The sequence below is a fragment of the Carassius auratus genome, chromosome 8 (genome assembly GCF_003368295.1).
Source record: "Carassius auratus strain Wakin chromosome 8, ASM336829v1, whole genome shotgun sequence".
Taxonomy (NCBI): Eukaryota; Metazoa; Chordata; class Actinopteri; order Cypriniformes; family Cyprinidae; genus Carassius; species Carassius auratus.
In genome coordinates, this window is record NC_039250.1 from 17,517,604 (window position 1) to 17,793,766 (window position 276,163).

General features: G+C 38.0%; 3 protein-coding genes across 9 annotated transcripts; 2 read left to right on the forward strand and 1 right to left on the reverse strand.

Annotated features, from left to right (window-relative positions):
• The first annotated feature begins 531 nt into the window (after positions 1–531).
• LOC113107452 (E1A-binding protein p400-like) lies at positions 532–34,193 on the forward strand. The gene is given in 54 exon segments (XM_026269966.1): positions 532–665; positions 858–942; positions 1,301–1,420; positions 3,431–3,816; positions 4,726–5,031; positions 5,147–5,332; positions 5,472–5,612; positions 6,133–6,211; positions 6,299–6,357; positions 6,459–6,516; positions 6,595–6,684; positions 8,776–8,889; positions 9,387–9,574; positions 9,685–9,862; positions 9,989–10,125; positions 10,368–10,537; positions 12,087–12,168; positions 12,170–12,262; positions 12,379–12,515; positions 12,612–12,798; positions 12,887–13,056; positions 13,773–13,963; positions 15,979–16,107; positions 16,110–16,178; positions 17,033–17,185; positions 17,327–17,473; positions 19,593–19,678; positions 19,767–20,065; positions 20,151–20,353; positions 21,241–21,410; positions 21,562–21,758; positions 21,843–21,954; positions 22,115–22,408; positions 22,684–22,758; positions 22,852–22,986; positions 23,072–23,116; positions 23,363–23,513; positions 23,614–23,849; positions 23,938–24,111; positions 24,205–24,255; positions 24,341–24,477; positions 24,578–24,634; positions 25,309–25,387; positions 25,488–25,658; positions 26,441–26,486; positions 26,587–26,699; positions 26,896–27,088; positions 27,247–27,392; positions 28,495–28,704; positions 28,788–28,965; positions 29,651–29,784; positions 29,885–30,031; positions 31,750–31,803; positions 32,607–34,193. Coding segments are annotated over 54 exon segments (7,983 nt in total). The 5' UTR covers positions 532–542; the 3' UTR covers positions 32,919–34,193.
• Positions 34,194–61,298: 27,105 nt separating this feature from the next.
• On the forward strand, positions 61,299–184,824 carry LOC113107453 (nuclear receptor corepressor 2-like). Of its 6 annotated transcripts, none has more exons than XM_026269967.1 (46): positions 61,299–61,733; positions 97,652–97,848; positions 99,748–99,878; positions 110,481–110,658; positions 121,991–122,179; positions 123,702–123,815; positions 129,486–129,542; positions 130,410–130,462; positions 132,800–132,866; positions 133,165–133,337; positions 133,427–133,517; positions 134,492–134,670; positions 135,842–135,896; positions 136,031–136,129; positions 137,862–137,989; positions 144,816–144,973; positions 150,000–150,062; positions 155,739–155,881; positions 155,972–156,110; positions 157,764–158,175; positions 158,611–158,716; positions 162,484–162,724; positions 166,582–166,629; positions 166,975–167,136; positions 168,668–168,780; positions 168,906–169,008; positions 169,081–169,179; positions 169,293–169,396; positions 170,574–170,721; positions 170,806–170,928; positions 171,033–171,107; positions 171,211–171,425; positions 171,692–172,052; positions 172,133–172,339; positions 173,015–173,266; positions 173,503–173,598; positions 173,692–173,940; positions 174,482–174,668; positions 174,754–175,283; positions 177,014–177,132; positions 177,331–177,671; positions 179,786–179,922; positions 180,019–180,072; positions 180,212–180,430; positions 180,902–181,063; positions 182,011–184,824. In XM_026269967.1, the coding sequence occupies exons 2-46, from the start codon at positions 97,747–97,749 to the stop codon at positions 182,205–182,207; spliced, it is 7,179 nt and encodes a 2,392-aa protein (XP_026125752.1). In that variant the 5' UTR covers positions 61,299–61,733; positions 97,652–97,746; the 3' UTR covers positions 182,208–184,824. The 6 variants fall into 6 exon arrangements, with proteins under 6 accessions (XP_026125752.1, XP_026125757.1, XP_026125755.1 ...); XM_026269972.1 differs by having other exon boundaries at positions 174,754–175,169; XM_026269970.1 differs by having other exon boundaries at positions 133,430–133,517.
• Positions 184,825–197,723: 12,899 nt separating this feature from the next.
• On the reverse strand, positions 197,724–208,507 carry LOC113107454 (refilin-A-like). Of its 2 annotated transcripts, none has more exons than XM_026269975.1 (4): positions 208,256–208,507; positions 207,028–207,245; positions 201,418–201,527; positions 197,724–199,650 (listed from the first exon to the last, which is right to left on the reverse strand). In XM_026269975.1, the coding sequence occupies exons 2-4, from the start codon at positions 207,241–207,243 to the stop codon at positions 199,308–199,310; spliced, it is 669 nt and encodes a 222-aa protein (XP_026125760.1). In that variant the 5' UTR covers positions 207,244–207,245; positions 208,256–208,507; the 3' UTR covers positions 197,724–199,307. The 2 variants fall into 2 exon arrangements, with proteins under 2 accessions (XP_026125760.1, XP_026125759.1); XM_026269974.1 differs by having other exon boundaries at positions 207,028–207,365.
• Positions 208,508–276,163: the final 67,656 nt, after the last annotated feature.

Consider the following 276,163-nt stretch of genomic DNA (forward strand, 5'->3'; position numbering starts at 1 on the left):
GGAAGTCAGTTATTTAGAATTTTCTCTGCAAAATTTGTGTTGTTTTGGCCATTTTCAGGGGTTGTACTTTAACAAACTCCTCCTAGAGATTTATTCAGATCAACACCCAACTTGGTCAGTGTAATCTAAAGCCTTTTGCGATCTTAAATTGTGAAGATCTTGAGGTTTCGTTAAAGGGCGTGTCCATGGCGGCCTGACAAATTTCGATGTTTCGCCATGAAATAGGATGTTGTTATAACTCAGGCATAAAATGTCCGATCTTGCCCAAACTTCACTTGTGTGATAAGGGTCCTGCCCTGAACACATCTGAAGGCCAATATTCCATTATAATGATAGCGCCACCTGCTGGCAACAGGAAGATTGGCACATATATGGAATAAACATTGATATGTTCTACTTATATTTATGAGTTTAAACGCATATTTCTCACCGTTCACCTATTAACTAAAGCCACTCACTGCCGGTGAGCCCGGGTGCGAGGGCCCGTTCATCGCTGCTTGCAGCTTTAATTTTATCTTGCTTTGTATCTTTCATCTGTTTCTATGACAACCTCTCAGGTGAAAGTAGTGACTGGAAAGGATGGACAGACGGTGACTCCTGTTGCTATAGCTACACAACTCCCACCCAACGTGTCTGCAGCGTTCTCTGTTCCGCAGCAGTTCCAGGTAGAAATGTGAAGAAGGAATCATTCAGAACATTTCCAAAATGTTACCATTCAGTATGATAGTGCTTTCATTTAGTGGTTTGACAGAATTGTGACCTTAGACATAATCAGGCGAGCTTAAGTTAAGGTCACCAGTACTGTTTTTTCTGTGTGTGAATGAGACTCTCTCGTTGGTTTGTTTTCGGTCTCATAGACCCATGCCGGGGTGGCAGGTGGCAGCCTCTCGAACCCTGTGGATATGGAGGCTTTCAAGCGGCAGCAGGCCATGGCTCAAGCAGGTAGGGCGACGTTGACGCAGGGCAAAGGTGGAAGCCTGGTTTGTTTTCTTTTGTTTCTTTATTCCCCCTTTTGTTTTCTGCTTTTCTTTTTGCTGTCCTTCCTTTTAATTTCTCCCCTTCCAATTCGCTTCTGCTTACTCAGTATTCAAGCATCTTTCCCCAGCTCTGTGTTTGAAGCCTGTAATCCAGAAAACGGGGAGCGAGGCTTCCCGACAGCTACCTGTTGGTGTGCAAACATCATTGCCATGTGCCAAGTGTTATTTCTCCTTCTTTTGGTTTTTCCTGTTCTATATCTGATTTCTTGGGAGGGATTTTTTTTTTTTTTCGTTTTGAGGGTATTGTGTGTTTTGCATCCCAGATCAGGCTAAGAGGTCCCGGATGGATGTGGGTCGGCATGGGATGATATTCCAGCACCCCGCTGTAACTCCTTTAGGATCTACCGGCGTTCCCCTCCAGCAGCTCATGCCTACAGCGCAAGGTAGGAGCGCCGCTGCGTCTCGGGACAGATCCGATCTTTTTTTTACCGTTACTCAATGCTGCTGGAGGTCAGGGTTCATTCCAGAGTTCCCAAAGTTGATCCCACCTTTCCTTCCAAGCATCATCTACCAGTTGTGATCCACTTGTTGGGACTCCGTTCAGACTCAGCCCTCATTTAAAATCTTTCTCTAAGCATCAGAGGGACAGCAGGGCAGAAGATACAGCTGAAGATCAATTTGGAAGACATCACATTTTTTCCCATTTATGATTTATTCATTAGTTCCTTGAGCCATTCACCTCATCCATTTACGTTCTTCTTTGCCATATTGGCATCTCTGATTCCATTCAAGGCTCATCAGCTGATGAGCCCCAAACTGGCTACTGGGATGTCCTATTTCACATAGTGTTTGTTTTGCGTTTAGTTCTGCGGTTTTATAGTTGACATCTCCTCTCCTGATCCTACCGAGCTCCTCCTTCACTTCCCTAAATTCACTGCATCGTCAACTTGGAATCTAAATGCATTTTCAGTCTTGGCTCCCTTCATCTAGCCAGTTTTTTTCGTTTCTCCTCGTTTTATGGTCACCATGTTTTCAGTTCCCACCCTCATCTTTGGTTTCCATAACATTGCTTCATGACCTGATGGTGAGGTGCCAAAAGTGGCGCTCAGGAAAGGACCTTATAATCAAGCAGATTAACCTCAGAAAGCTTCGGAGCTGACAAATTGACATAGTTGGTAATTTATCTCATGATGAAATGCTAAAAGAGGGAGATACTTAGTGTTTAAAGCTGGGCTTTACCTTCTTCTGTGCTAAACTTCCCTTGTCATTCCACTGCTATACCCTCTGCTTTGCTGTTGTGTAGCTCGAGTATTAACGCAGATGTTCCGGACATTACCTGCTTCGTGCATGTTCATGTGTCAGTGCTTCAGTCGTGTCCATTACCTTTCTGTGCCTCTTTTTCTTTCAAGATCTTCTCCTGTTTTGTTATAATTTGTTTTCTTCATTTGTTTCTTTGTTATTTCTAGACTTTTCCACTTATGGATATTTCAATGGTAATGCATGATTAATTTTGTTCTTCATAGTAGTATTTTTAAGCATTGAACAAAATATTTTGATTTTCACATTTACGAGTTCTAATTTTCGTTCATTAGAACTTGTATATCTTCTTTGATTTTTGTTATGTAGTCATTGTGACACGAACAGTATTTTTCATTAATGTTCCCTTTTCTCCAGCATTGTGTAGCACATTGCTGGTAATTCATAACATCATATCCATAAAAAACAAAAGAAGTTTAGTTGAAACACAAATGGGTAAAGTCGTGTCTTGAGATCTATTGCACCCCACAATCAAAATAGATTTTTAGATCCGTAAAGAATGCAGCACAGTTTTGGTGACTAATCATGAAACATCTTACTGTATTACAATGATTTTTTTTATATTCTGTAATATTTTATTCCAGTACAAATATTTGACAGTTTTACATTAACAAAATGCTATACAAGATACTGTATAAAGTCTTTTTATAATAATATTTATAAAATCAATATCGTCTAACATCAAAGTAATGAGAATTGGAGAGAAATGTTTTTAATTGTCATACAAATAATGTTTCAGTTAAAATTATATTACATTACTAATCTTTGCATTTTTTTAAACCAAGTATAATTTCTTCTGAATTGCTGGAGACCTATGACTCAGACACATTCTTTTAATTTGATCTTAATACAAGAAAAATTACGTCAGATATCAAGAGTTATATTAAATGTAAAATACAGCATTATATTGGTCTATTAGGGTGCTTGTAAAAATATTTATAACGACAACAAAAAAATGATATAGAATGCAGTCTCGTGGTCTCTGTAGACAGACATGAGCTAAGACAATATATTTTGTTTCCAATTCTTCATTTTCTCCTTCTATGGAACTCTTCTTTGCTCCCCGTTTCCCTCTGTCTTTCTCTCCTCTCTTTCCTCTCTCTGTTCTGTTTCCTTCATCTTGACCCCCATAAAAGGAGGGATGCCACCGACTCCACAAACGGTCCAGATTGGTGGGCAGAAACAGAACCAGCAACAGTACGACCCATCCAAAGGTCCCCCGGTCCAGAATGCTGCCAGCCTCCACACGCCACCCCCACAGCTTCCAGGCCGCCTCCCCCAGGGTGGGCTCCCTATGGCTGGCCTGCCCCTCTCCCTGTCCCAGGGTCAGGCCATGGTGGTGGACCAGCAGGCTCCGGTGGCTGGTGGTCAGCTCCAGGTAAAGGTGCCAGGTGCTGGGGCCGTGCTGGCTCCAGTCAACCAACATGCCCAGCTGCAGGCACAGCTTCAGCAGATGCAGTCAGGACTCCACCTACAGATGCAGCAGCAGATGCAGCAGTCAGTCATGCAGCCTGGACAGGCAGTGAGTATGCTAAAATACATTTAGGACTATGCCACAGAAAACCACATTGACAAGTTTGTCTTCGTTATTTAACAAAAGCTTGTTCTGCTTATGATGATATTAATAAAAGTATGTTAAGATGGGCACATTTCTAACTTTTGGATTCTCTTGCTTTGGAGAATGAAAATGATTTACGTACTGTTGCAGTAAACACACTGGGCAATATAGATAAAATAATATTCCTTGATCTTTACAGAAAAAAAACCCTGTAAAACTATAAACAATCAAAGCATGTTTTCCAAACTTCCAAAAATTGCAGAGCCTTGCAAACGAACAATTGAGTTTTTAAGTCTTTATTGATATTTTCACTTTGTGTTCAGTGTCTTCTCCCACCGAGGGAACATTTATTGTCGTGACCTTATCTTAAAGGCTTTTTATTAAATATATGTAAAAAAATGAGTTTAGTCAAATTATTTAATTAAATACACTAGACCAACAACACACATACCTAAACACTTTTTTTTAATCAAATTTTTACCAGAACACTTGTACATAAATACATGCCACATAGAGACTTCCAAGAATGTTTGAGGGATTATGCAAATGGACAGTTGAATTTTGAACTAACTGGGTGGTTTCCACTAATTTACAAAAAAAAATGAATCAAACTCAAGTCATTTTTGCAGCTGATGTTTTAATCAGAGTCAGAGAAACTATAACAAAATCTGCTGTATAGAAAGAATAAAAAAAAATTCTGATAAAACTCTTTAGGAAACATAATAGGCAATAAAAAAATGCAATAAATTCATTACAATATTCAACTTTATGTCAACAGCAAATCATTCTGACTGTATCATGAATATTCAATATATTGCACAGCCCTACTTGCAACAGTATATTTTGTTACAGTTTATCCTCTCTCTTTTTCAGACTGTGGCACTTGTGCGTCCTGGATCAGATTCTTCCCAGCCTGCCCAGCGTTTGCTGTCCAACTCTCTCTCCAACCCTGCCATGTCTCCTGCTCCTCTAACATCCCCGTCCTCTCTCTCCTCCCCACACCCTTCTGTTCCGGTCCGCACCCCCAGTACTGTCCCCAGCCTCTCTCCTGCTGCCCAGTCCAAACTCACTACCACGAATGGCACCACCGGGCTGAAAATGTCTGGTTTGGGTCAGAGTCCAGTTGGGCAGAACTCACAGGAATGCTCTCAGGACAAGCAAGCAGAACAAGCCAAGCTGGTGAGAACTCTCAGATTTAAAGCAAAAAAGATCTTTTAGTATGCATGAAAGTAGCACATTTTGTAGTATATGGTGCCTATAGTATATCACACAAGAGTGTGACGTGTTATTGTAGGAGAGTCATGTGAACCAGCGCATTGCAGAGCTACGTAAAGAAGGCCAGTGGTCAGCTAGCCGCTTACCCAAGCTGCAGGAGGCCTGCAGGCCCAAATCCCACTGGGACTACCTGCTGGAGGAGATGCAGTGGATGGCGGCTGACTTTGCCCAGGAAAGGCGCTGGAAGATGGCTGCTGCCAAGAAGGTGAGAAGACTCGCACTCAGTCTTTTATATTAGAAACTGATTATATGCACTTGAATGCAAATAAATGATCATATGTACAGCCGATGTAAAGGCTAAAATTCAACTTTGATTTTAAGTTAAACAATGTTTCTCTCTGCAGCTTGTGCGCACATGTGCACGTTACCATGTTGAACAGAAGAAGATGGAGGAACGTGAGAAGAGGGAGGAGGAGATGAGGCTGCGGCACATTGCCAGCACCATCGCCCGCGGGGTTGACTACTTCTGGTCCAATATTGAACAGGTACATTGACATGTCATTTATACCAATATTATTTTAGAATTATATTAGTATTTATCATAATACTATTTATCAATACCCGAGTTGGATTTTATTATAGATTTTATTCTAGTTTTAGTGATTTTAGTACTTCAACTTAGTAATTTTAGTAACTTGCCAAGGCCACATTAATTAAAAAAAAAAAATTTCTCTCTTTTTAACGTCTTATGTTTACATTTTATTTCAATTAATAGGACCTAAATTTAATAGTTTTTAACTTTTAGTTTTAGTTAGCAATAACAACACTGACTTTTACTTAAGTACCGGAACATAAATGAAAAATAAACTTAAAATGTTTTGTATGAGTCAAAAAAAAGCTTAGACCTCATTGACATTTGTTTGGTTTCATTAATGCATCATGTTTATTATAAATTAGTATTCACATTTAGACAAAATCTCACTGTGACAAATGCTATTCCGCTGAATGTGGAGATTTGTCTTAGTTCCTCATAAAGAGTTTTTTTCTCTCTCTGTCTTACCACAGGTTGTAGAAATCAAGCTGCGTTTTGAGATCTATGACAAACGACAAAAAGTTCTTGGCTTGCAGAAGGCTGTGAGTAAAGGTGAGATTAATTAATGTTATCTGGTTTGTCTTAACTGAATGTTCAGACTTGTTTTATTAATTCAGAAGAGACTTTGTATTGCTACAGGCCAGTGTGCTAAAGTGACCCAGTCCACTGGAGAGAAGTCTGATAAAGAGAGTAAAGGGGTAAGATCTTCTCCATGAATTCTCTGAGATCCTTCCTCATTGCTGCTTCACTCATCCTTTGATTGTATTTGACAATTTGTCTTCCCCTTTTTCCCTTTCAGCAAGAGACTGGCATATCCCGCAAGAGAAAGTCAAGCACCTCGCTGTCGGATGTAGAGGGTACATAGTGCATTTATACATAGTTTCCTGACCGTTCTCTGCGTGCATGCTGCTGATTGATCTAATGTTGTTTTGCAGTTGAAGATGAGGAAAGTACAATAGAGGAGCAGGAGGCTGTGGAGGTGGCAGCTGATCAGAAAGCAGAGCTGGCCGAACTAACAAAAGAAGGTAAGTTTTACATCTTAAACTTATGGGCATGTCTTTAAACAGTGATACATTTTTTGTTTTCCTCCTTAATATTTTTTTTATGTATCAGACTTAGTGCTGGGCGGTAAACTGGTTCATACCGAAAACTGGTGTATATTTTCGTTCTGATGTTAATTTTGAATATACCGGCATACTCTGCGTTTGGAAACGAACGCTATGCTCCACCGCGGCCACGCGACACTGTTTCAGACGGACCCTTTACAATGTTGCACTTCTAAGCAGCGACTGCGAGGCGTGCTGAGGGTAAACACGATTGTTAACGTACCGGTTTTTTTTTTTTGTTTTTTTTTTTGCTGTGCTGCAGGCGCTGAATTAAAGTGGAAGTGCATTGTTTGCAGGAAAAATTTATATATAATTTTGAAAAAAAAAACGTGATATAAATTTTTGGTCAAACCGCCCTGCACTAATCAGACTATGTATGAGCGTAGCGTGTTACATGTTTAGACAGACTGAATTATATAATACTGATTTTGGGCATTTCTAAGGTTATTGATCATGCCTTCTCAAAAATATTTGAAACATACAGGTGCATCTCAATAAATTAGAATGTCGTGGAAAAGTTAATTTATTTCAGTAATTCAGTAAAACTCAAATTGTGAAACAAATAGTAAATTGTGAAATAAATTCAGTGTACACAGATTGAAGTAGTTTAAGTCTTTGGCTCTTAATTGTGGTGATTTTGGCTCACATTTAACAAAAACCCACCAATTCACTATTTCAACAAATTAGAATATGGTGACATGCCAATCAGCTAATCAACTCAAAACACCTGCAAAGGTTTCCTGAGCCTTCAAAATGGTCTCTCAATTTGGTTCACTTGGCTTCACAATAATAGGGAAGACTGCTGATCTGACAGTTGTTCAGAAGACAATCATTGACACCCTTCACAAGGAGGGTAAGCCACAAACATTTATTGCCAAAGAAGCTGACTGTTCACAGAGTGCTGTATCCAAGCATGTTAACAGAAAGTTGAGTGGAAGGAAGAAGTGTGGAAGAAAAAGATGCACAACCAACTGAGAGAACCGCAGCTTTATGAGGATTGTCAAGCAAAATCGATTCAAGAATTTGAGTGAACTTCACAAGGAATGGACTGAGGCTGAGGTGAAGGCATATAGACGTGTATTTGGCTACAGTTGTTGTATTCCTCTTGTTAAGCCACTCCTGAACCACAGACAACGTCAGAGACATCTTACCTGGGTTAAGGAGAAGAAGAACTGGACTGACCAGCTTTATGAAGATGCTGATTTCATTTTCCAGCAGGATTTGACACCTGCCCACACTGCCAAAATCACCATAAGTTGGTTAAATGACCATGGTGCTGATGTGCTTGATTTGCCAGCAAACTCACCAGACCTGAACCCCAGAGAGAATCTAGGGGGTAGTGTCAAGATGAAAATGAGAAACAAGAGACCAAAAAATGCAGATGAGCTTAAGGCCACTGTCAAAGAAACCTGGGCTTCTATACCACCTCAGCAGTGCCATAAACTGATCACCTCCATGCCACACTGACATGAGGCAGTAATTAAAGCAAAAGGAGCCCCTACCAAGTATTGAGTACATGTACAGTAAATGAACACTTTACAGAAGGCCATCAATTCACTAAAAAATTTTTTTTTTTTTTGGTCTTATGAAGTATTCGAGTTTTTGTTAAATGTGAGCCAAAATCATCACAATTAAAAGAACCAAAGACTTAAACTACTTCAGTCTGTGTGCACTGAATTTATTTAATATACGAGTTTCACAATTTGAGCTGAATTACTGACATAAATGAACTTTTCTACGACATTCTAATTTATTGAGATGCACCTGTATTGTAACATTATGCAGTTATATAAATCTGTTTATACAATTTAATAATTTCATAATGTTTTCAAATGTTTTTAGTGGATTTAAATGTGCAATTGAATTTTGTGAACACCCTAATAATTAAGTTTATACCATTTTCAGTGTGGTTTCAGTATGCAACATTTTTGGTTATTTATTTTATTTATCAGCCACTGAAAACTCATATAGCAGAGCAACTGTTATAAACTGTGAGTTTGTGTCTTGTAGCTGAAGTGCCATTGGATGATCTGGTGAAGAAATATACTGGTGCTTATGCAGAGGGCTTTGAGTGGCCACAGCCTTCCAGCCAGAGCGAAGATGAAGACCGAGAGGAGGCTGAAGGTTTGTGTTAGGGCTGCACAATTAATCAAATTTCTAATCGCGATTACAATTATGGATGCCACAATTACGTAATGGTTCAAAGCTGCAATCAATCTTTTAAAGTCCATTTATGTTATTGTGTGCTTAAGATGCATTTTTTATACATGCTATCTTAAGAGTTTTTCCCATTTCCCATTATTTTAATTTTAGTTTTAGTATGACATTAAATACCATTAATATTTGTACTTTTTTTTTTTATAATTTAAAGAAGAAACCAATCCGATATATAGTTGACATTTGATGCTTAATAATATATAAAAGCACTAAAAGGTTTTCATTTAGAGTGTTTCAGGCTTGTTTATTTCCATATAAAATTGTGGCATGCAGTTACAATATCAAGGGAATAATAAATATCTTTATAAATAATAAAGAAAGCAATTTGTTCACTAAACCATTGTTTAATAAAAAACAAGGGCAGCCCTATGTTACAGTAACAGTTTATGCTCTTCTCTGTTCAGACATGGGTTCTCTGTTGGTCAGTCCACATGATGCAGTGCTGATAGACTCTTTGCTGAGTATGGATCAGTACCGTGGGGCTGAGCGGAAGGCTTCTGGCCCTGATGGGAAGCCCACCAAGGATATCGCTGAGGTCGCTGCAGCAACAGACTTGATTTTGCCCAAAGGCAGCGCCAGGACCACTCTAACTGTGAGTCATTTACACCCTTACTCACAGGGACTGTTCAAAACATGATGATTAAAGATTTAATTACGCAGTTGTTTAATTCAAGTGGTCTCACATTGTCTGCTTCCTCTCAGAGTGGTTCCCCTCCTCCTGCTCTGCTGCACGGTTCTCTGAGAGAGTACCAGCAGGTCGCGGTGGAGTGGCTGGCAAGCCTCCACCGCAAAAACCTTAACGGCATCCTGGCAGATGAAACTGGCCTTGGCAAAACTGTACAGACTGTGGCTTATTTTGCTCACTTGGCCTGCAACCAGGGTACCACCAGCAACCACATTTAACAAATTTATAGACTATTACATTTGGTTTTCTTCTCAAAGCATTTGTTTATTGTAATTTTAAGAATAAAATGCAACACATTCTGCTGTCATGTGGATGTTGCAGGTATCTGGGGGCCACATTTAGTGGTGGTAAGGACCTGTAAGCTGCTAAACTGGGAGATGGAGTTCAAACGTTGGTGTCCTGGACTGAAGATACTCTTATACCTCGGCAGCAGAAAGCAGCGCAGATACAAGAGATCGGTATGAACCAGAGAAAGCCAGCTAGCCTGATATGTACTCACATACTGCCACCTGTCTATCCATCCCTGATGCTGTGGTCTAGCTGTTTTGCATCAGTTTTGCATTAGATAATTCCTTAAAATAGTTTTCAAATCAGTTTATAGGCCATTGAAATCTTTGATAATTAAGTTGGGTAGCTTTTGTCCAAGTTTGTCCACGTTTTGGTATGTTCTCACTTTCCCACTGTTGTCTTATGTGTGCAGAGGTGGAGTGAGCCCAACAGCTTCCACGTGTGTGTGACTTCATACAAACTTCTGCTGAAAGATCAGTCTCACTTCCTGAGGAGGCGCTGGAGGCACCTGGTGCTAGACGAGGTGCAGCTCATCAAAAACATGACGGAGAAACACTGGGAGACCATCTTCAACATAAAGAGGTTAGGAACAATGCAACTGTTTTCTATACAGTATCGGTTGGTGTCATGTTTTCTAGAGAATATTCACAGTAAATTTATCATTTACAACAAGTGTTTACAAGGAATGCAAAAAAAAATAACACCATTCAATTTAATGAATGATTTATTTATTTTTTTATTACCATATTTTCCGCACTATAAGGTGCACTTAAAAGCCTTTAATTTTCTCAAAAAACGACAGTGTGCCTTATAATCTGTCAAAATGTTGACATTCCCTTTAGCACAGCTCCATCTAGTAGATGCATAACGCTAACCCAGTCAAACATTTGACTGCAGTATCCTCTATTTTGTGCGCCTTATAGTGCGGAAAATACAGTATTTCAGAGGAAAAAAAAGTATAGAAAATTGATATCTGCCATTTATTGGTTGATATGTGCTATGCATCCTTTCTACTCTATCAGAGTTATTTTAGCATTATTTTTTATATTATACTATTTATTAATGTTTTGAATTATATTTTTTTATATTTTTTATATTTTAAGTTTCAATTTATAGTTTCAGTTTATTTAGTTTTAGAATGTGCATTTAGCCTTTTTTATTTCAGTTTTGGTAATTAAGCAATCTTTCAGTCATTGCTTCTGATTTGAAATATTCATCATATATATATATATATATATATATATATATATATATATATATATATATATATATATATATATATATATATATATATATATATATATATATATATATATTAGTTTGTTTAATTTATAATAACACTATACCATTACACAATACTTTGAATGTATTAGGGCTGCCTCCGACTAAAGATTTTTCTGGTGGACTCGTAGTTGTTCATTTAAAGCATTAGTCAACTAATGACATGTTTATTAATAAACGATTTAAATTATAATAATGTGCCTTTAATTGCCTACATAGCCTTTTCACTCAAATGCACGCATAAGCTTGCAACAGCACACTGGCATAAGAATGAATGATTATGAATGAATCAGGAAAAAACAGTAAGGAGGATGCATTCACATTTTAAGCATTTGATAAAGTAGCGATTTCTTTTTTTTTTTTCTTTTTAAGAGATTTAGTCGGCAACATTGACTCAATTTTTTTTGTAGTAGTGGATGCACCTGTATGCATGTTTCATACAGATTACTTAATCTGAGAATATTTGTTTTTCATTTGAATTGGTTTATTTGGAAGTTGACATTTTGCTCTCTATACAAATATACACCGTTTTTTGCTTAATTTCACAGACTGTCTCGCCAGAAAGCGCATCTGTTGCTTACATTATTTTACAAAAGCGCAATGTTTTTTTGTTATTGTGAGTGCACAAAAATTTAATGCACATTAAATTAACTTTATGAACAAAAATGAGTATTTTAAGAGCAAATGAAATGACCAGCCGTTAATGATCTGTGTGACTTCGTCAGTGTGGATTTTTATTTCTTTGTTTATTTTATGGTTAGTCGACTATAAGGGGCAACCCTAGTATGCATTAATATATTGTAATTGATTTTAACTATGCCTGTTATTTTTTTCTCTTTCTTCACAACAGTCAGCAGAGGATTCTCTTGATCAACACACCTCTGCAGAACACTCTGAAAGAGTTATGGACCATGATCCACTTCCTCCTGCCTGGGAATCACTCACCCATACCTCAACTTCCCCATCAAACCCGGCACTGATCAGAACCAGGACTACTGCCACAAACTGGTCATCAGACTGCACAGGGTGAGGATTGCTGGAAGTTGTTATTGCTGACTTTCACCAAAGAATTATATACTTTTGCTTAACTATCTTTTTGGAGCATCACTATCCTGTTTTTGTTTTCTTCCTTTCTGCTGTAGATGATTCAGCCCTTCATCCTGCGCCGTTCCAAGAGAGACGTGGAGAAGCAAATGCCTAAGAAGTATGAGCACATTCTCAAGTGCCGTCTGTCCAAGAGGCAAAAGAGCATGTATGAGGACATCCTCATCCAGCCCAGGTCAGCACAGAACACATTCAGCCAAACACAATCTTAACCAGCTCTTTTCTAGTTCACCTGTTTTGAGTGATACTCTGCCTTTCTACTGCCTTCTAGTGCACAGGAAGCGCTGAAGTCTGGACATTTTGTCAGAGTCCTGGAGGTTCTTATGCAGCTGCAGAAGATCTGCAACCATCCAGACCTGATCCAGCCCAGAGACACATACAACTCTTATATATGTCAACCACTGCAGTACAACACCCCATCATTACTGCTCACAGCCCTGCAGCAGGACCAGTGGAAGGTAAGGAAGAGAAATAAACACTTGGATTGTGGAATGTAGAAGAAAAATGTTTGTTTGACTGATAGGCCATTTTCATTTTCTTTTCCAGACTGTAGATATGTCACTGTTTGACATAATCGGTAATGAGGGCAGATTGACCCGTTATGAGTCAGAGGAGGCTCTGCCTAAACTCAGAATGACCAAACAGTTGATTGAAGAGATCTACAATGCACGCGACCCACCAGCCAGACCCAGACCATGCAAGATCAAACCTATGAGGTGTCCATCCATCCATGCAGACCCATCTGCTCTGAACACATACCTGCCATAATTATATCATATGGATTTCTGTAGTTTTATTAAAATGACATAATATTTTTAAATTAGGCAAACCAATTAATACCACAATATAATAAAATACTCATGTTGATGTTGCTGTTTTTGACACCATAAATTGTCACTTCCTTCAGAATAATGGGGAAGTCGTGGCCTAATGGTTAGAGGGTTGGACTCCCAATCGAAGGGTTGTGAGTTCTAGTCTCAGGCCGGATGGAATTGTGGGTGGGGGTAGTGCATGAACAGCTCTCTCTCCACCTTCAATACCACGACTTAGGTGCCCTTGAGCAAGGCATCGAACCCCCAACTGCTCCCCGGGCGCTGCAGCATAAATGGCTGCCCACTGCTCCGGTTGTGTGCTCACAGTGTGTGTGTGTGTGTGTGTTCACTGCTCTGTGTGTGTGCATTTCGGATGGGTTAAATGCAGAGCACAAATTCTGAGTATGGGTCACCATACATGGCTGAATGTCACTTCACTTTAATGCATGGATTACTTTCTTGCTGAATGAATGAACATGTTTTTTTCTATTAAATACAAATTCAAACATTAAATGTTAAACATTTTTATATCACATAATTTTTTTTATTGTAATGTGGACATGTACAACAGGATTGGTCCATATGAATTGATACTAATTGTTGCATAATTTTAATTTCAGGTTGTTCCTGCCAGTGCAGTATGGAACTAAACCAGAGGGGCGCCTGGTCCCCATGACTAGCAGCACCACTCAGGCCCCTTGTGCCACTACTGTGACTACTGCCCCCACCACCACTACCAACCCTGCTACTGCAGCTCCAAGCACACAGCCCAGAGGCAAATCACCTCTTACCACAACCACTTCTGCACAGGGTAAGACCCCTTCTTGTGTAACATCGAACACAAATGTGTTCCCACACTTACACCCAGAACTGCATAACAATCTGTAAGTTTTGTGAAGTGAAATGATACATGTAGCTGTGCTTCTACCCTAAAAATATGCTCCTGTCAGTTTTTTTGTGTATGTGTGTGGTTTTTTTTGGCCATCTTAATGGTGATATCTGTAAGATTTATTTTACGTCAGAAAACATTATCTTAAGCCAGTTTATTGTACTTTAACTAATATAAGCATGTCATTAATGGGGTTATCTCTCCCAGAGGTGTAAACATTGAGCCTCCCAAACATCATCAAACACATTAAAGAGCAGTTGGTTCAGATCAGGTTTTATTTTTTTACTAAATTTTTATTTATTTTATAACTAAACCTGTAGCCAGAGTTTGGGTCATGGCTAGTGTAACAGGCTGAGCCAGAGTGTGTTAACAATGATTGTGCTTAACAATTGGAAAATAAATGTGGTTACAAAAGTGCATGCCAAAATTTAAAGACTTGCCAAAATATGCAGATACAGTGGGGTTAAACAAGGGTAAATATTGGCTGTGCTTTTGTAAAAAATTTGATTCAATATTTGGGTTTCAGATAGGATACCTTATTGTAAATCTTTCATAAATCTGTTTGCACGCTGCCCTTTAGCAAGTAAAAATTATTGTTTTAGATATTTTTTTTTTATGAGGGTTCAGTGAAATCCCAAAATTTTCATTTTTGGGTGAACTTTTTCTTTAAAATCAACATTAAATGGGAATTGCGATCAAATTGCTGGCTGGGACTTCACATGTCCATTGGGAATTGATGGGATTTTTGTCATTTGTTGACTGCTGTAATAATTGAATTGCTTCATTAAACAACAGTTTTCTATTAAAGTAATAATCAAAATAAATAAAATAATTGTCAGTTTTAATTTCATGGTGACTGCAAGCAATCAAATGGCAATGCCCTGACACTATTAGCTGTGAGTTTTGCATGGGCCAGCATCTCTCACCACCAAACAAAAACTCAACATTTTGTAACAAATTGTAACATTTTATGTCCCAAATAACTTTTTATTTAGAGGATTAAAAAATTAATCCTTCAAGCCCATTACACTCGCTTTGATTGGTCCATTCAGACTAGGGCTGCACAATTAATCGAATGCGATTGTCATGCACATCTTGACAGTAAAGCCGGTTCTGTGATTAGTGGTGAATCTCTATTACCTGCTTTCAGATGAAGCAGCATTTACTACACAGAGCCATAGATCTCTGACAAGCTACACAAAAAAATGCAAATTATATGATCATACAATTCTGAAATCAAGGAAATAGTTTGAGATTAATTACAGCTGTTTGCGTAGCTTGTCAAGTCACCTTTATTTATATAGCACTATCGTGTCAAAGCAACTTTACAATATTAAATAGAAAAATAGTGTGTCACTAATGCAAAATGACAAGAGTAAACACTCAGTTAAAGGCAGTTCGTCATTCAGCTTGTCAGTGAACTACGGCTGTGTGTAGTAGGCCTAAATTCTGCATGTGAAAACACTGCATTCAATAACATGTTTTTACTCCAAACTCAGTTCATAACTTCAGTCGGGTGTTTGAAATAAATCCTTCTGTGAAATGATGTGGTTTCTTACACAAAATAAGGCACGCAACATATTTCTTAGTATTCTAAGCAGTGATAAAGGCAAATAGCATTGCATTATGGATATACTTTATTATAATGAAAATTATATCAGAAAAAAAAAACATATATTTGCCATAGAAGATTTAAATGCTAATAAAGACACAACAGTTTATTTAGCAACCACCAGGTTTCCTCTGCAGGGTGTATTTGGAGTTTCCACGCAAGAGCGCCCCCTGACTTTCGGATGGAGACTTACTACTGATCACAGAGCCGTGCTTCACTGACCAGATACACATGACAATCACAGCTTTAGTCTAATCGCGATTTCGATTCATTTCGATTTGTCGTGCAGCCCTAATTCAGAGTGTTAACTCCTCTTCCTCTTTAGCCTCCACAATCAGCAGCTCATCAGGATCACTCTTAACAAGAGCCACCCCTAACCCCCCTTCTACCCCTCTGGCTCTGGGTGTGACAGGGGTCACCACTATGTCTGCTGTGGCCCCCCATGCCACTGCCGCCCACCCCTCCAACCCAGTTTGGTACCCCAGAGGCTGGTGCTCACCTCCCAGGCCCAGGCACGCTTGCCTAGTAAGTGGCCTCATCGTCACTCACTGCAGATGGGCCTTCTCCTTTGTGCCCTCTGCCTTGTGCACCTGTTTCCTTCTTATCATGCCCCCAAGCACAGCAGTAAACGACCTCCGTGAAGATCAGAGACTACAGTATGGCTCTGCTGAAGTGGGCTAAAATGCATACAGACTTCCACCAAAGAAACTAATGGTGATACTCGGCTCAAATTCAGCCAAATTGACACCATAAACTTGGCATATTTCCAGTCTGATTTGAAGTGCAGAAAATCTTCAGCAGATGACCTATAGTGGTTTCTTTCCTCACCCTTCACAAACTAGCATGAACCCTCCAGAAATTTCTCCGGACTGAACCTGCTGCCTCCAGTTTATTCACGTCGTCTTTTTTTGACATTTTTTCTTTTTCTTTAATTTCTTCCCTTCTGCATTTTGATGACTAATCTGTTTTTTTTTTGTGCAGTACAGTTGAAGGATGACCCAGAAGCTTTCTAATATGGTTTTGCCTCCCTATCTTTTCAGTGCAGCTTTTCTTCAGTTGTCCTTCTGTGGGTGTAAAGAGCGTCAAGCTTGTGGGCGCTGCTCCCCATGTCACATGTAACCATTGTTACATGGAAAACCTTTTATACAAGCAAAGATTTTCTCCCACTTTGTTTTGCTCCGCTTAACGAATCAGTCTGGTTTCAGGTGGTTTGTTTCAGGTTTTTTGTTTGAGGAAAAAGTGTCATTCTTCCTGTTTAACACACCGTGGTTGTGCATGTCCCTTTCCGTTCTCACCCCGAAACTAACTAAAATGTTTTTTCTTTCTCCGAGATAAATGGTCAGCCACTAGCATTTAACATTAGCTGTTTTCTACTGAAGGTGGAGATGTAGTGAAGGTGGTTGGGCAGGGTCGTATCACTCAGCCAGAGACCCCTGTGACCCTGCAGTTCCAGGGCAATAAGTTCACTTTGTCTCCGAGTCAGCTGCGGCAGCTCACCACCGGCCAGCCTCTGCAGCTCCAAGGAACACTCGGTAATGTCCAGCCCATATTCATCCTCTCTCTGTCTCATCTCACTTCCATATTTCACTTGTGTCAGCTGTTTTTATGTGTGTTCAGTAAATCCTCATTATATGGCTTATTGTGATGCTTATACGTTTATGTGTCTGCTTTAGGCAACATCTTGCAGATTGTGTCTGCCCCCGGACAGACTCTTCTCAGGCCACAGGGGCCGCCCATGGTGATGCCTAATGTACCCCAGGCTGTGCCTGTACAGAACTCCTCAGGCGCGCCGCCCAATGCCACCTCAACACCCCAGCAAGGTAAGGCACTGCTCTGTCCTGAAGCTGATTGTTATTTTCATTAGTGATCAATCGTCACCTATTGACCGTCAGGGATAATTCACCTAGAAATTACCATTCTGTCATTAATTACTCACCCTCATGTTGTTCCAAGACCTTTGTTCATCTTCAGAACAAAAATTAAGATATTTTTGATGAAATCTGAAAGCTTCTGACCCTGCATACAACTCAACGCAACTACCATGTTCAAAGTTAGTAAGACATTGTTAAAATAATCCATTTGACATCAGACATTTAACCGTAATGTTTGGAAGCTACGAAAAGGGTTAGTTCTCCCAAAAATGAAAATTAGCCTGTTTTTTACTCGCCCTTAAGCCATCCTAGGTGTATATGGCTTTCTTCTTTCAGACAAATCCAATCTGAGTTATATTAAAAATTGTCCTGGCACTTCTAAGCTCTATCATTGCAGTGGGTGTAAATCACTAGTTTAAATGATTCTGTTCAATCACAATGACTCACTTATTAAAAATGACTTCCTGCCACCTGCTGGCAGTTTTAATTTCACCTTTAAAGTTTATTTTTATTATTTAAATAATTTCAAATAACAGTATACAGTGTTTTATGTTTAATAGATCAAAACATTATTCATGCATTTGTTATTGCAGGTTAAGTGCATTCATGTTCTGCAATAAACAGTAGTGTGTAAATGCATCTAAATGCCACTTCAGATGCAGCATCTGTGTTTCTTCTTGCTTGGTAACAGCCCAAACAATTTGACTTAAAAAATCTGTGCACAATTTTACAAAATGGCTTTATAAAGGTAAAAATGCCCATAATAGGTGAACATTTATTTAAACTTATTGGGAAAGATGAATTAATTAACTATCAGCTATAATTAATTATAATTAACTTTTTTTTTTTTTTATTATTGAACGTAACCGACACTTAGGCTAGGCGGCACTAGGCAGCCATATTGAAATGCGCAAAAAGTTACAAATTTATTGGGACAGGAAGATAAGTCGATCAACATTTTCGGGGTCCAGAGCATTTTCATGTTCGGGGTTTATTCACTATATATCCAGCTGTTGAAAAGACGCGCTCCGACCGCACTGATGTCCAAGGGACACTCAGGTACAGCTGCGCAAGGTGGGGGTATTACTGCCAATTTCCCATCACAAAAGCCTATCGCTGTCAGCTTGCAATGGTCCTTTTCATAACTCAGAATCATCTGTAACTAGATGTGCGAATGAGGTGAATTTGCGTCTACCGCGCCGCGAGACCTCCAGACGTGCGTAAACGCGTCTTTACATTGACTTAACATTGAAATAATTCGCGCCAGGCGCTCTATTCGTGTTTGGTGTGAACACAGCATACGAGGTCGCTTTCGACGTCACTAGGTCTTAAAGGCGCGTAAAATTGCTGGTATTTTCTGTCTAGCTTTCGCATGGCATACTGCACTTTCGGAATTCTTTATTTTCTTTTTCTGCTTGTTTGTAAGTTTTGTTACATCTATTTTTTTATTGTTTAATTATTTTAAAATTAACAGTATACATATTTCATTATACAAAATCGATTCCCTATTTTAATTTTCGAAACTTTTTTTGGTTGGTCCGATCGATTGTGCAATCGATTTTAGAACTAAAAGTGACAGCCCTACTAGGACATTTTTGCTACTTGGTTGTACCTGCTTGTTTTCAGTTTTCACTCATTATAGAAATTATGAGTTGCAATATATTACAATAATTTAACATTAATATTATTTGATTTGATTTCAAAAGATTTAAGGTAAAAGGTATAAGATTTTACATACTTTATTCCTAATAAAAGGAATAATTTTCTCTCTTTCTACCTAATTAAATATTTTAGAGCTTGGCTTAGCTAGCCAAAATTATATATTATAGAAATTATCATAACTTTTAAGATTTTATTTTATAATATTTTTTTTAAATCTAGAAATAACACTTTCACAATTTCAGTCTACTGTCTTCCAAGTCCATGTGTCCCCTTAAGATTCTGCTAAGGCCCCCTAGTGGTTTTCCGCCCTCTGGTTGAGAACTATTATCCTAAGTATGTGATGTTCTAATGCTGTCGTAGTGAACTCAAACTCAAGTTTCTATGTTTCTATCTGTTTCCATTAAAGCAACCACCATGGCAAGCACCACAGTCACTCAAGCTACCACAGACATGGGAGCAAACGCTAAACACTCAACAAACACCACGACACAGGTAGGTGATTTTGAAAGACATGTTGAAGGAATTGATGAAGTCAATCAAATAGTTCTGGAATCTGAGCCTTGTCTTTGTGTCTAATTAGGATTCAAGCGAGGAAAGAAACAGGCAGCTGAAAGAGCGTCTGGCTAGTTTATTTCATGCCAATGAGCGGCGGTCCTCACGCTCTGTGATGTATGGTTCTGACCTGATCAAGACCTGCTCCGTTTATGGGGGACGCCCTCCACCAGCCTTCCCTGCACCCCAGCACTCCCGCTGGTCCTGGGTCGGCAGAGACAGCTGTATTAGGGCTCAGCAGACTTGTGTGTCCACGGTGGCCCCACTCCGCTCAGCGATTCTCTCCAACAGGGAGCAGGAGGCAGCAGCAGGCACCTTGTTGAAGAGGTCTGGATTTGACCATGAACTTCTTGCCATGAAAGCAGTTTTGTGAGATTTTTATGATCTAATGCTTCTTCCTGTTATATTAAAGGTTCTCCTGCATACTTCCCGCTGCGGTGGCCCCTCCCCCTCAGCTGTATGCATCCAATCCTCCACCATCTTACAGCTTAGCACAAAAATCATTCAGGCGACAGCTGCAGGAAGTGTCCGCTCCACACAACGCAGAGATCCATAACTTAGCCTATCCTCCTGTTGTCAGATTCCCTGATGCACACATGTTGGAGATGGATTCAGGTGAGCTCCACAACAGCAACTCAGCTCTGTTACATTCAGATTTAAATTTCACAAATATTACTGATATTCAGTTAAGCACACTATTGTATGTTTCCCAATATGGTATCCTCTATCCATCATAGAGCTACGATTCTGTCTTATACAGAACCATTCAGAAATTTGTGGTTGGTAAGATTTTTTAATATTTTTTATGTAATATTTTATATACTTTGTACTTACATTTTATGTTTTAGATTTTTTTTAAATGCCTCTATTTCGGAATGGACAAATTAAATTGATTAAAATCACACTAAATATCCTTTTATTTTATTTTTTTGAGCTTTGTTCATCAAAAAAATCCAGCCAAAAATGTAATGTCAAAAATTATGGATTTCACAAAAATATGAAGCTGTTTATTGATTATTATTAAGAATGTTTTCCACTTTGATAATAATAATAAAAAAAATTCCAAATCAGCATATTAGATTGATTTCTGAAGTGGCATTGCTTTGTCATCACATAAATTATCCTTTTAAAATATATTAAAATAAAAACAGTTATTTTAAACTGTAATACAATTTCCCAATGTTAAAAAGAATAATAATAATAATAACAATTATTGACCCCAAACTTTTGAATGGAAATGTATGTGTTATAATTGTCGGCTTTATAATTTATAAATATCAATAAAAAGTAGTAAAAGCAGCTTTTAAAACTTGTTCTGGTCAAGAATTGTCCATGTACATTCCCCTTCCACTCTGAGTTGAATAATATCACAACAATGGAATGCCGTTGTAAAAATAATAATAAAAACTATTTAACAAGGCAATCAGAGTTTCCAACCGGCTGTAAAAAAGTACTTAATAAAACTGGTGTTATGGTATACATTTTGATGTTTCTGTTTGCAGGAAAACTGGAGGCGCTGTCTATCCTGCTGCAGAAGCTGAGCGCTGAGAACAGGCGCGTGCTGATCTTCACCCAGATGACCAGCATGCTGGATATACTGGAGGCCTTCTTAGACCATCGTCACCTCACCTATGTACGGCTGGATGAGAGTCTGTCACTAGAGGAGAGACAGGTAAAACACATGGAGTAACATATTCTCTGTTGCCCTGGCCAAGTCCATGTCCCACTGAGGCTGTGATGGTTTCTGGGCTGTAATTAAAGAAAGTAATGCAGAAAACGCAATACTTAACCCATCTTGTTCCTCACATCCCGACCACTCTCAGGAGCAGGTCAAGAGGTTTAACCGCAACAGACAGATCTTCTGCACCATCCTGACCAATCGCTGCTGCTCAGCCATGGGCCACGTGTTTGACGCAGATACCATCGTGTTTTACGACACAGACCTAAATCCCAGCATGGACTTGCGCACACAGGAGTGGTGTGACAAGATCGGCCGCTCCAAAGACATCCACATATACAGGTAAGACTGATGGATTCATGAAATGTTTTCGCTTGTCAGGTTTACATTTGTCAGCTTTTTTTTACTAACGCTGTGCTCTGTCAGGTTGGAGAGCGGGAACTCAATTGAGGAGAAGCTTTTAAAGAATGGCACTAAAGACCTTATACGAGAGGTAGCTGCACAGGGCATGGATTACACTCTAGCCTTTTTAACACAGGTAAGCGCTCATGCACAATCACTGTTACTTTTGACCATGGAGGGCTGTTTCAAAACCTAGCCAGATATGAGCTCGCGTTTCAGTAGAGAGCGAGGCAGCTCTCTAGAATTTGGAACAGGGCCCGATGCTCGCATTACAAATATATGCCGGATCTCCACAGCGCACCATTCAAGATTTGTTTGAGGTGGAGGCTGGCTCTGGAGAAAAGGTGGAGGAGTTTGTGGTTCTCCACCAGGAGCCTTCCCCGTCCGAATCTATCCCCCCTCATGTGGCCAGACCCTACATCCAGGCCCTGAACACCATCCGAAAGGAAACCCAATATGAAGACGGGGTCGAGGAGACCGAGGCAGACATGAAAAGTGAGAAAGTGGGAGGACAAGAAGAGATGGATGTGGAGGAAGGGGTGAGAGAGGAGGCTTCACAGATAGAGGAGTTGGCGGCAGTCATGGAGCAGGTGAGGTTATTGAAATTTATAGAAAATGTTACTTGAAAATGTTTTTGTTCTCGTATGTGTTTTTTATACCATACAGCATTAACTTCAACATGCAAATGCTGTTCATTTAACTTTATACACTACTGTTATTGAAAGAAAACAGTACAGCTTATAAATTATTTCTTACCAATGTTGAAGACATTAGTGCTGGTTAATATGTTTGTGGAAGATATAGTTTGTACCATTATAAATGTCTTTTAGTGTCCCTTTTGAAAAATGTCTCCTTGCTTGTCTAGCTGACTCCTATTGAGAGATACGCACTGCACTATCTGGAGTACCTGCATATCAGTGAAGATGAACAGGTTATAAAGGTATTAAACATTTTTACATATTACAATGCATGTTATGCCTGCCATGTGCAAAATACAGAATGTTTACTTGTCAAATGTTTGTGTGAATTGCAGGAGCGCGTAGAAGCTGCTAAGAAAGGCTGGGAGCAGCAGCAGCAACAGAAACTAAAGGTAGAGAAAACGGAGCAAATGATGCTAGAAGATGAGGAGGATCTGTTCACTTACACCAGAGAGGATGCATACAACATGGTACAAATATATTCTAATGTTCTTTTCAGTAGGAAGTGATGTCATGTTGTGTAGATTTGATACCCTGTTCCCTTCCACTTTACAGGAGTATGTGTTCGAGAATGAGGATGGACAAACAGAAATTATGCCTGTAAGTTTAAGACTTGCACATTCCTGAAGAGAATTGAGGGAAGAATTTTGGGTGAATCTCCCAAAAACATGTCTAAATCACATTTTTATATCACTTTTTTTTTCACAATGAGAAAAATAATTTTTATTTAATGTTTATTTTGAAATTGGCGTAAACCTTGGGACGAGTTCGGTTAGAGTCACCCCTATATTTTAAAAAAATGCATGAAAATTGGTTCATAACTCCTACTACTGCTCTTTTCTGTAGCTGTGGACTCCCCCAACTCCTCCACAGGATGATAATGATATCTACATCGACTCTGTGATCTGCCTCATGTATGACTCTGTGCCTATGCCTGAATCCAAACTGCCCCCAGTCTACGTCCGCAAAGAACGCAAGAGACACATGGACCCGTCAGGTAAGACGCATCGGACTCAAGAAACGCTTTTAGTCTGAACTTACTGTGCTTAAACGTATGCTAAATTCTCTCTTTTTCTCTCTCTGCCCCCTCTTGTCAGCTCTGGGACGTAAGAAAAAGAAGGGTCATGGAGAATCAGTGATTCCTCCACGCTCTCTCTTCGATAAGGCCAGTCTTCTCAAAGTAAGGCGGGAGGGTAAAGACCAGAAGAAGAACTTCTCTCTGAAGCAACAGGCTCCTTTTGCCAAACCGCTGCCCTCTCTGCTCAAACCAGCCATGGAGGCTGGGCAGGACAACCCTGAGTGGCTCATAAGTGAGGACTGGGCCCTGCTACAGGTACTTAGTCCATCACACTATTGCATTATCACTGCCTATGTTTAACAGCACAGTTGTTGTAATTCTGCCTTTTTCTCTGTGTTCACAGGCTGTGAAGCAGTTACTGGAACTTCCTCTGAACCTGACCATCGTGTCTCCAGCACACACTCCTAACTGGGACCTAGTGAGCGACGTGGTCAACTCCTGTAGCAGAGTTTACCGCTCGCCAAAACAATGCCGTAACCGCTATGAGAATGTCATCATTCCCAGAGAGGAGGGCAAAGTGAGTGATTGTACCAGTATCATGTGGTTGTGAATTATTTTATTTATTTTTCAACATTTTCCTTGTGACGTAACTATACAAACTGTCCTGCAGCTAATATATGAAGCTAACCCTAAGAAGAACAAGACCAAGAGCATTTATAAGGTATTTAAAAAAAAGGAATAATAATAATTCATTACATATTATTAGCTGTTTCCTTGGTAACAGTTTTTTTTTTTTTTTTGTGCAGTCCAAGAATAGTCGTCCTCTGCGCACGTGTCAGATCTACACACAGGATGACAACGCCACCCAGATCCAGCTGTACAACAACCGCTTTGAGCTGATGAAAATCATTGCTAGCAAGAGGAGCCCACCAATAAGACCCCTGTATGTGCAGGCAGCGTCCAACACACAAACATTGCATTTATATTCTTCCAGAATGCTTTCATCAAAGCAAAAATATAATTTTTGGTGTTTTTATTTCTAGACTGGGCATGAATCCATTCCAGAAGAATCCTAAGCATGCCTCTGTGCTGGCTGAGAGGTACTGACTCTTGATGTGTTACAAAAAAGCCCTGAAGTGAACGTGTTTGTCGCACCTGCTATGAATAAATGTACCACTGTAGCACATATGCGATACAGTTTTGCATGTTCATAACTCAGCCACTGAAGTGACTTTGTTGTGCTTGTTTGTGTGTGTGTGACACTGATTATACTTGGTAGTTATGGGTGTGCGGTAACATATTTTTGATCGTGGATGATTAAAATGTCTCCATGATCTGCTTTTGAAGAAATATTGTAGTATTGTGTACATGTTAACTCGGCAGTAGAGTTACACTCACAGGACACTGCACTTATGTGCAATCACAAAAGTACATTATTTGCATCTGCTTAAACATTTAATTCACATGCTGTTCTGACATGTGCTTTTTCTGAGTGCATATAGCCTACACACAAATTCCAATACTTGTTTGTTTTCAGATATTTTGTTTTTGGCCAGTGCTGCAAAATGATCAACCTCTGCAGCACTAGTGCTATGTGCCAAAAAGTTAACGTTCAGCCCTGTGATTCCAATATTAGCCAGCTTGGAAATTCATCATAAAAAAACAACTTTTACTGATGCAATCTATCAATATATTGTTGATCTTTAGTCACATTTGATATTAATTTGTGGTTAAACAGCATCTCATTCATTCTTTCTTTCTTTCGTGATTTTAGCGGGATAAGCTACGACAAGCCTCTGCCTCCTATCCAGGTTGCCTCTCAGAGAGCTGAGAGAATCGCTAAAGAGAAGAAGGTAAGATAAATGTTTAATAAATAAAGTTTTTTTTTTTTCATTTTTATTTATTTATTATATTGAACTCTTCTCTGTTTTCCTCAATCCTGTGCTGCCATAGGCACTAGCTGAACAGCAAAAGGCTCAGCAACAACAGCAGCAGACTACAGGAGCCACCCAGCCTCAGGGAGCTGCTGCCCAGCCTCAAGCCCAGCCACAGGCCACTGCAGCGGCTGGAGTGCCCCAGCCCAACCAATCCGGAGCAGCAGCAGTCCCCAACACCGCTGTACTGGTTAGACTCCTTTAGTACTGCATGTTTATTATCACACTGGATTTTACGTCCACCTGTATTTAGCTCTTCATTACCCAAGATGAAAGTCAAACTCATTTCTATATTACACTTTTGTTATTCATGTATACACAACTGTTCCAAAGTTTGGGTTCAGAAAGATTTTTGTAAATGTTGTGACTTTTTGCTTATATCAAAGTGAATTATGATTGACGAATCCGAACGTAGTGTTTACATGAACGGTAAATAAAGTGATCAGGTTGATGTGCGTTTACATGTCACAAGCATCTGATCGGATTTACTTTTGTGCACACTGCATGAATATACAATTTCCCGCTGCTGTTTTAAAAAGCACACGTTATATTTATCTACTTCGGGTCCTTCGCATGCGCAGTAATGTCCAGTTTCGGTTTTCAATCCGATCAAGTGTTTAGCTAGTGTCACATGAAACCAAACTAATAAACTGATTTGGTTCTCAAGAAACATTTCTTATCATTATCATTGTTTATTTGTTTAATGAAAACCTTGAATTTTATTTCAGCATTCTTTTATGAATAGAAAGAGATCAGAATTCTATTTGACATAAAACTTGTAAAATTAGAAATGTCACAATTGTCACTTTTGATCAGTTTATGTGTATCAAACTAGTATTTAATACACATTGAAGTATTCATTTCAGTAGAAAAAAAATCGTCCTGGCCCCAGATTTTAAACAGTGGTGTATTATACAGTAAGGAATAAGGCTATATGATGTTGATCTTATTTGAATTTTGTTGATTTTCAAGACTGGAGCTATCAAGACCGCTGCAGTGGGCACAAGCATCCAGCAAGGTATTATCTCATTACATAACTTTTACCTGTACTTGTTGTTTCAGTTGTGAGTGCTGTTTATGTAAGTGCTGATCTATGTATATTTCTGTTTACACTTCAGCAACAGCTACAGTAAGTGGAAATGTGATTGTAAACACTGTGGCTGGAGTTCCTCCTGGTCAGTTCCAGGCGAACAAACGTCTGGCGTCTCCTGTCATACCTGGAGCCCTGCCTGTGAGTTCTGATCTAGATTTGCAGCCGATTTGATTGGTCACAGCAGTGCCTGCAGTGTGACATGATGTCCACATTGAAAGTGTAGAATACAAAATAGATTCAGTTTGATTTGGTATTTTGTTGTAAAATTGCTTTTCAACTGATTTGTACCTTTCTGTCCTGTTTATGTGTGTTAAATATTTGTTTCCCCAAACAGACGGTAGGAACGGCCACGGCTCAGGTGGTTCACACTCAGCAGAGAGCAGTGCCTGCAACTGCATCCCCAACAGAGGTTGTTGCCATTGCGGCTGGTCAGAGCGTAAGAGCTGTTACCCCAGTGACCGCATCAGCTGTGGTGACCGCTAATCTGACTCCTGGTCAGTCCCAAACACGCACGCTGGTGGCTCCAGGTAGACCAAATGCCATCTTTAGAGAAGCCATGCGTGTTTTGGGTTCTCTGGTGGCAAAATCAATTCAGAGAGTCACACTTACGCATTGTTTTTGTGTAATCATATCTAGCTGGATAATCTACCATCATATTCTTAATCCATTCTTTTTGGTTCTCTAGCTCCCGGTATGCAGTTGACTCAGGGTAAACCACTCACACAAGCTCAATTCCAACAATTACAACTCAGACAACAGTTGCAGCAGCAACAGCAACAACAACCGCAGGCTGCATCTCCACAGATCAAAGCAGTAGGAAAGCCACAGCAGGTACACACACTCTTAGTATGGAGGATGCCATATTTGTTTTGCTTTTGCTTATCTATACTGAGGTATTAATTATGGTGAATGATGTCTAAATGCAGTTTCAGTATTGCTCAACGTGTTACTCAACCCATGCTTCATGTTGTTGTTGTTGTTTTTTTTACATTTCCAGACTTAGCCCTTATGTTTCCAGTTGTAATTAATCATAATTACAGTTAACAGTTGCAGTTGACTGATATGTTGGCCAAAATGTAACATTTTAGCATTACCTGGTCTAGGGGTTGGACCGATAGATGATGCCATCATCCATTGCCAATGGCTGATGTACATCACGATGTTGAGCTGGGAAATAGCAGCCTAATAAAATCACTCACTCCTCTGAACTTCTGTAGCTTTAATAAGAAGACCTTTCTTACTTGAATGTTGCTTTTAAATTCTTTAGCGTAAAGATAAACATGGCAGATTGAGTGCTGCTCACTCAGGATGGGGTCTCTGCTAATATAGCAGTGTCCGTCTACAGTGGTGGGTGGGGCTTGTAAAGTGTGATGTCACATTTCACAGATTTTATGAATGGCTTGTTCTGAGACGCTGCTTATGATTTATGGTGATTTCAAAAAAAGGATTTTTATAATTACAGGGTGGTTGTGTATGCACACTGCCAACATACATTTATTTTCAAATAACATGTTAAAGTGAATTTTGCATAATAGATTCCATTATTTATCAGCAGCTAAAATAACACTTTCATTTTATTTTGAAAAGAGGCCAAAAACAAAGAAAAAGCTTTTTCAACTAAGCCATTAGTCAGTTGTTCTTTAGAGAGATAAACGCTATTTCATGCATGAGGACTTTACATAAATCATTAGACAAGAAAATGAAAGAAACTTTTGTGTCAGGTGGTGTTGTTTTCAGAATAGCTTGATCGTAGGTTTAAATAGCAGGGACCTGCGAGCCAATCACACCTAAAGAAAGCATCCAGTTAAACCACCTGAATATTAATAAACTCCCCACTTCAATGCAGAAAGTCAGTGTAGCTCCCAGGGAGTTTGAAGAATGTAGTGATCAGTAGTCATTTGTAAATATCTGCTTGTCTCTGTGTTCTCTCCAGGAGTTGTTGAAGAAGCAGAAGCTGCAGATGGCCCAGCAGCAGGTTGCGGCGGCGGTAGCTGCAGCTCAAGGTCAGCAGGCTTCATCTACTCAACAACCGCAGCAGGTTCACACCACACCGGCGGCTACGTCCAACCCTCAGATAGCGGCAGTCGCTGCGCCCAGAGCAGGAGCTGTGCTTCCTGTCACCAACTTACAGGTGGCCAGACTGGTAAGCACATACATACACACCCAGACTAACCCTTTCACATACACATGAATGAACATTAATTCTTTACATGTCTTTTCATTCAGACACGTGTCCAAGCTTCAGGACCTATTCAAGGTCAGCAGGCTCCAACCGCTCAGGTGACTCTGACCAAACCACCTCCTGTCGTCTCAGTTCCTGCTGTGGTTTCATCCGCCGGAGTCACTACTCTTCCTGTCACTGTGGCCGGCATTAGCGTCGCCATTGGACAAGCCCAGAAAGCAGGTACATTCTGAAATGAGGAGACTGACAGAAAAAAGGGTTTAAACTGACTAGTCAGTTCAGCTGGACTCTAGCAGTGTCGTTACACATTACACATCTCCTCTGGGATTAAATCTAAATAGAGATTAACAAAGCATAATAAAAGCGTAATGTAAAAGCCACTTCAAAATAGTTATAAATAATATTAAAGTATATTCTGATGAACAAGTCATGGCTTTGAAAGTGCTTATTTTGTACCAATTATTCTGTATATTTGGATTTTGGTGAATGTCCAAGAGTTCACAAGCAGGGCTGCATGATATTTATCAAAATAAAATTAAAGCAATGTGGCTTTCTGTGATCATCAAATTCCACAGGCTGTGTTTTGATTAATATATAAGCGCTAAACTGGTTTTAAACTTGCTATTTATGCATGTTTAATTAGTCAAAAACAGTGGTCATGTGGCCTATGTATCTCTAATGCATTAGACATTTCACTGACTTGTTGTGAAGCACCCTAAACCTAAGCAGTTATCAGACAGAGGCTTACAAAGACTGTAGTGAATGGTGAAAAACTGTTAATAGCAGCATTTCTGACTATAAATCAACAGTGTAGATGCTTGCTTTCTTTACTCACCTACATCATCTCAGTGTCATTAACAAGCTTTCAGGGGCTCTTGTAGACTGAAGTGTGTGTGTTTATGTGCAGGTGGTCAAGTGGTGACCCACCCGTTCCAGGTTCAGCAGCTGTTGAACAGACAAAAGCAGCAGGCAGCTGCACAAGCCGCCGCAGTCCAGAAGGCAGCACAGCCACAGCAAACACAGGCTGCGGTGCAGCAAAAGGTACCAAACAGCCAGTGTGATTTTATTTTTTAATGAAGCATCGTTTGTATAAATGTGTCTACAAGCCCTCTCTTCTTTCTCTCTATATCTCTCTGTTTAGTTGGGCACGCAGCAGGCCACTCATACCACAGCCCAACAGCAGCAGAAAGTATACACCACCACTCCACTTCAGCCCGCCATTAAGACCCAGTTCTTCACCACCTCCATCGGACAGCCACAGAAACCTCCTGCAGCACAGCAGATACAGGTAAGAAGTTAGGCTCTCGCAGCCAGCACATCTCTAGCACACGCTCAAGTGCAAGGCCTGACATGTGCTGTGATCAGAATGCAAGTATTGTGATGGAATATGCCATGTATGTGTGTGAGAGATATATCGTCTGCGATTATTTCGTAATTGATGTTTTAACGATGTGCAATTTGAAATTATGAAGTTTTATTATTTGAGCATTTAAAACACCCCTACAGAGTGCACACATACAAAACGTGAAGTCTAGACTAGGGCTGCACGATATTGGGAAAAAATGAGATTGCGATATTTTATTTTTCTGCGATATATATTGCGATATTTTTTCATACAAAAAAAATTGGGTGAGCACACTTACATTCTCATTTTAAATGATTTAAACATCGACACCATCGTGTCAATTGATTAATATGCACGAGGGAGAGAGAGCAAGACGGCGCTCGTGTTGTTTGGATCGCTCTCTCTCTCTGTCTCTCTCGCGCGCGCTCTCTCTCTCTGCCCTGTTAAACTTGCATGTGTTTTTCAGTCCTGTCAATGATAAACTTTCGCTCTGTGATGGTTAAGCTGTGCAATTAATCCGCTAATCACATTCGTCAAGGGCCGGGGAGCAGCTGGCCCGTACAGTTAATGAATAACAGATCAACTACGACAGCCTACATCGCACATCCTGCGATGTGACTATCGTGGATTCGTACATCGCGATATCGATGCTTAAACGACACATCGTGCAGCCCTAGTCTAGACTAGTGCGTGTGCACATTTATAGTGCGTTTATAGTACATTTAGAATGCTAACAATTCAAGATATGGGGACAGGAAATATTATGATATTTACATGATTTCATTTAGTTAATCAAGATCACTTTTTTTATTTTTATAACAGTTCAATAAACAAGAAGTTTATTAAATGACGTATGTTTTAGACACACTATTGCCTGTTTTTTCGACAACTAAAATAATTCCAAACATAGCCACCACCACAGTGCTGTTTTGCATCTTTGAACAACTTGGACAGCTGTTTGTTCCTGAATGAATCAAGCATTTAAATGATTTGGTTCAATCGCAATTACACACTTATCAACAGTGACTTTCTGCCACCTGCTGGTGGTTTTCATTTCACATTTAAAGTTTATTTTTATTATTCATATAATTTCAAATAACAGTATTCAACTTTTGTATGTTTAATGTATCAAAACATTATTAATGTATTAGTAACCGCGAGTTAAAGCATTCCATGTCCTTTAGAGCTCCATTAAACGGTGTGTGAATGCATGTAAATGCCACTTCAGATGCAGAATCTGTGTTTCCTCTGCATTGCAAAAATTTATTTTATTGATACTGATTTAGTTTTCCTGGTAACAGCACAAATGTCTTATTCTAATTCACCAATTAAATGACTCAAAAGATAATAATTATTTTAGAAAAAAATGTCTTTGTGAAGGTAAAATTGCCCATAAAAGGTCTATTTTTAATTCTATCAGTGTGAATGGAGCACCACACAGAAAAGTCAAAAACTTCAGGAGTCAGCTGTCCACGGCAGTCCTTAGGATGCCAGCACATAACACATGCTAAATATTGTCTAATTATCGTTAGGGATAAAATATCGAGATTATGTTTTTTTTTTTTTTTTTATATCGCACACCCCTGGTGCTATGTAGTGCTTTATGTGTGCAGTATTAGTGCCCAGCTCAGCTTTGTAGTGATTTTCCCTTCTGCTTGTAGGTCACTAAGATTCCTCAAATAGTTCAGCAGCAGATAGTATCCTCACCTCAACAGGTAAGTGTTTTAGTGTTCATTTGGTGCCTTTTTAGTGAACATGAAGTCAGAAATGTTATTATTTCCTTTCTTTGTGTTTGTTTCTGATTTCGTTCCACCTCTGAAATGACTTGCCTTTTTCGCAGATATTTTTTTTTTTTTTTTTAATTATTTTGTGCAAATGATTAACATACACTACAGTTTAAATGTTTGGAGTCAGTAGGATCATTTTACGTTTCCACAAAATGATCAAGCAGCAAAACTGTTTTACTAATAATAATCATAAATCTCACAAATCAGCATATTAGAATGAAGGATCGTGTAAAACTGAAGAATGAAATGATGGCTGCTGAAAATTTAGCTGCACATCACAGCAATAAATTACATTTTAAAATATAGAAAAATAGAAAACTGGGTAACACTTTATTTTAAGGTGTCCTTGTTACATGTTAAATGTACTTAGAATAATAATAACAATAAATTATGCATAATTAAATGCAAGTAACCAGAATCCTTACTCTGACCATATAGTAAGTGCATATAGTTAAATTATATAACTCAGTACTTAAATTCATAATTAAATGGTAACAAGGACACCTTAAATTAAGTTGTAAGTTTTAACCGAAAACAGTTCTTTTACACTGTAATATTTCACAATATTATTATATATCACCAAGACTCGTCTTATATAAAATATTCTTCTAATATTTTTATTAACACATTGTTTTATTAATAATATTATTTACATGCAGTCCTAGATCTTTGATCATTTCGAGATATTGAGGCTCCTGATTCTGACAGCTGAATTGATCTTGTGTGTGTAGATCCAGGCTCAGACAGTGGCCCTGACGCAGGCAGCACCCGCAGCAGGTTCGGCACAGGCGCAGGTCATCCCCACAGGCACCGCACAGGTGGTGCAACAGAAGCTCCTCCAGCAGCAGGTTGTTACGGCAGCAGGAGCCTCCCCTCAAATCCAGACCCCACCGCCTCACAGTCCGGCCCAGCAGCAGAGTGCCTCTGAGTCTCCAGCGCAGCAGGCCACTGCCGCCCCACAGCCCCAGCAGGGCAAAGGAAACACCCGCACTGGGGCCACCATGCGCTCCAAAACCCCTGCCAAACCCAGCGGTGGCAGCTAGAGAGTGATCTGAGGAGAAGGTACTTGGGCACAACCTAGGGCTGTTTTTTTCCCTTCATTTGTTTTGGAAAGACTGACCCTTTGTAATACAGGATCTCACCGTTGACAGTCTGGATTGACCTTTTTACAGTTTGAAGCAACACTCTTTAACCACGTCTCATGTTAATCAAACATCACTGTATGGCAAATCCGTTTCTTTGTTTGTTTATTTTTTACAGTTTATTTACTGAAGCTCCTTCCTCTGGAGTCGAGTCTGACTTTTAAACAATATGACGGCTCGTTTTCATATCGAACTCTTTACTGAGCCACTAAATGCTTGTACTTTTTCTACCATGCCACATGCTATGTTTATAGTGTTTAACGTCATTGCATCTTTATAGTCATGGATCAGGTATGTTTGGATAACACCGGCCATCAGCTTCATCACTTCTTTTGGCGTGCCAGGAACTCTTTTGGCAGGTCATTTCAACATTATTCATAATGTTCAATAAGTCGAATTATATGTGTCCCCCCAATGTTTTTTTTAATAGGTGTGGTGGTGTTGTCCCTTTGCCGTTTGTGTCAGTAAATATCCCTTTATTTAAGCATTTAATGATGATAATCAAGATTAGAAAAACTCTGCGAACCAAACTCAACCTTTTGGGATGTAGAAATGGCAAAGTACCTTTAGTTTGATATATGTGACCCATTCGAAAGTTCCCTCTCTGTAGAAGAATTTAATATATTCGCTTAGATCATGACCCCCCCCAAAAAAAAATTCTTCTCACCACAGACACAAGATCAGCCTCATGGATGGATACCATCTACAAACTGTCAAGTGACGTGTACTTGTGTGTGAAATGTTTGTGTTTAGTGGTACAGCAATTCAGAGTGTGATTTGACAGTAAATTCATAGAAAAGTAGCTGTAGCCAATTCATGGTAGCAGCAGCTGTGCCGAAGCATCGCCCTCCCAACTTTGATTTGGAAGAAATGTCCGAATAGTTCTGAACAATGTCACCATTAGTCAGTTGAGTCCGACCTCAGCTTGGTTGTTAGTGTGTTTACGTTGGCCTGCTATCAGCGACGAACGGACTTAAATCAAGACTTTCCCTCTGTGTATCTAAATCATATAATGTCAGGGCTTTCGGTCATTAATATGTCTTTTTGTATTGATGTTGGGTCAGGAACACATGTAAATAACTCGGGGGAGACAACGGCATTTGTATCTGTAAAGTAGTTGTGTATTCATTGAGTTTTTTTTCAGCCTACTTGTATAAAGTGTTATGTTTTTACACATGTCTGGCTTATGCTGTCTTTATTTGTCCGGGTGCATTATTTGTATTTGATTTTTTAAGCCGTCTTAGACGGGTATCGGATTACATTAAATCAGCGGTTCTGCCTGGAGTCCATAGATCTGCATTTCTGTACGTCTGTGTGGACTTGCTGAGTGCACTATATGTGTCAGCACACCGACCAACAGGGATTTCAGCAAGACAGCGCATTGAATCTCGCCTGCTCAATAAAAAGAAAAAACACTTTTTACTCCAGCAGCAGTGGTTCTCATCTTTAGCAGTATGTTATACAGATTGCAGCCACAATCATGATCATTTTTCCTGTTTAAAAAGCTTACAGAAAGATCTTCTAATAGTGACCTAATGAAGGAATGTTTTTTTTTTACTGCAAGGTAAAGATTGTACAAGCTTTGATTTGATTAGTGTTCATATCTTGGGTTATCCATAGGGGGGCGCTCTTTCATTTTCAGTTTTTATGATCATAGCTGGTCTATTGCAGATTGGAGCGAAGTAGTAGTGTTTGCAAATTAAACGTCACTATTAGTTTTGCTTATGGTCAGGGATTAGGACAAGACCTTCATTTAACTCCTCTCGCTCAGGTTTTTTAGCTATGGACGATGCCTAAAAATCATATTGCTGGCTGAGAAAAAGGGTATGTTATTCCTTTCCTAACTAATAAGACATAAAATGGATGGAGATCTGACTTTTAATAACCAAATAGCAACACATTGGCAACTGCACAGCAATTCCCTTAATTTTTGAAAGCAACTTTTGCAATGCAAAAAAATAAACCTGTATTGATTTACTGTAATTTTACCTGTATATTATTTTAAATCAACAAAAAATAGTAGTATACAGTGTAAATTAATGGTCAATAAAATTGTTTGGTTACCAACATTTTTCAAAATATCTGTGTCTGTATAAAAGGGGTCACGTTAGCGAAAAAAGCTACATTGTCTGCTATCAACAGTGCACAAGGCACCACTCATGTGTCGGTTCTCTCTTGATCTCATGTCGGAGACTGACACGGAACAGAAAAAAATTGTTATATAAAGTCTTTTTTTCTTTTTACACAAAGTATTCTCATAAAATTATGGTTGAACCACTGATGTCACATGGACTATTTTAACAATGTCTACCACCTTTCTGGGCCTTAAACATGTCAGTTGCATTGCTGTTCATGCAGCGTCAGAAAGCTCTTGGATTTCATCAGAAATATTTTCATTTGTTTTCCGAAGTTGAAAAAGGTTTGGAACAACATAAGGGTGAGTAACTTATGACAGAATTTTCATTTTTGGGTGAGCAATGTTTTAAAGTCACTTTAAAACCAATCCGCTTTCTGTTGGTCAATGTTGCAAATTCATGTGAAACTTTGAATCCAATGTTAAATCTGCATGGGAAAATCTTTCACCCTCAAGGTACAGTCACATTTACTGTTGCTCTGTGATTTATTTATTTTTTATTTTATTTATTTTTTCATTCAAAAAAAATTCAAGTAACAAACCTTTTTGAGAGCAAAAGATTTCCCCTGGCAGATATCGCAGTTGTTTCAACTAAAGGCTAGTTAAATTTTCTACGTTGACTGAAAGAAAGCAGCTAGGTTTGAAAATGACTTATTTGTGAGTGTGCTTTATGTCGCTATTGACAATCGACTTGTTTGCGTCAAATTTTCACAGAAATTTCATTAACGTGAACGCTCTTTTTTTCTTTTTCTTTTTTTTTTGTAAAATTCGAGACCACGTAGATTTTTAATTGAACTACAATTAAGGTTGAGCAAATGACAAAAATGGGCGAACTATCCCTTTATCCTCTCGGTAGCTTTGTTCCAGTGTATCCGCGTGCTCTGGATGTGTTTATTGGCGCTGACATATCTTCTCTGGTGCGGGTGGCATGTGGTAACGCAGTGCAAGGCTGTGTTGCAGCTATTTGTCAGGTGCTGTATCTCTCTCCGGTTGACACGAGCTTTGAACAGAGCAGTTCAGACTAGAGAGAGAGCGTGCACACCTACAGAAGTGAGCGCGCTTTCCTGCGCTGTATTTCTATGTAAATGTGAGAAAGCCAGTGCTGTTTATGAGGGGAAAGTTCACAGCCAGCGGTGCTGCTAATGTGTGCAGAGGTTCAGTCTTCCTTTGTGTGTGGGTAGGTTTGCGTTTCCTTGTGTTTTGTAAATTGTCAATGCATTTCCTCCTTGTGTAATTCTAGTTTTGAGCAAACGTGTAATTAACATGTTTTTTGTGCTTAAGTGGTACAAGATAAGGGTAAGAAGGCTTAAAATAAATTACAGTCTTGACCCCAAACATGAATTGTGAAGCTGCTTTGTGTGTGTGTGTGTGTGTGTGTGTGTGGTTGTACAGGTTTGACTATACTTGAAATATTATAGTGAAAGAAATATGCTGCTGCTGCTAACACGTTTTCTTTTCTTGCTTCCAAATTTGTTTCCTGAAGCAATGTGAACTCACATTCTTGTGGTGAGTAATCTTTATATACAATTATTATGTGTTTTTTTTATGACCTCTTATTACTTGCTACAATAGATTTTATTTGTAAAAATACTTGAAAAATAACAGTTAAGACATAAAGAAATCTGTCTACTGTATTTATCTAAGTAAAATTCATATCTAGTCATATTACTAATAAAAAATTAAGTGTTTATTTACGGTAGGAAATTTCTGAAATATCTTTATGAAACATATTTATTTAATACCCTGATGATTTTTTGGCATGATTTTTTAAAATAATTCTTTACAGATCAAATGGCTTTTGCTTCACACACACACGCACATATATATGTGTATGTATTATATATGTATATACGTATGTATATATATACATATGTATGTATGTGTATATATAAAGAGTCTTTAACCAGATGCAGTTGAACAAAAAAGTCTTAATGAAAAAAGCTGCTGAAATTACACTGGTGTATGTACATTTCACAGCTTATTATCCCCACAGGACATGATAGATGCTGTTCATTGAGGACCATTTCAGAGAAAACCTCATTGAGATCAACAGGATCCAAGGCTTCAACAGCTAGTTGTCATGACAACCTCATTCTGGCTATACATTAAGCTGCATGTGTGAGTTGATGTATAGCATTTGTGTGTGTGTGTGTGTGTGTGTGTGATAGGCAACAGTGAATAATGTGGTCCGTTGTGCGCTGAGTGTCATGGAAATGCATTTCAGGCGGCCTTAATGCAATGGGAGGTTTTCAAGCTCAAACGTGAGATGAAAGACTGTGAGATTCACCCAATGGCTTCATACTATTAAGTCATGACACAGCCACAGTGGAAATGTAGTCTAACAGGGATTTAATATATGAAGATATGGGAAGAAAAACAGTTCTCAGAGGAATCCTCCTCCACACAGCTGCTTTGCAGTCTGCAGACTTGCAGAAAAGCGGATGAGACATTCATTAAGAAATATTTATGAAGTAATAGACAACGACAACTTCTTGTTCAAAATAGGGAAAACAGCTTGGCCTTTATATATTTACGTCATTACATTCACATTTGACCTAATCTATTACTTCCAGATTCTGATGAAAGATTTGTAACGGATTAGTCTGTTTTGCAGTTTTTCGATTTTACGTTTACTCAGTCTAACTAGTAGCACATGCAAACATTTACATGACATTTATTCCTTTAGCAGGCACTTTTATCCGTCCATAGCCACATTTAAAACAAGGGCAAACACAAACGCCGCTGGTTTTGCAGCATTTATTAATCTAGGTTAGTGTTAATTTATGCATTTACTATTGTTTAATGGTCATTTATGTACATTGGTAATTAATTTTCATTCATAAATGTTCGTTGTAAATGTAGTCACCCTTGGGCCATCCAAGATGTAGATGAGTTAATTTAGTCTATCTGATAGTTTTGAAGAAATTCAGCATTGCATGGATCCTCTGCAGTGAATGGGTGCCGTCAGAGTGAGAGTCCAAACAGCTGATAAAAACATTACAGTAATTCACATGACTCCAGTTAAACAATTAATATATAGCAAAAAGATGCGTTACAGTTATAAGGAACAAATTCATAATTCATTTTGAGTTAATTTATTATATGGGTCTTCCATCTATAATATTGCTTTCTGCAGTGAAAAAGTCTGTCTGAATCAGGACAGAAATATGCACAGATCAAACACTTTTCAAAACAAGTAATTTCATGTGAGAAGACAACAAGGGATGTATTTAGAATTTTTTCACTGGAGGAACTGTTTTTATGGATTATTTTGGGCAGATAGACAATTTAAAGTTAAAAATCTTTATTGGTTGATTCATTTCTTACCACTTCACATGTCATTAACTGATGGACTAGAGTCATATGGTTTACTTATAGATTATTGCGATGTTGTTTGGACAGTAATAAAAATTGTATAATGCAAGTAAATAGCATAAAAAATATGATGCCAGTTTAATGTTGTACATCTTTATTTTCAGTGTTTCTTTAGCATTTTAACTGAGGCTATAATATAAGTATTGTAATACGTACTAGGGCCCCTCTGGAAGTTTCTGTTTTAAGCAGTTGTAATGTGAAAAGAGCATTGCATTTTAAGAGCAAGTCTTGCGTTCCACAAGACTGTGATTAAATAATATGGAAATAGACGTATTTTATGATATAAGGCCATATTTTGTGTTTAACATTTGAGAGTGCGAGGTATAATGTGAAATCAGCTTTGAATTCAAAGAGCCGGTCTTGCATTCCACAAAACTATGATTGAATAACATGGAATAGATTCAAGTGCATATTTTAGGTATTTTACATTTGATGGCGAGAGACAGACATGTCTTTGAGCGTCGTGAGTTGTGCCGCACAAGTATCTGTCTCATCAGAGCTGCAGTTCTCCCATAATCCCTCAGCTCACATATAAAGCTGTCACTGTGTGCTCGTGTTGGCTAAATCGTAGCGCTTGAGCTCGGGTTATTTTTAGAGTTCTTATTATTTATTTACCCAGGGAACGGCAGAGAGCCAGAGTCACTTGACCCGAATTACTCCATGCAATGGCTTCCTTCCTTAAAACACGTCAAAAGAAGCTGACAGTAGCTGATCATGTTTGTCAGGGGGTTTTCTCAGAAATATCGCCGGGTTTTAAACAGATGTTTAAAAGAGGGAAGAGTGGAGATTGTAGAGTGGTGTTATGGGACACAGAAAGAGAGGAAGAAACCTTTTTCTCCCAGACAGATAAAATGGCTAATGTTTAACAGCAAGATCTGTTGGAGAAACATCCCCACATAACAGTGTGTGTGATGCGGTATCTGGAAGTAGACCTCATTAAGCAGCACCCCCTCTGTCCACAAACCCCTGTGACACACACACATGCACAAACACAGACATTTGCCAAATGGAGGTGAAAGGTTAGGAGGCCCTCTGCGCTCTGTGTGTGTCATAATAGTGGGCTCTTTTCAAGCCGTGTGTGTGTGTGTCACGGTAGGATGTTATTTATTGGCTATGCTTCAAATCTCATGGAGCCTGCTTGCACTCTCAGTTACTCTCATTGATCTTATTTAGTTCCGTAGTGAGCGTGTCTCAGTGTCTGTGCATGTATGTTATGAGTGTGTGTGTGTGTGGTTGAAGAGGCAAGTCCCATTTTGCCAGGCCATTTCACAATTTCATTATCAGAGCGGCCTGGGGCAAGCACACTTATTCAGCATGATTTGACAGACAGTTGTTGGGAAAAAATGTTTTGTCAGAGTTGTTTTTAAAGAGCCAGTGATGTAGAGAGCAATTCCTGGTGGTGCGTTTGATTGGATGCGTGTTAAGCAGTGTTTTTGTGTGTGTGTGTGTGTGTGTGTGTGTGCTGTACTACTACATTAGATATAGTAGGGGAATGTTCTGGGTTCAGTACAAGCTAAGCACGTCTCTGACATGGTGTCAGTTACCACAGAAAATAATTTTAAACTGCCCTAAGGCCAAAATTGAGTTTACACTCAAGCACTGACAATGGAAGTCTATGTTGTAAGGCTTTACACTTGGTTAAACCTATAAAATACACTCTATTCTGAAAGCATAGTGACAATGTTTATAGACTGCAGTTGTCAGTTGTTACAGTGTCAATGTTACAAAAGATTTCTCCTTCAAGTAAATGCTGTTCTATTCACCTATGAATCCTGGAAAACCGCATCATGATTTCCACATAAAATGTGTTTTGTTTTGTTTTTAACACTGATAGAAATGTTTATTGAGCAGCTTTGCTTCACAGGAATAAATTAAAATGTAAAATATATTTAAATAGAATACAGTCGTTTTAAATTGTAATAATATTTCACAATATTACAGATTTTACTGTTTTACAGCTAGTTTGACACTTTTTACAATTTTGTACAGAGTAATTGCTAAACACTTATCCCTTTAAACTTCTCACCAGAAGAGTAACCATTTGATTTTTCTTCATTTTTACATACAGTAGATTCATGTTCAAGGTTCATTCAAAAACAAAACGAGTAACTTTTTTTATTACTAGTCATTTGAATCATTCACTCAACCTATTTATTCAAAAACACTGATTTATTCAGGAACAAAACCTTATTATTGTGCATTATTGTGCTGTTGGTTGAATAATTAATATCTAATAGCTTACACCTAATAACTCAATGAGCAAGCTCAATAACATTCATTTGAGCACAAACAGACACACACAGGTGTAATGTAAAATGTGAAAGTCTAGGTTGTAACTCCTATCACAGTTCTTTTGCAGTAATATTCTTCTACATTCCTCAAAGCTGTGTCTCAACACACTTTGTAATCGGGGGAAAGGTCACATCAGCTTCATATCAGCAATATATGGGAAATGTCATGGGTCTGTCTAGTCCTCCATTAAAAACTTGAGAAATATGGATGTAGCACTCCCTTACTCTCTTCTTTCCTTCTCTGCTCACAGAATTGTTTTTTTTCCAGGTGAACATGTCTACATACATGTGCTTATGTTTGTGGAGAGAGAGAGAATGTTCTGTGCTGTTATCACAAAACACACAGAGCCTTGTCAAATGTTCACATTCATTTGAGAGCAGCCTGGAGCTACATGAGACTCACATGTCTGTCCACAGAGAAACCTTGATTACTGCTCTCTCTATGAGCAGAGGAATTCATTAACAGCACATCCTAATGTTTGTGTGTGCTGAATTCATTTCCACTATGTACTGAAATGAATTTTCTCTCTTTATGGATGTGTACAGTAGAGCAAATTAATTCTGCTGTAGGTCTGAATATGCTTTGCTGTAAAAACTCTAAATGAAATAAAAATGTGCATTATTTAGATTTGAATGCACATTTATTACTGTGCTCTATTCATCATATATTATATATTAATTAACTATGTTTGGCCGTGGGAGATTTAAAATAATAAATAATCAATCACATTTAGCCGAAAGATTCACTAAAAGGAACTAGCTCATAAGAGTTATTTGTTTGGGAATCAGACTGCGTTGATTGTGCTGTATTTATTTGATTCTTTAAAAATAAGTATTTTCTCAGTAAACAAACTGGTAGTACTGTATGTTTTTGAATCACTAAAAAGGACCAACTTATAAGAATAATTGTTCAGGAATCAGACGACACTGGTTGCGTTGTATGCGATTGATTCACTAAAGAACCAACTCATAAGAATCATTTGTCCAGGAATCAAACGACACTGGTTGCGCTGTATGTGATTGATTCACTAGAGAACCAACTGACAAGAGTCATTTATCAATGAATCGGACTATACTGGTTGCACTGTATGTGATTGATTCACTAGAGAACCAACTCATAAAAGTAATTTGTCCAGGAATACGTTTACCTACGTTAATTGTATTGTTCACTGGAAAAAAAGGGTTCAAAACTCATTTAAGAGTTGAACACTGGTTCTTTTCTGTGTTTTGATTCACGAAAAAGAGCCCGCTAATGAATGACCCAATATAACATAGCAAAGTTCATTACTCTTTACTTAGGTTTGAGATATATGAGCACCAGTTTACTGTTAGCAAACATTAAAATGTCACCCATTTTGCGGCTTGTAGATTAATATGTACTGCATGTGCTACACAGTTTCCTCTCAAACTAAATAAACACAACAAAAATGATAGTGGTGAGAAAACGGCAGTTAAGAAAGCATCTGTTCATAGCAATGTGGATATGTTTGCATCAGTTCTGAAATTGAATAGCACTTTAATACAGCTTTACTGTATTGAACATGAAAAACACTGTCAGTGTCTCCTTCAATTACAACTTCAACTTCAGTTTCTACTATAAGCTGTTTTGAACTCCAGAATTATTTTGGCCAGATTTTGTCTGAAATTGTCAGAGCATTTCTTCTTTGTTTACACTTTAAGTATATCAGAGCCTTAACAAACAAGAGAGAATTGTGGCTTTATCTTGTTTTTTATCTCCCTGTGAATTTGTTAGTGTGTGCATGTAAAAAAAGAAACCAGTAATGAATTATCCATGGACCCCCAGTAGAGATATCAGTCCCACACAAACACAAACACTCAATAACAACATTCATACACACTCACAGATATAAAGCCAGTAACCTCACATCTCCCCAGACGGGTCAGTGTTTACTATCTCCGTGCGTAGCTGTTTAAGGGCCAATCCCCTAAACATTCAAGCAGGGCCCCTGGCCTTTACACAGGGTTACGTAAAGAGACAGAGGCCATTGAACCCCAATGAACTTGATCTAATCTTCCATCAGCACAAACATTCTTCAGAAACATGTCACAGTTGTCCGAATGTTCCCTGCTGTTCGATTGTAGGTTACTGAGTTTTTACGGCTGTAATCTGCAACAGGGATTTCTACTGGTTGCGAGACTGACAGGGGTTACTATAGGATAACAGTTGTCAAGGAAACAATGTGTTGCTAAGGACATCAAGGCTTTCCGTTTTAATGGATATGTCCATGTATCTCATTAAGAAATAAAGCATCTACATAGGAAGACGCGTTTGGGGTATTTTGTCATTGAGCAGACATTCATTCTCTTCTGCTGTGAGCCTAAAAGGATCTCTGATCTGAGGTTAGACAAAGCTTTTACCCATTGACTGCTCACAGCAATCACAACAACAGTGCATTTGCTCACAATGCATTCATTTGTTTTGGCCAAAGACCTATGATGACATACAGAGAGCTAAAAATCATTACATATACGGTCAGGATCGCTTAGGAGGCTTTCAAGGTTTGCTGGTTGAAATCTATTCTGTTTGTTACCAGTGTGATGCAGAGCTCTAATGAAATTTGTGCGTTTTCTTTCTTTTGCATGTATACTGCCATTCGTTTTCAGCCATTTAGCAATTACATGAAGCTTCAGAAATCATTCTGTTGTGCTGATTAATATTTTTGTGTAAACTGAAAATATTACTTTTTACTGAAACTGTTTTATCATCCACAGGGCAAAATCACAAGATTGCACAGAAAATGAATATCTCAGTTGTTTGAAATTGTAATTACAGCGATGCTTACTGTAATAAACATGACTAATATAATTAATACACAGACCTAAGGATAATACAGTCCATTGCCCCTAAATGTTGTTTATGGCATCTCACTACTAGTTTTTATTAGACAGTAACCATTTCCTCCTGTCCTTCAGGCTGAATTGTTTCCTTGTGAAAACACAACTGTGTGTCTTTGAATAAGGTGTTTTTGAGGACAGTGCTGATCTGGATGCTTTGATCCCAACTCCTGTCGTCCTCATCGCTGTGCTTTCCTGTCTTGGAAAGCCCATTTTAAAGTGTGTGTGTGTGTGAGTGCTGAACACATAGGGTGGGGGTCATAGGAATCTGTGTGAGGTTTGTAGATGTGTGTGTGAGAGAAAGAGCAAGCGGACACGTGGTGATAAACAGCTTGAGTAATGGCCGCTCCTGACAGCGTCTGATGACTCTTAGTGGGAGAGAGAGAGCAGAGATGGGGGAGGAGAGAGGATGCCGGAGCTCTTCAATCATGATTGTACACATTGATCTTCAACAATCGTCATTTCAACAATAATACAACTGTAAGTTTTATGTGCTAATACGGTGGTTAAATATTAACAAACTATAAGCAAATTTTAATTTAGGTATAGGTATATAATAAAAAATTGTTGTTCCAAATATTATGTTGTTTAGGAATATTAATCTGGAAAAGATTTGCAATATAATGAAATGAAATGTATATTGCAAATATTGTTGGCATTTTGACAAATCGCTTTCGTTTCTCTTTTGTAAGTTACTTTGGATAAGTGTCTGCTAAAGGAAAAAATATAAATGAGGACTAAAAAGGACAGAAAAGCACAATAAATATATTATTAAAGTGGTCCATATAACTTGCTGACTAAGTTTTCTGAAGATATATGATAGTTTCACATGAGAAGCTGTCCAAATTATAGTTTGGTCTAGTTATAAGTCATAAGAGATATAAGAGACATAGTGATGACTGATCTGTTAATAAATCATTCTTTTGAATCAGATCTTTTAATGAATCTGTCTAAAGGTGTTGGCGGTCTCATTAGAATTATGCAGCAAAATTTTGCAAGCCTAAAGAGGTCCATTGTCTCTTCTCAAAAATGTAGAATTGTAAAAAAGCACAACTCAGACAGAAGTCACTTATAAAAGCAAGCATATTTATGTTTCTCAGCCCAGGAAATTAATGTGACAAAGATATCGCCCTCATAAAAAATTCTGTTGGATTACTGTTGGAATGGCTGGATTAACGCTAAATGTGACCTCACCATCAAAGATTTGTTCAAATCAGTTTTAATGATTTGTTCATAAATCGATCTGAAGATTAAATCCGTCTGAATGACTCGCAAATAAGCCTAATCTAGTTTTCACTGACTCAATGATCCAGCTGCAGCTTTTAGAAGTTCACATTTTAATCTATTCCTCTTCACAGTGCTTCCATATGAATTCACAAGACTTGGAATATAGTCCACAATTAATTTGGGCTTTTATGATACTTTAATGGTGTCACCTTGGAGCTAGAGTCCTCAATCTCTTGTATTATACTTATAAGATTATTCTTCAAACATGCACCTTTTCTCTTTTAACTGATGGAAGAAAATCACACAGGAACTCATTTTGGAACAATATGTTAGTATATAAATGACTATCCCTACAACTTGCATAGAGTATGTGCTGCATATGTTTATTCAGCTCTACACAATTTTACAGACTTAAGCAAAAAAACACATGGTCATATGTCAGACGTAAACCCTGTCTCCTCTGATTGTGCGTGTGAGGATGTGTGTGCTGTCTGAGAGACACTCATTAATCTACTCTGCCATTATTAGGGTTGAATAGGGTCTGACTATGATTAATACTGAGAGAGCTTTTTCTAGGGGAAAGGTCCCTTTCACTGTGTTAATCACCGCTGACCTCTACCCCCGTGTGTGTGTGTCGGTGTGTGTCTCTTCTTGTGTGTGTCTGTGTGTTTTGCTGCTGGCCTCTAACCCCTCTGAGGAAACACAGGAGAATAGCCATCTTATGCACACTAGACTGGCCAGCAATCATTAAAGGGAAAGAGATAGAATGAATGAAAGAGAAAAACACAGAGGAGTGTGTGTGTGTGTGTGCATGCAGGAAGAGCAGATGAGGACAGTGATGAGAAGAGTCGCTTCGTATTTCTCTGTCCTTTATTCACACACTGATGTCTCTTGCGGTTGGAAAGCAGAACTTTACAGTCTTATAAACATCTCTCAGAGCTCACGGTGGTTACTCAATGTCAAAATTCAGCTTTGCCATCATGGGAACATTTTACATTTTAAAATATAATGAAATAGAAAACGGTTATTTAAATTGTAGATTTCACAGTATTGCTGTTTTTACTGCATTTCTGAATCAACAAATGCAGTTTTGATGAGCATAAGTGCACATGTTTATGTAGTGATTGTGGAATATAGGCAAAAAGTAAACAGGTGTGGCCTCCATACCGACCGCAATTGCATGAAAATGCCTGCGGCAAAGTATTTTGTTGGGGCGGATGAGGGAATCTGCCAAGATTTGTGGTGGTGAAGTATTCAGAATACATTCATCAAAGACAAACATGTCTTTCTCCATTTCCTTTTCTCTCTTTCTCTCTCTCTCTCTCCCTTGTGAGATCAAGATGACTATGTGAATCTGTAGAGGACAAAAGTGTATTCTATCAGCCTGAGACTGTACAATACTTGGCTCTGCCATGAGCACAGGAATGCCTGCGATCGCATTACAGCCTTCTAACAGTTCAGTTCTTGCTCTTCTGCACTCTCCATTACTAATTTTCTCTCATACAAAAAAAAAAAAAAAAACTCTGTGGAGGCATTGAAAGTTTTCATCATGTGTCAGAGATTACAGCACATGCACTCATTAGGTTTCACACTATGAGAAGTCTCAGCTCTGGATACACACGGCCTCCCCCACACATATGTGCACGCACACTCACGCTCATCCATATTTATGTGTCACTCACACTGTCACACATTATCGCATAAGTCTACAGCTAATTGAGCCTCTCTTGGTCTTGGTTTCTCTCTCCTTCGTCCACTTCTCTGTGTTTGTTTGCACCTGGGGCTCAATGAAGGCAACTTTATTTTGGTATTTCAGCACTTTTCGGAGCAGCTTTGCTTATTCCATCTTTAATGGCAAGCATGTCGAGGGGGAGGGGAAGATTTTTGCTGAGACACACCAGCCGCTCTATCGTATCATCTAACACCACAGATACTAGCGTACAGAGAGCACTGACAGAAAGAAAAATACACAGTTAACAGAAGATAACCTTGAGACTCTGTATCTAGACTAGAGTGCATGCCTTCACACATTCAACGTAAGAAAAAAATGGCTGTTAAATAAGCGCTAATGAAAGACATTTTAGCAAAATTGCTCTGTTCCGAAACCTTGAGCTGCTAGGCAATTGACATGTTCCTGATCTGAAGGCCGACTCAAAAAATTATTTTACTTTCTAAGATACCTCTATTTGGCTATGCAACATAAGCGTGATACTAGGGCAGTGCTCTCAAAATTCACAGTGAAGTCTAAAGAATAGTTTTTTTTTGGGGGGGGGGGGGGGTTACTGATAGGATTTGTTTGGCTGATACCGATTTTAACAAACAACTATTGGCAGATTCTGATACAGAAACAGATATTGGAGTTGCATAAAGCAGGACTTAAAAAAAAAAAAAGATTGGTCGCTCTGAGCAGAATTGGTATATCTGAACGTTTCTGTTTCTGCTTTCCTCTGTGAAACCGATTTGAGTAGAAAACATACCAGTTAATATTTTTTTCCCCTTTGACAATAATAATAATAATATTAATAATAATAATAATAATAATAAAGTACAGCATTTAATTTACTCAAAAAAGAATTAAAAAATCATGAAAAGTCCAAATCTTTTAGTCATAGCCAATACAGCATCATCTTTTCTAGATTTACTAAAGACCAAATGTATTAAACAAAAGGAAAAACTGTCAGCACAATAAAAAATTACAAATGTTCAAGATATCTAAAAATGTTTCAGCATGGATAAAAAAAAATGCTACACCTATAGTTGTTAATTTTGAGAGGAAATAAATGAGTAGGCTGTATGTTTCATTTTATTATTACATTTCAGAAATAATGTAGGCTAAAATAATGGTAAATAAAAGCAAAAAAGCCCCATTGACTTACAATACCCCCTTTCACACTGCCATTCCAGCAAATACATGGGTAAAGTGTTCCGGCAATTGTTCCCGGGTCACTAGATTTGGCACTTTCACACTGCCAGTGATTACCCGGGATATGTGTTCGCTTTCACACACAACCCGTAAAGATTGCGCAACGACACGTGACATCAGGGCGTGACGTGTAATGTACGAGTCGACAATGCTTGGCACGTTATACTTTCACTGAAGCAAGCAAACGATCTCTGCGTCAGCGCGGAAAGTGAGGAACTAACTGATCTCTGCTTCATTACAGTTTCCACATATTTTTTCGTCGCGAACGTTGATCTTCCTTCAAAAACAAAACAGCCGGTAAAAGAGTTGCGCGATAACGCGCGTCATCACTTCGACACGGAATTAGATCTGGCTTTTGTTCACACAGCGCTCGCCCCGGGTCGAACCCCGCAATGTTACTAGGTCCCCGACCCGGGTTCAATTCGGTAATCAATCCCGGGACGTGGTTGCTTTCACACAAAAGGCGACCCGGCAATGTTCCGGCATTATGACGGGTCCGACGTGCAGTCTGAAAGGGCCTAATGGCTCTCTCTCAAAATTACCAACACAATTACACTATTTTAGTTCCCTTCTCTCCACAACAAATCCTCTAAAGTTGTATGTAAGCTAAATGTAAGCGTCAAGCCAAAACAAATTAGTTTAAAAAGGAAACTGAAGCCTACCTCTCTCATTATGCACAAATCCAAATGTTTGTGTCTGGATGCTAACATATCAGCATTGAGGCGCTGGTCACACTGAACGACACAGACTGTACTACTGCAGACTATTTAAATTGAGCAATGTAAAGTTGTATGTTTTTTATTTTTTAACTGTATTTTATTTTGATAATGAACAGGGTGCAATGTCAAATTAGCAAAGATGTGTTGTATTGCTCTTGGGGGGTGTGGAGGGATTAAATGTGACTGGCGCTGTTTTAGAGTTTGTTCGAGGTATATCTGTCTAGCAACAGCAGAGCGTATAAACAGCTTGAGACTGCTCTCCTTTCTCTTCCTGTCCTTTGTCCTGCTCAGGGGTATTGCGTAGGCCCACTGCTCTGACTCATACAACACTCACATTGAGAGAAAAACAGCCCACCCTCAGAGAAAGAAGGATGACGCTCTTTGGAGAAGAAGGAGAAGAACAAAGGCATAAAATGAACAGTAAACCATCCAAAAGATATCTCTTCATTTTTCTGCTCTTTCTCTCTCCGTCCCACTCTTCTCTCCAGACCTCCCACGCATGAGTCCCCACCGTTCGCTTCTTTTACAGATGGAGATCCTTTGAAAGCAGTTCGAGGTGTTCTATTTTTCTCCTCTTCTCACCCTCTACTTCTTTCATCCCTCTGCCAGCTCACAGCTCTTTGTATAACCTGAACGCCACTTCATACACTTCATTCTCTGCTGTATAATTAATTACCCACAGCGTGAGCCAAGTCAAATGGAGCTGGCTTCAACCAACGCTGACCATTACTGGAAATGCTGAAGACTAATTTAGGTAAAGAGGTTGTCAAAAACCTAAGTAAGAGGCCAAGGAAAGCAATTAGCAGAACTTCTCGAAATGTGGTCATCTGTGATAATCACTTTAAAGGTGACTGAAGAAAACATCTCAGAGGGAAGTTAATGTGTGATCTAGTATTCTTTCATGGATCTATCCACTAATGTTTTCTGTGCGGAGGGTCTACACATTTGCTTTCAGAAAAGAGACAGTCACAGCTCTCTGGAAAATATGTTGCTTTCAATTGTGCTGTGAAATATATAGAGAGAAAGAAAGAAATATAAAGAGAGAGTATCTTTTCTGTTTATTAGACAGGGTTGGTACAATTCAGAATATTAGAATTCTGTTTTAATTCATTAACTGTAATTGTCATTTAAAAACAAAGCAATGATCTTGTGGTTATTAGGAATATATTAGTCACAAGCAACACAACACAAATAATGACACCACAAATTATGACAAATTATACATATTTATTCAGTAATATAGTCAAAACAATTATCATTAGAACAATTAACACTGTCAACAAAACCCTTTTTTTCCCACCAAAAAAAATAAATAAAATAAAATAAAAAAAATAGATCTGTTAATTTAACACTGATCTTGTTTAATGAAACTGCAGACTTTTATGAAATACACAGAACTTCAATTCTTTGGTGTCTTGTTGTGAAGGCTGGAAGCAGCATTTTTCACAAACTGCTTTTCTAAAATGGAGCTTTCGTGACGAATGCAGCTGAAAAATGTGTGTCTTCCGGAGGGCGTAGCCTTCAAAATGAGACACAGGTTGAGTCTGAAATTCTCTCTTGAGTAGATGCTTATTTTTAATTAATTTTATAAAATAAGTAATTATTTGGCAGTCACTACACTGTAGTATCATTACTTTGATACTACACACTGAATGTGTGTAGTATCAAAGTAATCTGAACATACTATGTTCGTCATGTTGTCATTAGCCCCTTTCACACATACAGACTTTACTGGTAAATTACCTGTAAATTACTGTTAAGAGATCATGTGTGAACTGGACCTTTTGGTAAACTCCGGCAATTTGTTGTAACATAACCGGTTATTTGCTGGAATGATGCCGTGTGTGAACACAGAATGAAGATTACCAGTATGAGCACTCACAAGTCCAGAACGCGCTGACGTTAGACATCTACTCTGGGCCAATCTAGAGCCGTCGAAATTCAAAATCTTGACACAGATGACGCTTTACTCCACACTGTAGTTTAGTCTGAAGTCGTCTAATTTTATGTCTCTGGGACAAAAGCACTGCATAAATGAGAATGTTTGACACAAAATGAAAACATCAACAAAAACATTGTCCGGCCACTTATACCCGTCCATGTTTACAAACAAAAAACCGGAAGACACAGCCGTTTAGAGGATATTTCTTGTTAATGATGTTTTACAGCAAAATTTCATATCGATGTGTGAATGGTGATTTACCGGTAAAAATACATAAAGTGTTGCAAGTGTGAACAGTGGATTTTTTGAGTTACTGGTAAAGTCATTCCGGTAAATTTACAGCAATTTACTTGTATTACTGTGTGAAAGGGGCTAATGTAATGTTATCTACCAGCATCAGTTGCATCGCTTTTCTGCCATTGACAGATCCTTTCTGTGGACTTAACGGATAGTAAAGGGTCCATTGTATACTGTACATACTTCAGAATCTCACTGGAAGTAATAGGTCAAACAGGTACACTTTTGTTAGTGCATTAGGACATTTTCTTCTTCTTCTTGTCACATACTATTTTTCACTTACAAAGTATGGGATTCTGAATGTTGCCACAGTCATTTATTCTGCTTAATCTCCACCCCTTTCTAACCCTTCACCCTTTTTCTTTTTGGATAATCCACTTTACTCAGATGTACATTCAAATATGGACGGAAACATCTGCTGCTACTTCCATTTCATTGCAACTGTCACATATCACATCATTAGCCTGGTAGCATGTGCTCATGCCTAACTCCATTGGAATCAGTTGTGCGTGTCGAGCCATGGTGCTCATGTGAGTGATGCAGGTTCAAGTCTGCCATTCTGATTCCATTTCCACTTTCTCTACTGTTACTTACCTCTGTCAACAGCATATGCTATTCCAAATCCCCAAATTCTCAACCCACTATTAAGCAGAGAAACTCTGTAATGGTTTAATAAAAGAGTATGGAGAGGAACAACTGGTGGGAACTGATTCTCCTGTTACATCCCTCCATAAGCTTGATTATTATAACTGATGTGAGTCTTTGTCAAGCAGGCCGTGGGCCTGTTATTAATATCTCCTGACAACACAATCATACATACAGTGGAGAGAAGCAGAGCCGATAAAGATGTAACAATTGAAACAGAAGCTCTATATCACAATTTGATGTTAAGACATCCGTCTTTGCTGTGGATATGTGTGTTTATGAGAAAACGAAAGAGAAGCAGAAAGATTCGAACAAATGGATGAAACACAAGCCCACAGGAGTGCTGCTCCGGGCTGTGATGAATAATGTCACTGCTGAGACGTGTAGATTTGGAGCTCTCTCTCTCTCTCTCTCTCTCTCTCTAACACACACACACACACACACACCTACCTACACACATCCATTACAAAAAGCTCCAAATGTGCCAATATTACACCCCAATCCAGTGTGTGCCATAACTTTAGAGAAATCCTCCTGGGTTTCTGCAGTACGACTGAGAATTTAGACTGGTTCGTATTAGACAGAGAAGATGAAAGACCTTGAAATGAACAGGAGACACAGGAAGCAGTTAACCCTCAATGTTCTGGCCTGGGAAAGCTCTTAGCAGGTACTCAGAAATACTATGTAGAGTCAAAGTGTCAAGCCAAAAACTGATGGACTGAAGTAAAGTAAAAACACTTCCACATTTAACTGCACGGCAGATGTTGAAGAGAAACCTGCTAACATTCATCGCAACTGATATTATAATTGTTTGATATTACAGATTATTTAGACATTTTAATAAAAAAGAAGCAATCATTTATTAATTTAAATATTTTTAAGTCATTCTGCCGTATCCTTGGAAGTTTGCTAAGGTCCCCTAGGGACCTCCAAATAGATCCTTTCATGAACTACATTGCCATAGCAAATAACATTTAATTAAATTAACATTTACGATCTTCTCACATAGATGAATATAAAATTCATTTAAATGTTCATAAATGTAAATGTTTACCCTCCCATATCATTTACTTGAATGTTCCAACGCCTAAAATGTGAAAAGGTTGTTTTGAAAGTGGTGAAAAGTACCATTCCTACCTTAGAAAAGTAATTTGAGTTGAAGCGCAAGCATTAAGTTTCAATGGTGCTCAAGTAAAGCACAAATTGCCCAAAATAAAACCTAATTATAGTAATGAAGCACAATTACTGAAGTAATTTACACCTCTGGCTCTTACACCCTCTTCTCATGGTTGTGGGTGCTAGATATCTGCGAGCAACATGATATTAGTATCCTGGAATAGGATGTGTGTGTCCGGGGTGGGGGCGGGTGATAGGAAGAGAGGAGGAAAGAGAGAGAGCTGGATAGATGGGTCTGCTGTGTGCTGGGACACAATCAGAATAAATCAGATTAAAGGCCTGGGCCTCAGCCATCTAAAGCACGGTCATTTCATTAGCCTTATTTATGGCCTTCCAGCCCCCCAGATGACCCTCTCTCTCCTTCCACCCCATCATCCCTCTCTCTCCTGCTCTCTCTTTCATCCTCCCACAGAAAGCAAGCTCTCCTGTCTTTTCTCCTAAATCCTTGAACTTGCATCTTTATTTTTTTTCCCCCATTGTAGATCTCCACCTTATTCATGGCGAGTAAACTGACAGAGCGGTGTAAAAAATTGCCCGGGATGAGTTATTTTATTCAGCTCGGTGGAGGATGCGCAGGTTTTATGTATGAGATCCGTGAATGATGCCCTCTTGTTTTGATGCAGCGAGATAATATGTCTGTAACCACATAAATATTCATGATATGTTCAGTGGATCGTAGCTTGATAATCTCGGAAGATTTACTTCCATGCCTGCTGCATTTTGAAACGCTGCAGATCATCCGTCTCCCAAATGTTAACGCGCCGTCCTTATTTTTCCCTTCTGTACTCGCTGATATCTCCTGATCCCTGCAGAGTTATAGGGTGCAGGAGAGCATTTTAATAGGCTCTCTTTGATGAATATGGGATTTTCCGATCTAAAGGCTGTCTGTCTTCTCTCCTTCGTGGTTTGTGCCAAGTTCCTGCTTGGAAGACAAACTGACTCGAACCTCTTTTCTCCTTGACTGTGAACTCAAAAATAGCCTGTGTACTCTCATGTGGCACAAGGGTGGGAAATTAAAAGAAAAAGTCTATGGTGCTTGATGCTTGGGTGTTACTAGATGGCTGCTGAGTGAAGCTAAATCACTCCCAGGTCTTTGTGAAATTCTGATATTTTCATTTGGCAAATTTGGTTGCTTATAAAAGCATTGTCATTCCATCTCAAAATTGTCAGTTCCGAAACAATCAGATGTTGGAAATGTAAGTTATAGCCACTTTATATAAAGTGCACAGACAGATGATTGCTAGTGATATTAGGTCTTGTTCACTTGTGTGCATTATTTGTATTTTACACACGCAGGAGAACTTGTTAACAAATTATTATATGCACTTTAATTGGTTGTTAACACTTATCAAAAGTTAATACATTTATTGTTTTCGAAATGAGTGGCTGGATGCTGGAGGTTAGTATTTAACATATAAAACACCAAAACCATTACCCTATAAAGGTTTCCGCAGCCTTTTTGATGCTCTCTAAAGACACAGTCTCGCAAGAACGTGCAGTAAGATCCTCAGACAAAGTGTCAGAAGTGTGTCATCCTCAAAGCAAACTCAAAACCATGTGTGGTTTCAGTTGTACCTACATTTTTTCTCTCATAAATGTAGAATTAATATGAGCATGAAACCTATAAATAAATCATGATCTGTTTGTGAAAACACTGATAAGTGAATGAGACCCAATTTCTTGTCTTGACTTCTTCTGTGCATCCCAAAAAATGGAACAATAATGCATATTCTATTCCTTTATTCATAAACGGTTTCCATCATCATTTATGTCTTCTTAGCTAAATTTTTTTTTGTGGTTATTATTGTACATCTAAAGCAAGCATCCATGTTTGTTTTAATTTGCATTTTAGGCATTTTCATTTGCATCTAAGTGTTACTGTCTTGCCTTTTTAATTTAGTGTCCCAAAATGTGCATAAAATAAGTGTTTGGAAGTGTATGGCAGCGGTACTTAGGCTTATAGGTTTGTTCAGATCCCTAGCCCAACACTAATAATCCTTCACTGGTTTTCCTCATCTCTTGATAAATGCTAATAGAATTCAGATTACAGTACTTCAGGACAAAAATAACAACTGCCTTAATGGATGCTTGCCATGATGGGCACCTATGGGGATCCATAGTGCAAACATATATAAACCTGTTTCTACAGTCATACAAACACCCCAGCTGACATATGGTCAGTAATGGAAAGACAGGACCAGAGACTTTGCCAAATTCTGTTATAGTGCTTCAGCTGTATATACACAGGACAGGAAAATGTGAGTGGTTTCTCTTTCTGTTTGTGTGTGTGTAACAGACGGCTGTACAGTGAGTGCTGTGATTGCAGTCTACCAGGCTGTACTTAGTACCAAAAGACTCTTTTCAGAGTACAGAGTATACTGAACATAACAACTTGAGACAGAAAAAAAAGGAATGGGGAAAAGAGTGCTGGCTGCAGGCCTGAGGAAGGCAGACACTGGAATACAGGCTGGAATGTCAAGTATGTGAGCGGTCAATAGGGCCATCTGTGTATGCCTGCTAAAGAACCAAAGAAAAGAGAGAGATTACACAAAAGGCCCTGGACACCAGTGTGTCAATGGGTACATGTATGCATTTCATTCTTTTTTATACTCTGTTGTACATTTTTTTTTATTTGGGATGTCATCCCTAAATGTGAGTTTAATCTGACAAATATATTTTATTGAATAAATAAATAAATAAATAAAGAAGAAGAATTTAAAAACTTTCATTTTAGGCTTTAGGTTAGGGTCAGTCTATAGTTATAATAATTTGCTTTATATAAAAACAGTATATGTATGCTCAATGTGAGTATGTGAGTGAACTGACCAAATGATTCAAACTGAATCACAAATAATTTCAGACCTTATCAGCTCATTTGATTAGATCAATCAGCTTAAGTCTGACGTTACGTGTCTTGTGATTTTCGGCAAATTCTCTATCAGATTGTAAAGCAGGAGACTGTGGTTTACACTGCAAGTTTCTAAAGGCTTAGCATAAATGTGTGATACATTGCTCATAAACATCCATTGAGTATTATCAACCCACATGAGTGTACTATAAAAGGTCCAAAAGAAGGCTGCTTGGTTTGAAAGTGACTTCGCTGTGTTTTTTGGGTCCTTTACTTCTCTGTGTTTGTGCATTCCAAACAGATTTTGACCAAAATGTAAATCCCTCGATATGAACTTGTTTATTGAACCATTGCATGAAAAAAAATTACACAATACAATACATGATACTGCTAAATAACATATTTGTTTCCATCTATTTAACTGGTCAAAATAATTTCTCTAATTTCTTCCTGTTTTGATAAGATTTCAACTTTTTATCAGTAGTTAAATTCAAAGTGCTTATCACTGCAGGTTGTAACTTTAATTTCAATTTAAGGCTGCAGTTGAACTACTATTCAGTTTTAGTGGGTTGACATGTTTAAAGTGTATGTCTAGGAGACATTCTCAGTAATATAGATTCTGAAGTCTGTGTATGTAAACCGTATTGACTCTGTAAACCCTAAAGCCAAGCTCTTCTTCCTCTAAGAAACATTGAAGAGCTGCTGATTTATCTCTACCATTACTCAACAAAGCCTTCAGCCATTCAGCCAGAGATCTTCTGCGTGTGTGCGTGTGTGTGTGTGTGTGTGTGTGTGTGTGTGTGTGTGTGTGGTGTGCTGGAGGATATGAGATTAATTTAAAGGCCACCCTACATCCTCACTTTTACTGATGTTGTATTTCATACAGACATATTTTTGTTCCTTCTCTTGCCTTTTTTTAGAAAATGTCACCTGCTCTTCATATTCTCCATCCTTTTATTCTCCCCCTCTTTCTCTCTCGGCTGGGGAGGGATAATTCTCCGGAATGTTCCCTCTGTTCTCTGGTTGCTGTAATGAATACCAGCTTTGGTACGTTAAATTGTGTCTAGACCTGAAGCGTGTACACCTCTCTCTCTCTGTGTGTCCTTCTTCTGCTGATTGAGAATTTGTGATATAATTATAATGGTGCTATATATAACCCACACTCCGTTCCAAACATGTCTCCTCATTTTTATTATCTGCGCTCAAATCTTTTCCTATTACTATTTCCTTGTAGACTAATTATGTAATGCCTAAAATGGGTTCATTTTTCACCATTTTGAAGGGTGGCTTCATTTCCGCAGATGAGAAGTAACAGAAAGAGTAACGGAGTGTGTGTGTGTGTGTGTGTGTGTGCTTTAAATGATCTGTGTGGTGAGAGTCTGGAATGTAGATGATCTGTCCGAGGAATCCAGCATGTGGAATTGTTATCACAGATGTGCCTGCGTGAAGTAACCATCCGTCTGAGAGTATATAAATAAGAGCAGCGTTTTCTTTTTCTCTTTCTTGTCAGCCAAATTCATTTGTCACTTTTGTGCCACGGTAATGTCTTCAGCTGTATCAACAGGGAGAGCTACTTTGAGCGCCTTCCATCATTCCCAACCCCCTCTCTCTCTGCCGGCTGCCTCTGTTGATGTTGCTCATCATTAATTTGAGCTAGGCTAATGGCTCTCTGCTAGATAACCACCAATTTAGAGGCTTTGAAATCAATAGCTTGTAGCTAAAGCTTTGCTTGCAGAAGAACCAGCAGGGATAAGACTTTGATGCCGGCTTAGATATGAAAGTGTGCGCGCAGCTGAGCAGATTTTTTTTTTCTCCCGAAGCCTGACAGAACAAAAGACCAGAATAGGAAGGCGTTGTGGTGAGAAGGGACTTAAACTGCTTTGTTTCCACTGAATTTTTTAACCAAAATGTAGTTTGTAGTTTAATAAAGTCATTCATAAGTTAATTCTACAAAGAAGTCTTAAAGACAACATGGAATTAAAAAATGGACTGTATTTAATTTCTTAAACAAACAGTTCACCCCAAAAAATGAACATTTGTTACATTTACTCACCCTCGGCCCATCCAAGATCAGTAGGTTCTCATCAAAACAGATTTGGAGAAATATAGCATCTCTTGTTTACCAATGGATCCTCTACAGTGAATGGGTGCCGTCAGAATGAGAGTCCAAACAGCTGATAAAAACACCACAATAATCCACATGACTCCAGTCCATCAAATATTACAAGTCTGTAAAGAACAAATCTATCACTAAGGCATCCACAAGTCTATAGTCAACTTTAAGCTGTCACTTTTGTCAATAGTTTATAACACTAGCTTCCTCCAGTGATAAAGTCCATCCCCTGTTGTTTGCTCACATCAAAATCCACCAACATATTTTGATCCTTTTTGCTTGTAAACCTAACTAGATATGTGCATATTTCTTTCCTGATTCAGACGAGAATACTTTTTTTTTAAATTTAGAGAATGCAATATTATGGATAGAGAACTCATATTTTAGCTAAAAGCAACAGTTTAAACTCAAAACATTTTAATGATTAATAATTAAGATGAAAGATAAGCAAAATTAAAGACCTGTAAATATCCGGTATAAGACTCATGTATCAAATTCTTAAAAATGGAAAATAATCTATTTTCTAAATGCATGTTGAGCGTATGTTAATTTGAGTGTTTCATTCAAGCGTGTTATATTTTGTAAAACAATGTTATGAAATGTTTATATTTAAATCAAATAAAAACTGCCCCCTGATAATCCATTACACTAAGATATATGACACAATACAAGAGAATATATCTATAGCTACTTTGTTAGATTGCAAATTTATGTCTATATTTATATTATTTAACCATAATATAAGTTTTTGAGATTTGCACCATGTTACATTTTACAAGATTAACTAACCTTGTCTTGGCATACCAAGGTGACATAATCTGATGTTTTAAAAGACATATTGACCTAGAGACCCTGCAGGGGTCCTCTCTGTGATTTTTTTTTTTTTGCAAAATTACCTGAAAAAAAAGAGCAGCATATTATTAATCCAAATGCTATCCAATAGCCATATAGCAATTCAGTTTGCCTTCATTCTGTAATGCTCGCCTTTCACCAATCACTTGTTTCCTGCCCTACATTTTTTTTTTTTTAAGCAGAATATCCTGTTTAACTCTTACACAGTTCATCAGTTCTCATCTAAATCTCTGAGCTTGTTTTTCATGGGCAGTTTATTATATGGAAACCACATAGTAATCCATTGCAAAACAATAAAAATAAGCTCAAGTTATAATGGGCGGTAGAATGTGATTGCAAAATTTGATATACCCCACTGGGTTTGCTTGTAGGCACACATAGGCAACTTTAACTGCTTTAACTTTATCGCAGTGCTGAGTAATTGGCCATTGTAGAGATGGAGGATGAGATAACACTGTGACACTTCAGGCTCTGGGGAACTTTGATAAAAAACAACCCTTTTTCCTCTTCAGTGGTGGGTGACCAAGGAGAGAGAGAATGATAGAGGAAGGGAGGGATGGTTGTGTGGTGGTATGGATGGGCGGAAAACTGGATGGGTAAAGAGAATGAAAAGACTGCGGAGCAGAAAGAAAAACAGAGCTACAGAAAAACAAACCCTGACATCATGGAGCAACTTGGAAAATGAATTTAGGTCAAACCAAACCTGGTCTTAATGTTACACATAATACCACATAATGCTTCCAGGCAGATAATCAGATCAGATGGTTAACAGAAATCTGATCAAAACATCAAACAGTGTGCTTTCAACACTATTCCTGTTTTAAAGGGATAGCCCACCCAAAATCTGTCTTATGATGAGCTCAGGTTGTGCCAAACCTGTACTTTCTTTCTTCTCCTGAGCTAAAAAAAAAGATATTTTGAAGAATGTTGGTAACCAAGCGGCTTCTGTTCCCCATTGACTCTCACAGTATATTTTATAAGAAAGAAACGCATACAGGTTTGGAACAATCTGAGGGCAAGTAAATGATTATTTTCATTTTTGACTGAACTATCCCTTTAATTTTTCTAGTTTGGCTTCTCCATCAAGACCAAAGAGCACTGAAGCATCCAGTGTTTGAGGCAATGTGAAAAATATGACTGACTCACGCTTGTGAATGTCAATTCAGGGATTGTTTTTTTTTTCTTTTTTTCGCTGGCTCTCTGAAGGTTACCCTGACACACATCCATTGTAAATGTCAACATGCAAATCCGCAGACTTACACTCGACATTAACACCACGAGGCAACAATATGAGGTGGCTGTGTGTCAGAGATCCGTCCTGTGAGATCACCGCCATATTGTTTTACTTTAGAAAAGCAGGAACACATGTAATGATGCTTACAGTATAAACTGCTGATTACACAAGAGCTTGAAAGGAGCTGCCCACACAAACAATGTGCCCCAAGCGGGTCAACATCATTTACACAGAGATATGGAAATGAAACTCTGTTGACATATAAGACTCCTCGGGAAGATTGTGTGTGAAAGGTTGATTAATTCTGGAGCGTCACGGATGTATGGCTGTGGGTGCCTGATGGCCGTGGGTGGCTGAGCTGCAGAGAAAAGGATTCAGATCATTAGTGAAACCACAGGTCATTTACTGAGCCCACAGTGTGATCTCTATGACACTATTCTTCAATGTTAAAACACTGTATCCACAGCTTGTGTCTCCACGGGCTTCAAATAGCCCAGATGTGCAGGGCCTGGAGAGATGCAGCTCAGGGGGTGTAACACATTCATGTCTCCATGAGCCATTTGCCAAAGAGTGCATGTGTTTTCTGGAAATGTAGTAATATTTCATTTGGATGACAGAACCTTTGATATTTAGTTTGGCCATTTTAAACTATTTTTGATCATTATGTAGACATTATGTCTGTGGTTTAAATAAGTCACAAATACACAGGTCTGGTAATGCCAAAGAGTTTTGGTTCCCAATGACTTCCAGTGTAGTTTTGTTCTTAGAAAAAACAATTAACTTAAGAAAATCAATAGGAACTGAAACTGTTTGGTTACCAACATTGTTCCACAGAAGAAAGGAAGTTATACAGGTTTGTATCGACATAAGTGTGAGTCAGGTCTGTCCTTAGCTGACGCAGGGCCCAGGACTGATTTTTGAGTAAACTAGCCCTGCAAACCCTCTCATATTATTTTGTATTCTTTAGATTTTAGACATTAAATTATTGACATTGTTTCCTAACAAAATGTAAAAATAAATAAATAATAATAAACAAAATCAAATAAATCAAATATATATATATTTTTTTTACAAATTTTTTACAATTAAAATGATGAATCATCCCATATGAATGTTTGAGCAGATTATAGTTTTAATTATGACACGGTCATACAGGATTAATTATGAAAATGAAATGTCAAGCAGAAATTATATTTCATATTTGTTACAGTTTAAGAGTTTGATCTCTCTCTCTCTCTCTCTCTCTCTCTCTCTATATATTGATTATATATATGTTTGTCTGTATGTGTCTGTATGTCTCTCAGATGAGATGATAAAAATGAGCAATGCTTGTTTAAACTCACAATTGATGCTTGCTACTTGTTACCTCCACACATTTTGTTCTTTAAATAACATGTTGAATTGTATTATTATTATTTACTCTGCATGGTTTCCAAATCACTTATTTATTAAATATTTAGTATATTATTTGCATCAGTATATCTTCATATTCTGTTCATATATCTTCTGACAAGTGGTGTGATTTGTACTGATGTACATAGCAGTGGGACCTATTTTCAAAAGGAGCGCACTGGCCCTTTAAGAGCTGAGAAACTGCACTTGACGTCCAGCGGACTCTTGCTTTGCCAGCAGCAGCAGTCAGTCACTCTCTCTCTTTCTCTCTCTAACACACACACAGACTCAAGTCATCTCTGAACCGCAGAGATTCTCCTTCAGTCGTTTCGTGTATTTACAGCCGCCGCTGCGAAAAACCACTAGATAGAATGGGCACGAGCTGCTCTTCTCGAATCACAGCCGTTTGGAGATAAGAGGGCGGAAACGCGAGTAAAACAGACAGAAGAGATAGAAAAACAGAGGAGGAGCGCGAGAAGGCCGAACCCATCGAGGGAGCGCGAGAGCAGCCTAGTTTCTCACGCGACAGGCGCGCGGCGCTCCAGTGGATTTGCGTCTCAACCCAACGAGGACGAAAACACGCCCGTAGCAATCCGTACATGTGGATTATTTGCGGAAATTTATTAATTTCCTCCTCCTCAGAAACTACATAAACGACCGGTAGCGAGAAGACCTTCACCTTCCGAGGAGAGGTAAGTTACTACAAGACGTTTTGACCACGAGTCTGTCAGCCGTTTATCGGTTTTAGGGGAGTCAAGACTTCTCAGAGCCGTTGTTGGAGTCACGGGGTTTGTCTGCGGCTAACGGCCATTATTCCTTCACTGAACCTCTGCTACATTGAATGAGCGTCTCCGATCAAGGCGGAAATAAACATCTCCGTGAAAACTGGCCGGCTAGTTAGCTTAGCTAGCGGTGTTTGTGATTTAATGTAGACGGAATGCCGTTAAATGATGACCGGCACGTTACGTTATGTATTCGGTTAGCTTTTTAGCATTATAAACAATGTTTTGCAAAGCACACTGTCTTCCGTTGAGCAATTTTCGGGGGTCGGCTGTTGAGCTAGCTGAGTTAGCTCGGATTATGTGTTGTTATATTGTATTGAATGCTTGGCTAGTTCTGTAGTAACGCTGCTAGACTCGAGCATAGGATGAGACGTATAGTTTCAGTATGTTTTGGATGTGGTTCTTGGGTGTTAATTAGATCCCTGCTATTTAGAATTTCCAAGTCAACATCTCATTATTAGACTCCAGATGGGGGTATCTTCACTCGTGTTGCAACAAGGTCCTGGTTTAGAAAGAATAGAGCTGCATAATGATGCCACTCGAGGAGCTTTAATAAATAGTTTTGTCAGTTGGCTGTTTTTTTTGTACTAGTAAAGTAAAATAATTGCAGGAAGACTGACACAAAACTTTTAGGAAAGTAAAATAATAATATACTAATAAATAACAATGAATAATAATCATATCTACATTTACACAGACACACACTTATAACGTGTGTGTATATATATATATATATATATATATATATATATAATGTGTATATATAAATGTATATAATGTATATAAGTGTATATGTGTATATATATGTGTGTGTATGTGTATATACATATATATGTGTATATATGTATGTATATGTGTGTGTGTGTATATATATATATATATATATATATATATATATATATATATATATATATATATATATATATATGCAAAAAGACAAAAAAGGGTTTAAACATAAAAACAATAAGTGTTAAACTGCTTTAAACTGTTGTTTTATATTTTAAAGGTTTTCTGTTTAATTTAAATGCATTTAGTTTTTTTATTTTTCTTAGCAAAAAATAAATATCATAAAATTTTCCCTGGTTTAGAGAAGGCACCCACTAAAATATTGTCACAATCTTCTCACATATTTACAACAAAAATCTATTATTATTAAAAGACTAATTACAATAACATTTAATGTGCTCCCTTATTCTTTAATATATAAAAAAAAATATTTACAAGTCAGAAGTAGCATGTTGTTAGAATTTTTACATAAATATTGTTTCAACAAAATTTTGACATTGTATTCTCCAAAAAACTTATTTAAATCCTTAAAAGTAGATATGTTATTTATATTTAATGTGCTATATATGGACATAAAATCACTTTTGTAAATTTCTTGTGATGCGGACATCTTAACGTATTTGAACCATTTATATAATAAATATACACAGTACACACAATATGGAAACAAAAATGAGACCAGGTATCTGATAGTTGTTTTATTTTCTGTCATTAATACAGCGTTGTAAAGTTGTGAAACTGCATATTTCCTCAGAATGACTTGTTCTCTGTATGAAAAATGTTTTGAATAGTTCCTGTGGCTCAAGTGGTAGAGCATTGTGTTAGCAGCGCAAGGTTGTGGGTTCGATTCCCAGGGAACACATGTTAGGTAAAAACTGTTATCCTGATTGCACTGTAAGTCACTTTGGGTAAAAGCGTCTGCTAAATGCATAAGCGCACTGGCCCTTTAAGAGCTGAGAAACTGCACTTGACGTCCAGCGGACTCTTGCTTTGCCAGCAGCAGCAGTCAGTCACTCTCTCTCTTTCTCTCTCTAAATGCATAAATATAAGAATTTGGAAGCTGCACTTTAAAAATATAAGGCAAATACTGTTATATATTTATATATATATATATATATATATATATATATATATATATATATATATATTAGTGCTGTCAATCGATTAAAAAAAATTAACTAATTAATCGCACAATTTTTTAAAATTAATCGCGATTAATCGCAATTAACAGACTGAAACTTTTTGGATATGTAAATGTAAAATGTAAATAATTAATGTAAACTCAAGACAAAGAAACTATTTAAATTCAAAATATGATTGTTTATTGGAATTTTTGTTTAACTTGTAACACAGATTTTCTCATGTACCTACAACATACCTGCAATAAACCATCAATATCCTCCAAATTAACTGTTGGCTTGAAAGCCATATTTATTAAAGAAATAAAAACACAGGCATGTAAGTATCATTTGAATTTCAAAACAATCAATGCCAATAAAAAACAAAAATGATTTCCATGTTGAATTCTAAGTGGACTGCAAAAAAATTCCAAAGTATAGTCATTGCCAGTGCTTTAAGTGGGCCAGTACGCACCAGTACTCAGTACCGCCACTTCCAAATATAGCTCTTGAGCGTACCGCCACCTCTCCGTGCGCCCAGAACGTGCTTGTAGCGTACCGGTACGCTCATTTGGACATCTGTTTTAATAGAGGTTTTAATCTTTTACCTGCACTGCCGATTTTCCAAGCGCCCTTCACAATGCAAGCTTCCTAATTCATCCCACCCAGAGCAGAAACTACATTACCAATTCACCCTTAAGTTATACAAGTGAATAGCGCATGTGTCGCTTTTCCCACTGTTAAGTGTCAACAACTCAACGTGGCCGGAGAAGGTGTGTGAAACTCGTTGTGAGTTATACTAAAGCAAAATCTTTTGTCTGATAAACATTACAAACTGTCTGCGGAGGTTGAGTCGTCCTGCAGCCCCCGCTGGCTGTTCATTGGCTGCAGCATCTTTTTTCTAAGTTCTAAAAAAAATACCGTAGACGGAAAGGCACAAATTTAGATATTCATTTATCTAATTAATCTATAGCCTATGCACAAAGACAATATGATCTTTTTGTCCCCTTTTTGTTTTAAAGCTTGATGGAGAGAGACAGCGCAAGTTGCTGCAGCTGAGGAGGACAGTGATGCACGCGCACAGGAGTGATTGACAGTTCGCGGCAATGTGTACAAAAAATACTCCGCTACACAATTATTTCGTTATTTTCGCTTAAGCTTATTAACGTTAGGGTTACAGAAAGGTCTGATTTACGCACTGTTACAGTCATTGTTTTTTTTTTTTTTTTTTTTTTTTAAACAATGATATTTGAGTTCATAATGTTGCTGTTTCTTGTGGCAGACTAAATGAAGAGTAATGTTTCTTGTGGCAGACTGAAGAGTAATCCGGCAGAGTTTTATACTGAAACTTTCCGTCTAAAAGTCCTTCCTTGGTCTTATCCATATTTCTTTGCACGTTGAACACACATAGGCCACAACTGGAAATAAAAAAAACTGCAACCGCGTTAATTGCGTTATTTTTTTTTAACGCGTTAAATATTTCAAATTAATCGAATGCGTTAACGCGCTAATTTTGACAGCACTAATATATATATATATATATATATATATATATATATATATATATATATATATATATATATGCATGCACACACACATACACCATTTGCCTCTTGGAAAACTGCCAATGTTACTTTTAGATAATCTAAAAGTGGGTGTCAGAGTTTAAATATTTTTCTCAGAAATTGGGACCACTGTCCCTACCCCCAGCCTCTCAAATGAGTATCCCCCTAGTATATAGATAACATTTAATGTTTAAAGACCAATAGTGCATGGGAATAGCTTTCACAGACTTCAACAGTGGTTTGTGAGCCCATATTTAGAGCTAGCGCTCATGCAGTGATGTAATGAAAAGCAGTTGTTCAGAGACTTTGGTTTCCTTCATTGTACTGTAAATATCACTAGGAAAGCATTGAGAAGTCTTGCATAAACACGACGGGTAACATTGTTTGTGGACCTCCTGCCCCCTTCACAAAGCTCTCTAACACCTTCATTGCTTGCTGATGATGAGGCTGGAACTACACTCCATCTCGGATGTTGTTATTAAGGGTCAATAAATCATAGTGGATACCAAATGCTTGTCAACAGCTGTTGATTTGCACATGAAAGGCAGTGGAATGTGAAAAATGGAGGCCACACAGCTAAAGTGTATTAGTGTAATTGGACATGGGCCAGCAGAGGGGCTTTTTTTCTCTTGAGCAGCATTCTTTCCCACTGTACATTAGAAGAGAACAAAGCACAGTGTCATAAGTGGACCAGCGAGATGCCTGAACCCAAAACAGAACTGGCCTCAGACAACCTCTTTGCTCCACAGGGCTGCCAGGACTCATGGCCAGAAAACAACAGATTTGTTTTGGACTCACATCAACTCCAGTTCCACCCCTCTGTGTTGTGTATTGAGTAATGATATTCTTTCTCGCTCTCCTCACTGCTCCATGCAGATTGTTGATAAGCACTGAAAATAAATGAGTTTGCCTTTTAAGCATTGTGTGCTGAAACGTGGAGCTAGTTTACCACTTTATCTCTGTCTGTTTTCAAAATGCTGTGCATAGAGTCTAATGCACAGTACACAGCAGTTTTGCAGCTGCAAGCTATATTACAGCCGGCCTTTTCCTTAATTCATGTCAGATGCTTTGTTTCTGCTAATACGAACCGCAATATACACACTCGAGGACTATTCAGGGACAAGATAAGGAGTTGATAGCTTACAAAGTGTTTGTCCTTGACCGTTCTTAACTTTGATAAATGAGCAGCTAGAGTGGAACAGCGAAGGAAATTAACTGTATGCAAAATGCTTTCTGTGTAAGCAGACTCCTTGGCTTGTCATCATGATGTCAGTCTTTGAATCGACTGTGGTGGACTGCTTTGCTGTGTTGGCTGTATAAGGCTCCAGAAGAACTGCTCCTCCTGCAGTCACTGTGTATTGAAAAATGTTGTTCTTTTTTATAATTGGAAGGGCAATTTGTTTTGTGCTGTTATAGGTGTTAATTATCATCAGTCTTGTTTACATATACAGTATTTATATATTTTTCATGTTTATATGTTAAACCCCATTCAGAAATTTTTCAGAGAGTTTTTTAAGATTTTTGAAAAAAAGTTTCTTATGCTCACCAAGGCTGCATTTATTTGATCAAAACAACTAGTAAACAAGTAATGTTGTTGTTACATTTTTATACAACTCTTGAGTATGGTTTAAAATGTAATTTATGCCTTTGACAGCAAAGCTGAATTTTCAGCAGACGTTACTCCAGTCTTCAGTGTCGCATGATCTTTCAGAAATCATTCTAATATGTTTTGCTGCTCAAGAAACATTTTGTATTGTCAATGTTAAAAACAGTTGTACTGCTTTATAGTTTTGTGGAAACCATGGTACTTTTCCTGGAGTCTTTGAGGAATCAAAATTTCAGAAGAACAGCATTTGTATGAAATCAGAATTGTTTGTTTGTTATAGCATTATAAGTGACTTTATTGTCACTTTTGATCAATTTAATGCATCTTCGCTGTACAAATGTTTTAATTAAAAGAATAATTTATGTATTGATTACATATCTGCTCTTTCTGTTGTTCACCTCCTTTAAATGCAGTATTTTGGGATGGTTTAGACTAACAAATCACACGTTACACATTATAGTTAATTAGCATGAGTTGCAAAGAGCACTTCACTATTACATTTTTTTTAAATTATATATATATATATATATATATATATATATATATATATATATATATATATATATATATATATATTAAAAAAAAACGCTTTCAAAGAGTATTTTTACAGGCCTTTTGGATCAATGAATATTCCTGTTAGAAAGTGGGCTATGAGCTTTCCCCTTTAACCTACTGTTGTGTTCAGTTCTCTTGCTTGCTATCAGCAGCAGTGTCATATCAGACACCGTTAGATTGCTGGAGTTTCCCCAGTGGTGGAGTGATATCAGCATGACGTAACCACTAGAGTTATATGTGTAATGTTTACACTGGTGTGTTTGTTAGCTCAGTGAGGCAATAATACCCCATTTCTGCTCTTGATGGCACTGTACCTGGAGAGAAGTTTATACTGGTCGGTCATATATAGGGCAAAATAGATTTCAATTTAGATTTTTGACAGGTTAAGAGAGATAAATGTGTCATGCTATTTAGATATACAAGTAACAAATCAGCTTATGAATGGTTAATGAAAGTTTAAGTAAATGAGTGTTGGATGCTGAAATGGACAAGCTATGTGACAATACTACACAATTACAATAAACAGAACTGTAAAGTCAGGTTTCTTTTATGCAAAATGTTACTTTAAAAAATCCTGATGTATATGATTTGATTCTATCAGAATTAAGCCTGACCAATCCCATTAGTTAAGGCAGAGTTTTGTACTAACTCCAGTGGCATCTGTCCTGCACTAGTGTTGGTCAGTTTTATGAGTTATGGCTGGGCAATATGGGCGACCGTCATAGTTACAACAACCAATCACATTCGTTTTCTGGTGTTGCATGAACGCGATTGGCTAGCTTCTGCTCTAGGGTATTTGCATAAAGCGATCTGTTTGGAGGACGTCTGCATTGGCGCTTGTAAAGTTGAAAAGTTTAAATTGGTTGCAAATACCATTTAGACTATTAGATTAATGGTCATATGCTGAAGGTAAGGGAGCCTTTGTTTTTACTTCAAGGGAGGTATATGTTAGTGTCCTTGTTAGTGGGTGGTGTTTTGAAACATTTGAATGCATTATTTGAACTTGAAGTGTCTGTTGGACTGTGGAGTGCAGAGCACAGCGCTCTTCTGGGTCCTTTAGAGAAAGGCCTTGATCTGACATCAATTTTGTATATGGTCAGAGTTGAGTAGTGCTGAGTGCCCCATTAACGTTTACTAAATTCACTGTCTGGAGGGTTTGACTGTCAACCCCTCACTGCTGCCCTTTACAGGGATTGGGCAAACAGGCGCTACTCACCTCTCCTCTACTCTCAGACACCTCCCGTTTTATCTTTACAATCAGTTCCTCTTTCTTTGTTACACAATAGTGACTTACACAGAACCACAGCTTAAAATAACATTGACGTACATTAGAATTTTTTTTAGTTTTTGTTTTTTTACTTCTTATGACCAGCATACATCTGCACCAGCAATTGTATGCATGCCAATTCTGTCGATTTGAAAATCTGTTGGCTGACTTACCCTCTTGGATTTGACTATAGAAGGTGGTTATTGCATAAATCCATCATTTTCACATAGCATTTCCTGCTAAGCAAAATAGAACTATTACAACTTCCTTTTTGCTTAATGCTTTATTTGCTTATGATGTAATTATGCATATTTCACACTCTTAGTATACAAATCCTTTCCTTCTTTGGATACATTCTTAATCAGTCAAAATAGATGCCCTACGGAAGTGAGCATGCATAGTGCAGCTGTAATCTAGCGATGCATTTAAACTAACTGCATGAACTCATGTTCGGTATTCTTGCTCTTTGTAAGTGTTCTGTAGTTGTCAGCTGCAGGGGTGGAAGTCGCAGGGTACATCATGATATGATAAGATTCCAATACAATAATATCACGAATACAGCGATTCTGCGATAATCAATATATTGCTAGACAATCCTATAACAATACATCATAATATGTCTAACTATGAAAAAAATGCCTGTGAAAAGGTTAAGTGCAAGTTCTGTCTCTTTATTCAAGTATAAGCTGATAGAAAATGGCACAAATTCAACAAATTTAACATGTTAAGTAAATTAATAATTTTATTCTTGGACATTTTAAAAGCTTACACATTTCTTTGTGTGTAAACAAACACATTTAACTGCTTATCAGCTTATATATTAGGGATGTAACAATTAACTGTGAGCCGGTTGAAAATGTGAATATGTGAATGTGAATTTAAATATGTGACATTCAAATCAGATGAAAGCTAAACAAATTGCAATTCATTTAGGTGTAGGAGTTTATGAATCCATGTCTGAGGGGAACTGTCGTTAGAAAAGTTTAGATGGTATTCTTTCCTTTTCATCTTGCCTCTGTGTAATGCATATTAAATTTCATCATTGCAGTACTGCTTTTAATGCTTTCTGAAGTTTACAAGCAAGGTTTTGTGTTTGATAAAATATACTAGGGGTGCATGATAAATATCGGCCAATAATTAATGTGCATCTCGTCAGTAAAGCCGGTTCTCTAATCAGTTGTAAATTCCATCAGGTGTGTGATTTCACATAGAGCAGCTGTTACTACACAGAGCCGTTGTTAACTGACAAGCTTCGCAAATCCACGCTGATACTGAACATGGATTTGCGAAGCTTGTTATTTAACAACAGCTCTGTGTAGTAACAGCTGCTCTATGTGAAATCACACACCTGATGGAATTTACTCACCTGATGACAAGATGTTTATTAATTAAAGGGCTGTGCAGTTAACCAAAATTGTTGTAAAATCATGATTTGAGCATGTGCGATTTCTGTATCGCTTTATAGCACGATTTTCCGTGGCCCCGACCTCCCACAGTATGCTATTCGACCCTATCACAATACAGCGTGCCTAAATTGTGAGAACAGTGCGAGAACAGAACAGAACAGACTGGGCATATGCATACGTATCTCCAGGTTCACACACTCTGTCTGTGATGCATATTTTTTCAGAGCCCATGTTAATGGATCAGAGCCTTCACACTGCATGTGGTAAAATATGCGAAAGATGAGAACAGAAAATGTTAGAAATAGAAAGGTGCGAAAATAATTAAATTCTAGCACATGAGCATAGAAAGAGTGAAGAGAGTGCAGAGCGTGAGGAGAGACAAGTTTTAAGTTTGCACATTCTCTCCGGGCATGCTTGTCTGGTTTTGTGACGGAGCAAAGGAAATCTGCGTGCGAGCGGAGAGATTTGTACTCATGCATTATATTAATTAATTAATTAATACACACATTAATGTGCTTTCACGTTACAATATGTGCCCTCGCTGCTGCTTCTCTGCACCCCATACACATACTGTATGCGCACTGCAGACAGAGTACGTGTGAAACTGTATAATATATCTATTTCCTAAGGCACCGCTACAATGAGCTCTATGACCACTGCATGACAAAAAGGAAAGAAAAAAAAAATCCCTGGACATCGGATTTATGTTTTTATTTATTTATTTATTTTTTGTCATATGTCTAGACATTTTGTCACACCTTTACTTAGTGATTATTTTGACTTATGTCTAGAGAATTCATAAAAGAAATTGCAATAGGTTTTTTCTGTCCATATCGCACAGCCCTAATTAATTACCGGTAGAGTTGTTCCGATTCCGATACTAGTATCGGAAATATCTCCGATACCACAACAAATTCTGGCATCGGCATCGGCGAGTACATGAACCCATATACCGATCCGATACCATTTTCTTAAAAAAGACCTAGTTATGACCGCAAGCTTTGCCTAACCGCTGCACGGTTCTTCTTCGCTGCTCAAAATGCATTGAAAACACAGGAAGTTGTGCTGTGTTGCCACAAGCAACCCCTGTTTAGAGCAGCGAAGAAGAAATGAAAACGCGTTAGCAGCCCTTATCTATATATGACTGGATCACTCATCACATTCTAAACTGCCAAAAGACAGTGAAACCGCTACTATATTATAGATCAGTGGTTAGCAGTATGTCTCTGTAGTACCGGTAGTTACAGACTCTCGAGTATATTCAGTACCGGCAACTGCGTTCAGTCGCTTCCGTGTAAGTCAAAACGCAGGGCTCCAGACAGTAGCCGAATATATACTAGTGTCTGTGAATATTAAACTGCAAAATACTATTTAAATATTACTCCCGCAAAATCTACATCTCTGTGGGTGACTGGCACAGATGCGCGAGAGCTCGCTGTTTTGTAGTCTCTGCTGTGTGTCATGAGGACACGAACGCATAAACCGTCACTTCATGAGAATTTACCGTTTCATTTGAGAATACTGTCATATCATAAACACAGACACTCAAAGATCTTCATGGCAGCCCATTAAAATAAATGTTTGGTTTACATGAGTAAATTGACAATATATAAAGCTACTGTTGTAGCCTACAGTAATAATAATACATCTCTATAATAATAATAATTATGCCTAGATGGTTGCTTGTTTTTTACTTGTTTTGTTGTAAAGAGATTATCTGATTAATAGATCTTTTTTTATATTCCTAGACTTATTTGTTGCAGTTTTTTTATACAGTTATATTGTAAAACTTAAATACCTTTTTTAGTTTGCGGTGTTAGATTTTTGGCTGCATTTGAAGTTCTTTTTTGCATAAGAAAATAAATAATACTGTCAAATTCATGTTAGATAATAAAAATACTGTAATAAATACAGTAGTTCACCATGTATTTGTTCATGTTTTATTGAGGGATCTGTCTGAAGCACACCATAAAAAAATTCTAGCAATTTACACAGGGCTAGTAGTATATACAGCTGTATATACAGATATACACCCAGGTATCGGATCAGTACTCGGTATCGGCCGATACCCTGAGGCCAGGTATCGGAATCGGTATCGGGAAGAGAAAAAGGGTATCGGAACATCTCTAATTACCGGTCGATATTTATCGTGCACCCCTAAAATATACACCAATTACAAGTAGGCCATCCTTTTGTTTCTAAATGTATTATTTAATTGTTGTACCTCAGGTTTCAAACTATACCTTTTCCAAGTTATATATTTTGAACAACTTGGTTATTTTGTAGCCTGCCCTAGGTTTACTTCTCATTTTATTGACTATTTCAGACAGTGTTTGAATTCTGTTTTATCACCCATTCTGTTTGAGAGGATTTAGCTTTCACTGACAGTCTCTATGGGCCCTATCTTGCACCCAGCGCAATTGACTTTGTACACCGACGCATGTGTCATTCCTATTTTGCACCCGCGCAAAGCGCGCTTTTCCCTCCACAGAAGCACGTCGCTAAACTAGTGAATGAACTTGCGCTCCCTGGGCGGTTCAGCGCAAAAAAGGAGGCGTGTTCCGGCGCAAACAATCCCTGGTGCTATTTTGCTGTTCCATTAAACAATTGCGCCACTGACCAGAAAAAACCTGGTCTAAAGTCAGTGGCGCGTTGCGCGTTGTTCATTATGCTATTTTAAGGGCGCATGCTTGACCATAATGTATAGCGTGCACAACGCGCATACACTTTGCTCATGTAATCTACACAGATGCAACAGTTATTTTTGCAAATCATAAATTGTTACACTAAAAAAATATTAACACATGAGATGACGGAAATCATTGTGGTGTGACACGAAGATGTGAAAAAAATAGGCATAAATCTAGCTTACAAATTATTCAGGCTAATTATTCTCCCATCCCCATACAACACAACTTCTCTGTCTTTCACTGCTCTTACAAAAACATCAGTCTCCTCGGCTGTGAACCGCTCCTGGCGTGCGCCTGGTAAATACGCCATAATAATAGCAATCCATAATGGAACTTGCGCACCTGCTTTTAAAGGGAATGTTGGACGACGCTCTGATTGGTTTATTTCACGTTACGCCCAAACCACACCTATGAATAATGAAGCTACTTCAGACCAACCCATTTTAGATTTGCGCCGGGCGCAAGAGCCATTTATCCCGCCGGGAAAATAGCAACAGCGCCGAGACCCGCCCACAAACTTACTTGCGCTTTGCGCTTTGACACTTGCGTTTCAGATCGTTAAAATAGGGCCCCATCTCTTACATGTGTGTTTTGAGTTTAACTAGGCTGTTCTCTGGTTTCTCAGTGCTCATGGCAGCCCTTTGCACTTGGACCTGAAAATAAGGATAGTTAAAGGGTTACTCCACCCCAAAATGAAAATCATGTCATTAATCACTTACCCCCGTGTTGTTACAAACCCCAAAAAGCTTAGTTTGTCCTCAGAACACAATCTTAAGATATTTTGGATGAAAACCGGGAGGCTTGTGACTATAATGTGTCAGCCACGACAGAAGGATATGTTTTCCAAGTGTATCTCGCTGCATTAAATAGAGATTGAACCATTGATAGCAGATAGACTGTTCTGATAATGTCTTTCATACTTTTCTGGACCTTGACAGTGCAGTTTACTTGGAAGCCAATGGGACAGTCTCTAGCCTCCCGGCTAGAGACTGTCTAGCCAAAATATCTTAGATTGTGTTCCGAAGACAAATTAAGCTTTTACTTAATTTACTTACTTTGATCTACATGGGGGGAAAGTGATTAATGACTAAATGTTTATTTTGGGTGAAATAACTATGTGTGGGCTCACTCATCCATTTGATGTGTTTTCTTCATTGTCCTTCATTGTGTTTTCTCTGCTGCAGCAATTGTGAGGGAGTATTGGTGGTGACTCTCTCTGCCTCAGGGTTTTGTACTCGCTGGCCCATTATGAAACAAGCAACTGCTTATGAAACAGAATGTGAGGGGTGGACAGTTTTGCGTAGCAGAGCCTATAGCAGCTGTGTGTGTAAGAGCTGGTGAAATTGACAGATGTGTGTGAAGATGGAATAGAAACAAGCTTTGCCTTCCTGCTATCAGCCACTTCTTACTGTTGATCTCACTGGATCTTTCTCCACTCAAGTCACTCTGAATGTGAATGCCAGCTTAAGGATTTCTTTGCATGATCTAGGATATATTGTGTGTGTTGAATGAGGCCAGCGATCTTACATCCTATCCAAAAACAAAAAGCTTGTTTTCTTGATGTAAACCAAAACTGCTGTTTCCTTATAAAAACAAAAGTAGCTAATGAAGTTATGATGAAAAAAAAATCAAATGGTCAGTTAAATAATAAAGGAGGCAGGGAAAAGTAACCAATTTGAGATGGAGAACTAATTCAGGCCAGGAAATGACAAGACGGTGGAACTTGCCTGTTGGAAAAATCCCTCTGACACTTCCTATGTCCCATTGTTTTCTTTACAAGTCTGTAGGATTGTTCAGAGTGGCCCATTTAGAGATATAATCTGGCTGCAGCTCAGCATTTGGAATATAAATATGTTTTAGCCATCATCCTTTTAAATCTCCAAGTGCTTGTTCCTAAACTGTAATAAATTCTTCATTCCTCATGTAATTTTGTATGAATACTTCACAGGTTTCTGTTCTATGCTCAATGTTATGTATGAGGTCTGTAGTTTGTGGATTTTATATGGTAGTTGGTCCCAGGATGAGTTTGCTTTGTGTGTGTGTGTGTGTGTGTGTGTGAGTTTCTGGCAGCATAATAAAGTATTGACTCATGTGGAAGAGTGCCCATGACTTTACTGGAAGAGGAGCTGTGCTTTCTATCAGTGTCTGTTGATCTCAAATCAGCAGCAGTCTACAGTAAGCAGAGGCTGACTGTTTAATCTGTGGTAATCAGCACTGACAGCAGTGTTCAGATATCTTCAAATATGAACACTGATAATAGAAATTATTTCCCCGCAATATAACGTTATGTGGTCCAGGGTCACAAATCAGTCATAAGTAGCATGGGTATATTTGTAGCAATAGCCAACATTGCATTGTATAGGTCAAAATGATCCTTTTTTTTATTTTTTATGACAAAAATCATTAGGATATTAGGTAAAGACCTTTTATTTTTTTGCACCCTCAGATTTCAGATTTTCAAATAGTTGTATGTCGGACAAATATTGTCCAATCCTAATAAACCATACATCAATGAAAAGCTTATTTATTTTAAATGATGTATAAATCTCAATTTCAAAAAAATTTACCCGTTTTGTGGTTCAGAATCAAAATGCTTTTGACAATGATCAACACAGAGAATCTAAAGTGTTACTACAATTTGAAATTTTGAAAATGATGTAAATCATTAGCTTCTAAAATGGGACTTCACCTACATTGTTAGACTAAATCTGAATTTTTTCAGATTTACTCTTTGTGGGTATAATTGCATCTAGGGTTGTATTTGGGCTGCACGATTAATTGAATGCATTTGTCATGAGCATCTTGTCATCTTGATAGTTCTTATTCTTTTAATAAGTTTTTTTTTTTAATGATATTAAGATCTTTGATCCCATAGAATTTTCATAGTCCTTGTCACCAATGTCGATATCAAACATATTGTAAGGGAAACAGGTCAATTTAGCTCAAAGGGAATCATTTAAGATTTTAAAGGGAATTGGAACAGAATCACTGTTTCACGGCTGTTCACGGAGACGCCCTGCGATTCAGTGAACTAGCCGTTTAACATCAAATCTGCGCTGGATACTAATATCCAAACTATAGTGAAAACACTATTAATTAGCACAGTAACAAGATCGGCAGTTTAAGACATTAACTTGTAAGCACAAAACACAAGATACTTCTCTTTTCAATATGAATAAGGCTTTATTAGATAAATCTAAGACATATAAACTTATCTAACACATAAACGCACGCACACACACATTCACACAAGTTGCAGGAAGATCGAAAGTTAGGGAAAGATGAGTTTAAGAGAATGGAAATATGGAATCCCAAGTTCACAGCAATACGTTAAATTGCATAAACATGAACAACCATCAATCACGTAATTAGCCCTCGCATTGAGTTCCTCAGTGAGGTTAATATTATATTAGATACACCAGCACAAATGTCAGAGTCTGGAGGTAAAGTTACTTGCGTCTCCTGTGAAAAAAGAAGTCTCGGTGAAAGGGCTATCCCGAGGTCGTTGATTGGCTGGAAGTTCAGTCTCTGAAGTGACGTCTTGGGGAGCCCGTTGTTGTTGGGCATTGGCTGAAAGTGCAGATTCGTGTGCGCTGGTTGAAGTTGAACGGAAGTTACAAAACTTAACTCAGAACACGAAACTCTCAAACGGAAAAGAAAAGAAATAAAGTTTGACGAGACTAGGTTGTGTTCCTTCTCATCGTGGCTAAGTAGCAGCAGGCTGAAGCATGCAGAACCGCGCTCAAAGAACAATGATGACTAACCAGCATGGCTAGAAGCTACAAGCTAGCAGAAGCATAGCTAGAGACTAGAAACAGACATGGCTAATAGCAGCAGCATAGCTAGAGACTAAAAGCAGACTAAAAGCCAGGCATGACTGATAGAACAAGCAATGCTAGAACTAAAAGCTAAAGCTAGGTAGCAAAGCTACAAGCTAAAAGCTAAGAGCAGGCATGACTAATAGCAGAGACTTAAAAGCCGACTAAAAGCAAAATTTCATGGTGTCCAAAGTATTTAAACTTCCCTGTTCGACACAACTCAAATGTTGCCTTGACCAATCAGATATGTTCTTGGCTCGGGGATATCATAAATCATTTGTTTATCTTACCAAGCATGTGGTTCCTGCCTCGCAGGGTCTAATTTTGGACATGATTCCTATAACACGATTATGATATATTTTACAAATAACTGATTGTCAGGACAATATCAAGCAAGAAAATTCGATTATATCAATACTAGACATGACTATGTATCCTATAGTTATCAAAAGACATACACAATAAGTGATTATACATGATAGTCAAATGTGTGGGTTACACGTAAATGAATATGGAGTTAAGCAATGGAATGATTCATTTATAAGTCTTTTTGAGTTCATTCTGGTCCATATATCTGTACGGAAGAAGTTTCTTTGCCATTCTCTGGCAAAGGACTTTTCTGTGAAGACAGAGGTGTAAAGCCCCCCCCATTTCAGTCTGGTTCTGCTGGGGGGGGGGGGGGGGTCAATGGGACTTGTGCAGTACTCTCATGGGTTTTCATGTGATGTCCAGCGTTGCATTTCAATTACAGACAATAAATTTGACAATCTCTTCTTAGAATTAAAGTTGTCAATAATTGTTCTATTGGTGTTAATGTTGAAAGCTGTTGTGTGAACAAGTTGGTTGGTTGGTTATCTTGCTTGGTTCTTGTGGCACTAGAACTGATTTATGACTTCCTGAGGAGTTCGGCTCTCGTGTTTCAATGCATACAGCTTTGATAGACTCTTTAATTTGTCTGGTTCGACTCATTTCTGTTACAATATAAACATAAATAAATAATAATAAAAAACTCAAGCTCACTGGAGATAAATAAATTGTCAGTGATTAAATAAGAACAAAAAAAACTAATTACAAGCAATCATCATTATTTGCATTATCATTACTTATATATTTATTTGCTTCTTATTATGGTTACAAAAGTGATTTAGTCAAGAGCAGTGAGAGATTTTCATGAATGGCAGACAGGACGAATATTGGACAGCTTCCCCTTTAAGACTGAAGTCCAGATCCTATATACTGTTACATATGCACTTTCTCTCGCAACTGTTTACATTCCCTCAGGACCTTAATGAATGTGTTTATGTGAGGATACTTGCATTTGGACACATATAAGTGTTTATGCAATGGTTCAAAGCCAATAATGCGGCAAAAATGCTCACAAGCTCTATTAGCAGCTATTTTACAAATAATAATGCAGCCAGGAGATGGTGTAATTCAATGAGTGGTTTCCACATTTTTTTAAAACTTAAATGCATGAAAATAATATTTTCTATCACTTTGTTTTTCACTCTTGAAATTACCTGCATACTAAATAATCTGTCCCTCCGGTATCGGCTCCGATCCTGGCATTTTCTGCAGATCGGGTATCAGACAGATCCTGTGTATACTATTCTGTGTTATTGTTGAGCCCCATGAAAGGCACAAAAACATTATAAATCACCAAAACGTTTTCAAGAACATATTTGAGGTGTTCTGAAGCTGTTCAATAGTTTAGTGTGAGGTACAGATTAATATTGAAGTCATTAAATTAAGTTCACATAGGCCCCATTTACACTGCATGATTCAAGTGATCCAATTCCGATTTTTTCCTTTCATGTGGTACAGATCGGATATGACCAGTGAACATGTAAGCAGGAAAAAAACGCATGGATTCCGATGTTCTCAGATCGGATTCAGGCCTCATTCATATGTGGTAATAAATCGGAATAGAACAAAATAAAAAAATAAAGACTGCAAGTGACGTCGCTAACGGAAGTGCAAGTGTCTGAGAGTGCAAGTCTGAGAGTGCAAGTGCAAGTCTGCAGCCAGACCCTTCTCAAAACTTCACACAGCTACTGTTCCGCCAACAATCCCGAGCGTCTTTTGTGCTTCACCTTGTGCCTTCGTGCAGGGGCAGTCCTTATATCGAGTCCTGATATGTGAGTTTGAGAGAGAATGCACGAATTGGCGATAATGCATAGACGGGCATTATGTTAAAATTTGGACAGTGCAAAAAAGGTGCTCAAACTTTATATTTATACTACAGATATAAATATTTTACGTGTGGCATCGTTGCATCGTATCTAGGGCTGGGTAAAATAATCGATTTTTCGATTAATCGTTTTTTAAAATGTGGTCGATTCAAAATCGATTCCCAAAGGCCATGAATCGATTTTTTTCCATATTTATTTCCGCAGACATTGAACGTAAGATTAGCATTAATCTAATTACAAATCTTCTCCACTAGATGTCACCCTCTTATGTGCCTTGTGCGATGTTACCAACGAACCTATCATTCATTCATTCAGTTTAAAGCAGTGGTTCCGTCCCGAATTCAAATGCGGCTCACCATATGCTGAACACATTTTCTGCAATGTGCGTCAGGTCATGCTCCCGTTCGCGTCTTACAGACTGCATCTTAAACCCTCCGAGTCCGCTATGGACCGCTATGCAGGCTTGATGTAAACATCGCCATCGGAGAGTGTGTACCGAGTCTGAGCAGACAACCGCGCTGACAGGTGCGCGTGGTCAGTTGTCTTCAAAAGCACAATTGCACATGTTCAGGCAGTGTGAAGAAGCCCATTGGTAATCGAACCAATCGGGCCGGGCTCGGGCTTGTGCCGTAAATGAGCGGTCATGTAATGTGTTTCGATTAGCGCGAGAAAGATGCGAAAATGTATTCTGAGTAGTTGAAATGGAGGCTTGCTTCTAACGATTACGTTTTGGTGGCACCAGCAACAAAAGCAAGGTCTGAGGTTTGGAAAAGTTTTGACCTTGTTTATAATGAGAATAATGAGTGAATAGGTTCTGCTCTGTGTGTGTGCATTTCGGATGGGTTAAATGCAGAGCACAAATTCTGAGTATGGGTCACCATACTTGGCTGAATGTCACTTTCACTTTTCACTTCACTTCACATAATGAAGCACCATCAGTGAGCGCAGGAGCGCGCTGAAGACATCTACAGTGGATTCAATCATTTTCCTCCACAAAAACACTTAGGCCTTACCTAATCTTGGTGAGTAAATGTTTTTCAAATAATAACTAAATATTATTTGAGTCTTAAATGCATAATGTAGACAGAGTAGCTAATGTATTAGCTAATGTTGACATTATTATTTTATTATGGCAGCTGCTATGGCGAAGCAAATCCGGCAGAGCCTTTATCTTAATTCATTTCATTATTGCCAAATACCCATCTTAATTTAGAATTTATCGGAATTCAATTTTTTAAGCAAGACTTGTTTTCATTGGTGCGTTGACCTATTTATATGCTAAATGAGCCTATACCTAGGGCTATTTATAGAGTGCTGAGATGTTACGATGTTACAGAGGACTTATTTTATTTCTTTGTTCAAACTTCCAAGTGGCCTATTACGTTAGTCATGTATAAATTATGTTAAACCATGTATAAATGACTCATTCCTGACAAAAGGCAAAATAGCTGTGTGCTGCATACATTTGAATAATGTCGGGTTGTAAATGGGTTCGGGCTTTTAAAAAGCTGTCAATCAAAATGTACGTGTCGGGCTCGGGACATGTCGGGCTTAACTTTTAAGGCCCGATTACAGCTCTAATAGAAAATCGAATCGAAAATCGAAATCGAATGGAGAATCGAAATCGAATCGATTTGAGAGCTTGTGAATTGAAATCGAATCGATCTGGAACATCTGAATCGATACCCAGCCCTAATCGTATCGTCAGACATCGTATCGACGTATCAGTCCATATTGATGAATCGTTACACCCCTATTTAGCAGACTTACAGTGCATTCATGCTATACAAATGTATGATTTTTTTTTACCAGTATGTGTGTTCCCTGGGAATCGAACCCATTACCTTTTGCACAGCTAATGCAAGGCTCTACCGCTGAACCACAGGAACACTACCATTAATCTTGCAAAATATTGTTACAATATAAAATAATGGTTTCTATTCATTTTTTGTGATGCAAAGCTGAATTTCCATCAACCATTACTCTGGTATAAAGTGTCACATGATCATTAAGAAATCATTCTAATATGCTGATTTTTTTATGTGAATGATCAATATTGGCAACAGTCAGGGGCGATTCTAGGATTTTTTCAACTGGGGGGCACAAGAGGGGCCACGATTAATACAGAGGGGCCAATCTTGTGTTGTTTGAACTGTAGGGCTCTAGCTATCGATTCTTTTTGTAATCGATTAATCTAGCACTTAATCGATCGATTAATCGAGTAATCGGATAAAACAATTTGTGTGTGTTTTTGAACAACCAAAACAAATAATGCATAACAAAAATGATGTGGCTGTAAAATGAACAAGCATTTGGCTTTTATTTCTCAACAGAGTAAAATGTACGTGTGTGTGTGTGTGTGTGCGTGCGTGCGTGCGTGTGTTTGTGTGTGTGTGAAGGGGTTCTTTTTTTAGGCTATACTCTCTTGCAATTGAACGTGATAGTTACGTTTACTACTTTAAAACGTCATCAAAGTTAAACATCATATCTAGTCAAACCGCATCACGACATCGCTACAAATGCAGTATGGGATTAAAATCAGCGAACATCAATAGGCTTAGACTACGTTAACTTACCTTGTTTCAGCGATGCTTGGTGAAACAGCATAGAGTGGATGTCTTCTGTTCAGATGCTGAATCGTGGAAGATGTGCTGTTGTGGTATGCCAGCTCTATTTTGCAGTAGAGACACTGCACCTTGTTCTCTTCTTTATTAAGTGTGTAATGATCCCACACTTTAGACAATTTCTGCCGTTTAATTATAGATCTATTCTCCGCCATCGCGCCAACTAAATTCAAAAGGTCCGTGTGAATAAACGGTCCGTGTGACACAATCAAATCCCTGCGCCGCACGTATAGTGCGCGTTATAGGAATTTAACGAGGCTTCGAGGCAGAGTTTTTGCCTCGAGGAATTTTTGTAATCGAGTAACTCGAGTAACTCGAGGAATCGTTTCAGCCCTATTGAACTGTATATACAAATCATTTCAAGAGTTCAGTAACCTTTAAAATCAGTAATAAACAGTGATACCCTATTATATTTTAATAGCAGTTATTCACTGCTCTTAATAAAAAAAAAAATCAAATACAGTTTGCATTAACTTTTCACTTTACAAAAGTGAAAGAAAAACTGTAATAAATAAAATAATCCAATGTATGAATAGTGTACAACTCACAAATAATAATAATATAATTTATTTATAATAGCCTTATATATATATATATATATATATATATAATAGCCTTATTTATATAAATGCAGAATAACATTAATAATTCATAGAAACAAATACACAATTAATTAATGTAACTAATATAAATTTAATATAATTTCATAATGTTTTTGTTTATTATCCACATCCCATTCAATTTGCATAGCAGCAGTTGCAGTAAATTTGCATTGATGAATAAACAAAATCTACTTATGTCAAGGCTAATTAATCTTGAGCATATTGATTTAAAAATATCAAATATCCATACTTTGTTAGAAAGCTCCTTGTTCAAAAAGGTAGCTTTAGTTTAACATGTAAAATATGTGGATCATATAAAACAGTTTAGAATAGCTTAATTAGTCCAGTATTATTTTAGTATTAGTTATTTATTTTGCTATTTAATCATGCATTAAATAATTATGTATGATTTACATAATTATTTAAAAAGTAAATCATAACGCAGTAAACCCCTTTTACATTCAGCATCAGAGGAGCATAGTAAATATAATGATTAGCATCTTGGTCTGCTCTAGGAGATAACATCGTCATCGAACCTGGTCTGTCTAACACCGAAAAACGTTAACGTTAGTACCAAACACTTCTTGCACTGCAACAACTCGCTTTTTAAAATAGGTGCTTTTTTCGTTGGAAAACAGAAAACAGACCTATTCTTGGTCCTCGTTGAGAAGCATCGCGATGCAGTCATGAGTTGTTTACTAAACTGAAAGATTATAATTTGAATTTGTGAGTGACAGACAAGTAGAAGGGTGGGGGCACACTGGGGGGCCAATCAGTTTTCAGGAGGGGCCAGTGCCCCCGTGGCCCCTCCCCTGGCTACGCCACTGGCAACAGTTGTGCTGCCAAATATTTTTTGTAACGGGTTGCTAAAGAATCATCATCCGATGACCCCTTTAAAAACAGCTACACTTATTCATTGGGATTTAGGAAATATTTCGATGTTTACATTTGGAAGGGCTTTACGGAGTGTGCTAGAATGTAGACGGATGTTACGCTCTTCAGAGCATTATGTTAAGCAATGATGATGTCATGCTAACAGAATGCCAGAGGGTTGTTTGGTATACCTGAAAAAACAGCACAAGAGCAAAAGCAGCTATTACTGATCTTTTCTCACTATGTGAGTTAAGGATCTCCCGCTCTATCTTCATCTCTTACATCTCTTCACCTACTTTACTATTCATTTCTCACTCTCTCACTCTCTGTTATTTATCTTTGATGTAAATGCAGTCTGATGGTTTTAAATTTGACACTGAGGTTACAAACCGACTTTTTCCACTGTACTGTCATCCATCAGCACTATTTGATATCTGAAGGAACGTACTAGGGATACATTGAACTGTAGCCACTAAAACCATGGACAGTATGTGACACAATTGTAATGCTTGCATGATGACCAAATGGTTTCATAGGGATTTTGACTGCTTTTGTGTTTTTTTTTTTGCACATTTGAGATAAGTAACAATGATAGACAAAGAGAAAATGAGAAATTTGGGTCAGTGAGTAAAGATCTCTCTCTCTCTCTCTCTCACACACACACACACACACACACACACATATTCAGCAAGCGTCAAGCAGAGATGGAGTAAGAGATTGAGGGGCAGTGGAGTGGAGATTGTGAGCTGTTGAGAGTAACCCTCCATAACCATGACCCTTGGTTTCATATCTGCACAAAAGGAGACAGCCTTTGAGACAAAAGAAGTTTGAGAATTGGGACTGTCCTAATTCCGAAGGCTTCTCACCAGTCCATCTCTAATATCCATTTATAGCATTACTGTAAAGTTCTCTTCTGTGATATCTCTCTATAGACTGTGGAGGATGTGAGCGCTTGGCTCAGGAGGAAATTCCAGACTGCTAAGAAGAGGCTTGCAGGTTATTGATGGTGGAATCTCATTTTCTGCTCGGCCGCTGCTGAAAAATGGCTGTCTGAAGCAGCTTTGGCAGACAAAAGGTAGCTTTACCGACAGCCAGCAGGAGTGTGTTTGTGGTTTGAAGAGCTAGGAGAAAGACTACTGGTGTTCCCCTACTAACTGTGTGTGTGTGTGTGTGTGTGTGTGTGTGTGTGTGTGTGTGTGTTTTGGTGATAGGAAATGTTTATCAGCTGCACACACACACCTGATGCAACGCTCATTCATTCTGTAGGAGGAATCAAGACTTATACATTAGGGCTGCAACAAACGATTATTTTGATAATTCATCTAACGATTATTAGAATGAGTAATCGACTAATCATCTATTATTTTGCTGATTAATCAGTAGACATTTGATTATTCAGCTTTTGCAATTAGTTAAAATATTGAGTTATACATATTCTAACAAATAAATTAAGGTAATCACTTTCACACAGCGTTTGAAAGTCATATTATGTAATTACAATTATACAATTAATTTATACAAATAAATATATTTGGCACACAAAATTAGATGGCAGAGAAACTCTTTTTCATAATTTAATTAGCTATATGAGAAAGTAGCTAAATGACACATCAATCTGCCTAAAATCTCTTTTCATAAGTCATATGGATAAGAAACAAAATAAAGGTTAAGTGATAAAACGTTTTATTTTTAGATAACTATTTTCACGACATAATCTCTCTTAAAATACCTTATAGGGTTAAGATAATCAAAACAGTCCTGAGCTAGATCAAGCTTTGATCTCTGCAAAGCAAACTAGTGTCACATCACATACACAGAACTGTAAAGATACGTAAACCCGTCAAAATAAAAGTCAGGTTAAAGACTATTGTTCAGCAGAATGTACATAGCCTACTACAAAAAAAAACAAACAAACAAAAAAAAATTTTTTTTTTTTAAGGTTTAATCACACAACATTTCTTCCATGTTTTATTTTTAATAGTAAATCCCCTTTGTTTACCAAAAAGTTAAGTTAATTTTCAATAATTAAAAGATAAATTAAATTAATGTTTTATGTGTTTAATGTTTAATGTGCATCTCAGAAAATGCTTTATTTAAAACCCCAACTGAATGGCACTTAAATGCACTTAATTCATCTGTCAACTTTGTCATTGTTCACAGTACAAGTACAGGACTGAGAAACAATGGGTAATAATTAAATGTTTATTTTTGATGTATGCATTGCATTCCATGCATTTAAATAATAATAATAAAAAAAATCTTAGTTGTTCATTTTAAGAGACCCAGGAGTCTTATTTTCTCTTGCATAATATTGCACTTTTTTAAATAAAAAACATTTTATCCGATTACTCAATTAATCGATGGAATTTTTTGGAAAATATTCGATAGCTACAGCCCTAAGTCTGACTGAACTCAGTCAGTTTTAAAGTTCTTGTAAACATAATATACTTACATAATGGACTTATTTGGCCACTTTTTTTATGTCCTAGTTTAAAGCGATTCCGTTTCATACTAGCATGTCAGATGAGTATGATTATATGTTGTATATTTTTTAAACAATTGTACAAAACCAATTTATTTCCCTTTGATTGGTTTGCTTCTATCAAAGTAAAAATGAAGCATTCCGAGTTACTGGCGTTTGTACCACTGTGTCTGTGTGTGCATACATATACAGGAATCTAGCATCACTCTGTGTACAGGCTGTCTACATCCTGTGTTATCTCTCTAGCTAGTTTTGTGTGCTCTACCCAGCCATCACAGATGTGTGGAAGCACCTTGTGGTTCACTATGTGACCTTGATCAAAACAGTTGTGGTATTGCTCTTTCACACAAAGACTCTGATCGTCAGTGATGTAGGCGGAGAGGATTAGTGTAGATTATCCTGCACATTATTGGTAAGTCATTCACTCTGCTGTTATACAACACAAATGCTTCTCCTCTGTGTGCGCGTGTGCTTGTAAAAGACCAGGCTGTATGCTTGCTTCTGTATGTATTCGGTCTATGAGCGTTTTGTAGGCCTGTTTTAGATTTGCTTGTTTACACCCAGGTTGTGTTCACACGTGCTGTTTGGGGATCTTCTGTGTGGTCATGTTGGTTTTTGTCAAAACATGACTGATGAATACAGTCTAGGAATTGATGTACAAGTGGGTGGGGGTTGGTCTGTGCTCGTGTGTTTTTAGAGATGGGGGATGGGTCAGAGATCTATGTATTTGGAAGCAGAGTGGAAATACTATGTCAGGATGTTGGGTTGTAAGCCAGTGTGCTGTGAATGTGCGGTTAGTGTTACTGGACACTGAAACAGTAGGGAATGAAGGGATTTCCCGTGGTTTGGGATGCAGCTTTAAAATCCAGACTGAACATTAGCTTGTCACAGAGCATTTGTCTTTGATTGATAAATCAATATGGCGTAATAATAATAATTAGAGATGCACTGAAATGAAAACAATTTTTAATAATCCTTTATTAAATTATATAAAAATAAGATTTTTTTAATGAACTAAATTTTAATGATACAGAATTAAAAGAATACAAGATCATAAAATAACCACACTTTTATTGAAAGTAAAACAATAAAATTGGACAGAAAATATATTAATATTAAATATCAATATTTTTATTCAGTTCTATGCAACATAATCAGATTTACCTTTTTTTTTTTTTTTTTTTTTTAACTACTCAAATAATATATAGTCTTAAAAGCTAGTATTGTCAGAGGTTGTGCATGCCATATTTTTGCCATGTTTTGGCCAAATACTGAAAATGGCATTTTTGTCTCATAGTTTTTGGCAGCTGAAATTTCATGCTGTATTCAACCTGTATTTTGCGTACAGTAAACTTTAGTGTGAAGTCGCATGACTTGCCATTACTTTGCTTTTTTTCTAGGGATGTTAACTGGTTAACCGTTAACAGACCTTAAGAAATTTGACCAATTAATACAATCAGTAAAACTGTTTAAAACGTGATTTTTATTCCCAGTAATTTATCAAAATATTCAAAAAAGTTTGCTGCATGGTTAAAATACGCCACACATATTAAAGAAAATGTTTTTTAGAGGGAAAAAAAGTTACATTTGGTTATTTCATTCAGAAATAGGCTTAATGCAGATGTGAAATGTTTACAAACATTATAATAAACACTGTTAACATAGCTAGGCTATTTTAGTTCCCCTCACTCCACATCAAATCCTTTCAATTAACAGAATTAAGAAAAGAACAAATGGTAAATGGTAAAAAAAAATGGTAACGATCGGCCGATCGTGATCAGAGCACCCCTACCATCCAAAGCGCTTTACAAATTGCCTCACATTCACCCATTCACACAACTCATTCATACACCGACGGTGGTGGTGTCAGCAATGCAAGGCGCCATCCAGCTCGTCAGGAGCAGCTGGGGTTAGGTGTCTTGCTCAAGGGGATTGAACTAAGATAAAGACAAGTAAAAAATAAGTCAAGTAAAAGCTATACAATAAGAGCAGAAAAAAAATCTGGAAGATAAAAAATATGAAATACAAAATAAACATGAACATTAACTCTACATTTGTGCAGAATATGTAAAGTAGGGCAGTGCAAATGTTCTCAGTTGAAACTTAAATTGTACATTTCTGAACATTGTGCAAACATTGAGGAGCCAGTGCAAAAGCTTTCAGTCTGGGATGTGTGAATATAGCAGCCTGAGTTGTGTGTTAATGTAACACGTGTGAAACAACACGTGTGTGTATGGTGTTTATTTTTGTATGTCAAGCGTAATGTCCATGGGCGTAGAAGCCCTGATGGGTCATGGGTATCAATGTAAAGAAACTGTATTTGTGGCATGAGGTCCTGGTCCTGATGGACTGCAGTCTTCTGCCAGATGTGAGTGCTTCAAAGAGTTTGTGTCCAGGGTGAGAAGTGTCAGCCACAAACTTAACCGCCCACTTCAGGGTCCTGGAAGTGTACAGGTCCTGAAGAGATGGAAGGTTGCATCCGATTACCTTCTCAGCAGAGCAGATGACATGTTGCAGTCTGCCTTTGTCTTTGATGGAATGATGGAAGTGTAGAAGTGAACAATCATTGTCTTTGGCAGGTTGAATTTCTTCAGCTGCCTCAGGAAGTACATCCTCTGCTGTGCTTTTTTTAAATTAGAAAGCTGATGTTTAACTCCCACTTGAGGTCCTGGGTGATGATGGTGCCCAGGAAGCGGACAGAATCCACAGTTTCTACTGAGGAGTTACACAGGATAATGGGGGCAGGTGGGGCTGGTTCATCTTGAAGTCAATCCCCATCTCCACTGTTTTTACAGCATTGAGCTCCAGGTTGTGCTGATTGCACCATGTCACCAGATGGTCAGTCTCCCACCTATAGGCAGAGTCATCCCCATCAGAGATGAGCCCAATGAGGGTGGTGTTTGACAGACCCGTGACTGGAGCTGCAGCTGTTGGTGTACAGGGAGGAGAGGAGAGGAGGAAGAACACAGCCTTGAGGGGAGCCAGTACTGATGTTTTCACATTCTCACATGCTTTAAGGTGATGCAAATACTTGCAGTGTTGGGCTAGTTACTCAAAGAATGTAATATATTACTCATTACTAGTCATTCCTTTCAAAAGTAATATTTTTACTTATTACTTTCTGGCAACAGTAATTAGTAAAACTACTAGTTAGATTACTTTTTCACACCCCACAGAAGTTGTAACTGTGTATCTTCCACACAAAATTCTTCTGGAATGTTTCTAACAACATATTCTGCCTCATCATTTGACTAAAATCCACATAGGATCGTAGTCAGAAGTTATTACAAACACTCAATAGTGACAGATGGTGACATTCAAGTAGAAGTGTTGTATTAATCTCATTAACTGTCAAGTGTAGCTTGAAGCTAATTGTGATTTCTGTTACCCATATATGATTATATTTCATTATGTATTTTATCAAATAATACAAGTTTGTAAGAAACTGTTTAAAGGGTTAGTTCACTTAAAAATGAAAATGTGATGTTTATCTGCTTACCCAGAGGACATCCAAGATGTAGGAGACTTTGTTTCTTCAGTAGAACACAAACAAAGATTTTTTACTCAAACCGCTGTAGTCTTTCAGTTATAAAATAATGGAAGAGATAAAATGAAACAAACAAAACCAAATTAAACCCTGCAGCTTGTGATGATACATTGATGTGTAAAGACACGAAACGATCAGTCTATGCAAGAAACTTGTTTGTTTTTTTGATTCTCAAAGCCGTGATTCCCATTTTCTTCTATTATATGACTAACAGACTACAACGGTTTGAGTTAAAAATCTTTGTTTTTTCTTTTGTTTCACTGACATCTTGGATACCCTGGGGGTAAGCAGATAAACATCAAATTTTCATTTTTGGTTCAACTATCCCTTGAATTTTTCAAAAAGGTTTTTAATTATAGTAATATAATGTACAGGTAAACAATGAGTCCGCACACCAGAAAATGCTCCTTAGCAATTTTAATGATTGTAACGTTTCGGGTCCAAGCCCTTCATCAGGCATGCATGTCTGATGAAGGGCTTGGACCCGAAACGTTACACGTGGTGAGCAATCATTAAAATTGCTATGGAGCATTTTCTGGTGTGCGGACTCATTGTTTACCTTTGCAACTACTTGTCTGCCCAGCACCCAGTTTTAAGGTTTAGGATGTGCGTGCTGTACCTTTGAATTCTAGTAATATAATGTACCCCATGCTGATCAGAGTAAAGTAAAGCCACAACAGTGTTCAGATCATCTTTTTTTTCAGACAGCAATATTTCTATCTGCTGAATGTAATAATGCTTTTCCATATTCAAGGCTTGTCTGCTGCACTGGGGACATCACAATAAATATAGGGATTGTTGGATTTTAAATAAGTACCATATAAGTCAGCGCTGTTTATATCTCTCAGCAACCTTATCATTGTGTATCAAATTCAGCCGCTTCTCACTGGATCTAGGAGCACTGTTGCCTACTGTTCTGTGCTGATAAACGGTCTGTGTTGCACATTTCAAACGTAGCATGGTTTAGTTTCACTTTCGTTTTGTTTGCTGTTAGATTTTTCTCAAATGCAACATAAATGACCGCGCTTATGAGTTGGACAACACCGTGGTTGCACCAGTGCGACAACTCACAAAAATTAGTCACACCAGCAGAAAAAATTGTCCCAGTCTAGAGCCCTGTAATGAGCTGCTCACATGTAAGAAAACAGTGTCACGCAGCACATATATTTATTTATAAAATCAAATTCCAATTTCATAATTGTATTAAGCCATATTGCAGTTTCAGTTTTATTTTGATTAATCGTGTAGCCCTAATCAGCATACTGTTTATCAGCCTTTTCACATTTGGCATACATTCAGAAAATCCTTAAATATGAATTATGGTGTGGTTTATCAGCAGTGTTGAAAGGCAGATGGCTGATGACCTGATTTGAAGGTGGATATAAGCATATATTGCTCTGAATGTAATTTTGCACAGAGCTGTAGGCATTTGACTCGAGTCCAGGGATTAAAGTGACGCAGGAGTTTAATAGTGTTTTAGGAGGGGGAGGGTGTTTTTATTCACAGCCCGTCACAGAGGTCAGACAGCTGCCCTGCATCATGATCCCAAATAACCTACAGGGGCCACTGGCTGAAAGAACAATGGAAAGGTCAGATGAGAGGGGACAGAGGGAGGAAAGGGTGAGTAGGGGTGTTACTGAGGAGAGAACAGAAAGAGGCACTGAAAAAGGAAAATACAGTCTGTCTTGACACACACACACACACACACACACACACACACACACACACACACAGGGAATGTCTTTAAAATCAGGCCCACTGTAGGCACAGTGGTCATAGTCACGGTGCAAGGGAGCAGCAGTAATATGCAAACTTTGTTTATGAGCATGGATTTAGGTGAAGGTGTATTCCCAAAAAGCTGTCATAAGCTGGGTTTGAAATGAACTTTTTCAGCTAATTTGGCTACTAAATTTTTTAGTTACCGCCCATTCATGACTTCTACTAGCCAAATAATGTAATACATAAATAACCAAAAACAGTATATAGTATTTTTTTCACAACTGGAGTAGACACTGTGTGAGTCTTCAGGCATTTTTTGGACATTGCTTTAATGCAAAGGAAGCGCGCCCTTCACACCGTTATTTGTTGCATAGTGACAGGTACAGGACTGTATTGGGGTTAAAATTCAGCCCTGGCCAAATCCAGCTCAACCGACCCACAAATTCCCCGGGAATGTTTTGCTGAAATATTTAAACTCTGCGTTAGGGCTGGGCGATGTGGAGCCAAAAATATATCTCAATATATTTTGCTATATCTTGATATATGATATATAACTCGATATCTTTACAGGAAAAATAACCCCCCAAAAACTACTGCTAAAACAAATATGCCAAATAATACATGTTTAGGGCCCTATGAAATTTTTAATTTTTTTCTTCACCATATGTTTTATTGTTACCTAATTCTGTGTATTTAAATTTTTCTGGTTATCAAATGAAGGCATAAAACATTCATTTAATTCATCTTTTAATAAATTAAAAGACGCGCTTCTGTGTTTGTAACAAACGTCATTGTCATTAACACAGACACGCAGAACGCAGGATTCATATTTAAATAGACTTTTCCGGCTTAATATTTGCAGATATTAGTCCATATCGTGATTTGATGTGAGTGCAATGACCTACTGTTGATTAATTAATTCAAAATTTGACAAATTCTGTGACATTGTATGTTAAACTGTAAATTCCGTTTTTATGACTGGATTCCGCCATTCCAGCCGCATAGAATAATTTCTGAATTATCATATGACACTAAAGACACCTGCAGAAATTCAGCTTTGACGTCACAGGTAAAAAGTGACATTTTAAAATATATTCAGATAGAAAAACGTTATTTTAAATTGTAAAAATATTCAACATTATAAATGTTTTTACTTTATTTTTGATTAAATAAATGGAGCCTTTGTGAGCAAAAGACTTTCAAAAAAAAAATATTTTCAAAGCCCAGACTTTTGAAATGAATGTTATAGATTTATAAATGTTGTATGTTTGTTCTTTGATAGATAGTACATTAACTGTTGGTAATAAGTTGAACATTATTATACAGTATTATCAATAATTGTAATTATTTTTTTTAGATGGTTGCAAAAATGTGTGTGTTACAGTTTACTGTGTGGTAAACCTGCTTTCATTTGAACAGCTTCATAAATTAAACTATTAGTGATCTAGTTTTAATCTGATTTTTAACAGCCAATTTTTCCATCCTGGAACCGGAAGCTTCATTTGAGAGGGAAGAGCTGCGCATCTCAGTAAATTCATGCCTCAAGACATTGCTTTTCCCCCAGAGGATGATATACAGCCTGTCTTCAGAGGATAGAAATTAGATTGACAACATTTCTACAGTCTAAATGTGTTGTGCTAATTAATACACAACATGTTTTTGAGTGTCATATTCAAACTAACACCCAGACTGAACATTCCAGCTTAAATGCTGAAGGTGGGAAATTAGAGGTGATAATGACGTTGCTGATTGAAGTGGCATTTTGTGCTGTGGGATTATGGGAGATGTTGTGGCGTAGACGTCGGAGATGCAGATGGATGGGGACGCACACCCGGCCGCCCCACCTCATGCTGTCTCTGACATTACTGGGCCAGCAGGAGGGACCTGATCATGGCCCATCAGCTAATGCCTTTCTTCCAGCACTTACCCAAACTGCCAGGCTTCTCATTTATTACATCCATCATGACAGACAGAAGAACTGGGCTCAGCTTTTGTGAGAGTCAATAAAAGATGTCAAAACCTAAAATGTGTGAGAGAGAAATACAGTGTGGTTAATGGTAAGGCAGTTAGCGCTGGTTCTTTCCAGTTCTTTCAAACTACTCATGTGTGTTTATCAGCAGAACGAGAGGCGGAAAAAGGTAGGAAGAGAAATGTAATGCAAGAGCGAGATGGAGGGAAAAAAGGGAGAGAGTAATCATACAAAAGCCAGCCACTCCTAGAAAAGGGAGAAGAAAGAGTTGGGAATGAGTGAGCACTGTGATTGAAAGAGGGAGAATGAGAGAAAAGCAAGAGAGCGAGGGGTAAGTGAGTTCATTCGTGCTGTTGGCAGGCAGCCATGAGCTTGCCTGTGGGTGTCTGTATCCGTGCCAGGGCATGTGTTTCCCCTTCTGTCTGAGGGCTTAGTCTCTCTCTCTCTCTCTCTCTCTCTCTCTCTTTCTCGTAGAGCGATATCTCCTTTTTTCTTTCTCATTCCACTCTCCAAGTCTCTCACTGTTCCTACTTTCCTTTCTCTCTTCCTCTTTTCTTGTAATCTTTCACTTTCTCTCCCAGTCTCTCTTTATGTCTGTCATAGCAGTTGTGGTTTTTTCGATCACAATGCTTGACGATGCCAGAAAACAGTGGTAAGTTTGTTTCCAGATTTCCACAGTTGATACTGTGCCAGTAGATCAGCCAAATTCGGACACATGTACGCTTCACACCCAATGTCTTCCTTTTTAAATAAATCTTCATTCTCTGGGACTCATCTTTGGGAGGTCGGTTTGTGAAGCCTGTCAGTCTCCAGTGATTAAAACCATAATGCCAAGGCTAATTGTAATTGTAATAACCACTTGATTTAATTGAGAGTTACTTCTGATGTATGGGAGTTTGCATTTCATGTAGTGGCCAGTTAAATACTGTAAACCTCTATCCATAGGAATCTGTGGTAGGTACACAGAAGTTCCTTCACCTAGATAAGTCCTAACTGCAAAGGCCAGTTTAGAAGAATTTATACAAGTGTGAAACTATAAGCTTCAAAGTTCTCAAATGACAGTAAATACATTTATAAGTTTACCAAAGATTTCGATTTCAAATAAACACAGTTTTTTTTTAGTTTTCTTTAAAGCAAAAAGAAGGAACACACATCAGTGTATTTCTGTGAGTAATGTGTGATTGATTTGGTATTGCATGTGTGTTCATGTTTATGTGTGAGTCTACAAAGTGCCTTTAGGATGACAAAGAATTTCTGTTCCTCCTCAGAGCTCCAAACATTCCTGGACTATTGAATCTCCTCCCCCAGCACAGTAAAACACTCTGCTCTATCCATGTAAATCATTCAGTGACAGACAGGAAGGAAGGAGGATGGTAGCGTGCCCCTCTTTGTGTTGTAGAAGAGCAACAGAGGACCCGACTCGTTGTTTTAATGTCCAAGTAGTTGACAATACTCTGTGACCTTGTTTTAGATAATGTACACACACAACTGTTCATCTATAGAGACAGACTTCTCTCACATGGTAATTTTTGTGTGTCTGAGGACCCTTGAGATGGCAGTGGTTTGTATGTCAGTACTGAGCAGTAGGGCAATGACACACAGCAGCCACAGAGGGAAAAGCACATTCAGAGAAGCATATCTGTTTGCATTTGTGTTCATTAGTGTGATAGCGCTACTTCCTTTTTTATCTGAAGCCAGATGTAAAGGGCTATTCTTTAACTTTTAACTAGAGCAGCCTGATAGTAAGAAAGAGTTTGTAATGTCATTCCATTGGACGCCCAGTGGTAAAATATAGGGGTGTTTTTGAGCCCGATCACAGAAACCAGTATCTGTCGCTATGATCATGATACTGCTATTTTTAAAGCTTTCTTTTTATCATGTTGAATTATTTTATAGTAAGATTCCAATCAGGAATTTTTGACATTTATTCAGGGCCTGAATTTCATTTTTCAAAATGATGTATATTTGAAAAATATTTATCACCTAAATGTTTGATCATGCACTGCATTTTTGTTTTACAATCGTGCAATTGTTGCACAGTAGATTACACCGCGTAAGCCTGATTTTGTGAGCTGTATGTGAGCGCGGCCTTTTACACCAGGTTCACACATATTCTGTTTGCAGTGCGTTTGCGGCCCATGTGTGGTACTTAAGTGGTGCAGAAGCAGCAGGTGCTCACTGTGCTTTCACACAGCAGTCTGCAACTGATCCGTGGCTGTTTACTACAAACACAACATTTATCCATTTATTTAGATTTCAAATCCAAACATTGTTACTTAAAATGTTTTTTCACCATTGTGATTCTTTTTTTTACACTGTGCAGTAGCTAATACAATCTTTCATAGACATGTTTAAATGTAAGAAACACATTTAGTGCTTTTTACTTTTGCATTTACTTCTAGATTTATATATGAAGTTGCTCAAGCAAGTGACAAAACATTTAAACTACTTTTCTTATATTATCACAAGCATTCTAAGTTAAAACTTACCACTGACAGAAACAGTCAGCTCTACTGTCTTTTCTTTTGAATTTAAAATAGTTATTGCAAACAATCCTGCGGTTCATAAAGAACTTTGTTTCACTACCTCCACCAGTGCTATCTATTATTGCCTCGTTTATCTAAAAGTGCTCTTTTTCTTTAAACCTAGCCAAAAAGCCATATATAGCCTATGTTGAATGTAAAACATGGTAAACTTTCATTATTTGCATTAATGGTGTAATTACTACCTTTTAGTGTCAATCCATTATCATATTTTTTCCACGAACAATGCGCTGCTACTTTAATTCAGCTTGAGATCAGTTTATGAGATTGGCCTTTTTTGACACCGCCGATCAAACATCCCAAAATTGACTTTTGGCTGATAGTGATCGGTAGCCGATCAATCGGAGTACCGCTAGTAAAATATGTTGCAGATACATGTAATCTACTTTTTAGAAACCACTAATTACCACAGATCTGCGGGTCTCATGAAGGTGCCAAGATACTTTGCTTTGAAGAAGCTGTTTCTATTATTTTAACTAAAATGTCTACTAAGTAGTGATGTACCTAAATGATTATTATTATTTTTTTTTACCCAAACACTGAAACCGTAGTTAAAGTTTGGGTAATTACATTTGGGTAATCGAACTCCGTATGCTGTTCAGAGTGTCTGGTTTCCAGGTGATTTTTGGTAGCGAGCCAGCTCATGCTATGCAGCATTTTTGGGAGAATGTCCACACTGTTGACGTGTTTGATTGTTATCAATGTTGTGTGTACCAAATAGACCCTGACATGGGAAAAACACATCATCTGAGAAGCGCTGAAATTTTTCTGGTTGTTTAGATTTTGGTGCATTAATTTAGTAAGAAATACCATTCTGCTGGTATACTTGTACAACCCTTGTTTTTGGGATTTTGTGCTCTTGTGCAGAGGTTGCACCTCAAATTATCATTATCCATTACTTTGTTGGACTGGGTTGTAAAATTTGCATTATGGTTTGTTATTGTTATATAATATTCAAATTGTGTATATCTTTGATATCTTCCTGGTTATTATTATTTTTTAAGATTGTTTAGCTGATAGAGTAACAAGGGAGAACTCGGCTAACATATGTTTTTTTTAATGCAAAAATGGGTCATTTTCCAAGACAGTCTATGATAAGCACTGCAATATTTTCTTCAGCTAAAAATGTGCCAAGAATATTAAAGGGAAATTAGAATGTTGATCAATGCCAATCATTAGTTCGCTGAAAAAGGTTTATTCTTTGATTTCCTTTACGTGTATTGTTTAACTGTATTGTGTATTTAAACCACAGAAGTTAAATCTACAAGGCCCACATCTAAACATAATTCACACTACTTGACTTCATGTTACAGAGTAACCCTGCGTGTAACATCTGCTTGTGATGGTTCTTGTAAAGTCACTTTTAGGTCACTGCTTTAACATTATGCAAATCCTGTAGATCTCACTTGCTTGTGATGTTTTTTGCAAAACTTTGACAAGGTTCTTGCATGTCCAGCTGGTTACCAAGATTTGTGTTAGATTTGGCTGACAGCATCATGTATGATTCTACGTATGCCGTTGTTCTCAAGCATTGCCTGGTGCTCTCAAGACTAGAGATATTCCGATAACCTTTTTCTTTTCCCGATACCGATTCCGATACCTGGAAACCACCTCTGACCGACACTATCAAAAAGTTTACAACTGCAGTGCTTTCTTGGCCCTCTAGTCGCTCTTATCTGACTGTTCAGACAATTAATTGTAATTAGAGCATAATTAAATTAGGTGGATGAAATACATTTTAATTTAAGGTAAATGTGAAGTATGGCAAAGTACTTTTATTCTGCAGTTTCATTCTAGTTCTGCGGATATTTTCTCAGCTGTCTGAAACAAATTCTGTTGTATAACAGCTACTTGTGTGTCTTTTTTATATTTTATAATGCACATGTTTTACAGTAGGTTTTAACCTGCTTTAACAATGAACGTGCATTTTAAATGATCTAGGCATTGTTTAATGTGATTAGTCTGTCCTTGTTTAAGTAGATATAAGTTGTACTTGCATGCTATGATCTACATAGGGATGTTACCATTATAGTTGCTGAGTGAACCGCCTTGCATTAAAGAAATTTTGAACATTAAATTGGTTTAGCCATACTGTGTGTTTTTGCTGTACCTGTGAAAAAGAAAGTATCATAATGCAACAGAGCACACCAGCTGCCCTAATGAGCATAGAAAGAGACAGAGCGAAGAAGAGGAGGATCTAGAGGGAATACAGAGTGATCCATTCATTCACACAGTGTGCCGACATGTATCCGGCCAGCAGCAGGTGGTGGCTAGGACTTCTCTCTCGCTCACTTTCTCTTTCACTTGTCATCAAACTCACAGTTGCTTATCCTGGCTTTCCGAAGTTTGGTGCACCCTCTATGATTTTGTCCACAATTTAGTTTGACTGCACAGATTGATTGTTGTGTCAACAAATATTTATTGTTAACAGTTAATCTACAATGTTTTCTCTCTTGTTTCTTCCAGGTTGGTGACTGCCAAGACTCAATGCCCCATGATGCACAGCGTTTGTGACAAGACCACACCCACTTTCAGTGTGTAGAGGAAGTTGCATCGTCAGCATGTCCTCGCACCCTCAGTCAGTGCCTCAGGGTCGGAGGGCTGTGGATGCTCGTCACCTTCCTAGTCCTGCCACCCTTCCTCTGCAGCTGAGAGCCCATGCGGTACGGTACTGCACTGACTATAAAACAAAATCTTTCCAAAAATACATGTTATTTATCACTAATCTGCAACCTTGGACTTCCTGAACTGTGAGCTAAGAAAATGTTTTATGTTGTAGTAATCTGTATATTCTATTATACACTAGGGATGCAATGATACTCTTTTTTCCAATTTGATACCAGCTCAGTTTATTTTAAATCTGTGCAGAATTTCTGTACTTCTGTGTTTTGACCTAATCGTCACTCTTTATTATCTACTTAATATTGACAACTTAATTTTAGTTAAAAATAACATGAAAAAATATATAATATCACAAAAATACAATTATGAACTGGGTTAGTGGATAATTTAGCAGCAAAAGTTATTCTAGAAGAGTCACATGCGCAATTTTATAAAATCTAAACAATTAGTCAAATAAAATTTAGTGGGGATCAAATAAAAGTAACTAAGTGTATGACTACATCTGATAAAATTATAAATAAGTAAATGTTCTTATTTATAAATATAAGCTATAAAATGAAAAGACATTTCTTTTAAATGGACAGCACAGTAATGAAAACAGCAACTTATGTGAATCTTTACACTAAAATGTTTTAATTCGATGGATGAAACTCTTTTTTTACAGCGGGTGATTTTAAAATCAAGTTCAGTCAATATAATTTTATGGTAAAATAAAAATAACCATCCTATACACAACTGATGTTTACTTCTGGCTTTTCAAACGTGTATGCAAGTTCTACTTTACAAAAAAAAACATTTCAGTTTTGTCACAGTTAAGTCCTGAAGTTGAGCTGAACATCCCTCCACTGTCTCTGCTTGTGCAGGGACAAGTACAGTATGTATGCAACTTCAGTGAGCGGCGCAGGAAAGACTCTTATTTGTGCGTCAGTACAACAACGGCTGCTCGCTTCCTGCTATCTGTGCTTCAGACGTGTAGCGCTGCACTTCCAGTGCTGAACAGCTGCCCGTGTCCTATACACAGATTTCAAAATACTTCCACACAAACGACATAGCGAATGATTACAATGTAGTATGTGCACGCGGGTTTACTTCCAGAAAAGTATTTTAAACAAAAAACATCCGGTTCCGATTTATGGCCGGTCAACCTGTGCATCCCTAGTTTTGACTGTCGTAACCGAATGTTGATGCATCCTTACGAAACATGCACGCACTATTTTTTTGTACGTCTAGATCTGACCATTGACCAGAAAGTAGTAACAAAGGACTGTCTTGTGTTACTTAAGATTATCACATAAAATTTGAGCCTCAGCCATCATCTTCACCCAGCAGAGATTACTGACTGGTTTTATTGACCACACAGAAAATCTAAATCAGTGGCACTCAATCCAAGCCAGCTCAGAAGCCAAGTGGAACAACACTTCATCCTCCAAACTTTTGTTCATGTTGGAATATGTCCTTTTTCTGACACAAAGCAGATGTTCATGTTTTCCTGTACCATTTGATTCCAAAAATGTGGTAATCCTTAATATTGGTGTTAATAGAATATAGGCTAAACTAGCAAAATAACTAGTAACTGTTACACTTAAAGTTTGAGACTCTCAATTGAAGTTCATTTTCGTGGATGGATTACTTTCCAGTGTAGATGCATGACTGATATGACGTCAACAGTTTCGTGCAAAAAGTAAGACTTTAAGCTCCAACTAAAGGTCTGTGTATTATCTGTAATCTTTGGTTTGAGTACCAAAGATTTAGGCTAATTGGTCTCAGCATTTAGGACTGATCTGGGATATTTTTCTGGTTTTCATGTCATTAAAGGCGTGATTTAAATCTGGAAAAATCTGCATTTTATCTGGGATTGTATCATTTGTTATATTTCAGAAGTTGCATTCTTCATACAATGTCATTATTTGAGTTTTTGAAATGTCATGTGTTTATTTCAGGATGTTGGTGGACTGGTGGACTACCATCCTCATGCTCGGGACTATGGTTCCCATTTGTCCCATGGATCCCTGTCCCAGCCTCACCGCCGCAGACCATCCCTTCTCTCTGAATTTCAGCCTGGCAGTGAAAGGTACAAAACATGCACACGAGCAGACAATATATTGTGGCTGCCTTGCACTGAGATCTTGTCTATTTAATCCTGTCCATTTATGTTCTTTAGTCTAGCTGCCCATTTTGCCCTTCAGTCTAGTTGCCCATTTTGCCCACAATCTGTTGTTAAGCCTTTCAAAGTTGTGGCAGAAGGCTGTGACAGCAATGGCAAAACTGAAGGAAACTATCCCTCTCTTTTAAGATGCTGCTTTAGGGAAGCCTTTATTAGGCCTGCATATACAGTGGGTAAAATAAGTTTTGAACACATTACCATTTTTCTCAGTAAATATTTTTCTAAAGGTGCTTTTGACATGAAATTTTCACCAGATGTCGGTAGTGGTGGGCGATATGACAAAAAATCTTACATCAAGATTGATACATTTTAATATCACGATAATGATATATATCTTGATATAGTTATTTTTTCTTTTAATAAGGTTTTTTATGATATTAAGATTTGATACCATAGAATTTTCATAATCCTTGTCACCAATGTCAATATCAAACTAATATAAGAAAATTATAATAATTGAAAAAAAAAAAAAAAAATAAAAAAAAAAAAAAAATATATATATATATATATATATATATATATATATATATATATATATATATATATATATATATATATATATATATATATATATAAGCTCACTCTAGTTACAAAAGTGATGTAGGCAAGAGCAGTGAGAGATTTTCATGAATGGCAGACAGGACGAATATTGGGCAGCTTCCCTTTTAAGACTGAAGTCCAGATCCAATATACTGTTACATATGCACTTTCTCTCGCAACTGTTTACTTCCCCTTAAGAACTAATGCTCACAAGCTCTATTAGCAGCTGATGCGCGGCTTACGCACTCCTCACACAGAAACAGAGACAGCGCGCACATAGAGCTCTATTGTTTATGTTTCAATGGCCTAAAATCAGTTGTTCTAAACTGCAGTGCTTAAAAACTCGTTTTCGTGAACGAGTGCATGCTGTTATTAACGCGTCTTCTGCCTGCATCCCTGTGTAATGCATGTAAGACTGCCGTCATTCAAATAATGTAAACTTATTGCTGTAAACAATGTATTTTGTGGCACCATGAAATAAACGATAGAGCACAATAAGAATCGATAGACTTTTAATTTCATCCATTCGATTTATATCGTAATGAAGCCCAGCCCTAGATGTCGGTAACAACGCAAGCAATCTATACATCAGATAAGTTCAGAAAGTAAGTTCTGTGAAATTGTGGAAATACCAAGGGAAAACTATTGAACACATAAATAAGGGAGGTGCGAAAAAGCATGGAAAGCCAAGACACCAGCAGAAATTTCTCAGTAATTAAAAGCAGTCCTGCCCCTAGTCAGTGGAAGTGAATATTAGTTGATTTTGTCTCAACTGATGGCCTTTAACACTTCGCAGGGCACTTACGGTCAAATAAGACAATGCTTTAATGCTGTTGCCTGAACAAGAGACCTCCTTACTGAAGTGAAAGTGTTGACTGGTGACACTATCTCGCAAACGCACTGGCATATCTCCACCAAATTCGTGGGAACCATTCACCTCGAGGAGCCCTCTCGAATGCCACCCTCCTTGCATTGGTAGCCCCCCAGGATCGCTAGATCGGCCGGTGCCAGACCAAGAATTTAACCACCCTTAACTCCCGAACCTCTAAAAGATATATATGGGTCGGGCTCTAGTTATTATTAATAATGTAACAATGATTTAGAAAAATAAGTATTTAAAATTAATAGCAGCATTTAAATAGCTGTAAAATGCTCTTAAAGCTGTGTGCACTGTAGCTGAGGAGCTGAATGAGTGCCAGTAAAATGAAGCCCTTTTTTAGCATTTTATTTAGGCTATATGACAATCAAATAGTTCTACAACACAATATTAGAACTTATATATGCACAAAAATACATAAACGCACAAGGGAACTTGAACTAATATGTGCTAGTCAGAATGTGAAGCTCTTGTTGTGCATGTATGCGGTGGTTCTTCCCGTAACAGTGCACTAAAACACAAAAATAAACCCAGAAAATTCACAACTTACAACTATATATATATATATATATATATAAATATTAGGGGTGTAACGATACGCGTATTCGTATTGAACCGTTCGGTACGACGCTTTCGGTTCGGTACGCGGTACGCATTATGTATACCGAACGGTTCGTTGGAGTAATTAATTATATTTGAAAAAAAAAAAAAAAGAGAGAGAAAGAAATATAATGATATGCGTTCAACAAGGTAGCCCAATAACCCAAACAACGTAACAGGCAACGCCCCTGACACTCCCGAAGAAGAAAAAAACCATCTTATATGTTTATGTTAGGCTACTCAGCAGGCGCTCGCTCACTCAGTACGCGCTGAAGGCTCGTTGCAAAATAGCCAATGCGTTTAACAGACTAGAAATGAGAAGATCCCCCAATAACCAACAGGTCTGGTGTTTGGGTGCACTTTGGATTCCCTTTAAGCTATAATGGTGATGGCAAGAGAGTGGTGGATAAAAAAACAACGGTATGTCGCATCTGCAACATGACAGGGTACACCAGCGGGATTACAAAAAAAAAAAAAAAAAAAAAAACAGCGGGAATATCTGGGATATATGCGTCAGTACTATCTGGGAAAAGACGAAAAAAAGGAGAAACATGCACGCAGCAAACTATCCCTGCAGCATTTAGACACTATAGCTTACAGGGAATCCAACCCAAACACCAGACCTGTTGGTTATTTTAGGATCTTATATTTCTGGTCTGTTAAATGCATTCGACATTTTGCAACGAGCCTTCAGCGCGTGCTGAGTGAGCGAGCGCCTTAGGGGCCGTTCACATATCGCTCCTAAAAACGCGTGGAAAACGCTAAGCACGTCTTTCTCCTCCTTTCCAAAGCGCTCGGGCAGAAGCGCTCATGAGGCGTCTGTCTTTGCTAAGCAACAATGACGTGCTCTCTCCATGAGACGCGGAAATTTTAGCGAAGGATAAATGGATTTGCAGCTCTAAAAATCGCTTGCAGTAGCTCTGCTACTGAATTTATTTCAAAATTGCAATCCATATACAACTATGATCAGCTGTTCCTTCATCTTGGCTGAGCTCTCAACGTTGTTACGGGAAAGGATGAAGCTGATTGGTTGGTTCTTGTCACATGACCCGCGGTGCGCTTGCGGCATTCTGAAAAGTTGAGATGTTTTTACATTTTGCTGTATCTAAAACGTATCGAACCGAACCGAACCGTGACATCAGTGTATCGCATCGAACCGAACCGTAAATTTTGTGAACCGTTACACCCCTAATAAATATATATAAAAAAAAATTGTATATGACATTTCCAGTTATAGTTAAGAACCTGAACCTGAGGAGCTGAATGAACACCGATAAACTGAAGTGCTTTGCTATCGTATTAAGTCAAGGAAACTCATCCTGTATGAGATTTAATTAGATATTAAACACATAAACTAAACAATGTCTTATTATTATAATAGTGTTTATTTATAATTTATAATTTTATGTAGCCTTGACAGACTTGCCCTTTTCAAATTGATTCCAGTCATATTTTTAAGCAATTAGAAACCATCGCGACGAACAGTGTGCATCTGAAATGTTTTGAATAAAATAATGCATTATGGCCTTTAATTATTGGCCAAATTTTCATATTTGGTTGATAACTATGACAGTGAAGATGACTATTAATTGGCTGATACCGATATGGCGACTGATATATCATACATCCCTCTTTGTACCTATCAGAGAAGGATCCATATCAGCTGTCTGTTTATTTGGCCTATGAGGTCAGCATGAAATTGAAATTCATCTTAACGTTTTTGTATATTATCAACTTAACCATGCATATTTCTTTTTTATCAATGTTGTCATTATCATTTTTAATCAAAATATCTTTACTCAGTCTTCTGATTAAATGATAGACTACTCTCTGGTAACCTCTCTCAGATGTACATCACAATAGGGAAGAAAATATCTGTTGCTACTTCCAGTTCAAATACAATTAAATCCAGGTATACAAATATGTTTGACTGACTATATTATATCATAACTTTTATCTGTTAGCAAGCCTATATTTTGGTCAGGAGATTTCAACAACTTTCTAATCGTTTGCCTTTTTTCCGTAATCCAGTCTGTGATTCTCTCATCCATACCATTGTTCCTTTAATGCAGTGATGCGTGCGTGAGTGTGTGCTAGGTTAAAAATATCATGTTTTCCTTTCCTCCATGCTGTGATTATTTTTGCCATATAAGAAGCACAGTGTTGAATATGTGCGTGGGTGTATTGGGAATAGCTGTGTTTCTCCTCAGTCTGAATGCTGAATGTGGTGTGTGTGTGTGGGGGGATGTGTGTGTGAGCTGAGCAGTATAGTCAGAGCCTGGTACAGTAGAGCTGGCTGTTCTCACAGGAGATGGACCAACACCCCCGAGATACCAAGAGCTGCTGGAAGGATGGGTTAGCTTGAATAATAAAGTGTTGTGTGTTGGTAAGGTGTGTATGTATGCTCTTCCACATCCTTTACTTCGCCACTGCAGAACTGTCATCTTCCTTTTTTTGATGGGCATCTAAGTCAGATGAAAAACCACTAGTGCTATTAGAATTTCCTTACATACATAATCAAATGTTATACAATTGAAAATGCAGCCCTACTTTAAATTGAAACAGTGAACTGCACATGAGCCAGTTGTAGTCTGTAGTTTTTTTGTTTTTGTCTTGTTCTGGCTATGTAAATTAAAGGGGGGGGTGAAATGCTATTTCATGAATACTGAGTTTTTTATACTGTTAAAGAGTTGGATTCCCATGCTAAACATGGACAAAGTTTCACAAATTAAGTTGTACGTTTGAAGGAGTATTTTTGTTCCCAAAATACTCCTTCCGGTTTGTCACAAGTTTCGGAAAGTTTTTTTCGAGTATGGCTCTGTGTGACGTTAGATGGAGCGGAATTTCCTTATATGGGTCTTAAGGGCACTTCTGCCGGAAGAGCGCGCTCCCGTAGAGCAGAGCACTCAGAGCACAACAGGCATTCGCTGATCAGAGCGAGAGCGTCGTAAAAAGTCACAATAGAAGTGTGTTTTTGGTTGCCAGGGCAAGACAACCCTGCACAGATTACCAAAAAAACAGCATTAAGGGACCAGTGGATGGAGTTTATTTTTACAGAGCATCAACGGAGTTGTGCAAGTGTTTTTGTTTGTTCCCTGCATTTCGAAGATGCTTGTTTTACAAACAAGGCCCAGTTTGACGACAGATTTGCGTATCGTTTAGTTCTTAAGGATGATGCAATCCCAACGAAAAAGGGTCACGATCGTGTGTTGGAACCGCATGCGGTGAGTAAAACTGCTTCAAATATCTCTGCCTCCTTGTTAGTGCTTCCGCCTCCCCCAGACCCGGGTTCGAGCCCCGCTCGGAGCAAGTCGTTGCTGCTGCTGCTCTCGTTCAGTTTCAGCTTCGGGATCTGATTCTGGATCATAAATAAACGGCTGAATCTGACTGTTAGCCATGGTTTGTTTTGGATGATGGTTTTTCCCTCACGGTAATGTCACAGCTTCCACATGCTCTCAACGCAAAAGCCTACTGGCGCTCATGATTCTTTAGCTCCGCCCACATGTCACGCCTCCAGCCGGTCGTGTTTTTCCGGGAAAAATCGGTACAGACTATCTTTCTCTTATGAATATAATAAACCTAAAGACTTTTTGGAGTTATGAAGGATGCAGTACTACTCTATAGGTACTCAAGATTAACAGGATATTGAGTGAAAACGAGCATTTCACCCCCCCTTTAAGGTCTGTTTTTGGTCTTTTAAAGACATACGTCTTTGTGTTGTTTTGTGATGACAAGTGATTGGGGTTGAAAATAAGTTTTGTGGTCTTATCACCTTTTATCCTCTAGAAAGAGAGAGATAATAAGGGATTCAGGGAAATTAAAGCAAGATGGATGGAAAGGAAGAGGGTTGGTAATTGTGCGAGTGAAAGACTGACTGTAGCCTCTTTCTCACATAAATTCCAGAAAATACATGGATAATGTGTCCCGGAATCATTTCATTGTGGTTCATTCACACTGCCAGTGATTTTCGGGAATCTGTGTGTGCATTCACACCAAGGCAAGTGACATTACCATGTGACGTGTAATCTGACACGTCCTGTTTTAATTAAGCTGGCGAACGATCACAACTTCAGCGCAGATAGCGAGGAACTTCCTGATCTCTGCTTCATTTCAGTTTGCACACATTTTTTCGTCACGAACGTTGATCTGCCAGTAAAAGAGTCGCACAATAACGTGCGTCATCACTAGGACACACCCTTTACAGCATTCTTTCTGGAGCTCATTCTGGAACTGAACCTGGCAATGTTACTAGGTCCCCAACCCGGGATCGATCCCAGAATCAATCCTGGGACGTGTTTGCATTCACACAGAAGGCACTCCAGTAATTTTTTGGGACCAGCGTGCAGTGTGAAAGGGGCTAGAGCGATGGAATGATGGCGGAAGAGGAGAGATGGAGAACATTACAGACGTACAGGGGCAAAGTTCCTCTACAATAGCTCAGACATTCAGCACGCATGATCTGACCTCAATTCAGAATGAGGTCAGAGGCCAGTTGCTCTCTCTCTCTCTCTCTCTCTCTCTCATTGTGTGTGTGTGTCTCTGTGTATGACAAATCCTGCCTGCAGATAAGATTATCTTGCCCACTCACAGAAAGAGAGCGAGCATGGGTGAAAGCTGTAGTGTGATGTAATTATGTAAGTGCCAAGTGCCTATTGAAATTGGGGGATTTTGGTTAAATTGTGTGTTTTCAAGCATTTCGGTATCTTATCGCACATTGAGTTTTGCTAATGTGCATGTTACCTTCGCTCTGGTTTAGATAAGTTCCACCAGTGAACACATCAGTGCAGAGACACAAATGAATGTGAATAGTCAAGATGCAACACACCAGAGCTTTCCTTTCATTCTGCTGAAATCGAGAAGCTCTGCAAAAAAAAATAAAAAGTTTTTATGATATTTCATATTGTAATCTATTGGATGATTTTGATGTAATCTATTTTAGGATTATTAGCGAAAGGCACTAAATCTTTATTTCTCTTGTGTGCCTGCTTCTGTTATTGTATGTGACATTAAATTATATATGTTCTTTCAATTAATCATATTCTAAAGTTCTATAGTTTGGCAGCTAAAACATAATTCGTCTCCTTAACATTTTGTTTTAGGATTTTGTTCTCAAATAATTTAGTTGCAGTCGCATTAGAGAAGTTTGTGGGGAAAAGGTCCATTGTCACCGCTCAATGAGAAGTCATTTTCAAACCAAGCAGCATTCTCTTGGTAAATGCATTGAATCCATGTGACCCACCCATTTCAGAATCTTTTGAAATTACAGGATTTTGCCTGTGACAATTATCTGAACAATTATGAATGTGACCGCACCTTTGGTCTGATGAATAGGTCTGGCACGATCATTAATGTTACTGATTTGCTTTTAACCACAGAGTCAATAACAGACCCAGCTTGGCCTGTTACATCATATTTGCTGTCATTATTTTGCATTATAAAAGTCTATATGAAACTGTACATTGGCCAAACCAGTACTGACATCATCCATTAACAAAGCCATGTTGATTCAATTTGTAGAGCTATCACTAACAGTTATTTTGGTAATCAAGCAATCAGTCGATTATTCTGCCGATTAATCGAGTAATCGTATACTTGTAATGAATTTTTTTTTGTGGTAATAAAAATTGACCTAAGCTAAGAGCCTTTTAAAATACTTTAAATACATTTTTTGCCCAATTTTTACGACAGAAATGCTACAGCCACTGTAATTTATTGAAAATGTGGACATCAAAAAATGTAAACTCAGAGTGAGGGTTTAAACTTAAATTCTGAAAAGTGCAGTTAGCATAATGAAAAATACAGTAATGTATTCTCTAGGGGGGCTCCGATCAGGATTTTTGAGACCGATCACAGAAAGCAGTGTCTGCCAGTCAGATCACCAATACTGATATTTTTAAAGCCTTCTTTTTATCATGTAGAAATTATTTATAGCATTGATCCAGTCAAGATTTTTGGACATTTATTCAGAGCCTAAATTTCATTTTTGAAAATGAATTCCCCTCTTGTGAGATGGGATTTTTTTATTTAATGGGTTGGAGGGGGGCATTTAGACTTAATAGGTTATTTATTTCATTTTAATCTGGACTACAGCATGCTCTAGATATTGTTTGAAAGTGTTTTGATTATTTATTTTTCATTCACACTTTACATTGGGCTCCATTAGTTAATATTAGTTCATTTATTAGTTAACATAAACTGCCAATGAAAAATTCTTCTAAACATTCATTAATCTTAGGTATTCCAATATTTAATAACATGTTGTTGAAATCCAAAGTTGCAACTGTTATTTAATAAGCTAAAATGAACTAAGATTTAGTATTTAAGTATTTTTTTAAACAAAGATTAATAACTTCTGTTGCAAATGTAACTATATATCTTTCTGTATTGCTTTATTGTATTTAAATGTTCAGTTATTTTTGCTATGAGAAAAAATTATTTAACCTGTATAATGACCACTTTTTTAAAATTAAATTTCAATACTGTTATAATACCGTTTACCGTGATAAAAGAATTAGCAATTAATCGCAACAGGAACATTTTATACTGGCATGTCCCTAGCCATGACTGAGCAATTGTATAATAAGGAACATTGTCTGATGGCTTTTCCTCTCCTTCCATCAAATTCTTTGAAGATGTCTTTTGTCTGTAGCCTTCACATATCACGCTAAATTTCCTGCTCTGTTTCATTGTCTGTGTGGTGTGGAATGGCTCACATGCATTTACGTCAGCATTTGTTTGTATAAATCACAGTCAGTGCTGGAGTCTGTGTGTACTGTTTATTTAGACTGGGTAGACTGTGTAATTAATATGAGGGATACACCCATTTATGTTTTCAACAGTGTACAACCCAAACGTTTAGACACACCCACACTCTTTTATCCCCTCGAGAGCATATACACTCAAGCTCTTTAGGTTTACACCTCGGCAAACATTGTCTGGTGTGTCTTAAGAATCTTTATGACCTGATTTCACCTCTGGTTATGTCTTACCGTGTTTAAATGCAAAATATGTGCAGGGCATTGTGGATGTGTTTTCCATATGTCTAACAGACAAAGTCTGCACTATGCTTGTGATCTGTGGCCAAAATAATGAGGATGTGTAGATGTTTAGGTGTATAGAGTGCATATGTGTGCATTTAGTGTGTTCATGTGTATAATCTCTGGCTTTGTCACAGGAAGGGAAGTCTTTTGAAAACTGGGTGTTAGTGTGCACATGTGGTTTTAGTGTGATGTGTACTGTTGCCGTTCAGGGTTATTGAGTTTATGTGTGTGTGTAAATGTGTTTGCTCTTGATCGGCCTGAGCTACAGGAAGGCCTGTGAACCACCAGATCATACAAAGTACAGCAACTTGCCCTATTTGGGCCTCAATCAAAACATGTACAAGTAGACCGGGATGGTAATGCAAAATAAAACCAATGTTTCGAACACTGATAACATGCATTTGGGAACACAATATGCACCATGAAATATTTTTTCTTACACCCTAAAGATTTATTTTAAAAAATATTAATTATAATAACAACAACATATATTATTATTATTATAGATTCATGTTGTGGTCATGTTTTGGTGTATCAGAGTCACTGATTAGAAAGCAGTGCTTTATCTGCAGCTGTATATGTGTTTGTGTGTGTGTATATAACAGAAAGGTCAGGTGTTTGGTGGCAAGCGAGAACAAGAGTTGATGTGTATGTGTGATTGATGTGGATCGCGTATTCGTGTGAGGGTCAAGCACCTCTCCTTTCCTCTTATATCTCACACTCTGTCCACCAGCATCAAGGTAAGTTTACTCTTCGCACTCTTGTGTGAAAAGGCTCACTCCTGTACCGAGCACAGCATGGCACTATTGCCTGCGCAGCACTCAAACATTGCCATGGTTAAGCTCATCTTTGTTCTCAGTGAGCTGTACTTATCAGATTATTTGTGAAATAATTGCATAGATCCTGACCTATCCTGACTGCTCTTGTAAAACTGGGTGTTTCATTAGACCCATACTTAATGGATGTTTAGCACTGGGGTTATGATGGGATGTCTGTGTGGTTTCTCAGTCATTCAGGTCGTTTTATTGTATCCTGTTGATTTTATTAGACATGTTTATTTTTCTCTCGTTTATTTAAATAAATGCGTCATATGTCAACTCTTTAGGTATGTATAGCATTTCTAAAATCTTGTCAATCGTTAATTGCTATTTGTTGTAACAAATTCAGTTCAGCCCATTCTGGTAATAAGTGTCCTTTTTTAATGATCCTATTAATTCCCAGTGGATAAAATCAAGTCTTGCCCTCGTTATCAATTGAAAGCGTTTTATGTCACTGGAATCTTATTCACCCATCTGTGGTCTGTCGTGGTCTTCTAGTCTAACTTTTGGTAAATGTCAGTGTGTGTGTGTAAAAAGATGAAACTGCTTTAACCGTTTAATCCTGACATTCTTTATGATTAGACTATTGTATGTCCCATAATTCACTTCTCTTCTTGCCCTTTTCTGCCTACAGAGGTCAAGAGCCCCACATCCGATATGAACACATTTACCTACAGGACCCCGGCAGCCAATCAGAAGTGGAATACTCCGAGATGAAGCGTGCTCGCTTGGAAATCGGGACAGAGTCTCTTATTCGTCACTCAGCTCATCGTCAGCCCCTCACCTTGGGTGGAGCTGAGGAAATGGCAAAGGTTTGTTTTTCATCATAGATGTTAAATACCTAGAATACATATTTGTAACTATTGCTAGTCAATGATATGCTAGTGTTCTCATATTGGTGGAAAAAAGATGCAAGTCCGTTGCTAATTACAGTCTGCAACTGGCCTTCACACATTTTTAACCTTTAATCTTAAATGTAAATTACCATTTAGGAGTTGGTGATATATTGATAGACACTATTAACCGATAGAGATTTTGGACTATCGTCTCAATCACAGTGTTGTGCTACATGGTCATGAAAACTCAAAGTTTGCACATGTTTTCTTTGTGGTTTAAAAACAAGTGACTTTAAATGAAATGCATTCAGCAGCAATAGACAACTAATTTTGCTATATGTCAGAGAGGCCCGCAAACGTGTAGACAATCACTTGTATGTTTCAAAATGCCTGTCTTCACAATAATCCCTGTAAACACACTAATTTAGGTGTTAAGTGAAAGCCCTTGACTAATTCACTTTTGTAGCTTTAATAAAAAGGAAATATTTATTTTACACAGTGAAGAATATGCAGTGTTTTTACACATTTAATTACTTTATACAACGTGTAGCATTACTTATTTATTTGTTCTACTCTAGTCTTATTGCTTGTACTTAGTTTTTCTATTCTTATTTAATCACTGTTAAAAAAAAAAAGTTTACTTCAGTGAGCTTGTTTTTTTTTTTTTATATCATTTTTTAATTATTATAATTTTTTTAATCTAGGCTATTCGCTTGTTAAGTCTGAAGTCCAAACGCTCTATCAGTTACCACAAGAAAACAACAAAAGGTGCTAATATAAACTCAAAATGTGATAGAATACTAGCGAAAAAGTTATAATCTTAACTTTTAACTCCAAACCGAAGTCCCAGATAGGCAGACAAAAATATAAAAAAATATATATAAAATTTATTTGTGTTTGGGACGCTGTGAGCATGGAGACTGTAGTGCATACCGTAAGTTTGAAAGCGTTTAGCTGAAATTATTAATATGAATAAACAGTGCTCATAAATGGCTGCTGAGGTCGTATTCTCAAGTGAATTGAGTTGAGGCTTGAACAGCGCTTCTTACGTTATCACTTAACAACTGAATTATTAGTTTTTGGTGATATTGACAATGGTGACAAAAAATAATTTATGAAAAAAGAAATGTGTAATAATTTATGTAATAAAGACTATCACTAAAAATAACTATATTGTGAAATTTTTACAGTGAACTAAAATTTTTATTAATAAAATACATTTAGCATTTCTTATTTGTTTTACTGTAGTTTTTTTATCCTATTGCTTTCAATTAGTAGGTATGTTCGGGACTGCATTTACATTTACATTTATTCATTTAGCTGACACTTTTATCCAAAGCGACTTACAATTGCTTTATATGTCAGAGGTCACACGCCTCTGGAGTAACTAGGGGTTAAGTGTCTTGCTCAGGGACACATTGATTTCTCATAGTGGATTCAAACTCGGGTCTGTTAGCTTGTTGGCTTCTTTTCATTATCTCTGCATGCCTGCGACTTCATTTCCCAAAGAGCATGTTTTTTCAAGTGCAGGAATTTTTAATCGCCTCTTTTTGTTCGTTTTGTTTTTAGATGATATACCCTACATGATGAAGTGTGTTTTTAAAAAGCCATTTTAATGCCATTCCTTGATACAATTTCCAATTTGTTTTGACTTGTGTTTTAATATGTTGGCTCAGATGAAGATGAAAAATTATTTCAGGATATTGATTGATTTTCCATTGTTCTACATTTTTTTTATATATACGGTCGCCTAAAATTAAATGATGATAATGTGAGGCAAGCATAGGCTAAGGCATAATTGTGACCAATTTTTAGTTGAATTCATTGAGGTATTTGACATTGTGATTCATAGAATAAGTATTTCAAATGTAGGCTATTATATACTTTATATTTTATATATATATATATATATATATATATATATATATATATATATATATATATATATATATATATATATATTTTATAACCCTCTTTTTTGAGTTTATTGCTTTTAGACTAGTCGGATACAAAACTTCATTCAAATTAGTCGTTGCGCACATACCTACTTATTAGTTTCTTATTTAATTACGGACTGTTTACTTCTCTTCAGTGATGTTTTTTTTTTTTTTAAACCTAGACTATTTAAATGTGATGTTGACATCGATGACAAAAACATATGAATTTATTTATTAAAAAAACTATTTGGTATCAACATTGTTTCTCATAAAGACCTTATTTAAATCAGGAATAATAACATTGTGACATATCGTTGCAGTGAAATAAAATTACTCATATAGTGATATAAGATTACTACCATTCAAATGTTTTTCACAAAACTATTAAGTCGCCCAACATACAATGTCAAGCAAAGTACATGACTGCCCTTGTATTTTGCTCCACCCATGAAACCTTAAGTTTGTATACCGGTTCAATGGTTTTGTGTGTAATTGGCAGCAGCCTAAAAAGTATCTTTAAATTTAGCATTAGTTGTGACAAACAGAGAGCTTACTCTGAATCCTCAGGCTTGTGCATTGTGATAATTGCAGGATTAGGCTAGAAAGGATGCTGCATGCTGTACCTGGATTAATCTGACTGTGGAGAAGAGCGATAATAAGTCTGTTCAGCAGATTATCACTTAGTCCATATTTATTGGCCTCATAAATCAGCCTGTCTGTTTCCGTTGGCCTGTGTTTTTATCATTCTGGCCAGCACTGCCATTTACCACTACAAAGGCCTGCTGGGAACCGGCATGTGTGTGTAGACACTGTTTGGCTTGTGAGTGTCTAAAAGATTTCATCTTAAAGAGTTATGTCATTAATACCAGAACCTCTGACTTTACAGCTATGGTTTATATTTTAGACTGTAAGGGAATGAATTTGTTTGTGGTGTAACGGTAAACGGCACAGGCAGATGTTTGGACTAACTCTTCAACTTCTTAGGAAATCTGTTCTAGGTCAGCGGCTCTGTGAAACGTGTAGGTGGAATATAGGTAGCCTCTCTATAATAACATACTGCTGCCTCACACCATGTGAGATCCATTTCTGGTGCTTTACAACTGAAGGTGTCACCAGACTGTATCGGGTTTTGCCAAGTGTGCATCACAAAGCCAATAATGTGAGTGTTTATTGACTGCTTGAAAGACTCGCACTATACTCTTCCTCACAGGAACAATGAGAACCAGTAGATGAGTCAAACTGTGCGGGAAGAGTCACAAATGTTGCTGGCAGAATTTTTTATTGCATTGGCTATAGACAAATCCGGCGTAACACGGAAGTAAAGCAGCGCCGCTATTACTGCGTGCCTTTGCTGCTAAGGAAGTAGCAGAAGTAGCGTGTTGGTCCTGTAGGCAGCTGTAGCAGATGTTAGCTCAAGCTGTACGAAAAGTTATTTTTATTAGTACGTATGCTGTCCAGTGATGCCGGGAAGAGCGTGTTGTGTGGTTGGCAGTTTTAACAACACAAAACTACAGGCCTGGAATAAAACCATTTGTGAAATTCACGAGCCTTTGTTGCACATTGACTGCCCATGTTACGGCCATACGGATTACACAGAGTTCCTGGTCGAGCGGAGAAGTATTTATTGTTTGAATATCAAAATAAAATTGACAGAATGTGAGAGCTGAGGTTTTTTTTTTAAGTAAACTGCTCTGTCTGGTCTGTCGGTCTCCGTGTCCTCTTTGCTTCGTGATTTTTCTGTGCGCGAGAAAATGGATGTGTGGTGTGAGAGCATGTGAAAAGCGTTTATTGCATTTGTATTAGTTGTTTGAAGAGTAAAAAAAATCAATGGGTCTCAACCATTGACTGTGTTTGGAACGCAATTACAGGCGGCAAGTCGGTCAGACAAAAAGGGGAAAAAATAATTAATTAAAGCACATTTAGCTGAGGACAGCTTGCTGAGGACAACTTCCTCAATCTCAATCAGTTTAATGCTGGATTTGCACAAAGATTATTCTTGAAAGATGGAGCGGTTCCCTCTTTGTCTGGAGAAGGCGTTGTTTATGGACCACAATGGTAAGTGCATTTTATTATTTAAGTTGGTGCGTTGTTATGGCTGTACAAAAAAATTGAATGCGATTTTCATGCACATCTCGTCAGTAAAAATGCTCCTGTGATTATAAGTACATCTCCAGCACCTGTTCCTGCCCACTAGCTTCTCAAAACTAGCCCAATCGCGTTCTCCAATTGTGTTTCCAAGAGGGCAGCCTGTGCTCAGCTGCTGTCGAATCACAACACTGGAACCGCTGGCCCAATCAGAACTCGTTACTAGGGGTGTAACGATACGCGTATTCGTATTGAACCGTTCGGTACGAGGCTTTCGGTTCGGTACGCGGTACGCATTATGTACCGAACGGTTCGTTGGACTAATTAATTAAATTTGGAAAATAAAAAAGGTGTGTGAAATATAATGTTATGCGTTCAACAAGGTAGCCCAATAACCCAAACGACGTAACAGGCAATGCCCCTGACACCCCCGAAGAAAAAAAAACACCAACTTATATGTTTATGTTAGGCTACTCAGTCAGGCGCTCACTCACTCAGTACGCGCTGAAGGCTCGGTACGGAGCCCCGCACGCTTTCGCAATCCGTTCCCTCGGATTTGAAAACTGACACGCATTTTACACTTAACAGTGAAACATGCATCTAACTCCGGCAGGTGGGGTGAGGTGGGTGGAGCTTAGTATAATAAAATCACAAAAATAAGTCTTCATGTTAAGAAAGAATTGTACACAAGCATTTCCAAAACTGTCCAAAGGTTATTTAAAAATAAAGCAATTCACAAATTATTTTATGACAAATATTTTTACTGTCTTGTACTCATTTATTTAGCCTACAAATTAAAATTATAAAAAATAACTTTATTTTTATTTGTATCATTATTATATATTATTAAACAGGTTATGCATAAGAATCTTTTATCCAAAATAACTTACAAAAGAGGAAAAAATTACTCCAGAGTCAGTCACAATGCCAGGTTTATTGCACAATAATAATCAAGTATTATTATAGATTATCAGCAATTGAACAAGATTTTAATGCGCATCTTTCTTATTAAATCTTTGTATTCCACCTCGTACTACACTTGATAGAGAATCACTTAAGACACTTTGCTGTAAACCTATTCCACATAATAATATTCAATAAAACTGTATGTTAACACGTAGGAGTTTGCTGCATGAATCCGTGAGTACGGTTTACAAATCCGAGGGAACGGATTGCGAAAGCGTGCGCACGGATTATGAATTCGTGGGTACGGATTCAAAAACCGAGGGTACGGTTTACAAAATCTAAGTGCACGGATTGGAAATTCGTGGGCACGATTTGTTAAATCGAGTGAACAGTTTATGAATTCGTGAGTACGGTTTATAAACTGAGGGGACGGATTGCAAAACCGTCGCCACGGATTGCTTTTTTTTCTCCTACAGGTGACGTCCCGGGCTCCGTATACGGACATCACCGCAGCGAATGGTGCATTTACGTTATAGCCGCGGATATGAGACCTTACTCTGTAGTGGAAAACGCAGGTTTTAAGAACATGCTTAATGTAATTGAGCCCCATTACAATATTCCTTCACGAGCCCATTTCAGACAGACCGTAATTCCTGCTTTGTTCCAAAAAACATAAGCCCAAATAGAGAACCAACTGAGTAAAAACACACTAAATATAAAGAGTTATAGAGTTCCATATAAAAAGAGTTACATCTTTGTATTTGTTCATAACCACTACAACAATATTACATTTAATTTTTTAAAAAAAATTTATAAGGAGCTATTTTTGTTTTATACAGTATGCTGCTAAGAAAACACCATAGAAGATGGGTAAAGAATAGCTCCATCATTGTTCAATGTAAAAAAAACACATACTTTGTTAGTTTTAATAAATAAAACATTTTTTTAAAAATCAAGGAAATTTATCTGCCAATTTTTTCTTTTTGCTGTATCTAAAACGTACCGAACCGTACCGAACCGAACCGTGACATCAGTGTATTGAACCGAACCGAACCGTGAATTTTGTGAACCGTTACACCCCTACTCGTTACATATTTCTGAAGGAGGGTCTTTATAGAACATCAGCCCGTTTTTATGACAGTGAAAACAGCGGTATACAGATAGGTGAATTGTGTGAAAAATACTTTTTTTTTTTAAACTCGAAACATGAACACGTTATATTGCACACTGTAAACAGAATCAAAGCTTCAAAAAAGTGCGAAAAATGGGACCTTTAATAAAATACATTATGTAAGCTTCCCTTACTGTCAGATGTTCTCTGAAATTAAAAGAATACTCAACATTGTAATTTCTATTAGTGAAGTCTATTTATTATGAAAGCATCTGTAAATAATACAGTTAAAATGGTGAAAATATGTGAACGATTGCATTGCTAGCTGAAGCTATGCCCCTAAATTGTTCTGCTTGTGCTCCTTTTTTTTAGTCAGTGGCTACAGTTCTCCTTGTAAAAACAGTATGGAGCCATGTAAACCATTTAGAAAAAACATGTTATATGTTGGGTTAGGGTTAGGGTTGACATAACAAATGGGTTCCCTATTTGAGTCATTGTTAATGTAATCAATTGTTACAAATTAATATAGGTTTGGGACATCATGAGTGAGTAATCAGTGAGTATCCAGCTGAAGGTTTGACAGTCTTGTGAGCAAATAATCTGTATGTTTTATGACCTTATTTCAGTGACTTCAAAAAAAATTTTTTTTCTCTAACTACGCATAAAGTTGTTTTCTCAAAAACACAATCATGTACATACATGCTATTTACATATCATTATAGCCCAGACTTTAGCCATGTATATGTTTATAAGCAACCAAAAAAGAACAAAAGTCAGGGCATGTCAAAACTTCTCCAGGCCTCAAAACCCCCTTAGACCTCAGAGCGTTAATGTTCATCTCTGAGTTTGTGTGTGTGTGTGTGTGTGTGTGTGTGTAGCGGGATTAAGGTCACTGTGATCACACCTCCTGCTTGTGGCGTGATGTAAAGGGCAGAATGATTATACCCTCAGAGCAAGACTGTGTGTGTTGTGTGCTAAGGTCTGTGTGATCACACTCCCGATCCAGAGATGTTGTGCTGAGTTATGACTCCCCCCTAAAGCTTTTGTGTGTTTTTATCAGCCATGACAATATGGGGCTTGGAGGCAGAACTGTGTGTGTGTGTAAGTGGAAGCCATTGTGCAACAGTAATTAATTAGTAATGAATCTGACCTAGATGTGATGGTTGAGTGGTTGAGGATATATACATGAGGATATGAGTGCATTTGGGTGAGAGACAGACGGCGAGACATTTGAAAGGACACTCAAGTCAAAGTGGACAGAGGAAATCTCTCATCCTCTTTATATAAGAGCTGTCACACTCGATGACACTCATGAAACTGAGCGAGTGGAACTGAAAGCTCAGGGAGGAGAAGAGTTTCTCACATGCACACTGGTGTGTGTGTGTGTGTGTGTGTGTGTGTGCCGTTTTCAGCATACCTGCAGCACTCTGACAGGTGTGAACCAGCACGTCTGCGTCTAATGGCTTGTTACAGCTCAGGGTGTCAGATGACTTGTGTTACCCTGACATTCTATGATTCATAAACGTTTTATTGAGTCAGAGCTCAGAACTGGATTTTACATGTTCTTCACATACTCTTGGAAGTTCGTCAGAACGTCTATTCTGGGTTGAACAATGGATTCTGGAGAATTATGCATGACATTTGATCCTAGGGTGTTTTGTAGGTTTGTTTTGGAGTTGCTTACTGGGCTAGGAAAATGCTTCTCCTTTAGGTCTTTGAATCCAGTGTAAAATAGTATTTTTCCACCTGGCAAAAGTCAGATTGCTAAAACCCTATTTGCAATCTCAGTGACTTTGTTGTTGAGTATTGGCAGTTGCTTGGTCGCTTGTAGTCATTCCTAGTTCTGGGTGCCCTAGTAATGCTTTTTACTATGATATTTTGAGGGATCATTCCTATCTGCAACAGATATAAAATGTGAATACACTCACATACGTGCTTGTATGTCCACAGTGGAGAGCTGTTTAGCCACAGCTGTTGTCATGGCAGCTGAGAGCTTTCATGTAGAAAGAAGTGGTGGAAATGTCACCAGAATGCATAATCCATAATCACACAGTCAAAATATCATTGCGTTTAAGTAGTTCAGCAGAAATGTCTCGCATCATGTGATCTGTGAATTTTCTTTTTCTTGAAGATTTTGTAATGTCACGAGAATATTTTGTCTTAAATGTTAGTTTAGAAAATGAGTTTGTACTGTCAAGTTTTTTTTTTTTTTTTTTTTTTTTTTTTTTTTATAAAGAAGTCTCTTACGAACACTCTATGAAATCTAGTTCTTTATTTTTTATTTTATTAGTTTCAGAATATTTTCTGAATTCAGTCGTAATGGTTTGTTTAATGGTTTATTTTAATGGTTTATATTAGAGGTCGACCGATAATGGATTTTGCTGATACCAATAGCTAGGATGGACCACACTGGCCGATACAGATTAATTAAAAGATTTTTTTTTTTTAAATGGATACTGAACAAAAACAACATTACTGTTTTTTAAAAAAAAAACGGTACACAATTCTGTTTTAGCATGTCTAATTATTTGAATGCATAAAACAACTTAATTAATTCTTTTTTTTCTTAAAGAAGCCTTATAATGTTCAGAAATTCTGTGTTGTGTATTTAACATTTTCTCTTTATCAAATCACGGCATGAAACATTAATTTCATTGATCTTTTAATTACTGAAAATTAAGCAACCTTTTTTGGCAAACAAAGGGGATTTACTTTTAAAATTAAAATATAGAAGAAATGTTGTGTGATTTATTCCTTAAAAAATAATGTTTGTTTCGTTTAAGTAGTGGTAGTAGGCTAAGTACATTCTACTGAAAAATAGACTTCAAAACAAACCAGACTTATTTTGATGGGTTGCTGTGAATACCTTTACAGTTCTGTATATGTGATGTGGTGATAGTTTTACTCGAATCAAATGGTCATGAAGGCTTTTTCAGAGCTGTTCTGTAGATTTTGTTCATGTGTTTATGTCCTCATTTAGTGTGACGGCAGAGGCTGAAATCACTGCGAGCATCACGCGTGCTTCAGTACATGTGTAAATGAATAAATGAAACCTCACTTCTGCGCCATTTAATAAATGAGTCATGCAGAACATGCAGGATTCATATTTAAATAGACTTCTGTAGCTTAATAGTTACAGATACTAGTCCATATTGTGATTTTATTTCACGATACTTTTGATTAATTCATTCAAAATTTGACAAATTTCATGACATTTTAAACTGTAAATTCCGTTTTTATGACTTTTTTGGATTCAATGAATAGAAAGTTAAAAAGAACAGCATTTGATTGATTTAATGCATCTTCTGAAATGATATATTTTTTAAATCTCACTGATCTTAAACTTTTGAACTGTCATGTACACTTACTGCTGACTCTCTTTCAGCCTGGATGACTTGGTTGATTGATAAATGAATAAGTCTCACAAATGCACTTATGGGTGTTAAATGAACTTGAATGTGTGTATGTTTGAACAGCATTTCATGGAGAAATAAATGGGGATAAGCACTCAACACACCTTTAGTTCACATACACACACCACACCTTTGTCTCTGCCCCACTTTAACCCCGCAAAGGTTTCAGTCAGTCTGTGTGTGTTGGCACTTGTATCTGTTTGTGTGAAGGTTACTGCCGTGCATATCCATGTCTTAGCACTCAGGTTTGTGTTTATGTAAAGCTGCTTGGGGTTTTAATTCTCATACACACATTTTGGTTCTTGGTTGGTTCTTGTTACTGAGACTTGGCAGGATTATAGCGCTTGTCCTTGAATGTAATTGTGTGGGGTTAACAAGGCACTTTTCATTCTACACCGTGTGTGTGAGAGAGAGAAAGAGAGAGAGAGTGATTGTGTAAATACAGATTTGAGTCCTAAAGTGACTCCTCTATCAAATCCTTTTCAAGTGTTAAATCCCGCCTGAAGTTTGGAATGCCTCTAGGACTGTGTTTTGAACATTAGCAGAGCTCTCAGGCCGTCCTTGGACATTTGAGCTTTGTCTCCCTCTTTCCATGGACAATCTGGAATTTGGGCAACACATTTAAATTGTCAGGGGTTTCATAAAGATGAGAATATTTGTTTTAGCCTTTGTTTTGGCCACGGAAGCATGGTAGCGTTCAGAACAAGGCCCGCTACCATGCTTTCGCGGCCAAAACAAAGGCCGAAACATCAAGTCAAAAAATTATGTCCGACCCACTTCCCTTCTTCCGGCGTACTGCCATTCGATTTACCACCCCTGATGACGTTTACAATTTTCTTAATCAGCAAATTGAACTAAACAAACCACAAACCTATAATATTTAAACATAAATAATAAACAAGAAAATACACTTTCTTAAATGGCTTGTTCTTTTTTGTTGTTGTGTGGTTGTGTCCAGTCCATGCGTCTGCCTGAGTTATCTTTAAGGGGCGGTGAGAGAGAGAATAGCAGATACCCTCCCTGAACACTACTCTTATGTAACATTCTTTTTATGTGAGAGAATGAACCCAAAGGCTCCTTACCACACTTTAAACTAGCTGAATATTCAATAGCCTTAACCACTGATCTGCGGTGCGTACGTTCACTAGTTTATTATAAGAGGTGAGGCTTTTACCGCTAAACAGTCTCTAAGCGGCACTGTGTTGTAACCATGTTTTTCATAGTTTTGAACGAGAGAAGAACGGGTGCATTGTATCTATTTCCAGGAACCCAAAATGTCAAAACCTTGAAATGCCGAATAGCATTAATTAGTGGTGCTTGCCAAGGCATGCATCACTGTTGCTATTGCTCATGCTTGAGGTTAGGGGTTTGTTTAAATCCCCAAACCTAAGCATGAAACCTTGAAATGTGTTTATCCTTTGGACTTGGAGTTCTTAAATGATGCGGCTTATTTTAGTGTGACTTATTTTTACCTGGTTGTGATAAAACGAGTAATTTAAGATGATGATGGAAACCTTTCATTTCATTTAATAGTAGATAAACTACCATTTAAAAGTTTATTCAGCAAGGATGTATTAAAGTGATCATTAAATTGATGAAAAGCACTGTTTCCACAAAAAATATGAAGCGGCACAACTGTTTTTAACATTGATAATATTAAGAAACACACTTGCTACTGAACAGCAGACTGCTAGCAACCACAAGTCATCCTATATGGAATTATGATTCTAAGCAGAAGTAAATATTTAATATGGATAATGTTCAGAGGAAAAACCATTTGAAAACCTCAACTTTTACAAACAAATTAAAGCATTTATCGGATCTGAATGAGTACAATGTTGTGTGTGTTTATACAGGAACGCAGCAGCAGCAGTTCCATTGGAAAGATTGAGCCCATCTCTCCCGTGAGCCCAGTGCCCATGGATCCCGACCTGGACCTGGTTCCCTCTCGCCTCTCCAAAGAGGAGCTAATCCAGAACATGGACCGGGTGGATCGGGAGATCACCATGGTGGAGCAGCAGATCTGTAAACTGCGTAAAAAACAGGTAACCTTCCCCCCAGCTATCATAAAGCTGAATGGACTAGGATAAGATCCTAGAATGCATGTTCGTGTTTTTGTTTTTTTCAGAAATAGTTGGCACCAGGACAGTTTGCAAAGCGTTTTATTTAGATGAAGACTAAATTTCTTTCTAAGTACAGCTTTCAGAGCTGCAATAAGTAGATGCTTTTCATCCACAGTGCAGTTAGTGTTATGTAATTTTGGACACTCTAGTGTAGTAGCAATAGTAGATAAGTGTGTGCGGTGTGGAGTTGTGATGATTGTGTGGTTATTGCCTCAGTAGGCCACACGGTTACAAACACACTTCCTCTCTTTCCTCTCGGTCTCCTTCCCTCTCTGTTTCCTCTCCCTCTCTCTTTTTTTCTTGGTGGTGTCATTAGTCAGTGGTCTACTTCAAGCGTTAATGCAGTAGTATCATTTTAGGTCACTTTAGTGGAATAATTGCAAGTATATTCGCCTATTTTATGTCTTTTAATTTGCACAAGAGTAACTGTGTGCATTACAAGATTGCATTAGAATGTATTCTCAGATATTTCTAGTCATGCCTATCGGGGCATTGCGAAAATACATAAGCAGACCGCGTTGTCTTGTAAAACAGACCCCCTCATTCACTTGAGATTTTGGACTGTGTCCAAACCGCTGCTCAATAAATCGAAGCCACCTGCGCTCCATGGGCTAGTCCATTGAGGGGGTGATTGAGGATACGAGAGGGAGTGAAACGACTGAGTCTGAGTGCTTGTATAAGTACAGTCACGCTACCAAGAAAAATGAACCTCTCCTCATCTGCCCCTCAACCCCATACTGTTTTCTTTGAAAGATTTGGCATCTTTTTCAGTGAGGTAACAGACCCCAGCCATCGCTCTCCTCTCCCCTTAGGTTTCCTCCAAGCATTAAAACATCTGGGGTAATTAAATGGTATGGTAAACTTTAACGTAAAGCGAGGGAGTGATGGAGAGAAGAGAGACTATCAGATTACCGTGTGTTTGACTGTCTGCGAGGGCGGCAGGACGGCTCGTTTATTTTCTTTAACTCGGCACACACACAGCGTCTTGATCCTGCATAGAGCTGATCCATATGAGTTTGGATTCATGTTTGCAAGACGGAGGCCCCTTTCAGGATTTCATTGGAGCCAGGGCCTCTGCGTTTCTGTGTGCATCTGTGTATAAGCTGTGAAATTACTGTTGATCATCAATCTTTGACTATTAAGGTGTCTCGCTGGCTCTCTTAGCTAAAGCATTAGCGCTCCTCAGCCAGTCACAGAGCTTGTCTGATATTAGTAGTGCTTCTGATGTGGGGACAGCGTTAATAATAGGCCACGTAATATTGAATTCTTGTTGTGTCTGGCTTTTTACTCTAGCAGGGTTGCATTAATCCTCTTTTATCAGTATAAATAAGTGTTATTTTTTACATTTGTCACTGTTGATTTATAGCAGTCAGGATTGTTAGGAAGATCATACTCAGTTTTAATTTTTTTAGTTATTTTTATTTTTTTATTTTTATATTTTTAGCAACAGCTTGAGGAAGAAGCTGCGAAACCCCAGGAGCCGGAGCGCACCATCTCACCTCCACCCAGTGAAGCCAAACACCGCAGCCTTGTCCAGATCATCTATGATGAAAACAGGGTGAGAACAAAAAACACTGAATCTGATTACATATATGCGCATATATATTGTATTAGACAAGTACACATGAATGTTAAATGAACAGTGGTGTTCAGAGAAGCTCATCTGTAAACAGAAGCAGGTAAGTCGAGCAGCTGTGACAGATCTTAATGAGAGAAACAAGCTTTTAAATGTGTAATGAGGTGCTGCAATCGATTGATAGTGAACTGCCCCCCCACCATATGACTCAAACACACAGTCCATTGTGTTAAATCACACCGTTTGGCGTTTTACCATCAGTGCCCCCTCTGTTGCATAGTGTAAGCAGTAAAATATTTGACATTATGTCTTGTCACTTGTCCAGTACATTATAACTGAAAAAGTCAAAACCGAACTATTACAGAAAATCTAGAAATTTCTATACGAGTAGCATACCATTCAGGCTTCTTTGAAATACTTTAAGGCACTATGATTTGGGGTGCACTAATCTTAAGATTACATAGTATATACTATGGATTGTGTGTAATCTGTGATGCAGCCATGAAGAGTGGCTCAGCATGCTGCATACTGCAGCATTGATGTGTCTGTGGTGCTAGTGGTCCCTCTAGTGGAGAGAGGCTAGAGGATTACAGCAAGGGGTCTTAAACCGGGGCTATTTTAGCCTATATGATTCATAGATATGATGTGAAACATGTATTTGTATATTTTTCTAATGGGAAATTGACTCCAATTGCTTTATATAGCAGATATTTTACGTTTTGGTTGTGATAATCTGCCAACATCTGTATATGAAGGCACACAAAACACAGTGTTTCCCATACATAAACTCTAGGAAGATAATTCCACTTCATGAATTTCCATATTTTCTGAACTCCGTTGGATGCAAATGAGTAAATCTGAAGAATGCGTCGTCAACTTTTTCCAATGCGGCAAACTGGATCAACCACTTTTCCATACATTGATTTATTTGTGGCAGCCCTCCACAATAGTGACAAATATCCACCGCCCCCTGCCATCAGCTCCCATGTCTCACACATATGGCCATGACTTTAGCTCTATATTTAGCAACTTTTTTTTCCAGAGAAGATACATACAGAGAAACCTAGCAATATTTTTGGATAAACTGTAGCAATCGTTCAGTTGGAAGATTTCTTCAGTACTGCCCCGCAAGTGTGAAGTCTGACTGCCCTGGTGCAGTATCGCTTCACTCTGCGTTTATTCTGTGCAGTGTGCCGCAGCAGAGAAGCAGCGCATTTGTCAGTAAATGGGTATAAAGCAGCGCTGCATGAGACAAAAAAGTAATATAGCTAAAACCAACATAAATAGTCCTTATTTAGCGTAGATGTATGTTGATTTAATCAGACCACGTCGTGATTTATAAATCATAATTTAAACAATAAAGTGAGAGCGACTCCTGGTTAACATGTACTATTAATATTAGGTTGTGTTTAGTAACTATTTATACTTGTTTAATGTATGAAATGAAAACAGGATGAAACAGGAAATATGTAAATGGGAACAGCTTTATTGGGCATTCAGTTGTATTACAGTATGTGACAGTTCAGAGAGTAAAACTGATCTGAAGTTCCAAGTTTGTCTGAATGAAAACATGACACAATAATGTCATAAATATTCTAATTAATATGTGACATCACCTGTCTGCCACAAGTCTCAAAAAATCCTGTCGGTAAACAATGAAACATGATGACAGTTGTTGATTTTTAGCACAAAATTTTAACACGCCCTTTGGAAAGCTTCATGTATCTCATGTTTCTGGATTTTACTGTTCTCTGTCTCAAGTGTATCCAGGTCTGTACATTCATTCCCTCCATCAGGTGGTTCTGGCTTCTGTCCTGCTGCGATCTTTTAATCACACCCACCATCTCTTAATCCATTAAGGCCTCTCATGCTGGGATACTGCTAAAGAGCACTCACGCCTTCCTGTTCTCTTCCAAGAAGTGCTCGATGCTCTCTGAAATCAACATTATAGAATACAGAATTTTGTGCTTTGTATCATGCTGATTCATTGTGGTAGAGGAAATTGTCATATTAAATGTGCCATGTTGTTTTCCTTTGAATTTCACTTTATAATGTAAATCAAGATTCCAGCATCAAAGAAGGGTTTTGTATCCTTTCTTACAACATGTGTAAATAGCCTCTGGCTTCGAGCTATTCAATAAAACAGCTGATCAATAAAATTAACGGCAAACTAGTGTGTTTTAAGTGTGTGTACTAAATAGATTAAAATGTTCCTGTAGCTCAGTTGGTAGAGCATTGCGCTATCAAGCGCAAGGTTGGGGGTTCGATTCCCCGGGAACACATGATAGGTATAAATTGATAGCCTGAATGCACTCTAAGTCACTTTTGATAAAAGCGTCTGATAAATGCATAAATTTAAATGTTTAATTTTTAAATTTAAAAAACAGTGTGCATCAGATACAGTTGGCATTTGTATCTAGATGCATCACATGTATTTGCATCAGTAAAAACCTATTAGTTTATTTATAATTATTAGTTGATGCACTAGACTTTATTTGTTTAAAAAGTTACCAAGATTTTATGTTGATTGATTTATCTCTAAACTTTCTCAAGCGTGTTCTGTCATCACTGCTGCTGTGTGAATGACGTATCACAACACCACGGATACCTGAGGAAAAGCAGGGATTAAGTCCTTAATGTCAATCACAGATCAAATTGATTTACCATGGCAAACAGCAAATATATTTGTGGTGTTTAATGCATTTGAGACGTTGTGTTTTTCTCAGTGCATAACTGACATGTCACAAGTATATTTTTCATCTGTAAATGTTAAAGTCATGCAAATATGCACAAAGCAGCACTACGCTCACAAACACTGCTTTATCGAGAAGGGTATAACTGCAGCCTGGAGATCTCCAAATAGGGGAGGGAACTCCAAAAAGGGGTGGAAGCTCCAAACTAGGCTTGAATTCATCCCATGAGGAATTTTCAAACTGCAGGAATCTTTTCAGAACTATTACCAAAGTTCCAGAACTAATTGTAGAACTACCCACTTTTGGGTGTTTTCGCACCGCAGGAATTAGGTGCGATTTTAGATCTCGACTGCCTTTTTACAGAACCAAATTAGCTCCTACTCCAGAGCAGGGTCTAACCATCACTACTGGTACTATCCGTGACATAAGTAGACATTGATTGGCCAGACGTGTTTGAGAATGCCCTCACCCGCCATGATTTAAAACGCTATTTAACATACTGCAAACATTGTGTCAACTTATTTCGCAAGTATGATGAACAACAATAAATACACAGATGCTGAAGTGCAGTTATTGTACCAAATGTAGCACTGCCAGTTGTCATTGGAGATTCTTAATCTTCCTTTCCGTCATCCAATTGCATTACGTATACGTCAACGTTCCCTGTCCATTATTGTGAAACCCGCGAGATACAACAAAAACACAGCTCTGATCACAGTGTCCTCCATCCACCTGTTGTTAACGTTATTCTTCTTTGTTAAAGTTGTTGAACATTGGGCACAAATGACATTGCTGTCGACCGGCTTATGTCACATCCTAGTACACACGGTCGTTGCGAATAAAAAAAAAAACACTTTAAATGGTACTGGGAAATAGTGCAGGCATAGTGCGAAAGGCCCTATTGATAGGCATGCGCAATCTCCACCCCACAGTAGGGTTGTGACGATGAGGAAATTTTCCCACCACTTAATCAAGGTGTGACAATACCAGTAATACCAGTATCACCGCAGGAGGCTGTGATTTTCCTCACTTTCCATCACTTTTAAATTGCTTGTAAAACCGGCGTTCACATTTTGCTTTCACTTATAGATGGCAATCTGGCATAAAGCAATTGTTCGTTCTTAGTTTGTTTGAATTTTCCCTATCTTGCTTTTAAATAGCTTAAAAGCACCATGCGCAGTTTACTTTCACTTTTGAATTAGCACGCGCTTTTGTATTTTGTTTCGAAACTAAATCATCTGCCATCGACTTTTATTTGTCGTCTGTCTCACCTTACTCGTCTGGATGGGGACTCCGAATACCAAAATATGAACCTTTCATTACCCATAATGGGGGCACTTTAATGAGTGTTTCTTATAGCAGTTTAAATGTAGTATTCATTTAATGATTTTAACTTTTAATTTAGTGATTTTTATGCTTTAAAGAGCAATTTTAGATTGTGGTGTTGTAATGTTCTGCTATCTCTTCTGCTAACCATAAATGGTACAGCTGTCATAAAACCAGAGAGAAAGGCTGCATGGCTATTATTGTATGTGTGAGAGTCAGATGGTAATATCATTGCGTTTCTATTGGTCAGCACACTAACAGTTGATGGTTGATGGTTAGGTTGATCTATGCTAAATTTGCTTAATGGAACATCTTTTGACATCGAGTGAGACTAACTGAAATAAGCCTGGCCTATTTGGTAAACGTGTTTTATGAAACAGGCCTCCAGACATTAGATGTCAGATGACAGACACGTAAGTTAATTTATGATTTGCAGTCTGTCTGAACCAAAGAAATAAAACCAATATTTTTTCCATTGAATCGCATTGTTGAATCGAATCAAATCGAAATGGATTCGCATCGCATCGTAATAGGGGTGAATCACATCGCATTGGTAGCTGCTTCATTTGTATCTTCAGTGTATCCCTAGTGTGTACATATGTCAGTCAAATGTAGAAAAACATACATGTAAGGGAGAGCATTAATGTAGAACAGATTTTTTATTTATGCATTTTGACAATATATTTGTTTAACTGATTGATTTAGATTTATACTTTAAAGTAATATTATCAGTTTTAGTATTATTTATTAGTAATTGAAAAATTCCAATTAAATTGCGTAACTTAAATCTGCTATTTAAATCACAACCCTCAAATGTGAAAAATAAATTGACAAAATAATCAGCAGTTAAATCGCTATTTGCAGCCCTACTTATGTGAAATCTACTGATGTAGTTCATATCTCAGGGTGGCTCACGTTGCTGTGTTCTGAATAGATGTTATATAAATGTGGGTGGTCATATTTTGTATTTTAACAGTTACAAATGAGCATTTCATCTGGTGATCAGATCTGCTCACTGAAAAAGATGATTTCAAAGTGTGAGCTGCTTGTAGTTGGGGACATAAAGATATTTCACACACAATGTTTGGATAATTGCGGGAAAACGGCTAGTAGATGAATTACTGGTAGAAAATGCCCTTTTTATGCCATCTCAAAATAATAGAATAAACCCTATCACCACTCTTAAAGCATCAAGTTTTGTTTGCGAGAAAGAAAGGAAATGTAGTTTTAGTTTTTTTTTTTTTTATGTGGAAGAGAAATAGCAAGCCATAAGGTCTCCATTGTTGTTGTTTTTCTTTCTGTTACTTTCTCCCTCTCTCTCTCTCTCGCTCTCTCTCTGAGCAAGACGGCACAGAACATAATAGATTCTTCTTTCTTTATTGCATCTAATTAGATTACCTACCCAGCCTTCTTTCCCTCTCCCTCTCCCCTTCTCTCTCTCTCTCTTCTCTTTTAGAAAGGGAGAGGGGAGAGAGGTAGATAGCAGAGGGCAGCGAGTGTCTTCTGTTTAGAGCTCTATTAATAGTACATCCCTTATACACTGCTTTGTTTCCGTGTGTGCGCTAGAGAGAGTGTAAGGTGTGTTGCTGTGGTGATGTCCCGCTGACACGTGCGCTGTGTGTTTTTTGAACAGAAAAAGGCAGAGGAGGCTCATCGCATCCTGGAGGGACTCGGACCCCGAGTAGAGCTGGTGAGTCCACATTTCTCCTTGTATTATCCTCCTTTCACATATTGCCCCCCCCCTTTTCCATCTTCTCATTTAAAAAGAGCTTATGATGCTAATAGACTCAATATATTTTGTATCAGTTCAGCTCGTGTACTTGCACACTTGCAGTATTGTTTTCAAAAAGTAATGTGGTCAGGTGTCTCATCAGCCGATTGTCAGCGTTGATGGTCTTCAGTTAATGGCATCATATCATGAAACAACATATCTCACAATCATGTTCATAATGTTTTTGTTTTTTTGTAGTGCAGGTTTTTGTGAAATGAATTAACTGATTTCTTAATCTTTTTTTAATATGTATTGTTTTTTTTAAATGTGATTGTATTATTTGAGGTGTATGAAAACCTACGGCTGTAACATGACCTCGATAGTGTGAAATATGAACTCCTTCAGCCTGTGTGTGACTACATGCACTGCTGCCTATTTGTTTACAACATGGCTGTTGACCTCGTGCAGAGACATTTGGCACAACACCACTCAGCATCCATCAGATTAGAAACCTAACTATAAGTGACCACCAATGCCTTGATAATCGAGGTAATAGAACAGCCCTCTCTTATCATACGCTTTGACACCGAAGAGACACACTGCCACATGTCTATTTTCCCCACTGAAAAATCCTTCGCTTGGCAGCTCAAACCAGTGTGTGATGTTGATGATAACAGATGGTTTTAGATGTGGTATTGGAGAGGACACACTCCTCTGTGTTTCTGGGCTTGGCTGAAAAATGGGACGGTAGAAAAAGAGAAGTTCTCCCAGAGCTGGGATGCACTGATGTGACCGCGGTGTGTGTGTGAAACTGAACTCCACTGCTTTCATCTGTCTCCCCTACAGCCTTTGTATAACCAGCCGTCTGATACCAAGCAGTACCATGAGAACATCAAGATGTGAGTACACTTTTCTGTATCTCTCATTGTTTCATTCAGAACCATAAACTACTCCATCCACTGAGAGACTGAGATATGTAGCTCAAACAATTAAAAGCATGCTTATTTGCCACCACCTTTACTGCAGAGTTTACAATGATTATGTGATATTGCTGAATTACGCTTGAAATGCAATCAGCAGTGAAGCGAACTCGTTTCACTATATTCTTTTTCCTCCTTTATATGTGAGCCCTGTCTGAGAGATGGTTTCTGAGTGCTGTCTGAGAGGTGTGCACGCGTGAAGACTGTGCTCATGGAGCACGGGAGCATTGAATGGATTATTTTTCAACTTTATAGGCCTTGAACAGTTAAATACACTTTTGTGTGTCAAAATGTTTGTCTTTGCAAGTATCCTCATAAACGCGTGTAACAGTGTATTGAATCCGGGCAGCTCTTAAAGTGACAGCAGTCTAATGTTCCTGCTGTCTGTCATTCATGTTAATCAAACAACAAAATAGAGAAAATCTCTCAATGCTCTTGACTAAATCACTATTGCAACTTTAATAAACAGAAATGTATATTTAATTTACACAGTGAAGAGTAAGCAGTGTTTTTATACATTTGATTACTTTGTACAATGTGTGTAACATTTCTTATTTATTTGTTCTACTGTAGTTTTTGTCTTGTAATTAGTTTCTTTTCAGTTCACTTGTCTTCAGTGAGCTTGAGTTTTTTGGTGATGCTGACAGAGATGTTAAGAATTGTGAATTTTCTATCGTAACACCAATTGAGATTTTTGAAGACCATATTTAAAGTAAAAATAACTAGGCCTATATTGTGATTATTGTTACTGTCAAATAAAATTACTCATTGTGATAAGCTTTTGGTTATATTGCCTACCCCTATTAGAGCCCAATAAATATTATAATATTACAGTTTCTTAAATGTTTGTTAATTTAGTCCCTCCCTTTTAGAATTTGTTTCATCATCTTTTATGGTAAAATTTGTCAAAAAGACAATGAAAAAAGACCGTATATAAATGCATCATCATTTATTCATAATGTACAAATTATGCCTTTAATGTGATTTAAACTTTAAAAGTACATTCAAATAGAAACGACAGAAAGTTCTTCAACATGGAAAGCAATAGAAATGTAGTAACTCCAGGGACAACAGATGAAAAAATAGCCTTTTGGCTAATTCTTGTGCATTTACTGTAATGTTAATTAATGTACACTGTCCCGGTCAAATAAATAAATAAAGTAAAGAGGCGTGTTCAGTTGGTCATTAAAATGATCTCAAATGTATGGCACGCTCTCTTCATTTTATCAAATGATCATCATCACATCTATTCATTTTATAATCCTGCTACTAGCATTTTATTCAAACTAGAAATGTTGTTGATGTTGTTGTTGTTTTGAGTGGCATTTGCACATCCAATCTTACCAGTGACTGCGCCGCTGCAATAAACACATTTTGCAGCATTAAGGTTAACTATTAATTGATCAAGCAATGTGGAGTTTTGCGTAAGGACGGAAAAGTTTGCAGATTTCACCTGGGTTCAAATTAGTCAGAATTTGCTGTGATGACCACCAGAAAGCTGCTGAGTTTGAAAGCATCTTTGGTGTGAGCTGTACTGTGACAGTGGATCTGCTTTTGCAAGTGTGATTTATACCTTCATTTATTGTGGTTAACAAAACCCTTACTTCCGGTCATTCCGTGGTGTTTTTGGTCATTTGGCCTCACAATTCACAGACATGCAAAAATGTGTTTGAGAAAGATATAATATGTATTTCAGCTGTTCTTTGATCACACACAATTGAGGGTTTTGTTCTCAGGAGTCTTTTATCAACCTGAGCAGCACCAGTGGGAAATATTTGTGTAATAGTTGATGTGTGGGTAGATCATGGGCGTTGGGCTGCATTCTAGGTTCCAGTGCGTCTCGCACAGCAGCTAATCTTGCTGGCCATCTGGTGTGTAATGCAGTGCCACCTCTGCACCTATACACTTAATCTCACAAGTACAAACATAAACCACTGACTCAAAGAGATCCTGCCAAGTGTACCAGTGTCTCATCAAATGCAGATGATGCCAGGCCGATTTTCCCTCGACATGTAGGCATAAATATACAGTTTGTGCAAAGTGCTGGAAGATAAGACCCTTTTGTAGGATTTTTTTGAAGGAGGGAGCCAAGTCATATCTAGGGTCCTAGACCTTTGCAAAATTGGTTTGCCTTTGCTTTCTCTTGCACAAAGCTCACTGATGCATACACTTGGTTTCTCTTGTATATGCAAAGATGCACCACATCTGAAGTTTAGAGGTAGCATTTTGTGCTGATTATGTATTCCTGTTTTACAGAAATCAGGCAATGAGGAAGAAGCTTATTCTGTATTTCAAAAGAAGAAATCATGCTCGCAAACAGTGGGTAAGTGATAGCACTCAAATGGACAGATAAAAACACAGCTTGCAGTGCCTGAATATTGAGCACATTTGTTTATTCAGTACTAGGCCAACTAGGATAGCCTTCCATAGGATCCCGATGAGGATTTTAATGTTAGGAAAGTGTGTAGTTATTGAATAGTGCGGTGGTTAAAAACTAGATCGGAACTGTTAGCTTTTAGTAATTACTTTCATTCTTATGTTTCCTCTCTTGGTGAATTCACTGCAGCACATCATTTTAATACTTTTATATTCACCCTTTATGTTCTGACTTGTGTGCTCAGGAGCAGAAATTCTGCCAGCGCTACGACCAGCTAATGGAGGCCTGGGAGAAGAAAGTTGAGCGCATTGAGAGTAACCCACGACGCAGAGCCAAAGAGAGCAAAGTGCGGGAGTATTACGAAAAACAGTTTCCTGAGATCCGCAAACAGAGGGAGCTGCAGGAGCGCATGCAGAAGTGAGTGGCCCTGAACTTCGGAGACATCTGCATGATCGTGTGGTTTCATAAGTGTATTTATATCTGTATTTATATGTGTTTCTCTACAGTAGAGTGGCTCAGCGAGGTGGGGGTTTGGCCTCAGCAGCCCGCAGCGAACATGAGGTTTCTGAGATCATCGATGGCATCTCGGAGCAAGAGGTAGGGGTGCTGTTGGCATTCATGCATTGTTTCCTGTACTGCTTCTCAGTCCCAAATCTACAGCACCATGGAACAGCACATTTTACCATGTTGTGAGCTTTAAAAATATTGTAGCATGAATTAATGTCAAGAAACATCTCTTCATATTGTGTTTTGCATTCAAAACATTCATTATTGAACGATTAACTCACATACAGTGAACTTTTAATGAATCAGCTCACAAGTTAGCCATCTGAAATAATCTGAATCATTTACTGAATTAACTTTGTGATTATTTGGTGAATGAAGCAAAAACTGTTTTGTGGAATCATTATCACAGACTGTCTGTTTATATGACAACATATAGTTAAAGATATGCATTTGCAGCATTTTTTGGCTAATAAAATATCAGTCAAATCATATATTATACACTACCTTTTATATATTTTGAGTTAGTAAGATCTTTTTTAAGAAATAATTTTATTTAGCATGGATGCATTAAATTAAGTGACAGCAAAAAAATTATTTTACAAAATACTATCAAAATCAAACAAATGAGACTTTGTAAAAACATTGCAAAAGTCTCACCAAACATGGACAGTTGTGTATATGTTACCAAAACTGCAATAACAATTCTGGAGAAAAACGTTGCTAGACTCAAAAGATAAGTCTACTCCTGAATGTAAAAGGATTGTTTATGTGTCTGTCTGGAAAAAGTGCACAAATATCAAAGTGGCTTCACAACTAATGGTCTCTTACACAACAAGTAGGGTTTTGTGGCTGATGCACTTCCTAAACACAGACATAAGATTCAGTGGCCACATATTTACTGACTGTCTCTGCCTTGCTTTTGGCTTTACTGTTTCTCGGTTTCTTGTCGCATATTTATTTTCATTTCATGTTTTGTGACTGCATCTTCCTCTCTCTCTCTCTCTCTCTCTCTCTCTCTCTCTCTCTCTCTCTCTCTCTCTCTCTCTCTTTCTCTCTCACTGCAGAACTCAGAGAAGCAGATGCGTCAGTTAGCTGTGATTCCTCCCATGCTGTTTGATGCCGAGCAGCAGAGGATAAAGTTCATCAACATGAATGGGCTGATGGACGATCCCATGAAGGTCTACAAAGACAGACAGGTCATGAACATGTGGAGTGAACAGGAGAAGGACACTTTCCGTGAGAAGTACGTTCTGTCCTCTTTGCATTGATGTGCATGTTGATTCTGCGTGAAGTAATGAGGAGTTCTGAAATTGGTTCTAAAATGTATCAGCGTGTGGTTTAGAAACGCTCTCCTGGTTTTCGAGAGCTCAGCAGTTTGTGTGCATGTGGTGGTGTCGATAGGTGGCTAGTGGTGCAGCACTAGGTGAAACGTGAACTGCTGAAATCTACATCTCTGTGCTGATGCTGATGTAAGCACGACTGCTCGAATACACATCTCCAGTTCTCTACAGTCAAACTAAAACGATCATGCAACTGAAATAAACATGCAGTTTTAGAATGACCACAGGCTCTTAAGCTTTAAAAGTGCTTTCAGACAGAAGCTTTTAGTCAAACATTTTAGATTCAAGGTCATTATCAATTACCCTGAGTACAACATGTAAGATGAAAAGAACAAAATGTAATGTATTAAGGTTACTTTAGCAATATTTAGCCGGCAAAAAGCTACATTTGTCTGTTGATAGTAGTCAATTTCAAACCAAACGGTCAACATTTTAAATTGTCACATAAAATTCCCAGCTGCATAGATTCCTATTGAAATGACTGGATTTTACCTGCAAATACTTTAGAGGGTTGAAATGATTTATTAGCGCTCCTCTGATGGCAAATTTTGGTTGATTGTGTCAGCATCGATTTTGTACATAATATGAATAGGTCACAACAGGTCAACATGTCAGCTGTGTGAACGCACTTAACTTTAACCAAAAAGGATGCTAGAGAAAATTAGTTTTTTCGAGCAGTGGTGTCTTGTTGCCAAAGAAATTAAGTTGACTGGTTTACCACCTGTAAATACGACCTAATACGATTTTTTACATTTATTTAGTTAAAAGCTTTTTTGGTGTTTTGCTAAATAAGAAATACACTTCAGTGCATCACTACTAAAACTGTGTCATATTGGTTTGAGTGGCAGAGGCTTTGTAAAGTTCTGGACCATGACGCAGAGGTCAGCAGCAATAGGAAGTGAGAGAGAGATGTTGTCTAGTCTAGTTCTTAAGCATGAACCAATGAGGAACTTTACCAGAGAAATCAACACATTCTAAAGAAATCCGCTTCACAGAAGTCACCCAAAGACGATCATACAGCATTTGAACTTTGTGTTTGCTCTGTATAACAGCTCCTCCTCTCCCTCATTGCAGGTTTATCCAGCACCCAAAAAACTTTGCCCTGATAGCCTCCTTTCTGGAGAGAAAGGTATACACCTGCGTCTTTATTAATACCATGCTCTTCATCGCATTGTTTGCACTGCAGGCGGTGTGCATGAAACTGATCAGAGTGTATGAGCAGAACGAGGAAGGTTTGAAGTGTGTGTGTGTGTGTGCTCACAGACAGTGGCTGAGTGTGTCCTGTTCTACTACCTGACTAAGAAGAATGAGAACTACAAGAACATTGTTCGCAGGAGCTACCGTCGCCGAGGCAGGAGCCAGGTGAGCGTGAGACTACATCTCCCAGCATGCCCTTTGACAATTTAATGCTGCGTTTCATTTAAAGTTGAGTGAAAGAGATTCCTACTTGGAAAATGTTGTATAAAGAAACACAAAGCCAGTGCTGTAATTTATTTTGAGGTGAGTGATTATCAACAGAGAAGAAAATGTAAGCTTTTTTTATACATTATCAACAGGCTTATTAAAGTCCAGCCTTTTTGCATGTCATCTCCAACAGCTCTGCAAAATCAGTAGTAAGTTTCTGCAAGCGTTGAAATTGAAAGTCCTCCATCAAGTGGTTTCCTGTTGCTCTTTCCAAGTAGAAAGCTGGAATTCCGACTTTCCGAGTTGAATGGAACGCAGCATAAGATCTGAAAACTTTCAAGGATGTTGACAATGGCATTATGCTACATTAAATTATATTAACATTGTTTATTTGCTTGTGGATCTGTCCCCTCATTTACAGCACATACCTCATGATTATAGTGTTTAAAGCCTGGTGTGATTTTGGCTTTTCTTTTTAATGAGAGTGTGTTATTAAAAATAAATCAGCATAATTCTAATGAGTATCACAGGCGCACTCCTCAAAGTGAGCTCAAACCATATGAAGTAATTATCTAGCTCTGTGCCCTGTTGGAGTCTGCAGTGATTCTTTCCTGATCTTACACACTCATTAATTTCTGTATGTGTGTGTGAGGATGATCACGCACACAGAGAGAGTCACGGAACTGTTGCATCGTGAATGTATGAAATGTCTGTGTTTTGTTTTAAAGCACGAGAGCATGAGGTGAAGTTGTTAGAAAGAGAGCTCCGTGTGTGTGTGTGTGTGTGTGTGTGTGTTTGTGCACTGCCTGCAATAATAGCAGGCTCAATAAAAGCTGATAGAATAATGAGCCCAGAGCCCAAACACATTTGTTTTACTGGTCTTTTGCTGCTGGAGCGGTTCTGCTCAGGTCATTAAATATCGCCTGATCTTAATGGGTTCACATTAAAACGCTCTCAGCCAGTGCCACAAACACAGAAAACGAGGGATAAGAAAGAAAGCATGAACAAAAGGGAGACAGAAAAACAGAAAGCCAGTTATTGTTTGGATGAGTGCATCTGTATATGTGTGTTTAACTGTGCATGAATAACTGAGTGTGTGTGTGTGTGTGTGTGGATGCAGACATGTTTAATTTTACCATTTCAGAGAAGAAAAAACATTTTATTAAAATTATTTTGGAATCAGTTGGTTTGCATGGAAGAAACTTTTTGCTGAAAGTGAATCCTGTATTGTGACTATCCTCGTATGTGTGTGCGTAAGGTTACACGAGGTGCCGTCTGTCAAACTGAAAAGCTCTGAGGCAGAATCGGATCATGGAGATGTTGAGATTCCTGCACTCTTTCACTTCATTGATCTGTCCGTCGTCTGTCCCCTCAGATTATTTCTGTGTCCCCCTCCCCCTTCATCCTTCTGTCATCCATAATTCCCTCGTGTAGTAGTTGTAGTGGAGCATACTCTCTCTTTCCTGACTAAAATAGATGGTTTATGGTGCCTCATAATTCAAAATGGAATTCTTATGTGAAGGAAACCCCAGATACATAGAAGTGAGGCCTGGGTGATATTATTTTAATGATGAACAATGTCCTGGTTCTAGGGAGTCATAGATACATTTTTTTTTTTACAACTTAATCAGGATTGTGGTGTTTTTTTACTGGTTTCAATTTGCTGTCTTTTGATTGGCTGCATTCACAGAATAATCAACAGGCACAGCAACAGGTGAACCGCAACAATCAGGAAGAGAAAGACGAGAAGGAGAAAGAAAAGGAGGGAGACCATGAGGAGGACAAAGCAGAGGGAGATGAGAAAGAGGACGGCATGAAGTGAGTATCTTTCTCTCTTTTCCTTGCATCTTCTCTCATCAAATGCTTTGAACCTGTGGCTTTACAGCTTGTTTTTCTCTGTGATTCAGCTTAAACAGCAAAGGCACAGTTATGTAACTGGCAGGTGGAAAAAGTATTCTGCTGACTTGCCACTCAGTGCTCGTGCTAAAGTCCTCTGATTCAGAGCACTTTTAAGCAGTTTGGATTTTACAGACTTTAGGATAGAACTGTGGTCATGATACCAAAATTGTAGTTGTCAATACCAGATTTTTTTTTTTTTTTATATATACACTTTTAAATTAAATTAATATTAAAATTATGAATAGCAAAAAAGACCGGGTTTCTCTTTTTCTTTTTAGTATGGTTATTTGATTAATATTACCAACATAATAGACTGGTCCATGTGGGAACACAGCATTTAGATTTCACTGAACATAGCTGTGCACAGATTCTGGTTCTTTTTCTAACTTCGCTCGGTGTTTCACTATGGGAATCGCTTTGGGCGTGACCAACTACGGAAGCTCCTATGCCACCACGTCTGTCTTTGACAGACAGGTCGACCTGAGATCAGGCTCCGCCCCCACCTATATTACTCAGGTCGACCCCTACGAAGTCATTCTCGCTTTCTTCCCGTGAGGGACTACAAGCTCTCTCAGCAAGTCCGAACTTTTCGCTGATTTCGCTTAACTGTTCAACTGGCGGGCCGTCATTGGAGTACGCTACCGAACGCGACATCAGTGGATTGGATTGGTACTGTGTTGAGTGTCACACCGAATAGTGTCCGCGTCAAGGCGAGCTATTCTGTTCAGATTTTCGCGTGTTATCACGACGATAGGATTTTCAGTGGTGTCAAGCCACCATAGGCTTTACGCGTCAGGGCGAGCCGCGAAAAGGGCTAACTACCCTGTGAACCAATCGGACTAACGTGTTACGACGAGTCTTCGAATCTCTCTTTCTCTCTCCAGCCGTCATGTCGACAGTCATTACCCCCGCCAAAGGGAATGAGTCGAAGAAGGAACCCGCACCCCGCCCGTGTCCATCATCATGTGGAGCAACCGTCTCGGGCAGGGATCCCCATCCCATGTGCATTGTGTGCATGGGCGCCAAGCACGCTCAAACGTCGCTTGCGGACCCACAAACGTGCGTTCACTGTGCGTCATTGCCGGTTAAAATTTTGGAGAGAAGGCTGAGAGTGGCGGTGGCTAGTCAGCAGGACCCATGTCTGGCTGGAACCATCGCGAAAACTAAGGCTAACGATCATCAGCGAGCTACTACGACGAGCTGGGCTGAGATGATGGAAGCCGAATCCCCGGATATGCCTCCTCTGTTCGATGGCCTTCTCGCACACGAGGATGAGGAGCCGGGAGACGAGGACGCAGAGGGCGATGCTAACTCTGACCTCCTCGACTTGGACATGGACGAAGAGGAGGAGGAAGACAACTCTCTCTTCCCTGTCCAGCAGTCTAGACCTCCTAGCGCGACTGACACTGGCTCGCAGGCAGACAGTAACCTGCACGAGGTATGCAAGCGAGCCGCGGCAAAACTGGGCCTAGCGTGGCCCGCGGCCCAGGATTCAGAGGGAGCAGAGAGGGACCTTTATGACGGGAAAAGGCTACCGCCTGCTCTAACCACAACGAGACAACTCCTACCCGCCGTGCCGGCGTGCATGAAGGAGATGTCCCGCCATTGGGGTAGCCCCTTTAAGAGCAAGCTCCCGACCAAGGGATGCTCTAAACTTGAGATCCAAGGAATGGGAGAGCTGGGGCTGGCCGGACCCCCAGCGATAGAGTCTTCAGTGGCCTATCACCTCCATCCATATCGTCGATCTATTTCTGCCTCTTCCCAAATTTCGCTGCCGAACAAGATGGAGCGCCTGACCGCGTCCATCTATCAGAGGATGTACAAGTATGCGGCGCAGTCAGTGTGCTCGCTGAACGCGGTGACTTTACTGTCAGCGTACCAGGCGGAGATTTTGGAGGAGATGGGGCGACAATTAGATACAGGAGTGCCGAACCCAGCTCTCTGGGACGAGATATGTGTGGTAAACGACCTAATTCTCCGCTCTTCTCGTGGCGCGGTTCAGGGCTGTGGCCGTGTTATGGGCTTGGCCGTTTCAGGTGAGAGAGCGTTATGGCTGAACCTGTCTGGTTTAGGCGACGCTCAAAAAGCTGAGGTGATGGACGCTGCGTTCGACCCAACTAAGGGCCTTTTCGGACCAGCTCTCGAGAAAATGAGAGAAACCAGCACCCTCAGGAAACAGGAGGACGAGGCTTTTAACCTCTGTTTACCGCGCAAGCAAACACCGCGACCACCCTCTCAGCCAGCACGGCAAGGTTTTGCAGCAGCCGCTGCGGCGAGAGGACGCCAGACGGGAGCCAGGAGTGTGAGACCGCCTCCCAGCGGACAGCAAGTGGGCTATCGTCCGAGATCTGATGGCTCCGGACCCGGGGGGAAACATTCATTTGCGGCCGCGGCGGCGAGAAACCGCCCACCCCACCCCGAGGATCGGAAGAAGAAGCGTGCGACCTGACACGCGAATGTTCCCCGTCACTTCTCTCTCCGCCCGCAAAGAGAAAGAGGGGGTCCAGCCCTGTTGTTCTCAGTTCAGTAAGGGCTCCAGCTATAAGCTATCAAGTTCAAAACGTTCTCAAGTGTCACCAAGCACTTACACTGGGTTTTCAAACGCCCATCAGTTCAGGGGAATGTTTAATAAAAAATGCATTATCGCATCCAGGCCACAGGCTGAGGGCGATGTGCTCCCCCAACTCATTAAACACAATAAATGTTTCACTATCGCAGCCAGGCAGTCAGCCGAGGGCGATAGATTGCAAAAAAATCCAAACATTGAGATGTGTATCCCTAGCCTCTCCGCTGGAGGGAGCGCGCGCACCTCCAGAAGGGGTCAGCGCGGAGACGGTAATGACGTCATCAAAACGCGCCGGCGTTGGGGAAGTATACAGGGGACCTCTCTCGGCTCGCATACTCAGTTGGCGCGCATGCGCAGCTCATCCGTGGGTTGTAAACACAATTTCACGGGGATACAGGCTTCAATTTGCCATGAAACCACCCAGATTCAATGGTATAATAGCCTCAGCGGCCGAGGGAGAGTCAGCTCGCGTCCTGACGGCCGAGATAGACTGTCTTTTAGAAAAACGAGCCATCAGAGTAGTGCCAAAGGAAGTGAGCTGTCAGGGCTTTTATTCCCGTTACTTTGTGATCCCAAAGAAGGGGAGCATATCTCTGCGTCCAATTCTAGATCTCCGTGTGTTAAACAAGCACCTACGGAAATATTCATTCAAAATGTTGACACACAAGACACTTTGTCGATCCATCCGCCAGAACGACTGGTTTGTGACGATCGATCTGTCAGACGCGTATTTTCACATAGATATTTACCCGTCTCACAGGAAGTATCTCAGGTTTGCTTTTCGAGGCACTGCTTACGAATTTCAGACAATGCCCTTTGGTCTGTGTCTAGCACCAAGAGTATTCAGCAAATGTGTGGAAGCAGCACTTTTCCCATTGAGAAACAGGGGGATAAGAATACTGTCGTACATAGACGATTATCTGATTTGCGCCTCGTCGAAAGAGCAAGCAATCAAAGACGCAGATATGGTGTTATTGCATCTCAACAGCTTGGGATTCAGAATAAACATGGAAAAGAGCCGCTTAGAGCCAGCTCAGCACGCAGAATATCTGGGGCTCAGTATAAACTCCCTCTCTTATCGAGTCACTCTGACAGAGAGGAGGATCGCGTCATTCACTCAATGTCTCTCCCGTTATCAGACGGGGAAAGTTGTCCCGTTCAGACTGTGCCTGCGAATGCTGGGCTTAATGGCTTCAGTGATATCTGTAGTACGACTGGGACTACTAATAATGAGAGACTTTCAGCGCTGGGTCGCGCATCTGCGTCTGTGTTCTCGGCGTCATCTCAACCGACAGGTGAGAGTGACGTATGCGTGCGTCAGAGCGCTCAGACGTTGGAAAAGCCCCGCGACCCTCAGATCGGGGATTCCCCTGGGGGCAGTGTCGTCGAGAGTCACTATGACGACGGACGCATCATTAAAGGGCTGGGGAGCGACTCTAATGGGCAGAACTGTGAACGGCGTTTGGCCCCCTCAGCTAATTCACAAACACATAAATTACTTGGAATTGTTGGCAGTGTTTCTAGCGCTGAAACATTTTCTGAGCTTCATCAGGGGTCAGCATGTTTTAGTGAAAACAGACAATTCCACAGTGGTTGCTTATATCAACCGACAGGGAGGCACACGCTCTCTTCAGCTGCACCAGCTGGCAAAAGAGCTGATTGTGTGGTGCGACATAAGTCTTTTATCCATCAGGGCAACCCATGTTCCAGGGATATTGAACAGGGGGGCAGACTTGTTGTCCAGAGGAAATCCCCTGTACGGAGAGTGGAAGCTTCATCCCCAGGTGGTGAAGCAGATATGGCAGAGATACGGCCAGGCGGTCGTAGATCTCTTCGCCTCGCAGGAAAACGCCCAATGTCCTCTGTACTTCTCTCTGGCAGACGGAAATGCACCATTGGGTGTGGATGCTTTAGCCCACCAATGGCCAAATGTCCTGCTGTATGCATTTCCCCCTCTGAGCCTGATTTCACCCACTCTAGCCAGGGTGAGGGAAATGGGATTGTCGCTGATACTGATAGCCCCACGTTGGCCTTCCAGACCTTGGGTGGCCGAGATTGTTCAACTACTGTCGGGTCAGCCGTGGCCCCTCCCTCCCTGGAGGGACCTCCTGTCACAAGCGGGGGGGGAAATCTACCATCCTCACCCAGACAGGATAGCTCTCTGGGCCTGGCCCGTGAAAGGTGGAATTTAAGTGCAGCAGGTCTGCCCCCATCGGTCATACACACTATACAGAGTGCAAGAGCCTCTTCCACTCGTTCACTGTATAGTAATAAGTGGCGAGTCTTTGATGAATGGTGTGGACGGATTCATATTGTCCCTTTTCAATGTTCAGTGAAAGACATTTTATGTTTCCTGCAGGATCTGCTAGATAAAGGGAAAGCTTTTTCTACAATAAAGGTATACTTAGCGGCTATATCTGCTTGTCATGTGGGTTTTGGTGACAAGACAGCAGGTCAGCACCCTTTAATAAGTCGATTTATGAAGGGGGCACGACGTAAGAGGCCAGGGGCCAGGCGAATGGTCCCATTGTGGGATTTGTCTACAGTCTTAGAGGCCCTTTCTCAACACCCTTTTGAGCCATTGGAAGCTATAGGGTTAAAGTTTCTCTCGCTCAGGACAGCACTACTGTTAGCGCTGGTGTCAGCTAAGAGGGTGAGTGACTTACAGGCACTGTCGGTCAGCCCATCTTGTCTGCAGTTTTCTGCAGGGTTTACAAGGGTTTCCTTTCGCCCTAACCCGGCTTTCGTACCTAAAGTAGTGGATTCGTCATATAGATGTCAAACTACAGATCTTGCAGCTTTTCACCCTCCTCCGTTCTCTTCTCCAGAGGAGGGGAGGTTGAATGCCTTGTGTCCTGTACGAGCACTTCGTGTGTACGTAGAAAGGACAGCAGGTTTCAGGAAAAATGACCAACTGTTCGTGTCATGGGCTACTCCTCACAAGGGGAAGCCATTGTCACGTCAGCGACTGTCCCACTGGATTGTAGAAGCTATTTCCTTAGCATATGCATGCAGAGGTTCCCAACCTCCCGAGGGCTTAAGGGCCCACTCAACTAGGGGCATGGCGACATCATGGGCCTTACTCAGAGGTGTTTCGGTCCAGGAGATCTGTGCTGCAGCAAGCTGGGCCACACCGCACACTTTTGTGCGATTTTATAGACTGAACGTGTCTGAGCCATCCTTAGCTCATGCAGTGTTAGGAGTCAGCACGTCAAGTCCCATATGATTGGTATAGCGTATGTTGCAATCCGGGAGTGGTCTATATCTCCCATAGTGAAACACCGAGCGAAGTTAGAAAAAGAACGATGGGTTACTTAACGTAATCCCAGGTTCTTTGATAACGGAGTGAGGTGTTTCACCAACACTTCCCTCCTTGCATAGGAACGGGAAGAAATCTCTCTTAATGACTTCGTAGGGGTCGACCTGAGTAATATAGGTGGGGGCGGAGCCTGATCTCAGGTCGACCTGTCTGTCAAAGACAGACGTGGTGGCATAGGAGCTTCCGTAGTTGGTCACGCCCAAAGCGATTCCCATAGTGAAACACCTCACTCTGTTATCAAAGAACCTGGGATTACGTTAAGTAACCCATCGTTCTCTATCATTTCAGCCTAATTTAGTGAGTTGTTAGTTTCTGTCACTCACAGGTGCACACTATATTAAAATACTCTAGGGAAGTACAGGTAACAATGTATTAATCTAAACTAAACCTGTGCAGTCAGCAGTACTGCAGGGTGTGATTAGAGCACATTAGCACTGGCCCGAATACACAGGCCTCAGTATACGCCTCAGCATGGCCAGCTATACATTAAATGAGTGTATTAAGCCAAGTCTGTGCGTTTCTCTGATTTCTCCCCCATGATCCTCACAACCTGCGGGCACAGCTGCTGCTCCTATATTTAGTACTGTATCTGCAAGATGGATAATGTGCAGGTAAGATAAATGAGGGTCTGCTCATGCCACAGCCACTTCCTGACGCTGTGCTGTACAGCTGAAAGGGAATACACTAGCGAGTGAGCCAGCATTTGCACAGTGTTTTCACATTCATATAGGGCTTTTTTAGGTTGTGTGTGTTATCGGTTATCTATCTGTCTGTCTCATAATCAAACATGATGTATGAGTAATTTTGCTGTGATAAGAGCTTGTTTCGACTATGATAATGATATGTTTTTGTTCTTGCAGAGATGACACCTCTGGTGAGGATGGAGAGGAGAAAGAGCCTCCTGTAACCGCTAAAGGCAGGCGGACCGCAAACAGCCGTGGTCACCGGAAAGGACGAGTCACTCGCTCTATGACCAACGAGCAGGAAGAGAACACTTCACCACTAAGCAGTGAGCTGGGTAAGCAAACACTTGCATACCATTTACTTTTTTTGTGGGTCTCTGAGGTCATGTTCAAATGAGTTCTTTGTTTTTTCTCTGCAAATTAACCATGCACAACCTTTTATTGTATAACATTGTCCCACTTATAGTTTTATAACTTTCCTTTTCTGTTTTCCCTAAATCTGAGGACATTTTAACTGCAATATCAACAGAACAAGAATGATCCTAATAATGAAATGCTGTACAAATACTTTGATGGTTGAGTAGAAACCATCTGTCCCCAGTGTCACAGTGTTCCCTGGTTTTACGATGAGAAGGCAATTCATTTTCTGAAATGCACTTTTTCATGATGTTTAGCGCTCATCTAGCTTGGCTAAGAATGTTCTTGAACTTATATTGATTGTGCTTCAGTCAAAAACATCCCCTATACTTCAGCATGAGGGTCAAAACAGTGCCTGTGGCAGCTCTTGAACTTTTACTAATGTCACAAGAGCTTGAGTCATTTTCATAAGTCACTTTACCTTGAGTTTCTGTCTTTGCCTGTTTGTGCTTTTTGTTTGGTTTAGTTTTAAGTAATTTAAAGTATGGATATGAATTTGCAACTAGGGTTGCACCAATATGATTTATTTTTTACCGATACTGATTTTAACAAACAACTATTGGCCAATTTTGATACCGACATTGGTCAGTTGTATAAAGCAGGGCTTAAAACGAGAGAAAAAAAAAAAATTGTTTCACTACCAGCAGAATCAGTATTTGAAAGTTTCTGTTCCTGTGTTCCTATTTGAGTAGAAAACATTCCAGTTAAGAATGTTATTTTTTTACTTTTTCTTTGCCAATAATAAATAATAATAATAATAATAATAATAAAGTACTCAAAGAAAATCATAAAGACGATCTTGAATGATCTCTCTTAGTCATAGCCAATACAGCATCTTCTTTTATAGATTTACAAAAGAAAAAAGTCAACGCAATAAAACCATACAAAAAGTTTCAACATATGTAAATAAAATTTCCGTATGGAAAAAGTGTTAATTTTGAAAGACAAAAACTATTTTTTTTTTTAGTTCAGGAATAATGTAGTATTAATGTAGGCTAAAATAATGGTAAATAAAAGCAAAATAACCAACACAATTAGGCTATTTTAGTTCCCTTGTCTCCACAGCAAGTCTTCTAAAGTTGTATTTAGGCTAAATATAAGCGTCAAGCCAAAACAAATTAATTTAAAAAGGAAACTGAAGCCTACCTCTCTCATTATGCACGAATCCAAATGTTTACATATTTGCGAAGTATCTGGATGCTAACCTATTATTTATTATGTAAACTATAGGCATCATTCTTCATTTGCATTATCGACATAAAACATCATCCTTCACATATGGCCGATATCAGCATTGAGCTGCTGGTCACACTGAACTAGAGCTGTACGATATGGACAAAAAACCCATCAGAATTTTTTGATCAATTTGCGATTTCAATTTAAATCATGATATTGACACACACAGGCATGCTTTACAGTCATAAATGCATTCAGTATACATTTGAAACATATTTCCAAAAGAAAACCAATGAGAGCTTTATCAAAAAGTTGTAACATGTCTCTAGAACAGCCTTAAGTCAAAATAATCACTAAGTAAAGATGTCAAACAAAATCTAGACATATGGCAAAAAATTATAATAAATAAAATAAAACCCGAGCTCAGATACGCGCTGCCTTAAAACGTGTCTCCTCTCGCTCAACCTGTGTCCTGTGCACTCACAACTCTCTTTGTGCTCATGTGCAAGATATTAAATCTTTTTGCACATTTCTATTTATAACCTTTTTGTTCTCATCTTTTTACTACGTGCAATGTGAACGTTCTGTTCCGTTAACATGGGCTCAAAAAAAAGGCTACACATCACAGACAGAGTGTGTGAACCTGGAGTTAGGCATATGCTCAGTCTGCTCTGTTCTTGTGCTCTGCATTAGGTGCGCTGCATCCTGATTGGCTCAGATAACATACTGCAGGAGGTCGGGCTGTGGAAAATCATGCTATAAAGCGATTAAAAAATTGCGCACACTCAAATTGTGATTTTATTTCGATTTCAATTAATCGCACAGCCCTACACTGAACGGCACAGACTGTACTACTACGGACTATTTAAATTGAGCAATGCAACATTTTATGTTTCTTTAACTGTATTTTATTTTGACAAGGAACAGGGTGCAATACCAAATTTGTTGTATGTGCGTGTGAGCCACCGACGTGATCACTGCATTGTTTTCCCAACTGTTACTAACAATTTATGGTCATACCAATGCTGGTTTGTCATAAAGGATAGAAGCAAAACATCATTAAATACTGTAAAGCTTTTGTAAAATAAAGAAAACTGCTTTCTGCCTCTTGTTTTTGTCTGTTAACTTCAGAGTGTGTTATAATTATACAAAACTCAGCATTTTTTTTTTTCTTTTCAAACAAAAAGCGCATTATTACCTGCCAATAATTTTCACTTAAATGTAGGCTTAATTAAATGTAATGCTTGGCGGTTCATGACATGTCCTCAGAAAAATTCTAATGCCAGGGAATTGCCATTGCTCCTTACCTATGATGAATTTACAGCTGAGCGCGGGCATTTCACTCGTTGGTTGTGTCAGTGTCACGTTTGGATTTGGTCGTACTATGCTGTCTGAAAAACTATATTTTGTAAAGATTTTTGTTTTGGCAAGTATTTAATTATTTTGCCCAGAGAAATTATTGGATTATGCAACAAACATGCAACTCGTTGTCGACTACCTCTTGCATTTTTCATTTATTGATTGGTTGATTTTATTCCATAATTTGTTACAAAACATAGTTTTATACCAGTCAGATGTGTCAGATTTAGGCCCAAACCCAATTCTTATTTATACCCCTTCAGGACTTCACCAATTTCTAATTATTGAAGGGGACTAGACCTTTTTTTTTTTTTTTTACTAACAGTTCTTTGAATAACATGGCCGTAAACATGAACACATGATTGAATGTAACATAAAACAAATTATTACTCTTCATTAAAATCTTTATTAATGCCAATAATGCTTACATTTATGGGTTTTATTGTTCACTCGTGCAGCTGTGTTGCCCCTATTTCAGGTTTATGCTGAGATAATTCATACCCCTTCGTTTGTAGCATGGTCCCTGATAATCTTCATTTAAAGGGCTATCTGGCCCTTCCCCTTACCCCTACCACTCCAACCAAAAGAGAATGGAGACACCCCTAACCCTTCACTTGAACACGCAAACAGGGGTAGGGGAATGGGGAAGGGCTAAGGTGTAGAAATGGGATTGGGCGTTAATTGCTTATTTATACAGGTGCAGCTCAATAAATTAGAATGTCGTGGAAAAGTTAATTTATTTCTGTAATTCAACTCAAATTGTGAAACTTGTGTATTCAATTCAGTGTACACAGACTGAAGTAGTTTAAGTCTTTGGTTCTTTTAATTGTGATGATATTGGCTCAAATTTAACAAAAACCCACCAATTCACTATTTCAACAAATTAGGATATGGTGACATGCCAATAAACTAATCAACTCAAAACACCTGCAAAGGTTTCCTGAGCCTCCAAAATGGTCTCTCAATTTGTTTCACTTGGCTACACAATCACTGGGGAAGACTGCTGATCTGACAGTGGTCCAGAAGACAATCATTGACACCCTTCACAAGGAGGGTAAGCCACAAACATTCATTGCCAAATAAGCTGACCGCTCAAAGAGTGCTGTATCCAAGCATGTTAACAGAAAGTTTAGTGGAAGGAAGAAGTGTGGAAGAAAAAGATGCATAACCAACCAAGAAAACACAGCTTTATGAGGATTGTCAAGCAAAATCGATTCAAGAATTTGAGTGAACTTCACAAGGAATGGACTGAGGCTGGGGTCAAGGCATCAAGACCCATCTGGCTCCATTTGTCGTATTCCGCTTGTTAAGCCTCTCCTGAACCACAGACAACGTCAGAGGCATCTTACCTGGGTTAAGGAGAAGAGGAACTGGACTGTTGCCCAGTGGTCCAAAGTCCTCTTTTCAGATGAGAGCAAGTTTTGTATTTAATTTGGAAACCAAGGTCCTAGAGTCTGGAGGAAGGGTGGAGAAGCTCATAGCCCAAGTTGCTTGAAGTGTTAAGTTCAGTAAGTTTCCACAGTCTGTGGTGATTTGGGGTGCAATGTCATCTGCTGGTGTTGGACCATTGTGTTTTTTGAAAACCAAAGTCACTGTACCAGTTTTCCAAAAAAATTTGGAGCACTTCCTTCTGCTGGCCAGCTTTTTGAAGATTCTGATTTCATTTTCCAGCAGGAACACTGCCATAAGCACCAAAGGTGGGTTAAATGACCATGGTGTTGGTGTGCTTGACTGGCCAGCAAACTTAACAGACCTGAACCTCAGAGAGAATCTATGTGGTATTGTCAAGAGGAAAATGAGAAACAAGAGACCAAAAAATGCAGATGAGCAGAAGGCCACTGTCAAAGAAACCTGGGCTTCTATACCACTTCAGCAGTGCCATAAACTGATCACCTCCATGCCACACTGACATGAGGCAGTAATTAAAGCAAAAGGAGCCCCTACCAAGTATTGAGTACATGTACTGTAAGAGAACATATTTTCCAGAAGGCCAACAATTCACTAAAAATGTTTATTTTTGTTCTGTCTTATGAAGTATTCTAATTTGTTGAGATTGAATTGGTGGATTTTTGTTAAATGTGAGCCAAAAAAAAAACAAAGATTTAGACTACTTCAATCTGTGTGCATTGAATTTAATACAAGAGTTTCACAATGTGAGTTGAATTACTGAAACTAATGATCTTTTCCACAACATTCTAATTTATTAAGATGCACCTGTATATGTAACTATTTTATTGAAACAGTTTTGGAGATTTTGATCTCTTCTACCAGTGTAGATAGAAGCTGCACTTACAAACCGAAACCGAAAACTGCAACCTGGGTTGTTACCAAGATGGACGCTGAATTTCATTATAGAGACTTCGTTATTATTTCATGTTATATGACATTCTTCTTCTCTCTACATTTTAGCTAATCTGGAGATGAATGAAAGTTCTCGCTGGACTGAAGAGGAGATGGAGACCGCAAAGAAAGGTCAGAACCCATGTTTGGTATTTTGTCACTACTGCATTTATTGAATAGACAGTATTCTCAGTCAGTGTTGATGTAATGCATTATTAAGTAACGCTTTACTGTAATTAAATTACATATCCACTGAAAAAGTAAGGGATTACTGTAATTTAATTACAGTTACTTATAAAGTACTTGCGTTACATGCAGTAAATAATTTCAACAGTTCTAAAATCAATATTGAATTTGAAATCTAAATTGACCATCTAAAGATAAAATTGAATGCAGCGTCTTTAACCCTCTGCGCGCCAGCGTGTTCACTTTCAATTTTTCCTGATTCACAGAGTAACCTTAAATACTCGGGATACAGATAAGACTAAAATCTATTGATTCTAAAAAGGGCCTACATTTATTTGTGTACACTGACAATAACAACAAAACACTGCTTTTGCAAAATTAACAAAACAAACAGGGTCCACTTTCTGCCGTTTAGGTCTCAGTGAGCAACTTTCTACACGTCACAAACTCAGCGAAATTTGACACAGACATGAGAAATATGTCTATAGAATGCTTGTCTACTTTTAAATGAACAAATAACACAACAAAATATATATCTGATTATGTAATGCATATGAAACTAAAGTGAGGTACAGTCTTTCCCGTATCTGAGTTTGAAGTGTCTTATTTTAAATAAACAAATTCAAATTGAAAGCAAATATAATCTGATTATGCAATCCGAATGAAACTAAAGTGAGGCACAGTCTTTCCTGCATCTGAAAATTTGAAGCGTCTACTTTTAAATTGAACAAATTTAGATCGAAAACACATATTCTCAGATTATGTAATCCGTAGCGAGGTACAGTCTTTCAGGTATCTGAGTTTGAAGTCTTTAACTATTTTTAAGCTTTTTTGTTGTTTTTCAGAGAATTTCTATTTGTTAACCAACATTTTTTTTAATAAAATGTTTAAAGTATTAGCTAAAAGGATAAACTATGCTATGTTTGACTTAAATTGAAAGAATAAAGAGTTGAATTTCTATTAAGTTTTATAGGGATTTTAAGATGTAGCCTGAGCACTGCACCTCACATTTTTATACGCAAAGACGCATTCTGTGTGAATGGCTCCTCAGTGTTCTTTTATTAGGTGGATTGGATCAAAATATAATTTTAAAGTGTTGACAGTTCGTATATCCCTGTTTAGTTAAATAGATGTAACTCGGCCTGATAAGACCTGTAACACTTAGCCTAGCAACTCCACAAACATTTACATGAGCACTAGATCACACACTGTGCCCTTGGCCTCATTTCACATACATGCACTTAGTGATACACATAATAATGTGTCTTTATGTGCGAGGCACATCTTTATATGATAGCTGGATATCCAGACATGTCATTTACTCATAGTTTAAGAATAAGAGCTTCATTAATGGACCTTCAAAACTTCATGGGGTGTTATATGCGTAAACCAGAAAGTTTGAATAAAGAGCAAAGGTCTCATCTTCTTACTTGTATGTGTCAGTGTTGGGTCTGTAATGTAGACTGTTAGTGTGTTAAACGGATGCTCTGTTGACCTAATTTAGATGAGCTACTTCCACGTCGCTCTGTGAACAGCTCTCTGTTTCTCTGGCACATCACATCTGATCATTCAAGCAGCCTGCTCCACACCACTCACAGGATCTCCAACTTAATAACATTTCATTAATGATAAAGTCCCCTGGGCCTAATCAAGTTTGTTGTTTAAAATCACAAGAACTTGTCCTGCGCTCCATGACAACAAGTATCCATTTATATAATGAATAGATTTTATAGATCTTCACATTAATTTAGAAGAACGCTCTTTTAAAATGAGGGTTTGGTGTTAATGCATGATGATTAATTTGCAAAATTAGCTCATTCAGAAGTTGACACAGTATTGCAACACAGTACATCACAACTCTGAGCAAGTAAACACATTATTATTATTTTTTTCTTTTACATTTTATGCCTATTTTCTGTTCAGTAACTTGAAAGCAGTTAGTGAATTTCTCATGCAGTCTTAAAGGTCATCTACTTAGAAAAGGGTCAGAGAAAGATGTAAAAAAAAAAACACTTAAAATATTATTATGCACACACACATACATTTTCATTCATTAATGTATACATTTAAATAAACTGTGACACTAGAATCCTATTTATTTCTATCTTTTCTAATCTATCTATTCATTCATTCAATTCTGCAAGAACCTTATTTATTTATAAACATTTTTCATTTATAGATTTAAATAAATTATTTTAATGCACAAACCACTTTTATTTAACCTAGTAATTTATTAATATTCATTCATTTATTCATTCATATAATTTCCCCAACTTACATTTTTTATTTTATGTGTCTGGTTAACATCAAAACCAAGCCTAGACTGTGATTTGTGCCAACGCTGCTGTTATTACCCTCAGGGTACCAGCTTTGTCTTTGTCTTTTTATTACTCTGTTCCCAAATATACTGCCACCCCTCACCCCATGACCCTCTTAACACCAGCCAGTTACCTTGCCTGTGCTTTTTAAATCCGCTTACAGCTCTCTATGCTAATGTGCAAATCTGTGATCATTATTAAAGCAGGAGAGGGAGACTAGAGTAATATATGTTAATGGCACCTGGCCGTTTCGCTGCATTCCTCCACACAGAGGGAGAGAGAGCAGCTCTGCTCTGTGACTACTGCACGCTGGCACAGCCTTTTAAAGGCAGGGTGGCCTCGCTTGTGTTCACATCTCTGAGTAAATGAGGGGAAGTGAGTGTGTATGTGGCCGTGGGGGCACTTGATGGCAAGGATAAAGACTTGTGTAACATAAAACCTAGAGCTACTGTACACAGCTCTCCTCCCGTGTTCTTTTTAAATCTTGTAAATGCTGATAAATGTGAAATTTTTACTAATTTTTTCATATAATTCTCTCCCCAAGCGCACACTGCCACATACACTGCAGTTTTGAGCTGTATTTAAATAAACACGAGCAAGTCGCTTCAGTTGTCACTCCTATGAATAAGTGAAGTCAATGTGAACAGAACAAGATTCAGCTCTCTGAAGAGGAGTGACAACTGGATTTAGCTGCAGTGTGTAAGCGCCCTTTCCTTTTCCAACTGTCTTTATTTTTGTGGTGGTGTTTTTGTTTTTTCTGTTGTTCTCTTAGTCTTTGTCTCTCACTCTTTTTTCTTTCTGTCTCTCGTGTTGTTTTTCTGTCTGTTTCTGTCTTTATTTCCCTGTGTTATGTTAAGTATGTCTTTTTATCTTTTTCTGTTGTTTGTTCTCTCTAAACTTATCTTTTCTTTCATTCCATCTTTGTCTTCCATTACGTCTATCTCTTTGTTTTTGTCTCTCTTTTTCTTTTATTTCTGTCTGTCTTCTGCTAGATTGTATTTTTTTTATAAAAAAAAATATTTTATATATTTTATAATTTTCTTTTTGTTTTCTTTTTATCTGTCTGTCTTTGAATTTGTCTCTTTCTCTTTTTTTCTTTCTCTCTCCCTGTCTTTTAGTTCATTCTTTCTGAAACGTTGAGTGAGTGGTTAGATTCAGTTGTTGGAGTGCAGAGAGAAAGGAAGTGGCTGAATTGTGGGTTGGCACGAATTAGAGGATTTGGCAAGCCTCCCTGTTTCTCCCTCTCTCACACTGTTGTTAAAGATTGTGTGTAGAGGTCATATTGAAGAAGAAAAGCAGGTCAGTTAGGAATTGCTTTCTCTCTGCTTTCTCATGATATCAACATCAAACCTCTCCAATCGCTTTCTTTTTATTTCTGCCACAATCTCTTGCTCTCATTGTTTGTTTGTTTTTGTGTGTTTGAGCGTAGATGTGTTTTGGCACAGATAATATGCATTAGAGTGCGCAGAAGAGAGAGAATGATAGAAGAGATCAGATGAGGTTGTGAAGGGAGGGAGGGAGGGAGGACGGGCATTAGGGAGGTGGAGTCACTGCATCTCAGCTTCACTTTGCTGTTAAAGTCCAGCCAAGCGGCAGCCAGTGAAGACGAGTGGAAAAAAACTGTGGTCTTGAGACAGAAAGAGAGAGAGGACTGGCGAGAGAAAGCGTGTGAGTTTGATAAATAGAGAGAGAGAGAAGAAAAAGAGAAGGGCTGCTCTGTTTGGAGAGAATCAGAGAAACGACATCGCAACTATCAGAGGAAGAAGGGGAGCTCATTTCCCTCCTAAACGCCACTCCCTTTTTCTCTCTTCTACTTTCTTTTTCTTACTCATGCTGTTCTGGAACTCCGAGAGCCTCTGCTGTGCATTTCCATGGAAAGCATTTGAGCGAAGAAGAAAAGACTGATGGAATAATAGAGAAGAGTGGACCAGAGGGCTGCATATTTGCTTTATGCAACTCCCTGATTGGATGATCCACAGTGGGCCAATGCTGAGGATTTCAATTGGATGTAGCATCGGTACATGCCTTTGAATTACTGAAGCTGATTGGACAGCATTGTCCTACTGGAGTACTCTTAACATTTGGAGGTACTGGACAAAATGTAATGTTTTAAAATTGAAGACGAATGAAACCTGCATTTCAGGAAGTTTAGGACAGTTTTTGACCCTTCACTGGATTTAACCGCTACTTTGTCTTTTGTTGGATTGTGCAAGAATGGAGTTTCCTTGACTTTTGACCTGTTATGCAGAAGTACTTCTGGGTAATTGTGTATGTGCACATTACTAAGCAGGCTATTATTTAATATGCCTTTGCACTGCAGTGTCTGTGTGTGTTTGCCATGTTACATAGATTAGGATGTGCGTGCGTTTCTGACAAACAACTGCAAGTTTGCAGAATAAACAGAGACAGAAACAAGGTTCAGAGATGGTGAGGATAAGCATACAAATCAGACTTCAAATGATTTCTTGCTTTGCTTGTTTGTATGTCACTAAGGGCATTTTTTTGCACTTACACTCTTCATTTTATCTTTCCATCTCATTCTCTCCATCCCTGTGCAATCTACTCTGACTGTCTTGTAGCTTTAATGTGGAGGGCAGGAGTGCTTTATTGTGGTCACTAGCGATATAAATCAAAGCAGCTATTTAGACTGGACAAGATAGGTTCCTAATGTGAAGCTAACCAGCACACAATGACTTGGCTGATGTCTGCTGAGCGCTAACTTGGTGTTAAATGATTGAGAACAGTTCATGTTAGGCTGTTGCCCCACTTTCCTCCTTCAGATTGCAAGCTACAGCACACTTTGACCTTTTATTGAGTTTTTTTCTTAATGACGGCGTGAGGCTGGGCAAATGGGAACGCTCGAGGCTTCTGTTACCCAGCGCACAGGGATTTTGTGTGTTAGGCAGTGTGTAATATAAATCTTATATAAACTGTAACAGCCTTGGTGCTGCCCTATTTTGAGTGCATGTGACTTAGTGGGACAGCAGGTATTAAAAGGGGGAAAAAAGAGACCTGCACATATGCTGCTCTTAAAATGTTTGTGACCAAGGATGCATTGATTTGATTTCAAATACTTGTTGTCTATTTGAAAATGCAGTTGCAATTAATCAGTCTGGCTATAATAGGGGTTTTCTCATCATTTCCCTTTCTCCATATCAATAAAGGGACATTTTAGTTTTGTCATGCAGATGATGACGCTGTCTCTGATGTGTTGAAATAACTATGACGGTAGTTACTCTTTCACTCACAGTTCTGTTCCTGTTTCTACGTTAAAGTGAGAATGTTCCTTCTCTCACTTTCATAGGTCTGCTCCAGTATGGCAGAAATTGGTCTGCTATCGCCAAGATGGTGGGCTCCAAAACAGTCTCCCAGTGCAAGAACTTCTACTTTAACTACAAGAAGAGACAGAAACTGGATGAGATTCTGCAACAGCATAAAATAAAATCGGTCAGTTCTTAGAGAGTGCACATTGAATTATTTATAACTGTCTGTAGTATTGGTTTCATGTTGTTGTTTTTGTGCTTGTGTTCGTTGTAGGAGAAAGAGCGTAAGGCCAGACGTAAAGGTAAAGCTCTTCAGAACGAGGAAGCCAGTGCTCCATCTGCTGCAGAGGAAGAAGAGATGGAGGGATCGGGAGTCAGCGGCAATGAGGAGGAGGCTCAGGAGGACGGAGAGGGTATGGACGCAAACGCTTGATTCTTGCACACTCACAGCGCCACATCATCATGCAGTAATTATTACACAAAGACTAATGTACATTTAAACGCAGTCATTTGTTGCACATTACTCACTGACTTTGTGTAATAGAAGTAATGAAACTCAAAGTTCAGATCTGAAAAAACAAATGAGCAGTTTAGTAATTATGTTATCAGCCGTAGCTATGAAACGGTTCACACTGAAACCAAACACCTCGTGAGGTTTTGTGGTTGCCAGGAAGTCCCACAGCAGCTCGAATCAAATGGCAGAGTGCTTTTCTCAGAATATCATGCACACGAGGCCTAGACTCACCTATGACCTCACCCGTGATACAACCCTGACCTACTTTTTGTCAAGTTCTGAGAAAGAGGCGACGCTGTCTGCACAAGCATGAATTGCTTTTCCAGGAGAGCGGCGGTTTGTGAAGTGGTTGTGTTATAGCAGAGCGATCAAACTGTCTAGGTGTCAAAGTGCGTGTCATGCTGTGGACGTCGTACTTCCACAAGTCTGCCAGGCAGCTATCAAATAAATGCTTTGTGCTGTGTGTTTGGCTATCAGGTGTGGCTTGCTGATAAATAGCTTTCGTAAGCTTTCATAAAGCCACATTTATCAGGTCAAAGCTTGTGAAAGAAAGCCAGCAAGGGAAGTGCTTATTATGTTATGGTTATTGTGTAATTACATCCAGTTGGGAGAGCACACTCAACGGCTGGGGTTTGTTATGCCAGTGGGAAAATGAGGCTTATCATAATCCCCCGCTGTGTATTTACTGGTTACGTTTACTTTTTGATTTGACAAAGGACATGTTAGATTCAGATAAGAGCTTTTTTTTTATGTGCCCCTGGATGATTTTAATATTGAATGTTTTTTAAAGCAATCGTTACATTTTAAAGGACAAGCTATATTAGCCTTTTCTGTTTATGGTATCTGTTTAATGGCTTTTTTCTACTTTCAACAATAAAGAAATGTACATTTGTCAGAATTTCACCATTTTGGAATTTTTACTTCCTCTTCATAATTTATTAAATAAATTAGGTAAATCCTTTGTACTTTACTTGCCTAAAAATATATATTTTTTTAATTAAAGGTGTCTTTGGTTCTTATAAGTGCAATTTGTAGTTTTTCTTAATATATCGAAGAATCACTTTTTTAAATCACTGTCCCAATACTGCTGTCCAATCATTTCAGAGGACAAGCATTTCTGAAAATGTTTGTTTGGTTATGAATGAAGCTGAGAAACTCAACTTCGCCATCACAGAGTTAAATAACATTTTTAAATAGATACAAATCTATAATCTGTATTTATTTATTTTTTCCCCATTTTATTTTTTTCACCCTTGGTGAGCATAAGAGACTTCTTTCAAAAAACATTAAAAGAAGCTTACCACCCCCAAATTTTTGAACAGTATTGTATTTTACCAAAATGTAAGTTATGATGTCCATAATCAGATTTATATTCCAGAACATGAACGAAATGTTTAAACATGGACAAAACAAATAATAGAATTTTCAAGGGCCCCAAATTGAAAAATGAATTGCCCAAAACAAAACACCTTTCCAATCCAATCACACATAACAGATCAGCTGATATTCGTGCCCTGCGCTCTTACGATGTTTACTATGTTCTTTTTTTCAGGTGGAGCCAATAACAGCTCAGACACTGAGAGCCTCCCTTCCCCACGCTCCTCAGATGACAGCAAGGTCAAAGAAGAGGGCTCGGCACGGCCCAAAACTGCACCCACTTCCTCCTTGTCCTCCACGGACAAGGACATGGCAGTTCCGGACAAGGGGCCGGATGAAATGCCAAAAGTGGAGGAAGGAGAGGTGGAACAGGGAGGAGTGAAGCAGGAGGTAAAGACCGAACCGGAGGAGTGTGATAAGGAGGCAGCAGGAGATGATAAGAAGCCTCCTGCCCTGGAGGTGGAGGAGGGCAAGAAAGAGGTAAAAAAGAAAGAGCATGGAGGAAAGAGTGGAGCTCAAGACAGCGACTCCAGCGCCACATGCAGCGCAGATGAGGTGGAGGAGACGGAAAGCTCAGAAAAGAACAGGTGCGAGTGTGTATGAGAGCGAGGGCTGATTGGTTGCTTGGGTGGGGTCTGATGTGTTTTGTGGTTAAGGAGGCAGGGATTGTTGATTTGTCCTGTAGGACTCTATTTTTTCCATGACAGCAAACACTGTATATGTTGGCCGAGTCAGGGGAAACATTAGCCTGTGAGCTCGCCAAACATAACACAGCGAGAAGTGTGTGTGTCTGTCTGGCTGTCTTTTGTGTATTTTGCATTTTACATTTCCATAAGACTGCATGTGGAAAGGCTATATTTGTTTATGTGTGTTGCGATGATGATTAAGTGTTTGTGTTTGTGGTTTTGTGGCATTAATGGGCTGTTTACAAAGACCGTAAATAAGAGAGAATGAGGCTTTGACCATATTAAGCAATAACTCTTCTCTGCTCTTCTCACTCTCAACACAATGACGTCTGCTAGGCCGAGTTTGTTGAATTTCGCCCATGATGGAGTGATCACTTCTCCAGTTCAGAAACCACTGGACCTCAAACAGCTCAAGCAGAGAGCAGCTGCTATACCTCCCATAGTAAGTACTTACCCATACTGGCATTCTTCTTTATTTTCAGCCACTCGTGCTTTGAAATTCATGAGCTTTTCATGTTAACAACAGCCGTATCTGGCCAGATTACTCAGATTAGCATCTTCTATCCATGTTGCCATGGTTACTATTCCCATGAGATGCTAGTTTTCCACCTCTGCTCTTAGCTATTCAGACACTTATGATGAGCTAACAGCCAGACCGTCAGAGCTCTGGCAAGAGGAGAGGTGTGGAAACTGATATGTGCTGTTCTAAGAGGAGCTTACAAGGTGTTAGTCTCAACAAAACAAGCGTAATTGTTTTAAATGACTCAAACTGGTTGTTTTTGGTTCTGTTCATTTAAGACTGCACGTGAATGACCTCTGTTATGATTGATTAACCTTTTGTGAACACCACCCTGTTTAAAAACAATGATGTGGATGAGGGCGGTCATTAGGGGTGTGCAATATTCATTTTCTATGATGACACCATATTTGTTGTTTTAACAATGTGTGAGCTGACATTATCAAGTATGTTACTCACTCAACACATGTCTGGGATGCAGCCTAGTATAATGTACTTAAAATACTCATTTGAGTTTTTGTGGTATTTGTATATAATGTAGTTAAGCAATATCATATCAGACAATGCTGTTTTTCCCCCAAATATCAGCATGGTTTCAAACTTGATATAGATTTTTATACAGTTTACTGATTTAATACCAGCCAATAAACAACAAAGTTAATATTGCGAGTAGGGCTGTGAATCTTTGGCAAGGCAGCGATTCGATTCGATTACGATTCATAGGTTTTCGATTCGATTCAAGAACGATTTTTGCAAATTTAGAACGATTCGATTCACAATTAAATTCGATTCGATTATAACGATTCTGCATTCTTTAAGTGCATTCACGGAATTATTTAAATGCTTCTACTAAATTCTTTAAATGCTTAGTCAGAGGGTAAATTACAGTAGCATTTATGGTTAGATAACCATAGGTTGGAAAAAAAAACAAAAAAAAACTTTTGTCCATTGTAAAATGCTACTTTAATGATGCGACATGGCATACGTAAAATTTATGTAAGCCAAGTTTTTAAAAAAGAGCTTAAAGAGTATTATGTATAAGCTAACATTTTGTCACACCAGGGGCGTAGCCAAAATTTCAGAAGTGACAGAAATCATTTTATGTATGTAGCCTATATAATAATAATAATAATAATTATTATAATTATTATTATAATAATAATTATAATTATTATTATTTATTTTTTTACAAGGAATTATCTTTTTTAATAACTTTTAATTAGCTGTAATAAATCAAATGCACTGCTGGACAATAATCAATCATTTGTAGTCGATATTTTTTTCCTAACGGCAATTTTATTATTGTTTCATATACTAGGCTACATTTAATTAGCAATTATTAAAATTTTCTGCACAGAATAAGGTAGAAAATATACTTTATAGTTTCTGTACTGTAATAAATGTCAATTAGCACTGCATCATTCATAAATTGTTTGTGGGTGTTTTTTTGTTTCATCAGTTCATTCTGCTTTTATTCAGTTTAGCTGCAGATATAGCCTGGCACGTCTATGAGAGCGAGATTGCTTATTTTTCAGTGTGAAAACGTTTTCATCTCTATTTAACTTTTCCTCTCCATCAGCGAATGATTCTGAGAGAAAACGCGCCAGATGTCTGTTTGCTAATGAAACAAACGCTACTTTCATGCATCTGATTATCAGATAAATTTTGCGCTCTTATTTCAAGGTCGTTGTTAATGCTGTGGTTAATTTAAAAAGTTTCCTTCGTATATTTGGTTCATCCGCATTGTTTAAAAACATTTATCATTCAATGGATCTGTGCGTATGATTTAGACACTTAAATTTCTGCTCCGTCCATGCAATAAATACAGCTGTTGGCGGCTCCGGTAACTCCGTCGGTAAGATGCAGAGAGCCATTGACAAACTACAGAAAAGTAAAACTACTTCACATTAGCATTACTAGCCACCAGTCCTATAGATCACACGTCATCTGCGTCAGAGACGGACGGAGTACGAGCGCAATCCTGTGACAGTCACAGGCGGTAAACAGTAGATCGCGTAAAGGAGAGATAAGAGGCATGATTCACGAACACTCTTCAAGGTCTCCATTAATTCGTGCGTGTAGTAATTTAATGTGTATACATTTTTAAAAGCATTGAATCGCTATAGATAGCATTTTTAATCGATTACTGTACAAGATCGGCGATTCACGATTCAAAAATCATGTTTCAAGATCGATTCATATGATTCGGCAGGGTTTGTAATCGATGCATCAAGAAAACAAGTGAATCGTTACACCCCTAATTGCGAGTTATGTTCAGAATATTGTCTGGTTTTTTTTCTGTATTTACACAAAGATAATAGCCATACACAACAATGTTTCTATTCTCAGTGAGTCTGCTTTTTTAAATCGGGTGAGTTAATTATTCAGTGACTCATTCATGACGACAGTCACTTTCTCCATTACTGAATTAATCAGCCATGTCAACAAATCGGTTTAATGAATGAATGAATGAATGACTCATTAAGACAATGACTTGCCGCCACCAGTTGGTGTTTTTAGCTCCATAAATGATGCATACCTCTAATACGGTTTAAAATTATTGCTCTTATAAAGGTAAAAAATAAATCCTGGAAAAAAACTATTGCCTTCTTAAATGTGATTGTTGTCACATCTGTGAACTAACTGCCACAAAGAATGTAGCCTGAAAAAAAATAATGTAAAAATAACTTGTATTCATTACTTGTAAAACTACAAAAGCAGTTCAATGAGAAGCTGCGCAAATCCACGTTCATTTTCAGCGTTTATTTGCGCATCTTCTCAGTTAACAATGGCTCTGTGTAGTAACAGCTGCTCTATGTGAAATCACACACCTGATGGTATTTACCGCTGATTAGAGAACCGGCTTTACTGACGAGATGCACATTAACGATTGGCCGATCGTGATCGGAGCACCCATAATCAATATATTATTTTTTTTTATAACTTCTATGTTACAGAATCAAAAGTTTTATTTTTATTTTTATTTATTTTTATTTTTTATATAAGTTATCCAAATAATGTATAGTCCTACAAAGCTATTATTAATCAGAGCATGTGAGCAGAGCACATCGTTACTGAAGGGAGCATCATTTTACCAGCGTTGCCCATTACAGCTGTACTAGCCTACACCTTGTTACAGTACAGTAGCACTACTGCAAACAAGAACAAGTATACTTGCATAGAAATTTCCTGTCAGCACATTATTTGAGTGGACTTTGCTCTTCTGGTGAGCAAGAGAGATACATGAGCGGAATGCACATTCATAGAGTAGAATATTGAGCGTCAAATGGTGTAGTGAAGAGGAAAATGCAACCTGCACCATAAATACTGCCGAGCGCAGCACGCCATAAATATTATATGTAGCCAATATTTTCGGCTCGTATTTTCGGATGTTTTTCTCTTCCGGCCAAAAACTGAAATTTTTTTAACATTTTCGTCCGATAATTTTCCATTTTACATTACAGTTTTAAATGTTTCCACACTGCTGTCATGTTTGTTGAACTACTTCACGCCTCTATTTGATCGTGTCGCATCATCATTCGCTATAATTTATTTGGTCTTTTTGCTTATTCGGTTTAATTTCAGAAAAAAAATATATATATATTAAAATATATATTGTTTTTCATGATATGGCACTTGTTCATGTAGCATTCACACGCTGTGTAAAGGGCATTTTGTGTCTCTGCTTGTAGATGCCAGAGATGTCGGTAGCAGGACGTGATAACCGGCCCAGGTTGCTGGGGAAGCAGCAAGCTATGCCTCACGCTCTTGCATTGTACCAGCAGCAGATTACCATGGCTCATGAATCTTCCCAGGAGGCCAAACAGCAACAATCACAGCCAACCAAATCTCAGCATAACACAGGAGGTGGAGACTCAAGCAGCCCACGGGTCAGGACTCGTAGCCCTGGTGTCTCTGAGAGAGAGAGAGAAGGTAAGCTGGTCTTTATCCCTCTGGTCTTTATCTTTTCATCTATTATTTCAGTTTGTTTTTCTCTCCAACTTTCTCAACCACCATTGTTTTCCTCGATTGTGCCTACTACACCAATAGAGCAAGTTCTGATGTGTGTGTCTGAACACGTGGAGTGAGCAGTAGTGTTGTTGCCTTTTTGAGTACTGTGAAGAGTGTTGGTTGTAAATATAGTAAAAAAGGGCAGTGTATATTTAGCCAAGACCCGACCACCTAGACACTAGCCTGGACAGCTAGTGAACCAATTTTGTTACTTCATATGTGCAGTTATGAAATTCATCTGCAAAAAAGTGGTGACAGGTTTTATAGGCAAAAAGGGTGCATCACATTCACTGTTGTTTGGTAAATTTAATTTCAAAACAAGGCAAAATAATTTCAAATGATCTTGAAATTCACATTAGGTTGAAAAATTTCCTAATACAGATTTAAGGGTCTCGAGTTGGTCTCACGGGTTCTTCAAGATCACCGACAAAAAGCTGCTTGCTTTGAAAGTGAGCTGTGTTTCTTACATCACTACACTATTGACCATAGATTAGTCTGTTTGTCTGCAAAATGCTGATTTTGTCATGATTCACCTAAACATAGAAAAAGTAAAATCTTGAGATTTTTGAAATATTAAAACCAACTGAAACTATACTGGAATTGAAAAACAAAATACAGCAAAACAAAAAAGTGTGTGTGTGTGTGTGTGTGTGTGTATGTGTATATATATATATATATATATATACAGTATTGTTCAAAATAATAGCAGTACAATGTGACTAACCAGAATAATCAAGGTTTTTCGTATATTTTTTTATTGTTATGTGGCAAACAAGTTACCAGTAGGTTCAGTAGATTCTCAGAAAACAAATGAGACCCAGCATTCATGATATGCACGCTCTTAAGGCTGTGCAATTGGGCAATTAGTTGAATTAGTTGAAAGGGGTGTGTTCAAAAAAATAGCAGTGTGGAATTCAATCACTGAGGTCATCAATTTTGTGAAGAAACAGGTGTGAATCAGGTGGCCCCTATTTAAGGATGAAGCCAACACTTGTTGAACATGCATTTGAAAGCTGAGGAAAATGGGTCGTTCAAGACATTGTTCAGAAGAACAGCGTACTTTGATTAAAAAGTTGATTAGAGAGGGGAAAACCTATAAAGAGGTGCAAAAAATGATAGGCTGTTCAGCTAAAATGATCTCCAATGCCTTAAAATGGAGAGCAAAACCAGAGAGACGTGGAAGAAAACGGAAGACAACCATCAAAATGGATAGAAGAATAAACAGAATGGCAAAGGCTCAGCCAATGATCACCTCCAGGATGATCAAAGACAGTCTGGAGTTACCTGTAAGGACTGTGACAGTTAGAAGACGTCTGTGTGAAGCTAATCTATTTTCAAGAATCCCCCGCAAAGTCCCTCTGTTAAAAAAAAGGCATGTGCAGAAGAGGTTACAATTTGCCAAAGAACATATCAACTGGCCTAAAGAGAAATGGAGGAACATTTTGTGGACTGATGAGAGTAAAATTGTTCTTTTTGGGTCCAAGGGCCACAGGCAGTTTGTGAGACGACCCCCAAACTCTGAATTCAAGCCACAGTACACAGTGAAGACAGTGAAGCATGGAGGTGCAAGCATCATGATATGGGCATGTTTCTCCTACTATGGTGTTGGGCCTATTTATCGCATACCAGGGATCATGGATCAGTTTGCATATGTTAAAATACTTGAAGAGGTCATGTTGCCCTATGCTGAAGAGGACATGCCCTTGAAATGGTTGTTTCAACAAGACAATGACCCAAAACACACTAGTAAACGGGCAAAGTCTTGGTTCCAAACCGACAAAATTAATGTTATGGAGTGGCCAGCCCAATCTCCAGACCTTAATCCAATTGAGAACTTGTGGGGTGATATCAAAAATGCTGTTTCTGAAGCAAAACCAAGAAATGTGAATGAATTGTGGAATGTTGTTAAAGAATCATGGAGTGGAATAACAGCTGAGAGGTGCCACAAGTTGGTTGACTCCATGCCACCCAGATGTCAAGCAGTTTTAAAAAACTGTGGTCATACAACTAAATATTAGTTTAGTGATTCACAGGATTGCTAACTCCCAGAAAAAAAAAATGTTTGTACAAAATAGTTTTGAGTTTGTACAGTCAAAGGTAGACACTGCTATTTTTTTGAACACACCCCTTTCAACTAATTGCCCAATTGCACAGCCTTAAGAGCGTGCATATCATGAATGCTGGGTCTTGTTTGTTTTCTGACAATCTACTGAACCTACTGGTAACTTGTTTGCCACGTAGCAATAAAAAATATACTAAAAACCTTGATTATTCTGGTTAGTCACATTGTACTGCTATTATTTTGAACAATACTGTATATACACACATATACATATATACACACATATACATATATATATATATATATATATACACACATATACATATATATATATATATATATATATATATATATATATATATATATATATATATATATATATATATATATATATATATATATATATAATATTATTATTTATTTTTTTTAAGGTTCACAACTGTAATTATCTTGGCAGTCTTTAATCTCTGAAAACATATTAGGTATCACAATAGATTTGTGACCATATTGGTATGAGCTGAGATAAGAGGTTCTTATTTGTTCTAATTTAATGTCCATCAGACGTGATTTCATATTTATTACACTGCTCTTTGGCAAACTTGATTCTGAAAGGCCAGTTGCAGAATTCTGTCTGCAAATGTGTTTTGTATAATGACCACTAAAGTGTATAATTCACTTGTAGCCCCTGGCAGTTAATTTCCGACATGGCTTTGCTAGTCTGTATATATCTCGCATCACTCCGTGGCCTCTTTCCTCTTTCAAAGTAAAACAATTACAACCCAAATCAAGTAGTTTTTATTTATTTGTTTCTTTATTTTATTATTATCGACCATAACATGATTATCATATAATCTCAGTTTTATTACATGTTATTTATGGGTGGAGTCCTCAACAGGGAAATTTCACTTCATTAAGGGGAGGTTGATTGCGATTTCACTTTTGTAACATTAGTAAGTGTGGAATGTTGCGGTTTGAACATAAACAATATCTGCAATGTTACGAAGCTGAAAGTTCAAATTCAGTTTAAAGTCTTTTAATATTCTGTCAGTTTAATGTCTACAAAAACGGCTGGTAGGCACTACAAGTTACTTCCTGGGTTCGTGACATCACAAACCCAGATAAATCTTGCCTTCGAGAAAAGGCAGCAAAGGGGCGAAGCCATGCTGCGCTGCTTTAGAGAAGAGGAAGAGAAAACTAGAGGTGTACGTAAAAATATATTCATATATGAATCGCGATTCTGTCTTTTAATGATTCTAATGGGCGATATTGATGATGTTGTTGTTTACAATACAACCGGTGCACATGCTGCTGAGGTGAGGAGTGGGACAGTCAGATGCACACTAGAGGCAGTTTAGCCAATCACAACACTCTGGGCTAGCTAACCAATCATAGCCCATCACCTATTTCTGAGGGAGAGGCTTCATAAAAGCAGGAAATGATCAGCGCGTTTCTCAGAGAAAGGACAAAGCGTTGTGGAATAAAGGTTTTTTAAATGAAGCATTAACACATGTTAGACTGCACCCCATAAACACAATCAAGCCTAGAAAAAAAAAAAAAAACAGTGACCCACCTCTTTAAAAAATAGATTGTTATGGTGTTATTTAATTTGGGCACTCAGAACTAAATTGTCACAAAACTGCTCCTTTCGAGTACTTGGAGAGAAAGAGAGTCTTGGGTCATGGGCATGTGATGAGCTGCAGTGTGTCTGTCCCTGCAGAGCTGGAGGGGAACGAGAGATGGCTTCAGGCTCTGCTACATGGATTACGTAGGTTTACACAACACATGTATACTCACTGTTGGAGCAGACTCTAATCAAGCGTGTTGATTTCTGGTAGTGTGAATGATTCGCAGATGTGTTTGCATGCCGCTAAGCACAGATTCCAGCTTATAGTGTGTTGATAAGCCTGATGATCTGGGAATGTGCGTGAGGAAGAGTCTGAATAACTGCTGTCTGTGTGTTTTCACACTGGAGATTGCTGCTTTTGATGCAGGGGTTGTGATGATTTGAGCTTTGACATTTTCACCTTCTGCAAAAAAGACTGTCATAGAATGCTATCCAGTAATTATCTGTTTGACAGTCACCTTTGTATGGTTTTTTCCATGTGTGCAGATAAATCTCGGGCATTTTCTCCTCTTGCGGATGGTAAAAAGATACCCGGGGCGGATGACGTTCGGGCTGTTGGTCTAGGCCGCCCAGTGATGTCACCGTACCAGCTCTCTCCCAGAGACATGGCCAAACTCAGCCATGAACAGCTGCTACACTACAGTCCCTGTAAGACAATGTAGCCCTGTTAATTAGGGCAATTTTTTTTATTTTTTTATTTGTGTGTGTGTGTGTGTATATATAGATATAGATACACACACACAGACACAATGTAATAACCTTTGCTAAACATAAAAAATGTAAGAAAGTTTTAAATATTTAAGATTTTTATTTTATAAAAAATAGTCAAAACCGTAACATTATTGGGAATTATCACTACAGTTTTTAAATATTTATTATTATTATTATTTATATCTAATTATGATCATATCTAATTAATATCAGGGATTATTTGTTCCATCATATTTCTTTTTCAGCATTTCTACAGTGTTGCATATTAAAACCTATCTCACACGATTCCGTTGAGTTTAAGAATGCAGTGGAAAATCAGAGGCGATCGTTGTTCAATCCGCACTCACTGTCTGAATTCTACTCTTTCACAAATTCTCTCATCGTAAACAACAATGTGCAGGTTTACTGAGACAGCAGAAAGAGCATCATTTTTGTTTTCTTTATTTCATAAAAGTGCAACCTTTTGTTGATACTGTGAGTCCACACAGATAAAAAAAAGACCCTTTACAGTTCCAAATGATGTATTACTCTTACCTTTATGTTAAGTTGTCTTAAGTTGTTTTCACTGAAAGAAAATGCAAGTGATCGCGCTGGCGCCTCCATGTCCTGCAAAGCACGCTTTAGCTTCTGCTCTCTTGGATATAGTCCACATTTATCTAGGTTTAGTGTTTAAACCTTTTTATATGCTTGAACTGTTTTAATATATCTATAGATTTATTTTAGGCAAGTCATGATGATTTGAGAAGGCTAAATTGATCGAACATAGGCTATGATCAGCTCACTGTCTGCTGCTAGTCACTTGGTCGTTACTTTAAAAAACAAAAACTTATAGGCCTATTTAATGAACAAAAAATGCTCCAAACATTTTTCTAAATAAACTTAATTAAAAAGCTAAACAAAATATTATCACTTTGCAATTACATACAAAACTTAATTATTTTAATAGCTGAAACAGTAGTATAAGTCATTTTGGGAGAAGGGGGGAAAAAGACGGGCTCTGGCCAGTAATCCTGATAAGCTGTCAGACATGGGCCGGGCTAGGGTCTACATTTGAGGCCTGGCAGGGCTTTATTCTTTTGATCATTTGAACTTTTTCTATCCCTTCAAAAGTTCAGACAAAAATCACAGCTTATGTAAAAATATAAAGCAGCAAAAAATGTTTTCAACATTGACAGTTATTAGAACCATTTTTAATAACTGAGCACCAGTAATTATTGATAATAGATCACCAAATCAGCATATTAGATTGTTAAAATAGAAAACAGTTCATTTAAAACATGATATTTCACACCATTACTGTTTTCACTGTATTTTTGATCAAATAAATTCAGACTTGAGCATAAAATGATTACAAAAAAAACTTAATTATTCCCAAACTTTGTCTAGTAGTGTAAATAATACCATTAATATTTGAAATTTTGTTATTAATATTATTGAGATATGTTTTTTTTTCATTTCCCTCTTTCAGCATTGGCACCCACTCTACAGCCACAGGAGAGAATGGCTGCTGTGCGGCCTCTCCATATCCCAGAACCCCCTCCTCTCATCTCCTCTGCCAAACCTGGTGGTTCCATCACGCAGGTAAAAGCAGCACAAGTCGTATAACTGGGACCTATCATCAGTATATTATGTAAAATACATTCAGAGTGTTTTAATGGCTCGTTAATGTGAACATACATAAATGCATTTGTTGTTCTGTATTGCAGGGTACTCCAGTGCAATTGCACAACCCTTCTCATGGCTCCGACCATGGGAAAATCCCAGCCCCAGGATCCATGGCTCTCTCATGGATGGACCAGAGGAAAATGGGTAAGTTTGAGTCATGAGATCACACATCAACTGTCCATTTTCCACATCCAACATCTCTTTCTGTCTCCTCAGGAGGGTTTCCAGTGGTTAAACAGGAGCAGTTATCTCCACGCGGAGCCGTCTCCTCTCAGACGGAGAATCTCTCCTCACAGGACAGCACTACGTCACGGGGTGAGTTTGGGACAAATCATTATCCCTTATCTCAATTCAGTTTTAAATCAAAGAGATTAAAATGCAGAAATAAGGCTCATAGCATGAAGAGATTAAAAAACTCGCTCTCACAGGCCCCATGCCAGCTGTTCAAGGTGGCAGCATCACGAAGGGCATCCCTGGCACACGTGTGCACCAAGAACCTTCCATATCATATCGAGGAGGTTCAATCACTCAGGTAAGGAGCTTTTTTCTGCACAGCACACATTTATAAATGGAAAATGCACAGAGAACTTGGCTCATAATTGTGGTTACAACTGTGTCAGTGTTTTTCTGTTACGTGATGTTCTCATTCTTGGAATCTTCACATAACAGTGAGCAGTCTGCTCATATAAAAGCCCCTTCAAAAAGCGAATGGAACGGGCAGTTTGTGTCAGAGCCATTATCACGTCATATTATGACATAACTGGTAATCAGTTGCCATAGCAACAGGTACACAGAGTCCAATCCTATTCTCTCCTTTTATTAATGTGTTTATACGCCTACGCAGTCTGATGTTACTGATCACTCAAACACGCACTCAATGTGCCAACTGACCTACTGTGACACATTACACGCTCAAGCAAATCCGAATGGGTAAAGACGAGCGTTTAATCAGACCAGAGATAAGCTCTGTGTTTAACTGTATGACGACATTGGCAGATTTATGGGGAGATAAGGAATCATTGTCAGTAAGAGTTCACCTGAGATACGGGCATATGCAGCTGTACGACATACGGTGTTAAGTAATGCTGAAACATTATCCAGTCCGCCAGTTAAAGATCAAACTTTTACAATTAATTTGTCCTGTTGCGATTTCTTGCAACAGTTTGAATAGTTGTCTGCCTTTTTTGTGGCACAAAATCAACATGATCATATTATTCATTACAGTAACCTTAAAATATAATTCTTATGAAATACCAGTGACACAAAGTGCTCGCTTCCTCTTTTCTCACAACACAAGGGCCAAACCAGGTCAGGCCCCGGGATGTCTTACCAGCGTTGATGTCCATTGTAGTCTTCCTAAAATTACAAAGGTTTTTGTGTGGCATGTTTTTAATTATTTTTAAGTCATTTAGACTGTTTTTATGTAATATTGCCATGTTTATTATGAATGATTTATCCATGCACATCATTATTTTTGAATTCATGTAGTCTTTCATTCTAAGCATTGACATCCCCTCCCCCCTCAAAATGACTTCTCTTCTCTCATGATGCCTATTTGCAGTAATAAGCAAACATAAAAAATCCAGTCAAAATCAAGTTACACCCTACATTTTTTTTCCCCATTAAACAAAGTATCAGTTGGATATGTTTCACAAATGGTAAGAAAAAATTACGATTCTGTTTCAAGCCTTTCCTGTCGTTTCTTTCAGGGCACTCCTGCAGATGTCTTGTATAAGGGCACAATAACCCGTCTGATCACTGAGGACAGCCCCAGCAGAGAGAGAAGCAGAGAAGAGACTCCTTCTAAGGGGACCTTAGTCTACGAGGGCGTCAGTGGACACATCCTCTCCTTTGACCGTAAGTGTACACAAACATGCAAATGCTCAGAACCTTATAAAGGGAGCAGTTGTCTCTGACTATTGTTTGTGTTTTAACACACAGGGGGTCCAAATTCTAAGGAAGAGGGTCGTGGAGACCTGGCTGGGCTGAAGAGGACCTATGACATGATGGAGGTTGGCATTCCTCGTGTGCCACCCATGAGAGACTCAATATCTGCAAATGAAGGTGAGCATAAGACGCCCTTCTTTAACAAGCATGTACAACAGAGTTCCATTGTTTATCCTTTTCCCAGTTAACATTCTTTCACCTGCCGTCTCTCTCTTTTGTAGGTTTGGTCGGTCGAGCAATGCCTCACGAGCGTGATAGTCCTCATCTACACCACATCCGTGGATCCATATCCCAAGGTCAGAATGATCTCAGAAACTCAGCCTCGATTGAACACCTTTAGCTCATACAAGCTCTTGCTCTTATTTCCTGTCTTACATCTCTTTTTTTTTTTTCTCCCAGGAATCCCGCGTGATGACTGTCAGCGCCGGGAGGTTAAACAGATGAAGAGAGAGGGTTCCCCATCACCCCGTGGCCCTGGTCATCCCACTGACATTCTTAAATCACGCCCTCATGACAGTATGGTGACCACCGTCAAAGAGGGTGGACGCTCCATCCACCTGATCCCTCCTGAGGGGGTTGTGATAGGCAAGCCTAAGGAGGGCTCAATCACCCAGGTGACTGGCTTTGATTGGTGTTTTCTTGGTATGGTTGGATATCTGACAAATGACAAATGTTTATTTCATATTTAGAGGTTTTGTCTGAAACTGCTGAAATAGGGCTATAAATACGAAAATTTACACAATTATGAGAAAATATAAAGAAAATCCAAAAGTAACAAGGCTTGATAAGATTCAAATGTTGCCTTTACAGTATACATTAAACAGTACCACTCAACCATCTGTCAAATTAACTGAATATTCACAAAATGTGTGTTCTACAGGGTACCCCTCTGAAACAAGAGCCTGTTGGCTCATCCAAGCGCCATGATGTGCGGTCCATCATCGCCAGCTCTCCTCGGCCTTACTCTGGACTGTCCTCTCATCTGGAGCTCAGGCCTGAGCACAGAGGGTCTGACAGGGCTCGCTATGAGGAGGTTGGGAACAAATCACGACCCAGCGCTGTGGTCAGCACCCCCAGTTCTCTGTCCCGTACATCTCCATTGGCAATTAGTGGAGAGCAGAGCAGCAGACCCCACCACAGTCCAGTGGGCTATGAAGATCACAAACGATCCGGCTACCCTCCGCCCTCACACAGAGCCTCTCCACTGTCTGGCAGAGAAACTTCACAGCGTGCACATGAAGGTATCATGTTCTACCAATCACTGACTTTCAGGAGCTAGTTTGTATGGTGTTTAAATGTTGTTTCACTGTGTGTGACTTAGGCTCAAGTAAGGCCCAGCAGCAGGAGAGAAAAGCCACTCCCACCCCTCGAGAGGTGAGCTCCACTAAGTCTCCACTGGCAGTTAGTGAGCACACTGCGTCTTTGGCCTATGAGAGGATCCTGCAGGGGCTGGGAACGGATATGTACCATGGCCAGATACCTCTAACATTTGACCCCGCAACTCTGCCCAGGGGAATCATCGAGCCAGGTATTTGCAGTTCAGCAGCACAAATATTAGGGTGCAAACGTGCGATTTCCAGACCAGTAAATGTTATAAATTAATGTCATTAAATTAAAATGTATAATGACATCAGGGTATTTCCCATTTAATTTTCCTTCTTATTCTACCTTTCTAAGGTTTGGGATCCGTAAAAAAAAAAGAGTTTTTAATTAGCATGCTTCTTTAGCAGGGGGATGCTTTAAATTGATCAAAAGTGACAGTAAATAAATGTAAAAAAGTGAGAAAAGATTTCAATTTCTTTGTTCTTTTCAACTTCATGTTTAAAGCATCCTGGGAAAAAGTGAGCAGCACATCTGTTTTCAACATTGATTACACTCTTCTTAAGCTCCAAGTTAACATTCTAGAATGATTTCTAAAGTCTCATGTGACACCAAAGACTGGAGTATTAATTGCTGTAAAATAAGCTAAAAAACACAGGAATAAACCACATTTTAAAATATATTCAGATAGAAGAAAAATTATATTATTCCACAGTATAACTTTTTACTCTATTTTTGAACACATAAATGCAGCCTTGGTGAACAAAATAGACTTGAAAAAAAACTGGCCCCAAACTTATATTTGAAAATAGTTATAGCATATCATGCATTATGTAATGTATTTGTCAGTTGGCTTTGACTTTGTTTCTTGTCTCCACTGCAGCGTATTACCTGCCCCGTCACCTGCACCCTAGCCCTGGCTACCCTCACCACTACTCACCCTACCTGATCAGAAGTTTCCCTGAAACAGCAGCCCTGGAGAACAGACAGACACTCTTCAATGACTACATTACTTCCCAGCAGATGCACCAGTGGCCAGCCGCTGCTGCAATGGCTGCCCAGAGACCCGACCTGCTCAGAGGCCTTACACCTCGAGAGCAGTCTCTTAACTTAGCCTACTCACCTACACCCAGAGGTGAGGGCTCCTTAAAGAGGCTTTTGTCTTTCACATCATTTAAATCTTCTAAAGAAATAGAGCACAGTTTAAGTCATTATTCACTGACAATTGCATGAGAGTTCGTAAACGATGGTATATTTCATTTTTTTGGAGAACTATTCCAAATAACTGCTAACTGAATACAAAAATAAAAACCAACATGTTACATACTTGTAATCATCTGATGCATGTGCATTCTTTCCGTCCTTTTGTAGGAACATCTGCCTCTCCCATGGATCGTATGACATACATCCAAGCAACCCCTCAAGGTTTCCCCAGCGGAGCCTACAACACATCTCCCATCTCACCAGGTACAAAGAAACGGACTCACTCAAACAACATGGTGATTTCAAACTAATTTTCTTTATAAGTGTCATTCACTTTATGTTTTTATTTCTTAACAGTGGGAGCCTCTCACATGAGCAAGATCCAAGGTGGTTCAAGTTCCTCAGAGAGAGAAAGGGAGAGGGAGAGAGAGAGAGAAAGGGAGAGAGAAAGGGAGAGAGAGCGGGATCGTGAGAGAGACCGAGAGCGGGATCGAGAGAGGGACAGGGAACGAGACCGAGAGAGAGAGCGTGAGAAAGATCGGGACAGAGAAAGAGACAAGTCTCTCGGTCATGGTAACGTGGAACATGCCCCTATCTGGAGACCAGGTGAGCCCCCTCACTGCCTTTAACTTTGAATGTGTACAGCCACTTTAATGAACGTCTTTATATCATCTTCTTTGGGGGCTCTTTTCAGCAAATATTTATAGGATTCATTGTTATTAATTTAGCGTGTTGACAGATTTTACAGTGAACTTGATAAATCATTAACTGTTTTACAGCTTTTATTTTAGATCCATTTATATAGTATTTATAAATTTTTAATTGACTTGTTTTCATATTTTATTTTTAGTTTGTTTTTGTTTATCTTAATGTACTTGTCATTTTTATTAGTTTGAGGTTTTTAATTTCTGTATAGCTTTTATTTTTATTTCCGTTTTAGAAATGTATTTCAACTGATTTCATCTGATATTATATATTTTTTTCATTTTCATATTTCATTTAAGCTTAGTTTCAGTTTCTTAACATACAGATTTACAGCTGTAATTATGATTGGATTAATATTGAGTTGTTCGATGTTCGTGTACTTTTGCCAATAATCATTATGCAGGTCAGCGTTGCTAAATGTCTGAACATTGTGTCCAAACAGGAGCACCAGAACAGATGGGTGGCGGCAGTAGCAGCAGTTCTCGTCCCCCGTCTCATCCATACAGTCACCAGTCCTCTCCGCTCTCCCCTCGTCCCCAGGAGAGCCTGCAGCAGAGACCTAGCGTTCTGCACAACACCAGCTCAAAGAGCCTGGCCAATTCTGAGCACAACAGTCCCTCTGTGCTGCGGTGAGTCTCCACTGCTCAAACTGCTGTCTGACGGTAAGCCCAGCGAGATAAACAACATCATTTGTTTCCCTTCACCTTTCTTCAGGCCTCCAGGATCTGCTCGCTACCAGGGCTTCAGTGGGCACCTTCGGTCTGGTTTAGCCAATGAGGGTTACACATCTGTTACAGACTCAAATGCTAAAGATTCAAATAGAGATGGGGGCAAAAGCCATGGGCGTGGAGGTCTGCCCAAATATCAGGACCATTCATCCTCTTCCAAGTCTGACCCCAAGCTAGCCAGCCCTGGTGCCGGTGGGTCATACCCCTCTCCATACAGCCAGAACCCTGGTGCCCACCTCGGTCTGCCCACAAGTCGAGGGCACCCCTTGCTGGCTTCCGAAAACAACAGCGGCAGCAGTTCCGTCCCGTCCCGTGGTGGAGATGGCATCAGCAGCGCGTCAAGTAGGGAAAAGACTCAAAACAAAGTGATGTCCATGCAGGAACACGAACTTCGAGCACTCGGTAAGACCACCATGACAGCGGCCAACTTCATAAACGCGATAATCATGCATCAAATTTCTTGTGATGCGGCGATGCCAGAGACTGGTGCGCTCGCGACCAACGGCACCTGTGATGGTAAGACGCTCTGGGACCTTTGGGCTGTTAACGCCACCTTCCCTCCCCACCCCACCCTTCCCTTCCCCTCCCTGTCCTTCCTGTTCTCTACCAATCCACCCAACATCTTTCCATCCCTCCACCCTTCCTCTACCCCTCCTGCGCCCCGATCCATCCCCACCCCCTTACGTCTGTGGCCTAGTGCACGCTTGTGGTGGTTGCCATCGATCAGAATCAACCCGGTTTTCATATTATTTTGGATTATTTATTTATTTTGAATATGCTTCTACCTATTGCTTTTTTTTCTGGCACCTGAAGCATTGCTTAAAGAGCACCGAAGGTTTACCTCCCCTTTTGCATCACCTAAACCTATTTGTCTGTTCGCCAAATCCAAATATTGAGGGGAGATTCTGCATGTTTCAGTCCAAACTTCCACAAATTAATGCAGTGAAGCAGTGAAATCATTAAATGATTTGAGCTTCTGCTCTGTAATGGCCACAGGCGTATATCTCAGTCTACGCCCTAACGGTCCAGAATGATGTGTCTGGAGACCAGCTTTTCTAGACCAGAGAGAGATCCTGAGGTGAACTTTAAGAGCTGTCATTCAGCAGTCATGTGGTTTCTCATCGTTTCATAATGTCTTTACTGGCTTGCCTCTTGTGTTCCCCTTTACATCTTTTTTTGTTTTGTTTTGGGGAACATTCCATAGCTTTACGTTTGCTTCCCGTTTCATTTCCTTTTTTTGGAGGGAGGGCACTCTGGCACTTCGACAGTTTGATAGCTGCATGAAGCTAACTAATTTTACAAGTTAAAGAAAATGAGGGTCTAGACGGATCTGGAGCTGAATGATTTCAAGGTGTTTGGTTTTTAATATCTGGAATCTTCCTCAATCTTATTGAATCTACAGCCAGTTTCAAACACATAAGTCTTGCTTTTAGAACACTACTGTGCAGAATTTAAAGCGAGTGAGATTGACAAGTGAAAAGTATTTTTAAAAATTTTGGGGGGGTGGAGGCTTCTTTAAAAATAACAAAAGTGTCTGAAACCATTATGTGGGATTAGAATCAATAATTCCTCATGATTCACATCACTGCATTTAACCGATGTTGTTCTTGGATGTGCTTGAAGTCTTTTAAGACCTTTCTATTCATTTGAATTGAATCCATGAGTTGTCTATGTATGTATGTGTGTGTGTATGTGTGTGTTTGTGTGTATATACACACACACACACGGGAATAACGAGATGTCTGATCACCCTATATATATATATCATATATATAATTTTCTATCATGTCAATCTATACTTTATTCTGTTGTAAATATAACAATGGCTAGTGTGAAAACAGTGGGGAAAATCCAATTTACAGCTGCAGAAAAAGGAAAATATCCCTGATTCTTAGGCCTGGTATTAAAGCAGATATATCCACCTCTCCTTCCTTCACAGCTCATATTAAACATGCATTTTGCTTCTGTTTTATTGTTGTTTTTGTTTAAAGCATTTTTGCTAATCAGCACAGTGCTTACACTTGACTAAAGTCAGATGCCTCCATAATGTTGGCTTGATCTCTGAACACACGTGTGAGCAAGTCATTGAGTACTGTTATCCCAGAGCCTGTATGTGACCGCACCGCTTACACACCCGTCTCTGCTTTTACCCTCAGAGTAATCTAGAGCCTTCTGCCACACCATACTCAACTGCACTTTCATGTCTTCTCTACCTGTTTATGTGTGCTTCGCTGTCCTCTCTGCAGCTCACCAAAAGGCCCTAGAACAGCTGTACGGGTCTGAGGACAGACTTTCTCCAGGTCAGCAGCCGCCTTCTGCTGTCAAAGGCTCTCAGAGAGTGGTCACCCTCGCCCAGCACATCAGTGTAAGTGCCACAAAAATGGACAAAAATGCCCAGCAAATTCTAGACAATTAAATGAAGGAATCTGTATGGCTGTCGCAATTAAAATCAAGTTTACCTTTTACATAGGTAAAAATATATATATATATATATGTACTAAATATAAATATGTGTACTTGTCTCCTGCTTGCACGTCACCAAATGGATGTTTTCTCTTTACAGGAGGTGATCACGAAAGACTACACACGGCAGTCGCAGCAAGGCCAGATAGGGGGTCAGTCATCCCTACAGCCTGTGTTTGGATATCACAACTCCCCTGTGCTGGATCTCACTCGTCCTCCCAGCGCTCCCCAAGCCCAGACCCCCACTGACCCTAATGCCCGCTACACCCCAGAAGGCACGGCTGCTGAGAGGGAGAGAGGCAGAGACAGGTCTCCTTCTCAGAGTAAGACCTCTCCAGTGAGTCTGGCTGCTGATGGGATTGAACCGGTTTCACCACCAGGGGCCGTTTCAGAGCCAGAGACACCAGGAGCTGCTTACCCTAATGAACAGGCGGAGCAGGGGTATATAACATACAAACAGATGCATTCACGTGATAGTGATGGGAGTGGGTCTTATTAGAGTGAATTGGTTCAAAAAACGATTCAGACTGATTCTTTGCAATGGACACTTTACACATTCCCTTGGTTCTCTGAGGCAGAAGTCGTCATGCTTGATTGAACTTCCATAGTGGTGTACAGAAAACTATAATTATAATTTCAGTTTGATTTTTAATAGCTCTGGAAGCACCTCATCACAGTCTGTGAAAAGAGTCCATTCTTTAACCCTCTGGAGTCGATTAACGCATATATGCGTTATGAGGCATTTTCTCCTGATAACCCTGAAAAGAACTTAAATTACACTTTCAGTTTTGATCATACTGATAAGAGCAATACATCAATCAAATACATCTTTTTTTTTGTATACAGACATAACAACAAAACGTTGTGCATTTCAACGCGTCATTAAAATGAACTGTAACTCAGTGAATACTCAACAAAGAGACGAGAGAGATATCTATAGAAAGCCTGACATGTCTACTTTTAAACTAAACAAATGCTGCCGAAAAAAAATATTCTGTGATAAAGTAATCCATACGAAAATAACGTGATGTCCGTCTTTCACGTCTCCCTTCATTATCTTCTAATGTGACCACGCCCCCGCGCTGAACGCTCTATTCAGATTCTAATGTTTCACTGAAGCGCGTGGCTTGAATACGCCCACACAACAGAGGACAACGAAGCGAGACTGTTCTTCAAGTTCTTTTATTTTACGGTTTGCTTCACGATGAGAGGAATAAGACATTATTCACCCCAAAAAGATGTGATGTGGTTGAGGATTTGGATTTCCTCAGAAAAAAAAAAAGAATGAAGCGCTTTATTCAGCAGAGATCATAAACATGAGGAAGTTTCTTTTTATTTATTTATATACCTGTACTAGTTTTCACTTAAAGTGTAAACATTTTAATAGTTCGACTTTTTCCAAATACTTTTTCCAAACTATAATTCCTGACTAAATGTATAATCAAGTGAAATATTATGAAGTTTCAATAACAATATACAATACTATACCATTCAAAAGCTTGATGTAAATAATATAAATGTAACAAATAAATGTAAATGTAACCAATAAATATAACTGTAACAAATGTAACAAACAATGCTATTCTTTCAATATATCCCCCCTAAAAAACTGAAAAATATTCTCAGCTCTTTTCAACATGAATAATAATAATAATGCGAATAATAACAATAAATGTTTTTTTTTTTTTTTTTTTTTTTTTTGTAGAAAATCAGATTGTTAAAAGGATTTCTGAAGGATTGTGTGACTGGAGTAATGATGCAAAAAAATCAGCTTTGAAAGCCAGCTTTGATTGCCCCTAATAAATTGTTTAACTGCTCCCCCAAGTGGATATTAAATTATGTTGAGGGATAATTAAATATATTCTAAATAAACTACAAACATAAAATTATATATATTTATTTTGTCCTCACATTCTTTCTTGTAACTCCTCACTCACAATGACACAGCTGACTGAAAGGCTCATTATGCGGCTGATTATGCAGGCCTTTGTCTTCTCAGGTGTAATCTCACAATGATATTCATGATAGTTGATGCCTACTCGCATATGACTTTTACCAACAAAAAGTGTCTTCGAAAATTTAAATCAATATATTGTTTTCTGTGAGTGAGTAAACAAGAAGATTTTCGCATAATTTAGAAAGAAACATTCTACGCTACAAGCACCAGTTCTCAAAAGTCCCGGGAACGAATGTTCTATATGTGTTATATGGCCTTATTCAAGTTATTTTAACATTTTGAGTTTTTCACTTACCACACATAACAATTTTTTTTCAAAAACACAATCATGTACATACATGCTGCTCACATATTATTATAGCACAGTATGTGCTGATTACAGTGAGATAAGATTTCAGCCATTTAGATGTTATAAGAAACTGAAAAAAGCACAAATGTCAGGGCATGACAAAACTTCTCCAGGCATCAGAAATACCCTTAGACTCCAGAGGGTTAATGAATCAGTTAAACTATTTGACTCAATAGAAGGATTCCTTCACTAATTGGATCATCTTTCATCATGTATTTTCAGTTCTCATTCTCTGCATTTGTGTCTCAGAATGGGATCTCGTTCACCGGCCAGTAGCTCTCAACATCCAGCCTTCTTCAGTAAACTGACTGAGAGCAACTCCGCTATTGTCAAGAGCAAGAAGGAAATGATTAAGAAGATGGTGGTTGGGACAGAGGCTGAATTCAGTGAGTTAATGGGACTGAATCTGTTGGGTTTTAACTGGCATTAATATGCATGTTATTGTTGCTGACTAAACTTATCTTTTCCTGTCTCTGTTTTAGACCCAGGCCAACCTGGGACAGAAATCTTTAACATGCCCGCCTCTACAAATGCAGGTGAGCAGCTCCTCCAGTTGTGGTCTTCTCCTCAACAGCAGTTAATTTTATACCACTGTCCTTTGTCTTAAGGAAAGCTTGCCAAATAACTTCACACACTCCTGTTTCTTTAACACAACCACTGTAACTTCTGTTTTAGTACCTGTGAGTGTGCGCAGTCACCCGCCACCAGAGGCCAGCGGTAATACTATAGGTCTGGAGGCCATCATCAGGAAGGCTCTCATGGGCAATTATGATGAACAGATGGATGAACGCTCGCCGTCTAACTCTGTCAGCTCGATGAGTGTTGGGGTGCCAGCTGCCATCGGGCCACCAGCTTCAGCGGATGGGCGTTCTGAAGACCCCTACTCCCTGCCAGGTGCACCAAATAAACCCTTGATAATGCAGCTACCTTCATGGCAGCATGTGTCAAGTTTTGGCTCCATTTTTTGGACCAAAGGTGCTCACATGTAAATTAACAGCATGTGATGATAAATTGTTACACGATGATGAGCCTGTATTTAATGCAGTTGTGTTTTCTTATCTTGCATACTTTAATTTTTTGAGGGCTCAACATGTTCATTTTGGCACCACCCCATTTTTTTCTCATTTTTACCAAGTGACTGGTAAATATGCACTGTTTTGTTTCTTTCATGTCTACAACAAAACAACTTTTATGTATTACTTGCATTTGCATACTTTTTTTCACTGGTTATAGAATAGACCTTTGTCCTGTTTTGCATTATGTTCCACCAGCTGAGAATTATTTTGGAAATACATTCAGATATCTTTGTATTTGTTTGTCTGACTATCTCTGACTATCTGATTTGTTTCCTGTGTTTGAATTCAGTTAAATCCAAAGGAGGGCGCTCAAATGGTCGCAAGACTAAGTCTCCTGGTCTGTCTGGAGGAGAGAGACCTTCATCTGTGTCCTCTGTCCACTCTGAGGGAGACTGTAACCGTCACACCCCACTCACCAACAGAGTGTGGGAGGACAGACCCTCATCTACAGGTACACGTGTGGACACACACAATCAAAATATATGTAGGAACATCTGCAAAAAAATATAACTGAATCAATTTCACCTAATATTTCAAATCATTATATTATACATTTGGTTTAATTTGTTAAATTCAAGTTAAGATTTTTTGCTTTTTAGCAAGGGGGAAAATGTATAATTTCTGAAAGGTTGCAATAAATTGGTCAAAGGTGACTACAGTATTATTCGGACTATAAGTCACACCTGAGTATAAGTCGCATCAGTCCAAAAATACATCATGACGAGGAAAAAAACATATATAAGTTGCACTGGACTATAGGTCGAAGAACCAAGAGAAAACATTACAGTCTACAGCCGCGAGAGGGCGCTCTATGCTGCTTAGTGTAGACTACAGGAGCATTGAGCAGCATCTCTGGCAGCATAGAGTGCCCTCTTGTGGCTGTACACGGTAATGTTTTCTCTTGGTTCATTTTTTCTCGGTTCATGTCAAATTAATTTTGATAAATAAGTCGCACCTGACTGTAAGTCACAGGACCAGCCAAACTATGAAAAAAAGTGCGACTTATAGCCCAGAAAATACGGTATTCATCTATTCATCAAAGAACCCTGAAAATAATTTGATCAGGGTTTTCTACAAAAATATTAAGCAGCTCAACAGGTTTCAACTTCGATTAAAATCAGAAATGTTTCTTCAGCATCAAATCAGCATATTACAATGATTTGTGAAGGATCGTGTAAATTCAGGTTTGTCATCAAAGAAATCAATTGTATTTTAAAATGCGTTTAAATAGAAAAGCTTCGAAAAAGGACGTTTTACTGTATTTCTGATTGAATAAATGCAGCCTTGGTGAGCATAAGAGACTTCCTTTAGAAATGTTACAAGTCCTACCGAATGGTACTGCACATTTTATATATTTATACATAATCTCTGACATTTTTTTCTGGTTCCTCCTCTTAGGCCCCACTCCATTCCCCTGTAACCCCCTGACCATGCAGATGCGTCTCCCCAGCGGGATGATGTCGGGACCCTCACCTTCCCCAACGCAGCAGGGCACATCAGCGCCTCCACAGAGCCAGACTCAACCCCGCACCTGGGAGGAAGAACCCAAACCTCTGCTGTGCTCTCAGTACGAGACCCTTTCAGACAGCGAGTGAACACACACCTCACGCTGCGTACACTAGGACTGAACGTTTGCTGCTTGTGAACAGAAACTTGTTACTGTAAACAGGGATGTTCGTAAACGCACGTACTCATGTCCATGCTGACATACGGGAACATACGTCCATCAGCGCTCATGCCCTCTGATACCTCTACACACATAATCATGCATAGAGAAAAACATTACGTGCACACACTCACGCCATCAGTGGAAGTGCATTACATGGCTGCAGACGTGGGTTTATGTATCAGTGTGTTGGCGTGTGCGTCACTCCAGGACTACTTGTAGGATGAATCACTTTTTAGGTTATTTTTTTTTAATAAGAGTTGACTCATGGACTCATCTGTTTTGTTGACGCGTTTTGGAGCATTCCTCATTAGACTGCTCAGGACACACACACTCTTATACTGTAATTCAGCAGCAAATTGTTTATTTTGTGTGTGTGTGTGTGTGGTGTAATGCAAAGGCTGGATGAAACAGAAATAAGCACCACACACACAGGCGTGCACGTATGGCCTCCGAGTTCTCATGTGCATCTGCAGTCCTTCATGATGACTCATGTGTTGTCAAGATGACCCTGTTATTTTTTTTATGGATCTGACACTGTTGGGTCATCTGAGTATTTGTGTGATGAAACATAGACCTTCAGAAAGGCAGGGTAGTCGATCCCTGCACTAAACTCTACTGGTTTTTGAAGCAGAGTTCATGTTATCCTGTAACGTTATGTCCGTTCCGTGCTACTTCTGAGAGTTTATGTGGGCGGCCAAATCATTGGTTTTACAGGGTCCTCATAATGTTCATTTGTTAACATCAAACCTTCATTTTTGGCCTCTAGATGACCAATAATACGTTGTCTCTTCTGTCATCTCTCTTTGATAGTAGATGTCCGAACTTTTTTTATGTACATAAACCTTTGCATGTTTTTTTTGTAATGAGTTAAGCACTTAGTCGGCAAACGGTTCCTGTCAGTGTCCTTCAGCGGATGCCGACCTGAATGCAACTTTTTAAACAGCATTTATTTTAGTTGTTTTTCTTATACAGAGCTTTGTTGATTTGTTTCGTCACCTACCTTGTCAAGTGTTCCACTCTCTTGCGACAATCACTGGCAGAGAGTTGAGCGAGTGGACGCATCTTTAGGGGAAGCTGCTTGATCAGGTCTGAACGTCCCAGCAGACCTGTTGTGTTTCACGTCATCTGTTTGTTGAAGAGTTAAAGCCATGCTGTCTGGCCAGTCCTTTGATATGACACTCACTGAGAGCTGCTTAACTTTTGCTCTTTAATGCTTAAACGAAGGCTTGGGGATGTTTTTTTCTTTCTTTCTGTAGGTTCATTTGAGGAGAGATATCCTGCATATAAAATAAAATTGAGGTGAGCAGACGGCACACCTCATCTAACCTGTAGTCCTTCACTCTGTACAGTTTTAAAGATAATTCTAGTGTTAAGTGCCATGTATTTGACATATACATTTCTGAAGTTAAAACTACCAAGTGACTACGCACAGTTGTTTTTGTTTTTAAATTTGTTTCTTTTCTCCTTGTTATGCCAGGGTTGTACAATTTGTCACGCAGGCACAATTTAAATCCGTGAAGGAGACATTTACCGTGTCAGTCTCCTCTCCAAAACGCCTCAGCGGTGGGATTACTAATTGCTTTGCATGAATATTAGATTTAATGAAATGTTTTAATTCGTATTGTTTGACTTTTATTTGTCACATGGTTTTACTATGAAAGGTCTCTTTAACAGTTCGAACTGCAATGCTCATTGTAATCTCCAGACTTTGTGGATATTTTTAGAAGATAATTAAAAGATGAAACGTGAAGTTCAGCGGTGGGTTTTATCCGGTGGGGGGCTTTTGTTGTTGCTTTGATGGTTGAGGACCGTTGTAGTGCACTACCTAGTGTGGTTTTTTATAATGGGGCTTTATCTTCAGTCACTTCAATCCCAAATACATTCTCATCAAGATCCCTGAATGGGGTGAGCGAACAGTAGCTATACTTTTTTCTTTTTTTTTATTACCATAACATCTGCACAGACATCCCAGAATGCTCTGCTCTGATTTTGAGATACGTTCTCTGACATATCACTCCAGACAGTATTGTATTTTGTGGACAAGTCACTCTAAAGTTCAGTGTTTTCTTGTATAGCGAGCTCTCTTTCCTCTTTATTGACTGTTTGTTTGACCTTTTTACTGAGGACAGTATTGCACTTTCCTTAGATGAGGAGGCGTTCTCATTTGTAACTGATAAACGTAAATGAAGCGGAGAGATTAAAACAAATGAAGAGGAGAGAGATGGGAAAACAGCGGTAATCATCGCCCCTCTTTAGATTGGAAAGGTTAAGTGGGTATTTGGGTGGCATCTGTTTTCGTACAACCATTTTGTGCATATTGCTTTTTCTTTTTTTCTTTTTTTAAGGCCCACTGTATTATAGCGAGGAGTGTAAATAGACCTAAAAGGATGTACATATTTATGTGATTTGCTGCAAGATTGATATTCACACTGTTGTATTTCAACATGGCCACCAGCAAGCTTTGTGGATAGCAGTGTAAAAATTAAACAGAAAAAAAAACAGACACTGCCTTAATGTTTAAATAAAAAGCTTATTGCCATTGATTTGTTTGTTGTCCTTTTTTTATTGCTCTACTGTTGCGGTTGTTCTGTTGTTGGTAGTATTTATTCATTTGTCAGTTTATAATGTTTTTTAAATACTGATCTTTGGAAAGCACTGCACACGAGTGGTGGTTCAACTCATAAGGCCTGTACTAATGAGCAGATAAACCGAATCAGGAGCATGGTGAGAAATTCAGGAGTGAGATTTATGCTGTGTATCCCAAATCGCCTCCAGTGCTAGGGTTGCCTAAATCCAATTGCTGTTTTTCTGGTTGTAAAAGAGCACCAGGTTTGTTGTGCTTGTTTGTAGAGCTGCACAATTTGAACTAGGAGTACTAACAATAATTATTACAAATAGTTATTACTAAAATATTAAACAAGAATTATACTATGGTAACAACATCATGTTATTATAAAATGTTTTTTTAAATAATATTGTAAAACACTTTTATTATAATGTGAATGCATATTCTAGCCTGGCGTCTAGTGAGTGTGCACTGGTTGTATTGTATACTCGTCACAGAGGTGCACTCTGGCACTACTCAGTGTACATTGATTCAGACACCACAGCTAATGGCTTAAATAGTGCACTATAAGGTGAAGATTTTGGACACGGCCTTAAAGCTACAGTATTAACTGAGCAGATGTCGGAAAGCTCTTGGATTTTATCAGAAATATCTTAATTTGTGTTCGGTTTGAAATGACATGAGGCATTACATTAATATTCTGTAATTATATTAATGAAAATTTTCATTTTTGAGTGAACTATCCCTTAAAGTCATGTAAATGATTATGATGGATAAATATTTCAGAATTTCGTTGGCTGGAGCTTGCATTTTGTTCTTTTTGTTTGCTGAATTTTTTTTTTTTACACAGTCCTATCCAGAGGTGGACCGTAACCAAGAACATTTACTTGAGTATTGCACTTGGAAGCACTTTTTGAGAATCCGTACTTCACTTATTTTAGTATTTCATTTTTTGTTCTGTGAACTTGTGACTTTTTTAGTACTTTTGAAAGATTGCAAGTATTACATACAACAATAATAGAAAGTGCACTTTAAAAAAAAAAATGTAGTTTTTGTACTAAAGTTTAGTTTTCTGTACTTTTACTTGAACTTGAGTAAAAATTAGTCTTCACATCTTTCGCTTGTGTACTTCGTAAGCTGTGTAAATTGGGAAGAACCATGTGGATCGGACCAATCAGGCCGAGCACCACACCAGTCTTACAGCCTACACTAGTGATTGGGAGAAGAAAAATGTGACTTGAAAACAAAGATTATCATATTGCAAGCCATTCTAACATTTAATCTATAAACAACACTAGTATCTAATTTAACATTAATAGTACTTTTTTTTTTTTGTAAATACTAGTATCTTTTCCATTATGTACCAGTAATTATTCATTAACTACTAGTACTTATTCTTTAGGTACTAGTGTCTTTAGTAAAGCTACTTGTACTTATTCATCAGATACTAGTGCTTATTTATTAGGTACTAGTATTTATTCATTAGATGCTAGTACATATAAGATACTATTATTTAATCATTAGATAGTAGTACTTATTTATTAGATGCTAGTACTTATTCATTAGATATTGCTACTTAATAATTATATATTAGTACTTATTAGATGCTAGTGCTTATTCGTTAGACACTAGTATTTATACATTAGATGCTAGTAATTATTCATTAGCTACTAGTACACATTTACAAGATACTAGTACGTATTTGAAATGTTGCTAGTATGATTTTTTATTTTACTAGTACATAGTACATTTTTTATTGAACTCTAAGGTGACTAAAAAAGCAGATCTGAATAGTTAGATAATAATAGTTACTAGTAGTAATTACAAAAGACACCAGTGTCTAATAAATAACTACTAGTACCTAATGAATAACTACTAGTAATATTTAAATAGATACTAGTCACTATTTCAATAATTACTAGTCAGGAATTGAAAGATGATATAAAAAAACAGAATAACTATGACTCCCTGTTCATTTGGAGATATCTTCAACCTAATAAAGAACTAGTGAGAATGTATTTGGAGATATCTTCGTTTAAACAGATTATTACATAAACATGAGTACCTCTCCACCATCCAATCAGTGTCCACATAGTAAAACAATAAATGAATATGCTGAATTAATTTGATTGTTAAGTGAGGCTAACTGGCTTTGTAAGTTATCCTATCTTGCTAATTGGTTACCATGAAAACACAAAAACACAAGGGAATATTTTGAACATGTTGTCCAACAAAGGTTTAATTACATGTTTTAGTCCAAATTCACTTTACAACATCAGTGGAGTCATTGAAATAACGTATTATTGTAATCTGACATGGTTTCATTAATCAGAATGAGGCAGAAATCATGCCACTATATATTATTATATTATATTATTATACAGTGATTAAGGCTATATCTATTACCATTGCATTTTAAACTTTATTTTTATAAAAATACCCGAGTTAGATTGAAGCGCACAGATAAAACCATATGTTGTCATAGTCATTATTTATTTTCTTCATGTTTCATCAGTAAAAATCTATAACATTTTATTCCGCTACTAGTCTACATCTGAATTTCCAGGATCATTATCAGTGAGTCTTACTTGTGGAGTTTCTGTGCGAGGGCGCCCTACAGCGATGAGTATGAATGAAAAATAAATTACATTTATTGAGTATATGATTGCTCACAAAACCCTAATTTGGGTAAAAATATCGGTAACACTTTAGTATAGGGTGAAGTTCACACTAATAACTAGTTGCTTATTAGCATGTGTATTATTAACATATTGGCTGTTTATTAGTGCTTATAAAGTACATATAATGCATGACACCAATAATCCTACCCAATACCCTAAACTTAACAACTACCTTATAAACTATTAATAAGCAGCAAATAACGAGTTAATTGAGGCAAAGGTCATAGTTAATGGTTAGTTAATAGTGAGAATTGGACCCTAAAATAAAGTGTGACCAAAATATCAAACATAATTACGAACTTTGATGTAAAAATTTGCAAATCCTTACGTTTTTCTCAAGAAGTGTACATTTAAATTTTTCTTGCAGCTATATTTATTCTTAGATACTCTGTTTTATATATTATAGTGAAATAGTGTTATTACAAAATTTATATTCCTTGTTTTGTTTAATTAATATATATATATATATATATATATATATATATATATATATATATATATATATATATATATATATATATATATATATATATTATTAATAATTGAAGAATCCAAATGAAGAAAATGCTTTGTATGAAAATGTTTGGATTTTGTGTGTCCTGTACAGCATATTAATGTAAAAAACATTCAGTGTCTGTAGCACCAGTGCGCCCTGTACAGAATTTTAATATGAAAACATTCAGTGTCTGTAGCACCAGTGTGCCCTGTACAGAATATTATTATGAAAACATTCAGTGTCTGTAGCACCAGTGTGCCCTGTACAGAATATTAATATGAAAACATTCAGTGTCTGTAGCACCAGTGTGCCCTGTACAGAATATTAATATGAAAACATTCAGTGTCTGTAGCACCAGTGTGCCCTGTACAGGACATTAATGTAAAAAACATTCAGTGTCTGTAGCAGCAGTGTGCCCTGTACAGGATATTAATATGAAAACATTCAGTGTCTGTAGCACCAGTGTGCCCTGTACAGAATTTTAATTTGAAAACATTCAGTGTCTGTAGCACCAGTGTGCCCTGTACAGGACATTAATATGAAAACATTCAGTGTCTGTAGCACCAGTGTGCCCTGTACAGGACATTAATGTAAAAAACATTCAGTGTCTGTAGCACCAGTGTGCCCTGTACAGAATATTAATGTAAAAAACATTCAGTGTATGTAGCAGCAGTGTGCCCTGTACAGGATATTAATATGAAAACATTCAGTGTCTGTAGCACCAGTGTGCCCTGTACAGAATATTAATATGAAAACATTCAGTGTCTGTAGCACCAGTGTGCCCTGTACAGGACATTCATGTAAAAAACATTCAGTGTCTGTAGCACCAGTGTGCCCTGTACAGAATATTAATATGAAAACATTCAGTGTCTGTAGCACCAGTGTGCCCTGTACAGAATATTAATATGATAGCACCAGTGTGCCCTGTACAGAATATTAATATGAAAACATTCAGTGTCTGTAGCACCAGTGTGCCCTGTACAGGACATTAATGTAAAAAACATTCAGTGTCTGTAGCAGCAGTGTGCCCTGTACAGAATATTAATATGAAAACATTCAGTGTCTGTAGCACCAGTGTGCCCTGTACAGGACATTAATGTAAAAAACATTCAGTGTCTGTAGCAGCAGTGTGCCCTGTACAGAATATTAATATGAAAACATTCAGTGTCTGTAGCACCAGTGTGCCCTGTACAGGACATTAATATGAAAACATTCAGTGTCTGTAGCACCAGTGTGCCCTGTACAGGACATTAATGTAAAAAACATTCAGTGTCTGTAGCAGCAGTGTGCCCTGTACAGAATATTAATATGAAAACATTCAGTGTCTGTAGCACCAGTGTGCCCTGTACAGGACATTAATATGAAAACATTCAGTGACTGTAGCACCAGTGTGCCCTGTACAGAATATTAATCTGAAAACATTCAGTGTCTGTAGCACCAGTGTGCCCTGTACAGAATATTATTATGAAAACATTCAGTGTCTGTAGCACCAGTGTGCCCTGTACAGGACATTAATATGAAAACATTCAGTGTCTGTAGCACCAGTGTGCCCTGTACAGGACATTAATATGAAAACATTCAGTGTCTGTAGCACCAGTGTGCCCTGTACAGGACATTAATGTAAAAAACATTCAGTGTCTGTAGCACCAGTGTGCCCTGTACAGAATATTAATATGAAAACATTCAGTGTCTGTAGCACCAGTGTGCCCTGTACAGAATATTAATATGAAAACATTCAGTGTCTGTATCACCAGTGTGCCCTGTACAGGACATTAATGTAAAAAACATTCAGTGTCTGTAGCACCAGTGTGCCCTGTACAGGACATTAATATGAAAACATTCAGTGTCTGTAGCACCAGTGTGCCCTGTACAGGACATTAATATGAAAACATTCAGTGTCTGTAGCACCAGTGTGCCCTGTACAGGACATTAATATGAAAACATTCAGTGTCTGTAGCACCAGTGTGCCCTGTACAGAATATTAATATGAAAACATTCAGTGTCTGTAGCACCAGTGTGCCCTGTACAGGACATTAATGTAAAAAACATTCAGTGTCTGTAGCACCAGTGTGCCCTGTACAGAATATTAATATGAAAACATTCAGTGTCTGTAGCACCAGTGTGCCCTGAACAGGACATTAATATGAAAACATTCAGTGTCTGTAGCACCAGTGTGCCCTGTACAGAATATTAATATGAAAACATTCAGTGTCTGTAGCACCAGTGTGCCCTGTACAGGACAGTAATGTAAAAAACATTCAGTGTCTGTAGCACCAGTGTGCCCTGTACAGAATATTAATATGAAAACATTGAGTGTCTGTAGCACCAGTGTGCCCTGTACAGAATATTAATATGAAAACATTCAGTGTCTGTAGCACCAGTGTGCCCTGTACAGGACATTAATGTAAAAAACATTCAGTGTCTGTTGCACCAGTGTGCCCTGTACAGGACAGTAATGTAAAAAACATTCAGTGTCTGTAGCACCAGTGTGCCCTGTACAGAATATTAATATGAAAACATTGAGTGTCTGTAGCACCAGTGTGCCCTGTACAGAATATTAATATGAAAACATTGAGTGTCTGTAGCACCAGTGTGCCCTGTACAGGACATTAATGTAAAAAACATTCAGTGTCTGTAGCACCAGTGTGCCCTGTACAGGACATTGATGTAAAAGTATTCATCCCTACAATTTTAGAAATGAAAATCAATTAAACTGAAAAATAAAAAAATATTTAATATATAAAAAATAAATAGTAGTGCTGCAAACACACTAGCAACTAGCAACATTTGTGTTTGGTATAAATGACACAGAACATCTAAAGTGCATTCTAATTTCAAACTTACATCGCAGTCTGTTCATTATTATAAATAAAGTACAGTCAACCAAACATATACAAGGTTACACTGGTCAGTTTAAATAGACCGCAGTATACTGGTCCACTCTGCTGTTATTCCAAGGACGTTTTTGTTCATGTGAAGAGGATGATCTTTTCCGTCTAGTTTACATAAAAATATTATAGTTTAACATTCAGATACATTGCGAATATGGAAACATTTGGATATGCACAGAACGAAACGTGAGCAATAAAAAAAAAAAAAGAAAAAAAGACCAAGAAAAAAATATATACATTTTGTCTTTTTTATTAACATTAAATTATTCAATTAAAGTGACCATGGCATAATATCTTCTTTTTAACATAATAGCCGGACTTCTCATCTCCCAGCCTGCTGTGATGTCACATAGCTCTCCGTCCCCCTGGACGTCCACCCTTCTGTCGTGAGCTCAACAGAAGATGCTCGGGATAGTTCATCCACAACTTTTTCTTCTCCTGTTCATAAAGATCTGGCACAATCTTTTCGCTGAAGTGGTGGCCTGACGGGATGTCGTAAGGTGTCTCTACGCACCTTTACGGTTTTACACTCTGACCTCTTTCCTTCATCACTATATCTGACAGGGAAGCCAAAATGCGCCGGCCGTTCCATGCCATGACTACTGAGTGTGTGTAACAGACAAATCTCCATATTCATCGGGAAGAAGGAGGCGGGAACCGGCGCACAATCAAAAAGCATTTTAATAATTCATAAATAAATACAAAACGGCGCACCAGCCCCTCACGGACGACTGGTGCGTACAAATAAAAGCCAAAACATAAAATAATGTCCCAGGCCTGGTCCTCTCTCGTCCTTCACGGTCGTCGCTCCAGTTTTATATCCTTCCATCTCCTACGTGGGACTCGAGCGGTGGGGCTCAGGTGTAGCTCATCTCCAATCACTACACCTGGCCTCACTCCTCGTTCCCACGCCTCTCGGCCCCGCCCCACTCGCCACATACCCCCATCACCCCTCGCAGGCCGGGGGGTACTCCCGAGACTGTGCTCTACTCCCCCCCCCCTTCCCTCCGGGGGAGACCGCTCACGGGGACCTGCGGGAACCTGGGGGTAGGACAGACGAGGCGAGAGAAAAGGAGATGGAAGGAGGAGCGACAGGGACGAGAGAGGGGAGAGAGGAAAAAAAAAAAAAATCCGGTTCCCAGACGCACTGCTGCTCGGCCCTCCACCGGCTGGGTGATCTCCTCCGCGGTGCCCGGCGGTGGCACTGGACGGCCCTCGGCGGACGGCACGACACTCCTCCGCCGCCCGGTGGACGGCGACGGCTCCTCCGATTTTGGGCAGCGGCAGGAGTCCCCCGTTCCCTGCCCCTCCGGATTCCGTCATGGAGGCGGCCGGCTCCGGCCCCCTGGCGAACGGCGCCGACTCCTCCGCTCCCTCACGGACGGCAGCCGCCCCTCCTTGTCGTGGGCGGTCGGCAGCGAGCTCGCCCGTCCCCGGCAACTCGCTCCAGCCCACCGCCTCGAGCGTCCATGGCGGCACACACCTCGCCAGCTCGAGGGCACCGCGGATTCACCACAGCGGCGAGGGATCTTCAGCAGCGCGTCCCTCCTTCTCCCGGGCTTCGGCACCACTGTAACAGACAAATCTCCATATTCATCGGGAAGAAGGAGGCGGGAACCGGCGCACAATCAAAAAGCATTTTAATAATTCATAAATAAATACAAAACGGCGCACCAGCCCCTCACGGACGACTGGTGCGCACAAATAAAAGCCAAAACATAAAATAATGTCCCAGGCCTGGTCCTCTCTCGTCCTTCACGGTCGTCGCTCCAGTTTTATATCCTTCCATCTCCTACGTGGGACTCGAGCGGTGGGGCTCAGGTGTAGCTCATCTCCAATCACTACACATGGCCTCACTCCTCGTTCCCACGCCTCTCGGCCCCGCCCCACTCGCCACAGTGTGGACTGAACATGCGCAACTTTTTTTTTTTTTTTCATAAACCAATCCACGGGTCACGTGTCTGCCAAACCGAAGATCCGAAAGGATCACGGATCAATGATGATCCGTTGCACCAGTACTATAGTGTCATTTGAAAACATTGCAGTTGTGTTTTAAAATACAACAACGATCACCACAAAACCATTTGAAGAGGCGCATTCAGCTGTCTCCTTGACGGGAAACAGTCAACAAAGATAAATGATCTCCAACGTATCGCTCTCTTCATTTTATCAAATGATCATAATCACATCTATTCATTTTACAGTCCTGCTACTAGCATTTTATTCAGACTAAAACCCCTTTAATTTGTGTGGGAAAGATTTTTTTCCAAGTGGCTTTTGCACATAATAATAATAATACCACTGCAGACACATTTTGCAGCATTAAGGTTATTAATTGATGGTTAATTTAAACGACGATCGATCATGGAAATGATCGAATATTGACATCCCTAAATACAAATGAGTGGGATGGAAACCTGTTAATTGTACAGAATATTAATATGAAAACATTCAGTGTCTGTAGCACCAGTGTGCCCTGTACAGAATATTAATATAAAAACATTCAGTGAACATTCAGAAAAAAATTCTAACTGACACTCTGATGTCACATGGACTACTTTGAGGATGTTTTCTTACCTTTCTGGACATGGACAGTATACCGTACACACAGTTTCAATGGAGGGACTGAGAGCTCTCGGACTAAATCTAAAAAAACTGTGTTACAAAGATAAACAGAGGTCTTACGGGTTTGGAACAACATGAGGGTAAGTTATTAATGACATAATTTTAATATTTGGCTGAACTAACCCTTTAATGGAAAAGATACTAGTATCTAAAAAATAATTACTAGTACCATGAAAATAGATACGGTTTATAGATTAAATATGTAAACGGCTTTCCATAGTTATCATCAGGCACGAGCTATAACGGTGTCAATTTCAACGTTCAACATCAGAAGTAACTTACTGCACCTTTAACTTGAATGTGAAGTGTAAGCCGCGTATTTATTTTAGCTGCTTGTTGCAAACTAATATTTATCATATTTGAGCTCAAACAAAATAGTTTGTAATACAATGTGTTTTATCGTTTTGCACTTTATTTACCTAAACTTGCAAATAACAAGTTATGTCTATATCGGTAAATACCAGGTGGATAGATTAAAAACTTGACCACAAATCAATGAATTTCAGTTTGTTCACTGATTGGTACATAACGTTAGTTATCACAATATATGAATACAAAGAATATATGATTGGCATAATTCGAGTCTGATTCAGTAATCTTTATAAAATGATTTGACAGCTAATCCAGTTCTGTATTAAGTGAACGATTATGGAAAATAATTTGTCAAAAGGTGTAATTGTGTCCACGTTTAACCTACAATCGGTGGCTTAATAGCAGCTGCAGCAGCAATACAAATATGTTTGCTGTGCACTGTGTAGCGTCAGCAGTTGAAGCGTCTCATCACTGCAGTTTATTTGTAAGCATCAGGACACGTGTTGAGCACTAGAGGGCGCTCTTGACCTATATGTGCAGTTCTTTGTTGCTGCAAGCTCTTAATTTATCACGAAAGACATTTAACAAAAAACTTGTTTTCATGCTGCTGAAAAAATGAAAAGCAGATGAGGAGGAATTATTTTAAACATCCTTCTGTTTGAGGCAGAAAATCCCCCACTAAACATCACAAAGAGACCACAGGGCACAAAAACATATGAAACATATATATATATATAATGCCAAAAATATATTTGCGAAATATATTTGATTTATTTGTTTAAATATATTTAGTAAAATTGATTTAAAGTTCTTGTTTATATTAATGTGAGTATCTTTTAAATATTAAATATTGATATTTCCAATATATTTTAAATAGATTAAAATCTTTGTATATTTTGCTCTCGATATTTCAATAAAAGAAAATACATTCACGTGTATCACAAAAGTTAAACACCTTTGTATACAACATGTAAATGTAACAGATGCATAAAAAAATCTCATTAGAATATTACAATATTTATAGTTTATATTCAATATTATTTAACATTGTTTATGTACATTTAAAATATTTGAGGAATTAATGTAAATTGGGACACATTTTGCCACTGAGATGACGATATTAGCCTTAGGCCTTTTAAACACATCACATTTTGATTGGCTGACTGTTCTTCTTGGTGTTAAAGGGAAAGAAGAAAACATTCAAAATCGAAACCGAAATTCAGAATCTCTAGCCACATAATCTTCCCATGTCGTTTATTTATTTTTTATTTCTTTATTCTATTAATACTTTCCCCTTAAACACTACAGCGTCGACGCTATACGGATGTGCATGACCGTGTCTCCTGCGCTAGTGGCATGTTAAAAGGTTCATCGAATGCCCATTTTCCACAATTTGATATGATTCTTTAGGGTCTTAATGAGAAGTCTATAACATTCTTTGGTTAAAATTTCTCAGTGGTAGTGTAAAACAACACCCTTTTACCTATGTTCACAAGATCTGTTTTAATGCATGTTCCTTTAAATGCTAATGAGCTCTGCTGACCCCGCCCCTCTCTACTGTAGGGTGACCAGCTGTTTTTATACAGTCTATATGGTGATGAGTCGTTCTCTGAGACTATTTACTTTAACCGTGGAACTTGCTTTATGAATCTTTGCAAATTGCCTTTCCTTATAATGTGTTAGTTAGCAGCTAACCAGCACATTATTAGGAAAGGCAATTTGCTAAGATTCATAAATGAACCTTATATTCACTCCTTCTGTAGGTGAAGCCGGATCACGAATGATTCATGTGAACATTAAAGCATTTAGGCAGTCCTGGTTCCCTTCAAAAACAAAGTTAATCCACTGTGTCTTCAGCAGCTCAGATGTCGGGAGTAAATGATGACTGCTATGTTCCTTATTAGATCCAACAACAAAACACAATCACTTAGGAGTCATTCTTGTCTACATCTGCTCCAGCAGTGAAACAATGGCGGACTGATGAAAGTTCACTTAAAATAATAGCCTATACATTTACAAAAGATACAAGTTATTTTCTACTTTTTGCATAACAATATTTAAAATGTATTTTGTTTACAAGAGATGCTGGTTATTTTCTGCCTTTCAAATGCCAATTTGCATTTATTTTGTTTGCAAAACATAAGTTTTCTTCTTTTTTTCCCCTTGTCATTTCAAGCAAGCTTTGATTTTGAAATGTTCAAATAACCATAAACAGTTATATTATTTTAAAATCACAAAGATAAGAAATGCACTCTATTATTAGAAAACAAATCCCACATTTAACAGTGGAGTATTTTTGCATTACAACCCTTTAATATACTATGAGGGCAAAAAAAATAAAAATAAAATAGTTAATCAAGGTTTTGATTTTAGGTCAAATCGCCTAGCCCTATTTAATGTTTAATAGCAATAAAGTGGGCAAACATTTTAAGTAGAAACACGTAAACACAGTCTCCATCCTGTAAAGCAAATTCAAGGAACTGCAAAGTTTATATGATTCGACATAAGTTTGTAAATCATTAGACTGGAGAAACTGTTTTGAAAGTAAAACTGTCAGGCATTGGGAAAGAGTAGGCAATCTTTCTTTCGTTAAAGCAGTTCATAGCTTTTTTTTTTTTTGAATATGTAAAATAAACATGTTGCATTTACTGTATTAAATTTGTTCAGTGCAATACAGCTGTAACATTCATTTACCTTATGATAATGTATTTAATGACTGCTTTTATGTGATCCTTTACTCCTGTAAATGAGATCTAGCCTAAAGCAAGCTTGAATGCATGGATTAAAATGATATACGCTCCAAAAAGACTCAATGCCTGTCTCACGGCTGGCAGTTTTATAGGAGGATGGTGGAAAGGTTTTTCATCTTAAGCTGGAAAGTATTTGACCTCGCTGGAAAGTGCTGTGTAAGTGATAATGTACATGGAAAACAGACTCATTCTTACCTCACAGATCATTAAACATCCAGAGTTTATCAAAAGAAGGCAAACATACAGCCATTGTAGGGTTTGGGGCTTTTATTTAATCGGTTTGGATATACACATTTTTTTTTCTTAAATAATTTTCTCATCTGTTGTCCAAAAGAAGACCATTAAATTGGGAATTATACAAAAATATAAAGAGAATTATGAGTGCTGTATGCCACATATACAACAGGAAAGTATTTTACAGAAACACAAATCACTGTGTTAGGAAATCAAACAAAATCCATCTGTTAGCGGAAAGTATTTGTACACCAAACAAATGTAATCATCAAATTTAATACATGTGGAAGAAATAAAACACCTCCCCTCGGATCTGCTTTCAACACATTGCTAACATTCCTCTATCAACTTATCAAATGTCCATCTTGAGTGAACAGGAAGTCATTTCTGAGCCATGCCTTCCTGTAATTTAATCTCTTATCTTCCCCCTGGTGATTTTTTTCATCGTGTCATGTAATACACATGCACTAGTTTCCTGTATTACACTAGTTAAACTCTTTTGATTTGTACTGTCAAGCTTTTCCTCTCAAAACTCAAACACATCCTCATACCAGATGGAAACATACTCTGTCATCGTTTTTTCTATTTTCAGTCACCAGAAGATCTCTATTACCATATTTTCCGGACTATAAGTCGCAATTTTTTTCATAGTTTGGATGGTCCTGCGACTTATAGTCAGGTGCGACTTATTTATCCAAATTAATTTGACATGAACCGAGAGAAATGAATCAAGAGAAAACATTACCGTCTACAGCCACGAGAGGGCGCTCTATACTGCTGAGTGCTCCTGTAGTCTACACTGAAGACATAGAGCGCCCTCTCGCGGCTGTATACGGTAATGTTTTCTCTTGGTTCTTGGTTCTAAATGAATGCGACTTATAGTCCAGTGCGACTTACATATGTTTTTTTCCTCATCATGACGTATTTTTGGACTGATGCTACTTATACTCAGGTGCGTCTTATAGTCCGAAAAATACAGTATATAAAATCAGAAATTTAAAAAAAGAAAACGAATGAGGTAAGGGATCCAAATTTACAAAACCCACTTCAGCTTTTACAGAATTGATAGAGTATAGTCCAGACATAAGACAGACATGAAGTACTTACACCTCCATAATGCCAAAATCTCTGCTCCGTTACATCTCATCACATCCCTAAACAACAACAGCTCTGCTCCACAAAAGAGGAAATACACTCGCTGGAGGAGACAGGAGTTTGGTAATCTAGATTTTGGCTGGGACAAACTGGCTCCGAAAAATGTCAGAAATGACTCATTACCTCTGACAACCGTACAGGCTTCAGAAGGTCAAAGAAGCTCGTCTCGGTTCAGAGATTAAACCTGTCTCACAAATCCAGCATCTGAGATCAGAATACGCTGAATTCTCTCTTCTAACACATGCTCAGTCCGGCTATTTCAAATACAACCTTCTGTTTCCTGTCGTTCTGTGAGTGCAGCTCTTATTTTGGCCACTGAATTATTAGCACGCCGGGCGTTTTCTGAAACTCTTATTCCACGTTTTCTGAGGTACAAACAGAAAGGGAGGAAATATTTAAGGTTGTATTTCCCTTTCTCTGAATTTTACAGAATCTTTGGTCCAACCTTTCAAGTGCTCCTACACGTTGATCTGTCCTTAGTCATACCAACACATTTACAGCCAAAACAAAACAACAACTTTACATAAGTGCAATTTAATGCAGTTTATATTTCCTCAGCCAGTTCTGATAGTCTACAGGTTAATGCCAGTAAACCTTAATCATGATTCATTTTTGACATTGTGTTAAATTTCATACAGTATCTAACCTGACTAAAGTCTAATGACTTTGCGCTCTTGTCCACATATAATGTGCTTATGCATTTTGTTTTAATTATTAACTCTTTCCTGTTTGAGAATTTGTAAAAATCAGCAATGCTAAGACAATAAAAGTAGGCCCACATAGAATCTTATCAAATTAGCCAAAGTATTCAAACAAAAAATAAAACCAAGCTAAATTTTAGAACCAGACAGTTAATGACTAATAAAAAGATTTATTAAGATCTATACCCTTGTGGTTTAAATTTTTGGAATTTGGAACTGACATTCTTCTGAGTTCTGTGTAAATCTGCGGAACTTTCAGTGGAATTCTGTGGGCTTAGATTCCTCGCGGGCCTGTGAATCAGCAAACGGCAGAAACTGTTTTGCCCCAAATGCTTTTCCCTCCACCTGACTGGTACGACTGGATATTAAAATTAAAAGAAAAAATCTCCAGATGTACATAAAAACATTACTGACACGTAAAACATATGTAAAGACCACAAACACACACTCAACTCCAGCTCATCTCCAACATCAAGTACCAATGTCACTGGAAGCGAAAGAACAAAATGACCCTCACTGAGCCTCCGTCGTTGGATCGGGGTTTTAGTCCATGTACTCTCACTGTAGCTCTCTAACCAATTTTGGGAAGGATAACACATCTCTCCTATGTGTCTCTCAGAGGTCTTCTGTGTAAATGATGCATGGACTGGCGTCCTCGGTGGACTCCAGCCTGACTGTGGACACAAACCGCCGGCGCCCGGCTGCGTTTCTGTTACCGTTGTAGTTCAGCGTGGTGCGGTATGTATTCCGGGTGTGTTTGGGGAACACGATGGTGGTGCTTTGGAAGTGTAGTGGCCTGTGACGTGGCTCGAAGTGAACCTCTGACTTGTAGCTGCGCCACGTGCAGTTCTGAACGGCCACCACCGTCTCGCTGAAGGATGTGGCGGTCGGGACCTGGGCGCAGAACACCTGGTCACGGAAGTGTCTGTCTGAAGCGTACTTCACCGCAGAGTTGAACCTGACGGCGGTCAGAAGACAAGAATCCGTCAGTTAAACAGGTTCAGGAAAGTATGGGAATGTTCGCTCTGAGACCAACTTGGAAATCAGGTTTTGTAAAAGTTTAAAGAGATGTTATTATGCACAATAATGAACAAATGTTTCTGATTCTGCACTATTTCTAGCTCACAAGTCCAGTAAGTTAATTTGTGCCACTGATCATATATCCCTACAAACGGTCAGATGTTCTTTCATTGGCCTTTCTCAAATCATGATGAAGAACATGATCGTCAGGATTCACACAAACTCGTGGAGTTAAAGTGATAGTTCACTCAAAAACGCACCCGGAAGAGAAGAAATCGTTGAATAAAGTTGTGTTTTGTTTTTCAATGCACACAAAAAAATATTCTCATAGCTTCATAAATCACATTTGAACCACTGTCACATGGACTGTTTTACCGATGTCCTTACTACCTTTCTGTGCCTTGACCATTCTCTTGCCATATATGCAAGAAGTAAAAAAAAACTCTCTGATATTATTAAATATTTCTTAATTTGTGTTCCGAAGATGAATGAAGGACTTACAGGTTTGGAACAACATGAGGGTGAGTAATTAATTACAGATTTTTCATTTTGGGGGCGAACTATCCCTTTAATGCAAAAGAGATCTAAATACAACTTTTTGCAGTCAAAATGTTTAAAGCTGCAGTCCATTGCTTTTTTTTTGTTGTTAAAAATGATCCAAAATCAATATTTGAGCAAGTACATGACCAGCCAGTGTTCAAAACTATTGCCATACTTTAGCCCGATTAACAATGTTTTTTTTTTTTAATGTTTTCTAATTTCATTGGTATGGATAGATTTTTTGCAGGAAATTCGAACATGGCACTGCATAATTATGTCACGTCTGTAAACATAAGTAAATTGCCCCAGCTATTAGGCTATTGCATGTGAGGATCCTGCAGGTGAAGGATCGCTCATAGCCTTTTCTCACAGAAGCAAGAATAATTAAATGAATCATTTTGATGGCAGATTGTATTCCAGAAAGGATTGGGTTTATGAAACACGTGGATTTTTTTCAATTATTTTCCAGTTTTAAATCTGCTTCTGATTGCAAATAGCCTTGGATTACACAAGATTTGTATTTTAAAGACAACCAGTTTGAAGAGAGCATAGTTTGCTTTTTGGGTTAAAAGAGTTTCTTATATGAAATTCAAAGAGTATGACAATTAGATTAGACTGCACAGAAATCTACACACTAATACACTCTATACTCAGTCATGCAATGCTGTTCTTGTTACATGAATCATTTGAGAATAAAGTATAACAATAATAATAATTTGCACGGTTTGATGTGATATGAGCCAATCGGTCGTTATTCTTAATCACCATTGGTAGCACGATTTATTGTAATGCTTTTTTCCTAAGTTGGGCAGACTTGTTACTTGCTTGTTCAGTTGACAATATCCAGTGAAATGTCTTATTTGGGTCATATATTCCAAGATGTAGGCTAGAATCTGTGATTGGGAAGTTAATATAAATATCCACACCGGTGCGGTGACTGACTGCCACACACTTCTCAAAACATCAGATACATCAGCGCTGGAGCCGAGCCGGAGCACAACCCACACAAGGAAGATCATTCCTCGAACAGCTGCAATTGCAGGTTTTCAAACAGAGGTGGTGACAGAGGCAAAACTTACGGGCTGCAGAACTGTTTTGGTCTCAGACATTTGTATCCAGCTTTAATTTGGATGGCCATGAAACCACAAAAATATTTAACACTCACTTGATCTCTTTTTCTGGTTTGGGGTTAACCTCGATGCTCTCTCCATAGACCACAGGGTACATGCGTGACTTTGCATCTGGACCTTGAGAGTTCAGGAGCAAGTATGGCAGCTACACAACAAGACATAAAAAAACAAACAAACAAAAAACAAACAAACAGGAATTAGCAATCAAGCTAGCCATTACAACTCATAATAATTGATGTTCAGTCCTAGCAAATATTCATAAATCTTACATCCAAAATACAGTACTTCTCAATTCATGCATGCATGATGACAGCTACACTGTATAATACAGCTACACTGGCCATAGCAACTGATTACTTGCATGTAAGTGCTAGTTTTGTGTGTCTCATCATTTTATGGTCTCTTCTTCTCACATCATTTAATTTCAAATTTTCATTTGTATGCATTTATTTTTTAAGTAGCTTTCATTATCATAAAATAAACTATTGTAAGGTAAAAGAAAACTGCTCCTCTTCTATCAAATCATTTGTCCTCTGAATCAGAACAGTGTTTAGCATTTAGCAAAGCAACATTTTAGCAATATCAAACATGCAACAATCCCAGAATACTATACCCTTGTTTGAATATGAACACTAATGTACTTTACAGTTTGAGTCTTTTTAGGGAGTGTATTCTTTTTTCAACCATTTCAATTTTATATTGAAGATTAAATAATTTTACAAGCAGGCTTTAATGGGGTCTCATAAAATTTCAAGCAGTGTTATTTTAGTATTATTATTGTTCTATAATATTATTTATTAGTATTTTGAATTAGTTTTTGTTTCTCTATTTTTATTTTAGTTGTGTGGTTTTGTCAAATTAATTTAGCAAATACTTCTACTTAGATTTATAAAAAAATCAGTTTAATAATTGTAATAATTATTTCATTACATTTCCAAGGCAACAATAAATTTATCTATCTATCTATCTATCTATCTATCTATCTATCTATCTATCTATCTATATCTATCTATCTATCTATCTATCTATCTATCTATCTATCTATCTATCTATATATATATATATATATATATATATATATATATTTTTTTTTTTTTTTTTTGACAGTGAAGCAGTGTGTGTGGAGCTGGAGTGTTCAGTGCCTCCACCTGCTCCAGTCATCAAACACACACACACACACATACACACACACACACCACGTGAGCGCTCAGCACGTACACGCTCTGCTTCTCACTTTCTGTCTCTGACACCTCATAAAACCCAATTCCCCCTCAGCGTACCTTCAGCCCAACTGTCATCTGACCTGACACGGGAAATATGGGCTCTTCCTCAGCTCCAGCGGAACATTTTTTAACTTGCACATCCAGTAAATCAAGAAAACGCTAACTTTAAAGGTTTTACATTCTAATTTGCATTTTTTGCTTCAGTTCGTTAGTTAGAAATTTAATTATTTTAGTTTTGAGGAATCAGAAGAATTGTGATGGTGTAAACGAGAAGGTTAAAGATGCATGTATGCAAAACCAACTAGTGCAAATAAAATTATAGCCTATATCATTATATTCTTATTCTTATAATAGTGCATCAGTCATCACTAAGCAAGTTTCATTCAGTTACTATCTATTTATGATATTGTTTTTCAAGTTGACAGAGGGTGCTCTGTTTAAGGCAAGAAAGTGAGTAGCCTACATAAATAGCTCCTGTTAGTAACATATATGCTGTTTATGAGAGGTTTCTGGCATCATGCTGTTGTCTTGTCTCATGGATGCGGGCCAGTGAGAAAGGGATTGTGCCCTTGAGCATGTGCATCTGTGTCCATATGAGTACAAGAGAGAGTGAGTTAAATCCAGGACGGATACTGTGTCCACTGTGCCATTATACAATGTGCAGCAACTCCACACACAAACCTTGTAGTCTACCAGTCACATTAGACACAGATCTCAGCAGGAACAGAGCACTTCAACAGCCTTCAACACTGGCTCAGCCCAACAGTATCCTAATCAAATCTGAACAGAGTTTGATATTACAGTATCATCACTATATTGACTGAGGTTTATTATAGCAAGAGAAAGCCAGGTATTATACTTATACATCATATTAGATATCACTGCGATGTTAAATGGAAAAACCATTTCGATTTGATACTGTAGAGAGCCCTTCAAATATAGATAGACAATGGCAAAATGTCTATAATAATAAAAAATGTGTAGAAACTTGCAAAAGAAAAAAATACAAATACAAATAGTGGTTACAGGCCAGCAATGATGATGCACTTACAATATCTGCCAGCAGGGGAGAATGGGACCATGCTAACTAGTCAAACCTTCACTTGTACAAGTAAATATACATTGTTTTAATGGTATTCCTACTCTTATTGATCCTATACTTTAACAGTATTTTTATCTTTTTTTTGCAGTTTATAAATTTTTTTACAAATTAAGTAGGGGTGCACGATAAATATCGACCAATAATTAATGTGCATCTCGTCAGTAAAGCCAGTTCTCTAATCAGTTGTAAATTCCATCAGGTGTGTGATTTCACATAGAGCAGCTGTTACTACACAGAGCCGTTGTTAACTGACAAGCTTCGCAAATCAGTGCTGCTAATGAACGTGGATTTGCACAGCTTGTCAGTTAACAACAGCTCTGTGTAGTAACGGACGATATTTATCGTGCACCCCTAAAATTAAGAACAGAATTAACATTGCTTTATATTCTGAAATAGAAAAAAAAAAAATTTACACACATTGTTTCCACTGTATAAACTGATAAACTAATGCTAATCGAAGCTATTAAAGTTATCCCCCACCCCCTTCCCACTGTAATGTTTGAGAGGCACAGACACGGCATGAGTGGGATTTCTCTTCTGGAGTATGAATTTTCAGAATTGCATCCTTGATAAATTTCTTGATATTTTTTCATATAGAAATGATTGGCGAGATACAACTTGCAACTTAACATTTATGTAGCTATAACAAATATTGTGTATTTTCTTATTTTCTTCAGTACCTAAAATCGTCCGAGCTTATGGGTACAGTACAGTCTTTAATAATTTAGCCCTGGGGCCCATTTAATAGCAGGTTTTGGTACCTATCCTCATGCAGTTTGAGGGGTGCAGGGGGGGATACAAACACAGGGCTGTACTTCATTGGTTGTACTATACTGACATCTAGTGGCCTGAAATTGCTGACTGAATGTTTTAATTCTGGAGGAGTCTGGTGGATCTTTGCCTTATTTGGTTTCATATATTTTTAGTCTATAGTCCTGCTAACGGTGTTATCAAATTACGGTTTTAGCGTTTTTAAAGAATAACTTTCAAGTGAGCTGTAGATAGACAGGTAATCTAAATGTACAATCAGAAGCTGTTGATAAGTTGCTTATTATCATGCATCCCTAATGAGTTGTCATAAAGCAGCATTACTTTGTTTCAGAGGTGCCACTGCACCCTTCACTTTAATTTCAGCAAACAGAGGTCATCAGTTTCTTATGCAACTGAGTGCAACAGCTCTGCTGTTAGGCCTGCCACACTAAAATAGATTGGAGAGATTTTTTTTTGAACGTTATGCAAACACAACTCTCGAAATAGACCTGCAGCCACAAAATGAGAGGAAAAAGGCAGACATATCCTCTGCAAACATGCATACTGCATATAGTGTACTGTACATACATGCAGGGATGGACAAACCTTTGCAAAGCAAGGTTGCCATGGACGGAAAATACAAAGTCCAGCAAACAAAGATGGCTTTGTATGCCTACGTTTTCTTTTTTACTCTGTGAGAGCATTTGGTCCTCATACAGTATACTGTTGCCTGCAGGCTCCACCACATTTGTATACATTAAAGTAATAGGATTTTGGAAACGGCATATTCTGAAACACTATGACAGAGAGATGTTTTGTTGACGTTGGCATGTGATCTTTCCAAAGTTTTAAAGACATACAGCTTATAACCATGAAAAATTCATGTTGCACAAATAAATTCATGCTGCTCTTTTCTATTTTATCGAGTGAGACACTTTATTGCAGCAGCGTCCCGACAAGTGCACGCATGTTTCTTGAAGAGGAGTGTCTGAGTGATCATTAATACACTCCAAAATGCCTTTAGATACTTGCTCTTAGTGGCGTGCTCGGGCAAAGCATTTATGCTGCACGACAAAGACAAATGCAGCTCAATCACATTAACAGTCGAGCAGCAGAAACCGGAATCTGTTTAATAAAAAGGCTGTTGTTTTGCTAGTGCCGAACAGTGTTTTCTCAGGGAAAACTTTATTTTTTGCTCTACAAGGTGCATCTAGAAGTGTTGGAAAAGGTTTCTTTCTATGCTAATCTAAATCTTCTAGCATTGTGGTTACTCTGAAGTATTGGGACACTGCCAGGATGTCAATACAGATTTGAATGGATGGTCGTGTCAGATGTGGACACTGTTAGTTTAGCGTGCTATGCAACCTTTTAGATGCAGAAATAAGACTCTGGGTTATGCTGAGGCACTTGACTTGAGTGGTGCTATACTGTAACACAAACATGCGCGGTCTAGTAATACTGTACCAGTATGATATATATATATATATATATATATATATATATGTGTGTGTGTGTGTGTGTGTGTGTCTCAGCACTGCTTGTTTGTTTGCACGTGTGTATGTGCTGTAAAAGGGTTGCTATGAGGAAGCTATGAGGCACAGAGGCACAGATCGGTTACAGACACAAGGTCAACTTGTTTACAGAAACTCTCTCTCTCTCTCTGGTCGCTCCTTGTCATCCCTACTTCATTAGAGTGAATCTCCAGAGGCACGAGCACCTGAACCCCTTTCTATTTCAGGATTCTGCCCTATTCCTTCTCATTATTTGTCCCTGGCCTCCACACTGTCAACATTGTCTGTTTGTGTTTATGACAAACTGCATATGTACTTCTATACTAACATCTTGTTTTGAATTGAACTACTTGATTTAATCACCAGTTTCTCACGTGACTTTGCAATTGTCCTGTTTATACGGAAGTAGTTTGCTGCCAGTATGAATGAGTAAATGAAGTCAATCTGTATCCAGGGTGAATATGACTGAAGCAAATTTAAAAAATCCCAACTTCCATTACAACAGACTGTAGTATTACAAGTTATGACGTTATTTAAAATCAGTATGAAATGCCTTTTTTCTTAATGCACAATATTGAACTTCTAATTGTGTTGTAGTCAACTTAAACCCATTGCTTTTTTTGCGAATGAGTGCATTTAAGATGCAAGTTCATTTGTCAAAGGACAAAACTGATGGATGACAACTGGATCGAAAACCTTTGGATGACACATAGCTCATATCTCCTAAACAGTTCAAATGTCACAAGTGTGTGCAAAATAACCATCCTCAAAAATGCAAACATATTGCATTGTGTGTTTATTGATTGCATTGTTTTATCCCCTTTTAAAACTGATAGCACTCATAGTCCTCATGCATGGTTCTAAATACTGCTCATGATTTACCCAAGTAGAGCATGTTCCTGCATTAACATCCTTTTCTTGGACAACAAGCAGTACCCTAAACCTAACCTTAAAATCAGTGCACCGATTGGTTGATATGCCAGCACAGGATGTTCACTGAGGAACATGGCTTTCTTGGGTCTCATTTAAGCTATAAGGCTTCATTAGATGAATACATACCAGTTTGCCTTCCCGGCTCTCCTTTCTGCAGTATCCTTGCAGCTCATTTGGAGCTGAGCAGCTGCTGGAGCGTGACTCGAGGATCCCTGGTGACAGAGAGTAGAAGGGTGGACTGGGGCTTGGCGGGAGTCCTGAATCCGGACTATCAAGCAGTCCCTCCCGGTTCTTTCCTTTCAAACTCTCATCCATAGCTTGCAGATGTAAATGCCCCACCATTTCTGGAAGAGCGTAAATGTTTTAAACCAGCCAAATTCACTCCAGGAAAGACGATATGAGAAGTATAAACTTAAAGTCCCATATCAGAGACGCAAATGGAGTCCTGTTGTCCAAATAGATACCTAAAACGTAAAATTAAAATACATGTTATATGGGAGCATGGGGCTAGTTGTCACTTTTGGCAATTTAAGTTCACTATCAATTCACTCTCAGTTCTGATTCCACTTATATTTCTTATGGTAGGGTTTCTATATAGACAAGTTCTATATAGACACAGACATTTAGGTCTTGTCTACATAATGCAAGGCACACTACACTGTCACACTCTATGGGGTAAGTTGTCACAGCAGATTCTGTGATTAAATAGTGTATTATAGATTTTAAGCTAAATGAAAACAGTTACGAAAAACAAAACAAAACATAAAACATCAAAAATGTAAACGTAAACTGTATTTCAAAAAAAAATTTTTGCCACAAAAATACTATTATAATATAAATAATATTTGTATATACCAATATAACGTGTGACTTCTTGCCCCGAGCTTACATTTATATGAGAAACACATACAGAACCTTATGTTTACTGAGATACAACCCTTGTGACAACTAGCCCCGGTATAACTATTTTACAAAAAAATGCTTTAATTCATTACAAAATAATTACTAAAAATATTAGGAATAAATAATGTCTGTGTTAAAACCTAGTGTGCTAAAACCTAAAACCTGTGTTAAAACCTAGTGTGCAGAAGTTTAGTCATCATAATCACGTTCGAACAGTATATCAACTAGAACATTCGAACGCGCACATGATGCCCAAAATTCCGCGTCAGTAGGCAGTTCATCAGGGATCGAAACACCGCCGAATATGTTCCCAAACGTGCGCGTTAACGGATAATACATACAACAGTTGGACTTATTTAATTAAAAGACACAAAAACCACTCTTAATACACTCTATTATAAATTTAGAAGATATGAAGGCGGAAAATATGCCTTTGAGAGTTTTTTGTTACCTTTAAATTTAGAAATCCCGCCGGTTAAAACTCCGTGAATGAAGATTTCAGCGTATAACACTTAAGTTCATGATCTCAGAAAAAAAGTAAAATCCACAGCACGTGATGACTTCCTCGCAAACAGTTTAAAAGTGCAAGAACGATACCAAAAACCTCTGAAGTCTCAGAATAGTCCCCAGCTCATTAGCGCCGGTGTGTTCTGTGCGTCTCTTGCCCTTCTGGAAGCGCAGAAGTGTCTCTGGCAGCAGCGGCGCGCACACTGACCGCCAGCCTTTATGCGCCTGGAGCCAATCCAGAGCGCTCCCGGCGCCGGCCAGCAGGGGGAGCACTGCATCTGACACTTCTGACCTACATTCGAGCGAAAAGTTTAGCGTTTAGCAAATAAATAAATAAAAAGAGAGCACACCGCGAGTATTTGTGTAAGTCAATTTACACATTTAAACATTTTTATGAAAAAAAAAAATATTTAGTATCGATTTGTTGCTGAAATAAAGAATGGAACATTTGTGGGCTTAATTGGCCTCAGCTCTTGAGAAAGTGTATTGGGTTACTGTGGGATTAGTGTGTCACACTTTTGAAAATTAGGGTGACCAGGTTTTTGGCAGAGACACAGCTTTCATTCTCTGTAATTTAAAGCAATTCTGTTGAACCATGAGATGCTACGAAAGACATCCAGGGCAGTTCATTTTAAGTAACACCTCATGAAACTGGGACTGGGAGTGTCCCGAATAAACCACAACTTCAGCAGAGGACACTTGCCGTTTCTTCGTACCACATATGCCATTTGATCATTAATGATAACTGACCATAACGGAAATAAAAAAAAAAAAATTATTAAATGGACAGGCAGAATAAAACACTAGAGAAATGTGTTCATAAACATTTTAAGATTAAAATATTCAGTTAAACTTTTAAATGTTTTGGGTTTAAGGCATTACATTGGATTTTTAAATATGTTTTATTTTTATAAACTGCAGTAAATCCAGTGAAAAAATGACACGACTGAATATGCATGGATTGTCTTTGTCTGGCTCCAGTTTGCTAATCAAAAACAGTTCATCCAAAAGTCAGCAGATTCAAGTTAGAGGTTTTCCCTTGGTCTTCCTTGATCATTGTGTATAGCATCAATGTAACATAGCAACAGTTAAAGGGGCTGTCACACAGCTAATGTAAAGATTTCTGTGTTTCTGATTCTGTATTTTGGGGGACAGTTGGCAAATCTAATGTCTCATGAAAATATTTACTTTGTCAGAAACAATGCAGAAGCCTGTTCTGAGCCATCTTGTAAGCTGTGAAGGAGCATGTCTCAAAGCTCTGGCTGGTGTGTAGTTGTATTTCAAGCCTGGGTGGAGTAAGGTTGGGCACTTCCACTCTTCAAGGCAACACTACCAAACTTCCAAAAACACTTACACGCATACATACTGTATGTCTGACAGAAAAACAAAGAAAGAAGATAACAGTGCTGGCAGTAAATCCAGATAAATGCAAGGGGAGAATTTGGCAGTCGTTTACAGACACGCTGTTTGTTTGAACCTGAAGAGGAGTTATTCAGTGATTCTGAGGAAAGATAGACGACTGGTTCAAACACAGAAACACGTGCGTACATGCACACAATCATGAAACACGTCCAGAGAACTGATTGAGGCTTTGATGGTTCAGCAGTTTTCTGACTCTACCTCGGCAAATTTCCAGGAATCACAGCAAAGCATTTATAGTTTGAATGGGATTTTGCCAAACAAAGGTGCCTTCATGGCACACAAGTGTTAGAATACACTTCCCAGAAACCCAGATCTCTTTCTGTCATTCTCTCACACACACACCTGCGTGTAGAAATTTACATTTCAAATGTAATTGCAAATTTCGAATATGACACATCAGTATATAAACACTGGTGAATTTAAATCAGTCTAGAGTCTAGATTATACAAACATAATTGTCTAGGTCATAATTGTCCAGACAAATTTAAGGATGAAGAATCACCATCGTAAATAAGAATAAACCTTTCATGCTTGGATCCATAAATATGTTTTTCCTTATATTATTTGATCAAAAAAAGGACATCATAATAAGATATGAATATTATTATAACTATTATGAAAGCCTCAGATGTTGTGGACTGTTATATTGTGTTTGCACAGAGGATCTTCACTCACTCCAGTATACAAAGAGTCCACAGTATGAGAAGGATCTCTCACTCGCTCTCTCACTTCCTTCACACACGCAAACTCATGCATTTGTCATATGTTGCACTGACTCACTGTAGTGATTCATATTCCCTGTCTGAAATGGTGTGTTTGTAAATAGTTGTAAGTGATTACCCTCTCAGACAATGTGTGGTTTTACTCCCTCCCTCCCTTTCCTTTTAAAACCAGACAGACACTCCAAGTGTAGTGTGTGTGTGTGCCGGAAAAGAAAAAAAAAATGTTTACTGTATTAGACATGATTGTGTTGGGAAGTGGAACGGGACTTTTAGAGCACACACACTCACATGCATGTGTTGTACTAAGCAACAACACACATCCTTCTCCAGTCTTCACACCTGTTGTCACTGATAATACTGCAGTGAAACCTGGCAGCCTCATGCGTTCACACACATGCACACTGCCAAACCAGCTGTGAAGAGGACGGTCCAGGTCCAGGTGTGTGCGTGGGTTTAAATGGTTTTGCAGTGAGAGAGTTTGTGCATATATAATGCATCTTTCTAAACTTCATGTTTGGTTTACATTTTCAGAGGGAAAAACACTCACCTGAGCTTCACCTTCAGTCAATCATACGCACAAATAAACCTGAGTTTTCTGGAATAGCTCCCTACATAAACAAGTCTTAATGAGGCCAGGGTTCCTTACTCAAAGAACAAGACTATGTCTAACACACACACACACACACACACACACACACACACTCTGTGGCATTGATACTAACACTGTGAGGCAACAACGCTCCCATTCTATTGCACTGCAACCAAACAGCATCAGTTATAATAGTCATAAATGTTCTTTTAAGTGACTGTTTTTGTCATAAATTATATTTCTGACAGCTTAATTGATCATAATAGTTGATTGTAATTGATTAAGCATAATTAAGATCTCATAATTTTTTTTCTGCTTGCTACACACTGTATATTGTGTTGCTTTGTAAGGAGGGTAAAATGAAAGACCAACCTTGTTTACAGGCAACCATGTACATGTGACTTCAGTTAAACACAGTACTGTATATAAGTAAAATAATATGTTGTTGTTGTTTTTCCCAGTAGCTAAGGGATAATCAGTATAACCTGTATTTTGTTGACCCTTAAAAAAGTAGTCTATGCAACATGCCCCATAAGTGTAGACTGTGCCAAAATACAAAATACTTGTTCCAGACAGCATATCTGTCTTTGCGTATCTATATCCATAGCATATCTTGAAATGAATAATAAATAAATAAATTACATTAATTAATTAATTCAGCAGTTCTGATCAAACTGATCAGTTAAACAGATCAAAAGTGACAGTAAAGACTTTTACAATGTTACCAAAAATTCTGTTTCAAATAAATGCTGTTCTTTTGAACTTTCGATTCATCAAAACAATCATGTATCACAGTTTCCACAAAAATATGAAGCAGCAAAATTAGAAATAGGAAATGTTTCTTGAGCACCAACTCATCATATTAGTTTCAGTATTATGTGTTGCTCATACTGGACATAGCTGATCTTTCAGGTGTTTGCTTTTCTCATAAAGTCTATTTGAAGCAGACAGTGTGCTGACAGTGTGGTGCAGGGCCTGTCCCAGACAGGGGGAGTTTTCTCAGCTCTCTGTGACTGCGTGTGGTACGGAGGACGAAACAGACAGAGACAGACAGGAAGAGAGGAAAGTTGGAGCAGGCCCCAGTGTAAGGTCACATCAAGTGCTTAATCTGAAGCTGTCGTATTGATGGATGGTTTGGAGTTTCTAAATATATCTGGGGCAACCCGTTTGAGTGCTCCCACGTTCAGGCTCATGACTGCACAACTGCATCTGGTTTCAATGTCTGGAGACCCTCTGCTGAGATACGGTTCTCCACCGCTCCTCTCACATCAAAACACTCTCGCTCTTTCTCTCACTTTAACCCATTCCCCATTTTATGATCAGTATTTCTCTTTTGCTCCCATTTTCTCAGTTCACAAAGGAACAACTCTATTGATAATTTCTGCAGGGAAAGCAGAGATATTTTAAGTTTTTTGCTAATTGATATAATATGCTTATATAATATGAGAATATGTAAAACAGGGTTGAATAAAAAGTAAACATTATTATATAATATAAAAAAAATTATGTAAAAATTAGCTAAATGGGTTATTATAAAATTTATAATATAACAAACATCTTAGACATAGAAATCATTAAACATGAATTTACTTTAGCTTACTTAATAAAACATAATATAAAAATATATAAGCAATATAAAATATCAAATTATTAAATATATAATATGAATGTAATGTAAAATATGTAACACTACTTATGAAATATGAAACATAAAACCATGGATAATATATAATATAATACAATAATATAATAATATAAAATATGTAAAACAGTCTTGTATAAAATAAAATATTAATAAATGTAATATAATAATGTAATAAAAACAATGTTAAAAACTTGCAAAATATAATATAATATAGTATAATATAATATAATATAAATATTTATAATGTATTTATTTTAAAAACAGCTGTCAGATTCTGCTGGAAAGATTACTGATTTTAAATGTTTACAATGATTGAATAATTGATTATAAATACAGTTACAACCATAATACTAAAATTATACAAGGAAAACATTTGTAATCAAATAAAAAATAATAATAATTATACATCCACAATAAGTGGACTTTGCATTAGCATACTACTGAGGGTTGCATTTATTTAGCATTGCAAATGATCTCTGTCCTGCCTCAGATTTTAATTTATTATTGAAAATCTCCCACTTTTAAGAACAAACATTTATACTAAAACTGGGATTTTTACTAAAACTGGGATTGATAGTGAGTAAACACATATAGCCTTAGGTGGCACATCTGTGTGTGTGTGTGTGTGTGTGTGTGTGTGTGCAAGAGAGCGAGGATTGCATGCTACCAAGTCATCTACACAGATCTGTAATCAACATGCTCACCTGTTGTCCTCTTCTGCACCAATTACTACTTCCTGTGGCATTCACGCAGCGTGCGAGCGTCCTCTACTTTGTCTGCATGTGTGCGTGTGAAACTGAACATTATTGGAAAATTCATTTGATGATCCCTCCCTCATTGCTCCTGCTCACATCCGCTTGTGATCGATTATGCTTTATTCTATGAGCTGTCATACAAATTTGAGCTGATCATTTGTATAATTAAATTAACTAAATAATAAAAGAGCATATCACACACATAAAACACACACATTTCTGCTTCAGATCAATTGTAGGATTTTTCTAAGTATATTTTTAACAACTTGAAGGGAGAAAGAAAGGAACAGGTTGGTGTTATTGATAAGGTGGGAAGTGCGTCAGTGGCCTGAGTGACGTTTAAACATGGGTGGATGGTGTGGGGAAAGGAACAAATAAACTGAGAGAGAGAGAGAGAGAGAGAAGCCTTTGGTGTTCAGGCCGAGCAAGAGGGAGATAAGAGCAGCCTGGCTTGTTTGACTTTCCCTTTTCTCTCACATCAATACTGGTTCTCCCTCCATCACACACCTGTCATAAAACAATAAGGACAGGGCTGTTGTAAAGGTTGTGTGAGGAGGAGTCTGATCTGTTGTGTTCAAAAGGTGCTGTTGTTCATCATCCAGAAATCTCACACTCAAACACACATTTTTGCATGTCGACAGATGAAATATGGAGGGGTCGTGTCTGTTATGCAATGCATTTTCATGCCTTCATCATAAATATACCCTAGTTAGTATATTGGATAAAATATTAAACATTTTAAATCTTCAATATGATCAGCATAACGTTTTTTTAATTGGTTTGGGTGGATGTTGCCATTTGTGTCATGTACCTGTTGCTCCTACTTTATTAGTGAATTTATTAAAACATATTTTTTTCCTTTCTAACAATTAGATAAAAAAAAAAATAATTTAATTGGTAATTTATTTATAATCTTTCTGCATCCTCAGTATCACTTCCTGACTTAAACTTTTGCTTTAACTTATAATGACACTTCCCGAATAACATTATCCTTTAGGAAGTGATATCATTTTGGCAGGAAAACACCGCCACAAACAACACTAAGTATTAGCATTTTTTATTATTAATTCTTTAAAAATATGTTCTTACACAGCACAACACAATTGAAATGAAGTGCAAAGAAGAAAAAGATACGTTTGGCAGTCAGTTATGGAAGCCTGTTTCTGCCACTGAATAATAATAATAATAATAATAAAATATTTCCGGTTTTTATCTCATACTTCTGACTTTATTTTCTTCTCAGAATTACATGACACAAACTCACCTTTTGTTTTTGATTGTGAATCCAGAATTGCAAGATACAAACTTGCAATTTTTTCTCAGAATTTTGATAACTCACGATTGCGAGAAAAAAATTGTAATTACGACATTTTACTCCGAATTTCTCAGTTTATGTCTCGCAACTCTGACTTTATAAATAACACACAATTGCAAGTAATTTCGTCAGAATTGTGAGATATAAACTCCCAATTTCGAGAAAATTTTGAGAATTTTTTCGCCCTCAGAATTGGATGTTATAACTCACGATTGTGAGTTTATATCTCAAAATTATGCAAAAAATAAATAAAAAAAATAAGTTAGATTTGTGAGATAAAAAGTTGCAATTACCGTTTATTCATTTATTTTTTCAGTGGAAACTGGCTTGCATAATGCATTGACTATTATATAAGCTATCTAGACATTGTTAGTTTGAATCTGGCATTTGACAAGGAACACTTATGTCTTTAAATTAAGTATATGAGTATATTTTATAATGCTGAAAGTTGCGCACAAACATCTTGCATCATCACAAATGTAATGTAATTTAATAATTTATATATTCTTATAAATATTTTTTTTTTTTAATTTGTGATGGTGTGTGGCAGTGTGTGAATATACTTGTGAGTCTGGTTTCAGAGCAGATGGACGTGTTTCTCCTGCATGCAGAGCCTCTTTTCTCTCTAAATTAACATAATGGCCTGAAGGACCAGAGTGACAAGTGCAGGCCACCCATGTTTAGAGTGGACTCTGCTTTACCTCCAACCATGGGAGGAATCCCTCTCTCTCTGTGTGTGTGTGTGTGTGTGTGTGGAGTTGGGGTGAGGTTGAGGTCAGGTGAAGCACATTCCTCTGAGAGAGTGAAGGAGGAAGAAGAAGGGAAGTAAACAGAAGATTTGAGAGGACTGTTTATGTGCAGAGAGAGAAAGCAGAAGCTCGTTCGTTCACTTACATTTCAACCCTTAACCTGCAACGAGGTGATACTGAAATCAGTGCAGTGTGTTAATAACAGGATGCTATTGTGTCATTGTCATCTTGCAGCCTTTAACATGCAACCTCATGTGCTGATCTTCGTTCTTACTTCTCTGTTTTTTTCCTAAAACAATTGATGGGAGAAGCTGTGAAATTTGTAGAATTTGTGGTGTTTAACTTTTTAGTGTGTTTGCTTTTAGATAAGGTGTGTGAACAGTTCATAAATTCCCCTGTCAGTGCATTTTCTTTGACTGTTCTGTAGGTTCATTTTTGGAAAGGTCGTTCCTCTGGTTGAGTTTCTTAGGGTAATTTTGCCATGTTCTAACATGAAGCAAAAGCACATTCCCCACATACTCTCCCATCTGACAGAGGATGACTGTTACACCAGGCTGTTCATATTCACTGAACACTTTCTTTGGGTTCATCTCCACCCCTGCAGACCCCTCATGGCATTTAAAATCAATTATATATGGTTAAAATTGCTAGAGTGGTTACTACACATAGAAGCCAGATCCAAACGGCATACAGTGCATTTACACATGTGTTTAATATGCTGTTGTGGGAAACAAATGTATCACATGCTTAATTAATAATTCTTCAGAACAACCACATTGTTCTGTCCGGTTCAAAAGTTTGAGGTCAGTAAGATGTTTTTCAAAATGTTTTTGTCTCAATTGCTCATGAGAGTGTGTTTCTTTGATAAAAAATACAGTAAAATCAGTAATATTGTAAAGTATTTTTACAATTCAAAATAACCATTTCTATTTGATTGCATTTTAAAATGGAACTTATTCCTGTGATGGCAAAGCTAAATTTTTAGCATCTTTACTCCAGTCTTCAGTGTTCTGATTCAGAAATCATTCTAATATGCTGATTTGATGCTGAAGAAGCATTTATTAACAATGTTCAAAAAGTTGTGCTGCTTAGAATGTTTGCGGAAATTTTTGATCAATACATTTGACAGTATTTATTTGAAATGGAAATATTTTAATCAATTTAAGGCTGTATAATAGTATAGTATAGTAATAGTATAAATAGTAGTATTACTAATTCTTTCTGACCCCAAACTTCTTTAAATATTTTATGGACGTTATGGTAGGCTGGTTAGAGAGTTTGACTCCTAACCCTAGGGTTGTGGGTTCGAGTCTCGGGCTGGCAATACCACGACTTAGGTGCCCTTGAGCAAGGCACTGAACCCCCAACTGCCCCCCGGGTGCCGCAGCATAAATGATGACCACTGCTCCAGGTGTGTGTTCACGGTTTGTGTGTGTTCACTGCTGTGTGTGTGTGCACTTTGGATGGGTTAAATGCAGAGCACGAATTCTGAGTATGGGTCACCATACTTGGCTGTATATCACGTCACTTTTCGCTTTCACTAAATGCTATTTCCAGCCCTTAAATGCATATGAATTTATTATGAACTGGCTTCAAGAAATCCTGCAGACTAGATCATAAAAATATTTTCTTTCAAATCTCAAGTATTACTTATTTGGTATTCACAACTCAATTTGCAGCAGTCTGAAGTGAGAGTTTTGGGTGATGATTAGGCAGATATTTCTTAATAGAGAAAGTTCTTGGGGTTACTAGATGTTATCTGAGAGGTGAGCTGGCTCTCTGTTTGCTGTGGTTGCTGCGCTCTTTTCCCCTCAGGTCTAGTGTTTGGGTGGAGGGTGCGGGAAGTGTTTATGTCAGTCTTCACCTGCAGGCCAAGGAAAAGAACGAGACAGAGAGAAGCTAGAAGAAACAAAAAAAAACAAAAACAAAAAAACAGACCTGTAAATGTGCAGACGTGCTATTGCTCAACACTGCTGGTGCTTCACACTGCAGGCAGATACAGACTTGCACAAACCTGCAATATAAGATCCATTCTATTAACACACACATTTATTCAAGAAGGAAATGAACACTTAAGGACACACACATGCAGACTCCATTTCTCCAAATACATTTTACATCCACACAATCTCCATCTTATCACTTAAAATAGCATGTGTTTCTGATCACAAGTGTGGAGTTGCAGTGTCGGTGAGGCCGTTGTTGTAACTGAATCGGGTGTATGCTGCTCACTCAGGGACAGAATGTAGGGGACTTTCAGACAACTCCATAAACAATGTGTGCTTGCTGAGAGATCTCGCTCCTAATTTTAGCATGGAGTGGTTCGGTGGTGTTTTGTTTGTGTCGGGTGAGTCAGACGAGACTTTAATGCTTCAGTAAGTCAGCACAGTCAGTCCCACGCTGTTCTGTTCTCACTCTCATGTGAAGTTGGTCACTAGATTAGGAGGTGAAAAAAAAAACTAACAAAAGTTGGGCAATCTTGAATGCAATTTACAGAGATCCTATGTTAATGAACATTCAAAAAAGACACACTACTACAAAGAGCGTTTTTCTTTCTTTTTTCTAGTCAATAGACTTAAACTTCCTGAACTTTTAATTACTTTTTAATTTTACATGATATAAGATTTGCTTAATTTGCTTACCACAGTGGCCATTTCTTTTAAAAGAGTAGCTCATCAAAAAATTAACATATGCTGAAAATGTATTCAACCCTTAGGCACTCCAAGATGCAGATGAGTTTTTTTCTTCATTTAATGTATTTGGAGAAATAAAGCATTGCATCACTTGCTCACCAATGATTCCTCTGCAGTGAATGGGTGCCGCCAGAATGAGAGACCAAACAGCTGATAAAAACATCACAATAATCCACATGACTCCAGCCAATCAATTAACGTCTTGTAAAATAAAAATGCTGTGTAGAATCTGTAATAAACAAATCTATTATTAAGATGTTTTTAACTTCAAACTGGTGCTTCCAGCTAAAATATGTGTCATTAATATTGCTTTCTCCAGTGAAAAAGTCATCTTGTCTGAATCAGGAGAGAAATAAGCACAAAACCAGCACTGTTTACAAGTGAAAAGCATCCAAAAACTGTTCTAAACCGTTCTGTTGGTCAATTCTGAAGTGAGAACAACAGTAGATGGACTGCATTTTGACTGCATTATGGATTATGACTTGAACCAATGGTTTAAATGTAAAATACCTTAATGATTGATTTGATTCTTAAAGGGTTAGTTCAGCCAAAAATGAAAATTATATCATTAATGACTCACCCTAATGTCGTTCCAAACCCGTATGACCTACGTTCATCTTCGTTCATCTTATGTGACATCAGAGGGTCAGTTAGAATTTGTTGAAGCATCGAAAATACATTTTGGTCCAAAAATAACAAAAATTATGACTTTATTCAGCATTGTCTTCTCTTCCGGGTCCGTCTGTTATTTTTGGACCAAAATGTATTTTCGATGTTCCAAAAAATTCCAACGGACCCTCTGATGTCACATGGACTACTTTGATGATGTTTTTCTAACCTTTCTTGACATGGACAGTATACCGTACACACAGCTTCAATGGAGGGATTGAGAGCTCTCGGACTAAATCTAAAATATCTTAAACTGTGTTCCGAAGATAAACTGAGGTCTTACGGGTTTGGAACGTCATGAGGGTGAGTTATTAATGAAAAAATGTACATTTTTCGGTGAACTTACCCTTTAAAACAACTGTTTATTGATGTACTGGATTCATGTAGATTACTTATGGATTATTGTGTTAGATGTTTTTGTGTTAGCTGTTCGAACTCTTATTCTGATGGCAATGACAAACTCATCTACTGTATATTTTGGATGGCTTAAGAAAGAGTACATTTTCAGCAAATGTGAATGATTTGGGTGAACTTTTCCTTTACATTTAAATTTTTCAAAAAATATTAATAGGCCTAATTATTATTAATTATTATAATTAATTTCACAAAAAGTACTTGTTTTACTACACAAAAAGCATTTAGTTTTTCTTTTTGTATAAAAAATAATGTTTACAGCAAGGGAAAAACTGATTAATGTTCATTGTAATCCATGTGATACCTTACGGATTCATTCATGGTCAAACACAAGCTAACAGTACAGTAGATATGCTATCCACATTTGGACTATTATTTTCCTAAATTATGGGTTATTATGAAAGAACCACCATAAAATGCACTTAACATGCCCAATTTCCAACACGCACAGTTTGCAATTGGCACTGTCCATTTGGACAATGAGGCGAGATTGTAATGCCCAGGCCTAATTTTTTTTTAACATTTTTTTTGTGAAGGTGATTACAGTTTGTGTTTAAAAAAGCACTTAATGTTCATGTGATTGTTCCATTGCAACTTTGCATGGATAGACTGTGTTCAAACCAGTGAATAACAGACCGCTTTGAGATTTGAGTTTTGAGTTGAGTCTGATTGGAACTGACTGGATTTTGAAAAGGGGTTGTACATTATTTGTTTCGAATAATGAGAACCAATAAATCTAAGCAAAATTACAGACATTTAAAACTCTTGCAAAACTGCAACGACACTGAAACTGATTTCCTAAAAAAAAAAAAAAAAAAAAAAAATATATATATATATATATATATATATATATATATATATATATATATATATATATATATATATATATATATATATATAAATAATAATAATAACATCTACGTATCTGTGAACATTTTGCAAAAATTACAGACATTTAAAACTCTTGCAAAACTGCAACGACACTGAAACTGATTTCCTGAATGTGTTTTCTGAAAGCCAGAATACTTCTCTGCGGATGACTGCAATGTTCATACAGACGAAGAGTCCCTATTTTTGAGGTCTGTTTTTCTGTTTGACCAGTTCAGATCATTCTACACTTCTGTGATAATATTTTTATGCAATTACATATATACAGGCCTCTGGGTAACCGGTTGAGGAAGAGCATAATAGCAGCACGACATGTGCTAGCAATAAAGTTTGCCAGCATATATAGCGTCGCATACGGCCTCTCTGCCTTTGAACTTCTGCCCTGTTTGAGTTGGAGAGTACTTTTTAATTTATTTTCCTATTCTTTTACCCTCCATTCTCTGCCAGTCACTCCATTTTAAAGATTCATTTTCATAGCTATTTATTATCCCTCAAAAAAAAAAGGAAAGTAAGAAAGAAAGAAAGCGAGAGAGGGAGGGTGGAAAGAGAAGAAAAAAGAGTTGAAATGCCATCAGAAAAGGAGGGGAGGAAATTTTGTACCGCTTCTCAAGTTTTATGTTCAGCAGAATTAAAGTTGACTGTTTAAATGCATCTAGCTGCGAGCGTCTCCTCTCTAAGACTTTGTGTTAATGAATTTAGCATGCTAGTTTTGGCAAGGCACCGCAGTATATACTGTATGGTTCTTTTTGGCTGATAAAGGACTGAGACTTCGGTTTTCAATGTCATCTCTCTGTTGCATCTCTCTTTCACTCTCTCACCCAACAAGACTTGTTTTCACTGGAAAAAATAAAAACAGTAAAAAATTGAAGGTGAATGAATTACCAAACAAGATGAATATTCCGCTGAATCATTTTGCATTTTCCTTGAATTGGTCTAATAATTACCCCAGTGCTTTCCATTTCCATTCTATCTTTGAATGTAATCTTGGCCAGAAATGTAATATTTGATACTTCATCTGACAGATGCCTGTGTAAACACTCAGACAGACCAATACGAGTGTGAGAGAGCGAGGTGGTAAAAGAGAAACCAGACTGATGTGGAAGTGTCATGAAACTTATCGACAATATTTATGACGCATCTGTATCTCTCATCCAAAGTCGCTTTCCGCTGTTGTGACATCAGTCGGAACTTACACACACTGTTAGTCACAGCGCCTTGTGTGTGTATTAAGAGAGTTTGGGTGACAGATTTACTCTCTGCAGTGTCAGCAGTCTGTTAACCATTAATTATCAAGAGAACGTTATAATTATCTCTTCCCTGCATATGGAGTTCAGCATCTTCACCGACAGTCTTTCTCAAATACAAAGCCCCCTGGATTGCACCCTGTCTCAAACAATTGCTGAACCACACGCAGATCATTTTCATTATGCAAATCAGAGCTGTATTGTGTTTGATTGAGGTCTGTGTTTTGCCCAAGGAACTTGCATGTGAATTCAAGTCAAGTCAAGTCTGCTTTATTGTCAATTCTTCCACATGTACAGCACATACATTCAGAGAATTGAAATTGTGTTACTCTCAGACCCTTGGTGCATTCAGATAACACTGACAGTAGAGCATAAAAATACAGGTAGATACAGATTAAATATAAAATACAACTATACAATTAAGTATTCATCTGAGGTCGTTAGAGATGCAGCGTCTGGTTATCTTACTGCCTGTCAAACATTATTAAGGATAGTTACACTGCTAATGATCTATTTAGCTGAGACATTAGTTACAAAGACATTGATTTATCCTATCCAACCAGTTTAATGTTTTATTGCTCAAAGATTGCTTTTTCGTAACTCAGGAAACGTAATTGAGCCCTCGGTTATGTTTTAAATGTGTTTCCCCAGATGTTTCTCCTTAAGACAAATACAATTAGACCCAACTTAGATAATTGTTCATGAACAATAGTGCATAGGCCTGTTATATTAATATAGATAGCAAAGCTCAGATCATTTGGTCTTGGCAGAATTTGATGGGAAATGATGAAGCGTATATTGAGATCTGCAATTTGTCCACTTTTTGTATTGTTCAGGTTAGAAATAATACTTCTATTATTATATACATTTGAATATCAGATTTTTGGAAACTTAACTGCATGTTATATTATCATTTAAACACAAATGCATTTTAGTTGATTTTATATTAACCCTTTAAGTTCTAAAGCACTCTACAAGACGACAGTCAGAACAATCAAGTGCACTTCTTCACAATGGATATTGGGGTCTTTTTCCTGCTTTCTTGCTCACCATCTAATCACATTTATGTCTAGTAAGGAATCAAATCTTATTTCCAAAATGAAAGGTTGATTTTGAGCTTCTTCAAACTGGCAATCCTTAAATAATTTGGTTTTACCATGTACATAAAGACAGCAGCGACAACAGTGATTTGCTGGAGATCTCGTGTCTTTACCTTCATTCGCCTCAGTGTGTTGTTTTCACATTCTGATGTGTGATAGCAAGGTTTCATTGCCTAAGACAACACATTTGCACCGGATTTCAGTATTTATGAAAGCCATGCATGCTGGGTGGGTATTTGTGAGGCCCTCCTTAAAGACGGCCTCTGCTGTTCTCTAACTGCAGGATCAACTTTGTCTGCGCTGGAGATGTTTTCTCTTGAAGCCTGAGGTCGTCTGCTTTTCTCCTTTAGGCATGCTCTACTCTGTCATCTGGATCCAGAGCAGGCATTTTTGTGGACGATGGCATGAGATCCGCTGGTTTTATCCAAAGCGCTCCAAACCCCAAGTGGTAGCATTTATCTCCTGAGGTGGTCCGGCTCTGGTGTGCTCCAGAGTTTTGTGGCCTCCTTAACCATGATAGAGGTGTTTTATTGAACCTTTCATGGATGTGCATGAAATCAAAAAGCGGGTCAATAGCTTGTTTCCTTCCTGTGCATGCAATGTTTTAAGCAACCTACATTAATGTGTTTCTCACTCTGTGTATTTCTAGCATGGGTGTGTATGTGTGTGTTGACTGTTGGGTTAATTTCCCGAAGCGGATCAGATATAAATACCACCACACAAGCTCAGACATGGTGAAGCGTGTTGGAGAACGATAACTCCAAAATTGGAAAGAGGCTCAGAAATTACAATAAAAGTGAAATACTTTCCATTCTGGCTGTTTAAAATATGAAATTGTTGGGAAATAGGTCCATGTGTGTTGTTTGCTGATGGATTTATTCAGGAGCTTCCTTGGGTCTTTCTTGGGACTTTCAGTTTCTCTGATTTACACAACACTAAATCACCCCTTGACAACTGATAAATATCACACCAGAATGAGAGACAGACACGCTTTGACTTGGAAAACCAAAGTCCGTGAGTGTGCTTTCTGTTCTTTTTACAGTGAACACCTTTGAGACTGTGTTTATCTGATTGGATTCACCACATCTTCTCAGTAACCTCAGACTGAGGTGTGCATATCTCAAGCTTTATTTATAGGGGAAGCACAAAGTTACAGTTATCTTTGAGAATGTGCATGTCACAACCCTTGTGATTTATTGATTTGACTACTGTAGAATACAAATGCATAATATTACAATACATATCACGGTCCATTGCAAGTATAAGCACTTTTCTTCACGCTCCTAATCAAATACAAAACCTGAATGGTCGGTTTTAATTACCCAGTGGAGATTTAACCCAATATACAATCTCATTCACCATGACCATCCTGTTTTTTTTCAGTGTATTATGTTTTAAACGAATCACATTCTGTCCGTGGCAGATCATAATTCAAACTTTTCCCCTGGCCACCGTCTGTTCAATCTATACGTACAGAAAGAGTTGTGAGTGCTCATAAATCCTCACTCTGCAGTCAATAAGTCAAAGTTCGGAAAAATGGACATTTAGCCGACTAAGTCCAAATAAAGCAATCTGAAATGAAACTAATCTTTTCAATCCCTCAAAGAAAAACAGTGCACGGGCTGTATGTTAGTGTGCACTGTGTGTTCGGTGGATGGGTAGAGACTGGGCCGCTCGCCTAAGAAAATCTCTTGTCAGGGAAGATTGAACTGTGGCTCATGTGTGTGGAGCGGCGGAGCGTTAGTTTAAGGTCGGGGTGTCGACGTGAGGCCAAGTACTACTTGGGGCAGACATTAGACAGAGACATATGTCATACTTCTATATGTACAGGATATCATACCGCAAATCTCTAGATGCCTGGATTACTGTAACTTACGATATAGCAAAAATAGCTCCACTGAAATTGCTACCTGCATTGATCATTTAAATCTCGGACTGGCTGTATTCTTAGGGATTATACTATTCTTTTAGTGTTGACTCTTTGTGGTCAGTATTATGTCATGTCTACAATGAAAGATTCTCAACCTTTTTGACTTTACTGCCCGAGATGATATTCCACAATTTACATCCAAGTTCCTCATATGGCAAAGCCATTTGGATGCTGCATAAGCAAAGCAGCTAAAGCATTTCCAGTCATGTAAGGCAGATTATGAGAAACTGAAAGTCCCAAGAAAGACCCAAGGAAGCTCCTGAATAAATGGTGGTGGATGAGGAGATAACCCCTGACAATGTAAAGCGCTTTGAGTGCCTAGAAAAGCGCTATATAAATGTAATGAATTATTTATTATTATTATTATTACTTGATGAGAATGAAATATAAAAGATTTATGCTCATTATGACAGAAATGCTTTTGATTATTATTAAGGAGCAACATTTGTCCTCTAGATTTGATTTTCAGGGTTATTTTATAATTGCTTAACACATAAAAACATTTTTTTTTTCACTCATTTGCATTAAATACACGAGAAAGTTCAACTTAATTGATTTATTTAAATTAATTATGAAGCTATATAAATATGCCTGTTGCTTATAAAGTCAATTCAAATCAAGTTTATCTAGCAACAATCTGGAAAATGTCAGAGACATGATTCGCAAGAAATAAATATTTGAACAATTCTAAGTGTAAATATCATATAACTGGGCAGCAATTTGACTGTAATGAAAAAGAACCAGTTTTCACTCAGAAATTGCTAGTAAATTTCAACATTAATTACAAAGAATCAACAAGTAACAGTGAATTAAAAATCATAAAACACACTCCAGTAATCTTTGTTTACTGAACATCTATTTTTTTATTTTTTTATACAGCTAAGCCTCATGTGAGTGTCCATCATAAACATACAGTATTTATCAAAAGTATATTCTGCTCTTTTTAGCAGCTGGTTGCATTTGCTGGATTTCTTGCCGGTTTCCTTTGACTTTCATTTCTTTCTTTTTTTTCAGAGGTTATGAGAGAGCATTGTTGTTGACGTTGAAGAATGTGTTTTGGAAAACTGGCTGAAATGATCCTGGCAACTATTGTTGCTTCCACACTTAATCTCTGCCATAATGGACATGTAGGTGTACGACAAGTCAGCACAGGTATGCAGTGTGTGTGTGTTTGTGTATGAGGGTGTGCGCTCACATATTTGGGTGTGAATGTGTGTGTGTTGGCAGTGCAATGTGCGTTAATGGTTTTATAGAGGGAGACATACAATCGTTTGGGTGGGGAAGGTGCCTGTACTGAACAGGTTTATTGATGACTGATGACTTTAATGTGCGTCTTTGCTGTCGCCATACCTTACCCTACCAGACGTTCTTTCTCATATCTGTCATACACTCACAACCTAGATCGATAACTCACTCTGTGACTCATTCAAGATGTCAACAAATTGTTCATTTTATGCGAATATCTCTTTGCTCACAGACATTGGAAAGTCTGTTATTTAGTGTTAAAACATTATATACCTGAAACTTTGAGCATGCTCACACAAGCCTTACTGATTTTGTGCTTTCTAAATCCGGTTGCCAGACTAATCCTATTTTTCAAATGCACAAGAAGACCTTTGTCAATCCAGTTTACTGTTTATCAGGGTCTGTGGACTGATCTCATCAGCTGACGTGTTTCTTAATACAGTCTGTGATATATAATATGAACAAACTACCATCTTATTTCATTACAGAAAAGTTTAGATTTGAATCCATATATACTGAACTTAAAGGTTTCAAGACTGAAAATTCTCTTTAAAATAAGACTGCAGTTATTACAGGGTTTTTCAAACATTCTGATGTGAAGGCCCCCCAAATTTGCTACTCTTTTGCTAAAACATAAATCCAGCTATATATTCCCATTTATGCTGTGTGTGAGTAAAATATAAAGTGTCAAAAAAATATTTCCTGTGGCTCAGTGGTAGAGCATTGTGTTATCAGCTCAAAAGGTTGTGGGTTTTTCCCAAACATGTCCCTAACAAATGTTGATCACACTACAAACAATACATAACTATAATGCTGTAAGAAACAGAACAGATGAATGAATTGTTTACCTGGGTCTTCAGTTCATTAGTTCACCTCACCTCGGGTTTGAGTCGTTCCTTCATCACGTGACAGACCCATACGCTAAAACCAATGCAGTCCGAACCGGAAAGAGAACTGATTAGTTAATCTCATGAGTCTTTGTTTTCGAGTCTTGTCTTTATGGGTTTAAGTGTACTACCTTGATGTTTTAATGTTTGTATTGTTTAATAGAAGGGAAAAAAAAGACTGTATAATAGGCTTTAACCTCTCGTTCGTTCTTTTGTCAGGTGACGTGACAGCATTGGATAGAGAAATTCATTTACAAGCTTCCTTACAAACAGTTGCATAGTCATTATTATTATCATCATCATCATCATTATTATAATTATTATTTACTCTTACAGTTACTTCTGGTCTGAAATTATAGCTTTTTACTTCTTACAGTTTATAAATGTATACATTTCTCTCAAGTGGTTATTTTCCAAACATTGAATGTTGTAACAAAGGTAATAAAGAGTTGGTTATTATTATTATTAAGTCTCTTTCCCGCTCAGACTGCATAGGTTAAAGCTTGTGGGTCTGTCATGTGATGAACGAAGACTCGAAAAACCCAAAGATTCATGAGATGAACTAATCAATTATCTTTCTGTCTTAAACTGCACTGACTGAAACAGGTGAACTAGACTTATTCCAGAACAGAACCTGTAGAATTTTGTGCATACACTACTGAACGTATCACTCCCCGAGACGACTCGTTCTTCCCGAGTCACATTAAAGAATGACCCATCACTAAGGCAGACAAACTAAGAGTGGTTACAATCATCAGGGTTTAAATTGTGCTCAAATTGATTAGATTTTGAGTCAATATTTACACCGAAACTCGCAGCAGGGGGCTATGGTAAGGGGCATGACATTTCCCGACCAGGCGCCGAGTGGAGCCAATCACTACACACACTGGCCCAGCTAACCAATCACAGCACTTTTCGTATTTCAGAAGGCAGAACTTTATTTGATACATAAACTCTTCAAGTCGTTCATGCCAGTCTGGGGAGAGAAGTGTTGTAATAGTGCATAATATGTGAAAAAATGATGTGTTTTTCGAACAATCTAGTATGAGAGCCTGTTCTACACCCCCAAAACAAAATTAAGACTTTCTAAAAGAGGATAATAGGAGCCCTTTAAAATCTATGGCTGTGAATATATTTAAATATTTACAATAATTACAATATATTACAATATGTATACAATATATTATAGAATAATTATTCTTGTCAGTGAGCAATAATATCATTTGGTTTACCCATGAGAAAAAACAAACAGATCACAGTTAACAAAATTATGATTTTTTTGTTTATTTATTTATTTCTAAAATGTTTGTTTATTTATTGTTGGATGTTTATTTATTTATTTGGTCACGTGTTTATTTACTTTTTAGCAGTTATTTGCTTTTTCATTTATTTATTTATTTTCTTATTTATTTTCACTAATTTTTTTTTGTCCGTTTATTTAAATATGTTTGTTTGTTTGTTAATTTAATTTATCTTTTTGGCAGTTGCTTATTTTTTTATTGTCACATATTTATTAATTTATCTTTTTGGCAATTGATTATTTTCTTATTTTTTTGTTGTCACATATTTATTCATTTAACTTTTTGGCAGTTGCTTGCTTATTTATTAATGTAACTTTTACGAAGTTTCATTATTTATTGTTGAATATTTATTTAACTGTTTTTTTTTTCAGTTGTTTATTTACTATCTATCTATCTATCTATCTATCTATCTATCTATCTATCTATCTATCTATCTATCTATCTATCTATCTATCTATCTATCTATCTATCTATCTATCTATCTATCTATCTGTCTATCTATCTGTCTATCTATCTATCTATCTATCTATCTATCTATCTATGTTCCTTCCTTGTAAGTAGAAATTGTTTCTTTGTGAGACTACAACAGTAAACATTAGTATTATTAGTTGCTCTCACACAGACACACACATTCAGGCAGTCATACCTGCTGAGGTCTCAGATTCACAAACACAAATAGCCTTCTATTCATAGAGCTAATAATGTGGCTGCAGACGCCACCATGACCAAAATACATCAGCTTTTCTCATCTCTTCTATCATCAAAACTCTCTAATATCAAACCTGAGATCATGTGATTCAAAATAAATAGCTTGCAGGAACTCAAAACAGGCTTAATTCATCTATCGGTGTTATCTGCGTTTGTGACTTTTTTTCATCGTGGAGTTGGTGAAAAGTTGCACTTTGAAATGTCTTTTCTTTGAAGTGCTGGAGTGGGGAATTAACCTTTGAAACAGCGCTGAAAGCCAGCGAGAGGGTAGTAAAGGTTTTCAGAGAGGTGGATGACAGCGCTTTGATGTGGTGCACTGACGATAGCCTGTTTAATGTGACCTGTCCAAACTTTAGGATGAACTTTTCCTGACATGTCAAAAAAGAGCTGGGGGGCACCTCTGTGAAGATCCCGCAGAGCACCGACACTCAAACCTGCCCCAGCGTGGTCTAGTTTGAGCAGCTCTGACTTTCCATTGAGTATCAAGTGCTGTGTATGTCCATGTCAGACCAAAATATGGACCCTCACCACTTTGCGAGTTTACAAACTGTCAAAATAAACACTTAGGTTTCATCCGGCTGCAGTTGATTTCTTCTGCTCGAGCTACAGGACTGCATTGCCGCTCTCGTGAGGTATTCTCAGGTGCTGGTGTTTAAATCCCAGCTGTGGCTTACATAAGTTGCTCCCGCTGGTTTAGAGAGGCTAAATAAAACCCAGTGCCTCCATCACTACAGGAAACAAATGTGGTGACATTCTTCTACAAGACAGCTGAGGACTGGCTGAAAGATAAAACCAAACACTGAGACGGCACAATAATGAATTCAGGGTCTCGTTAAGGGTCTCAAACTCAGTTTCTCCCGGTCAGCTGAAAGCTGGGGTCTTATCGCTCTGATTACTGCAAACCTGACTGAGAGACGCCTATAATGACTGCCACATTGTTTGGCTGTGCTGACTGAGAGGGATATACAGAGGAAAAGCAGTGAAATCCGAGGGAAACAAACTGGAGCTCATGCAGATCTGGAGATCTTGTCTGTCGCTGTTGCACAAAGCTGTATTGTAAACTGAGCCAGGAACTGTACTGTACAGCACCGACAGACTGAATGCTGGGTGTTAAAGTATAAAAGTCCTTTTTATAGAAAACACGTGATGAATAATAATGCTTTGATGACTAAACCAACATGAATTAGGCCTTGTTTACTCTCTTAACGCACATTCAATGGTCTTATTGGGAATTGTTGCATGTTATTCCAAAGAAAAAGCTGTTTATCTTTGTAATCTTTCAGCATGATGTAAATGAACTGCTCTTCCTCTGAAACAGCTGTATAGGTTATTAGATAATGCTACAGTATAATAGCCAAATAGCTTTCATAGCAAAGAGCTGTTCGCCTCCATTCTGGCATGTAACAGACTTTTTATAATCTAATCAATGGATGAATGTCCTGCCCCATTTCAAACTTTAAAAGTGCCTCAGATTATGCAAGCAGGAAACAGAATAAAGCATGCAAGCAAACTATTTTTCATACATGTAAAACCAGACAACATAAATAATGGTAATATATGAAGTATAGGAGTAAACTAAAATATTAAGCATCACAAATCAAAATGTCTCGTGCAGTTTTAAAGGGCTGTCATTCTTGTTATATTTCTGACCGTTGAACAATATTTGCATTGTAGCGCTTATTCACTTCTCCCTGCCTTCAGGACGTGGCATTTGAGGCTCACTAACAGATTTGTTTGAACGTTTCATTCTTATTTATTTATATCGTCTTTTTATGTGTTTTTCTGCACAGGGTGTTTATTTTGTGGTTGGAAAATCTCATTGTGACCCTGGAAAGCCATAGCTATTGTGATGCTAATTTTTGCCTTAAACCCTGAGGCTTGTCAGAAAGCCATTGCCGTTGTCTCTGCCTTTAACTATGAAGAGAGACAATATGAATTATGTTAACCTATTATCAAACAAAACATGTTAAATGTTGGAACAAGAACTCAGAAATACTGGGAATTCATAAATCAAGCTAGTATTGTTATATGCTTTGAATACTTAGACAGTTAGCCAGTATATTTTGGCTGGCAGGACCAGAAAATGATCCCGTCATGTCTTATCTGTCTGTCTACTAGCTCTTGTTCATTGTAAGGCTTGAAGGATTTGGCACAAGAGACCTTCTCAACACCTTCGCACTCTCTGTCGTGTTCTAGATGCATCTCAGGTTTCATGAGATGCTCTGTAGTGCTCATGTGTTCCTTCAAACGAGGAGAAAAAGGTTTTGATTCTCCTTGATTATCTTGAGCAGGAGTCTTCAACTTCCTCTTTTGTGTTTTTACATTTACATACATTTAGTCATTTAGCAGACACTCTTATCCAAAGCGACTTACAAATGAGGACAGTGGAAGGCAAATAAAAACAACAAAAAGGGCAATGATATATATATATATATATATATATATATATATATATATATATATATATATATATATATATATATATATATATATATATATATATATCATTGCCCTTTTTGTTGTTTTATATATATATGATAAATGAAAAGAAATTAGAATACAAAAAGATTAGAAAGGTAGTTAGATTATTATTATTTTTTTATTTTTCAAGAATAGAATTAGAATAGTGAGTGCTAAAGTTAAATGATCAATAAAGATGGAAGAGATGTGTTTTAAGCTGATTCTTGAAGATGGCTAAGGACTCAGCTGCTCGGATTGAGTTGGGGAGTTCATTCCACCAGGAGGGGACATTTAATTTAAAAGTCCGTAAAAGTGACTTTGTGCTTCTTTGGCACAATCAAGCGACGTTCACTTGCAGAACGCAAGCTTCTAGAGGGCACATAAGTCTGAAGTAACAAATTTAGGTAAAGGTGTGCAGAGCCAGTGGTGGTTTTGTAGGCAAACATCAATGCCTTGAATTTTATGCAAGCAGCTATTGGAAGCCAGTGCAAATTGATAAACATAGGTGTGACGTGTATTCTTTTCGGCTCATTAAAAATTAATCTTGCTGCCATGTTCTGGATTAATTGTAAAGGTTTGATAGAACTGGTTGGAAGTAGTCCATAGTCCAGCCTAGACAAAACAAGAGCTTGAACAAGGAGTTATGAAGCATGTTCTGAAAGAAAGGGCTTGATCTTCTTGATGTTGAATAAAGCAAATCTGCAGGATCGGACAGTTTAGCAATGTGGTCTGAGAAAGTCAGCTGATCATCAATCATAACTCCAAGGCTTCTAACTGTTATATAGGTTTTTTTTTTTAGCTGTCTAAGTTTTGGCTTTGTCTTCCTATTGTTTTCATACTTACTGATGCCTAAAATGTAGTGTGACCAATAGCATGCTGTTATTGTTTGTAACAGCCCAATTGTTGCACGCAAGAAGGTGGGAACTTGATAAAAGTCAAAGCAATGCAAATACATATAGAATGTATGAGGACTGTAGAGAGCATGTCATTGGAAAACAAAGCAAAAACCTGGAAATCTTATGCAATTTAGAAATCCTGGCCGGGACATGTCCAGGTCACCCTATACCAAACTGAAAATAAAAATATATATAAAACAAAAATACAATATATAATGTAAGTTCAACCAAAGGTAAATTTCAAGGAAAATTAAACTGTAACACACACATCAAATTTAGGACTCAGTACATCAATAATGATTATTTAATTGCTTAGAAATGGGAGCAATTCCCATACTTCCCAGTATTGTATTCATGCAACATGTTAAAAACAATATATTGCATGCTCTTCTCCCAGTACGGTGCATTTCATTCTTCTAAAACATGTACCTTTTCATTGGCAGCACATTCAGGAGGTGTTCCTCTTTTTCAAAGCAAGAACTTTAAAGAAAATGAAAGAAAATGAAGTTACAAATGTCATGGCAGGTTAGAGAGTCATAGATTCTGAAAACAAAAATAGGTCCCCACTGAACAGAAAAGCCAAAGGTGGCCAAGAAATGTCATGATCAGTGGAATGTGGGAACCTCTTGCTGGGTTCGTAACTCATTCTGGATTAGCTTTGCATGGTCATGAGTTGTTCTGCTATAATGTGCTACTGGTATGGATGGACAACAGTCCAGACATATGGCATGTTTTAGAGTGGAAAAGAGTTCATTGCCAGCTGGCTGAATCTACTGGATGCTGTGTGTGTGTGTGTGTGTGTGTGTTTTTTCTCAATGTCCAACTGGCATGAGCATCTCTGACTGCTTAGAGTCTGGAACCTCAGCTGTCATTAAAGTCAGCATGAAACGAAACTTGTGATCATCTTTCTTTCCCTCCTGTGACGTATAAAACAGCTTTTTAAAAGAAGTGAAAAAAGCAGTGCTCTTGCATGTCAAAAGAGCTGCTAGAGCTTTTCCCAAAACTAACTAACTGACTTCATGGTTATTTAAGTGGTACACTACAGATCAAATATTTGGGTTCAGTTTTTTTCTTCTTTTAAAGTCATTAATGCTTTATTGGATGTATGAAATTTATCAAAAGTGACAGTAAAGACATTTAAAATGTCACAAATTATTTCTGTTTCAAATAAATTCTGTTCTTTATATTCATCCAAGAATCCTGAATGAAAATGTGTCACAGTTTCCACAAAAATATTAAGCAACACTACCAATTTCAACATCAGTAATAATTATGAATTCTTGAGCACCACATCAGCATATTTGAATGATTTATAAAGGTCATGTGACACTGAGTTCAGCTTTGCCATCACAGGAACAGTTTACATTTTAAAATATATTAAATAATAACTTTAAATTCCTTGCATTTTACAATTTACTGTATTTTCTATCAAATAAATGCAGCCTTGCTGAAAATAAAAGACTTCTTTTAAAGAAGACCAGAGACTGTCAATATATATATATATATATATATATATATATATATATATATATATATACAGTACAAATTAATTTTGAACACTCAATCAGTTCTTCCTTATTTAAAGTTTTGCTTGAAAAGTGTGCTTGATGGGACACTTGGATAGTTTATGCACTGAAATTAATACATTTAAAGCATGGATAAAAAAGTCATAATACTTTTTAGAGCCCCAGTGTTCTGTAAGCAGAGATGGACGGTAGGTGTGGGGTGAGGCTTCATGTGTGGTCTGAGTGTGTACAGGGTGTGTGTGTGTGTGTGTGTCAGATTCACTGCCTCTGTATCCTGCATGGTCAGCAAACCTCATATGAAATGAACACTCGATGACTTGGGAAGAGGAGAATCTCTCTTTTCTTTCTCCTTATTATGCTATTTTACAGAAACCTAATCATGAGATCTTTTACAGTATCCCATGCAATTTTTTTGATTGAGTCAATGCTGTTGTGTCAGGCAGTATTTTCTGATAGCACAAAACTGTGACAGTGTTTAAACTTACTGTATCAAGCTTATAATTGTTTCTGCAGTGCATAGTAAACTGGGATAGAAGAAAACATTTTACAGTACAAAAGAACACAGCTTTAAGGTCTACTCTGATTCCCACAGGTGTAGATTTCACAGCATGTTCACAATTCACCTACACTGAAAGAAAACATTTGCTGTATTAACACTTTTTACTTATAAATTGCTAGTTAATTACAAAGAAACAGCAAGTAACACATTACATTAAACATGAAACTTTTACTGTAAGCAAAAAGAATAAAACAGCATAAAAAAAAAAACATATTCCAAAAGTCTTTGTTTTATTCACAACAGTACTCTTTTTACCTAGACATTTCATACTACTCGCTCGGCATGTCATTGATTTTTACTTCCCTACACAAACTCGTTTCTCCTTTTCTTCTTCTATAACATTTCCTCTCTCTCTCTTTCTTTCTGTCTCCACCTCATGGATCTCCTGGAATGGAAACCTCAGAACTGCTGAGTGCTGACAGGAGCAACCAGGTTTGGACCCTGTGTGTGTGTGTGTTTGTGTGTGTGTGTGTGTGTGTGTGTAATGGTAAAATGCTGAAGGCACACTTGGAATATGCAGCATAGCAAAGCATGGATCACACTCCGCCAATGACCACCCAATACTGCCAGCTTTGACCTGGGGTGGGTTTTTGCAGTTGAAGGGGGGTGTAGGTAATCAACCTGACATATTCAGCAAGTATGCTTAAAAGCACACACAGAAGTGAAGTCTGTCAGTGAGGCCTTGACAGGGACCGACAGGACTGTGATTGTGTGTTGTGTTGAGTTTCAGCTCATGAGATCCACATGCTTGTCCATGTCTTTACTGCCAGCTGCCACCATAACACACATTCCAGCTGCCTGTTCTCAAATACTGAAGCCTGAGGAATGCTAGAGGTGGACACAAGACACTGATAAATGTTTTATTCACGCGTGTTTACCTATTAGCCTTTTTTTTACAGTGTCTTTGTTACATGTAACATGGTGCTGCTTACTATAGTAAAAACAAGAAAATTGTGTAATTACATGAAACTAACCTCAAACCAAACCCTGATCCTAACTGTAACCTTATAGTAAGTACATGTGGTTTGTTAATGCATATACTGTAAATGTACTGTATATAGAGGGAGTTTTTCAAACAATCAGTAATTCAGAAATCATTACTTTGGACTAGAGATTTGAAAGAATGAAGAATGTCAGTGACTTCAATTTTCCAAGCGATACATAGTTCCACACAGCTTTAACAAGTTTTAATTTTGGCCCTTGGTTAACCTCAATCACCCAATCTACCATTATGAGAAAATAGAAGTAAAGCTTTTACAGTACATTATTGCAAATTGTTTGGGTGGAATGTTTGACGGACAATTAGCACCAGACACTTAATTATATAGTGAAGGTTTTTTTTTTTTTTTTTTTAATATTAAAATGCTTTCTCCTATTCCATCTCGGAATGCAGAGTTGCAATTCACAATGAAATTAAAACCTTTTTTACAAATGTTTTTGCAAAAGTTTTTGCAAAAATAATGGTTTGGACTATAATATACATATTGTGTGTGTGTGTGTGTGTGTGTGTGTGTGACAAAAGTCAAAGACAGTCAAAAGACAGAGGGTGAGTGAGAGTGCTAGTGTATGTGAAAGGGTTAAAGGAAAGAGGACATATGGGTGTGTGGAGAAAGTGTGTTTACAAACCCCAGAGCTTATCAGTAGGTCATGGGTGGGGGAAACAGAAACTATATCTCACCTTAACCTTGACTGTTCATGAGAGGGAATACCATACACATACTCTTTATATCACAAATACACTGCTAAAAAGGATTTTGGAGTGAAGTAAATACTACATAAATACACATGTAATTTCTACATTAAATAATTGAGGCAAAAAAAAAAAAAAAGTAAATCCAATGTTAGTTCTCAGTTTAAGCTTGTACAAATTAAAGTTGGAACTTAAAAGTATATTTTACTTGGAACCGTTTGTTATGTTTACAAGGATTCTTTAAGTTCATAAAGTTATGATCCCGTATTTCCCATCATGCACTGGTGCACGAATAATTAAAAATGTTACATTTTTCACTGTTTTCGAGTTGTATTTACACTGTTTTATGGTTGATTTTGTCATAATGTTTATTAACTTACTGTTTTGTGACATCTGGTGATCATTTTCTACTCAAAGTGACCCATTCATATACTCAAACACTATTTACTGATTGTTACCGTCTTTGTTTATGATTTTGTGTATTGAGGTATCTCTGTTCATTTGAGGTAATGATTATTTTGAACGGTCTAAAAAAACGGTCTATTTGCTTACTTACAGATTTTATTTCATTCAACACTTAAGCTTTACTTAAAATATATATGTGCAAACCTGATGATCTTACTTATTGTTTTTTTTTTCAGTGCATTAAATTACTTTTATTAAAGAGCACACTTTTTTACAGTGATAAGCACTATTTAAGTAAAATTTACAAACAAAGAGTCAATCAAATTTACTGGGAATTTCCACATAAACATAACTTAAACATTTCTATTTAAAGCTACTAATAATAATGTGTAGGCTTTTACTTGTCAATTTTTTTTACATTTTGTACATTTACTGAGTGAGAATTGTTTCCAAGCTTTTTTTCAGATAAATCCGAAAAGGTCCCGCTTTTCTCAGAACTAACTTTGAACTAACTGCTGTTATTTTAGTGGATGTCTAAAGTATATGTATTACAGGGTATCAAACTGACCTAAAGTGCAGTGGTGTAGGTTTGATGTTGACATTTTGATATTAATAGAATATACTCTGATTTGTGACTCATAGTTGTGATTATGTAAACCAACAACATTAAACAGTCATTCACTCATAACTCAAAACAGTCTATTTCTATAATTAAATATTCATGTGCAGCTGATTTACAGGCAAATTATTAAGTTTTTATTTCAGTGTCGTTTTTTTATTTTGTGGATATATCAGTATTTCATAGTTTCCACAATAAAATTAAGCAGCACATCTGTTTTCAACATTGATAATAATAAGAAATGTTTATTGAGCAGCAAATCAGCATTATATAATGATTTCTGAAAAGAAATCCTTAAAATTTACATTAAAAATAAAAAACCCAGCTGTCGTTGCTAGAATTTTACCTTTTAAAATACGGTAGCAACGCTTTAGGTTTTTACGGTCTTTAGGTTTTAAACACCATCAGTAACACACATGAAACCATATGATATATAGTATGGGAACTTACCATTAACCATTTAATAAGTTTTTACTGTAGCATTTTTATAATCTTTTACCATTACATTCACAAAAGATTTTACAGTGTGTGACACTGAAAACTAGAGTAACGGCTGCAGAAAATGTAGAAAAACAGAGCCTAGATATTAGCATTTTCATAAATTATTGCATTCACCTTGCGAGATGAGTTTCATGTGATGCTGTCTGATTTTACATCTCGGTGGGTTTTACAGTGTGGCCTTTATCTATGTTGTGATGTCGGCGGCTGCAGTGCTGAACGGTAAGATTGCCGCTGTAGAGAGCAGCTGTCCCGTGAAGAGATGGAGCCAGTGTGGACATGAACAGTCTCTGGGTGTGCACAGGTCTCCTGGGTCAAGAACATTAGCATGTATACACATGGCTTTGGATACCTGACCATATGTGAGAAAGTTCATGTGAGGGCAAGAAGGTATGAATGAGCTCTCAAACTGATTTATGCTTTGCTTAAATGCAGCTGTTTGAAAGATAATCGAGGTTGAGCGAGGAGAAAGGTGCAGGGGATTAGTTAGAGAGCAAGTTTGCATATGCTTTTTTAGCATGGATGTGGAGTAGAATGAGTGTCAGGTTTGTTTTTATGTTAAGTATTAGCTTGTAATGAAGCTTTCTTATTCAAAGTCTCGGCCAAATGAATATTGGTGTTTCTTCTACTATACCCTTGTGAGAAAATTTTGCTTGATTGTACTTATTACATTTCTAAACATGTGTGAGTACTCTTGTAATTAGTGCACTTTGTAATAATGTCAAATAATAATAATAATAAATAGGTTTTAAATTACAGAAAGTAAATTAATATTTTGTTGTGCTTTAAAGAAGTACACTTATCTGTGTTATCAGCTAAGTGTTAACATGCTAAACACAGGTACGGTACTTGATTATAATGTGAACACTGGTGTGTTACTTGATATTGCATTTAAAGTATGTGTAATTGAAAATACATTTGAATACATGACATGCACGTTTCAACAGAAATGACAAAGTATATTTTAGTTTACCATAAATTTTGGTCAATTCTGCACTACACTTACACTAGATGTAATTATGAAATTACATATATGTACTTAACTCCTGGTTCATTGGGACACAAAACACAATTAGTTGAAATTAAAGGTGCTGTAGGGAACTTTTGTAGAAAATATATTTTTTACATATTTGTTAAACCTGTCATTATGTCCTGACAGTAGAATATGAGACAGATAATCTGTGAAAAAATCAAGCTCCTCTGGCTCCTCCCAGTGGTCCTATTGCCATTTGCAGAAACTCCATCGCTCTCGGTAAAAAATAACCAATCAGAGCTGCGGTCCGAAACTTTGTTTGTGTTCAAAATGTAGAAAAATGTATATAATAAGCGAGTACACCATGAATCCATTTTCCAAACTGTGTTTTTAGCTTGTCCTGAATCACTAGGGTGCACCTATAATAAGTGTTTATATTCGGACTATTTTAGATTGATTCGGGGGTACCGCGGCGGAGTAACCCAGTACCTTTGTGATTCTTCATAGACATAAACAGAGAGAAGTAGTTCCGGCTACGATGTTCTTCCGCAAGACGCAAGCAGTTCTGTTTATTAACTGCTAGAGCGTAAAAAGTTCCCTACCGCAGCTTTAATATAAATTTTAACTAATACATTTTCATTCAATTGTAAATAACATGCAATTAAGTTTCTAAAAACTTTACATTCAGTTAACTCTTTAATATTTATATTATTTTAAAGTATGTTATTACTCTTTTTATTATTATTATTTTTTTATTACTCTTAAATTATGCTAAGGGTAGGGTACATTTGACAATGGAGGTAATTCTGTCACTATAGTTTATTAAATGAGTGTACTAACAATGCACAACAGTGAACATATAATAAAGTACATGCATCAAAAATCATACAACGGTTATGCATTATGTGGGAATTTGACCATTTTTGTCTTTTTTTCTTTCTGAACCATAATTTTAATGAAAAACAAAATATTTGTCATTGCCAAATTATTTATTGTTTTTAATAGTATCCTGTGCTTGAAATTATGTTTTAAACATTCTTCAACATTTGGTGACACTTTACAGTTAGGTTTTATTTGTTAATTCACTACCTTAGTTAATCTGAACTTCATCATTTATCATTCTTCGTCATTGCTAATCTTGACATTTACTAATACATTTTAAGACCAAAAATGATTTCTTAATGAATGTACTGTAACCTAACATGATCATGAACATTTTTATCAACTAACATTAACAAAAGTTAATAGATGCTTATTGGCTTATTTTTAGTTTATGTTAGTTAATGCATTATCTATGTTAACAAATGAAACCTTTATGTAAAATGTATTAACTAAAGCTGCTTCTTATCTAGGCAGTTAAATATAAATACCCGAACTTAACAGAATACTCATGAATGAAGATTCTAGTGAAGGAGCAGTCATAAATCAAACTGGAATATCTTGCTCAGGGACCAGTGATGACAGGACAGAACTGTGGCCTCTGGAGCTGCATTGGATTGTACCAACAACATTACTGTGTTTGTACTTGCCTGTTTGGTTGCAAACACTAAAGGGAGTTATTAAAATATAAGTCTGAGTGAAAGACACCATTAAAGAGAGGATTTGACTAAGCAGCTCGATACACCATTCTCTCTGTACCATGTAAACACAGCACTGTTGTAACCAGCCCACATGCTCTTTAACCCAGCACTAAAGCTTCAAACACTGCTCAAACAGCACTGATGTGACAGTTTGTCCATGGCCTGTGGTGGAGGAGCATTTTGAGTCTCTGTAAGGGCCAACGTCTACACACTGTTGCTGTAAGCGCTGTTACATTTAAATACTTAATGTTCATTATCTGCTGAATGAAACATCATTCATCAAGACATGTATGCTTTCATATAAACATACCAGAAGAGTGTTTGTGTCAGGAGCTGAACGCTGAGGCTGCAGACAGAGATGGGATGGAGAAGGCTGGTTGGAGTCTTTCTCTCTAATTAGGCTCATGTGATAAGAAACAGATGTCTATTAATAAATTGATGGTGTGCTTTGTGTTCCCTCAAATGCCTGTGTTCCAGGAGCGGAGCAAGGACATAAAAGCATTCCTGGCAATTCCTCTGTGGGACGCCGAGCTCGGCACACATACTGTATGCATGCACATACTCCACGATCCTGAGTTCAACTAGACCTGTGAACAGCAGTAGCTAGCTTATGGTTCTTACATGTAAACAAGCTCAAACAAACAGCAGGAGCATACTGAATTTCCACTCAGTCTATATGATTCCTATATCATGGATAATAAAATACAGTATGCATAAAGAAAACGGTGGCTACAGCTTTAAAAAAGGATCACTATAAAGCCTGAATAATGTGTTTTCATTGCATTATGGGTATACAAAGTGCTGTGAGTTATTTGAGCTGTTTAAAATCACTGTAACCATTTGCATATTGGTGATCACCATCACATACTATTCTGCATTTATGAGTTCAGGAGGTAACGGCAACATTTGAAGGTTAAAATATTTAGTGAACCAGTGTGGAATGCATCATTCCAGGCCTTGATGCTTCCAGATGTCTCCTGTCTTTTGTTTGGGCTTGTTTACATGTCAAAAGTTTTTCGTTTCTTTCCAATCACTACTAATTAAATTGCACTTCCTGTACCTTCGATCCAGTCAGTTGTGTAGAACAGAACAGCCTCTGCCTGAGGCGCACTGGCTGCTTATTGTTATGGTGCCTTTTCTTTCTTCCCTTGGAGAAAAAGTTCATCGACTCCCTCGACCGGTTTTTATGTTTTCCTCCACATGCCTGGAAAAGTTAAATCCATCTTTTATGCCTGTCTTTCTTTCTTTCTAAATGCCACATACACTTTACATCATTGCAGTGTTCTCCTCAGATGTACCCATCTAAACATACATGGAATAGAAAAATAAAGATAAACCAGTGTATTCCATTCTTAGATTAAAGAGAGAAAGATTAAGCTCCTCGGGCCTTTCTGGGGTTAAAAGGGTATTTGACACCCTGTACACAATGGGAGGAAGTGAAGTTTGTTTTTGCACCTTCTCTCAGGCCAGAATCAAACTACACAAATATACAAGGAACCCAGACCCTCAGAGCTCCCCCTCTCCTTTTCTTTCTGTGTATGTGTGCATTAGCAGCCTCCTGGGCCCCTTGTGGTTTCCCCCCGATGCCCGCTGGCACATTGACAGAGGTCAGAATAATAAACAGCACACTGATGGACCTTGACCTGAGAAAGACCACGCTTCCCCAGAGAGAGCTGAACCCTGGAAAATGTTTGGTCAGGTAACCTAACATGTGCTTGATGTGGTAATAACTGAATTAACTGATTAAAAGCCAAAAATATTATTTAACTTGACTAAGTTGTGCAGTAAAAATATGCTTTTTCCAATATGACTATTTTATCTTAATTTTGAACCTCTGTGTTTGATCCCAAGATCAGTATTTTACTTTATAAGCAATGCAATTTTTTTTAATCTATTTTATGTTTTGGGTAAATTGATGGCTCATATGTTTTCATACAATATGCTCATATCTCAGTGACGTTCATGTTTAATGGCTAACCTTCATACCTTTTTATTTAAAAATCATGTTTGGTTACAACTTGCATTGTAAAGATTCATACAAAACTGCCACCTCATAAATTAGCTACACTTTCACGTGAGACTGGGTTGATACTCCTGTGTTTTTCTCACTGTTTCAACAGGGGTGTGATAAACTATTACATTTTACCCAAGTTTTCAGAGCAAATCATACACACTGAAATAATAAAACACAAGATGTATGCACAGCACTTATTCCAGTTCACATGCAATCAATTATTTTATGTGAATCACAATTGGTGCTCAACTGGTGCATTCCCATTCCTGGCCAAAATAACAGGTCCTTGTAGTGATTCATTCAATCATTTTTAAATTCATATTTTATAATGTAGTGTGTGAGGTTTGTCTTACCTTTGTATTTTACAGCAGCTGTAAGAACATTTATATCTTTCATATGTAAGCAGAAGGAATGAATGTACTGTATGCCCAGTTAATTTAGAAACTGAATCACAAATCGAATCGAATCAACATGCAGTTCTACTTATAGTTTGTTAGGGTATACCAGTGAAAGCAATTTGTAAAGGTTATATCAGCTAGAAAAATACACCATACAAAAAAGAGAAGAGATGGAAAAGTTAGCCTCGTGAGAACAAGATCAAAGAAAAGGTGAAAAATAGAGGTGAAATGTAAGACAGAGGAGGGAAAGGACTGGGGTGGCAAAAATCCATCTAGCATCCCACCAGAAAAGCTTGAAAAATGGAACAAGTGAAAGAAAGAGAATGAAAGGGGGACTCAGTTCCAAGCCCACACATAACTGGCCAGCGGAGAGAGCGGTGGAAATAAAAGAGTGAGTGTGTGAGTGAAGCAGAGAGGCAGGGAATGTCATGCATGAGCTACCTGCCAAGCTTTAGGGGAATGAGCAGTTTAAGTGGCATATGAGTCCAGCCTGACTGACTTATGTATTGTTGTACGCTTTCATTCTCTAGCACTGCAAGAAGGATTTGAGATGGTCTTTTCGACTTTCCACTGGTTACATTTGCAGTAAGACTCTTATCCCTGTAGTTTTTTCCTGTCACCTCAAGTGTTGTGCTGTCTAATAAAGACAAAGCCCCCGTAAAATAAACAATCTTATTGTATATAGTATTAAGATATGAATACAAATGACACAAGCTAATAAATAGGTTCTTAGTTTGTGCTGTCATCATGTCTTGCTGTGCAATATTCATACATCTCTAATCTTCTTTGTTCTGCCACCAAACTCTAATTTTTGGCAAGAAACCTGTGTCCGTTTCATCATTGATGACTGTTTTTGGCAAGGGCCTCATTTAAAGATTTGTGGCATACATTTAGTGTGAAAATAGATTTAGAGAGCCATTCAAAAAACTTCTGATTCATATGGCATGCTGTTATGGTTGACACTTTTGGCTGGAGTGTTTGTGGCTTTATGGGAGTCCCTATTAACGGCCGGCTCAACACCCTTCAATCATGCTCAGCTAAGACCACGGGCCTGAAGAAAACACTGGAGCTGTAGAGAACCGCTGAGAGAGTGCTGATAGCTGAACTGAACAGCGGCTACCAGTCAGTCTAGCAGAGAGAGCGAGGCTTGTGACTCCAGCTGGTGTGTTTTATCCGAGTAATTAGCTGTAATCAGTCCTCTCAGCTCTCTGGGTGTTCCAGAGCCCTGTTTTCACACACTGACACACACACATAAGTACAGTACACAGGCAGCTAGCACTGCTATGACATGCAATAGCTAAATACAAAATTTCTCAAATTTCCACATTGCACAAGACTTAAGATATCACCTCAATATACAAAATTATAAAAAGTTTTTGTAGATTTATTATTAAAATTTATTTTCAGTTTTTTGCAGTGGCTATGTTTGTACTGTATGAGTACAGAGAGAGCTGTGGCCTAATGGTTAGAGAGTTGGATTTGTAACCTGAAGGTCTCAGGTTTGAGTCTCAGTGCTGGCAGGAGCTGTACTGTAGGTGGGGTGAATGGACAGCATTCTCTTCCACCCTCAACACCAATGGCTGGAGTGCCCTTGAGCAAGGCCCTGAACCCCAAATTGCTCCTTGGGCGATGGAAAAAATAGCTGCCCACTGCTCCGGGTGTTCACGGTGTGTGTGTGTGTTCCCTACTCACTGCTGTGTGTGTGCACAAAGAACAAAAAATGATTTGAAAAAAATGATTCCAAGCAACACACAGTAGTTGTGTTTATTTCCTGAATGAATCAGTGTTTCGCAATGAATCGCCTGACTGAGAAACACACAGAAATGGTGTTTAATTCTTGAATAAATCAGTCGACCAAATCATTGAGAGCAACCCTCCTGCTTGTTTGGAGACCTTTAAGGAGCTGCTTGTTTGTATGTTCCAATCTTAATATAAAGTTGGTCCTCTCTCTCTCTCTCTCTCTCTCTCTCTCACTCTCTCATAAAGTGGTTTGAGCATGTTTGTGTGTGTGTGTGAGTCTGTTCCCTCATGTGTTTGGCACATGTTGGCTCAGTGTTCCTTCTGTCTCTCTGTAATGGCTGGTCTCCCTCACAGCAGTTACTGGGCCTCCTCTACTGACCTCCACACATACACACACACACACACACACACACACACACACCCTAAACCTGATTAGAGGGGTTGAACTGCATTAGAGCATAATGAAGCGGTCTAACTACCATATTCTCAACTCTAACAGAAATGAATCACAGACCTCTGCAGGAACATTTACCCAATTCAACAAATTAAACGACTGTGGTATTCAAACTATTTCAAGACTTTAGCAACAGCATATTTAATCTAAACAAACACTCGCTATTAAGTATTTCCCAACAACTGACTCCGCTTTAAATAAACCTATTGTGCTGTTCCTCATTTGAACGTCTGTCTTCTGTTTCTCAGAAGCTTGGGTGAAGTCAGGTAATGTACAGTATGTGTGTATGTCCACCTGCTTTAGTCTAGAGCACATTATAAGCTATAAATCTGATCTGACTTTCCAAAGAGAGCTGTATTTGCCATGTGTTATTGAAGTTATATTTAGGTTACATTTCTAGGAATGTTACATTATATTCTTAACATTTATGCCACTTACAGTACTGTTGCCAGGACAGTTCTATGTAGATTGGGCAAACTAGGTTTTCAGAAAACCAGGATATTTGGTGTATCAACAGTTACACTTTGTTTAATTTGTAATTAACGAACTTTATGTAATGCATTGCACAAATTAATGACTTGTGTGATATCATACATGTTTACAATACATCATACAATTATCAGTAATCATCAGTGAGTGACTGATTGTACATTGTCTTGCTTATTCCAAAAAAAATTTAAAGGTTCAAACTGTAAGTTTGTTTCTGTTTCAAATAAATGCTGTCCTTTTGAACCTTCCATTCATCAAAAGAAAAAATAATGTTCCACAAAAATGTTCATCACATTCATCACATCACATCACAACATTTACAATGTTATTAATAATACATTTTTCTTGAGCAGCAAATCAGCATATTCAATTTCTGAAGGTTCTTGTGACACTGAAGACTAAAGTAATGATGCTGAAATTTCAGCCTTGTTATCACAGAAATAAACAAAAATGTATTTAAAAAATAATAATTTTACATTTTTAAAATATACGTCACAATAGTAAATGTTTTTATTGTTTCAGATAAATGTGAAATGAAATTATTGATCAAATAAATGCAGCCTTGTTGAGCATAGGACAATTGTTTTTTTTCTTATAATATATAATAAATTAATTAAATGAAAATACCAACCCTAAACTTTTGAACAGTTGTGTACATTTAATCTGAAAAAAAACTTTATCTTATCTAACTCACAATAAAGTTAGTTTTACATTTTTGCACAAGCATTTTGATGTAGTAGACTTATTTGCTTTATGAGAGAGTGTTCCTATTGTCTGTATCTTGAGTTTAATGTGAGAATGCATGTGTATTTCTCTCCTGAACCTCTGTACATCTGTGTGAGCATGCGTGTTTGTGAATGGGCCATGACTCACATGTCAGGGGCCCAGTGTCTGTCTGCTGCCAGCTCTGCATATTTTCAGAGTCAAAATGTGAAAATGTCTGAGACTCAGCCCACCCCTGTGCATATATATGTGTGTGAGTGATGGGCCTTGCCCAGTATGGTTTAAATAGACACAGGAGACTAGCCAAAGAAGACAACTGAACAACTGTGAAAAGGCAAGGCCCTGTGGCAAGTGACTGAGAGCACTGTTGCCAACTCTTGTGAGGCGAATAAGCAACTGCAGCTTCAAAAACAAGCCTATTATATGATTATTTATTATCATATATTTTTTTACAGACATATATTTACAGCCTAGTGAAATATATTCAAACCAAATGTATATACTGTTAGTGTTAGTATACAGGTGCATCTCAATAAATTAGAATGTTGTGGAAAAGTTCATTAATTTCAGTAATTCAACTCAAACTGTGAAATTTGTGTATTAAATAAATTCAATTAACACAGACTGAAGTAGTTTAAGTCTTTGGTTCTTTTAATTGTGATGATTTTGTCTCACATTTCACTATCCAACCAATTCACTATCTCAACAAATTAGAATATGATGACATGCCACATCAGCTAATCAACTCAAAACACCTGCAAAGGTTTTCTGAGCCTTCAAAATTTTCTCTCAGTTTGGTTCACTAGTCTACACAATCATGGGGAAGACTGCTGATCTGACAGTTGTTCAGAAGACAATCATTGACACCCTTCACAAGGAGGGTAAGCTACAAACATTCATTGCCAAAGAAGCTGACTGTTCACAGAGTGCTGTATCCAAGCATGTTGGGTGGAAGGAAAAAGTGTGGAAGAAAAATATCCACAACCAACCAAGAAAACGCAGCTTTATGAGGATTGTCAAGCAAAATCGATTCAAGAATTTGAGTGAACTTCACAAGGAATGGACTGAGGCTGGGGTCAAGGCATCAAGACCCATCTGGCTCCAGTTGCCGTATACCTCTTGTTAAGCCTCTCCTGAACCACAGACAATGTCAGAGACATCTTACCTGGTTTAAGGAGAAGAAGAACTGGACTGTTGCCCAGTGGTCCAAAGTCATTTTTTCAGATGAGAGCAAGTTTTGTTTTTCACTTGGAAAGCAAGGTCCTTGTGTCTGGAGGAAGGGCGGAGAAGCTCATAGCCGAAGTTGCTTGAAGTCCAATGTTACTTTCCACAGTCTGTGATGATTTGGGGTGCAATGTCATCTGCTGGTGGCGGTCCATTGTGTTTTTTGAAAACCAAAGTCACTGCAACCATTTACCAATACATTTTGGAGCTTCATGATTTCTTCTGCTGACTTTGAGGATGCTGATTTCATTTTCCAGCAGGATTTGGCACCTGCCCACACTGCCAAAGCGCAAAAAGTTGATTGAATGACCATGGTGATGATGTGCTTGATTTGCCAGCAAACTAACCAGACCTGAACCCCATAGAGAATATGTGGTATTGTCAAGAGGAAAATGAGAAACAAGAGACCAAAAAATACAGATGAGCTGAAGTCCACTGTCAAAGAAACCTGGGCTTCTATACCACCTCAGCAGTGCCACAAACTGACCACCTTCATGCCACACTGACTTGAGGCAGTAATTAAAGCAAAAGGAGCCCCTACCAAGTATTGAGTACATGTACAGGAAATGAACATACTTTCCAGAAGGACAACAATTAACTAAAAGTTTTTTTTTTTTTGGTCAAACTATTCTAATTTGTTGAAATAGTGATTGGTGGGTTTTTGAAATAAATTAACTTTTCCACGACATTGTAATTTATTGAGTGTTTTAATGTGTGTTTTATTATTATTATTATATCCTGTGATAATTCATATATTACAAAAACAATCGTTTGGATTACAGTGTCATGTGCCTTCATGTTAAATGTTTTTTTTTTTTTTACCAGTGAGGAGGACGAGGAGGCAGAATGCTTGACAAATGACCCTAAAGTTTTGCATTGATTGGCTATTAACTGTGAGCTGTCAATCAATGCATTTTAGAATACGGTGAATATAAATGTAAAGAAATAAAGTTTCTTGTTAGATTTTCCAAAAAACAACCACAGTCTTTAAATAAGCCCCAAAAAAGGTAACCTGCAACTGGAATTTCCTTAATGAAAAAAAGAAAAGGAAGAGCCCAAAGTTACTTATTATAGGCAGACTTGGCAAATCTGACTCAAATTATATGGGTCAAGTGTAAATTGTGTTTGTGTGTGTGTGTGTGTGTGTGTATATATATATATATATATATAGGACTAAGGACTTCTTCAGCTTTGGTGGGTAAAGCGTACACGGCAGCAGGTCAGGCTGGCACTTGCCTGCACACCATATTGTTGGGCCGGGCATCTGTGGCTGACCTTGTCCAACATCAAAGAAAAGGACAGGATCTTTCTTATGGACAACTAGCTAGTCTTTTTTGGCAACGTTGTAAATGCAGTCATCAACAGATTTTAGAAAGCCAATAAAACAAGCAGTGACATTCTTGCAATTTCTCCCTGGCTGCTCTTATGGGGTTGGTGGGCGGGACAAGCCCCAGCCGTGTACAAGCTCCTCTCACAGAGAAGTCCAAAAACAGAGCATTGCCATTACTCCCCCACAGAGAGAACAGGAGTCAAGGTGGCACAGTAGGGCAAAGTCTTCCAGAGATGTGACAGATCTGTGGACTGTTATTAACAGATGGCATCCATTTAGCCACTTTAATTACACCAGAGGTCATTCTCGAGAAACTGATTCCCTTAGTAGACTATCTGGCAGCGTGGAAGCTTCTGCAAAATGTGTCACAATGGGTTCTGAGCACTGTGGAAAGAGGTTACAAAATTCAGTTCAGGAATGGTGGGACCCGAGTAGGCTCTGTTAATGGAACGAGAAGTGGACACTCTCTTGAGGAAGGAAGCCATCGAGGTGGTCCCTCCTCGTGACAAAGAGTCCGGGATTAACAGCCGGTATTTCATCGTTCCAAAGAAAGAGGGGGGTTGGGTCCAATTTTAGATAAGTGTCTGTTGAACTGCTCAGTTATGCGGCACAAGTTCAAAATGTTCACACTCAAGCAAGTATTGTCTCTGATCAGGTCCAAAGACTGGCTTGTGATGATAGATATGAAGGATGCATACTTCCACATATCAATCAATCCTCAACACAGGAAGTTCCTGATGTTTGCTTTTGTAGGCAAAGTGTATCAATATCGGGTTCTTCCATTCAGCCTTGCACTCTCACCTCGCATGTTTACCAAGTGTGTGAATGCTGCTCTAGCTCCACTAAGACTCCAGGGCAGCCATATACTCAAATACATTGAAAATTGGTTGATACCAGCTCAATCAGAGCGATATCGAGATGTCGTTCTGACCCACATGAAACGGCTTGGGTTAAGACTAAACGACTAAACTTTCTCCAGTACAGAGGATCCCTTATCTAGGTGTATTGTGGGATTCTACCAAGCATGTTTGTTTCCAGCTCAGATCGAGTCAATTGTCACAGCAGTCAAGAGAGTAATAGAAGGACAGTCACTCACTGTCATACTGTTTCAGAGACTGCTGGGTCTGATGGCAGCTTCATCCAGCCTGATTCCTTTTGGCCTGTTGTACATGAGACCCTTGCAGTGGTTTTTCCCAAGGAGCAACCCATTCCACATTATCAAGTTCAAGCGACTAGGCTAAAGGGCCGTAGACATGTGGAAGAAACCTTGGTTTCCTCTCACAAGGCCCTGTGATGGGGGCTCTGTGTCATTGTGTAATGCTGATGACAGGACACCTCTCTCATGGGCTGGGTAGCGGTCATAAGTAGCCACTCCGCCCAGGGTCTGTGGAAAGGTTCCCATCTCGTGTAGCACATAAATTGCTAGGAAATGCTGGCTGTGTTTCTAGCATTGAAACATTTTCTCCCAGACCTGAGAGGCCATCATGTGCTGGTTCGCACAAACAACCCATCGTTGGTCTCCTAAATAAATAGGGAGGGGAGACTGCGTTCACACCCCCTTTACAGGCTGACATGCCAGATCCTTTTGTGGCCCATATTCCAGTCCAAAGCTCACTCCACAATAAAACCTTATGATGCTAAGTGGCAATTTTTCATTTCATGGTGTGATGAATGTCAGTTAATTGCCCTGTTGGTCCCGTGTTGGAATTTGTACAAGATCATTTTGCCACAGGGTTATCCCCCTCCACTTTGAAAGTTTAAGTGGTTCCTATTGCTGCTTACCAAGCAATCTTTGGAAAGGACCCCACTAGTATCTCATTTCTTTAAGGTTTCACACTATAAGGACTGCATTTCTTCTGGCCATCTCTTCCTTAAAGAGAATCAGTGATCTTCAGGGCCTTTCAGTGGCCCCATCTTGTCTTGACTTTGCTCCTGGCATGGCCAGAGCCTTTCTGTATCCCAGACCGGGGTATGTCCCCAAGATACCCTCTATTGTTCCATGGCCAGTTATTCTTCAGGCATTCTGTCCTCCTCCCTTTCAGGGCTCATTCCACTAGAGGTATGGCAGCTTCCAAGGCTTTCTCATCTGGAGTTTCAATGCACAACATTTGTGGCACTGCGAGAGGGTCAGAGCGTGGTCACACAAAGGCATTCCCAAAGCTTTTCGTGAGGTAGTGTCTTGTGAGCCTTGCTGCATTGTACCTTTTTGAATGAATTGGTTAACTGAATGATTCAGTGACTCAAACTGACACTTTTCCTACTGGAATAATGATATAACTTAAAGATAGAATCACTGAAAAATCCCTATCAACTGACAGACTGACAAAGGTCCTGGGAAATTATTTAAAAGTGAAATTACTTGTCACGGCATCTTAAAAATGTGGAATATATATATATATATATATATATATATATATATGAAATCAGGGCTTCTGTGATGAGTAACAATATTTTAAATTCTTGCAGGTGATACATGGGAAATAATAATTCATAACAAATGTAAATTAAGTGCAGGTGCAGAATTTGCTCCAGAAATGCTTCCTGTAAAGCAGTGGTTCTGTTTTGTCATTCATGAGGTAAATTTTCATTTCAGCTCACATCTCTGGGTGCATATGTGCCATCTGTCTGTTTCCATCGGCAAGTACAATTACCTCTCACATTCTGTTTTGATGGAAAACCGGTGTTCTTTCCTTCTCTTTACCATCAGTTACCACTGATTCAACCTCTTCCTTCTCTTCTTGCCCTCTGCCCCTCCTCCCCACTTCCTCTGGTTTGATGTTAGGCACCCAACATTCCAGCATTCAGACAGGATACCCCACATCCTGAATAAAGAAACAGTACAGCAACTCAGGATCTGCTTCTAGAATGAAGACGCTTGTTTTAGGTTGGAATAGAACATACAGGTTTGTTTTTTTTTGTAGCGGACACACACACACACACACAAAGGTTATTTCCATGGCAAAAATAGACTTCCGTGATAATGAACACAACACATTCATTCATTCATTTATTGTTTGTTTAGAAGAAAACAAACATAACCCCAGGTATTTATTCAATACAGTGGCTAAATTAACGAAAAATAAAGCCTCAACAAGTGTTGACATTTCCCAACACCACAGCAGTAATGACTTTATGAACTACTTTACTTCTAAAATCGATACTATTAGAGATAAAATTGCAACCATTCAGCCGTCAGCTACAGTTTCGCATCAGACAGTGCACTATAGACCCCCTGAGGAACAGTTCCACTCATTCTCTACTATAGGAGAGGAAGAATTGTATAAACTTGTTAAATCATCTAAACTTACAACATGTATGTTAGACCCTATACCATCTAAGCTCTTAAAAGAGGTGCTTCCAGAAGTCATAGGTCCTATTCTGACTATTATTAATTCCTCATTGTTATTAGGACATGTCCCCAAAACCTTCAAACTGGCTGTTATTAAGCCTCTCATAAAAAAGCCACAACTTGACCCCAGAGAACTAGTTAATTATAGACCAATCTCGAATCTCCCTTTTCTGTCCAAGATACTAGAAAAGGTGGTATCCTCACAATTATATTCCTTCTTAGAGAAAAATGGTATATGTGAGGATTTCCAGTCAGGATTTAGACCGTATCATAGTACTGAAACTGCTCTCCTTAGAGTTACAAATGATCTGCTCTTATCATCTGATCGTGGGTGTATCTCTCTATTAGTTTTATTGGATCTTAGTGCTGCGTTTGACACAATTGACCACAACATTCTTTTGCATAGACTTGAACACTTTGTTGGCATCAGTGGAAGTGCATTAGCATGGTTTAAATCGTACTTATATGACCGCCATCAGTTCGTAGCAGTGAATGAAGATGTATCATATCGATCACAAGTGCAGTATGGAGTACCTCAAGGCTCAGTTCTAGGGCCGCTACTCTTCACGCTTTATATGTTACCCTTGGGAGATATCATCAGGAAACATGGTGTTAGCTTTCACTGTTATGCTGATGATACGCAGCTCTATATTTCCTCGCAGCCCGGTGAAACACACCAATTTGAAAAACTAATGGAATGCATAGTCGATATAAAAAATTGGATGACGAGTAATTTCTTACTGCTAAATTCAAAAAAAAACAGAGGTGTTAATCATAGGGCCTAAAAACTCTACTTGTAATAACCTAGAACACTGTCTAAGACTTGATGGTTGCTCTGTCAATTCTTCGTCATCAGTTAGGAACCTAGGTGTGCTACTTGATCGCAATCTTTCCTTAGAAAGCCACGTTTCTAGCATTTGTAAAACTGCATTTTTCCATCTCAAAAATATATCTAAATTACGGCCTATGCTCTCAATGTCAAATGCAGAAATGTTAATCCATGCATTTATGACTTCAAGGTTAGACTACTGTAATGCTTTATTGGGTGGTTGTTCTGCACGCTTGGTAAACAAACTACAGCTAGTCCAAAATGCAGCAGCAAGAGTTCTTACTAGAACCAGGAAGTATGACCATATTAGCCCGGTCCTGTCCACACTGCACTGGCTCCCTATCAAACATCGTATAGATTTTAAAATATTGCTTATTACTTATAAAGCCCTGAATGGTTTAGCACCTCAGTATTTGAATGAGCTCCTTTTACATTATACTCCTCTACGTCCGCTACGTTCTCAAAACTCAGGCAATTTGATAATACCTAGAATATCAAAATCAACTGCAGGCGGCAGATCCTTTTCCTATTTGGCGCCTAAACTCTGGAATAACCTACCTAACATTGTTCGGGAGGCAGACACACTCTTGCAGTTTAAATCTAGATTAAAGACCCATCTCTTTAACCTGGCATACACATAACATACTAATATGCTTTTAATATCCAAATCCGTTAAAGGATTTTTAGGCTGCATTAATTAGGTAAACTGGAACCGGAACACTTCACATAACACCGTACTTTCTACATCATTAGAAGAATGGCATCTACGCTAATATTTGTCTGTTTCTCTCTTGTTCCGAGGTCACCGTGGCCACCAGATCGAGTCTGTGTCCAGATCAGAGGGTCACTGCAGTCACCCGGATCCAGTACGTATCCAGACCAGATGGTGGATCAGCACCTAGAAAGGACCTCTACTGACCTGAAAGACAGCGGAGACCAGGACAACTAGAGCCCCAGATACAGATCCCCTGTAAAGACCTTGTCTCAGAGGACCACCAGGAGAAGACCACAGGAAACAGATGATTCTTCTGCACAATCTGACTTTGCTGCTGTCTGGAATTGAACTACTGGTTTCGTCTGGTCAGAGGAGAACTGGCCCCCCAACTGAGCCTGGTTTCTCCCAAGGTTTTTTTCTCCATTCTGTCACCGATGGAGTTTCGGTTCCTTGCCGCTGTCGCCTCTGGCTTGCTTAGTTGGGGTCACTTCATCTACAGCGATATCGTTGACTTGATTGCAAATTAAAACAGACACTATTTCAACTGAACAGAGATGACATCAATGAATTCAATGATGAACTGCCTTTAACTGTCATTTTGCATTATTGAGACACTGTTATCCAAATGAATGTTGTTCAGTGCTTTGGCGCAATGTATTTTGTTTAAAGCACTATATAAATAAAGGTGATTGATTGATTGATTGTTTGTTTGTTTGTCAGTTAAAACCATCTCTGGTTTCTATTTAAATTTGATACATTTTTTTCTACTTTTAAATGCCTTTAATATATGGATTTTATTGCATTTACCATGTCCAAGAGTTTTAATGTTAAATGATAAAATTCCATCAGAAAAATTTCATTTGTTACATGTTTAAAATTATGATTAAATAAAGAGTGGGATAAACACCCTCTTATCATTTATTGTGGCAATATTTTGTTCGTTTTTGACCCTCTGCTGTGGAATTACTTCCACCACAAGTAACAGTTCGCCCATTAATAAAGTTATTATAAAAATTTAGGTTTACTTTACTTGGTTACCAAGTGAGAACAGTGTAATGGTAAATAATCACTGAATATTTTTTATTTTCAGGCATGTTCAATAAAGCTGTAATTTTGTCAAACATGCAAAAAGTAATATTAATATGATTTAATCAATGTAGGATGCATTTCTATGACTAGCCTTAGTAAACAAAGGAATTGGTCTAAAAATGCTTAAACAGAGTTCGCTATTAAGCAGATCTTACTCCAAGAGTGTGTGAGAGTGTGTTTCAAAGGTGTATTTCCTTTGTAAAGCTTGTGACAGTGAGGTTTTATGTGTGGAGTCCTGCACACACACACAGCTGAATCTAATTCCCTGCTTCCTCTTAAAATGTTGCTGAGCCAAGCCAAGTGTGTGTGTTAGAGAGGTCCAGTCTACAATATCTCTGCACTGATAAACAGATGCACAGCAGGAATTCAGCCTTCTCTCAATTTGTATGTGTCTGTACACTTCAGGCTTTCTCACTTTACACTTTGATCTGCACTTTCTCAGTGTGATGCATGATGAAAATCTGACTCGTTCCTTTCATCTTCGTGCCTTCATCTTTCAATTCCTTGATCTGTGTCAGAGACCGGTTGGGTGGGGCTTCATTTTGTGCATTTGGCAGAAGTGGTTGTTGAAGAAAAGGAAGAGGAAGGGCCACTTTTCTGCTCCTTTATATTGACAGAATTATGCAGAATACTTTTAAAAAGGGTAAATAATTTTTATGGATACTATACCATTGAAAATGAAATCATTTGATTTAGCAAGCCTCAAAAGTGGCAGGAACATTATTATAGCCAAATATTATATATATGTATATATAATATATTATATAACATTATTATAGCCAGTAACATATTATAGAAAAATAGATGTTTTGGCATTGTATTTTAAGCAAACTTTGCAGTTGCTTCAGTGTGAAACACCCTCTTTTAGGTTAAATGCAGTACTTCGATCCCATCCATTCATTATTTGATCATGCTTCAAATGGTAATTATATTTCTGCTAAGGCTGTTCCTTTCTTACATTAAACAGCTGCTTTATGGAGTCTAACCTATTTCGAATGAATGTATGAAAATGCAATTTTTTCTACAGTAGTTCTCCGGGGGTTCATTTTTCTCTTTCTCTCTTTCTCCCCACTCTTTCTGGTCTCCTGACAGCCTCCATCATTCATGTGCCCCGCTCTGAAAGTAATTCTCAGCTATAAAACTCTGTATGATGTGCTGGACTGAAAGCTGCCTCACTGTTCTGCCAACTGTGCCTGAAACCCAGATTAAAATCACTGTTTGACAAATATTTCCATCATAATGTGGCAAAGGAAGCAATAATCTCCTTTCTCTGAAGTCTTGCCATACAAGACTTGGAAAAGGGTTTTTTGGTTGGGTACAGAACTGGCTGAATTCACACATCACTCTCTTAAATACTCACACACAGCGCTAATGCCAACTGCTGGGTGTATAAATGTCTCCCAATACTGTACAAATAGTGAAACCGACAGGCAGTAACTGTAAATTTTCTTGCCTTTGTGCCTGAGCCATTCAGACAGAAAGACTCAGCGTCATTTCCTCAATCCTGCGTCCACTAGTCCAGAGGATGGGAAAAAAGTCATAACTTACTTTCCTTTTGCAAGAAGATATACAGTGAGGATCAAAAGTCAGAAAGTCTGGGATTTACTATCCAATTTAAAACTAAAAATGTAAAATGTTATGAAATAAAATAAATATTCTGATTCTGAACAATTTCTAGGTCACTGTAAGCATAATTATATAGTAAGAAATGATTATGTATAATAAATTCTTAAAAAATAAAATAAAATAGTTTTACCCACCAATATTCTCCTCACAGTGAACATTTCTTGCTTTTCAAAAGACTTTTGAAAGTCAAAGAGAAGAATTGTTTAGTTTCTGATGTCTGGCATCCAGCTATAAGCAGTTATGACTAGTATAATTGTGTGCGCGTGTGTGTGTGTGCGTGTGTGTGCGTGCGTGCGTGCGTGTGTGTGCGTTGGTCCAATTGACCTTCTTGCCAAGCTAAAGAAGTGGGTTGGTTTGCATTCATTCTCATGCCTTCTGTCAAATACACATACTCACCATGCACTGAGACCACATTACTACAACACCTGTGCAAACACAGAGGAACAGCCAAACTGGCATTACCACTGTTAAAGAGAAAGTGAGAGAGATGATCAGATGCTCAGAACATACAGAATTTCAAACTGAAAGAAATATATTTTTAGTAACTGACTTGGATAATCTGCCATAAATTCAAGATGAAGCAAATACTATTTTTTTTAAAACAATTCAATATATCGGATTCTGCAACAGTTAATATTTAAAAATAATTTTGTATAAAAATATTTATGACAGTACACTATGTTTTAGCACATAATTATGCTTAAAGGGCACTATAAACCACCAATATACTCTAATTTGTATATGTATTTCTAGTGTGTAGTTTAACACAGGGGAAAAAAGGTCCTCTAAAACTAGCCATCTCTATTCTTTTTCTATTCTATCTGCTTGTTTTCTTTTGTTACAAGCACACACACACACACACACACACACACACACACACACACACACACATCGCCACATGTACTGTGTTAGGCTTACAGCTTGTCATAGCACTTGCATATGATTGCTCTTTTGTTGGTTTTGATTGCTTCTATTGTCATAATTTGTAAGTTGCTATGGATAATAGCATCTGCTAAACGACTAAATGTAAAAGTAATTTCTTTTTATCTTGCTTATATCATAAAAAGTATATTTATATGGAATTTTGTAATTATGAAATATTACTGTAGTGCAGAATATATTGACAGGCATTCATGATGAACTTAAATAAACTTTAATGTAATTTCTATCGAAACTTCTTTGTCATGAATTTATTAGATGTAGCCTATATGTAATTGAACATTTGTAATGATTTGCAAAGTATTATATTAAAGTACTTTACAGTACATGTGCTTTAATATGCTAGCCATCACATCTAAATAAGCATACTTCTTTAAAGCATGACAAAAGATCTGAAATGCATTTTCATGTAAATACAAAGTTAATGACAAAGTGAACTTCTTATAGTTAAGAAAAATAATTATGTACACTTTTTAAGTGCACTTTTTGTTTTAAGAAACATAATCACATCTCTTTTTGCTTGCATGGCCTTTTATTTAATTAATATCATTTTGTCTGCGGATGCAATTTTTAAAAATATACTTTCAAGAATTGAAGCACACTGCAAGTGCACAACTACGTAAGCACGATTTCTTTTTCACAGGGTATGTTTGTTGTCCTCTGTCAGTTAATGTATACAAACTGTTTAAATATATCACCCATCTGCATAAAAACTAAGTTGCTGCAGTATGGAAGTAAATGAAGCCATTATATGTGTAAAGATTGATGCCAGCAGTGTGACTGACAGTGGTTTGGGGGAGTCTGTGTCTATGTCATATGTTATGATTCTGAGCGTAAACTCATTTAACAAGCTTTATCATAGTTTTTAAACATGCCTGCTTTAATGCTGACATATTACATTGGCTCTTATTTTTCACTCTCGTACCCCTCACAAGGACTCACTCACTCACAGTGTAAGGCGTCCCGCAGACCATTAGCTTTGAATAACAGTAACCAGTGTGCTTAGATTTGACTCTGTTCCCAAGCTGCAGTAGACTCATAAAGCGCAGCAGCTGTAAATGTACTCAGTTGCACTCCTCGTGGCCGGTGTTTACAATGAAGAGCTTTTCTGATAACCTGCCCTCGGATAATTTTACTTGTTCTCATTAAACTTTAGGCCTGCTTCTATGTCTAGCTCTGACAGTTTTCCGAAGCAGAGTTCAAGGACTTTATCGTGGGAAGCTCATAAAACAAACTCCAGTAAAGTAACTGTATTAAAACGCTTACAGCGAGTGCTTTTAATTAAGGGACTTTTATTTCCAAAACAGAGATTATTGTTGCGTATTGGCCACCGATATATGAAGCCGTACTGTTAAATGATTGTAATGTAACACAGTCCAAAATGTACTTGTAGACTTAAAAACAATGTCATTTGGGATGAAAATATGGCATTATTTCGGTTATTGTGTTAATTGGCTCTATTTTTATATATAAAATAATATTCATTTAATAACACTGTTAATTGTAATCTTTCACAAATATCAAGATGAATATGCATTTTTCTTACTGTAAATTAAAAATGCCATCTGTAAAGCATCACATAACATATAATAAATAGGAGAAGTATCAAATTCGGCTGATTTAACGTTCATCTAACTCAGGTTTTATGTGAATTGTGTCAAAGGCTCACACACATTCCTCACCTCTGCTCTGCTCCGCTTTCATTCGCTCTCTATCAGATGAAGTCCCAGCTATAAACGCTTAACCTGAGGTGATATAAAAAGGTTGTGGTCACGTTAATTTGACCGGAGGTCCTCTGACTCAGCGAAACTATGGCCAGAAGCAGGTCTCACTCACCTGTCCAAACAGTCCTTCACATGCACAAATAAAGACAGCACAAACAGAGCCGTGTTGGTTAAACTGTGTGCCTGTGGCAAGCTTTAGAAGTGATGTTTTAAAAAAGTGGACCTCTCGACCTCAGAGCTCCAGTACAATCAGCAGTCTCTACCCGTATACAGCTGCTGCTCTCTACCCTCTAAAAGAAGAAAAACACAGCTGAATGAAAGGAGCTGACATGAATTATAGCTAATTCAGGTGAATTGGGCCACTTTTGTCATTGAGATGACAATCAATGTCATTTTACCTGAATTCACCACCCCGTAGTGCACAGAAAGTGTGCACCCTCGTGAAAAAGGGACATTTTAGAATCCATTTTAAAAGAAATAATAAAAAAAAAACTATGGAAGAAATAATATATACACTTCATTTAATACACTTATTTATAATGAAATTAAAATGTGTATTATTTATTTATTTATTATTATTATTTTTTTGTCTTGCTGACTATTTAAAATTTGAAACAATTCTAATAACATGCACAAATCCACACATGTAGAGACATGCTAGTAAAAAAAAAAAACTTTGCTGATTGTAATAAATATGGCTATAGACAGTAAATAAGGAGCAAATGTAATGAATATAACTCTGGCGTTGTGAAAGGCCCATTAATTTCACATAGTTTATGTTAGTGTAGAGACTTATAAGATCTCACAGTGTAACCAATGCTAACAGCTAATGACATGCTAGTTCGAACTAAAACTATGTTTGATTGTAAAAATGACATTGTTACTATACAACACCATTTGTCTATTTTCCCGTTTAAAACATTGGTTTGGCCCACCATCAGTCCTGCTACACTAATAAAATTATTCTGTTCTCACAAATTACAACAAATGTGTCACAGAACAGACAGTGTATATACAATCAGACTGACAGCGGACCCTTAAAAGAGAGTGAAAGAGACCGAGAGAGAAAGCTCTATTTGCTTTGCAGACTCCTACTCAGTTGGGTTTTGAGTATCAGGTGTTGGATCAACAGTAGCAGGCTCACTGCACACCATCACAGCACAGACTCAATTACTCCCTACAGGATTCCTTAGTGGCATTAGAAAATATTTAGAGAGCGAGACAGATTTGTGCGCATGCCACGGTGTGAATGAGAGAGAGAATATATGTCCGAGCATGCATGGACTCATCATAAAACTCTTGACACATTTATAATTTTACATGTTCCACTTTTGATTTGGCTTAACTTATATGTTTTTCAGCAGTGTGTAACCTTTAAGTAGTAGTTGTAGTTCTATCTATCTATCTATCTATCTATCTATCTATCTATCTATCTATCTATCTATCTATCTATCTATCTATCTATCTATCTATCTATCTATCTATCTATCCATCTATCCATCTATCTATCTATCCATCCATCCATCCATCCATCCATCCAATGAACTTGTGAATGAATTTGCCTCCTGGCTTCAGGTTTTCTGGCAGGTATTGAGTTTTAGGCCAACTATTCTGTAGCATAAGCCTGCGAAATATTCACCATTTTGTTCAGCTTTGCTTATTTTATTTCTCTCAGATGATTTATAAAAATCATGGATTGGTGTAAAGTTTTTGGACTATGCACCCACACATCTTTTTTTCGTAAAACTCTCTCACACTGGAAAATGGAAATAATTTATCCTCTATTTCACATACCGCCGAAAAAAAAAAAGTCTTATCACAAAGCTCTGACTGTTCTGTTTGAATGCTCCCTCCAACAGAAGCGTGCATACACACAAACAGGCAGGAAAAATGTACAGTGTTTATTTTCTATTGGCTATATCCCTTTTCATGGGTTTTGTCCCAGCTGCTCAGAGCTTGTTTTAGGGAAGTTGTTCGGAGAGCTACAGCAGGAGTTTGATAAATGTGAGAAGCAAGGGTTTGTGGCAAGCTGTCAGTCAAAAAGGGGAAAGCTAAAACAAGCCTCTTTTTATAAAACCGTTTCCATGCAGACCTGCGGGTTTGCGGCCTCCATCAAATTAAGAGGAAATGAACCTAACTTCCTGATGAAATTCTAGCTCGTGTACTTATAAGTGATAATAAACTGTTCATGACGATTAGCAGATTGTATGGTTTGTAGGTGATGAGTTCTTGACTGCCATGTCAATTTCTTTAGAGTAGGGAACTCTCCAAGATGCACTGTAAAAAAAATTGAAAGTTTTGAATAATTATTTCATGATTTCATTTTATATATTTTTGTATTTGAGATTCAACATGATATCTTGATTTTGTAGACTTGCTATATGTTTATTTTATTTATTTATTTTTATCCAGCAACAGGCCATTTCCTCTGCCTCTTCTTATGCTCTAAAGTCACTCAACTTCTACACAGAATTGAAATATCTAATAAAATATTTTATTAATTTGGAAGCAAGGGTTTACAGATCACAATGCAAGCGGGAGAAGTCTCATTTTACGTTCGTCACGATCGCTGATAACAACATCCTGGATCAACGCTGTTTATGGGACATTTTGCTTTGTTTTGTTTGGGTTTAGGAAATATAATAAAATAAATTACATTCAATCACAGTTACAAGTACCCCAGGCACATTGTTTTTCCATTTTTGAAGCATAAATCCCATAAAAACAATGCGAGCTTATGATATTTCACTGTTTCTCTATGGTGCTGAAACCTACAGATGTCCGAGTTCCTCTCCCTGTGCAACTGATACTCAACTGCCATTGGCTAATAGTCTGCGTTTGAGGGGAGGGGCTTACCGATAGGTCAATTTGAGGAAAGGTTACAGCTCTTTAATAGTAATTGGACAGTTGACTCAAAAGCCATTTCATGGACAGATGTGGGCTATTCTTCACTATTTCTACATCAATTAAGCAGGTAATTGGTCTGGAGTTGATTTGCATTTGGAAGCTGTTGCTATGGACCCACATCATGCACTCGTGAGCTTAGCTAAATACAAAGGACATCCAGGGAGGACAACAGTGATGGATGATCAGAGAATCTTCTGCATGGTAAAGAAAAAACCCTTTCACAATATCCAACCAAGAGAAGAACACTCTCCAGGAGGTAAACATGTCACGGTCAAAGTCTACAAACAAGAGAAGACTTCACCAGAGCAAATACAGAGGGTTCATCACAAGGTCTGAGTAGACTTTGTCAAAAACAACTAAAAAAGCCAGATCACTTATGCAAAAGCATTCTTTGGACAGCTGAAATTAAGATAAACCAGTACCAGAATGATGGGAAGAAAAAAGTATGGAGAAGGCTTGGAACAGTTCATGATCCAAAGCATACAAGATCATCTGTGAAATATGTGATGGCATGAGCTGCATGGCTTCCAGTGGCACTGGGTTACTGGTGTTTAGTGATGATGTGACAGAGGACATAAGCACCCGGAAGAATTCTGAAGTGTAAAGGGACATGCTCTCTCCCCAGATTCAGTCAAATGGAGCAAAAGTGATTGGACTGAGCTTCATACAAAAATTTGATGACGATGGGCTGGGGTGCTGTATAAAAATGGTTTTATGTCCTAAACATTTTATGTTAGATTTTTGTTCAACCACTTGAATTAAAGCTTTAAGTCTGGACTTTCATCTTGACTGTTCATTTGAATTCTATTCTGGTGGCATACAGAGCCAAAATTACGATAATTGTGTAAGTGTCCAAATATATACGGACCTAACAGTGTGTGAGTGTGTGTGTATATACACAGTTAGGTCCATATATATTCAAATTAAAGCCTATTCACAGTAAAAATTACACAAATTTCTAGATTCAATTTTTGGCATAGATTGCTTTTAATAGCACATTCAACACATTGGGCAGAACAGACTCACTTAATATTAAATATGATCTTATTTGGTGTGAAGGGTTTCATAGAGATCTTAAAAAATTTGAGATGAAAATGTGTGCTCAGTGTGAATGTTCACTGTAGCTTCCTGAAGTCAAGTACCATCTTCTTTGCCTTTGACATTTTAACTCCACTAATTTCAACGAACCATTAACCATTTGCATGGTTGTGCTCTATTAATTAAAAAGTAAAATCTCCCATGAGCAGTTGCATTACTCTATGGGAGCGGTTCTGTAGACACTGTCCCACTGGAGGCATTAATCCAGAGAGCCTGCGGGGTATTTGGTTACTCCTCTGAGGCAGCTGGGTCTGGGTGGGGGGCAGCTTGTGGTCTGGTCTGATTCTCTTTGAAAGGGGATAGTGGGTGTTGAACCCTGAGTGGATAAACTGGGATGTGTGGTATAGGTTATGCTACGCTGAACAGACGAGCAGGTCTTAGTATGACTCAGTCAACATCCATTTAACAGACAGACAATCATCAGGGAGCGTGAGAGATGAATATCTGAGGTTAATGGAGTGTCTCAGAGGCCGTGAGGGTTTGAGTGAGTGGCTGCTGAAGGGCTCTACACTAGCGGTTAGCTTGGTAAAGTGGCAGTCAGATGATTGTTGGTTCATATCTCAGTCAGGTTTTAACTGGTGTTATAACTGCTGATGAAGGACCGGAGTCAACTGTTGTTGATGTCTGTCAACAATTGTGCACTCCACAAAATTAGCTGCAGATGTGTTTACTGTAACTGAGCTTTTGGATAGGTTGAATCTGACCTTTAAATGTTGAAGCTTATATAATAGAGAAATTACATATACATACATCAGAATATGATTTTCAAATCTGAGAGGTTGGATGTCTTGCAGTGCTGGTCAAATGGTTTTGCTTTAGGATCTAGATTTTAAATGATTTTAAGTGGCAACCCTACACAGTGCCAAAGGTTTTTAATGTAAAAGAGTAAACAATTGTCTTTGGAGTTGTTTCTTTTCACAATTATGTATTACAATTGCACTTTACATCTCAAAACTTTATGTCATAAGTTGCAGCTACGTTGCTCACAGTTGTGACTTTAGTTCTCGCAGTTGCAAATTTCTTACAAGTATGACTTTATTTCTTGTAACTGAGATTTTTTTTTTTTGCAATTGCAAGTTTATGACACAATTTGGACTTGATTTGACACAACTGCAACTTCATTCCAAGTAACTTCTACTGTATTTTACAACTGCAGACATATTAATTAGTTCTTATAATTATCTTTATTTCTTAATACTACAATCTATATTACAATTGTAACTTTGAATCTTATAATTTGATTTTATATCAATAACAATGTGACTTTATTTTGTCTTTTACACTTATTTATTAAAACAAATTATTTATTTATTGGTATTACTGTATATTATTATTATTATTGGTAGTAGTAGTAGTAGTTGCATTTGACAATGAGACTGTCTGTCTCTCATTAAAATCTCCTAAAAATCAAACACTGAAATGTATTAATACTACCATGAAATGCATAGGATTAAACATGAGCTAAATACCCTTGTAGGTAGCACGTAATTTTTTATATCTATCCATGTTAGGCATTTTACTATAAGTAACTTTGCATCTATATTAGAGTTATTAGAGTTTTAGACTGTCTGTTTAATATTTGCTTACCCTTTATTTACTAACACACATTCTACTGACTATAAGTAACTGTGCAAGTATGCATGCCAACTTATTCTAATAACCACAACCTAATATTCTTTTTTCAAAAATAGTTAGTGGTTGCACTTTATTTTACAGTATGTGCACTTACATGTACTTGCAGTGTACTTAAAGTGCATTTACCTAAGAAAGTACTGGTAATATAAGGTAACTAAATGGGGTAGGGTTAGGTTTAGGGATAGGTTCAGTACCTAGTTTTTTTTAATAACATTAATAAGTACATAGAATGTACATCAGGAACCAAACTGTAAATAGTTGTATTTGCAACTTAATGATAGTTATTAGAATGTCTAAAGTTTCTAAACTATCGAAATAAAGTGTAACCAAAGAAATCACAATTTATTTAGTATATATGGTTATTTGCAATTCGCAGTTTGCATTGTTTTGGGTTACAACCCACCCACTGAGAACCACTGTTTAAGTAGAGGCTTTCAGGTGTTTCTCCGTGCCTAATAGCACAACCCCTTGCTGGGAGAGCAAACCGATCTAGAAAGAGCAATGACAGCATGCAGATCGGTTCTTTTCGCCAGTCTGACTCTAGTCCGCTTTGCCTGCCTTAGTCCACAAATCATTCCTTTGGATGACAGGACTCATTCCCTCTGTACAGTATTTGGTCTGGCTACACAGTGGATGTGGAAAATAGCTCTGAGGTGCAGTCTTCCTGGCTTTGCTTGGCTGCTGCTCTCCTGTTTTCCTTGGACACCAGTGTTAAAAGATGAGTTGCCTAAGTCGGGGGCAGCAGAAGACCCAGAAGCCTTTGAGGATCAGACAAGGCTCTATAGCCCATGTGTGGAACGTATAAACAGCCCCTTCAATGTTTACATATGGCACATGACTCTCCCAGCATGCACCTCTTCCTCCCACAGACGGCTCCAATCCAGAGAGGAAGACAAAAAGAAAGGAAAAATAGAGGAGAGAGACAGGACATTCCAGAAGGCTGAAACTGGAGTTCCTGTTATACAGAGAAAGCAAGAGAAGCACTGTGTGACCCTGTCAGTTAGTTAGTGGACATAGTTGGCTGCTATATAAGGGCTTTCCCAAATTATACAGCCAATCTTCTTGACTGGAGATGGAAAATATGGAACCAAAAATTCTAATATTAATAAAAGGAATGAATGGATCTCCAAATTCTATAAATATACCCTTACTGCTTCATTTCCAACAAAGAATGGAATTTTCTAAAGATTAATAGGAAAAGGTAGAACTAATCAGTGCAGTTTGATACTTTTTTGCTCCAAATCATACTTGGTCTAAAGTATACAATGATTGCCGAATTCCACTTGTCAAGTAGCGAGACTGATATGCATGTATTAAAAACATCAGTTCACCAATGAACAAAACAACTGACTGTCTTCGTTGAAGAGTCATTGAATCATTCACTCAACTGATTTGCACAAAAAAGCATTAATTGAGGAACAAAACACAGCTGCACTCTGAGACACAACAGTAAATTTGCTTTTACTTGTATTTGTCTACAATAAATTACTATTATCTTTGTTTATTGAACTGTTGTAGAAAATCAATGTGGCTGAATGAATCACAGCTGTGAAGTTCAGAACAACAGCACTTTTGCTTGCGTGATATTGCTTAGATAGAAGCTCATCTCATGTCAAAACCTTATTCTATGCATTTCATCACAATTATTTCCCAAGGTCTTACAGTACAATGTCTTTTGCAGGCAACATACTCAAACCTGCTAACCTAGAGCTGCCAGAAGCTATTTTAAAGCCAAATACACCAACTGACACATGACCCATTATCAATAATAACACATGAAGTTTATCCAGTCTACAAATAAGTTTTGTGTTATTTCAAATGTCTCTCAGTTGGTCTGACTCAATCTATGTAGTTTTTGTCATGTGTGTTCTATTTCAACAGAGCCAATGACAGTTGTGACAGCTGTTTAAAGAAATGGCTGTATGGTGAAATTAGTTTCTAAATGGCAATGAGGTGGCTGCTTTTCACCGACAGAATAGAGTATAATGATGATTCTGTGGACCACACAACACTACACTCACAATGGAATTCAAATTACAGGTTCATAATGGCACTGGATTCTAAATGGCACCACACTTTTTTTTTGCTAAACAACAGAACCATGAAATTAAAAGAACACAATTTCAATTAAAATAATAATTTTATGCTTTTTAGAACATTTCTTTTGTATACGCACTGCTGTTCAAAAGTTTGAGTCACTATGTTTTTTTAATTAATACTTGTATTCAGCAAGTGATAATTTTACAAAAAAAAACTTATCACAACATAACATGTGTTATGTGTTACAGTATGTGTTATGCAAGAGTGAGTACACGCCCCATGCATTATGAAATAAATATATCATTTATTATACAAATGGGGCCCATAAGCTATGCTTAATGTTCCCCTGGCAAGTGGTTGCTTGGTTTTTTCACCATCAGCTTGCAATATTATATTTTGATTCTTAATTACAGACATAGTGTGTATAGCTAACTAGATAAGCTTGAGCCATATTGGCTTATGCATACATAGCTTGATTAGATCATTAGCTTAATAACCTAAGAGTGTGACAACACATTGCTAAGATTGCATAAAACGTGGGCTTTGCCAGACCAGATACACATACTGTAAGACACTACTTGTTATGTAATGTGGTCAGTCAACCATATACACATAGCATATAGTGCATTAAGCCATTTTGTAAAAAAGGGCCAAGTCACACACACACATATAGTAAAATGTGGTTTTTAATGGCTCTTCTGAGCAGCAGCTATAGATATGTCTTGGCAGTAGATCTGTTTGTTTGGGTGGATGTCTTGTTTACTGTCATCCCATGCATGGGAATATACGCATTTCTACTGATGCAGCAGCTTGTTTCCTTGCCCTCAGTAGCATGCATATATTGTCATGTATTGTCCATTTCTTTTGTCCCCTGCTTTGTTTGCTTTTCTGTTTTTCAGGTTCTCTTTGCCTTTTTCCCCAGTGTTTTGCCATCTGCGTATAATTCAGGTCTTCAAATCACAGAGGGAGGAACAGGATCCTCTGACCCTGATTAGCTGTTCAAACTCCTGACCCCCTATCAGTCTGATCTCAGATCAGATATCCAGAGCTCTGAAAGCTGCAAATAAACAGTTGGGCTGCTTCAGTAGGCCCGTGTAACGAAGCCCCCGTGAGCCATTTGGCTCTCTCTTTACATTCGCTCCGCTCACTGTGGAGTTTAATGGTGTGTTTTTTTAACAGCCTCGATCTTTAAGAGAAAGTTTGGGGCGAGTGGCTGCAAACCGCACAGTGGGAACTTGGTCAGATTCCAGATCTTTCATTTACTATTACTGTAGGTACTTTATGAGCGGGGCTTGTACTGTACTTACTGTACAAAATGTCTTTGTGAGAGCGCTTAATGCTGATCTAAGATAATCTGTCTCTTATAGGATCATTTTCAAATAAAATCTGATCCCAATTTCTTGGGCACATGATTCTGCCTCAAAGTGAAAAATAATAAATGAAATCGTGAAGTAAAGTTTAATACAAGAATTTAAAGGGGCGATTGGATCCCCATTTTCCACAATTTGATAGGATTCTTTAGGGTCTTAATGAAAAGTCTATAACACACTCTGGTTAAAAATTGTCAGTGGTAGTGTAAAAAAAAACTGCCTTTTTACCCTGTCAAAATCAGCCCCAGTTTTTTTTTTATGTTAGTGTAAAGCCCTATTCAGATGGTAATTGTTTCGCGGGGGACGTAAGTGATTTTCACCATTTACTTTGGGTAGTTGGTGATTTTTATGCCATCCCAGCTGAGTTACCTACTGTTTTTGTACAAATACCAAGGTCGTGTGGTAATTAAATTTGCTGTCCAAAATCCACATCTCTGAGTTTACGAGAAGAAATCGATTCAAAATTCAGTGTTTAAACCCTTTTTGAGCAGTCCCGAACACCATAAGGTAACATTGTACTTCAGTGTAATTTGCATACATATCTAAATTTATTTTTACAGACGTCCATATGAGAAACAATTACCATCAAATTCGGGCTTTAGTCCATGTTGCTGTAAATGCTAATGAGCTCTGCTCATCCCGCCCCTTTCTTCCATAGGGTGAAGAGCAGACTGTAAACTTCAGCTGCAAAACTTGCTAATTAGCACATATTCAGAAAATCGATTAGCGAAAAACCCTTATACCCACTTCTTCTGTAGATGAAGCTGGATCACGAATCATTCGCACGAACATAAACGCATTTAGGCAGATCAGGGAACAGCGCATTCCCTACTATGTTTTTGGAATACTTATTAATTATTGTGATGTTTTTATCACAGTTTGGACTTTCATTCTGACGGCACCCATTCACTGCAGAGGATCCATTGAGTAAGTGATGTAATGCCAAATTTCTATTCCGTCACATCAAACAAACTCATCGACATCTTGCATGACCATGGATGACCTTGGATGACCTGAGAGTGGATACATTTTCAGCAAAAAGCCATTTTTCAGATGTATTAGAAGCTCCCACGCCTCCTCTGACATGAGTTTAACAGAACACGCAGATCAACAGAAGAATGTCAAGGTTTGCAAAACCCCATCTGCTATGACTCTAAATTTGTCTTGTGTCTCTCTCCTGCACTCTCACTCTCTTCTTGCTCCTTTTAAAACAGAAACAGTCAATTGTCTGTCTGTCTGGTCTAGATTAAAGAAACATATATGTGCTGAAATATCCCATTGTTACTCCCGACCAAAAAATAAATAAATAAAAAACTCAAATTATATGGGCTTTCATATTTCCCAACAGTCAATTTTTGAGAAGACTGTGAAAGTAGAGTTTGGAAAAATGTGCAAATTCCAATGTTTGCAAAGCTACGTACCCTAAGTAAATCTGTATTACCAATTATGGCAATGTTACAAACTAAAGCAAAATGATTGGATATCTGAATATAAGGAATGCTGGAGTATTACTCTACCTCATCCTGAAACATGTATAACAGGAAAAGACAACATGGAGTCTTTTGCTAAATCTGTGTATTGGAACAAAACCAAGAACAAGCAGAGAGAAAGATTTCTATATTTAAGCCACCATGATGACAGGATGGCTTGAACAGCAACAGCGTCGATCTGTCTGAGCTTAGACCTGGATCTCCCAGACACATGTGGGCTGCTCATGGGAGTCCACATGCTTTAGTGTCCCAACAGTGCTGTAAGATGTTCTTATCTTTGCCTTTATTTGTGCTGAAAGACTCATTATGTGTTTTGAATTGTGGGCCACCTTGATGAATTGTATGAATTCACATACAGTATACACTTTCATTCACCTTTCAAAAAGAGAAGTGGCACAAAAATGGTTGTGGTCTGTGTCCCATTACAACATAGGGTTTAAAGTGTCAACACCTGGAGCTATGGACCACTTCACCTGTATGGAGTCTTTGACTGAGCCAAAGGAACCTTACTTTTAACCTGTCAATGGCCACTCATTATCTTTGGTAGTGCATGTTAACGCTCAAATGGGAATCAAAAGGTTTCTCAAGAGTTTTTTTTTTTTCAATAAGAGATTTAAATACATCCATTATATGCCCTAATCAATTTGATATTCATCATCAGTTCCTAAAACTGATGTTTTATTCAATTTATTCAACTGTGCTATTAGATGGCTTCTTTTTAACTAAAACGAGAGCATACTTTAGTCTATTTTTATGTACTTATCAGCGATATACTTAAATATATAATTCAGTATACTATACTTGGCTTATACTGAGTAGTACTGCGCATTGGTTAGAAGTGATTTTTTCCAGTGCTATTAATCCACACAGAAACAGATCAACATTTGGCTGAATTTATTAATGAATTTATTTGCAACTATAAATATGATGTTAAAAAGTTAGTCCACCCAAAAGGTTTTAATTCTGTCATTTTTTTACTCACTCTCAGTGTATTACAAACCTGTTTTTCGTCTGTTAAGTACAAAAGAAGATAATTTGAAGGATGAATAAAGTATATAAAGACAAATATATTAGTTTTTATGTGGACTATCCATGTAATATCACTTAAAAAAAAGACTTAGTATTCAGTATTCAGAATGAAAACTATTGAACTGGTAGTTTATTGAGACTATTCTTCTATGTGTACTGTCATAAATGAATGTAAACCTGGACTAATATTCTAGCTCTATCATCCTGTCAATCATGAGCCAGAACAGCGTCTTCTGAGACAAGACCCTTTGTTTGGTTTTGTATGTTTGCCATCCAGTCCATTATCTAATGGCTCATTACAGCGAGGACATGTAGTCCAGTTTTCACACATCTTTCCTGAGCTCCATCTCTCCAGCGTTTATGTGCTATCTCTCTATCTTGCTTCCTCCCTGTGTGTTCCAGCTGCAGAGCCCTCAGAGGAACCTAGCAAATACTTTCCATACCTCACCACAGCAGAGAAAGAGAGAGAGACTGGTTTTTCTTTAACATCTGGTCTGAACATGATGAGGGGTATTAATGAAATAGACGGATGTCTCTTTGGAGAGAGCTGATGGGGAAAAGGTTTAGCTCAACGGTGAGGATTAACCCCTTGAGTTGAGCTCTGAAATGTCGGTTTATTTCTCTGACTTTTTTTAAAACGTGTACCTACACATTATGAAACAAGGAAAAGAATATGTCTGGCACCAGAATTCAATATAGGGATTCATATGCAAGTTGCTTTGGTGATACAGTGTCTGCAAATACCATATATGCCTAATGAAGTGATCACAGATGCTTTTATTTTAGTGCGTGTGGATGTCAAGTGCACACTGCATCACACAAAGCAGTGTTTCCAAAGCAGGAGTACACACATCTTTTACTATAAGCAAAACAAATTCAGCATTAAAATAAAATATTTCAGTTTTCATAAACAATTTTTGTTTGCAGCATACATAAATTTAATCAAGAAATGAATGACTTGATGTATTGTGCTACTTTTAGAGAAAGAAAATTAAATAATGATGCAAAGCACAGTGGAGTGCATAATTTAACTCACAATATATTACTTTACAGATCTATCACTTTTGGCATCCCGCATATAAACGAGTCTCGACCCACGAGCGCCCGTGCCCCAATCAAGTGTTGCCCCGCGCCATACTTTGCTGCCATGGGTCCTGTGATACTGCAGGTCTCTACTCTACTTTTGAATTAATTATAGAATTTTGTGCATAACATAGATAGATAGATAGATAGATAGATAGATAGATAGATAGATTAAACAAGGGGTTTGCAAGTGTTGGTGACACTTATATTTAGATTATCGATATCATTATAATAATTTCTATTCAAATTTTATTATTTATTATTTTTATTATTTCCATCATTTCAAAAACAAATGCTCCATTTCGGCTCTCTGAGAGTAATTTTAATCTTGGCAAGCAAACAATATTAAGCAGTCAAACTGTGCTTTGGGTTCTGCAGTAATGAGGGCTGAAAAACTCCATTGTGGAGCACGGTTTGCTGAAATCAGTAATTTTATTCAGTGGCTGTGAATACATTGGCAGGCTTGCTCACTTTGAACTAATCAAATAAATGACACTTTCAATTCAATCTCAGCGCGATTATGACTTCCCTTTTTAAATGAGGTGGTGGGGGGGTGCTTTTGGAAAATGAAATTAGCTTTAGGTTTTTGTTGCAAGATCTGCCTTGCCAACTCCAGTATAATAACTGTAAGACTATTACTACCTGAAAATGGTTGGTTTTGGCAGCATGTCAGAATGAGGGCAATAAAGAGTTGGTTCGTTTGCCATCGTCCCAACTCCATCCGTGGATTGAGTTTCGGAGCTTTTTACCAGAACTGAACCCAAGACCTGAACACCACCCAGTCCAGATCAGCCAAACAGGACTTGTTCACACAGTTCATGCTCATTCCTCTCACTACCTGCTCTCATCGTGAATCAAAACCACACCTGACCTCATTTCTGGCCTGGCACACACAGTTAAACACTGGTGGGCTTGTAGTTTTTTACAGGTAAGGTGTGCATGGGGCACTGTTTCACAGAGCACTGTGTTTCCTCACAGTAATGCTCGTAATGTTTGATTTCTCATTTCAGAATGTACCTGCTGAGTGAGCAATAAATAACACCCACACATTCATGACACTTCCTGTCTGTCAAAGGAAATGGCTGATTTCTGTTAAGCTTGCATGTTTGTTTAAAAATGGAAGAAAAAAAAACAAGCAACCCAAACCATTCCCATCTGCTCCTAAAATGTTTTAAATGTTGCTTATTGTTCAGTTAAAGGGCTAGTTCAATCATGACAACTCTCAGAAGATTTTCGCATGGTGATGGATATGACGATGTTAATGTATTTGGTCTTGGTGGAATATATCTGCTACTCTGCTTCTGTTGGTTATTGCTGTAGTTGTAGATTATTGCTTCTGCTGCTGCAAGCAAGTAGAGGAACTTGCTACTGCGGATGCATACGGCGATAAGGTGCTGTGAGTATTTAAGACATACTGCTGCTGCACAAATAGCATATAAAATAACCCATTGAAGGTCTATACAGCTGGGGCTGGGAAAGGTGGACGGTTTCAGAGAAACTCTGAAAGTGCACTGCTGGAATCTCGTTAATAACGCGTTAATGCAAATTAATTTTAACGGCACAAATTTTATTAACCAATGATTAACGCAGCAAGCATTTTCTATTTGACCTGTGGCCTAGAAATAGAGATGCACAGTGTTAGCAACTTTGTCGCAACTTTTCAAACCCCTTTAGTAACTTTTTTTTTACTCAACCCTATAGCGACAAATTTTTAGGGTTTGCCCTTAGTGAATCGTACTAGATGTATGCATGTCCTGTCTATTGAGATCTTCATATGATTGATTTTCAAAAGCAGCATATGTGACGTTCGCTGTGTATGATTTGCGTTCGATTACGTGACAAGTTGAGCTAAAAAATAAAAAAGTCATTTAAAAATCGCAGGTGGTGTTCTGTTGGTGTGCAAATGTATGCTTGTGGCCAACTTTTTCATCTTTTGATTTAATTCCTAGCAAGAAAATAACACTGTAGTAATTGAATTTAAGCTTAATTATCACCAAAGCTCTCTCTGTTTACCATTAGACCATCAGATTATCAGAAGCCAGTCCGGAATTAGTTTTGTGAGGTACATTTCTGTGTAATTGGTGCCTGCAAATTCATTGCTGACAGTGAAGACATACTACTCAATCCTGATCCAATTTTCGGCAACTATAAAGTAGATTAATTTCAGATTCATATTCATATGCAGATAATCTATCTATCTATCTATAATTATTATTTTATTTTTTCTAGTGAAAGAAAGTTTTCGCCAAAGTCTGTTTAGCAGGAGTTGTCTGAATGGTGCATTTTTTGCATGACTAGAATAGCTGATGGTAGTTAGACTGAGAATTTTTTGGCAAACAGTGCCAAAAAGTCTGGAAATGGCTTTAGGGAGTTAAGAAGACTAAACACATTTACAGGCATACATCTCCAAGTAGTGCCATTCTGCTTGACAGTGTGTATGTGTGTGTATGTGTGTGTGTGTGTGTGTGTGTGTGTGTGTGTGTGTGTCTATTAAGTGTGTATTTCAACTCAAGATTGCTCTCATATAATTCAGTATGTATTGAAACGCTAGACTGATTTCCTCAGGATGGACATTTACTGTGGTCTTCATGTTTTATTTGGGGAGTGAGTCCTCCTTCCTCTCTCTGAACTTTTATAGCTGCCTGCTATGAAATATAAATATTTCAAAAGACACAAAAGTAAAACAAATCCCGAATAAGGAATGTGTTTCAATGGAGAAGTTTGTGCCTGTGTCTATGGTTGTGCCTTCCACCATCCCTTCATCTGTCTCTCTTTTTCTCTCACTCATTTCTCTCTCCTTTCCAAATTCTGGGCTGCCAGCCAGACACCCTAAAAATAAAGACATGAGAAGAATTTAATCCAGCTCAAGAGACTAAATGAAAGCTGGGTAAAGATTAAAGTCCATTTCCAAACAATAACATCTCTGGAGTTAGACAACAATTCCATTAATCCCACAGACCTGCTGCCTTGTATCTGAGACTGTCCTCAAGTCTCGCTCCCTTCTTCTTCAATGGTTCTGAAAATTGATTTTTTTGTTTGGTTCATATCACTTTACACAGTAGCTGGGCCACTGTGGAATTCACCATGCCAAATGTAATTTCAGCAAGAGAGAGGTCTGTTTGTGTGCAGAGAAGTACAGAGGCACTTCTGTTCTCTGCCTCGGGTGTTCAGTAAAGGGTTTTGAGGGTTTGGGCTCAGGGACTAGCCACTATTCGTTTTCAAAAGATAAAGAATGAAGTGGAAACTGAATTATGGGTGATTTGTTTCTATAAGAGCATTAGCATGGCCTCAGCCGCGGTGCAGACATCTCATCTGGTGTAATATGTGACTGAGTGACACCATACATGGACTGAAGCTTGTCAACTGCTGTCGGTTAAATATTATAAGAGCAGGAAATGTCATTTAAAGGATATGATACAAAGTCTAAACAGTCTACCTTCTACCATTGAGACCGAGTGATGAACAAACATATCTTTAAACATGAGCTACTTTTTGAGCTACTTGTTTTTCCTTTAAAGTGGTTCTAGTTTTAGATGTATGTTTGGCCTCATGTTTTACTTAGATGCAGCATATTTATCAAAATCTGTGTTTGTAATAAAACCACAGCTTGCTTTCTATCTTTAAAGGAATAGTTGACCCAAAAGTTACAGTTTGCTGAAAATGTACTCCTCTCAGGCCATCCAAGATTTAGATGAGTTTGTATCTTGATTTGAACATATTTGGAAAAACATTTGCTTTGCATCACTTGCTCACTAATGAATCCTCTGTAGTGAATGGGTGCCGTCAATATTCGAGTTCAAACAACTGATAAAAAAATATCACAGTAATTCACAAATAATTCACAATTCATCAATTAACATCAGCTCAACATTGCATGTTTGTAATAATCAAACCCATTGCTGGCTCCATCCATAATAGTGCTATCTCCAGTGAAAAAGTTGTCTTATCTGAATCAGGAAAGAAATATACACAGATCAAGCAACATTTACAAATGAAAACAGTTATAAACAAATATGATGGTTGATTATGATGAGATGGCAATCGGGGGAAGACACATTTTTTACATTATGAACTTGTACTCTGACCAGAAGCAGTGGTTTAAAGGTAAATCCTTAATGATGTACTCTCATTCTCCCGGCACCCATTCACTGCAGAGGGACTATACTGGTGAGCAAATGATGTAATGCTAAAATTCTCCAAATCTGTTCTGATGAAGAAGCAAACTCATCATCTAAGTACATTTCCATATGGTGAACTATTCCTATAATTGTCCTTCGGAAAAAGAAAGTAGTGTGTATTCGTGACTCACACTGTCCTGCCTGTCTGCATATGGAAGCCTAAAAAGCCATGTAAAATGTTACTGAAACACTAACTTGTCAGTGGCATCTAGAGAGGGAGTGTATTCATAAACCTTCACAGCAGGTCAAAGTCGTGACGTTTGAGTGAAATGGTAAAACACTGCTCTCTTGTGGACGTTTTCTACTCTAGAATGCAGAACATATTATATTAAGTCATGAAATGGTGCTTGTTTCAAAGGTACGAACACTAGTGAATATAATTCTCCGCTGGATTAGCACTAAGCATTGATTTGATGTTGATGTAAACTCTCAAAATAATTTGTACAACTGCCTAAAATTAGCTGAAATTGTATTTAAAGTGGGCAGCAGGAGAGATTTGACTATGAAGGACACGTCTGTTTGGTGTTTTCCGAAAACGCAGAGGCTTCACTCAAACAAATTGGTTTTGTTGTGGAATGTTCCTCTTGGTGGGGTTCCAGTCTGCACTTGAAGGCTGTTATAATTTGACTAATCCAGGAGATTATATCTTGGCAAGCAGAAACCCCTCATGTTCTCATAATCAGACACTAACCAAAACAAGATTTCTATTGTGTATACTGAAAAAATAGCTAACATTAACTTTAGCATATTAAATAGTTATGAACAGTTATGGTGTCCGGGAATACAGCTCCTTTTAAAGGCTATGTGCAGAGCTTCTAAACACTGAAAACATGCCTAAAATGTGTAAGTTTTATTTGAAAGACTATTATTACGAGAAAGTAAGAAATGTATTATATG

What these genes read in the sequence shown, in the direction of transcription:
- LOC113107453 (XM_026269967.1), top strand. Translation starts at nt 97,747, where the DNA reads ATGTCCTCGCACCCTCAGTCAGTGCCTCAGGGTCGGAGGGCTGTGGAT. An exon ending in GTAAACTGCGTAAAAAACAG is followed by an intron (nt 122,180 to 123,701) that starts GTAACCTTCCCC and finishes TTATATTTTTAG; the next exon opens with CAACAGCTTGAGGAAGAAGC. An exon ending in TACCATGAGAACATCAAGAT is followed by an intron (nt 130,463 to 132,799) that starts GTGAGTACACTT and finishes CCTGTTTTACAG; the next exon opens with AAATCAGGCAATGAGGAAGA.
- LOC113107454 (XM_026269975.1), bottom strand. Translation starts at nt 207,243, where the DNA reads ATGGTGGGGCATTTACATCTGCAAGCTATGGATGAGAGTTTGAAAGGA. An exon ending in AGAGCCGGGAAGGCAAACTG is followed by an intron (nt 201,528 to 207,027) that starts GTATGTATTCAT and finishes CTTGTTGTGTAG; the next exon opens with CTGCCATACTTGCTCCTGAA. An exon ending in AAACCAGAAAAAGAGATCAA is followed by an intron (nt 199,651 to 201,417) that starts GTGAGTGTTAAA and finishes GACCGCCGTCAG; the next exon opens with GTTCAACTCTGCGGTGAAGT.